At 38.2% G+C, this 288,358-nt stretch overlaps 1 protein-coding gene and 1 long non-coding RNA gene across 2 annotated transcripts; one reads left to right on the top strand and one right to left on the bottom strand.

Annotated features, from left to right (window-relative positions):
- Window positions 1-98,728: 98,728 nt before the first annotated feature.
- Window positions 98,729-107,777, bottom strand: LOC134137367 (uncharacterized). Its single transcript, XR_009957676.1, has 2 exons — window positions 107,620-107,777; window positions 98,729-101,888 (listed from the first exon to the last, which is right to left on the bottom strand). It is a non-coding gene; the product is annotated as an uncharacterized LOC134137367 (long non-coding RNA).
- Window positions 107,778-107,835: 58 nt separating this feature from the next.
- CDH2 (cadherin 2) lies at window positions 107,836-228,936 on the top strand. The gene is made up of 16 exons (XM_062570245.1): window positions 107,836-107,953; window positions 119,884-119,995; window positions 187,143-187,369; window positions 189,218-189,364; window positions 190,387-190,542; window positions 192,209-192,353; window positions 193,396-193,568; window positions 197,968-198,105; window positions 198,474-198,659; window positions 200,887-201,143; window positions 202,584-202,726; window positions 203,998-204,231; window positions 204,553-204,786; window positions 207,166-207,305; window positions 220,246-220,410; window positions 227,525-228,936. Exons 1-16 carry the CDS (start codon window positions 107,879-107,881, stop codon window positions 227,729-227,731), a joined length of 2,739 nt encoding a protein of 912 aa, XP_062426229.1. The 5' UTR covers window positions 107,836-107,878; the 3' UTR covers window positions 227,732-228,936.
- The last annotated feature ends 59,422 nt before the right edge of the window (window positions 228,937-288,358 follow it).

Below are 288,358 nucleotides of genomic sequence, written 5' to 3'. Positions count from 1 at the left end.
TGCATCTGAACCTGGCAATTTGAAAGATCTGAACTGGAATTCCTGATGGCTTTAAGTCATTGTATCATTTTAGCCTGATTCTCTCTGGAAACATTGCTTGTACAATTGCACTAAGAGAGCACAAGTACATAGAAGTGCATGTTAGCCTGGAGACTCACCTCGACTTTGAAGAAGGACATGAATCTCTCAGAGAATTATTTGCAAATTTCACATAAATAAAGAGCAGAGAGAAGCTCTCCCCATGCTGTGAGGCAATACTTGCAGAAAAAAAAGCTCGTTTTATTAGACACCAGGAAATCCAAGGTGCGGATCATTGCAGCAAAGGTTACAAGCAGAATCATGATCAACTAAAAGGTACAAACCAGTTCACAACAGGCTTCGTAAGGTTCAAGTCTCTTAGAATAAAGTGTTAAAAGTCACATTATCCCCATGAGCATACAAATAATCCTAATAAGCCATCTGAACATCCTCTGTTTCCTTTTTCCTTGCAGCTTGGAGTATTGCCAGAAAAAAAAGATGACGAACAAGAGCAAAATGGTATTCTAAGGTCTTCATGTAGGCGCGACATTTGTGCTTTTGTTATTTGAAATAATGTGGTCTTCTCAAAATAGGCAAAAATATTTATGTCATAATATACTTCCTTCCCTTCTTCCCAAAAGTAGTATAACAGTATATGTTTAGAGTCCGTAAAGAATATACAAACTTTGGAGACATCGGGAAGAGGATGAAGCTACTGGAAAGTGCTGGCCAAATTACTTTGATCAGAAAAATACATGCCAGACAGATGTATGACTCATATCCATTGCCATCTGCTAGACAGAAATAAGCCATCTTTGCCTCATTAAAGTAGAAATGATCCTCTTTACTCAATGATGACCCACTGACCTGGACCCCAACTGCTCACATCAAGAAGGTTTGAGTAGTTGATGTTGTTAGTACCATTTCCTTCTCAGCCTAATAAATGGTAATTTAACCAAGCTTCCACTCCCTTGTCCTGAAATAATTGCTCCAGACCACAGCATTAGGACTCAGCCAATTTCCCCTCCCTCCTGTTTGGTTGAAGGCAACAAATACAATAAGCTGTATAGCAGACATCCCTAATCAAAATAAATCCTCCTCTCTCTTACAGCCTGGTGAAACTCGACTGAGTGTGGGAGTAATGTAGCATAGCTTCAGGTGGGATTCAAAACTTTAGTGAAGCCTAAAGATCAGCTCTATGGATATTTCTTATATTTTAGCACTCAGAGAGTAGGAGGAACTCAGAAAGGTCCCCATGAGGAAGAGGCCAGAGGAACAGCTCCTTTTCTGGCTTTCCGCATAGCTGGCGACTTCCAGGTGCTCCCTGCAGCCGTGGAGCTGCACAAACACTCATGAACAGGTCCTGCCAAATGTGTGCCACCTGTGAGCTAGTGCTGGAGGCCCAGGAGCGGAGCTGAAAGGCACAGTGATGGCTTTTGGATCCAAGAATTCAGGTCCACATTCAAATATAGTCACATTGCATTGTGTGCACCAATCTATATGGTGTATGCAAATTGTATGTATGTGTGCACACACATGGATGCTCAAACTCCACAAAGAGCTGCTTTTCCTGACCTTTCTCTATCCCAGAGCTTTTGGAAAAAAAGAAAAACTAGACTGGCCCTCTTGTATGTCAGTTGATCTGCACATTTCCAGTAATAGAGCTGACAGCAGCTGTAAGCAGGTAGTAACACAAACCTGTCAATTATATGGAACTGGGTGAAGGTAAGGATTTTATTCTGGGATTTTACAGTGGTTTTACAACAAGTTGTTGTACAGCATCCTTTGTGGAGTCCAGTTCAGTGCATAGCCTGCAAGCTGAAATACTAGGAAACTCAACTGCTGAGCTGAGACTATCCAGCAATTATGGGACTATCCAGAAATTATGGCCTTTTCTATCATCACATGTACAGCATCCAGTTTTTATAACATCAGATGGCTTCAGAAAAGGAATTCACATTCTGTTGTTGCAAATTCTGTCAAGATTACCTCCCCCTGCAGATCAATTTCATAGGTATTCCCATACTCTAAGGAAAAGCTCTCCTATCTGATTCCCTGATAAAATATAGGGGCACTATAAATAAAAGATATCCAAATTTTTCAACTTCTGACACTTTAAATACTGAAACAGGAATCTTTCCACTTTTCTCCAAGATTGGTCCTCTCATTCCTTTCAGCCCTCCTCCCCCCCAGATAAAAAAAAAAAAAAAAAAAAAAAAAAAAAAAAAGAAAGAAAAGAAAAGAAAAAGAAAAAGAAAGAAAAAAAAAAGATATGTATCTATATTTTATAAAGCATCTAAGCCATGCTGGAGTGTGTTTGATTTTGTGCAAGCAAACAACTCCCATACCAGGAGAATTTCCTTCTAGCTCCCCACAAAGCAACACTATTCCTGTAAACCGTGAGAGCAATGGTATAGGGTCTCCATAAAGTATCAGAAGAACAGCTGAAATGGTTTGGAAAGCTTGATGTTGTATGTGTATGTGATTAGAGTACACAGTGTGGTTCCTCAAAGTACTTGGAGAAGATGAGGGTCGTGAGAGCTTCATGTTTAGGGTGATGGAATTCAGAAAGACCTGAGGAATGGGTAGTCCGGGAAAGCACAGGTGTTTTTTCAGCCTTTTTTATTTGAAAGCCCCACATAAATGTTGAAGAACTGCTATGGACAGTTTTGCCATAGATCATTCCCATAATTGTCTGGCAGAAGGTGAAGGGAAGCAATAGATAAATAAAATAAACTTAGCGCTTTAGTAAACACATTTTTGTTTTGCTTTACAAAATTGTAATTTTATTGTTAGAATTAGCATCATTTTAATGAGGCACTGACAGAAGTCAAAAGCTGGCTCCCAGCTGTGCCTGCCTGCTCACAGAGACAAATACCTGCTAACTGTGGGGGAGCTGAGCGTGTATGTGTTTAGAAATGAACTGCAATCATTTTGCAGCTTGCTTTCTCAAGTCTGGCTTCCCTGAAACAATACCCAAAACACAGCCTGAGTTACCCTGGGCTTGGCAGGGCACGTCAGTGAGACGGATGGAGACTATCCTGCCTTGGATGAAAAGTTCTTGACCGCCAGCAATAGGCGAGCTTTATATGAACTATTATTTTCATTATTAGAAAACTCCCCGTTTTCTTCATCTTGCAGTTCTCAGGGTTCACTGTCCCAGTGTTGATGTTTTCTTCCTCTGTGCAAACATAAACTGTTACTGGCTGGCTGTAGTCACAGCTGCAATGCAAACTCTTGCAACTATAGTCAAGAGCTAAACAGCTCTGAATATCTGATGTTCACAGGATGGAGATGGGGGAGAGGGGTGTCTAACTGGTTTTCCAACCCTTTAGGCACAAACATCTATTTGTCTGAGAATGTCCTGCTAGTCGAATGATTTTAATATCCTGTTCCTGAAGTCTGGAGTAGATTTCTTTCTTCTTCCTCTTTTTAATGTATGGGCACTTGTGTGTATGTGTCAAATACTACCACGTAGAAAGTGTGACGTGCAGTCTAGTGCAACTTATCAAATATAGGCTGGCTGGCAGTCAGTTTCCAGCACATGGTGGTTGTCTCATGAGCTGTGACTAAGGCGTATATAGCTTTGATTTCCAGATCTCGTGACTGACCTTGTACAGCTGCTGTTTACAGAGTTGTTATATTCAGGAAGAGGTGTTAATGCAAACCTTCTTATCCAGTAAAGATTATCTTGCAAGAGATTAATCAGAGGAAATAAAACAAGGAATAGATTTGAAAAATATACCTACATGCTACAAAATTAAATATTCAACAAGTAATAAGGGCATATACAACATACATATATGTCCAGACATACACAGCCAGGTGATTAGATTTATATTTATATATATTTATATATATATATACATATATATATAAGCACATTTCTTGGATTATTGGAAAAAAGGTAATGTACATGGACTACATTCTGTTAATAGCATACTTCAATACATTTTGTAATCAAAAATGCATAAATTTAACTTGCATAAAATCCTTTTTCTTTTAAGAAAATCTTTGAGAGCTACTTTCTTTACTGAACCTTTTTTATGCAAACCAGTTTATAATAGAAGGGTACAGGAAGTATCCTAAACTAACAATTATAGATGACGACATTCTCTTTCATTATCTGGGATAATAAGCAATTTTCATTCCTTGGAAACAAGCAGATCTAAAGCAAGCCTTCAATAAATAAAAAGATGCATAATAGATGCTAGGATCATATAATGTTTCCCTTAATTTCAGGCTTTCTTTTGAATGACAAAGTTATACTCTAGACTGCAGATTATTTAGAAGAGAAAATAAGATATACTGAAAATAAGATCTTTAATTGGATTTTAAGAATACGATTATGCTTTCAGAAATGATACTGCTTTGTATGCACTGCAAGAGGTGTTCTTATCCATAGTTTTAAGAGTGTGCCTTTGTTGCTTTTTAAATGACTAAAAAAACTTTTCTGACTTAGAACTAGTCCTCACCTGGGCAGTTGCAGACATTCTGCCCACTTGACCTACACAAACACAGTTTTTCTAAAATATAAATTTGCCAGAACAGAGCAAGATCAAAAAGAATTATAAAAAGATCTATGAGAAAATTACTGACAAACATTAGCAGGAATTAGATGGGAAATCATTTCCTGGAAAGCAATGGATGAAAGCAGCCTTTTTTTTTTTTTTTTTTTTTTTTTTTTTTTTAACACCACCTACCCATGCACTCTGCCTGGCCTTAAATGGCAATTTAGTCAGAGGCAAACTGAAAAACAGTCTAAGAACATCAAGATTACAACTAATTCTGCTACTGCTTTTAAAAGAAGACATTAATTATTTTTAAATGGGTACATGGTATACAGGCTTCATCTGGACTGTCTCACAGCTCTGGCTGATTGCTGCATTCAGCCCACTCTTGATGCAAGCCCAGAGTCAGCAAAGGATTTTCAAATAATTTTAAATAGATGAAAAATGGACAGCTGAAGGACATTTTTATTTTTTTAAAAGTAGGAGAAGGCTGAAGGGGTGGGCATGGATTTATCTGGGGGCTAAAGAGGTCAAGCAGTGCTTCCCTCTTCCCTCACAGCAGCCCCATACAGACAGTATAGAACCACCTGAGTATGCACAATTCCAGCTGTATCACCCTCTACCTTCATGTATAATGGAATTACATTACCTCTCAATACTTTTCTGATTTGAGAAGTTTATTATGTCCTTCCATGTAGTAAAATTGCAGACTGTACCTCCCCTCCTTCAGCTGTGTAACCCCAAGCTGACATACAAAAGGACTGAGGCATCAGGTCTACTTCAAGACACATTGTCAGCGAAGTGGGGACATAGAATACAGCTCCTTTCCTGAATTTCAGAAGAACATCCGTTTAAATGACAGTTACGTCTTACATGAATGTCCTGGTGGTAACTGAAGAAATTCTGTCACATTGCTTCCAACCATACGCGCTCACGTTGCACAGAGACAGTTTGCATCCTGGTTTGCATTAAGTCCATCTTGTGAGTCTTAACATACTTGGTAGCCTTAAGTAACAGCAGAAATTAGACAAAATGAGGGCTCATTCAAGAACCAAAGGATAAAAAAAAAAAAAAAAAAAAGAGATTTGGAAATAGGTGTTAGATTAGATGGAGGAAAGAAAGAATGGCTCCAGGAACAGGATCTGCAGAGGTGACAACTCTGGTCAAAAACCAGCAAAGACTATAAAAGCTATGAGACTACAATGCTGTCAGTGCTTACAAAGTTCAAATCAGTTTGCATTCAGTTCACACACATCTCATGGTTACACACTTAAAAAGCAGTGCCTGCATATTCATATATCTTTTTTTGAAACATACTTTTTTTTGCAACAACTGTTCCATATTTTTTATCAAGTAGCTACAAGTGTAAAATGTATTGGAAGGTATGGAAAGATATGCACAGTTCAATATATAACATGTGCTATCAAAGCACAGTAATTCTTTGGTTTTGACTAGGTAGCTAGCTATTTTTGGAGTAAACAGAGGCTAAATGTCTTTCCTCAAGAAAAGTTTCTCCTTCCTGTTTTTCATACTGTGAAGGACACTGATAATGGAGCATTAAAACAAAAGATGACAAGAAAGAAAAATATCCACCTATTTTATTCAAACTCAAATATTTTCTGTCAGTTAGATAGAGAAGAAATTGGAGCACTCACATAATATTTACCTTACTGGCATGATGGGGAACCTTCTTTTCAAAGGCAGATGGCTGGGATAAGTATTTATTCTAGTGAGCCTAGTGTAAAATCTCCTGATTCTTTAGAGAGACATTAAACAATTAAATAGAGCAGTTTCTTTTCAGTTTGAAAAAAAAAAATTGAGGATAATTTAAGGTTTGTAGCATAACAGCAGCAAAGCAGGACTAAGCTGAATATAGACAATGGAATGATACTCAAAACAGGAAATGTATTTTTCTGAAGCTATGGTATTTACTAATGGCTTACACAGCATTCTGCTAGTAAATACCATGTCCTTAGCACATGCAAAGTATACAGTAGATATTACAGCTTAGCATTCTGACTGATTCTTTGGAAAGTGGCTGATTTTATCTTTAAATCATTCAAACTCTTTCAGCTGCTGCAAAGGTTAAGATCCATTTTTCCCGCACCAGGTAGGGTGCTGTCGTCACATCTAGACTAACATCTAAAGGGAATAGGAATCAAACTGCACAACTGAAAGCAGTACTAATCATTTATGCATACTGTTTGGAAACAATTCTCAGATTTGAAAAGTACCTTTCAGATAAATATAGACCAAGGAAGTGCAATCATCAAAAACAACTCAGACATCACCTTCTTCAAAAAGAACAAATTGTAATCATGACATGTAATAGGTCTTGAGCAGTATTCACATTCCTGTCAGTAGATTTAAAAGATTGACAAAAAGGGATGTGGATATTAAATGTTGTTGGTTTTGTTTTGTTTTGTTTTTTAATACATATACATGGTAACAGCTTCCTGGCAAGCTGAACTTCACAGATTTTGTCACTTTTTACAGCCTATCTTGATTTACAAAGTGGTGTCTCCAGTACGCAAAGCTGCAGTGCCCTGCAAGGGGAACTGCTGTCTCTGGCCACGCACAATTTACCTAATTCTCCGTGTGTGGAGATTAGAACCGAAGACTCTGGAAATGTTAACGTCCTCTATCATATCAGGGTTCTGGAAGCTCCACATTGCTCCCAAGTTATGAGTCCTGGAAGCAAAAGCCTCTTTCCCAACACTAATTATTTCATTCCATATCAGATAAAAAAAGGATGAGACCATTTCTGAAGTCTGCTTCCTTCACCCCTTGCCCCACAGCTGAAGCCTTTGGAACTCCTCTGATGAGCTATCTGGAGAGAGGAGGAACCAAAGGAAATCCTTTCCTCCCTCTCCGCAGATCACTTGCAGAGAGCTACCCCACTTCTCAGTGATATAAAGGCTACAGGTCTCCTTTCTGCCATAATGAAACATGTCCCAAAATTCTTTGTAAAAAGGCTCAAAACTGTCTATTACTTCTCCATAGCTTCAGGTGGCATGAGAGCACTGGCAAGTGCTTGCTTCTTCCACGAGCAATGTTTTGTTTCTCTTTTCTCTCTCTCTTTTTTTTTTTTTTTTTTTGTTTTCAGTACCAGGGCTGCATAATGAAGATTCCCACTGGCAGGCCTGACAGGCCAGTATCTCACTGTGGGAGCAGTACTCAGAGACCCTGGACCCAGCATGGCCCTGACTACTTTCTGTAGGCTCCTGAAGAGGAGAGGAAGAGGATGGAGAAAATGAGGAATATCCTGTATGCCTTCCACATACTAGGCTTTTCTTCAGGTTGGATTTTTGCTTTAAGAATATGGAGCAAATATCATCAGAATGATCCTCTCCACTGTGATGCCCACATCGCCAGACCGAAGGAAATGCCCCTTCCCATCCTAAATGGAAACTTGCATTCACCATACCGGAGTTGCAATAATAAAAATTGATATATTTCTTAGAGGTTGTTTTCAAAGCATGGAGAAGGAATGAAATCCCCATCTGTTGCTTTGTCTCTTGCTGCTTAATCCCCTGAATCACTAGCAATGAGAAAGGAAGCACTGGACATGCGAGAGAGCTCTCCTATCTCCTTCCTAACATCCTGCCACGGTTGCAGTAAGGAAGCCACTCAAACTAAAAAGGTGGTGGATGCAGAGCTCTCTCTTTGAGAAACCCACAGCTTGGGAAAGGACTCACTGGTCTGAAATAGTCTGGGTCTGCTGATCTTCAGGGCATGCTACAGGAAGCATCCTTTTGCTCACAGAGTTGATAACTGTGACATCTGCAGAAAAAGAAGAATTTGTGGGAGTTCTGTTAACAAGTGAGGGGGGAGAGTGGTCACTTGCTGTAAGTCTTAATAGCAAATTACCAGGTTTTAATTCTTTCTTTTTAATTATTTGTGTTGAGCAAACATTTACATACATCCCAAAATGAGTAAATAGGCACAGAGAAGTGGTGATAATTGTTCCTTGAGCTCCCCTCACCTTATCCTTTGATAAGTGCTTTGAGTTACTTTTAGTTGTTATTTGCTGGCATTGTGCAATAGGCTCATATTTCCCTTGTGCAGGTATATCTGCAGCCTAGCCAACTTTTATAAGCCGTAATACTTTCAGCTCAGCTTTTGCCTTTGGGCAGTAGCAGCTTTTCTCTCTTTAGCAGGGCTGGGAACAGGTGTCCTTTGTTTGTGTTCGGTTTGCTTTAGCGCAGGTTATGTGCTACAGGGAGGGAGATAAAGGCGGAGGATGGAAGGCTGATTTAGAACTGAAGTTGCTAAAAGAGAGGCTAGTGTCTCCTCTCAGTCCCAGGTGGATTTCCTTTTGTTTAGTCTACCAGAAGAGCAGCATATTTCCTGCTTTACATGCACAAACAAAAATATAAGAAAACAAAACCAAAGACGTTGAGAGCTGTGAGCTCTCAGGAAAAAATAAAACAAGAGCAAAACAACCTTCCCAACACCAGCTTCATTCGATGGCACAAAGCACCATAAACAAAGTTCTAAAGCTAATATGTTGCTGATACATAGTGATATATAATACTGCCCATAAAATTAGTCATGTGTTATTGCACAAAGTGGTGTGTTCCATATGAGCTGCCTATTTAGCAAGCTTGATCAAGAACATTAAATATGAAAATAAGGAAAAAACATTTAACATTGTTGAAAAGTAATTAAAAATATATTTCACCATATGCTTCTCTGCCTTTACTTCTTTTCAGCAAAACAAATGCCTGGAGCATTTATTATCCCCCATCATTTTTTAAAGAGGCCTAATGTTCCCACTTGGCAGAGGAGACATGCAGATAAAATGAATCAGCTCTGAAATGAATTGTGTGAAATGCATTTGTCTGAATTCAAGAAGCTTCCCTGTAGTCAATAAGTGCACAAGTACTTCCAATCTCTTAAAATGCATATCTCTGAAAATAACTATTTTTGTAAGTTATGAATGGTTTGTAATCTTTGGCAAAAGCTAAAATGTTATTAACTTTATTGGGGCTCTGCTGCAGTCAGTGTCACAAAAGTTTGTGTTACTAACACAGACTACAAATACCATTGGTATTAAAAAAGCAAAATAAAACAAAAAATGATAAATAAAATACAACATATACATCAAAAAGCTTTCAGAGCACAGCTAAACTCATGAGACTAAGTTCATCCATGGTGCAATTATGCTCTTTCCTGTGCTGTGATGCCAGGAATAAATTTGACCACAGGGCTTTAAAGCAATTTTTGTAATTCATGGTGGACAGAAGAAGAAGGTATCTTCTTTCATAAATTATGATCTAAAGAGAAAGAGCATGCAGTGCTGCATTTTGAGACTTATTAAAAAAAAAAAAAAAAAAAAGGATATATCAACCAATCAATTAATGATGGGAGAAAAAAAAAAGAATATTACTTTTTGGAAGAACAATGGCTTAATATAAAGGTACATGAATGGAAAAAAAAAAGTCCTCGGTCTTGTCAAGAGTTGGAAGTACCTATAATTAGTGAAAACCACACATAAACACAGCTGGATAAAGATATTCATGCTGTGCAGTTGATACTGTGGTTTATGCATTGCTGGCATTTAAATTTATGCTGCTTTTCTTTGTCTATTTTATGCTGACTCCTTTTGAACATGTGAAACTTGACCCAGCAGCCTGTACAACAAAGCTCTGACATGTGAGACAGCTCGCTGGCACTGACCTGGCACATAGCTCTGAGACAAGTGACCTGAGACAGAAATCAAACGTCGAAGTTTCTTCCTGGGTGACCGGAGGCGAGGAATGCTTTGGAAGTGATGTGAGAGAGCCCTGCAAAGCTCTCCGGTGGCCAGAAATAGTCCCTCCCTCTCTGGAAGCAAGGAGGAGAGACAGAGGAGACTGAGGAGGAAAGAGGGTATTGCATTAGGCCAAAAAATCTGGCTTTTTCTGTCACTATGTGGAAGGTAGCATGGAGGAAGGTGAGGTGGCGATCGGGGCGAGGGATGTGGCATTGAGAATGGATGTGGCATACGGAGTAGGAGCAAGCTTTCCCGTAACACAGCAAAGCCCACAGCCTGCCTCTACTATCAACTAACATTTCTCTCTTTCTCCTCTCTTTCTTCCCACCGCAAAATGTCATTTCAGGTCAAACATCTCACTTTGTTTTCATTTGAAAAAGTGCAAATATGCAGCATTGACTTCATACGACATCTACTAATAGAAAGATTGGGTTGAAAATTTTCAGCTATAAACCAAAATGGAGCTTGGAAGCCTGGAAACACTGGCAATTCCTAAATGCATCCCTGCTATTCACTGCTGACCACCATTAAATAATACAGCTGACACTGGCAAGACCAGGAAAAACATCTAAAAATTATGAGAGTCATAACAAAATCATGAGAGCCAGCAGAACTATATGATCTTCAGCAGGTGCAGTTTTATTATAGTTCAAAACTATATAAATTGGCTATTCAGTTCAAACTACAGATGTGTTCTTTCAGCTCGGGAAGTCTGTCTTTAGCAATGCTAAAGCAATGCTTTATTTACCACGATGACAACACTGATGCAGAGAATGAAGGTGATAATGTAGCAGATTTGCATCTTTATCAGTGGGGACCAAGGACATATGCTGATCAGTAAGCTCCATCAATAATGTGCTTCTGAACACTGCTGTTTAAGTGAGAAAATAATACAAATTTGAATGAGCTTCTTTACTACTGTCAATTTATAATTTGATCCGTTCTTAAAATTTTTGTTAGCATTACTGAGCTGAAGTATAAAAATAAATCACACCTTAAACCATAATGTAAACCATGATTTCTCAAAGAACAAATTTTACTCTATATCAAAAATAAATTACTTTTCTAACATAAGCTGCATTTCCGCTGAAGAAATTTGCTGGTACGGGTGGGTATAGCTATGTTGGTAGATCATTCTAGGTGCAAGCCAACTCTGTAAAACAAATGAAATATTTAAGTACAGAATGTTAAGATTGTTGTAAACTGTAAACAATGTTTGTAAACTGGTGTGAAATCTCAAGATGAACAACGCTCTAGTAGTGTAAACTACTGCAAGATTAATTACTGCTAAAAATGAATATATTATTAATTCACTTAGCTGAAAAAATCATACCAGATTGTCTGTGTTTTTATTATGTCTTAAAGCATCTACAATCTTCTAAAGATGGTGGATTAGCAGTATCAAGCTTAAAAGTAGAGAGTGGAGAAGCATCAATGATGCTTGGCATGGCCACTTCCCGGATCAGCTGTACAGGCCCGTCAGAGCCATAGCCTATATGTGAGAGTGGGTACAAGCTCCAGGTGCCTCTCAGCCTTCACACCTGCTCTATGAGGCTGTACAAAACAGCATCAGAAACCTGATTATTCTCCTGCTGCTGTGCAAGTTATAGATATTTGTGCAATATATATTTTAATTAATATTTTTAGTTACTGAGAATGACCAAAGCTCACTTTACTCCAGAAAAGACGTGTATTGTGTAAGCATAATTCAGCTCTATTTTGAACTCAGAATAGTGCCTAAGAATATTACTGTCCTTCTCCAAAGTAAATTTCTGACAGAAAGAGGGAGAATAAATGAGTGTTATCTCCTGATGATTATAAAAGCAGAAGAGGAAACACATATGTGATTTGGAAACAGGATTACTCATAGATTCAGAAGTAATAAATCCAGTTAGCTTGCTTGACTCATCAAAAAATGGGAATGTAGTATTTGTTTTATTATGAAGTTAAGTTATTCTTTGGAAGTAATTCACTTAAAATAAATGTTTTCTAGCATCAACCAAAAGCAATTAGGAAAAAAAAGGGGGGGAGGGACATAAAATGTTTCTCTATTGTTATCTGCAAGAGGTTTGTTCACATTTTTTTGAGCACCTATTGTCCCATTATGAACAGTGACAGAGAATCCCAAGAAATCCAAATAAGTAAATTTGACCTTTTTAGCATTTCTTACTTGAGTACACAGGGATAACCACCTGGTGCAGGGTTTAAAAGCAAGAGATTCCATTCTAGATTCAAAATAAAATCATCTTTGGGAAATTTGGCAAATCAGCTACTGCTGAATTTCCTTTCGTCAGTGAAATAGTATGTGTTGACCAAACCTTTGACTCTCAGTACTGAAATACTCTGAGGTGCAGCTTCTGCTCTCAGGATATTACTTTCTGTGTGCAAAGTACAGAAGAAAGAAAGAAAGAAAGAAAGAAAGAAAGAAAGAAAGAAAGAAAGAGAGAAAGAAAGAAAGAAAGAAGGAAAGAAAGAAAGGAAGGAAGGAAGGATGAAAAAAGGCAATTTGCTTTACCAGTATTGGCTCACTTATTTCAGAGAGATTTAAAAGTCTGCTGCAAGTAATCCATTTTGGCTACAATGTGTTCCTGCAACTCACTAGAATGGAACATGCAGATATGATGTATGGAGTAAAGTAAGGAGAAAAATGCTTAAAATCTTATGTTTTTCTAAATCTTCTTTCTGCAAGCCAACCACCTTCTATACAGACTTTGAACTTTAAAACAGTAAGATACCTAGAATAATGTCTCATGTTCAGAGTTTGCTATGCAGAAGAATTAATCACTCCCCTGGTTTTTGAAAAGGAGATCATCAATCAGAGCAATGCAGGCAAGGCTTTTTTTAAAAAAAAAAAAAATCATCAAAGATCTGTTTCATCTCATGCAGAACGAGATCCAATTGTTGGATTAGAAAGGTTATCTGACAGCAGCTAGAAGTTTTTGTGTTCACTGTGTTCTAGGCAGGCTGAGAAGATTTTCATAAGTTTGCACAGGGAGCCTCTGCTGTGTTTCTTTGGGAAGAGGTGAACCACCTTCCTTTGCAATGCTAGACATGACGGCATAGAGTTTAAGACAAAGCTATGACTCACTGCTGATAGATAAAATTGATGACAAGTTTTCTAACTTTGGAGGAGTAACAGTCTGGAGCAGCCTTCTACTAGTGTAAGTGTTAAATAAATGATTGATATTCGGTTGGAATTTGAGCAGTTTATAAAAAGTATTGCATGACATCATTGTCCATGAAAAGCATAATTATGTGCAGACCTGATTTAATGATCTAGATATTCCTTTCTTATGTATATCTTATGTTCCTAAATAACTTGGAGCTGCAATGTTGTACCATCACCATTCTTTAAACATAAGCTTTTGGATATTTAGGTTGTTTAGTTTTATACTGTTGCATAGGTGCAAGCTAGGATCTAGTTTAATAATGGATGAGCTACAGAACTCTTCAGAGTTCAATTATTTCAATACAGCAGCATATTTGAGTGTCACAAATACGAATGTGGAGATTATCTTTACTTATCTAGGACTACATTGTTTTTTAGTTGGTAGACACTCATCTGAAGGCATAATTGCCTGTATAAAGTTGGAACCAAAATGCTGGAACCCTACGATATCTAAAAATGTTAATGTAACTGCATGCAGAAACATGATAATTATATACTTAATATTGTATATGTACAAATTGTAAATACAAATGGATAACTAGGATTCTCTCTGTGGAATATGGTGTCCTATTTTTTTTCTTGTAGCAGATATTAATCAAGTTAATTTTTTTAAAGATTCATCATCAAGATGTTTTTACACACTCCAATTAAATATTTAGTTTTAATTTAGAATAAATTATTAAAAAGTGCATTTCTAATACTTACCAAAATGTGTAATTAACTATTATAATATTTTACAATATTAGAACATTTAGATAATCATTATAGTATAATTATATATATGAATGTTAAATTAAAAATACTAAGAAAATATTAAAGTGTTAAAATAATATCTGAAATCGCAATTATAGACATTATCTAAAAATTATCACTTCAAAGTCAACTTCTGAGCTAGTTTAATCTCTCAGTTTCATTTCATGATGCTTGTTTTCAAATAAAATTGCAATACTTGAAATTTTAAGGCATCTGAATTCAAAGGAGAATAGTTTAGATAGTAATAGCTGTTGTACTAGAATGATGTACTAGAACAGTGATATTAGGATAGTTAAAAAGGGAGAAAATCAATCCCTATTAAGATAAATGAACAAATAAGAAAATTCATAGATAAAAATTAAATCAAATACCTTTAGGCTACTATGAAGTCTGAAGCAAAGTACTACAGGCTAATTTCAAGGAGAAAAATCAGAGGCAAAATTCTGCAATGAGTGTAAATAAAATATAGCTTGAGCATAAGGATTACCTGCAGGGAACTACATGAAAAATCAGTCTATTTTTGTCATCAAGATTCTGACTTCATGGTTCTCTTCAGTTCTACTATAATAGTGTTTTCATAGTTCTCAGATCTCACTGTATGCCTCACCGTCATTAGACCTACAAAGTGGAGGAGCGCAATACTTCTTTGCCCCCTACTTTCTCTGGATTTCTCAAAAAAGAAGACATTGGCCTGTTATCAGGTGGGAACCATCTCATATTTCAGTAGTGTCAGAGTCCAGTACTCTCTGACCAGGTTCTTTTAGATATTCCGTGCTTGAAGGACGTAATGTTTAATATCAAGTTTTATTTATTTGAAGACATGTAATGTTACATGGGATTTTTGATTGAGCAGCAATATCATCACAAATACATAATACACATTGAAATCACAATGGAAGTGTAAGTTACAGTTAGCAAATTATAGCAATATATAGTTCAGTCACAATACCTAAGTGATTCCCATTACCAGTCTCTATAATATGCTCACTGTCATGATGCTGGGTGTCCCCAGTCCCCAAGAAAGAATTTGTGGGTTGAACCAGCTTAAACCCATTGCTCACTTTAAAATTTGTCAGTCGTTTAGTTTTTACACCCTGGTTTTTGCTGAGCCTCCTGTACACTCCCCTATGCTGGTCTGGCTAACTCAGGGAGACATTCACACTTTTTTTTTTCATAAACTCAGGAAGAAACATTTACACCAGTCGATCCACTCAGCTGTGATATAGTCCATTGATCCACTCAACTGATAGAACTGTTTATCGAAAACAGATGCCACCCTCTGGTACCCTTTGAGATAAATTCCACTTTCTGTGCTAAAGCTATAGTCAAGTAAGTGCCCAGGGACCAGAATCCTAACGTGTTTCATGGGACAGAAAATCAGTGACTGGGCAGACTTCAAACAAAATAATTAAAATTGTTATAGGTAGAAATTCTAAGCCTTTCCTGCATCATTTTTTGTAATCTTGAATTCCATACAAATTGTAGTAAGTCCACTCCTTGTACCTCTACTAAGTCACTCTTATACCTCATAGGCAGCCATATCCAAACATGGGATGTGATCTTGTGAGATGTCTGGCTTCTTCAGCTCTAGCTCATCATTTGCAGAACTGGACTTTTGAGCAGCAATTAGACAAAATACCAGTTTGGTGTTTAAAAAGAGAGAAATGATCAAAGCAAACTCAAAATATGTGAACATTTTTGTTGAATAGTAGATTATGAAAGGGGGTATGCATTTTATTCCCAAAGGTTAAGCTCTGGGTTCATTCTTCAGTTCAGATTCCATTTATCATTTCTGAAGTGGGATAGACCAAAAATTACCTGCAAGCACTTGGCCGCATGCCCCCCCAACCATGGAACTCACATCCAGAAGAGATCAGAAACTCTGAGAACCTCAGAACCTTCAGAAATAAATTCAGAAGCTACCTTTTATACTCAATCTTTCCTCAGTAACTCACACAGAGCACTTTTATTTTTTCCACCTGCATGGAGAAAGTAGAGAGTCACAGAGATCCCTTTCTGTCTGTCTGTACCTGTACTCGGATACCACAAAGGCACACGTAGTATAGTGACTAGCAGTTGTAAGGGTACAGATGTTGGGCTTTATTTGGTAGAATGCAGCCATTATATCTTCTGTGTTAAAAGGTGGTGGGCTACGTTTTGATGTGCTGTAGTTAAGTGGCATAGTGCCATTTATACTTCCTTAAGATCTGGAGCAGTGTCTCTGTCGTGGTTTGTCCTTTTCCTCGCTGAGTTCAGTGAACTCAACTTCCATTCGTACAGAGAGAACAATCTTTGAAGTTAGCAGGGGCAGGTGTCAATGTTATCATCAATAGCACTTTTGACACATGACTTCAACTAGGATTCTAACTGCATTTTTGCCAATACACAATCTTTCAACTTCCTCTGACTTAGTATAATTGCATTAGAGGAATTTCAAAGAGTTCTTTGAACCAAGGTACAATTAACATCATTTCAAAGGACATTCCCACTCCACAGTTACCCTAGGTAAACTTCCTTTCTGAAGAAGGAGTCTTTTTGAATGTTAATCAATCTTTTCACTTCGCTTGGAAGTTGTCTCCAGTCTCTTCTCAGATACACTTTCACACCAAAGAGGTCTTCAGGTTTATGCGTTTTATAAGGTACATTTTCAGCCAGATGAACAATGAAGTTCATCAAATAGATATGGTTGATTATCAGAAACAGCTTCAAAGTCCAGATTACAAAACAAGTGATTCAAGTAAGCAAAACCTGTACATACTGGATGTCCTAGGTGAAAAATATCAGTGGTCTTTAGCCTTTAATCTAATTGTTAAGATGTCTGCCCCCCCTTACTGCAAACTTCGGCTCGTTGGATCCTGAACAGCAGCTGTAGAAAGCAGATTAAGAATTTTCTGAAAGGAGTAAGGAGTGAATGATCCTGTCCTATGTCCACTGCTGTGTAAAGAGAAGACTTCAGTCTGCAGAGCTGTCATTTTAGCACCTTTATAGAGCACTGAAATACACATTTAGTAAAATCCAGGTGCCTTAATCTCTACACAGTGTTATTTAGAATATCATCTGACATTAACTAATCATGCACATCCTTTTCCTTCCCAAAGCCGGGCACTGCTGCTGAATGGGAGAAGATAAGGAACGTATTTTTAAAACCTTTTAAATGATAATGTTTAATTTCATTATTATTTTTAGGGGAAAAAAAAACTTTATAAAGCTTTTAAATAATAGTCCATGTCCCTGTGGCGATGTATCGACTGCCAATTATAGGTGAAGGTACTGTTCTATAAGAAGCTTTGAAATGTCATAAGAAATTCTTCTGTTTCCTTTGCATCTATGCAAAATGTAACATCTAATCATGTTACAATTGCCAACCTATGCTGAACTCAAGCCATGCAATTTCCAGGAAGAGCACAGTCATACACTGTGAACATTTATGAGTTGTATATCATATAATATTTATTAAAATTTAGAAAGAAAATGAAGAGTTTTAGTGGGGAAAATTTATCTTTTTTTATAAACACATGCAAAAGGGCTTGAGATATTCTTTTTGGGTTGATTATTAAGGATTAATTTAATGATTTCTGTGAAAAATGTAACCCTCAAAAAAGGAAATAAAAGAGAAAGAGAGCAGAATTTTGATCATTTTTAAACAAAGAAATCACTGCTAACAGTCAAGCAGACGCCACGAAAGGATCACTAGCACTTTTGATGAGTTCTGTTCAGGCTGAGCTTGTTCTAAGCTGAATGCTCAGCTTTTAGATCTCTTTGTATTGCAGATATCATAAGCTTCATCTCTTTTCTGAAATATCTGATGCTATGACTAAAATACAATCATCATCTTCATCACAGGATTTTAAGTCAGGAAAACTTTGTTCACAGGTGACATATGACCACTTTGGCTCTCTCAAAACATCCCTTAACTTTCAAGTCATGGCCATACATCCATTCCTGGGACAGTAAAGGAAGCAAAGTGCTGTTAGATAAGTCAATTTAAAGTTCAGGAACTGCAAGAAGAAACCTTATTTAGGTTTCTAGCTATGAGAGTGGTTTGCACTGCATATTCTAATATTTCTTGTTCGAGTCCAAAATAGGAACAAAAATATGAACAAAGTTCATACTTCATTTGGAGAATACATCGTAGAGGAAATCTAAGCCTGTGTTCCAGAACTAATTCTTTTAAAGTGGAGTCAAAGGAGATTTTAATCAAGTTGTATTAATAAATTCATCAAGTCATTCATGAGGATCATTAGGGTTATGCGTTTAGAAGAGATCACAAATCTCAAAAGCAGCTACGCTATGAAACAGAAAAATGAATGAAACAGGCTTAAGGTTCCAGAAACTTAGTCCAGACTGTGTCTGGGGTGATGGGATAAAAAGCACTAGATTCACATTGCTCCAAAAATGAAGCAGAGCAGGAGTGGATCAGGCTATTAAATTTGTAATTAGATCTGTTGTTTGCCCTTAGTGCTTTTTGTTCTGTTCTATTTTGTAACAGTTGGATTTTTACCTGAGAAGAAGATATATATCATAGATAGGGTAGCATCCCTGAAGATTTGTTTAAAAAAAAAGATGAATTTTCAGATTTCCAAACTTGCCAATTCCATATAAATTGCTAGTCAAGTTAATTGATCACAAAGCCAAAAGATTTGTAAAAATGGCAATGGAAATGGAGTAGCCCTTGGAGCTGATTTGAGCTGGTCAGTATTTTTCTTCCACTGAGATGAAGGTGTTCCACTTAGTTGCATTCTTTTCTTTTTCTGTTGTTTTTTGTTGTTGTTGTTTTTGTTTTGTTTTTTTTTTGTTTTGTTTTGTTTTGTTTCACCTGGCAGTACTCCTTTCTTCCTTCCTAGAGAAAAAATGGAAAAAGACAAAACTAAGGCTTTCTGGGATGTATTTAGCTACCAGGTTCAATTTTTCCAGGGAAAAAGACTGGAAAGCACAGGAAAAAAAAAAAAAAAAAAAAAAACAAAGTTGTTTATTTACATTTGCTTATCTGATTTCTATACTAATTTCTTTGTCAGAAGGAGATTTAAAACATGGGTTTTAGATATATGTATAGATGCATGCATATATGAATTCAAATATTATATTAAAAGGATATTCTTCACTTTGTGTACTTAATATATTATGGCAGAATTACCCAAATAAACAACAACAAAGTTAGCACATCTTTGTTAGGAATAACCCTAAACAGCTATGCTTTAATCATTCGGGGATCAACCTTTGGTCAGAGACAGGGAGTATTATGTATCTCTCCCACAGCTGTATAGTCATTTCTCTTGTGTACGTTACAAGTGTATGAAACAGACATTCTTTAAAAAAAGGCAGCAAGAAATAGCCATCTTCAATCACTGTCACGCACATGCTGTTTAATTGCTGATGGCTTTTATTTCGCTGAATTGGAATGCCCTGTCTATTGTTTCACAGTTGAGCTTTGCTGCGGACCAAGAGATACAGTGGACTCCAGTTCCCAGGAGGCCCAGTTCACACCAATATCTGCTGTGCGGTGATGATGGTGCTGCAAGAAGAGACAGATTTCTCTCTGTCAAGGCAGAAAACAAATGCTTTTCTGACTCCCACTCTCTTGATTGAAATGACACATCACTACTTCTCTCTCTCATACATGATTCTTACAATCACAGCTCATTATCTTTGACCTGTCCTTAACACTGAACAGTCTGCCTGAAATAAAGGCTGAAAAGTCTTTCTGACTGTTCTGTTCCCACAGAAAACTTTTGTTTTGTCAGTAGCCATATATTTTGAAAGAAAATCTACCTTGACAACTCCAAGAGACCTTGACTGTATCAGGAAGAGTTCTACTCTTTTAATAGAAATATCTCCCCTTGACAAGGAGTAAATATATTGCCCCAAACTGCCTTTGCTCTTTTCTTGTTTGACATCCGAAAGAGGAGATACAAACAGAGTATGTTATGGAGAAACAGTAATTCTATCCTAATGAGGAAAACAGGCAATTCTGGAGGGAACTGAGCCTCCAGAGAACAGGAACAGCAGTCAGAGACCAATCCTGATTTTAGTTGCCACATGATCTTCCCAGTTTAGAAAAGGCAACATTCTTTTGAAATGTCTACAGAAACATCTGTGGGTTTGTGGATCAAGCCCTCTTAAATGTTAACCATTTAGTGCCACAGTAGTAGCCTGTAATCAGTTAGACCAAACTACTGCAAATGAAGCAGGACACGTTTCCAAAAGCTATGTATCTAAAACTTAGTAAATCTAAATAATATATTTCATCCTGGCCACAGCCTGCCTTGACGCAGGAGCTCAAAAGTGGTCCTTGCCATTGCTGCTGAATGCCGCTAATGGTCTTTCTGTCTAAATTACAGTTGGTGTGCCTAAAAGCATGCTTCCTGCCAAGCCAAGCGGGTTTCACAGACCGCTGAGTCAGAGGAGCTGGAACCCAGCTGCAGGAGGCACCCACCGCGGGAGCCCAAGCTGGCAACAGGCCTGTTGGATTCGCAGCACTTGTAAAAGGGATGATAAGGAACAAGAATGGCAAAGGGAGACAAACAAAAACTAGGAGGCAAAATAAACTGGCAGGCAGGGTAAGTTACAGCAGATCATTTCCCAGTAGGGACTATTACATTAGAGCTCTTTGATTTTATCGAGAGAAATGCTTTAATATTTAGGACTAGATCTTTTAAAATAGTCATGTGCTTTATATAGGACTAAGCACTCAGATATACAGGGAGGTCACCATACATCAGCAAAGTGATCTGCCCTGGTAAATTTAAGGTAATTTGACCTACTTTAACTTTCTGTAAAAGAGACTTAAGAAAGCCAGCTCACTTTGTATTTGCCTAAGGACAAGCACATAGGCAGCTCTTGTGGTTCAAGCGATAAGCTGTGGCTTGTTAAGTGACAATAATTCGCACTAGTATCTTATGCACATCAGACCTAAATACTTGTGAGCGCTTTAGCAAACTTTTCCACTGTGGCAGGGGTAAGAGTTTTGCCACCTCAGCTACCTGGACTAGCCTCCCGTCGCTGGCTCTGGAAGGCAGGAGAGGCCAGGGCCGTGCAGCCAGCAGTGGAATGAAAGAATACAATTGTCATTTACCTCTTACACTTCTTTGCCTGGAAATGGGAACGGGAAAAAAATAGTAGGAAAAGAGAAGATAGGGAAAAATGATTAGCAAACAAATGGCAAAGTAGCTGTAAAATGTTCTAATTTGCTTTGCAGAGGAGTACAAAATATGTTAATTTGGTGTTTTCAGGGACAAATTCACTATCTGAAATCTAGGTATATAACTTGCAGTACTCAGTCTGTACTTGTGGTGTTACTATTACTGGAAGATGTAGTTTCAGAGGGGAAAAAAAAGAGGGAGGGGATTTTCCTAGGCTCTTGACTCTACCTAGATAATCTATGGCTTTGGTATTAAAACACAGTTTAAGCAGCTCCTAACCTCCCTGGCCACTTGTTTGTGCTGCCTGTCATCATCTGTGCTGTGTCTGTGCAAAGCATGTGTGGAGCCACAGTATAGACTGTATTAGGTATCCGATCCATCTAAAAATTAACTCTCACCAAAACTGTTTTCCAGCCAAAAGAGTAATTTGGCTTTGAATACAAGCTTTGGGGTCAGAGTAACAAAGAGAGCAAGAAAAAGAGCAGCAGGGCTATTTTAGCCAGCACCACAATAGAAAAATGTCCATGTAACCACAACCTTCTTCGTAATTTTCAATGTCTTTTCCTGCTCCCAGCTCTAATTCCAACCACCAGGGACCTGATCTTGTTTCCATATAAGTAAATTGCAGCTTTGCCATTGACCTTGATAGGAGTAAGATTGGTTCTTGCTGTGTAAAGGATATGATTTCCCACATCTTTTAAAGGATAACATAGGTCTGGGGGAGCACACCTGCATCAATCAGAGAATCAGAGAATGGGTAAGGTTGGAAGGGACCTCTGGAGACCATCTAGTCCAACCTCCCTACTCAAGCAGGGTTGCATCCAGGTGGGTTTTGACTATCTCCAGAAAAGGAGACTCCACAACCTCTCTGGGTACCCTTTTCCCGTGCTCTGTCACTCTCACAGGGAAGAAATTCCTCCTCATATTCAGGCAGAACTTCCTGTGGTTCAGTTTGTGCCTGTTGCCTTTATTTCTTTCAATGGAACTACTGAAAAGAGTTTAGCTCTTGGCACCCTCCCTTCAGGTACTTGTAGACATTGATAAGATCCCCTCTCAGCCTTCTCTTCCCCAGGCTTAAGAGACCCCAGCTCGCGCAGCCATTCCGCATAGGGCAGATACTGCAGCTCTCTGACCATCCTTGTAGCCCTAAACTGGACTCTCTCCAGTAGCTCCATGTCTCTCTTGTACTGGGGAGCCCAGAACTGGACACAGTACTGGAGATGCAGCCTCACCAGAGCTGAACAGAGGGGCTACTAAGTTCAAAATAGACAAACCTAAGCTTGTATACAGCTTTGCCAAAGGCAAGAAGCAGAGGCCAAGCTGACTGAAGCCTCATTTAACCTTGCAAAATAGTACAAATACTGAGCAAGTTACTAGCCCACAGCAGTTTAGACCCCAGTTTGGTCTTTTCTTTCTCCATGGGGAAAGTAATCATAGCAAGTTTTTCTTTTTCCCCTGGGCACTTGCAGCCTGACCAATTCCTTGGCTATGACAAGATGTGGGGGTTTTACTTAGAACCTGATCTTTTTCTTTTTTTTCTCTCTCCCAGCTTATACTTTAAAAGGATTGCTGGTGAAGATAAGCTATAAAAAGGGCAAGCAGACCTTATTATGCTCTCTTATATCAGATTTTTGTTTTTTTCAGGAATTACATTTGTTACATTTAGCAGAGTCTTGGCCCAGATTTTCATTTGTAAGGAATGTCATATTTTAAGTGTCTCAACTTATTCATGCTTGTTTTATTTATTTTCTCTAAGGAAACATTTTGCATTTCAATGAAAAAAATATGAGAGAGTTTTCCTCAAACCATTTATTAGGGTAACTTTAAAAGAATGCTACCAACAGTATGTTGAGAAAGAGAATGATACAGATGTCTTTGGGCATTCAAGTGTCAGGATGGACATTTGTGTGCCAGCAGAGCAACTTGTGGGCTTTCCGCTGATGGCTCAGCTCTATTTTATATATACTTTCTCATGACTACATTTTATTCTTGTTCATAGAAACTCACTTATTCGTGCCCTTTCATTCCTTAATATTTTTCCAGATGAAAATCTGCCTGGAGCATTTTATGTACTGATAGAAGTTCTCATTTTTTTTTCCTTTGTCTTTTGATTTAGGTTTTTATTTCATTTTTCCTAAGAAGAAATAGGCAAAGCTGATAAGCCGGGGTATGTAAGGACATCAGAGACAAACATCTCAAGAAATAAATGGGACTACTGCTCAAGAAACCCATACAAGCTTGCACAAATGCCGAGCAAAGCTGCCTAGAATACACAGAGTCCCTGCAACGTGTATTCTATTAGTAAATTTCTTTCTCTGCTCCTGGTTTCTTCTCACTCTTTTTCCCTCCCCTAGTATCTTTCAGAATATCTTCCTCATTTTTTCTCATGGTCTCTCACCACAGAAAAGTGACAAGATCCACAGATAGCAGAATAACCAAGCATCTCTTTAGCATGTGTCCCCAAACACAATTTTATTTCCAACGCAAACAGGCAGATTTGTGCTGTTTCACAGTTGTCAATGACTGTTTTCTGTTTGACTCCAGTTTCAGCCTGTAGCTCTTGAAATAGTCCATAGGAGCTGACAATTGTAGGCTGATCTGTTAACAGGGAGCAAGCGGTAAGAGCAAAACATCCACTTCTGTATTTCCAAAACTGAAAGGCACTTTGATAAACACTGGGTGCACTGTTACTCACAAAACCCAGTTATAAATGAACTTTAAATCTCTTTGCTGTCTTTCTTCTTCTAGAAGTGTTAAGGAGGTACCAGTGTGAGGACTGGTCTATGCAGAGACATTTAGGGAACTTATGAACTACTAATAGCCCGTTAAGCAGTTTAAATGAGCTTAGATAAAAATAGGATTGCGTGTTTTACAAGATTTGATTTTATACTGGCTACTATACTAGTTGATTTCCCCCCCTTTTTTTTTTCTTTTGTTTTACCTTGAACAGCATCCACAAAGGAAAACTCACCTCTTTCACATCCTCTTAGAGACTACCTAGTGATAGCTAGCTACTGCAGGCTCCTAAATTTTTATCTTTAAGGACAAGCAGTGCCTGCAGAAGAAGTGCAGTAAGTGAAGAGCAGAAAAGCATGAGTACCCGTTTAAAGGGCCATTATTCAAAGTCGCCGCCCCAGGGCACAGCATCTCCGCGTCTCGGCTGCTGCAGCGAGCTCCCTTCCTAGCTGCCACGCAGGAAGGGGAGAAGCTGGGAGGCGCAGGGCCGACACAAAGTGCTCTATTGAGGGGTGCGGAGGTCTCCCATGGGCCCTTCGCGAGGCTGGTGAAGGCCACTGCTGCCTCTGAGGCTCTGGGACTTTGAAGTGCTAGAGTTTTGCCCCATGCCTTCTTGTGGCACTTCAGATAATTTTCGAGCATTAAGATTAGGAGAGGGGGAAGGAACACAAAAGATCCATTTAAAAAGTAAATGGGAAGTTTTAGTCATAAGGGAGGATTGGAGTAACCACATATTTGTGTGATTTAGAAATGACTGGGCCTGGTGCAGGGCCAAAGGTCCCACATCCGACGACATCCCGTGACTACTCAATACTGTCATTTTTTTTTCTTTAATAACTCCAGGTTTGCCTGTGATGCAAAAAGTATGAGTTTGGCTTGTATCTCAGTAACACAGGTTAATGATTAGTGGTACCAGCTGACTTCAGTTTACCATGACGCTTAATATATTTGAAATCTGTTTTTCTTTTGGGGTAGGACAGGTTCTTAAATTCCATGGTGCCTTTTTAATATTACAGCATATAATGCCTCGGTTGAAGTCATGTAGTTGTGTATTTGTGGCCAACTCCTAGAGTTCCCTAATCATGTTTGGATAGTGCACTGAGTTGGTCAACAGCAAACAGCATTTTTTATAGCTGGCCCTGCCCTGGATCAATCTAAAGGCTGATAGTTATGGTAAAAGAGAGTTTGATGGTATGCCAGTAACAACCAAGAAACCTCTAGATACAAACCTTATTCTGCAGACAGAGCCACATGAATGTTATGTTTTTGTGTTATGTTTGAAACCAATAGACAATTTTAGGTAATATATCATTAAACATAATACCTTTCGGATTAATAACATTCAACATTCCTGATTTTTATGTTAGGGTTGCCCCATCAATCTTAAACATGAAGTTAAAGGTTAAGTTATAGTAGGGCCAGATTGACTGACACTGCAGGATACTTAAAAGAGGCTTTTAATAGTAGCTGAGGATCTTAGAGCAAGTCCTCCTTTGCACTGCTCTTGCATCATAAGAGCACAGCTAATAAAAAAGCTTACTTTGGTGATTCACAGGTGCCATAACTGCCCCCAGGGACTACTGCAGGTTGACAGGGTGGAGCAGAGCAGCCTTGCTCTTCCACCCTCGCCCCCGGGTCTGATTTCTCCTGTGTCCTAAAAATGGAGCATTTATCTGTGAAACCAAACAGGCCATAAAGTGCAAGTGCAGCAAGGAAATAACTGCGTGATAGAACAGAAAGCTGCCTCTATGGCTGTCTTTTAGTGTGGTTGCAAGAAGCGCTAGTGAGAAAGCTGGAGCTCTACACGTGGCAATGCCAGCTGTGTTAATCATGCCTTTGATGAGACAGAGGAAGCTGTAGTCCAGAGGTATTAAACAACCTTCAGGCCCAATGTCTAGTTAAAATTAATGAGCCAGATTCAGTAGAATGCTCTGGATGCTTTGCACTGCCCCAGTTATGGAAAGGAGTTATAAAAATACTCTGATGGGCCAGACAAATGCCATTTGAGATTGCTTTAAATTTCTATAGAAGAACAAAGAAAGCTGGTACACCTGACCTAGCCTGTTTCCACTTCCCTGTATAAGTCTTGATAATATTTAATGGCTAATGTTTCCAAACATATTGAAAAATGTATTAATATGGAAAGTAGGGAAATTAAGAGATCTGGATTGTTTTCTACCTTAGCGTGTTAATATTGACTATACTTTATAAGGCATGTAATTATATTTTTGAGCACAACAGTAAAATACACTGACAAGTTTTCAAGTACTGATTGAAAAGCATACTTTAGGATGACAACACTATTCTTGGATTTTGAAGGAATATGGGAATTTGGTCATATAATTGTCTTCATCTCAACAATGAGAAGAAAGTATGACTCGTTAGATCCACAAAAACATTTAGGAGCCAGTGCTGCAGAAAATCAATAGGAGGTAAATGTTTGAATGGCTTTGTGGATCCAGCTAGTGTGTAAATGACAGAAGTCTGTACCTATTCTGCCCTCCTTATTGCAAGGGGTGACCAACATTGGCTGCAGGGCCAAGGGAGCAACAGAAAACATTCTAAACCTGAGATTACTGATATTCACAGCTCTGGGAGTATAATACATACTAAGCAAGGTAATCTTGGGGTTTGGGGGAGGTTGGGTTGAGTTGGGTTTTGTTGGAAACAATTTATCCTGATATTCACTAAGGAATACGTGCTCTCTTTAGCAAGGCCTGCATTATTTGACTTCTCAGTCTGTTAAGGGAGTGTGTAGAAAATGCATATATCAATATGTCAGACAATGTTCTGAAGCAAAAGTAGATGTTCTGGACAATTGAAATCTTTTCTGATGTTTTTAATACTTAAGATAGCATTGATCATCTCTCCCTGAAGTACCTTCAGCTTCCATGAATTTCAGAATAGCTTTTAGATTCATAATTGTAAAGGGTACAATTCAGTTGCCTTTGTTCTCCACAAATACGTCCTTGTCAATGCTTTTAATGTCAATGGTTTTAATAAAACATATTTCACATGAAAAAGAAACAAAAATTACTTATTTTCTCTGGTCATCTTTTATTTTATAGATATGAATTAGTTAAACGTGCTTACTAGGTTGGGAAGACCTCATTAAGTCAAGCTAGTGAAATACCTATAGTTTAATCTGTTATGAAAAAAGGACAAAAACGTATTCACAAATAATGTAATCATCACATCGAAAGGAAAAAAAAAGTTGTCACATACCATCACAAAGATCAGATAACCAGTTCTAAATCCAGCAAAAGCTCCTGGGTAAACAGGACCTGATTCTTCCCTCCTTAGCAATATTGTAAATAAAAATAACTCTGTAACATTTGTGCAATTACTCCAACAAAAAAGATCAGACTAATAAAATGCAAAACATATTAGCTCAAATAACAGATTCAGATGGATTAAGAATAAAATCAATTTTGACCAGACCTCGTCCAGATTGCAGACACATTCGTGCCACTGTATCCCTAACATCCCCCTGATCTCTTCAGAAGCCCTTGCAGCACACTACTCCTGTTCCCAGATATGTGGACAGCATCCAGCATTTGGCGAGGCCATCAGAGCTGGAGCCAGAATACCTTCCTGCTGAGCAGACCTGAACAAAGTTATCCAAAGGGCTTTGGTAAAAATCAGTGGGCTTCAGTAAAATTACTCAGCAGACCTTAGTAAAAATTAATTGCATAGCCTAGCCGAAAGCACAAAGGAAAGCAGTACCAAATGAACAGCAGTTGACTTTGGCTCAAATTGGAGAGAGTTAATGTGATACTGGTTAAAAAAAGAGGAATGTATTTTGTTACTGATTCCAACAGGAAATGGAAGTAAAACTTTTTTTTTTTTTTTTTTTTTTTTTTTTTTAGGGAGTATATTGAGTCATACCCACTGAGATTTTCTTCTTTGTATTTCTGAAAATTATATACAGTGCCAAAGTATCTTCTTGTTCGAACAATGTTTTGGCATGCCAAGGTGGGGAGGAATGTGTGCCACATTACATGGTTTCTGTAATTCAACATAAAGAAGCAGATGAGGCTGATTTGATCCCTGTGGAAATCTAAGCTATATTGAAGACTTCTTGTGTTTAGTACTGCTTTAATCAAGAGGTTCTGTATAATTCAACGTAATTGGAATAATAGTTAATCTGAGCAAAATACAGTGATAAAAATAGGAAATTGAGGAAATTAAATTCAGCAAGATTGCATAAGACTTGCTTTGAAGGGGATTATGGACAACATAAAACTATTGAGGCAGTAGTTTGAGTCGCCTAGAAATGGAGTAATTTTTTAGTGTATCTTAAAAAAAAACAAAACACCCTTCCTCCAGGGTCCTTTGTTGTTAACAGGTTAGTTATCTGTTTATTTGCTCCCTTTATCAGAGGGGAGGTGAGCTCTGCATAATACAATCAACTCACATCACTCTGAAAAAGATCTGTATTGTTTTGGGCATTAGATACCAACATTTCTATGGAAAGGGACTAATTTTTCAAAGAATTTTAGGATTTGTAGACAGAAATGAACTGTTAGGTCATAAAATCTCTTTCTCTGCCAATGCAGGATTTGTATATTCTGTGCATCTATGTGTATTCATTAGTGTTTTGTTCAAGATGGTTTTCAATAGAAGTGAGGGAGCTTCCAGTGCTTCAGTAGTGATACAAAAGCATGCCTGAGCAGATCTCACCAGAAGCTTGCCCTTATATCCTGTCTATATTTACAACTATGGCATTAAATACACACTTTCTCTTTCAAAAATGCCTCTGTACTAGCAAAATGATTATTACGGTTGCATGTTAATTTAAATGAATAATTTCCTTTCTTTCAGAAGGCTGTTTCGTCCCATATTTAGGCAGAACTGTGGTGACTGAGAGTTAGGAAATGAAAATGATTCCTACCTCAGCCTTCCCGTGTCTCTGAGTATGGTAACTAGAATGTAGGGCAAGTGATTGGCAGGTGACAATTTTGAAGAAAAATTCAAATACCATATATCAATATGATATAACATTTCACCTGTCTTTGTCATATCTGAATTTCAGACAAATCTGCACTATGGAAATTTATCTCCGGTTTTGAAAAGACTTCAATCTACAATCTAAATCAAATGGGAACTTGCATATTATTAAAGTCAAACCCAAATAAGGGCTCAGGGTCAAGCATGTAAAAAACTGTTTTAAATGTCTTCAATGAGCTCTCTAGTTCAAGCAAAAACACAAGATAAATTCTGTTTCATGTTCATATTCATAAATAATTTTCAATATTAACAAACTACCTAATTCTACCCAAATTCAAGTTTCTTAGCTGTAATTTCAATTTAGCTGTGTTAATATGGAAGGACTTATTAGAAAGCACATGGTCACAAACATGAGCACTCACAATCACATAATATTCCTCACAATTTCATGATGCACAAGTCTTATTTGCTGAACTCTTGCTTCTTTTTACTTTTTCACAGTTTTAAATAGGGTGTTCCCTGGATTCCAAAAGGTACTTTGGTGCATTATTTTACTACTCTTCGTGTACTTCTTGAGAATGATAAAATGGCCTGAGTGACTTTAGTGATAAGCAAAACCCCGGTGTCCACGTTGGCCAGAAGAATCATATTAGCATTTTTGTATGGGGATAAAAGAGACAGAAAACTGCTAAGATAATTTTCTTGGCTCCTGTCCACAGGACTAACTGTTAAGTTTTGTAAGCCAATCTGTGGTGTGGTTTGGCCCCTTTGTGTCGACTAGGTTTTAGTATTTTAGCACTTTTATATAAAAAATTATCATAAAGACAATGTCCTAGATTAAGATAATTTTTCTTATGAAAGATTGGAAATTACTGACATTCTTTGCCACTTGACTTTGTGGCTTGGCTTTGCGACAAAAACCACTAGCAGTGTCAATCGGACTTCACTGGATATAATATCAACATACTTAGCTATTCAAAAATTACTTCATTGACACTTGGCTGTGTTCATCTAGAATCACCAGAAGAAAAGAAATCTCTTATGTGTACACACATACATATATATGCGCATTTGTTGTCAGATGAAGGGAAAGAGCTGAGAGAAATGTATATAAAGGGGAGTGCAAATGAGGCTTCTAGCCCAAGTTTGCAACCTCTCATTGAAAGCTCATTTCAAACTATCCATTTTTCTGCAATGCCAAAATGTAGCTTAGACCAAGAGCATATAGTTTCTTTTACCTGTACCTGACAACAGGAAGGCAGTCTGGGGAACATGTCTAAAGAACTATTTTGACCTCAAATTGCGGCAAATTGTTCTACATTATGTTATTGTTTGAGACTGTTCCAAAACTGTGTTGCAAGCAGTGGACCACTTATTAAGTAGAGTTTCATACAGGAGCATATCAGACTTCTGGGATCTGTACTTCATGGAAAGTACAGATCTTCATTAGAAAGATTTCAAGGTTTATAAAATCAAAAGTGCTGCCAGACCTGGTGATTCAAGGTATCATAGTGGTCAATACTGCTGGTGCTGTAATCAGCAACATTGCTCAGCCTGGAGCTCCTTCAGTATAAACAGGAAGGTGGGATTGACAAGATATTTTCAAAGACCTCCACTATGAAACACATCTCCGGTTATTGAAAAATCAAATCTGTCAAACTTCTGGCTTCCTGCCTGTCTGTATTCCCTCTGGCTTCCAGGAGCAGGTTTCCAGACAAGGTGATAAAGGTTGGAAGTGGTTGATTGTCTTCACAATAGCTGGTGATAGACAACTCTGCTAAGGCCTGCCTGTCACATCAGTTTTATACATTCTGACAACAGCATATTCTAGCTTATGAAACACATGATTCGTACTATGTGTAGGTTTTTATACATCTAAGAAATATATACATATGTATTAAAAGCATGGTGGGAATTGTTGTCGCAGAATATGCCTGCATAAAGAGAGGCGGTGATTCTTCTTGAAGGGAAGGACCCACAAAACTGAAGTGACACTCTGGCATACTTAAATGCTGAGATGCCATACTAATGAGATAAGCAGCCATTTAAAATTTGTGTTCTACTATATTTTCAACTACATTATGCATCTAAAATTTTATTAGCAGCATCAGGGTTTGTCTGGAAGTAATGTGAATTTATTTGTACATATTTTACAATAAAAACACATGCTAAAAAGCCCAGATAGTCTGTTCTTTGGTTGAATGATGGTCATGTAGGATTTACAATTGAATTGTAAGGACAAGCGGATAGGCAGAAGACAAGTGACAAAGACAAGAGTCTCTCTGCCAGCAGGGAAGGAGAACTGTAATGAGCAAAACTCCCAACATGATTTAATTTAGAGCCAAGCAGAGCTTCAGGAATGTGTGGGAATTAATCTTTTTATTTATCCAGAATGAAGAAAGAGAATTAAGGGCAAGCGGAAAAGCAGTAAAATGGACAGATTTGTATTCTCTCCTGAAAAACGCTGCATCTAAGTGCCTGGCAGCTAAAGTTCACGAGTGCAGCAGCAGGTTTTTAAGAAATTGTACAGCCTCTCTGTTTTTCCTTCTTTGATGGGGGATGGGAAATAGAGTCTGAATTTGACCAATGTGATCATTGTTGGAAATCTAAAGCAGTACAAGAAATGAATGGGGAACACAGTCATAAGAAATAAGAAAAAAAAAAAAAAAAGAAAAAAAGTAATAAGTTTTCCTGACTTAGGCCTCTGCTAAGCAAAGTGGCTAAGTAGAGAGCTAAGGATTTGCAGTGTTAAACGTTTCAACATGAAGAGATATAATCAGTGGGTCAGCATGGTTATGGTTGCTACTCATCTGGGTTCTTACAGTTTCCAAATTATTTCAAATCTCCATCTCTCCACTCAGGTAATTCAGTGTAACCTTAAATAAAATTAAATATATGAATGACCCATGGAAATCATTGCATGTTGGGAATCTCACAATATCTGTCTTGTTTTCTGACATAAGCTAAGCCTCATATTTGAAATTAGCTTCCACATAGACTGTTTCCTATAGTTGCTGGCTTTTGCACTCTCAAGTGTTTTTATGCCCTCTTTCCCATAAGCTTCTTTCTTCTTTTATTTTGGCATCCTGACAGTATATTAGCCAGATCCCATCTTACATGCCAATTAATTCCTTTTTGATTAATTTAAGTCATTTTTACTTTATTGTACACAGTACAGAAATATATCATGGCAAAAAATAGTGTAAATAGGGCATGGTTTAGTCAAGTATAAAGCCTTTATTGTCTTCTATTAGATATGTATTTATTGTTTGAAATTAAAATAACCAATGTACTGCTAGAGTAGCCTTTTCCATTGCCTTTGAAAAGCTTTTTAATAAAATCTACTCCAATACAATGCTAACAGTGTAATACACTGTCTTTTGTCTTAAGAATGTTTTATAGATGGGATACTGAGTTACAATACTGTGTAGTTCTAAAAATAGAAATAAATGTGTAGTAGTAACCATATATTGCTATATAATAGGCTATGATCTATTGAAAAAGGCTATGGTAGTTAAGGTTTCTGCTTGCCTGTGACCACTGCCCAGAGAAGAGCATGTTCAGTCCTATCAGCCAGAGCCCCCAGCAGTCAAATGCTCCCAGTAAGGTGGAAGCAGGTATATGGAGGGGCAGTGACAGGTCAGAGCCAGGAGCATCCTTAATCCGATCCATATGGGAAGATGTTTTATTTTATCTTAAATCCGACTGACTTTAGAGAGGCTCCTTCTAAATGAGATGCTGGAGCACATCACTGAGCTGCAGACTTGGCCATGGTGTCTCTAGGGTCCAGCCTCACACTTACCCTCTACCCACCACCTCAGCAGTTTTGGCACTTGGCTGATCCCTGCTTAAGCTGATTCAGTTTGTTCTTCCAGCAAAAGAAAAAAAAATCCATATTCACTCTTTTTCCATTTTTTTCTGTCATTTTACTAAACTGAGTTGCTGTATTATACTCCAGCAGGCACCTGAGCCAGTTCAATGTAAGACGTATCCAGGAATAAGCGGTGAAGAGAGCTGGGGGGGGGGAGTGGTCTTCATCCTCATTGCAGCAGCTCTTAATTCCTGTCATCAGCCATTGTTTAAAAGCAAAATGACTTCTAAAATTATAAAATAGTGTCACACCTTTAAACACCTATATGTTCATAAAGAACTTGGATGAACTCATCTTGTTAAGTCCAGTTTCAGTTATAAAATCCTACAAAGACATTTTATTGCCTAATATTATTATCATGCCTAGATGCTTCCAGCAAAAATCAAAAGGAATTAAAGCTCTGATACACAGGAAAACTATGTAGCTAATTTGAAAACATAAACTGTTCAGACAGAAATGTCTGTATGTTTAAGAATAAGAAGGATTTCACTTCTAACCAACCTTATAATGCATCCTTGTATGTATCCTCTACTTGTTAATCTGATTTTATTTAGTTCTAAAAGGGGGTTTTGCATACTAATTCAGATTAATCAGGTCTGACTGCATGTAATTAAAAATTAGTTAGACAAAGGCAAACCCTAAATCAATTCTTAAAGAACATCTTCCTTCAAATACAAAAGATTAGACTTTATGCATCAGTTGCTCTGAAAGGAAAAACAGTTATTACTGAAAAGCATGCTAACATTTTATCATTAAAAAAATGAGGCACGTTTGCCTAACAAAATTAAATGATCCAGACAATAAAACACAATTACAGAGATCAAGAATGATAGAATCAATGGTACAGTAAAATCCAATGCAAAAATATTAGAGCCTATTCCTGCAGCGAGCTCCTGGTAAAGGACCACTGCATAATAGATGTCAAATAACATTTCAGTTTTTGCACTGCATTTCTCTGTACTGCAGTTCTCTGCACCCCAGAGAACTAAATCTGAACCCACATTGGAAAAAATACCTAGTATTTATTGTGCAATTCATATACAGTGCCCCCTGCAACTTAAGTTGGATGGAAATTGTGAAAACTATATTAAAATACTAAATACTACATTAATATACTAAAAGAATGCTTTTTTATATATAATTTTGAAATTATTTATGAAGTCTTATTCACTCAGTTTTTCTGCAGCTGAATACTGTTTATCACAGGAAAAGATGAGAATTTCCAAAGCTTCTCCCCAGAACTTTGTTAGAGGGACAGTGAAGTGGCCTAGACAGATACACAACTTTCCCCTTCACAACCGAGATCACGTCATTAGTTATTGTGTGGGAAAGGAGCAAAGGAAGGCTAAAATGCAACCCTGCATCCAGCAAATGGCCACATTCTCCCACTTGCATGTCCCATTTGTGCTATTTAATGTGGTTCAAAGGAGACGTCAGGCCAGCTTAAAGGACAGATCAAGACTCCTCAATCTTGGCCAGGAAACTGCAGCCCTGCAGCCAGTAGATGTCAAAACCCACGTTAAGACCTAAGTCCCACGTTAAGGCCTAAATGCAAATCATGGTTGCCATCATTCTCTACGTAAGAAAGCCTTAGCGAGCAGTGCACCATGCTATACTGGCTTGGATCAAACCATCCTTGTCAAATGGAGAACTTCACTCACCTGGTGGGCATGTGACATTAATTTCCACCAGCTAACAATAATTTGCCACACCTGGGATGTGAACTACTTTTGGTAACTTGGTGGGCCAATAACTTCAGAGATATAAGTAGGGAAGACTAGCCTTTCCTAAATCATCTGTTAAAATGGACCACAGAGTGTAGGCTTCTTTCCATCCTTTCTGTAATATGAATTTATTGATTTTAGACCTCAAAAGCTGTGACCAAATTTAGAATTCAATATATTGAATTCTCTTCTTCAGAGGACATCCAGCTTCCATTGCTGTGACCAGTGAAAGTCTTATTGACTTCTTTGGGGTCAGCATTTGATTATGAATTCTGTCGCGTCCATACCACTGGCTGCTTACAAATGGCCACAGCAAGCATCTGAATAATAAAGGACTTCAGAATATGACACAGTTACAGTTGCAAAGTTAATAAATATAGAGCTTAGATTTCTCTCAAGATATGCAAGACATCCTCTGGGAAAGCTGTGCAATGCAACCATGCTTTCTATTTTTGGCAATAATTAAACTGTAGTGCAAGGAGTTATTAGTCTAAATGACAATGTAACCCCCAAAAGCAAAATAGCTAACATTCCAACATGATGCTTTTGGTGCTGTCTTATACATCATTCTTTTCAGCTATATTGCACATGAAAATTAAAGTCAATGGAAAATAAAAAGGTACAGTTTTGTTATGCATGGGCTAACATATTTAGCTAGATGAGAAAATAAATACTGTTTACCTTTTGCTGTTTAAAAGTGCAAATCCTTCCTGCTGCACTGATTTGCAACATAAAATTGTTCGGTACTTATACATCTCTCATGCTTATCTTCTAAATCAACAGTGATAAAAAACAAATTTTGAAAGTAATAGAGTATATAATAGGAAATTCCCTTTGTCACTTGCATTAACACAGTGCAATGAAGTACAAAAATATAAAAAAATAAACTATGATTCTGACAATAGTCACTTGGAAGATAAACTTATCATGGTTTATATATCTTTCTTTAAATAATGCATCACATGTTTTTCCAAATCACTGCAGTTCCTTCTCAAGGTGTTGTAAAAACTGAGCAACCTGAAGCATATTTATACAGATTAAGTGGTTTCTAATACTCCAAAGAACACTTATTCTGCATGAATGTGCTTCACGTTGCTATGTGTCTCTAAAGCCTGAACAAGAAGCCTAAGTGATTCTGAAAGTCTGCAGCACATTTGTATTTTGATAAGTCAAACAAAGGCAAAAATGGAAGAAATATGTTAATTGGCCCTGGCAAGCAAGACAAGCAACTGGCAATCAGATGCTTTCCAGCCTAAGCTCCTTATTCTCCAGCCATGTCCTTAAAACATCTCAAATTATACTAATAATGCAAATTATTATGCTAATATGGACTCAAAAATGGAATAATGCTGGAAATGATGTATCCTCGATAAAATGTTCTATAATCACCATGACTAATGTTTATTAAAATGCTGCCCTAGAAACTGAAGGAAAGGCCAGCTATTTTACCTTAAGGGTTCTGCTACAGCATTTTTCAAACATTATGTGTTTATCGCTTTTTCTACATGGATTATCTAAATGAGAGAAAAGCAGTATAATATTCAGCAAAAGAGCCTTCAGATTCTGCAACCTTCGTCTGGCAAGGCCACGAGTTAGGTAATCAATAGGTAAGCAACATATATATAAAATATCCTTAAAAAATACGTACATAGGAAAAGAGAACATTTAAAAATAAAACTAAGGGACTTTTATGCCAGTTTTGTACTTTGATCTGTACTGATTAGAAAAGGGGAAGAAATTACACCAGCAGAATTAGCACATGACTGATTTTACTGAATACTGTGGGGGAACAGTTTCAACAATGTATTTTGTCACAGATGTGCTTCCTTTTACAGTGCTTGAGAAAAGGACACAGATATGTCTTGTGATAGGCAGGAGGTAGATGTACTGCTACTTTCTTGACTAGTAGGACATGAAGGAAAATAGTGGCAGGTAGATTTGGAAGGCATTATGGCATATATCGAATTTTTATCTAATGTAATTCATACTGTTACAGAGAAAAATTCTGAAAGATTATCAGCACATAGCAGGGTCTACCATATAAGCTCCATACAAAATATGTACAAAGCATCAGTACCTTTTTTTTTTAATTTTACACTATGCAAAGTAAGAGTGTGTGGGACCTTGTAGAACATGTAACAAATATTCAGTACAAACTTCTTTTCCAGCAGCTGGGTCCCAGAGCTGTATAAATATCTCCAGAAAGCAGTGCCCAAGGCTCTAAGAGTATGTGAAATGAAAAGGGTACATCTGTCAACTGGTATGTAGCACAGGAGGCAAACTGCTGACTAAATTGGCAAGGGAGAACAGAAGATGGTAACGAAGACAACTCTAAAAACACTAGAAAAGATGGAAGGTAGCTCTTGCTGGTCTTCATTTCATCTTGGTTCATGGTCCTGGATGATTTGGAATAGCTTGTCTGCTTCAAAGACATCAAAGTGTTTTCTTCACTGGGTACTTGTCCCAGATAGCTTCTACTGACACCTGTCCTGACAGACAAAAACAGTTTTCCAAGCTAATAAATAATTCTCAAAGTGCTTGCTGCAGAAGAGTAAGGAATATCTGGGGTTCATAAATCCTACCGTAATAGCTGTAGGAAGAAAAATGTAGTAGTGAAGGGAAAAAAAAGATGAATAACTTAGGGCTGGCATTTCATTTTCTTGTTTCTGATTTGTGTAATTTTATTTATTGTAACTTTACAGTAGCATTCTAAGCTGGCCTCATCCTTGTGAGAAAAAAAGGTTTACCATAATATCTTTGAAAGGGAAAGCTACAAGTGGAGAAAAATACAGACGTATAAATGGATGGTTCAGCCCAACTGGTTAGACCATAATATTAAATTCTTTACACAAATGTGTTTGTGTGGGATGTGCACTTATTTCAACTGTTCAAACACCCACGTGTTGAACTGGTCCTTTGTATGCATAGGAACAGGATGTTTTCTACACTGTCAGCTTAAAATGTTATGTGTAATAAAACCAGTGCAATGTGCAAAACACGACACATACCAAACTGCTCCTTCCTCACATTTGTCACTTTATTGGAGCCATAAATCTTGGAGATGCAGGAGGTTATTTTGGTGGTGAAGCTGGATCATTTTATCTGTGAAGAAGCACAGAGAGATGTTCCAGCTTTTTTGTTACAACTCAGGGAGCAGAATTCTAACATCCATGTCAGAGGTGCAAAAAAGCTTTCCCTGCCATCATTAGTACTGTCTTACCATTGTCGCTTGGGGGTTTTAAGATACCTCTGAGGTGCCCAAGGAAGGAACCTATACAGGACAGCTAAACTCCAGCTAAACCTTTAGCTTTTGAAAAAGTGAGTCTAGCAGGTCCATTACCAAAATATTGCATTTAATTTGCATACTGTTGGATGATTTTTCTTGTATTTTGTCACATACTCCTTCCAAAAGAAATTAGGTCATCTGTTGAGCAATTTTTCTATGCATACAATTTACCATCTTTGCCTCTAATAGATTTGAGTATCCCAGCAGGAGCAGACCTTTGTCATGCAGTAGTTTGCCTGCTGTGAAAGGGGATCTTCCCCCCTGCCAAGCTGCTGAAGTGCTCTGGGTGGCATGTTGCCTGATGTTTGTCCATCTCTGCTACCCCGTGACCATGTTATTTTTGGAACTGCTGTTTTCAAATGACTATTTCAGCTTCCCCATTATAATTGCCACTGCTGTCTTCAAAACATACCACATTGCTGCGCCATGGCTTCTACAGGCCTGTAGCTTTGATTTCTCTATCATCTCGTGTATCTCCGAGCTTTAGGCCCGCCATTTTTACTTTTCCGTAGGGAATGCTGTGATTCTCCTTCCAAAGGGCTGTCAGGGCCAAAGGGACCATTTAGGTGCTTTGGACCATTTAGACTTCCTTTCCTGGACCTTGAGATCAGCAGTGAATACGATGACTAGAAGGTTCTCTTGTAGTAAAAGGATTTTTTACTGTTACTGCTCTTTGTGTGTGCCTCTCTCTTACTACTGGGAAGAAATCACGGCACAAAAGATGTTCAAAACAGCAAGAGCTGTACCCTTTTTAAAGTTCCCTTTCAAGGGAACTTCAAGTGAACTTTAAAGTTCACCATTTTTATGTCACCCTTCTGAGAGATTTCTGCAGATCCAAATTTTGCCAGACTCCTCCTTTGCTCTCGCTCCACCTTGTCTTCCTGGCTGAACCTCTTGCTAATTCTGCTAATAAATCCAACATAGGCAGGCAAAAGCAATACAATAATCCAACCGAGATAAAGTAGTCCTAAACTGTTACAGGCAACTCCAAATCCATTCTACTGTTGTCTTGGTGACTGACTGGAAAGCACCAAGGTGTTTTTGCTTGTTACATGTTTGCCTGTCTTCCCTTTCTCTCCTTCCTCACTGACTCAGATGTCCTTTACTAGCCCTTGATGTTTCCTCCGCTCTCATTTTTACTTTTTGTGAGATGGCTTCTGAATTCAGCAATCCTCAAATTTTCAATACTATCTGCTACTACATCCTTTTCTCCTTTTCTTTTTCTTCTGGCATTGGTAAAAACTCAGGAGCACAGGATTCTTACTTCTATGAAAAGTCCCCTTCTCCCTGAAGTTTTTGCATTATCTTTCATTTTCATATATTGTCATGTAGCCTTGTATAACTTTTTAAGTCAGTCCAGGATCCAGTATTTCACTATGTCACGCTGCTGCTTTGCCTTCTTTTGATTCCTTTCTGCCAGAGATACTGATATTTCTACAACAGATTTCCGACTCAGAGGAACCAAATAATGGAGATGACCTCACCACAGAAAATAAAGTGGTCTTTTATCTGGACACATTGTAATAATGGTACTCAGGAAACCGTTTTGCCTTGTCCCAGCCTCTTTGCTCTTTTCTTGCTCTACACATACACTGCACAGAAGAAAACTTCCGAGATTTTTTTTTAAAACCCAAAGCTAATAGCTTTTATGTTTTTTCCTTCCTTGCCCTTAAGTATTATTATGATTGATGTTTTCATACTGTCTGGAGAATACACAGAGGCAAGACATTTTACCTTCTTAAATTATGCAGGCAATGATGGACAGTAACAGACCAAATATTTACAGGTATGATTTGATTTTTATTCTACCTTCTGTCAAGAGGGGATTTGGAAATTTGCCTAGATAAAACATATAACAAATATGGTAAATTATAAACACAGAATGTGTATATATTTGATACCTCAATATGCCAGAGTAGGAACATTTCAAAAGCAAAAGGGACATAATTCCTATTGACCTTCCTAACTGCCTTTGCTTCCTTTGACTGCCCCCTCACCAAAAAAAGCACTACACAAGGGTTTAAACACATTATATTTAGGAATTAGCTGGAGCTGTAGTGTTATATCTTTGGAGGACATTGTTCTGAAAATTTGTCACTAAGAAGGCTCAATGTAGAGATGTTCTTTATAAAAGCTGGGGCAGTGGAGATGTTCAGTACAAAATGGGTCATTGAGATGGCATCTCAGTATCATACGTTAGGAGTAAAAAGTAAGAGTGGTCTACTGATCCTATTATTAACCTTGGATTATAACACATTTTTACACATAATTATATAGGTGCCTGTCATAGGATTTCCCTTTTGTTTACTAAAAAAAAGGGGGGGACAGAAATTTGGAACTAAATTTCATGACTATTCACACATGGAATTTTTAATTTCTGATTCCCATAAATACTTGCACTATTAAAGCTGACACAATGATTTCTTACCTTAAACAAAGAGAAATTGTGAAGATGGCTGGAGTTCATTTCAGCTGAGTGAACATCTGCAATACAGCTATATGTGGAATTAACTCTTTAAAATTCCTTTGCAATATGTGCTTGCCTGAACACATATCAAAGAAAACGATGCCAGTCATATTCTTGGCACCCATCAATGGAGTAATGCTGCCAAATATGGTATAAAATTTCTCTGAACAGGTTGTAAATTCTGCTTATCTTGCCTCATCCACAAACATACAAACAGGAGGAGGTGGAGGCTGCTGACAGCCTGGTGACCAGACAGGGCCAACAGGTGGCCCTTGAACACCCAACAGCACTGACTGTGTCAGAGACCACATCCAAGCAGTCAAAACCAAAAGAGGAATCACCAGGTGAGGTGTGCGTGTGTGTGTGGGGGGGGGGTGGGATGAATGCACTGGAAGGGGTCTTCCAGTGCACACCCCTTCAGTCAATATAATAAAATAGAGAGTAATATATCAACAAGAATAATCCAATGTCCTTTGTGATTGCAGCATAAAACACCTTTGCAAACAGACGATCAAAACAGAGACTGACATGATGACGCAGGAGGAAAGAAAAAATGGAGGAATAGTATCAAAAAAAAAGAGAGAGAAGGCAGAAAGCCTCGACTAGGTGGAGAACCAAGAACAGGTTTGCTGTCATGATGGAAACAATTAATGGTGCCCTCTGGCAATGGTTATTCATTCAGTAGCAGCGAGGCTTAGGATGTTTTAGAAGGTCTCCACCCACCCACCCTCCTTTCCTGCTGCTAGTTCTTCCCCACAAACACACCACACCCTCACGTCTGCAGGCATTGTCAGTTATTGGGACCTGGCTAGAGGAACGAAAAATACTACCACTTGAAAAATAAACCATCATAAAAAAGAAAGAAAATGAAAAAAATGGAAAAAAATGTTAAAGGAAAAAAGGACTGCTAGGAAGGAAATAGATGAAGGGGTGGGGATTGCTCAAGCTGGCACTGATATTGGAAAATGAACCTTCTCATCCTGCCCTACGTGTCTTCTCAGTACCTCTGCTGCATTCTACTCTAATCCCTCGTAAAACTGAAACCAGCAGAGTCAATCAAATGTTTCACTGCTCCTGCCTGGCACGTCCCGTTCCCTCCGACAAGGCAGAGCTTGGCTCCTCCGGGAGCCCCGGGGAGACGGGCACCCATGGCTCTGGCCTCTAATAATAACTCAATTGTACACTTCCCTTCAGTCAGACGGATAATTTAAAGGGACAAGCTAGAAAGGTAGTTAGACAAGTCCACAACAAGACTCAGTGGCCTAGGGATTAAAGTGTCATCAAAGAAGAAGGTTGGGTCCTGCCTGTTGTCCTTATAACTGGCAAAGATTTGAAAACTTGGGCTCCAGTCTCAGCTCAGCAGCCTGTGCACTAGGCTACAAGGTTGTGCTTGCACTCCTACTTTCACTAGCACAAGAAAAGTGACTTTCCTTTCTGCATAACAGCACTGCTATGGGCAACCTCACTGTGCTGCTCTCCTCCCCAAGGCAACTTTGCCTAGGGTTCAGTTATTAATGTACACTCCAGGAAAGTGGAATGTTTAAAAACACATTTTAAAAGTAGAATGACCACAATGACATTTTGGGAAGTGACCAGAGTGGCTGTTAGAGGTTGGTGTACTGTGAAAACTTCTCCACAGGCAGCCATTCTTGCTGATTTGGAGGGTTCCGGGTAGACAAGATGCCATAACTGGGTGCAAATATAAGTCTGCAAATACAGAAAGCCGAAGCTACAGGTACCTATAGTATTTTCAGAGAATTACCCAATTGTGAAAGACTTGAAAATTCAGACCCCTCCAGAGCTGAGAAGGGTTTATTAAATTATGATTTTGGAGCTAGGAAACTAGAGTACTTCTAAACTTCTAAATGTAAGCTGTGGAAAATTGCCAATTTCTGGAGGCCCAGAGTGAGCCTAAGGTCCATATGTGTACCCTGGCCAGCTCTTAGCTTCTTATCAGGGAAGATCATGATGTATATCATCCCCTCACCTCTCACTTCAGCATCCACAGGAAGGAAGGCTGCATGGGCTGAGTGTGAGCATGGGTACAAAGTACACCACTCACATTTGGTGCACATCCTAACTGGAGGTGTGCAGGCTAGCATAGCGCAAAGTCCACCCAAGCCCCATTTTAAGTATCTTCACTTATATCTGGTCTCCAGTTCCCAGTTATATTGATATAGGATTTAAGTTTCTTAAAAATCCAAGCTTAATGCAGCCTTCCTGATAGGTTCTCAAGCACACTATGTGGATGTCTCGCAGTATCATGAGAGCTGCCCTGAGCCATGACCTGGTTTATCTCTGATGCTGCAGAGCAGGCTCTCTACAGGTCACACACCCTTCTGGATAGTCTTTGAGGGTAGGTATAGGTAGTAATGTAGAGGAGCTATGTTGTTGAACACTTAAATTTTGTCAACGATTTTAACAGCGAAAGGCTTTCTCCTCATATTAAGTGCTCTAGTTACGTGCTGATTAGTTCAGATATGTGCACGCATACATATTTATATGCACATGTGTATGCATATGTATATCTTTATACATGTTTTATATTCATTTCTTACGTACAATGTCTTTTCTAAATGGCACAGAAAAATACAGTAGGCCTTGTTCAATAGGTAATATACCTATCAGTGGACTCAAAAAGGTTTCTTTTTATTACACAGAGTATTCATCTCATGTTAGTGTAAATTTGAATCACACATGGGAACTCACATCTACCTGTTTGAACATAAGCTCTTCATTTTAACAGGGAATGATTTTCTGCCATCTGACAAACAGATCATTCATTTTTTTTCCTGTGTCCCCATCTTATTTTCAAATTAATGCACAAGGCAGATCTTAGGCAGCCTTAATTTAGTTTGGTCTCTTACCTCTCGAATCCCTCATCTGTACACTGCCATTCTGCACAGCAGGGGTGTCAGGTTCCCAGACCAGAGCAACTCTGGTCCCTCTAATTATTGAGTGAACTTTGTCTACTGCTTTCACTGAGGTAATGGAGCCCACAGGGAGCAATGATCAGCTCTGAGGTGTAATGAAGGTCACTGTCATGAAGATATTTATTTCTTTAGATTAATAAGAAAGCAGAAAAACTCCTATCCAAAGTCCTAAACACACTTAGCTACAACTAATAGATAAAACTCTGCTACATATAGAAATACCTTAATGAGAACTTCTGCAAAGGAAAATGAAGGAAAACATATCACCCGCACTGCCCATTACTCATTAGACTCTCCAAAGTCTCATTTTACCACTATCCCTGCTGAGGTGATTGGCATGCAGCTTGCAGTGTAGGATAGCTGCTTAGAGTTTCCCAGGCTTCACAGGTACAGCACAGATAGGCAACCAGAGAAGCTGGAAAGACAAACACAGGATAAAGAGAAAATCTTTGTGAATCACATTTACTGTAACTCAGTCAGGTGGGGGTATCTAAATCAACTGCAAGAGTGGGGCTGTATTTGCTGTCTGGACAAAGTTAAGCTAGTTGAAAAGGTAGTTTTTCGTTCTTTAAAGAGAGGAAGTGTCTGAGAGATATAACACTGGGGGCTAAAGTCTCCCCTTTATCCACAGCACAAATAGAGCGTAAGGAATAAGTGGCATTACTGGGACTACTGGGACTTCAGTGTTATGGATGTGCCTACACAGCCATGTGCTTGAAGCTATGGATTGTTGATTTTGAAATAAAACTGGAATATGGGACTAGATGATGAGATTTTTTTAAAAAATATCTGCAGAAGAAATCCTAGAGAATGTTCTGTTTTAAATAATTAAGTTCAAGAAGTGGGTCTATGGTTAATATTATGATTAGGTTTGATTTTAACCTTCAAACCTTCAATGCTTCAGAACACAATACATACCAATGCCAGTTAGTGCTGCAAATCCAAGCACTGTTTGTGGGGCTATTGCAAGTGATGCCTAGGCGACTTTTATTTTAAGTCAATATGCTTTAGCAGCTCCTCTAGCAGCAAACTCCTCAAACAAACAAACCAAGCAACCACTAATAATCTCCTCTGCAAAGTAAAACATCTTTCCAGGAAAGACAAAATGGTTTATGTGAATGAAGTTTGCTTTACAATATCAATGACAATGTGTCTCTAAGGTCTGGTATGAATGGGGCATATGGCCATAAAGTTGATCCTGTTTTCTTCTATTTTGGTTCTTCAGAGCCCTGTATAATTACCCTTTTCTCTTATGCAGAATAAATGAGGAGAAGAGAGCTCTTTGTATTTTCTAAGTAATTGCAAACCAAACTGGAAAACCTGGCATATCATTTCTCTTAAATATAGTACATCTTCCTCAATGAAGGATTCACAGTAGTGCTGAAGTATCTTTGAAGGATCGAACTTTTCTTTCAGAGACAATATCTCATGGACTGTTTCTATCCCTGTATCTTTTGCTTAAGCAGGTATTTCAGCATGCTGAATCTCAAACCTTTAATCTGATATTCCCATATCAAGCTACCAAACCTTACAATAGGTTTTAAATTCCACTCTCTCTTTCCTTTTTTTTTTTCTTTTGCTATGAGAAAGCTAATTTTTTTTGGTGCAGCCTACATGCTTGATTCCTAACTGTGCTCCTGCTGACATTGCTTCAGGACAAACTGACTTTTATGTCCTGATACACTGACCTGTAACTATTCATAACTATCTTATTCTGGTCACCTGAACAGTCCACCCTGGCTGTGCCATGCAAGCATACAAGCTGGGAAAGTTTTCGTCAGATATATCCTCTGATACATTCCTAATGGATAGAATCTTCTGCAGAAGTGCATATGAGATTTACTTCAAAAAAGTACTTTTTCAAATTATTATTTCTGCCTGGGATTTTGAGATAATTCTTGTCCTCTATTACTTAGAAAGTTCTGAAGATTTTCTCTTTTAAAGCTATAAATATATGTTGCTTTTTTGCCTTTTTATGAAGCTCAGCTATTTTGTCTCCTTCTGGTGTCTCTGCTAAATAACTGTTTAGGATTTTCCTTTGTAGCCTTTTTGAAATGTGACAAGCATTGTTCTATCTTCACAGTTCAGAACTTTAAGTAAAATTTCAGCACTCTGTTTTACCCTATAGCTGTCATTCACAATATGTAATATAGCAGTGATGAAAATAAAGGTACTTCTCTTGAAAAACTCTGAATACTTTCCATCCCACTAATTCTGAGAGTACTCTAGTCTATTAACAGCTCTGAAGCGTGACTTCCCCATCCTGACTAGTCTTGGTATTTCTGGTCTCTTGCTGCTTTGTTAAACATACAGTGAGTGTCACCACTGGTAGAAGGAAAATTTTCCCCCTGTACACTGACTGACATCAGTTAAAGTGAATGGATTTAAAACTGACCCTTTGCATTTATTTAGCAAAAACCTGTTTATAATGTCTTTTTTGCTTAAATTTCAATTATTACTTCCTAAAATTCCTCCTGTATGTGAAGAAAGGAGTGCTTTGCTCATGCTTGTGGACTGAATTATTGTGAGCTGAATTATTATTTTTCTATGTCCAAAATATTGTGCAAAAATCACATTATATCAAAGTTGAAACACTGAGAGGCTTTTTACGACTTTCCATAGCTCTTGTTTTTATTAATTTTAAGGTACATGGCCAGCTCTTCAGATGGTGTAAATGCACATTTCCATTAAAGAGGCTTTGCTACTTTGTACTAACTGAAGTTCCAGTAATTTAAATATATAACATTAAAAAAGGAAATACAAGTCTTTTATGTTCTCCTTTTCTGAGCTATCAACCACTTTCTATTAAATAGCCCCACAGCCTTCTTTCTTCTACAAAAGACACAAACATCAAATACAACCAACGCAATGAAGAGTTTTATTGGCCCAGTATCTTTACAGATTTGGATGGAAAAAAATATTGATAGAATGTAATTCTACAATGGAAAAATTTAGACTTGCAGCTATATAGTTTTTCAGGAGCAATGAGGGAAGCTTTAGGGTGAAGATAACATAAGCAAGTATTGTCCTTTGACCAGGCTTTGAACTTATGTCTGCTCTATGTTCTTCCACCTCAGCTACTACCAGTGGAACAAGATAAAAGAAAATCTTTTCAAATAAAAATAAATGTTTGTAGAGTAAGTGTATCTTTGGTGTTGAATACTTAGTAAAACTTCTGACCTTCAATCCTGCTGAATTTGAAACACAAAGAAGGCTTTGAAATGCTGTAAATTGGGACCAGTTGACATTTAAACATCAATTCTGAATGTGTCCACACCCAATATTGATGCATCAGAAGTAAGGCTATTGATTTTTCTCAACAACATGTTTCAGCCATCTGCTTTTCTTCATCTAGTTTTACTTCTGTCAGTTCTTAAAATGAATTGACTTTAGCTGGAGGTTCATATACAATAAAACCTCTCATCTAAAATAAAAATGTACAAAATAACTGTGTTTGCCTGAAGCCCCTGCCTAGACCTTGTACAGACAGGCTACTAGGCCTTTCCTAACAAAAATGTTCCATAAAGCAGATGCTGTCTGTGAAACCACTGCATGGAGGGCTCCTGTCCTGAAGGACAGTTAGTCTCCTAATCTGTAAATTCACAGGGTCCACCCTGCTTTCATGCATGCAGACTCCTTTGAATACCCCATAGTACAAGCCACATGTTTAGCCTGGGCTGTGGTCCACAGAACTTCCCAAGCCATTGTTCTGGAGACACCCGTCTTCCTCGCTTCTGTGCCAAGGCACGCAGAATACCCTACAGCACCTTGGCTCAAACTAAACTGCCATCAAATGGGAAAGGAAAATCGTCTTGGACAGATCATCTATAAGTTTAATTAAGAAGCCCTTCTCACTGGACCATTCGATTCTGCCCCTCAGACTGGGTTTCTGTGTCACTCCTTTTCCATATGTGGTGATTACAAGGGGGAGCGTAATAGTGGCTGCCCATCTTCAGGTCTTAGATCCTTCCCCCATGTCAGAAGGCTTCGAAGCTGGGGACAGAGGCTACCCAAACTGAGTGTGAGAGATCTGAGTAATCTGTGAATCAGGCAAGAGCTCAGGTCCAAGTCAAACATGAACAGAATACATACATGTATTTTTCTCTTTCCCTTTTAGTGAGTAATTCTTTCTACTATTTTAAGCGTTCTGGGTGGATCTCTTGAAAGAAAAAATGAAAAATAGGGGGTCAGTAAGGTTAGGGACCCTGTGTTTGAGGCCTGAAGAAGGAAACCAAAGGAGGGAAGTGTTGAATGAGGAGCTGTACACCATGCTGCAGGTACTATTATTATTCTGCCAGTACTGGCAGGTGGGTACCTGTGATGGAATATGTATTTGGCTAATCATTTCTGAAATGTATTTCATTTATTAGCACTAAATTAACTCTTTATTTGTTGTTGAATTCTTCTGGGGGTGGGATATAATTTACTCTGGCTTTTTTAGCTATGAATGCTGGCAACCTGGCTGGCCATATGGCACTTGAGAACAATTCTACGTGGCTCCTATTGTGTCCTACCACTTTGCATTCAGATATTTCCAGATGCTCTGCAAAGACAGAGGCAGATCATTGTCCTCATTTTATGAATGTGGAAACTGAGACAGAGAGAGCTGGGTTTGTTCAGTCCTGCTCAGAAAGCAGATCTAGGAACAGAGGAGCCCACCTCCTGGCACACTCGTCACTGGAGCGGAGCATTGCCTCTGAGGGCACGATGAATGGCACAGGGTGGGGTGAGCCAAAGGTAGACACAAGCTGTTCGGTTTAGATTAATATCAGGTTTTAAGTGCAGCCTCTGCTTTGCATCTGAAAAACAAATGGATTGTGCTATTATGTTTCTCCTCCCTTCCAGATAAAGCCAGGTGCATTTCTGCTCACACGAGAGAGCAAGGGGCACACTCTCCTCAAATCCTAAGTGTAGATATGGGTCATATAAAGGAAAATACACTAATTGATGGTTTTTAAAAAGTCCTTTAGTACCAAAAAAAAAAAAAAAAAAAAAAGGAAAAGTAGAAACTTTGAACTGAAATTAGGTTAGAAAAACATTAAAAAGAAAAAATGAGCAGTTCAGTTCTAAGTCTTTGAGGCCTGGGATGTAAAGAGCCCTTTGCAGTTAATGGAGAGCCAGATGAAAAGTCTTCACTCTCTGATCTCCAGCTCCATTTGCAATGTATTGTCCTAAGCCACTTCATCAGAAAGATCTTTCAAAGAATAAACACGTTCATAGCTTTTATTGTCATGGCCCAGTATATTTAGTCCACGAAATTGGGTCAGTGTACTTTTTATTTTCTTTCCTTTCTACTAACTCAGCAGGATACTGGCCAAATTCCAAGCCTGCTGTGTCCCGTTCCTGATTTCATAGACACTGAAAAAAAAAAAAAATAATAATAACACCAATGAAAAAATGGACTGTGGATGGCTCAGCTGACACAGCCACGGGCAGGAGATGGCTGGTGTTGCTGCACATTATCCACAGAGCTAGCCATGCTGTAGGTTTTGTTATTTTATATTTCACACTGCCAACCAAATCCATTGGTTGTTGCAATCAGAGCTGCTGCTGTTGCTGGTGCTGCTGCTGCAGGGTAAAAAGCAAAAAATAAAATAACAAAGATGGAACAGCAGAAGCAATGGCTGGTGCTGCGAATATACACAGTGCAGCAGTGTAGGTATAACCTGCTGCTAGCTTGATCAATTAATCAGTCTCTGATACTTATTCATGTTACTTTGTGAGAGCACTGGATTGAGGCCAGCAAAATTTGGAGATAGAAATGCTTTGTGAAACAAAATAGCTTTTGAAAGGACATTCTGCAGGGCAGCTTTGGTGTATGCTGGAGGGGCAGGAGAGGGCTGATAGTTATGTGTACATATATGAGTGTGTACATGTGTATATGGACGCATGTACATATGTACATACAATCATATGTATAGAATAAGTATATATATAGTCATACAAATAGAACTAACATCTCCTGAAATCTAATATCATTTCCAAACATTTTTGGGAGCTATCATCTCTCCTTAGTCATCTTAGTATGACTGTATAATAGAGCAGTCTCACTACAGAGGAGGAAGCATCGTACACTTACCCTTGGCATAATGATGATATGGGTAGAGGGGGGTTGAAAAAAATTAAGAACAAATTAGCTTCACCACATCACTGCTGAATTAAAACAAATGTGCCTTGTCATTTGAAGTATCTTTGAACAAGCTATCTATGAAGGGAATAGCTTTTAAAATCTTTTCTTGTTCCTCAAATGAGGTTTTTGTTTTTTTGCTTTTTTTCCCTAATTTGGAGAAAGAGTGCAGAGAAACTCAGTTTTAGGAGAGTATATATGTGTGTGTATATATATATATACACATATACATATACAAATAAATATATAAATATATATTATATATGATGTATATTTGAGTATATATGTGTATGTGTTAATATATATGTGTGTATTTTTGTGCGTGTATTTATGTCTGTGTGTGTGTATATACATACATATATACATATATATATATATATATACATATATATATATATATATATATAATGGGAAGAATTTTAAAGGCTTAATTAATTCAGAAAGATTCAAAGAACACCCAGTGCAGTGCACAGCTCCACAGCACTCATTTTTTCAGATTACCACAGCAGCCTCCAGTACTCCCAGCAACCCCATTTAAGCCAAGCAGGGGGGCACCTAGTAGGGCTGGGGCAGTGTTGATAGTCAGTTTATGCATAATGCTCATCGTAACGCTTGACACCAAGACACAAGCTGTAGCGGTCTGTATGAGCTCTTGCTTGGTGATGAGTTTAATGACAATCTGTTCTTGGTAAGTATGGAGCAACCTCATCTTTACTGAAGCAGAAAACAATCCTGGGATTTTTCCTAGCACTCATATAAAAAGGCAAGCTACACCATTATTCTAGTGAAACTGAGGCACTAAGGCATCCTTAAGTAAATCACTGACACAGCTGGGAACAAAAGCTGGACCCACTTCCTAAGCTCAGAGGCTGCAACTCGCCTTCTTTTAGCCAGTGAGGAAAGGACGGTTGAATTCACCGTGGGGATCCCACAGTTATTCTGCAAAGTTTTGCAATTATAAACAATGGGTTTTATTAAGGGTGTAGGATAACTCCTATTGTAATACACACCATATGTGAAAACACAACCGCAGATGAAAGAAGGGAATTTAAAGAACCGAGTCCATTGTTAATGAAGTGACATTGTTACGTTGTTAAGATAATAGTCTATTCTCACCAGGCTGGTGTCTGAGAGCAATCATGTTCCTGGAAAGTTCGTCACAGACCATCACACAGTCATTAACAGAGATACACCTGTGGTTGCGCACAAGAGAAGGCACTATCATACCAGAGAGAGAAATGAGTGAAAAGGATTCCAGTCTGTAATCTGCCAATTCAACCAGGTAATACAGAAATAAAATGATTCCAGAGCTTATTTTCTTCATTTCTGTTTATTTCTGGAGTAAATGAACTTTCTGTGTGAGTGAAACCGTCAGGATGTGTCTCTAAATGGATTGTCGAAAATCACAATGTGTTTAGCGGTATTTGGCATGAAAGCCTGATCTCCTGAGTCCTGGAGTTCTCTCATCAGTAGAGAATTACAATCAGGGCCTTGTCGCAGTAATCAAACAGAAGTGATTGTAAGGAGGACAGAGCACACGGAAAAATAAGAGAAAATTGGGTAGGACTTAGGACAAGTAAGAGATAAAGAGATGTTATTGAATAAAACCTGTAGTGAGAATTCCTGACCTATTTATGCCAATTTGATTAAGAAGGTGAAAAGTAACTAGCAAAGTGGGAAGCAGATAGCTAACAACTGATTATGGGAGGGTAGGCGTCAACACTACCTGACTCTGCAGTGGAGCACAACCAGGAACGTGGCTCTATTCTTAACAGCAGCATTTTTTAACCTTTTTTTTCGTGTTAGCCCTATCAAAAGAGTGATCCTCCTGCCCAACCTTATAAGCGCCCTGACATTTGGAAGCCAAGCACTGGAAAAGGCAGATTTTGTGCTTTTAGCTCAGCACCTTCAGTATAAAGGTCGCGCTCCACAGTGATGGCGTAGGCATCACCCCAGGTGAGGAAGGAGATACACAAAGTCCGGGCAGCTCATCCACCTCACTCAGAGGATCACACAACTGAAACGTCATTCACCCTTATCCCCATTTGCTCCAGAAGTCCAGTGTTGAGGTCAATTAAAGGGTAATGTAAGAATTTAAGACTCACAGACATAGCGGCTGCACAGTGACTAACGTTGACATTGTGGTCCGAGGTTTCTCCGGGTTACCAGACATTTTTAGTCTCACACAGAGGGTTACCCTTAGAATAGAAATGAAGTAGCTCATAAGTCAGTATATGCCAGAGAGTTTACAAGGAATTTCACCTGGTTTGTCATCAGTGTCATAACAGAGATTTCCCCACCCACTTGTACAAAAATCAAGGCTTGTGCAACTGTATCCAGGAGAAAAAGGGCTGCTTAACTCGGGAAGTCATGAGTAAAAACTCAAGTTGCAAATTAACCGAGTGCCTAATATGACATGCTGAAAATAGCTATCTGAGGAGAAATCAGCACAGTCCTCCACAATGTGACCTGAATTTTATTTCTTAGCTTCAATATGCCATAAAGCTCTTTCCTTCCAAATGCCGCACATATTTAAATAATCATACTTAATTTTATATTTTCACAAAATCCAAAAAAGAAATTACTAAGGTTCAACATGTTCAAAAGAAGCAACTCTTCACATTCTGTCAATTACAGCTATAACGAGGAATTTCCAAAAATAGTTATTCAGAGGTGACTATATTTCTGTAGTGAGCAAAGCGATTTCCATTACAGTTTTGCTTTTTACATAAGAGTAAAATATTCACTGAAAACACTTCAGATTTCCCCTCTTTTGTGGGGTATTTCATAACTTTCTGTACAAATATATTTCTTGAAAAATGTTCCTGGGTCATGAAAATTTCATCAACACAGTCACAATTTGTTTGCATTGCCTGCAGATAAGTAACAAATTCCAAACAGCTTTTTTTGGTGCATTTTTGAGTTATAGAATAGGTTGCAAGAAATCAGACACATGATTTAACATATGTTTGATCCTGCAGACAGATTTGAGCTTAGCAGTAAGCATGTGGCTAGTCTAATTTAGAGGAATTATAAAATTAGGCGGGACTATTTGGGGGATTGGGTAAGAGATTCATTTTTAGATCACATCATCTGAAGAAGCTGATCAGTTCTTTATTTTTACGGAATAACTCCCATAGTTTCATTGCACTAGTTAGCTTAGACTCAACATGTTCTACAGTGTCCAAGATAGCTGACTGCTCAGGGCAGCAGCTTAGGTTCCCTAATTCCTGTAGAGAGGGGTAATTCATAGGAGTAGATACCTTGCCAGAGGTTAGCCAAGGACATTTGATTTCAGCAGGATCCATTTTTTACACTCAGATTTCCCTGTCATACTTCACCAGACACCTCACCTTGGTAACACTACCTCTGATAGAAAAAATCCTCTTATACTGGTATGGAAAATAGGAATGGCTTGAGTTTTAAGCTACTGACCCTTAATAGATATTTCTAAACAAGTAAGTGGGTTTTGCTTATTGCTTTTAGTGTTTTTATTTTCTCTGAGAAACCTCCCACTGTCTTCACAGAGATTGGTATTTTATTCTATATATTTAAAATTATTTATTGCATGCACACTGGTTTTAGCTCAGAAGCACAGGAAACGATGACACAGCATAAGTTGACAATACTTTATGGTTAATCTTAGCTTAATCTGTCCAATTGGATAATATTCTGTCACAGAAAATCTTACAGGCTGGGAGTGCCAAATAAAGATATGTTTTAATAAAGATTTTTATTAATGTAGCACTATTTTTCTCTTTTAAGTCCATAGAGTACACCTTTAGAGTTATAATTCCCCAGACCACTTTAGCTTGACCTTTTACAAACATATATCACAAAGGAATATAAGGTCTTCATCACTAAGTAGCGTGTGGAATTGGGACTTAACATTTTGCAAGATTTCTGTTTATAAATTGAGGTTAATCATGAAGAAGCACACCTAATATAGTATTTTTGCCAGAAAGACCTTTTATCCCCCTCTCTTGAAGCTCAGAATAGAAAAGCGACAAGGCGAAAGGGCAACCGATAGACATTTTTTCATAGAATTCTTCAATAATGACATATCTTAAGTAATTTCCTCTAAAAAAAAAGTCCAGAAGTACAGTACGGACTGGCGTAAACTGTCTGAGACATTAAATGCAAGTGTTAACAGGTGTCATTCATTATATTTTACATGAAAAGTCTGTGCCTTTCTGATCGTTCCAGTTTAAGCTGCTTCTTCCTTAGAGGCTTCAGGAAAGAGTTGTTGCTGGTGTGCAAGAAGAAAGCGCTCTGCTGCTTAGCTAAAGTTGCATTTCACACTGCTAAAAGCATTGCCCACTCTTTCTGAATCACAAAGCACAACAGCCCCAATTACCTAGCATGAAGTTTCTTTATGAATAGGGTTTAATCCTCTCTGAAAGGTCCATAATTTCTTTTACTCATCAAACCCTTTTTCATCAATTACAGCTTCAAGGAATAAACACTGTCCGGGCTTTTACTCTAACTTACATTTCAAAATTGCTTCAGGAAATTTAAAAATGTCACGAGTTAATCTATAATAAAGCCACAGCTTTGTAACTGACAAGTCATGGTAACTCACTGCAGCAAACAAAACTCCAGCTAGTCCGATCTGCTCAAGAAAGCACACCCATTAAAACAACATTAGAATTTCATCACATGCTTGAGTTTAAAATGTGGTAGTGTACCATGGCATGTCTTGTTTTTCGCTTTTTTTTTTTTTTTTTTTTTTTTTTATTTTCTGCATGGTATTTTTCCTAGAGCTGTTCCATGAACAAGCTGTCCTTCACCCTGAACACTTGCACCAGCACAACAAAAGGAGCAGCACAAGTGCAGGAGTAAGTGGTCAAGAACACCCTCCCCACAGAAATACATGTTGAACCTAGCTAGAGCGAGTTGCCTAATAAGGAAAATATTCATAAAACAGCTTCTCAGGGTTTTCAAAATTTCTAAAGCAGACACTGGATCTTCAAAATCATGTAAAAGTGCATTGAAATACAGCTATTCCAGCTAACACAAGCAGTGCTAATATGCTTCTAGCCAGTAATGTGTTTTTTACTAGTAAAGCCTAATAATTTTGGCATGAAGAGATTGACCTAAATATAGCTTCTGAAATTCAATAATGTGCATGTTTAGAAATTAAGTTTCCCATTGGGTTTGCAAGACTGCTGAAATCCATACTTAAAGTAAATACTGTGACAGTTTTAGCTCGGTTTTCTCCCAGGATTCACACTGGCAAAACCTGAAGCAAAACCAGTTTGGGGGGTTTTAGCCCATTGAGTCCTGGGATTGGCAAGCCAGAAGACTGTCTGTATAATACTATGGAAAGAGACAAGATAATGAAACCATACTGGCATAAAAGCAATGGGGGGGGGGGTTCTGTTTTTGGGGGGATTTTTTTGTTGTTTGTTCTATTTTTTCAACAGCCATCTGGAGAAGATTAAATTTGGAGTTTTTAGGATTCAACAAAACGATGAATCAGCTAAAGATACATGACATCCAGTTTATCAGCTAGACTAAAAAGCTGAATTGATATTCATGCACAACAGGGATAGACATTGTAATAAGCCCTGACATACCTAGTTAAATAACTCTGCTAGTGCCCTGCTACTTGTAATGTTCTATGCTTATATAAACATAGAAGTGTTCTTCTTTTTTTTTTTAATATATGTATACATATACATATATATATATATCTATAGTATTACTGGAACCTTCCTGAGAGTGCGGAAACAGCATTTGTTGGAGAACAAGCCTCATTAAAATAAATGACATTGTTGCTGCTTCCTCAGATAACTCTGCTCCTGTCTCAGTAGAGGTAGACTGGTTCTATTACTGGGAAATAGTTGCTATTGCCAATTCTGTGGTAGAGGAATGGCATTCTAAATTTAAAAATCCTTTTCTATTGATCCATGTTTATCACATAATACTACATGGGCTTGCATTAAACAGCGGAGATACATTTTCATCCCTAAGAAGGGAATTAAATGCCCAATTCTTATTATTGTTAATAGTTGTGTGCCTAATGCCCAGTATGCCTTCCTGCAAACATACCCCCTTAATTGCCTAATGTGCAGTCTTGAGAGAAGCGGATTATTCAGCTTTATGTTTTGCATTTGCAAATATACCAAGGTACTGGTGGCTGCAGCACAAAGAACAGATTTGTCAATTTATTTATTTTCAAAACAGGACAGCACAGGGACCTTGTTCTAGCAACTCTTGGCTATAGCACTGTGAAATTCTAAAAAAAAAAAAAAAAAAAAAAAAAAAAAAAGGAAGTATTTTAACATATGGATTTCTACAGTGTGGGAAGGCTTTGCTTTGCATTCAGGACTCGTTCCAATTAAATTGAATGTTAGCTAAACCCATTTAAAATGCATGTAAACTGTACTTATGGGTTTCCAGTTATGCTTACACTCCTTTTGAAAGATACCGCAAAGGGTATGATCAAAATTAGAGCAGTGTTTTAACCCTGAAGTTTATAGCCACGTCTCCTTCTTCTTTTTTTTTTTTTTTTTTTTTCCATTCAGATGGGAAAACATAGATCCCTAATGACAGTATTTACCACAGTTTTTCAAAACGGTTCAGAGATATAAAATATAAAGTCTACATTCTAAATAATTATTTCTATTAAGTGTTACACATGGGTAAAAACACTTTTCATCAGGTTGAGCAGTCTACAAAGAGCTTTGTTGACTTCAACAGCACTAAGTCTAGTGCCATGTTAGTTCCCATAATTTCCATATGAGAATCTAGTAATACTAAGTGAGACATAATATTAAGAATTTTGTTTTTCCAAATACACTGCAAGGTTGGGAATAATTCTGATACATTTGTGCATATGATTTCATGGTGACTGTGTGTATTTTAGGATCCAAAGTTTATTGGAGTCCATAGTGTACTAAGTCGCTGTATCCTTGGTAAAATTTTGCAGTTGAAGTTTTCTTGGTTTGCAAAATAATAAAGACATTTCAAATAAGTTTCTCACAGAAGCTGTCATGAGAATCATTTAGTGCAGATCAATCTGTCTGCATTATCTCTGTTCACACGTTCCAACCACCCCTACTGCCAGGGGAAAAAAGCACATCTCAGGAAAACATACAAACAAATAAAAAATCCCTTTTCTTGTGCTTTGACAAAAGCGGAACTATTTCCTCCCAAAGAAGCCACAGAGAAGTAGGTGGCTAATGGAAGACATGTGTGTCAGGCAGAAGTCTCAAGGGTGATGAGGGTGAAGAGTTGCTTCCTCAACCACAAGCTACATCCTGAAACATTTGGGGTCTCAGAAGTTGTCGCTCTTCCTGCGCTTTCGTCTGGGAGGACTCTTTTGCATGGGGTGCCCCCTGCGTACCTCAAGCCACGAGGCAATCTGTCTGTTGCCGAGCTCCGTGTAGAAAAGCGGATCTTGGCTATACTCTCTCTCTCTTGGCTGTTGCTCCTGGGTGTTTGGCCCCCAGGCCAAAAAAGCCACCCTGTAGCTCCCAGCACCACCGTGTGTCTGTACTCCTGGGTTAGGCAGAGAGCAGGTCACGACTAGCTGCTTCACACCTGCACTATTGAGGCAGGCCAGAGGCTTGCCACCCCTCATGTCTCCCCCTCTCTGCTTGAAGAATTTTCTCATCTCTCAGATGGGGCAATAGCTGAGAAATAAAGCTCTTTACTCTGAGAGTAAAGAGGGAAAGCACTGAGAAATAAACCTCTTTACTCTGCTGCAGCCCTGTAAGTGAGATATCCTCATTAGCAACTGCATGAGCCAGTCAGTCAAAGTTTTCCCAAATGCTTCTTAGCATCAGCTAAGTCGCATAATATTAATACCACCAATGTCTGCTACATCTCTGCGGGATTTTAGTAAAGAGAGAATGTTATTAAAAGAGATAGTGTGGCTTTCCCTTCATTTGTTCTTATACTGTTCGTTAAACAAGAAGCAGTTCTTCAAGTCATGCCAGTCAAGTATAACTACGTGGTTATACTGTGTTCACAGTGACGTGTAGGAATCCAGTCCCTAAGAGTGCCAGGTGGGTGGCAGGAGGGCTGTGTAATGCTATTGGGAACCTTTCCAGGTCACTAGGTCCAAACCAGCTGTAGCTGGCACTGACCAAAAGTGGTACGGTTGCCTCTGTTAAGCGAGCTGGCACTTTCTCTCCACTGTCGACATCAGAAAAATCATTATCCCTGTTGGCACTTATTGGAGCCTTTATTGGCCTCCTCATTATGAAGTCCCGGGTTTTCTAGGTCTATTAAGATCTATGCATTTCTTGGGAATCCCCTAGGCTTTATTGGTTTAACCAGAGGGAGCTAACGGATAGGAAAGGGGAAGAGTAAGACAATGCATCTCCCCATTAAAATAAATTTATTCTGCTACACAGGCAGGAGAGAGCCAACTCAAAACTGCGTAAGCAAAAGCTGAAGACTCCTCTAAGCTTCCCATACTACTCTACCTCCTACAGGATACAAAGTGATAATTTATCCAAACATTGAAACAGAGTTCCTGGGCTAGTGTAAACAGGAGTTTACCCATTGGCTCTGGCCCTCCTGAGAACAAACTCCCATTGACTGATAAGTGATCTTGAGGATAAGGCACTATTGTTTGGCAATTTCTAAGAGCTGGCCTTCATAAACTAATCCTTTCATGGGTGCCATAGGCACCACATTCTAAAGCACTAAATTCACTTGAGAAACCCCACAATTAGGAAAGCAATTTGACTTCCAATTTTTGCTGCAAAGATTTTATTTTACCAACCTATGTGAAAAGGGTGCAAATCTAGATACAATAAGATTAACAGTGCACAAATAGGTGAAAGGGAGGTGGGGTCACCTGATGTGTTTTCAAATCAAATCTACAAAGAAATTTCAAGTGCTCAAGGGCAATTATAGTTATGCAACTGTAGGTGACTGAAACCCATGACTAATAAAAATTAAACTGCCCCAAAATTAATCATATGCAGCAGAAATGATTTGATTCATCCAGATTAGTTGCTAAAATGCCTCTAGAGGGTTGGATTAGCAGAAGATATACCCTTCTATCTCCAGGCTCAGAGAGCAATATCTTGCAAAGGCAAATTAACAATAGAATACATTAGCTAGTCCCTTCTTGATCTCTGCAATGAAGTAGAAAGCAGAGAAAAACATGACTGTATGTGTTGGGCAGTTGCTACATTTTCTGCCTCTCCATTAAAACTTATTGTAGAAGATACAGCTGATGGCAGAGTGGGCACTGAACAGGATACCACGCAGCATTATGTATAGCACCCTCAGTTTTGCATTACTCAATAGTAAATATAGGATATTCACGACAGACGTTTAGCATACAGTATGAGGGTAGTTAATCCAACGTTAGAGCAAGGAGGTGGACAGTAACCAGCTGATCTTTTCAGATTCATTTTAACCCTCTCTTCTGTCACCTGAGCAAATAGTGACCCCACAGACCCCTAAGCTGGGAGCGCCTGGGTGGTGGCTAAGATGCTGGGCAGCACACTGGGCCAAGTGGCATGCTCAGGCAGACCGAAATCTGTGAATATTACAGGGAGATTGTCTCTTACATATGAGTCTACACTTGCAAATTTATTGTTTGGACAGACAGTTAATCTGATCTGAGGGTGGCTTCAGAGTCTCTCTCAAAGCGCACTGGAGGGATGTGATCATCATGCTTCTCACTGCCAGAGTCTGAGGTACACACAGCTCCTGTGGTGAGCAATGATGGAACTTTTTTTTTTTTTTTTTTTTTTTTTTTTTTTTTTTAATATAATCCCTTATGTACCCTTACTGTTTTTGCATGTAAGCAGCAAAAGAACAGGGGAATAAGGAAGAAAATTATGTGCAAAGATAAAATGCTGCAAACATAGTTCCTTTTCTGACTTTTTCCATAATGTTCAGTTTAAGTGAAACTTAAGCAAGGCTACACTTCATATTTATTTACAAGCTAATTAAATTTTAGCAATCCCACTTCACATTATATGGCGTGCTTATTTCACAGTTACTGACCCTCAATTGGCTGCTGAAAATCTACTCTAACAGAGGATTCCCCTAACATCAGGGAAATTACATGTTTTTACAAATTCTCAAGAGCAGTAAAGCAAATGCAACACACTCCATGGTACCTTTCCATTGTGCTCAGGAATATCACAGGTGGACTAAGGGCTGTTCTTTGTGATTTCCTGTCCAGTTAAATACTCCCATACATTCCAGTGCAATTAAGAGCAGACTGTGAGACACTAGGGCAAAGAAAAAGAGCCTAGGTATCTTTACTCCCCGGTCTGTGCCATCCTTGAACCTAGGATTAGACATACTTATGTTCTTGTCTCGATTTCCCTTTCTGTAATGCTTTATTGGTTCAATAAACAGAATAAATATAATTAAGTATAAATAAAAAGAAATATCTCAAAGTTACTCCATCAGCAGATAGGCTAACCCTTGTATGCCTAGAGCCGAGGATCAGCCTATACTTCTCCGATGGTGCTTTAAAAGTCTGTTATTCCAGACAAATGTACACAGCCAAATTTCTATCATCGTAAATGGATTTTTTTCACACTGTTCTTTTGACTACCTTCTAAACAGGGAAATGGAGTAATCCTAATGGTTTAATCTGGATTACTTGTGTTTATTTGTAGGAACTACCAGTTACACCCTATATCTTATAAATACATAATCTCACTGAACAATTCCATCCACCAGGAAAGAGTATGTTTCTGGTAATTTGGGAATGATTTGCACCCATCGGTTATTCAGCTGCTTCATGGAGCTAACCAGCTAAAGCAGAAGAATGACATATGCTCTTTAAGCTTGCACTGCCAAGATTTTTTTTTCTATAAATAGGCAAAATATACATTTAATCTTCTCAGCAGCTGGACCTAACACTGCATAGGAATTTTCCCATCATCTAATATAAACTGTAACTGCAATACCATCATGACTTTCTGGCTTGCTAGAGTCTTTCAGTCCATTCATCCTTCTAACAGTGACATTGACCCCGTAACCCTTCACTTTTCCTTCTAGAGCATATAAAAATAATCCTTGCTGTTTTCTAAAGCTGGTTAGGAAGTATAATTCTAATGAAACTGTTTTGTAATGTAGCTGGCTACATTGCACAGTGGCTGGTCACTGTGCTAGAAGCTGTTTTTAAATTTGATCCTAACAGGGATTGACTGAATTCACCCTGAGTATGGACAGGGCCTCATTTATCTGAACTCTGATTTATAGTAAATAGAAAGAATTCATATTTCTTATATATAACCCCCTGAAGATGTATATTATGCATAAATTTACTCACCTGTTCCTTTTTATAAACCTTGGCAAAGCCGATCTCTCCAAAACTGTCTATTGAAAATGCTGGGGGGGGGGGGGAATAGAAGAACTGATGTATATGTATCATTTTTTAATGTTGGGGAGCGATTTAACTCAAGAAGTAAATAATTTTATTTTTTATGAACAGTATTATTAAGGAGATTTCATGACATTAGAAAAGCTTAATTAAAAATAGCTTTCCTTGAAATCACTGTTGAATCAAATATAGCTCAAAATCTTCAGTGTGTTTGGTACTTATGCTTGAATCATCATTTAAATTTTTCATAAGTCGCAATCCAAAGAGGGTAAAAAAGATGAAGTCCCAATATGAATCATGTCAAGGACTGATATCACTCTGCAATTAAAATCATCTTGTTTAATCATATTCCTATGCAGATCAAAATATGTCCAGTGTGAGTATGAGTTCAGTCTTCTCCCCTTATAGGAATTTTTAGATAAGATTTTAAGTCTTCAGACATCACACTTGAAATACATTTGCAATGCTGATGATACTCAGTGCTATTTACAGAGAATCACAGGAAAATTTAGCTTGGAAGAGAGCTGTGGGGACGATCCAGTCCAACCCCTCACTCAAAACAGGGCTAATTTCAAGGTTTGGGCAGGTCGCTTAGGAGCTTGTCCAGCCCAGTTCTCCATGTCTCCGAGGAGAGGGAGATTTAACAGCCTCTCTGGGCTCCTGTTCCAGTGCTGAACCACTCTCACAGTGAAGAATTGCTCCCCCAAGCCTCCTGGCACAGTGCTGCGGGTGCATTAGCCTTTTGTACCGCCAAGGGCCTTCTCTCCGCAGCGCCGGAGCCTGCCTCTTGTGCTCCGCTCTGCACCCTTTCGCCCAAGCTGCCACGGCGATGTTTTTCCCTTCCCTTTCCCGTCTTTCCCTCGCAGCTTTGCTGCAGTTGTTCTCATGCCGTTACTCTCACGGCCTTGCACCTGCAGGCGGTGAGAGCGCTGTCACGGCAGGGTCCTATGGGAAACAACCGCCGTGGGTGTGAGAAGTGTGAATCTCCTTCACTTCGTTCTCCTCTTTTCCTCTTCTGTTGTAGCTTTTAAGTTACATGAGAGGACCCAGTAATATGCATACCCAGACCTTAACAGCCAGCCAGCGTGCAGCACCTGCCCCTAAGCAAAACATGCTCAGATCAGTGCTAATGGCTTTATAAGCAGGAAAAAACAACGAGGAGTTTGAGCAAGTCCTGATAGAAATCATACAGTTACAGGACAAAATTATTATGGGAGAACCCTGCTGTGCTGTAGAGAGGAGCAGAGAAAGACTCTTATCTGGGTCATCCCCTCATCGCTTCCCTTCCTGGATGGCCCTGGTGCAGATTTTTGCCTTTACTTTTTTAATAGATCTCTATCTCTCTCCTTCACCTTTTGTGTATATTTTCCCCACAAGTAGCTTTCAAACAGCGAAATTAGGAATTAGGATGAAGCATACTATTAGCTATGGGCAGTGCTCATATATCTTCATACATGTGAACCTGTCTCAACACCCTTTGTGCAACAGCTCTACGTACATAAGGTACCTGCATCCCAGGTGCAAGGCTTTGCATTTGCCTTTGCCAAATTTCCTGAGGCTCCTGTCAGCCCAGTTCTCCAGCCTGTTGAGGTCCCTTCCCTGGCAGCCCTGTCCTCCAGCATGCCAGCCGCATCCCCAGACTAGCATCACCCACAACTTTGCAGAGGGCACATTCATCCCATCCCATCACATAGGCTGTTGATGAAGACACTGAACAGGATCAGCGCCAGCACCAGCCTCCTGGAAACACCGCTTGTAGTCAGCTGTCAGATAGTCTTCAAACTCTTAACCACTACCATGCATCCAGCCCATAGCCCTTCAGCCAAAATATCTGGATAATCTATAACACTGTGTCAAAAGCTTTGCTAAATTTGAGAACAAAATCCACTGCTCTCCGCTTATGCGCAGAGCCAGGAATTTTACCACAGAAAGCAACGAGGTTAGTCAAGCACAATTTGCATTTGGCAGATCCATTTTGTCTGTTCCATCTTCAGAGCTCCTTCAGAATTTCCCTGTTACTTCAGCATTGTGCTCTTAACAGGGCGAGGCCTTGACACAGACGTCTATGATTCACATATTCCTAATTAAGTACAGCTAATATTCTAGCCTGAGTTAGCTTAATGATATTGTAAAAACATATAACGATTATAAGGAATAATGACTTACATTTTCTTCAAATTTTCCCCAAGAGATTTTCAGATGTGTGGCACTGCACTTTCAAAGGAGACATCCTCATTTTTACATTTTAAAACACTGGACCTATATTCTGCAAAGCAGGAATGCTTTTCTTTTAGAGGATAAGATTATGAAAAAGTGAAATTTTAAGATCCATATCCTCATTTGTTTACACGAACCAATCTTCGTTAACTTCATTGTAACCATATTATTTTTTGTCAAAAGAGAATCTAGGCTTTAGTTTCTATTTCCAGTTCTGTTTTGCTCATGTGAATGTAACAGTTCACTTGGAACATATGGAAGAGGTAGGGGGAGGGAGTTCCTGCTCACACAACTTATGCAGCTAGAGCGATTTTTGCAAAAACTTACAAAAAAAAAAAAAAAAAAGGGCACTTATGTATAACAGTCACTGTCCTGCATATCTGTTACAAATTTTATTGTATAAGAAAATGGGAGTGTTAATATTTAGTAACATGGCAGTTATGCTATGCAACACTTAACCTGCCTGGGAATACAGTTATTTCCATTTTCATAGTAATAGGATATTCCATCCCAAGACATATTGAGGGAAAACACACTAATGGGTTTTTATCTGAACACCTGGAGGGCCAATTTATACAATGGAATGGGACCAGAATTATTTGATTAAATGCAAATCACTACTGTTGTAAACAGTAGAAGTGAAAAGTAAACCAAAAATGAACATGAAATAATGTGAGAAAAAATGGGCTTTACAGTGTTTGAAATACACAGGTCAGCGTGCAGCTTCCACAGTATCTACTGAGGCAATTTTACAGTGGAAATGCTTTTTTGCTAGAGCAAAAGTAAATTTCATTTGATTGACTGTAAGAGACATATCGGACAACTAGACATTGTCTCCGTGCCCAGCAAAAGTATTCCTAACTCCTAATTATCTCCCCAGTTTCCCATTCAAATCAACTGGAAGTATAAATCCTATGCATTTTGTTGGATCTGAACTATGGTAAATGAATCCTTTCTACAAGAGGTTTGAGCTGGAATATGAAAAGAAAGAGCATATTACAAATGAGAAGGAGAGGATAGATGACATTTTGCTGTCCTTGCTAGGATGTGGCATGTTCCCATGCTCCCAGGGAGATGCTAGGATGTTTAGACCAGCAATGTGGCAGGAGCTAGAAGAGACAAAAGAGTTTAAGATGCAAAAGCAAACATTGTAGAATAGGAACACACAGAGGAACAACATGAGTTTAAGTGTTAATAAATAACCATTTCCTATAGCAAAGCTGGAATACAGATATAAAGCTGCTTGCTTGTGTCTTCTACTGAATTTCTATTGCATTTCCATGGGCAAGAAGGTGGGGAAAAGAGATGCCAAATTAATATCATGCCCCAAAGTTTCTCTGCAGCTCTGTGCTGGGTTGTCTAAAGTGGAGCATTTGAATTGTAAAGGTGCAAAATGCTGTTCCCTTCAGACACCGCTCACATTTATAAGAACTGCAACAATGTGATCACCTCAGGAAACAATTCCCTCCCCTTTTTTTTTTCTAAAAAAAAAAAAAAAAAAAAAAAAAAAAAGAAAGAAAGAAAAGCACTAACAATCCAGATTTAGGTGCCTAACTTTAGACACTAAACGAGTTTTAAGATGTCAGCTTTCATGCACAGCTTGAATGCTTTTTGTGATAATATATTTAGTAGGGTCAAATGTATCCCTGAAGTAATTCAGTCTGCTGTGCTTATAGTCTGCTTAACTTTTATTTTCTGATTATTATTTTTTGGTTTACCTTTGTTTTTCTACCCCGTGGCAAATAAACAATGCTTTTATTGAAGATAGCTGGAATTGAATGTGAAGACTCGTATGTATTACTCACTGAGGGTGCCTTAGAGCAAAGGAAACTGCCTTACTTTTTTCTCTTCTCTCACCAACCACCCTTGTAATGGTACAGAGTATTGTTATTATCGAGGCATGACTCAGAGAAACAGCCAAAGAGACATTTTAACAGACAGGATAAACAACTTCTGAGGAACTTGGGTCCTATTTCTGTCTTTTATGCATCCTTCTCAACCCCTTGCTGGGCTTTTACCAGATGCTCTTTTCAAATCTCATGAGTTATGGGGCTTCCCTACATAAGAGGCAGCTCAAAATTCACTGCTATCTTCTTTCCCCAGGAAACCCTGGAACAAATAAGATTCAAAGACAACATTCAGCCAGACACAAATTAGTTTGGGGTCGGTTAGAGATTTGGCTTAAGGGCTGAACCAATTCTTCCTGTATCCCCTGCTAAGCCAGGTTGTTCATCTCTCATTTTAAACTCTAGGTGCTTCACAGTAGTGTGGTATGCACTGTTTCCTGTCAAGCTGATATGAAAAGACTTTCATATCTGAAAAACATTCAGATATAAAATCATCAGGAAATTTAGAAGATGGAAAAATTCCAGCTTTACAAACATTCTCCCAGAAGGATCTGCTGCTAAATTGAGATCTATTTGTTTATTGCTTTTTTAACTCTCTCTGGGAGACACAGCACTGGGACATTGAGCCATATAGATAATGAGCTAGGAGGAAGAAATACTATAAGAAATATCCCCAGCTTCAGGGAATACAGTCTGTCTCACTGATTCTTTCCTCTTTCTTCCCCCCCCCTTTTTTTTAATAGCTGATACATGTCAGACTAAAAGCTGTCACTTAAAATGCCCTTCATATCTAGCCCTTAGGAGATTTACATTTAATTTTAATAATAATAATAAATAATAACAATAATAAAGGTTATTCCATAAGCAGCAGGACTCATAAAGCCAGATTTCCTATGGGTTTGTGTTCTTTTCTCCTCCTGTCCATCTAACTACAGGATACCCTAGGGTAGTCTCTACCTTTTATGACACCTCTCACCAGCAGAAGATGATACATGTTGTGGCTGCTTTGGAACTAAGGTCAATCAAATGAGCTTTCTACAATCCTAAATAAATAAACACACATACACAATGCATATATACATAGCAAAAGACTCCAAAACAAAGAAAAGTCCGGAGTCAAGGATCCCATGTTAAGGTAAATCCTGCCATTCACCATCATTACCTAGCATAGAAGCAGTAAGAACAACACGCATAGGAAAAAAAGAAAAGTAAATAATGGCAGGTTTATAGAATCCTAACTCTGGTTTGATTAAGCACTGTTTGGTTAAAACACTGGCAGCTACTAATACCTGTACTGTAGCTCCATTGCCAGTAAAACTAAAAGAATGCCAGAGCAGTGGCAGTAATGAGCAGTAAAAATGTGAATTTAGGGAGACAAGACCACATGGAATGAAGCAGCATCACTAGAAAAGGGATGAACTTCCACACGTGTCAGCTTCAGAGCCTAACCACACTCCCATCAGGACCAGACCTGTTAGCCTTAACGTCTTTGCTTTTAGTAGGAATCACCAGTGTTTAGCAATGAAAAGATAACTATAAAGTTATATTGAGTTGGTGGAATATTCTACCTGCTTATATTTTACAGCCCTAGTAATGTTTAGTAATCCATTGTGGATTTCAGTACTTTTATGAATTAGAATTTTGCCATAGTTTTAAGGCGGGGCTTGTCCATGGTTAAAAGTCACTGAGCTCCAAAAACAATTTAAAAAGTTGTTGTGGAAAGTTAATATTTTTATAGTGCCCTACTTGGGTCTTTAAATTATTTCAAAAGTTAGGCATAGGGCTCTCTGCCTTCCTCAAAAACACACATCAAACAGATTTCACAGACTTGTGGTAGGGTTGGGAAAATCCCTATTCCCTGTTCAAATTCCTTTTGGAAGTCCTTGAATTTTTGTTTAGCTTCCAGTATCAGAATCTTTTCAAAGCACCCTATAATATACATATCTGTAACTCTCTTTTGACATTAATATTTGTATTCAAACTCTCAAGTTTTTTTCCAAATTCAACACTAGTAATCCTAAAATACATCTGAAGTTACAGAGGACAGCAGCTAACACAAAGCTCAGAAATATAGTGGTAATTTTAAATGGTTTTATCGTGGTCTCATTTCAGAATCAGAGTTTCTGTTCTAACTGAGACTCTAGTAGGTAGTGTGTGGCCATCTTTTGGCATCCTTTGAACACTTAATGTTATGTGAGGAGGAGAATTTGAATGATAATGATCATTCAAGTCACTCTCATAAATGCTGATTTCATGCTTCTCCTCCATCTGACAGCATGATAATACTGAAACAGAAAACTTCAAAAATCAAGTCCTAAGAGTAAAAATCAAGACATTAAAGAATTAATCTTTTGTTTTTTCAAGAGAAATTGCTTCAATGTCCAGTTGTAAAAGACTTTCCCCAGATCCTTCCAGATCTGTTCCTTAGGCTGCAGCTTTTTGCTCTGTAATAAGGGAAAATAGTTTCCCGGTGTGTCTAAGTGAGAAACTCTTCTCTCTTTGTGCCATAACAAAAAGCTGTAGCAAATCCCACTAATGTTACACTTGGAGAGGGTTAGCAGAAAAGTAGCTCTGCTAGTGTAGTCTCTTCCCTTTTGTCAGATGATAAAACAGAAATATCCAAAATGGCAGAGCGTCCGACACCAAATTGCTGATTGTAGCAGTTTCCTATGAAGACTCCAGCATACAATAGGTTTTTCTTCTTCACAAACCTACTGTCCTCTAATCACGGAGCTCTTTTAATTGGGAAGAACTCTGTGTTCAGGCAATATGTCAGCTGCAGTTCTCTAAGAAAAGTGCAGTTTTGTTCCTAAGCAAGCATTAACATGCTCCAGAGTGCACATTTATCAGCCGATATGTACATATAATGTGTAGTAGAAGAGCTTCCCTATTCCAAACATTTCTGGGTGCTTTTGAATAAAACTACACAGCTGTAGTTCTGCCAGTGTAAATCCGGATATGGATGGACAATACAGACACTGAAAGAAGCATAACATGTCTCATGTAATATGACGTGAGGAACCCCACTGGAATCTCTGCTTTGTATTAAATCAGAGCACATATGTGTGAGTTCACACATGTATAACTGTACTCATTTAGTTAGAGCCCATTAGCGTTTTAGGACCATGTGGTCACTAGGATTTAAGTTTATATCTACCCTCGGGATACACTATCTTTGGGATATTCAGATATTTAGTCCTTGGAGCATTATGTGAATCCTAACAATATTAGCATCTCAGCCTTGGATTGTTTTGGAATTTATTAACTCCCTAACCAACCTAATCATTCTAGTCTACACTAGATGATTTCCTTCAGATCACCCATCATTGTATGGCAGTGTCACTGACAGTAGCAGCAGAAGTCACTTTAATGTAGATCGGCTTTTATCCATGGAGTGTAGACTACTTATTCACATAACATGCAGCAGTTCTCACAGGGCTGTCTGTCCTCATGCTCCCACTTTTGCTACTACCATGAAAAGCACAGGATGGACACTGAGGGTAACAAGCGCCAGAGTAGGCACAGTTAATAGCGATAACTCAGCCGCAGGATGTAAGCAGGCTGGCAAGCTCTAGCTGAAAGGGACAAAGCTCCTGCTACAAATGGTGACACTCTCCTCTCCCCTATAGAAGGAAGCTGTGGCCATCATTTCCATATTACATTTTTCTTTCTTTCTAACTGTCCTAGCAATATACCATATCCTTTTCCTTGGCCCAAGAAACAATCTTTCAGATTATCTGAAAGAAGAACCCAGAAGGAAGCAGCAGAGAGGTCAATATCCTGATATTCCCTTTCACTGCATGACTTCACAAAAACAAGCCTTAAGCTTTCTTTAGTTTTATTATTCAGTAAAAGAGACAGCATTGTATAAATATTAGCAGCTGAAACTAATAAAAGGTCATCTAAATAATAATACTTATTCTGTTCTGATTAGAATATTATTGTTTCCACTTTACTTTAAAGACCATAAGATCTTCGTTATCTCATTTATAGTCTCTATCATAGCATTTTAGTTGACATTTATAAGACTATAGGTAGTTCTCTTTTGAATTTCTTGCTAAAATCCAGATATAATGAATTCTCATGAGGTTCCCTGTGTGTTCTAAATTGGCAATTCCGTTATAGTTCATTTGGTCTGTTTGTCACAGTCTATTTCTATTACTCCTCTCTACTATTTAGCAGAAGTTAGTATCATTGATAGGTTTCACTCAAATACTCATATTTTACTTTCTTACAAGTTAGAATGGTAGGGACTGAAAAGATAATATCTTCTCCTATCTTACTTTGAAGACAATGTATTGTCTTGTTTTAATCTTGTTCTAAATTTAACCAGAAATGAGTCTGAAAACCACTGACCTTTGGTGAGACAAAACAGCTATGTACAAGCTATGTTTCAGTTGTACCCGTCTTTCCATTCCATCCTCTTTCTGTTTGTTATTTTAGCAAGACTGCGAAATCTTTAGGGGCAGAACATCTCTTCCTATGTGTTTGTGTAATAAAGAGAAATGGGCTTCTATCCCAGCTGAAGTCTCTGGGCACTATTTTAAACCATGAAACGCTTTTGGATCTTGGCCCAAAATAGACAGCCGAGTACACAAGGCTGTAATATCCTAGCTCTGCCTTGTTCCCTTTCACACGTAGCGATTTCCTGGACACTAGATCTGATAATTATTGAATGAATGGCCTCTTCCACTCTCATCCCCCGGCAACCATTATCTTAATTCCACTTAGGATGGAGACAGTACAGTTTCTTTTCCTATAAAAATCAACAGCATCAAAATATACTTTCAGTACAGGCAGCTGTAACCATGTAAGTCTCATTTGAGGTGTTAAGCGTATCACTTTAGCATATTTCACCAGTATTTTGGGTAAACTCCACTCAGCCTTTGTACCAGATTAAAATGAATAAAAGTTATTCAGTTGAGCAAGGTTCTAAGCATGGAAAAATCACAACTTGCTTGTAGGGAGGTGGATTTTAAATCATGGCCAAATGGAGTTTTTTCTTTCACCAGCTAGTAAATAATTTATTTATTTATAGTCTATGATTTATTTATAGTCTATTAATTACTGGTGACTTGTATCTAAAGGAAAGTTACATATGAGAAGTGAAGAGTACAGTCTTCTGGCAGATCTGGATTCACAGAGATTTTTGGTGATTAATTTTCCAGTAAGACTAGGAAACTGGTTAGCAGGTTGCATATTTATGCTCCATGTTCTGTATCTGGAGAAGCAGAACAGACTCAGATACACCATTATTGCAGGGTTTATTCTGACAATACAACATGTAATGAATGAAAGAACTTGTTACCAAGGAGATAATTGGACTTGAACAGTGAGAATATCTCAATGTGCCAATTTTCAGCATCAGTTTTTTTCTTTGGCTGTGGCTGTGAATTGTAGCTGGCCACATTTTTATAATAGCAAACTAAGGTCTTTATCTTATTTTTGTGTGGCAGATTCTACAGTTTTACATCTTACTGTAGCAGGGATTTAATACAAGACTTGACCTGATATATATTAACAACATTTTTTTTAAATGAGCTACAATTAAAAAGTAAAGTATCAGTGAGAAAGGACAGTTTAAGGACATGACAAAAAATGGAAGAATAAACTAATATTAGTCCAGATATCACCATATGAACAATTCAAAGAATGCATTGAATACTTTTTGGAGGAGACAGGAGTGACACATTTTCACGCCATGTAGCAAAAGGACTGCTACACACCTCTCTGGCCAAACTTCATTATCACAATAACCTCCAGTCTTATTACTTCATTCTTCATTACCTTCCACTTACTAATATCTTTTTCTAGGCCTCTCTGGTAGCTGCTTTTAGCATATTATCTATAGATAAAATCTCTTTGACTTTTTTCTTTTTTTTTTCAAGAACAGCTTCAAAACTACAAACTTCTGAGACATGCATATCACATAGAGTATAACAAATTGATTAAATTGCCTTCTTCTTAGTCTAAATCAAAGCACAAAGACTAAGTATATACAACAATTGTTTTTAATCTTCAGTTGATGTTTGATATTTGGCTGCTAACCATGTGGAGGAATGTCCCCATTTGCCTTATTGTTTTCTGCCTTACTTGTTGAAGGCCAAGCAATCAAAATCACCATTTTTTCATTACCAGCTACAGCTAGTGCTACTGAGTTTATATATCAATGAATTCCCCAAATAAAATACACAGGTTATACATAACTGAAGGCAACATCTTAAAGGATTGTCCTAAGTTATTGCTTCACAACTTTTTTTTGCATCTTGCTAAAGTTTCTAGCAGTGCATTTTAAAATTGTAGTTGCAATTAAGGCTATACACTATTACCTTTTGCCAAAGTCAGCTGTGCCAGCTGAAAACTTTTCCCTCCTTGATGTCACAGAATCACAGAATGGTTGCAGTTGGAAGGTCTGAGGGAAGCATGACCTCTGGAGTTCATCTAATCCAATCCCCCTGCTCAAGCAGAGTCATCTGAAGCATGTTGCCCAGGACCATGTCCAGGCAGCTTTGGGGTATTTCTAAGAATGGAGACTCCATTGCCTCTCTGGGAAACCTGTTCCAGTGATCAGTCACCCTCAGAGTAATGAAGTTTTTCCTTATGTTCAGACAGAACTTCCTATATCTCCCACTATCCCCTTGAAGACAGATAGAGGGGGGACAATGTCCCTTTCAAGGGGACAGGGGCTCCTGTGCATGCTCTGTGGTCTGTTACAGTCCAAACAGGTCATGTTGGTAAAAGCTAGTCTATTAAAATGCGCATGATAGCCCAGATCTTTTTGGCCGTGAAAGGTTGGACAGTGCTCACAGGAGTGGCTTGGCTGGCAAGTCTGAGGGAGCAGCAGCGCTCGGAATAAGCTGGTACTGATGAGTAGCATCAGCCACTACTGATGAGGCTGATGAGGACCAGGGAATGGGAAGTACAGCTGGCAGAGCTTTGTGCAGCACAAATTTTTCCATGGCCTTAGTTGTACTGCCTCTTCCTGTGCTGCAGTCATTCATTCAGATTTCTTTTCAGCTTATAGGATGTTGGTTTAAGACTGAGAAGTCTGACACTTTTTCTACTGTTTTCTTGAAGATTCACTAGTAAATACGAGAACTGTAGATGCAGAACTGAAGGCAATGTCTCTTCTACTCAGAGAAAAAACATCCATACCTTTTGCAAAGAAATATTTCATTGCCATGCCTGGAAAATGTATGTAATGTCATTTTTTTCTGAATGACTGTTGCTCAACCAGTTTCTTTCCCCTCCCATAATTTCCTCCAATAAAACATTAACATCATACGATCATGTTCTAACTGTAGGTGCACAGTTTGCTGTGGGAGCTGCAAGGAGATTTGCTTTCCATTTTCATGATGTAAGAAAGCCTTAAATAGCTATGGAGTCCTGCACAGGGATTGTTCTGTCCTATCCCCAAAGGAATAATTAGGGAGCACCATTTAGCTCATTCATCACAAAACCTACATTCCTTTGCACTAACATATGAAGGGCACACAGGGAGGGCAAGTTTTACCCTATGAAGAGATGTAGTACCATGTATACTCTCTGTATGCTTACCAAATATAAAAAACCTCTTGGCATCCTCTGTCCTGTTTTCGAGGATATGCCATGTATGAGAAGAAGTGAATATTAAGCTGTCTAATCATTTCAGAACTTTAGTTTGTCTGGAAATGCTATGTTGTGGTTACTGGGGGGCACATTGTTGGCATGATCTGGATGTAGCGGAGGAAATAGAGCTAACCAGAGACCTCCAGGTCTCCTGGGTCTCTTCAACCAATGGCCTCTGTGTAACTGCACTCCTAACACACATTAATGATGTCTATGCTTTCTAAGACCTTGACAGCTTCTGCTCATTAAGGCAGCTAGGACTAACTTCTGTTCCAATATGAAACATGCTAACTGGGGTCATTCTATGACTGTTTTATTGTTTTGAGAATCCTGTAATCTTAGGAAGCTTCATTAATGTGACCCTGACCATAGCTATTGAAATTTAACTAGACTGTGAGCTTTAAAATTATAAAGATGGGTAAGACAAAGAGGATGACAGGGCTTCATTTTTTTTTTTTTTCAACTCCAGATCCCTAACAGCGAAACTGAGACAAGAATTTAAATAAGTGGTGTCACTTTCTTTTTAGATGTTTCTAATGCAGAAATGTTTTTTCATCTTCAGTTAAATGGATAAGAAAAATATGTTGTTGATATACTTATGAGAGTGCTACTCACAAAGTATATTCTGATATCATCTTTCAGCTTTACCAAAGAACATTTGTCATCACTTCTGAGGAGATGGAATTAAATTGGGGTCTGCATTTATGATATCAGTTGAGAAATAAAAATGTGGAAATTCATGCAGAAAATACCAGTATCGACATTAGCATGCTGAAGAATGCAATGATGCAGAGGCTTTGTACAGGTGGAATATGATATAGTCTCCGTGGAAATCTCTTATTGTCCCCATCCAAATTAAAAGGAGATTGGAGGAGTACATGAATATGAAAGTAACAGTAGAATAAGAGCAGTGGAATAATCCCAATTCTTGTGAAACGAAGTTTGGAAAACTTTGTTTCTAGGAAATTTAAAAATTCTATTTAATTAAACTATCCTGATTATAGTCGGTTTTAGTTTTTATTATAAATCAGGAAGAAATAAACCTCAAAGTGAAAATGTTTTGTTCAGCTCTTTTCTAATTTCCAGTTCTTTCTTTGTCATACTGCAATACCGAAATTTTGTCCAATCAACAATCTTCTTCCTTCTATTTCTGGCATCCTTTTCCACCAAATCGGTAATTATGCTGTCAGTTGCTTTCCATTTCTCTCTTAGGTACTTTCTCAAGTCTTGTCCACACTATAGAAATTTATAACACAAAGAACTGTGCTGGCTTCTAAGGATGCTTGTAAAACACTTCACATCCATACGCCAAAGTGCTCCAAGTGGTTTGTATTTCTGCCAAAAAACACTTGGATTTTTCTTGTGTTCAGTAAGGGCTAAATTTGGCTTGATGCCAGTAGGGACAGCACTAAAGTCAATAGGATTCTGCAGTCATGCTACTGTCCTACAGAGGCACTCTGTATGTTCCCAGATTTCACTCTCTGTAAGAGCTGCACTGAGAACGAGGAGGTGGCTACCTGGACTTTGCAGCTGAAAAGGTTTAGAGAAATGCTAGTGGAGATGTGAGGGAAAAAAAAATATATATATATATATATATATATATGTATGTATGTGTATATATATATATAATTCAGAATAAGAGTCAGCATGATACCAGTGGATATAACAAATAGTTTTTATTTAAACCAAAGAACCAAGATAAGCTTGATTTGAAACCTCTAATTACCAGTGTATTAGTAAAGAAGAGAGAAAATGACACAGGAACGGATCGGTGCTGTTCTTTCATTCCCCTGCTCTGCCTGCTCTCTTACATGCAGAGCTGTCTATACTCTCCTCTGGGTCAGGATCTGGGAAAGCAACATTAAAAAAGGGGGAGGGGGACTTACTTTCAAAACAGAAGCAAAAAGCTGCTCTGCAAAGTGCAGTTGGATGTATAAAAGATACACTTGGCAGCTTACATCGTTCATTGAAACAGAGACTACCTAAAATGGCCATTATTATTTTTCTTTATTAAGGACTGGGTGGTAGAGAGAGGAAGAACAGTTCTTACTAATGCTTTGTTCCTGTCACTTGACAACTTTTGTCCTTGAAAAATTGTCTGGAGTGATGAGGAATATATGCAGACTAAAAGACTCTCCAAGGTGGGAAAAGGAGTGTGAAGCTTAGAATCTCAAGAGGAACTTGTCGGCTGAAAATTTGATTGTTTAAAAATAATCTAGAGTAATTTTGTCAGGAAAGTAAAATGCAATTTTAGAGAAGGATTTAAAATTAAATTGGAAGGAATTTTAAGTGTTATTACTAAAATCTCTGTATAACACATTAGACAAAGCACAGGGAATCCTGCTTTAACCTAATGATGATCAGACTGACCAGATTTTCAAAGTGAAATAATGGGATTCCTGCTGAGGACAGAGCTCAGTTCAGTCATAGAGATTTAAGGTGAAAAGCAATGCAAAAGAGGAAAAGACAGCTATTTTCCCTCCTCCTCTATTGCATCATTCCTCCCTTTCCTCCACTTGAGTTGTGAGAGACAGAAATTCCTCTCTAGGTAAACCCTGTGACAAAAGCAACAAACAGTAATGCTGATAAGGGCAGTCAAAGAGGGTACACAGCGCTAGACTGCTGCTTTTTGCACTAATTTGATTAGTTGCATGACAGGCAGAGCCAAGCAGGGATTTGGTTTGCCCATCACAAGAACATTTAATGCATCTAAGTCCTTCTCAGGGCACAGTGAGGGCAGGCAGCTCCGTGAGGGAGAAGCCAGGGTCATGCGACAGGGCTGAGCACAGCAGCAGAGACGGACACTAGTAATCGACTGGACCCTCAGGACCCTTGGAGTCCCACTTACTCTGCATGGGGCAACTCTGGCCCTTTATGAAAATTTTCACGAAAACTTACAAAGGAGAGTTGTGCCACCTCAGAGCTGTCCAACACATTGGTCAGTACACTCATAGAGCATACACACTCAGACTCAAGTCCTCACTCAGTCATACATGGATAAGTTGTTCCCCAATAAAAAGCTTATTTTGCTAGCTAATAGATTTGTCGTATTCTTTCCATGGTAACTGTCAGGAAGTTTCAATCTTGTGCATGCTTACATCAGAAACAACCTTGAGTTTTTTTGCAAAGCAAAACTGTTGGGCTTTGGCCAACCCTACTTAGCAGCCCTGCCTGAGGGCATGGGACATTCTCACCTTAACAGCAGCTGGGAGGTAGTCAGGGCTCTCCAGCCTTTTGTTCCTTCCTTCATCATTTCAAACAAGGCCTGCTGAGCTCGCAGGATGTCTGTTAGCTGAAAGAATCACTGTGTAGGAAGAACTTTCTTCTTCTTCCCTATGTTCTCTTTCCCCAGATAGACCTTGCCCCCATGCTCTTAATGACCTTGAGAAATACTATTCTCTCCAAAAGCACTGCCCCTCATTCTCCTGCATGTGAAAGACCTTTCAAAGTCCAGAAGAGGTGGCAGAGAACACCTCTGCATGGTTTACATACCTTGTACTGTCTGCCACTTGGATTAGCTGCATAGGGTACTTGTACATCTTAGATGAGAGGTTTTCTTCCAGACAAGAGTACAATTTTTATGTTTTTCATCCCTCTAAAATTCCTCTGTTGTACATAAATTTAATCAAATTAAAACCTTTACCCTGAAATGAGTCAATTTAACAGTTAAAATGAGTAAGTTTAGGTTTGAAATAGGGCTTTCACTTTCTACAACTGATATAACTTTTATGTAAAATACTGATGGGACAAGTTTCAAATGTGACATGGTAGTGAGCTCACAAATATGTGACACCTTTGAAATTGATTTTTGTATGTAATAGCATAATAATGCCTTGCCAGAAAAGGACTACTAGGATATTAAAAAAGGTACACAGGCATTGTGATTTGCAGCCCTAGTACTGTCTTTCAAATATAAGTCTTGCTCTTCCACCGCCACAGTATCTGGTCTTTTCTGTCTGTTCAGGAAAATAATAACAAAAATAGTAACAGTCATAATGACAATAATAATATTCTAAAATAGATTTCTCATTTCCACACTTAAATGCTGTAACAACATATTATCTGACTAAAAAAATCCACATTGTTTCCATTTCCTTAGGTGTATGCTACTGCTGACACCATATTGGCTGACTAATGGCCTCAACATCTCTCCTTGAATGTATTTGCCTCCTTGCTCTCCTACATCGATCCCCAGGTCTGCTTTCCCTCTCTTTATCTGACTTTACTTCAGCATTTTGCACCATCAACTCTGAGAAGTACTAACGTCAGTATTCCTGGTCTCCCACTGTATTCATTGTGCTTCCCATATCAATCCAAACATCCACAATGTCCATCCAGGGCCATCTTGTCCATTGAAGTCTTCATGATGGTCCTTTCCTGTTGACACATGAACTTAGGCAATGAAGATACCTGCTTATTATGAATGCAAAGTAAACTACAGACTGCCACCACCTCACCAGGCCACTCAGTTTTATTGACTTTCTCCCCTTTCTCCTCTTTTATTACTACTCAGTAACCACACTGTGTTCAGTATATTTGTAAGTTTTCTGAGGTATCTGCTGTCTTTTGTGAAGTGGATTGCACACAGCATTTTACCACTGTTTTTGCCTGTGCAGTTGTTGCCTACCAGCATGTAAGTTCATCTATATAAGCAATGAGAAGCAAAGATTACTCATTTTTTCTAGGCTTCTAGAGTCCAAATATCTTCATGGAAACTCCAATAAAGGTCTGTTTGAACTGTTTCTCATTCAACCCAACACTGTCACAAAACAACGCCTGGTGGATACAGAAGTGGCAACTGGAAGAAGCCTGCATTTCAAGCTGCATTTTCCACATCAGATGTCATTGTAAAATGTTCTAGATGATCAGTTAGACTATATGCATTAAAAGGCCATAAAACTTTGCTTAAAAGGTACAGAGTCTTGAAATTAGACACATTTTTCTAGGGGCAATGGATGCCCCTAGTCATGGACTAAATATTTCCTCTCATTCTTCACCTGGATATACAAGCAGGAAGAGAAAGAATCATAATCAAGACATAGGACATTTTAATATTCCCAATATCAAGGGCTCTATTTACATAAATCTGACCCTGAGATCAGAAATCATGCTCTGAAATCTGAGCTGAGAAGGAAAATTACACCAACATTTCTGTAATATAAAATGTTCAATTATAATAGCACTGTTAGGCTTCCTGAAATTCAAAAGTTCAAATTCATAATTCAAGTCAAAAGTTGATTCTTTTCTCATCATAAGCAATACAGATGTCAGTGAGGACAAAATTTTCTGTTCTCTTACAAAAAAAATCTCTGAAGCTGTATCAAAACCAAATCTGAACTAATTGTATCAGTTTAGGAGCCTGATTTAAACTTCTTCAAAGAAGATTATTATTACAGAAATAAGTAGTTATTAAAGGGTAAAGGGAGAAGAAGGAGAATAGAAGTGCTGATTATATATCTATGCATAAACAGTTCCAGGAGCAATTCAAACTTTCAATATCTAATCTACTGTGTTGTCTTTTTCTGTCACTACTGGTCCATGGTAGCCAGGCATATTTCAACATGCATATTCAGAGAGGAAAAAAAGAGTGCACCATTCTACAATATCTGAAACTTGTCTTTGGTGCTAGAATGCCATATGTTCCTACACTGAAATTGTCTTGGAGATTAATGTCTCCTGAAAAAAAAAAAAAAAAAAAAAAAAAAGGAATTCTTGCTGACAGACCATTGTACTAATAAAAGCTTATTCCAGCTAACTTCAAACTCAGCTGCTACAAGGAAAAGAATATGCTTTTTCAAAAAACATTATTCTGATGGAATATTGTTTCCCTGAAGATAATCTGAGGGTCACCATGAAGGATGATGTGTTGGTACTACTGTCTTTGTAAATGTGTTTGAATCTACCAGTGTCCCAGGTGAATTCAATGTTTGATTAAAAATGAGCTACTCAGTTATCTGCAAAGAGGATCCATTGCCTCAGGAAAACAAAATGCCAAACCAACATTGTCTCAGTTGCTAGAGGAGTGCACAAGTGCCTTCCAAGGACACATCAAGGATTAGTAGTCCCCAGAGCAGCTAGAGGAATAGTTCTCATTTCAGGTTTTTCTTTTTTTAATTCTCCTACTGTGACAAAAAAAGTTTATTTCTTGTTAAAAGAAACATTTTGTCCAACTTAAAAGAACATACTTCATTTTAGTTTGGATGTTCTTAATTATTGTTATTATTACATTAATCATTACCATTTTAATTCAATTTTGATACAAAGTCAAATAAATGTATTCACAAAACATTAAAATATTTTAACTTTTTCAATTGAAATTGCATGTCAAATTGTGCACAAGTTTCTGGAAAGGTTTTACTGGGCTAAAAGATACATTTTTCAACAAACACTGTGACAACAAACATTCTCAGCTCAACATATCTCCTTGGTCACTTCCTTTGCTATGACCCCTCAGAAGACCAATTCACACAGCTTTGTGACGCTAGAGAGGCCCAAAATACGAAGAGATTCATCCAGTCTCTCTTGACCTTCAACTGGGAAGAGAGAGAATCTCGATCTGGCGCAGCTGAGATGACAATAGATATCTAACGAAGTAGGCTGCTATGCCAGAGCCCTGGCGATCTTTGCTGACTGCTGATGCCTCTACGCAATGCCAGCTGGAGGTCTGGGGTGGTAGTTACCCCTGGGGTCCCAGCACAGCCCCTCATTCAGGGCAGAAATAAGCTGCTCTCTCCATGGCTTTCTTCTGGCTGTCCCCATTTCAAAGACTGGAGAGGTTTGGCCCCAGCCTGCTCCCACTTTTTCAGTCTTTGAGTAGTGTAACTCCGTAACTCCAATTTTATTATGCGGCTGAGAAACTCTAAACTGGCTCAGTGCCAGTCAGGCTGTATTGCTATGCTTTGGAGGCTTTCACAAGGATGAAAGAAAGCATTTAGGGAGGTTCCAGAAACGATGCTGATGGCTGCCATGCTAATGCTTGTAATGAATTCTAAATTGGTAATGGGATCACTTATGGATAACTAAAGGCTTATTCACTACCCTGGATATCTGCTTTTTTCCTTTACCACTTTTTGCTGGATTTACTGCTAGTATTCACTTTGCACTTTCTCTTTTCCTCTTTTTCAATTTCTTTACTTTCCTGCCCTCATTTCTCATGCTGTCCTTTGCCTCTAAAAATTATCACCTCTCCGACTCTCCCCTTTTTCTGGTGGCCTTACTGCAGTAAATGCATGTTCTACAAATCTTTAGGTAGCATTGCTTGTTCTCCCTTTCCCATAGAGGACTAATCACTCATACTAGCTTGCATGATTTTTCAACAACACAATATGGATAATAACATTTCCACAAGCATACCATTTCATTTTACATCTACTGGGTAATGTAAACTGCCTTCATACCACCTAGAGATAGGTGGTATAATAACAGGTGGTAAAATACGGTGGTATAATAACGAAGGATTGCATTAACAGGCAGCAATCATAACTGATATAGAGCCATAGTTTCTGGCTGATGCAAGTTTAAATGACATTCGTGTTGATTGCGGTGTGTCTTATTGCCTTAGGAGAAATCTGTTAAGTATAAAAGTTTGCAGTTAAAATTCTGTGAAGTGTGAGACTTCTCTGGAACGTCTGTCATGTCAGCAGAACTGTTTAAGTGTAACTCTGGTCAGAAAAAAATGACACTATAAAAATTACATCTATCATGTACTGCATTTATTTTCCCTTGGTGATTTCCAGATTAAATCTGCTTCGTTTGCAAATCAGAAGAGACTTTTTTTTTAACTGCTTTTTTATCCAACAGTCTATGTTGCCAGTTCAATTTGTGTCTAAAAAAAAATAAACTATGTTCTTTCTGTTCTTTTGGTTCATCATTTATGATCTACTCACAATAAAAATTCTCCAACTAAAATACAGGTTGTATTTGCACTGACATCGAATCAGTCAGAACAAACTATATCTCACTTGTCATTCAGATCAAAGTAAAACTTGTTTTTTTTTGTTTTTTTTTTGTTTTTTTTTTCCCAGTAAACTACCCACATATATGGATTATGTGGAGTAACCAAACTGGTCATTTTTATTCTAGTAAATTGAATAACATTATATATTAAATATATAGTTAAATATGTGTATACAGATGCAATATACATCTGTATGTTGCTACACAAGTATGTTAAGGTCATCATAAATTGTTTTCAAGCATAGTCTTACTCAAAAGTACCAAAAACACTATATATCCCTAACACTTGTGCTGATACCTCTGAAATGTGGTTTCAGCCTTTTCCCTTCCACATCAAGGAAAAGAATAGTGATAGAGTTTACTAATGTCAAATGACTGCAGCTCTTCAATGCTTCACCTGTGCCAGAGAGCATTAGGATTATTTGCATCATTTCCTAACCTTTTCCTCTTCTATTTGCTCACTTATATTTCATTAACTCTGTTTTTTGACATGGCTGAACTGTGTCAAATACTGACTCTTTTCAATTTATAATGTGAAATACAGCTACCTAGTTCTTGATATCTATTCATAGCTTAAGAAAAGATGTTATATACAGTGTTATGTCGCAGAATAGACAGGTCTAGTTAGCAGTTATTTTCCAATGATATAAGACTACAATTTCAAACAAAAACTACTATCAAGAAATTCTATATTTAAAATATAAAGACTATGTGTTTTTCAAGTTAACATTTAGTTCTACTTCATCTTCAGCACTAATCACTAGAACAATTATCAGATCGTATCATCCAATGAATGAAGAATAACCAAAGGGAGATGAACCTAAGCAAGACAATGGTCATGCAGGTAAATGCAGGTAAAAATACTTTGTGGAATTTGTCATGACTGAATGTACTTTGGCTGAAAGCATATATAGCATATATAGCAGTTGTTCAACCTGACTTACAGTTTTGGAGCACTCACTCTTACACAATTTTATTTGTGAAGTGTCTTTCCTGTTAACTCTATTTGGTAATATAAATCTCCTGGTGATTCCATCAAACCCTAGAGAAAAAAAAACTGTCCTAGTCATCTATCCTCCTGTCCCATTCTAAAGATGACTGTTGGCTTGGAGCTAAGATAACTAAAAATTGCCTGAAGCTCTTGAATGAAGATTAATGGATAGTAGCTCTGTTCTTCAGGCACAAGGGTGATTTTATGATAAAATCATAGACTCAGTAAGGTTGGAAGGGACCTCTGGAGATCATCTAGTCCAACCTCCCTGCGCAAGCACAGTCACCTAGAGCATGTTAGACAGGGTTGCATCCAGGCAGGCCTTGAAGATCTCCAGAGAAGGAGACTCCACAACCTCTCTGGGCAGCCTGGTCCAGTGCTCTGTCACTCTCACAGGGAAGAAATTCCCCCTCGTGGTCAGGCGGAACTTCCTGTGCTTCAATTTCTGCCCATTGCCTCTTGTCCTGTTACACTGGACAACTGAAGAGAGTTTAACCCCATCCCCTTGACACCCTCCCTTCAGGTACTTGTACACATTGATCAGATCTCCCCTCAGTCTTCTCTTCCCAGGGCTGAAGAGGCCCAGCTCTCACGGTTGTTCCTCATAGGGCAGGTGCTCCAGCCCTCTGAGCATCCTCGTAGCCCTATGCTGGACTCTCTCCAGTAGCTCCATGTCTCTCTTGTACTGGGGAGCCCAGAACTGGACACAGTCCTCGAGAGGGGCAGGATCACCTCCCTCGGAGATAAAGCTTCTCTATACAGAAGACAGAAGATTTTGGAGGTGGCTATGAGACTATGAAGTAACCTACCACATGAAATAATGGCCACTACAAATCTTACCACTTTCTACTACAACTGCATGGGATCAATGTTAATCATTTCATTTAATGAACTACTGAAAGGTGAAGGGGAGAACAGGAACTGAGATAGAATTTAAACCTCAATTTGTCTATATCAGTGGTTGGCTTACAAAATGGTCTCTTTTTAAGTCTTAATATATTTCTGTCAGTTAATAAATTTGCTATAAAAACTCTACAATAAAACTGAGTTAAGGTTGACAGTATGTATTAGAAATCAATACTAAAACATATTCTCATATTGTTAGATGTTAAATCTCTATGGGAAACAATTTAATCATCATGACAAAGGTTAAGATTTTGTAATCTCTTTCTACCTCAAATCAAGAAAAAAGAAAGAGATCTCAAAAATATTTACTTCAATTTAGCTCAATTTAGACAATTCAGTCAATAATTCAGTCAAATTGAGCCACTTATTTAAACGCTTTGATTTTATTAACTTAAACCCTGTAATTGAAAAATTATTTTGAATGATTAAAATGACTGATTCTTTTGTTTTCTAGATGAAGTATCTTGAATTGCAATTTTGGAAACTATCAAACTTTTGCCAGAACAAAATCTTTCACAGAAAGGGGTTTTGATGGAAAATGCTGCTCATATTTTATTTGACCAGTTCTACTGTATCTACCTGCCCCAAACCATCATGCATAATAAATTCAAAATTATAGCTTAAATGTACTATATACATATAGATCAAAAATTCCAAAAGTTAATCCTAAAAACTAAGCTATGGCTATGCACAGTTGAGGAGCACAACTGACATCACCTCTGATCTCTGATGTCTGGTGAAATCATACAATAACCTCCAATGACTACTCAAGCATTTGTCTGGATCCTCACATTCAGGGGAATGCTTATAAAAAGGAATGATTCTTAAAGATTCACTAAAGTATGTTTTTATCTTTTTTATTTCTGGCAGTAGGAGAGCCCACACAGCTGAGGTGTCCAGTTTGGGCTTCCTCACATCTCCTTGCCTTTCCCTGCAGGATCACTCACCCAACATGGGCTCTCTGCTCTGCAATATCCTATTTATGTGCACAGGCGTATATATTCAACTCTCTTTATCTCACTGTTCTTGCCCTCATTTAGAATAGATGCAGTACAGTAGGCACAAGGTTAGCCTTTGGAATCAACTAATAATAAAAACACAGAACTGAAACTTATTATCATTAGAAACTGGTGCTCTTTTTTCAGAGAAATGCAAAGAATTGTTCTGTTTCAAAGTAGCTGCTATGTCCCATTGCCTTCAGCCATGCTGATGTTAAGCTGTGTATAAAGACAGTGGCTTTCCACGCTGAAAGAAGAAAGGGTTTTTAGAATTATGTTCAGAAAAAGGAATTAAATGCTGAAGTATATATCTGCTTGGATAAGTGTAGTCACAGATTTATCTTGGCTGAACTCCAAGCTGGAAAGTTGCGAGTCTGCTTTGGCTAAGCAGCCAGAGAGGCAAATTAGCACAGTGCTGATATACCCTGCCTTTCAGCCCATTACTTCAAGAACAACTCTAGACCAGAGCTGACTCATGTTTGGTAAGCTGAGAAAGACAGATGAGAGAAGTGGAAATTCTCTGTTGTTGATTCTCAGCTTTGAACCAAACGAGTTCAGGAAATCAATTCCAGAAAAGAAAACTCTAGAAAAAAATTACAGCAAATTTTATTTTACCAAAAATATTCATAAATAGTATCATGTTAATATACATAAGCAGTATCATCCAAGCATAAAGGAATTAGAAGACACTAACAAGGGAAATTCTTATAACCTTAACATGTTGGTTAAGGTTATGTTAAGGTTATCGTTAAGAAAACATAATGAATAGCAATAATTGTGTCCCAACTTTGATTGTGAGTTAGTGAAAGTCTCGTTGCACCTGCAGATGGGAACTGTGATATGACTGAGTCCAAACCCAGAGGACCACTATTCCGGTACAGAATCCTTCTTTTATTTCATAATCACTAAAATAAAGCTACTTTAATGCAAAATGATAAGACTCTTATCTCTTATCTTAAAAAATACAACTTTTAAGTTGTAAACACTCTACAAAAAAGTCTACTGAGATGTCTATTAGCATTTATTAACAATATTAGTCTATGTTATGCCCTCTAGCATTCTCCACATATATTTCCTGTTCTTTTCTTCAATTGGGAACAATCTTTGTACTCTATGCTTGGATGGTACCTATCTAATAGAGTTTTGGTCTCAGTCCCAACTGTTGTAAAAATATCTACAGCATCTTGCTATTAGTGGTAACTACTGGCATCTCCCATCATTTGACCAAACCTCACAGGTGCTTAAAGTTCTTCCTAGATAAAGTCTGTTTTGTTCAAAACTCTGAAGAACATAATTACATCAGATCAGCATGTGATCATATCTTCCATTTTTCCCCTTAAAGCTATCAAGCATTAAACTATTTACTAGAGCAGAGACTGAAAATCCTCTTCCTATGTAAGTACTTTAACTACAAGGTTAAAGGTTCACTTTCACATTCTGCTGTTGGTAGCTGGAATTTCCAAAGTGTATGTTCTTCCTGTGATTCCTAGAGCTCTTTAAAAATATTGATTTCAATGTAGAGAGAGTGTTCAAGACTACCAGGAAAAAAAATGCAAACAGCAGCTGTTTTCAGGAGAGAATAATTTAATTCTAGAGTCTTTTGAATGACAGGGCTGCCCTGAAGCAGATACTAGCTGTGTTCCCCAAAATGGTATCATCCACAACCTAGCAGAAGGCACATTCATGGCCTCCCATCACCCAGGTCTCTGATGACAATGGTAAACAGGACTGGCCCCAGCATTAACCTCTCAGGAACATCACTTGTAACATCAGACTATTGACCACTACAACCCTTTCAGCCTGATGGTCCAGGCAGTTTTTCACCTCTACGGTAGTCTGTGTAAAGCAGAGAAAGCAGTCAGGTTAGTCAAGCACAATTTGCCTCTGGTAAATCTGTTCTGATAGTTATCAGTTACTACCTTGTCCTTAATGTGCCTGGAAATGGCTTCCATGAGGTCTTGTTCCATGATCTTCTCAGAAGAGAGGTGAGGCAGATTAGCCTGTAGTTCATGGATCCTCCTTCTTGCCTTTTCTGAAGACAAACCTAATATTTACCTTTCCGAAGTCACTGGAGGAGAATTGTGATGACCTTTCAAAGATGACAAATAGCAGACTCACAGCGATCAGTTCTTGTTAACATCATCAAATGTATCCCACATGTTTGCAAGGATTCGTGTATGTCCAGTAAGTACTTCTTAACTTGATCATCCTGTACTGTAGTTAGTACTTCTCCTACTTTTATACTAGGATTCTTTTCTACTGGGCATGGAAATCTGGGAGGTCTGAGAGCACTTCATTTCTTGCCTATTCCTTGCCCATCGCTTCTTTTCCTGTGCTATAGACATAGAGAACAAACTGCTTCCTTCCTCTTCAAACAACTCTTCACATATTTGAAGTCCTTAATTCTTTCCCCTATTTCCCTCTGTTATGAAAAACATCTCCAGTTTTTGCAGTCTTTCCTAGCACAGTAGATTTTCAGTAATCTCAATTATTCACATTCTTCTCCTACTTCTAGCTAGACTACATCATTCTTCAAATTTAACACCCATAACTGGAAAAGCCCACTAATATCCTAGCTTCATTTAAAACCCTATGCACTTCTCCTACATATCTTTGAGGAGGTGGACTAGGTGATCTCCAGAGGTCCCTTCCAACCTTAATCATTTTGCAATTCTGTGATTCTGTAATACATACATAACGCTTTCAAATTTTTTTCATAATATATTTAAATTTAAATAGTCTTTAAATGAGAATGATGTTACCATAGGACTGATCCTGTGAGGTGGAACTCCAATGACAATTCTCAGTGATTTTAAAAGTCAGGGCTGAAGTATCTAGGAGTGGCTTCAGATGTCCTCCAGTGTTACCGCTAGTTGAGAAGCTTAACCTACCTCCTACCTTTTCTAACATTTAAAGGCAACCAAGTGTACATCCACTGATGGATGAAACAGTGTGATAAACAGCTGTGTTAGTCTGTTTAGTTCTTTTCACCTAAGGCTGAGACTGTTTCCGCTATGATGTTAACCACTAGCTCAATAAAGCATGCTGCAAAAGTTTAGTTTATTTGTCCTGGATAAAGTTTGGGTAAAAGTAGACTGAGCAACACTTACCAGGGTTTGAAAGTAGAGGCTCAGATGTAATTAAGAGGAAATTTGCTAGACGGCTATTATTTTATCTCTTGATCCTGATTTGCTATGTTCTCTAGATAAACGAATAAATACCTGGCTTTGAATCATTTTTACTGTACTGACCTGTGCTGCACAGACTCTTCAGTGGGAAGGGTCTGCATGAGCCAAATATGACTGAGTCCATAATGTTAACACAGCTGAGAATACAGAGTTACAGGATTGTAGAGCTTCATCTCTTGTAAGGACTAAAGGAAACTAAGCCTGTCACTTGATAAATATCCTAAAGAGACTTAAACGGACCTAAAGCACATTTTGTCTGGCAATCATAATAACATTTTTCTATTTCATGTACCAAATGCTTAAAGGGACTCTGGAATAGACTGTACCCAGTTCATAAAGAAAAGTCAAATCCACTGTTCTTTTTGCTTTGTGGGAACTAGTTAAACATTATCAGAGAACTACTTTCTATTACATTTTGAAATAATACAGGAGAATGCATTTTTAAGAAACCTTCAGAACGCACATACAGGCACCTTCATGGTGGAACGAAAGTTGTGTGATATGATAGCGGCATCACAGGGGTCTAGGTTCATAGCTGTATGCAACATGCAACATCACTGGGTAGTCTATACCATAAAATGAAATTTTATGGCAGAGGTGCCAGGCTGTTTAATGGAACAACTAGAGCTCTTTCACTCCTCACTAATCTTCCCTTGAGATTGTACATCCTATGTTTTCCACTGAGAACAAATTATAGACCTCCTCACGTCTCTTTTCTTCATGTAACATTAGTACATTCCAGGGGATGTCACCATATAAATGCACAATAAAAAAAAAAAAAAAGAAAAAAGTAGTTATCACGCACACCTACTTGACCTCCAAACACAAATATGTATTTTTTCTCAGACTAATACAGTGTCTACAAAGTTGATTTTTTACAGTTACTGCTATGGGAAGAAGGATGCAAAGATGTGAGTAAGGCAGGCTTCCTAACAAATGTTCTTGAGATTGAATATACTTTAATCTCTTTTAGGAGTCAGAAAATCTCCTTAATTTTACTTCGTTGTTGAGCAACTTACATCTTCTTCAGTAGAAGATGAACTGATGGCAAAGTCTGAGAGCAATAACAATGAAAAGAAAAAAATATTCTTTAAAGATGAGTTTCATAGCCTCAGATGTCTTGAAGGCGATTGTTTTATTCACCCTTTCACTGTATTAAGTCTTAAGGGATTGTTATTTATAGTAACACAATAAATGTAACAATTTCTCTGTACTATGATATTATTAGTGCAAAATGTGAAGATAGTTTTGCCAATGCTTGAACGGTATGTGACCAGATAGATAGTACAGAAACGTATATGATGTATCTGCAGCAGGAATAGCAAAATAGCTATTGAAATAATGGTGTTAAAAAGTATAAGCAAATTAATTATCTAGGATTGAATTACTATTCTGTTCAAACATTAAAGAATCTGCAAGTCAATGAAAATCTCTGGACTTAATATTTATTGAAGAGGAAATCTTATTGCTGCTGAGTTTAAAAAATTAATTTCTGAATTAAAAATCAACAAAGTTCTGAAACTTGAAGAGAAAGGAGTTCTGATCACACTACAGACCCAGGGAAAAGATATTATGGGTGGGAAGGAGAATAATTTCTCTATTCTTTCTGATTTATATTACAGCATTCCTGTTTACTTTTTCAGATTCTGAGAGACAAGTTCAAATATTCAATAAGCTATGAACAATTGCTCAGCAACTCAGGAGGTGTGAATATTGAGGTGCTTCCTTACTTAAAACAATAGTTGAAGTTTGGAGTTAAGTTATGGTATGTTTTAGCAATTAGTAGATTCCTTTTATCCAAAAGACGTGTTGACAATTCCTGCAGATATAATTGGTAGGTATTTCTTCCAGCAGCAGTAAGAGACAAATGGGACTTGCATATGTTGTCCTTGATTGTTGACAATGGTCCTATTTCCTCTTCTTCCATAAACATGACTCATCCTTAGAGGGAAAAAATGTCTGGTTTTGATCCCATGTTTGCTATTTGCTCCCAATTATTATTATTATTATTTTTAATAGAGCCATATTGGATAACAGGAAAAGGTCTATCTAGGAGAAACTTGATAGTCTGTGCTCCTATCGAGGCAATATTGGTTTACTTTTAAGACAAATCTGTGACTTAATTGCCTTTATAGTTCTGCAAAGAGACACAAATTGACAGAAGTTTCTAGCCTCTATGTCTATCTCCCGGAGAGCATGCTTTCCACACCACAGCTTAAGTTAAGCACTTGTCACATTTGCTGCATACATGCCTCAAAAATCCCTGAAAAAATTAGATGATGAGATGGAAGCAATGATTTGAAGAAAGATGGTAGTGTGTGGAAGGTGTTAATATTTACTGTTGGCTTCTCAATTAGAATAAGGCAAATTCAAATCAGATTGTGAGACCAAGCTTAATTTTTTTATCATTATAAAAGTTCTTTCTTCCCTGTAATGCAAACCTGAATAACAGTTCCAGCTTTGTGAGCAGAGGAAAGATAGAAATTTCAAAGTCTTATATGGAAGCAGTAAGCAGTGTAAGTTCTGAATATTTCCTGGTCTTACAGAGTAAAGATTGAAGATGAACTAAAGATTTAACAGGCTTGAGTGTATTTTAAAGAGCTAAGATTAAAGTGGCTTATTTAACATAAGTGTTACAACTATTTAATATAAAATTGTAATAAAAGTTTTCAAGCTTCTTTATGGATGCATTTACTCAGTTAGCTGCCAAAAGCTTTGCGTGTTTTTTTTTTTAATAAAACTTTCTTTGGCAGTTTTAAGTTGTATATTTTTATAAACTCTCAGCAGAGTATTCCAACAATAGCTGTAATATAAGTGCTTATCAGAACTCTAACAGCGTAAGTCAATGTTTATTAAGTTTCAAGTACTGTGAAATACTAGATTTCTGAAAATTCCTGTCTTATTTCCTATCTTTTCTCTAACTTTAGTGCAATTTGGGATTTTTAAAATGTAAGAATACACAGGATGTAACCTTCTCAATTTACAAAGCCTCCTTTCCTTGGTTGTTTCATTCTATTCCAACATCCCTTTGCAATATCACTCTCATAACTCAAGTCTTATCCGGATAAAGGTACTCTCAAGGATAGAGGATTCACAATCCCTTTTCACCATCCTGTTTGAAGATAAAGAATATCAAACTACTTTCACTTCTTTCGCCATATTAGCTCAAGATTTTTTTTTTCTTTGTTTGCATTGTACTCCAAGGTCCAACTCAGTAGGAGCCTGGGAAGCAGTGTCAATAACACATACAAAACAAAGATTTTGTGAAGAAGCTCATTGGGACATTGCACATTACACCTTCCACAGAAATCATCTTATATTATTATATAAATATATATAAATATATAAATACATTATTATAGAAATAGCTTATATTACCATCACTAGAACTCCAAAGAAACTTATTCTTTTCCCTTGAAGCTGTACTAGAAAAGCCTTTAGGATGCCTGAAGAGGCCAAGAGTCTGAGCAATGAGAAAAAAATTCATTAATGTTTCCAATTCCATGTCTTGAACTAAGAGGCAAAGTTGAGGAAAAGCTGGAAGCTTGCAGCCAGCTGCAGAACAGCAACTTGTAGAGGAGAGAAGGCAGAAGAAGAATATATGGGAGTAAAACACTATGGCTGCTTTCACATTTAAAGCATCTAGAACAAGGAGATATTTTCCTTGTAAGTTAAAAAAAAAATGAAATAAAAGAAAAGAAAAGAGAGAGAGAGAGAGAGATTTTGCCTCTCTATTGCTTTTATAACCTGTTAATACAAAGGATAGTTAAATTTTTTCTTTAGGAATGAGGTCCTAGCTTTGCATCACTGAGAATTATTGCTTAACCAGGAATAAGACCTCTTGAAAAAAAAAAAAAAAAACATTTTAGCTAAGCAGCTTTTGCAGTTTTGTCCACACCTTACTTATAATGCTATTTAACCTTAGCTTTAAAACAATGCTAGAATAGATTGCCTACTTTTATCAGGAGCCAAAAATAATTCAGCACTCAGTATTTTTCTCTGTAAATATTATTAAACTTTGGGGAAGGAGAAAAATAAAACTGACCTGAGCCGAATGAAAAATTGTACTGCAATTAAAGAGACTCTTAGCTGTGGTAGGGAGAGAGGAAGCAAGACGGGGAAAATGTAGCAGTATGTGAGAAACAAACAGTAATTAGTGAATGAAACTATTGCTGCTTAAAATTGGTATTTAAAACTTGGAAGGAGATCAAGCAACTTTCATGTAGCTTTCCTACATTTACATGTACAATAATATTTCATATCAGCAAACTGCAGCATAAAGAAGTTAGCATGTTATGCTACCATTAAAATAGCATGAAGATGTCTTGGAGAGAAAAAGAAAGGAATCTGGGGGAGAAAGGTTTCTGCAGTTATACAAAATGATTTATTTTTCTCATAAATATTGGGCAATGAAGATTTCAGATTTAACAATGAAAAGGACTTATAGGAGTTATAGTTAATGTTCTACACAGAGGTGCTTGTATTCCATAGATTTCTATGAATAATGTTAGAACTTTGTTATTACTTATAGAAAGACAAATAAATTACACATAGTAACTGTATTTTTGGTATAACAAAAATATTTCTCAGAGCATACTTTATTAATTTTTTAAATGTTATAAATGTCCTCTGTTCTGGAGTTAGGATATAAATTAATATTAATCTAAAATGTTCATAACTTTACCTTTGCTAAAAACAACAAAAGATGGTATTCCATCAGTTCAGTTGCTGTAATGCATAATAATCATTACAAATACACCTGCCCCCAAAATATCTTTCAAAAATGTTTTGTTTGAGCTAGTGAAGCCTCCACTCTCCCTGGGAATCTTTTCAAAGTCCATCCTATATGAAGGCCTGCTTTAGTTGGCATCTATATGACACTTTTCATAGACATTGAATGGAGGTCACAGTGCAGAAACCAAGTGTTTGTTTTTCATTCCTAATGGAAGAGAAATTTTAAACACGAAGCAATTGCTCCCTCCTTCAAGGAAGATAATTTATCTCTCCCCTTAGCACAGTCAGATTCTGGAGACTTGCCATTTCAATTCTCTGGGACTTTACAACACACTCTACAATATTAAAATAAAATTTTACTGTATTGTGGAAGGAGGTGGGGGAGAAAAACTGTGTTAACACTGATTAAAGATGAAAATTCTATTCTGTGAAGGTCAGGAAACACAGTATATCCTCCTATAGCATCTTTACCCTATTTCATAGTGTGAGTATGCCAAATGCTTCTTTGCAGACCGCTGTGTGATCAAGTGACAAAATACTCCATTATACTGTTTGAAAACAAATTAATTTAAAGATGATCAGGATCTCATTTTCAAAGAAAGTCCTCAGAAACATGAATAACTTTTCTTTTTTAATCAGCACAGGAAAGCTGTTTGTATTCCTTGTCTCTAGTGTTTTACAAGCAAAATTATTGGTATCCAAAAAAATTGATTCAAGAAAATTTAGACTTCTTACCAAAGATTTTATCAGTGTGATTTCTAATAGAGCCTGTAGTAGCTGAGCTTCTGAACTCCAGACACTTCCTTTAAAATGTATCCTTTGGCATGTCAACCATCAATTTGAAAGGTTAGTAAACAGTCTGCTAAGTCCTCAAAGTCAGTGGAATGCCTACTGACAGTATTTCCAGTGCTTTCCATAAAATCAAACTTTTGTATTTTCTTTAAAGGCAACAGTAATCATGTCATTGCCTTTGGACATAATGTCCAAAGCTTAATGTGTTTTTAAAATTAATCTCATTATTCTGTCAGACATCTCTCCCCTTTTATCAGTCGCAAAAAATAGCCTCCTGTAGAGAGTCAAATCTTTTATTTATCATTTCAGCCCTAGCTACAATTAACTTTGCTATTTTAAAGAAGTTTTCCTCTTACTAGAGAGAGTTGAAGAAAATAAAAAAAAAGGAGTCTTCAGTTAAAAGGATACATACTGTCAACATTGTTAGTCTTTGAAAATTGCCTCATATTGTGGATTTTTTCTTGGGGAGTCCAGTACATAATTTATATACAGACACGTAAGTGGCTGGAGCACTGAATAATAAATATTAGATTTGCTGTATGTTACTCTGTAAACAAATTGATTGCCTATGTGCGCTATCACCTGGCAATACTTTATTTATAGTTCGATTTTTTAAAAAAATAACTGCAGGAATCTTTAAAACAAGAACTTCAACATCAGCCAGCCATCAAGGTCTAACAACTTGTCTATACTCTTTTAATAATGTAGTAGCCAGTTGCGTAAGCAACATTTGCTCAGAATCTAAGAGATGAAAACCATGAAGTTTTATGGAAATTAACCTGAAGGTGATTTCAAGGAATTAGGATAAATCTTAGGCATATAGGATCAATGCAAGTACAGCAGCAGATGGGGTAGTAAAACTCAATTTAGTAGAGGGCATATGGTATGTTCCCTGCAGTAGGAGCTGGAGGAAAGGCTTATTCTCAGCTTGGGCCAGATTCAAAGACAATTGAAGTCAATGGAGTCACTCATAGCAGCGAATGTTGGCTTGGGCTTCACCAAGGGTTCAAACATAACCATTTAGCATATGGTTAAAATGTTCACTGCTTCTTTTACCCCACTGACTTCCAGATTTTATTAGCCATCTCATCCTAACAGCAGGCTGCTTTTCCAAGTCAAAACAAACTGCTACCCAAGTGTCTAATTTTTAGAGGTCTAACATTTCTGACTTCTTTTGTCTATATTGTGATTTAACATTCGTGGGAACTTGCAGATTTTATAATTACCAATTGAAAAAAAAATGGCCATAAAGGCAACAATGTAAATCAGGTGCAGCCTCCTTTATTCAAACCTCTCAGGTACCTCCCAGCTTTATGATTATCAGAAGATCTACTGAAGTTACTGTGACTATGGGAATAGTTTTGCCAGTTCCATTTTTGAACTCTTGTCGAGATGCTTGAAAGGATCTTTCTTAATGCCTTGAATACAGAAAAATGTGAATAAAATGATTTTGCTTGTTTGGGAACTTATTTAAAGATTTATTTTTTCTATGAGAACTAAGAAGACATTTCCTACTTCTTTTCTGTACATTTTTCTACAAATAAAGAATTACAGAATTGATTCTTAGATGCTTAGAGCTCTATAAAACTATGATGTTTGTGTAGATAGATGAATGTATCAGCTGGTGAGAGTTATACTTCTGATTTTTCCATCAAGGATTCTGTGTAATACAAATAGAATAAAGGGTTTTGTTTTATTTTAAATAGTTTACTTTAATCTTTTTTTTTCCCTTTTTTTAGTTTGGATCTAGATGAATCATTATCTGGGTGGAGAGGCTTGTGGTAATAGGATTATTATTATTTCATTTCCTCTTAGTTTGAAACAAACAAAATCATTCATTGATATCACATTTAATATGTTGGATTAGAAATTTTTTTCAGACCCAGCATGATATGAACAAAACAATACTGTCCTTTAGTTGACACTGACAATATTTAAATTTTTGCTTAGACTGTGCAAAGAGTTCTTAATATGCAGTGGCATTGTATTATGATTTCATATAGCTAGGATAATGTACATTATTTTGTGTTAAACACTGACAATTCTATTCAATGGGATTTTGTCATATAAGAATACTTTATGGGTGTAAAACTGAGTGCAGAAATAATCTCACTGAGTTGCGCTGAGGTTAGCTTCAATCTTAATTCTGCATTTCTATGTGTTCATGGGGCCTTGCTCAATTTCTAGACAAGAATGAACTAAGGAAAAGCTGTAACAGTCAACAAAATAGACTTTTCAGTACTCTTCTTTTATAGTTTTTGGCAGTGGTTTGAACAAAGAATAGCTAGTAAGATGAACTATGCATCATATACACCTTTCTGAGGCTGCACCTACAAGGGGTTACACCTAAGATGAATCAGTTCACTCTAAGTGCAGTAATTTGGCAATACTACACACAAGTGGGTCCATATCACTTCATCACATCAGCTTACAGTAGTCTCATGGTTCACATAATATAATTAGTTACATACATTTCTGCATTTCCTCAAATGAGCCACTCAGCTGTCTGGGAAGATATCCTATGGTCTGATGTTCTATCACAGGCCTCTGTAGTCCATGGTTTTTCCCTTATCATGCAGGATAGTCTGCTGCAGAAGACAGAAACTTTCAAACTGCAGCTCAGAAAAAATGCTCTCAAGACTCCTTGGTTTGCATCCATCACTTTTGTGATCTCTATTTTTGAACTGCTGTGAGGATGCTCGAAGGAATCTTACTTAATGCCATGAATATAAATCTTATTAATACAAATAGGATGATGCTTATGCAATTGGAATTTTACAGCAGATAGATATCACTGTGCAGTTTTGTAAAGCTTCAAATATCATGGCTGTCCAGGTCATGGAAGAGGGATACAGCCTCAGCACATAATTGTACAGAACATTTACATGGTGCAGTTTTTTTAGTTGTCTGATACTACTGCATACAGCAACTGTATTGACAAGAAGGACCAGAGCCATGATTCTCCAGTGAGTGCCCAACAACAGCAGCAGAATTTCAGGATTACAAAGCTTGCTTTCCTTTGTATTTGCATGGGTGTTCCCACATTCGACTGCCATCACTTTACTCATTGATTGCTTGACTATTGCTAACCATTTGAGCAGGTCACAGTGAAGTAAAAACAACGAAGATCTGAAGCACTGTAAGGAAGAACTTCTATTGTATCAGATGACAAACTTGGTTTTTCAGAGAGGTCTATGGATGGCCCTGTATGGTTGCATTCCTGATTCCTTTAGGACTATTAGTGGGATGCCCATGACTAATCTTCAGCATTGTATCAAGCCAAAATTTTCATCTACCATATAGGATATTTTTTCATGTTGCTTCAAGGCCTCATTAGTTATTAAGGAAGGCTCACTAATATTAACGTGGAAAGATCAATGATGCCAAGAACTGGGATTCATTTCAAATAGTGCCCAAAGGAAAATCTGCTACCTGGACCATCTGGACATTAATGGTATTAAGATTCCACACCTCAGTAGGGAAGATCTGGTTTATTTTCAGCTCCCTAGCATATGCTGCTTTCACTGGTTTCTTCAGGAAAGGGAAAGAATAGTTTGGCTTCATTTTGCTTTTGTTGTATAATGGAAAGTGCTTTTGGACCACTTATGGGAAATGCTGGATTTCTCTCAAGGATGTATGGCAAGGACCTATTTTATTCTGCAGGGATGAAACACGGAATGATTGATTCTTGTGGCAAGGTTGTATAGTCATTGCTTAAAATCATGGTTCTCATAGGGGCTGCAGCAGAACTCCAGGTTGTGCTGCTCAGCCTTCTGCCAAAGATGTCCATTCATATCATTTGCCTTTTTAATTTCTATGTTACGATTCTTTCAAGAGCCTTTTGCTCCATTTTGGTCCCTTGGTCCTAATGTAAGAAAATATTCACTTCTCAGCTGTCTCTTCGTGGCAGCCTAATAGAGTAAATTCAATAATCCCTAGAACAGACCATTTCTTTATTTTTTTTTTTTTTTTCCTTTTCTTTTCATATGGAGATTTGTCAGTTTTTCTATGGAGGACAGCTATCCCCTTTCCTCAATATATGGTATGACAGAAATACCCCTTCTCTACTTCATTCACAGTTTTGGGATGCCATTTCAAGCTTCTTTTTCACCTTGGGATTTCTTTTGACTTTTTTTGAGAAGCCGAGCTATATTTGAAGTTATTTGCTTTTACACAAAGCTTCTGTGATAGTGGCTGGGTGTTTTAACCAACAATGTTAGGTTTTGAGTGAATAGAAAAGGATTCAGGTAGCTGTTAATAATATTCTGCATTCTTCAAAGCTATTCTTACTTTTGAGGATGCTGTCCAGGAGCAAGACAGGTAATAGGCCAATCAGAAACATACACAAGGGTGTGTTTTATTGAGATCTTTTCCTCATCTTACTCTCAACCATATATCCACTCCTGCTAGTGGATGTAATACTAACTATCTGTGCAGGCACAGGAGGGCTTTTCTCTTCTTTCTTAAAGTCTGTGCGTTTTGTTTTCAGTTCTCTTTTACTACACCTACAAATAAGTAAAAAGTACACCGCAAAATTAATAGCATTCTGCAGTAACTATTTAAGGCAAGTACTTTGTAATGTCTTAAAAATCTCTATTCATGTTTGAAATGTCTCTGTAATATGATTTTACCATTTATGTCATGAAATCCCAGTAGCAGTAAAAGCTGAGTGCTCTAATGAAACCATGAGCCAGGACTTTATTTTTCGCTAATTTTTCATTCTGTATTTGTCACTACAATAAGCATCCTAGTTTTGCAAAGTATCACATTCTTGGTCATTCTTTTCTCCAAACACCTGTTTTGTCAGCTTTTTGGAGGAAATGTGTCATTCCTTAAGTAAAGAGCTCACGAGCACTTTCAATTCTCCAAGCCCAGGAGCAAGCTGTAACCACATCCCATCTTTGTATTGAAGTAACACCCAGGCACATATGCATACCATTTGCCTGTTCTCTGTGGGAGAAAACATGATCAGGAGACCAGGACTCAGAAGCATGCAATGTTATAATGTTCTCATGGGAATCAATTGCAATGAATTGTAATGTCATGGAAAGACTAATATTAGGGAATACCGACCAGTTAAGAAGGAGACATGTTGAAATCAGCTTATACAGGATTCTTTGAGTCTGTGTATTTATTTAACATGGAGTACCGGCAAGAAGGCAAATTTATAAATTATTTCTAAATCAGCACTTCCTAAATGATGTGTCATCTTCTTTGGCAGGAGTTTTAACATATCTCTGAGAAGACACTGTGAATGGATATTACACCATTGCATCATTATGTTCCTTTACACAACTTATTCACTGGAGTTGAAAGGGAGAAGAGTAGGAATGGTTTAGCATACCTGTATCACGAAGTTGCTGTCAAAGGAAAATGAAGCAGTTAAAATCCCATAAATGTTTAAACTCTCTAGGAATGTGGACCACAAGGGAGAAGAGCTGAGCTCTCCTCTGTATTTGCAAGCAATGGTAAGCAGTTTGCTTTTGGCTGGCATGCAGCAAAGTACTGTCTTCAGCAGCAGTAGTCACGAGGTTTTTGTGCCCCTACTACTCTTCAAGAGGAGCCAGTATTGTGATAGTAGGGGACTGTGTCACGATATGGATATGCATACAAAATGGTAGAAGCTACTGAAAGAATGATCTCTCTTCAAAACTTAAAATTTGCGCAGCATCATTCAGTTCAGGTTGAAGCATACAGAGATCACATAGCACTTTGAGTCTGTGGATGTAACAGCACCAGGAAGGAGTAGATGTGAGGCAGAGTAATATGCATGCATAAAACTCTAAGCCAACACCTGGCATTCAGTGCTGAAAATGCAAACGTACAGCAATAAATCATATAATTTGTGTTCTTTATGGATAATTAAATATCATATAATTCTTTGTTTTGATGCTAACATGATCCAGCTCATCACAGCTGTGTTATGTCTAGTATTAGTAGACTTGTTCTGGTCTTTTGTCCTTCGATTCCTCTATTTCAACTCCTTGGCAATTAACATGAGGAGCAGCTTTTGAGAGACTTCTTAGCTCTGAGACTCTTGTACAGGTTTACAACTTAGTGACTTGTATCTAGGTGGATCAAGCACACTTCTCTTCAGAAGTCCAGGACATATTCAAGCAGAATCATTGGTGACATGTCTGCTTTAATGCATTCGCAAATTCACTATTACTTTTAGTACTGGAATGGGGCACTCCTGGCTGCCCAAGGGCATTTATTTGTAGAGGCAATCTGATCATGATGACTCCAAATCAACATGAGGAGAGAATCCAGAGTGAAGTGACCAATGTGGGCTGGAAGTGGACTGCCAGAAGTGCAGCAGAGAAGAATGTATTTACAAAACCTGCAGTGTAAATGAAAATCTGAGTTCTTCCTGTGCAAAACAGACATCCAGGAACAAATTCTATAGGGCATGTTTCAGAGTGATGAATATTATTTTGGGAAACAGATTCTAACTCAGGAGTCTAAGTTAGCAACTGATAAGCAACTAGACATGAGTTTTCAAAACAATGGTGTGACAAAATTATTAATATGATCACTGTATTTATTAGCATAGCAGTATTGAGTAGGATCTGGTAAATCTATTAATTCTGCTTTTCAAATGACTAGAGGAATGCAGTGTGGAGTTCTAGCAACAATATTTCAAGGAGCATGTTAAAATTGGAGAGTCAGGGAAGAACTAGCACATTTATTAAAGGATTTGAAAATATGTATTTTAATGAAATACTCAAGAAGTTTGATTTAATTAGTTTAATAAGGAAGGGCTCAGACTCATCAAAGGTAACTAGTCTGTAGTTTCAGGCATTAAAATACAGGAAATAGACGCGTGAAAAGGCAACTCTTCAGCTTACAGCTCAAAGAAATAACAAGAGTCAATGGCTGGAAATTAGACAAGTTAGATAAATGCAGTCTAGTCGTAGCATAGACATTTTTAAAGAGAAGAGTAACCATCCAGTGGAACAACTTAATGCAGGTAACATTAGATTCTCCATCACCAGTAATTTTTAAATTAAAATTGAATTTTTTGATAAAAATATCTAGTCTAAGCAGCAATTACTTCAGCAAAATTTTATAACCAATATTACATCCAGTGTCAGCCTATAGACTTTTGTTCAATTAATCTAGGATATATCACATTTCTAATCTAATAATTTTAAAGCAAATCACAAACATTCATAAATAATGCCTTGCTACAAGCCCTGTGAAGCTGATAAGTATTTTCAGTGTTTATTTGCTTTTCTTCCAAAACTGTTCTTGGCTGTTGGAAAACTGCTGTGTGATACAGATACTGCTGAGGTAGCATCAGACTAGGTAGCAACAGCACAAAGCTCAGTGCTGGATATAAAATCTACCTGCAAATCAGAATGAGCACTTGGGTGTTTAGCTCAAGCTGAGATCCCTGCTGTTGTGAACAGCTCAGGAACTGTGAACAGTCTAGGTTACAGTAGCAGCTGATGTTACCCTCTCTAGGTTGGTTCAACTAGGAGTGGTTGAAAACATGTCTATAATTGCCTTATAAAGCAAGACTTTCCCCAAAGATCCATATTCAATATCCTCAAGTGAAATACTCACTTAAAAAAAAAGGGAAAATTTAACTGTAACAAGACTTGTGGTGGATCCTGTCATTTTAAATCAAGCTTCCATGTGTGCTTTAAAAACATGCCCTAGCTCTGACACAATTTATTGGCCTTGCTAGGAAAATTACTAGGTAATACTTTCAAGCCTGAATGAGGTCAAAATAAATGCTCGAAACAGTTCCTCCTGACTTCAAAATATATGAAAAACAGTGGCAAATAAAGTGAGATTTTAAAGGTATTTTTTTCCAGAATCTGTTTAGGCACATGCACTGAATTGTGACTCTTAATATGGACAAGCATAAACAAATTTGGAGCTCTGATTTTAGAAAGAGAATCCTAAATATAAACTCCTGAATACTTCTGGTAAGATTTTGGAAAGAATGGGCAAACTTGCAAACCCGTTAAGCACTCAGCAACTCCCATTGATCCAAAGGTCAGAAGAAGCAGGGCAAGATTTATAGGGACAAATGAAGTTGATTTAGGGGTTTGACACAAGAGCCCCGGCTAATCTTGCCATGGCAGTTAACACCTTGGTCCAAACATCCCTCCTGCCCCTTGGCCCAAGACTTACCAGTCTTTTGGTCAATTAGCTGCTAATGAGCTACCTAGGGGCATATTTCAGCTTTTTAGCTTACAATGTTAATGAAAATGAGTTTGAATTAACATTGATGTACTGCAAACAGAGAACTAAGGGCACAAGCACATGTTACCCTCAGCTTGGGGTGGAGACCTCTTCAGATAAAACCAGGTGGACAGCCGTGAACAGGAACAAATCACAGGGCCAGAGGAAAGGGTTTTTCTGTGTGAAAGAGCTGTACTTCCAGACCCAGCTGTGCCATTCCACCACCTATCTCAAAATGCATTGTGTTGCCTCATTTCTACAGGAAGTATATGGCCCAGCAAGGACCGAAAACAAAATCTCCCAGCTTCCAAGGATTTACCTTAATCAAAGGAGATTATCTTTCCTCTCTGAATAAATGTTTAGAGATTTGAGACTGAAGTTCAGATTGATGGTCCAGTCATGTAAATTCATAGAGCATTCAGGGCTATTAAAAGTTGCATTATAGTGAAACAGAAAGATCCTCAAAATGTAATTTCGGAGAACAAACCCATTTTGAAGTCCTACAAATGTTAAAAAAAAAATATCAAAGCCATAAATTTTAATTCACAGATTTGTCTGAAAGTATATAGAATATTGCTGCATAGGTATTTCAGTGTATGTCAAATTTTAACTTGGTGTGGATTTCTGCAGCCAAATTGTAACTGCTTTGAGCAGAAGCACCATTGTAATCAATCTACTTGCCAATAAAAATGATTTGTCAGGTGCTTGAATCCACAACTTCCTGATTTTCTAGATGCTCTAAACTTGAACACTTGGAAAAAAACATGTAATACCTTCATTTTAATCTGTAATCTTTGGGAACGTTGTGATCTAAAACTCAATTCTTGTCATTCATTTTCTTTTCTTGAAATAGAAAAGGGTATCAACAGCATATCAATTATCACTGTGGGCCATTTTATATACTACCTTCATGTTTCCCATGGAAAACTTAATTATCACTATTATAATCCACTACAAAGGAAGGTATCAATGAAGTGTAACTACAGTTTATATTGACAACTGTCTCTTCACTGAAAGAAGCTGAATGTTTTGGCATTTTGTGACCAAGGAAATCTTTAAGTAGTACAAGTTTATTTTCAGTATTGCATCCAAGAGAATCTCAATCTCAGTCGTTTCCTTAAGCCTACACTTTGATACGTCAGTCAGCTCCTTCTCCGTGCTGTCAGGATCTTTCAAGGGGAGCAATGGTAACATACAACAGAGATGGTAGCATCTCTCTGCTGTCTAACACAACAGAGGTTCTCGGGAACATCATAGCAGCTCCTGTCATCTCCAAGCAAGGTATCCTCACTGGCTCTGCGAAGACGGCTTATGTGCAAAATTTCTGCAAGATGGGAATTATTGGGGAAGTAAGAGAGATGTCAGATGCAGACAGAATCTTCAAGGGATACATAACTGTCATTTATTTTTCTGAATTATAACAACGTAATTTTAAGATCTATAAGTTCAGATCTGTAACAGTCCCAGATTTTGGTCAACTTTAACAGGGATTAGAAAATGCATATCCTCAATGTAAGGGCTGTGCTCCTTCCAAAGTTTTTGCTTCAGAGCCGGGGAGTAAACTCACTCAACAAAAATAAAGCAACATATTTTTTTCTTTATCTCATTCTTCTAAAAGGACGAAGGATTTTTCTGAAGTTTTTAAAAAACACTTGAAATAGACAGGTAACCAGTATAATGAATTCAATCTTGTTGCCTAAAAAAAAAGGAATTGTTATGGTAAATGAAAATAAGATTTCAGAATATAAAATAATAGATAAATCTAACTGTAGGCATTGTTAAAAATTCTGTTTATTAGTGAAAGTGGCAATAAACATGATTGTTCTCTTACAATTTAATTAAAGCAACTTATAATCTATGTTAGTTTACTGTAAACAGTCAAGGTTCCAGTTTCTTAATTTTCATTACCTAGAAGTCAAGAGTAATAAGACTGGTCTCCTGGAAATATCCAGACTTTCTTTTTTTGTAGCTGTTACATACTAATTGCCCACTAATTCTGGGAAGGAGGAAGTTTGGTACTCTGCAGATTGCATGAGTAAAAAAATGAAAAGCCCACCAAGCAAAAAAAAAAAAAAAAAAAAAAAAAAAAAGAGATATTTCACTTCAAACAAATTATCAATTAAAAAAAAAAAAAAGTTTTACTAATTGAAGGTAGCTTTTTAGAAGGTGAGACCAACTCTTTCTATTGACCCATGAGATAACCAAGCAGTTCCATGGAACTGCAAAACTTTGTGTGGTGACAAATTGTCATTGGTCCTGTTACAAGTCATTCTTTGAATACTTCATCACCCCGTTTCGAAAGAAATTTTTTTTTTAGTTGGAGATAATTGATTTTGAGTAGAGATGCTATGTTGATCAGAAGATCTTTATCTTGATTTTCAATAGAAACTCTCCAGACCAAACAGCTTCCAAGGACTGGGGAGTGATGCTTCCCTGGAAGAATGAATTACATGCACTGAGCTTGATTACATTGATTCCGAAATCAACTTACATAGTACACACATATAAAGCAAACTACACTGTAGGCAAATATGTTATATCATGTCTGGATTACATATTCGCAGCTTCTTCTCCATAGGGAAGTCTTTTGCAACACATACTAGCAATTAACAGAAAGGTAACTACAGCGACAGACATGATGTAGCTATTACAAAGAACAACCATCTCCTCCACCAAATCACTATATACAGTAATTAAGAAGATCCCTGTTGGTTAGGGTTGCAAGTATATATGCTGTATATACCATTCTTTCAGCCTAATCTAGCTGATCTCTAGATCTGAGCAGAACATCCTACCAATTGCTGCAGCTTCAGTTACCCTTCCATTTTTTGCATTGTTTTTGTATTATGGGGACGTAAGGAACAGGCTGGAGAAACATGTAGGGCTATGCAGGTTAGGTAAACAGATACGAAAAGGACAGTGACAGAAAAGCCCATGCAGATACATTAGTTAAATTCTGTAACAAAGCAGAAAATTTGGTCAAATAAGGATTACCTACTAGGGCTGTCTTTTTATTATTTTTTTTCTTTCTGAGACTATTTTCTTGCATAAAAGGACAATTAGGAACTGTATTTTTTAGGTTCACATAAGTGATCAATGTGAACAGGATATTTCCAACTGGATATTCAAAAGGTCATACTTATTTTACTGAAGTAAACAAAAGATGTTTTTACTATCTCAGTTTAAACTTTTAAACTGCGGTACTGGCATCTGTGCCACTTCATTTTTCTTTCCCACTTGACGCTATCTATATAAAATTGCATTCTTCCTGGCCATGCCTGACTATCTACTTCCTAAAACAATCATTTCAAGTGTTAGCAACCACTCGCAATCTTTTGATTGAGAAAAAACTTTCTCTTAAGAATTTTACATGTGTGAAGTATACTCTATATAGAGTATACAAATAGCTTCTCCCAGTCACCTGTCACAGACTACTCAGAATCAGTCCAGAGGTGCAAGGTGTCCACAGAGCCCTAAGCTGAAAATCACTGTCCTAAAAAGTTAAATTTTCGTTTTTGCTAATGTTTCACGCTCTTCTTATAGCCCAAAGAATCCAGGTAAATTCATGATGTTGTGTAGCTTTCTCATGTCTTACCGCTATTAATAACTGCTAAAAAATAACTACTATTTTTCCACTACTGTGATAGAAGTCAGTAAGAATTGAATGTGCTCAGAAAAAAAATAGATTGCGGAGAATGAGGAAATTATATGTTTTTTTTCCCAATCAAATACAAATATTTCCTCATAAGTAATGAGGAAAACAAGAAACCTGGGCAAACTAACATGCCCTTAGTACTTTTGCTCAGTATTTTTATCCTTCTGTTATCAACTCTAAATAATAGAACATGGCCTCCATCTTGTAAATGCTTAGGCATATGAGTAGTTGTATGCCTGTGTGTAAGCACACTGAATTTGCAGAGATCACAAGTATAAATGTTTGTTAGATCAAGGCCTAAACTGTTAGTAGTGTTTAATATGCATAACTGGGATTGAGGAGAGTAAACTGAGGAGAGTACTAGTGGCAGTATCTGACAGATTAAACGTATGGATAGTCTCACAAGGGAAAAGATTTTTTTTTGAAAATATTTGATGCCATGAGCAATCTACTATGTTCCAAATCGAAAACATTCATATTTTTATAGAATTTTTATGAACGCTAAGAATAAAAATTAATTTGGACAAGTTGAAAGAGAGACTCAACTCCATGACTAACATGGGAATTACCATAATCCTCTCTTCAACTTAATCACAAAATTTTAAGAGGTTTTTTCTGGAAGCCCTTGAGATCTCCTACATTGAACGTTAACTTACATCCATTATTTTTATACTACTTTAAACACACTCATAAATGCAGTTTGTGGCTGGGCTATGGGATAAACCCTTTGAGTTCTAAATCACTTGTTTGAATCTTGGCCAGAAATTACTATCATTGGCTGTCTTTTGCAAGATACGTCAAAAGGGCTGAAGATCTTGTATCAGTTCTAATTCTGAATTTCCAGCTATGTCTACTTATTGCTAGAGTATTTCTGGAACAAGCTGCACTCATGGGTCTCTACTGTAAAGGAACAGTGGAAGCCCTGAGGAGCCATCCACATCTGTGAACAACTCACAAGTTTCTCCTCTGCTCACTTCTTGCAATTATATGCCTCTCACCCATCAAACGATTAAGTGTGGAGATTATGCCTCAAAAGGTATAGCCCATCCCCGCTGTATTAGCTTCTCTTGATCACAGTATTCAGAAAAAAAAAAATCCATAAACCAGAGGACATTTTTGGTTACAACTGTGTAAATGACGGAAGCCAACTGCTTGGCAGAAACTTGTTCAAGGCTAAAAGATTCAGTAAAAACGGCGCCAGTGAAAGCATTTTTGCTGTCAGTGTTACTGCTTCTCCTAAGTAATTTAACAGCAGCAGCAGAACTACAAGAAGCATCGGCCAGAGCTCTAATCTGGTAACGTTCCAGGCACGCTGCAGAGCCTTTTTTTTCCCTCTTTTTTCTTCCCTTTTTCCCCCCAGGCCTTTAGGGATGAATGGTTTGAGGGATATGAGGGGCCAGGCTTAATCAGATGATGAGTAATTACTCTCATTGGACTGCTGGTTTATGGAGTTTTTTATGATATGCTTTTCATTTTATAGAACACTTGTAAGTTTAAATACATGCTCAAATACAGTAATTAATAAATGTTAATATCATGCCTACTCACAAGAAAATACAAATGAAATCTGTTAGCCAGGGAAAGTCAAAATTTCACAAGCAAATCTAAGCAAAAGCTTGGGGTAAAACGTTAGAATTGCTAAATAGATGGAACACATGCTCTGTCAGGTGCAAACTCAGGAAACTCATCCTTGTAATAGGATATAAACATCAGCAGTGCTGCTGTAGCTGACTTTCTCTCAGTGCTGGGCTGAATTTTAATCCAGAAACTCATTACTAGACTTACTTTCGCTCATTTATTGTTCTTCACAACCGTTGGCTTTGATACAATAAGGGTGGGAGGGGGGGGATGTTTTTCTAGTTGGGGGCTGATTCTCCTTGGCTGGGTCTCATTTGCTTTTAATGCTTTCAGGTGATTCCTCCCTTCTCCACCTCTCAAACGACCCATCCAGGAGATATTTAAGAAGGAGCTTAGCTAGGTGCCGCGTTTCATTTAAAAAAAAAAAAAAAAAAAAAAAAAAAAAAAAAAAAAAAAAACACGCACAAAGGCATTGTACAACACATACACTCGCCGCGGAAACGCAGAGAGCGCTGCCGCCCGTCGGTCCTGCCGCCCGCGGGCCGGGCCGGGCCGGGCCGGGCGGACCGGAGCGCTGCCCGCAGCCGGAGCCGAGCCGCGCCGCTGCCCACTCTGGCTTGCCGCGGCTCGGAGGCGGCGTGCAGGGCTGCGCTGCGAGGGAGCTCAGCTTCCCCCTCCTTTACTTGCCTCTTCTCCCTGACTTGGGTAAACAGCTGCATCGTAGCTCGCAAACGACCGGTATTTTCAATTTTCAAAGCTAATGAAATCAACGTCGTACAAGCATGTACTTACCCCTCCTTTCCTAACAAAACATACGAGCAAATCTGTTGTTTTCTTTCAAAACATGAGCACGGCGTTTTGCATTATTTTCGAACGCAGGGGAAAAAAAAGAGAACTCGAGAGTATTTTTCTTGCAAGTTCAAGTGTAAAATGAGATACTTAAAAAAATAATGCACCATTTTGGATCAACACTTTATGAGATTGTCTAGGGGCCAATGCTTACAAATCCTCCCCTTATTATGTCCCAGGATGGGAGCTCTGATGCATGGACACAAAACAACTTTGCTCAGTGACCTGTGGGCGAGGGAAAATCCTTGCCAGCTCTGCAAATGACCCAGCACTGATACTTGCTTCTGTAACTGTTCACTCAGCAACACTCCCAATTTCCGTTATGCACGCTGACATTTTTGGACTCGTGGACTGCGGCCCTGGCCAAGTCTTTGAAAATATTTGCTGATAAATTAAGCAGGTAGTTTGGAAACAACAGAGTGAGACCGGGGGGAGAGAAAAGCAGCCAGCGAAGCAGCACGAGCTGACCGAAACTCGCGGCGCAGCCGGGCGGGCAGGTGGCCCCTCGCCATCGCCCCCCAGCCGGGCACCCCCGACGCCTCCCGGCCCTTCTCGCTGCGTTTTTGCCCCTTCCGCTGACACGCATCACGGGGCCGTCGCCTCCCTCCCTGCCCGGCAAGTTCTCCCCTCACTACTTCTACGTCGCCCCGCAAGCTATTGCGGCGAACAAGTTACTGGGCTGGCGTGGTGGGGGTGCTTGTGCCCCCCTCTCCCCCCGCTGCGCACCAAACGCTGGCTGTGCCTCGGCACCGACGAGGGGCAGCGCGATCTGCAGGCAGCAGCGATCCCAGGCGCTTGCCGTGCCGAGCCGTGCCGTGCCGTGCCGAGCCGCTCCCATTGGCCGAGCGGCCGGCAGGGAGAGCCGGGCGGCGGCGGGGAGCTGGCAGCAGCCGGCGGGCAGGCACCGGGCGGGCGCGCCCGCCCCACCGCGCCGCGCCGCGCCTCCCCCCACGCGCGCGCGCGCACACGCGCACCCCCACGTCGCGCACGGCGCGGCGGAGGCTGCGCGGGTATTGTTGTCATTGTGCTCCAGCGGAGGGGCTTGCGTGCGTGCAGGGGGAGGGGTGGAGGGAGGAGAAGAAAGAGGGCGAGGGAAAGTGCAAAGGGAGCGCGGCGCGGGGCGGGCGCGCACGGCTACGCGCCGAGGAGTTCGCCGAGCCGGCGGCAAGCGGGAGAGGAGCGGGCGACCCGGGCGCGGGGAAGGCAGCCGCCGCGCCAGCCTCGCAGCAGCAGCGACTACTTCTTTCTTATCTCCCAGCCTTTTGTTCGCTCATCCTCCTCCTCCTCCTCCCTGCCCACCCTCTGCACCGCGGAGGGGGCTCGCGAGAGAGAAAAGCAGCCTGACCCAGCGCCGAGTTTCACCCATTCTCCGCCTCTCTCTCGCTCTGTCTCTCTCTTCCCCCGCTGCATCGCTGCCCATGAGCTAGAGCGGCGGCGAGCAGCCAGCGCCGCGGCAGCCGGCTCCGGCAGGCGGCGGCGAGACACCGTCCGCAGCCGCGGCAGCTGCCGCTGCCCGACCCCGCGCGCCGCGCCGCTCCCGTGCCCGGCTCCGCGGGCTCCAGTCGCGCTCCGGGGCCGCCCCGCCGCCGCCCCTCGCCGCCTCCATGTGCCGGATAGCGGGAGCGCCGCCGCGGATCCTGCCGCCGCTGGCGCTGATGCTGCTGGCGGCCCTGCAGCAGGTAAGCGGCGCCGGCGGGCGGCGAGCCGCGCGGGGCTGCGTCTCTTTGTTCCCCGCGGCGGGGCGGGCGGCAGCGGGGAGGCGGCACCAGCCGCGGGTGCCTCGCCGGCCTGGCCGCCGCGCTCGCCCGGGCCACCTGCTCCGCGCGCGGGGCGGCTTCGCTGCCGGCCTGGGGCCTCCCTGGGGGGCGGCGGAGGGGGGGGGGGAAGGGGAGCGGGGTGGGGGGCGGCCGGGGCGCGGGAGTTGGTGGAGGCGAAGGGCAGCGCCCGGGGTTGGGAGAGCAGGTGGCAGCGCCGGGGGCGGGGGGGTGCGTGTCGGCCCCACGCGGAGCACGGGGAACAAAGTAGCGGCGCGCAGGGAGGGGCGGCCGCTCCCGGGCCGGGGGGTGTCGGTGTGCCGGAGGGTGGGGGCAGACCCCACCGACCCTGCTCCACACCCGCACGCACCCCGGGGCGGGTGGGGGCTTGGGGGAACCGGCCGTGGGGGCTGCACCGCGGCCGGGCTCCGAGGCGATGGGCACGGGGGAGCCGCCGCCGCCTCCCCCCCCCCCCCCCCCCCCCCCCCCCGGGCTCTCGCTAATCCTTTCCCGGGAAGAATTTAATCAGCCGCCTCCGCCCGCACGCCGGGCTTCCCCCCCCCCCCCCCCCCCCCATTCCGCCGCCTTTCAGGGGAATTTCCACCGGGACAGGCCCGGGCTCCCAAAGTATTAAATCTCCTTCGAAAGCGCCCCCGCTGGGCGGGGGCTGCGCGTCCCGGCGGAGCTGCGGGGTCCCGGGCCGGCTGTGGGGGAGCAGCAGGCACCCCCTGCCTGCGCCGGCGGGGGAGGGTGTGGGGGTCGGGCCGGTACCGCGGGCGGGGGGCGAGGCTGGGCTGAGGGGGTGCTGGGGACAAAACGGGCGCTCCTCCGCGCCGCCGGGAGCGGGGCGGCCCGGGGCTGCGGGGGCGGGGGCGCGCCGCTGCCCAGCGGCCGCGTGCGGGCAGCCGTTAGGGCGGCCGTTAGGGCGGAGGGCAGCCGGTGTCCGCCCCCCCCCCAGCTTTGTGCTTGCGGAGCTGGTACCCGGCGCTGTGTGGGGGGCGGTAAATCTGAGGGACAGATGGCGCAGATCATCGCCCCTTAATGGTATTTGCGGCCGGGGCATTTCTGGCGGGCCGGGGGAGCGGGCGGAGGGCGCGGCGGGGCCGGGCCCGGGCCGCGGCCCGGCGGCGGCCTCCGGCAGAGCCCGCTGCGAGGCGCGGGGAGGCGGCGAGCGGCGGTCACTGTCCATGGTGCAGGGCCGCGCCGCCTCCCGCCCTGCCGCTGCGCTTCTCACCGCGGGCACGGCGGGAACTCGCCCTTCCCCTTGTGGGCTTCGCATTTTTTTCCCCGTTTCCCCTCCTTTTTCTGCCCCCCCCCCGCTTCTTTCACGAGGTCCCCAGACATCTGATTCCTCCTACACGGTTTCTAAGCCGCTCGCGGGGCTGCGGCTTGTACCAGGCGAGCAAGGTGCTGAAACACTGATCCGCAGCAGCTGGGGATTTTCTCTTTGGTCCTCCGAGGACGTCGGGCTGGCCGCCGCCACAGGAAAGCGTGCGGCTGGGCGCGAGCGTCCTCGCCCTGTGGAACGAGCCGCCCTGCTCGCAAACTTCTGCCGAGCCACTTCAAAGATCGCTTTGTTTGTACTGGCTGATCTTGGGGTGGGCTTGGCTTTTGCCCCCCACTCCTTTTTTTTTTTTTCCTTTTTTCCTAAGACTCTGGTCTTGGCAGACCCGTACATGCAGGTTTTATTTTATTTTGGAAGCCCTTATGTGCTGTTTATTGTATGTCCTTTCACTTGCGTTTAGTTTTCCTATCTGTTAATAAATCTGTAAAGCATAAATTATGTAGCAAGCTTTTATTCCATCTTTTCTTCTATTACGAGCAGGTTTGAAGTTAAAGCACAAGCTATGAATTAAGGACAGGAACTAGCCTTATTGCTTTTATGTATCACTCAGTGTCAGTGGCATGTTACGGTTGGGGAATCCAATTTCCCCTTGTTTGGGTATACATTAAATCAGGTTAAGGTTGATTTTTAATAGTGTGTAACAAAATTGGAACTCAGGTATGAAATCAGATTTATAGACCTGTGTCTGTACAACATCTAAAATTTAAAAGGCTTCTTTTCTCTCCTGCATAGAGAGAGCCCTGAGCAAGCTGAATGGAGTGCTAACTTTTTTTTTTTTTTTCTGTCATTACACCTGCTACTTGTGGTTTGTAGAAGGTTGTCTGTTTGAAGTTATTTGAAATGTTGAACCCTTTACGTTATTAGTTACGTTTTTATGTCTCCAAGTCTATACAATACACAAGTCGTCTAGATTTATTTCTAAAGTTACTGATCTCTTCGTTGCTCATCAGTGAGCTAGAGAAGCAGTCATTATGGAATTACTTGAAAGATCGTAACTGGAAGCATATTGCAAGTCAGATTTCTGTGGGGTTATTGTTGGCAATATGCAAGGATGCATGGCACATAGGAGATGGAAACCTGCACTTTGTTTTGCTGATTAACTAGATCAGTACGCGTGTGGAGGTATTATATGAATGTCCAACAGAAGAGAGGATAAAAGGAATGAGATTTGCTTTTCTGTTCATCACATCAACTGTTTTTTGAAACTGAGATAGCAGAAAGATTGAGGAAATAAAGCACAGCTTTCCTGTTATGTTTACAGGAATTAAACTAATATTGAGAAACTAACTGGAAAGGGGAATAGAAATTAAGTGCTCGGAAAGGGATTTTTTAAAGATGTGTAAGATGATTGGATGGCTCTGTGGATGGTTTCTGTTTCTAAATCAGAAACAAGTAAATAATAATGTAGTTACAGGACCTTTTGTGTGTAGGTGACTGGTTTAAATTCGAATTATGATGACAGAGGATGTAAGTTATTACTCTCTATAGGCAGTTTTGGTCTTATTCCAGTTCTTAGCAAATATATGCAGGTGGTAAAACTGGTACCTTAAGTGACATTTCCCGTTAGCTACCTCAGCTCAGAACCTGGCAATTGAATTTCTTAGCTGAACTGCTCTCTTACCTCTGGCACTGGTCTCTACTAGAGCCAGGGGTAAGACATGTTAATAGGATGTTTTGTGGAAGTCGCAGTTAGACTTTCTCTTGTGAAAGCCTGTTTTGTCTCTGATACTGCACATATGTCTTAATTTTGTAAGCAGTATATTTTAGTTATTTAGCAAATACATGACTGCATAAGCACAGAAGTAAATTTGAGGGCCTCTTTTTTAAAAAAACTAACCAGACTCCAGCATCGTTGCCCCTTTGAAAGTGAATTAGATGCATTTGAAAAACCCTTTCTAAGTCCTGGAACAGAAGACTTACGTGACTGGCTCAGCCTAATCAGCTGTGGATATTTCTGTTATAGTTTTGCTTTGTCTTTGAAGAATCAAACTGAAAAGTTACGTGTGGCAGGATATTGCAGCAAAGAGCTCTCTGCTCCTTATCTGGTCTAGGTGACAGTGATATCACTGATGTTCTCAAAATTAAGAGAACAGCAAAACTGAAAAAAGATAGACATATCTCTTTTTGAATATTCAACTGTATATATTATTTTGAAATACATTTGTGGAAAGCACTTTTAACTGCTCTTTACATCTATTATAGAACAGATCACTTAAATTGACAATGAATTTTTGGAATTGAAATCACTGGTTGACAAAATAGAAAATAATTTTATATATTAAACCAATTTTGATTCTCTGAGCAGTTGGAAGTTCAAAAATGTATTCCATGTTGATATAACAGAGAGATGTTAACTTGCATTGTTAATTTATGTATTTTCAACTCTAATAAATGCTACATGTTTTCGAGAAAGCCTCTTACTCTCTCTTCTCCAGTTGTGTGTACTTCTGCCTTAGTGTGTACTGCTGCTACCTAGGCATGTAACTTAATGTGGTTGAAAGAAATGTAAGTCAATTAAACTTCATTTATATTTTTTATAGTATCTGTTTTAAAATATTGCCTGGAATAATCATATTTTAGAACTATTTAGTTGAGGTAATATGTATTCAAAACCTTCCCATCTATCATTTTTCTTTCTGTTCCCAAAATTAGAGGAACTCCCAGAAATGTCACTGGAAGAACTCGTGTTATGACCTATCTTAATTAATTTCAGTGACACTTTTATGTCAATAATTTCATTTATCAGTTTTCTTTAATAAGTGAACACTGTAAGAAATGTAAAAATGTAGCTGTGATAGAAGTATGCTGCGTATATTTAAAAATAGCCTGAGGAAGTTGTGAGTAAAGTTATTTTTACTCATTGCAGACCGTCTTGCGTAAGGGACTTCTTGTCATGTGGTAAAGAGAAGGAATTGTTGAATGGCTTTTCTTGCCTGGATAAGAGAATCATTTACGAGTTAATCTCTTTCTCTCTCCCTCTATCTCCTCCCTCCCTCTCCCCTCCTCCCATTTTTTTTTCTTTCATTACTAACAAAACATTTACAGAAAAGTATCAAGTTTAAAAACTTGTGATTGTTCCAGCAGTTCTTCAGGACTCCCATTAGAACAAGAATTTATTTTAATCAAAGTATGCACACAAAACATGAGTCTGTTTCCCCAACGAATCTACAGCCTCTGATGTTTCCTGGTATGTGTGTTCTTTTTATTATTATTATTTTTTTTAATATAATCAAAAAAAAAAAACAAAAAACAAAAAACACATACCAGGAAACTGTGGTATCCTTACTCAATGTACTGCATTTCCGCAAAGTCAGTTGAACTAGTTGCGAGTGTATGAGATGCAATGAGACAATCAGGGTTGAAGAGTGAGGAAAGTGAAATGGATAATACATAGTCTTTTGCAAAAGAAATAATTATTATAATAGCAATATTCCTCATCTACCACTCAATGGAGACTTATTGGTTGAGTGGGGTTAGTACTGGCATACCTAGAGGTGAGCTCTGAGAAAACTTTAGGAGAAAAGGGGTGCTGTTGTGTGGGATGAGCTTAAGAAAAGTTTGTACTTTGTCAAATCGTACTTTGTAGTTTGTGACTGACCTGAGAAGGACCTTTTTCATCTGGGTTTGAGGCTGCATTTCACATTGCCTTTTCTTTTGTTCTGGCAACAGTAGATAGATCTATAACCTAATCTGCATGATTCATAATTTGATTTGATCCTGTACTTCTCACTGAAAGATCATGAGAGCTCTGTCTGAATAAAGAGGGAAAGGCTTTAGGATTTCTGTTTTTTAAATTATTTAAGAAAGCAGATACAGGATGTGCAGCTTCCAAGATGGCAGGTGTATCACTGCCAAATCCTTTCACTTTTTTTTTGATTTTAGTCAATATTTGTGTATTTAATTAAGTGTCGTATTTCTAAAGTATGTGCTTATCCTCTCCTCTAGGCACTCCTTGACATATTTTATAAAACCATATTTATACCAGCAGACTTCTCTAGGGATTCCCCCATTCCTTGTAATTAACATACAATTATGGCCCAGTAGCTGAAGACATAGCTAAAATCTTGTGATCCCCCAACATAGTTCTTCCATAGAGGGAAATAAACAGGCCTTGCAACCTCTCCTGAAGGTCAGCAGCACAGAACTCTCTCAGTACATTACCAGCAGTTTTTGTGGGCAGAGATGTCGAGCATGAGCAATCTGTATACCAAATCAGAGTGAGGAAGTCTTGTCTTTTAAAGAAATAAGGATGCATAGTCAAACATAGTGTTTTTTTTTTTTTTTTTTTTCTTTTGTATTAAAAATGCATCTTTAGATTTACAGAAACTCAATTTGGTTTTGCTTTTCCTGTTGAAATTTTAGGACCTTCTTTTTCTCTGATGGAAACTGTGGTGCATCTGGAGAATCAGATATTTTAGAAAATGCAGCATACCATGTTCTAGTTACAGGAAGGGGAAATTTTAAATTGGATTACAGCTTCATGTTGTATCAGCTGTGCCAATCTTCAAGCTTGGTAGAGCAAGTGAACTGAATCCTTAGTTTCATATTTTGGGTTAAGGGAAGAGAGTTTGAACATGGTTTGGGAGAGCCTCTAAATTGTATAGTAGCCGCCTATAGCAACCAGCACTGATTTGAGGCAATTCATTTTTCAAACAGATGATAATATAAAATTTGTGGATTCTGTTATTTTGGGAAAGTTGAGGGTTTTAACTGTCAATTTGAGAATTTGTATTTTTCTGATCTAAAATCTTATGGCTCATGAAGTAGAGCACTATTTAAAATTGAAGGTTCCATAATCAAGACCAGTGCTGAAATGGAGATAACTAAATGACCTGAAGCAGGACTTATTCTGGCACTGACTTTGGAAACTCTTTGCTTTCAGAACAAAAACTTGAATGAAAGGCATTTATCTTTTTCTCCAGTTACAATCCATAGTTGAAAACAAACTGCAATTTACTGTATTTACTAGAGTGCTGTGAGAGTGTCATAAGTACCATGAAGGTGTAAACTGTTGGAACCAGTCAGCGATTAAGAAAGAGATGCTGAACATTAAAGCATTCCACATAGCTGTGTCTGTGATCCTGCAGAAGTGTCTTTCATATGCCTATTATTTATATTATAGTAATAAGTAGAAGCTCTAGTCCTAAAATAACTCATCTTATCTAGCATATTCCATTGTGTCAAATGATGTATGTACATAAAGCAAAAAGTGGACAGAGCAATCCTAGTTCACATAAGTTATGAATGAACGCTGGGTACAATTTTGGCCTTTAATGATGAAACTGAAATCTTTAGACAGTCACATTGTTTCTGTGATCAGTACTTAAGTTTAATATTACTGTTGCAATAGTAAATTAGTGTTACTTATTAAGGAGAGAGACCTGAAATATCCAGTTCCTGCTCTGTTGTACATACATGATTATTTAAGACTTTATATAGAGCATCACACAGTAGTGCCCTGTGAGCTGGCGGGAATTGGCAGCTGGCAGTTGTAATATGGCCAATTACAAGTGTGCAGTATGATATTTAATCTGATGCACATCCCTCCATTTCTGATTTTACTACCTAGGCTTTAAATCCCTATAGGAGTAAGCCACCTTCAGTGTAAAAGAAAAGATTTTGAGCCGGGCAGCTTTAAAAAACAATTCTCCTTGCATTTTGATACAATCAATATTAAGAAATCTAATGCTGAAGTTCTCTTTTGTTATGCTATTTCATTTTTATTTAATTTCTCAATTTTAGCAATGGAAGGAGAAATGGTTCAGTTTTTGTTTCTCCATTTGTGTTCATTTTTCATGTTCATTTTTCATTCTCCCAGTTCTATAGTTAATTATGCTTTTAGTTCTAGGAAACATCTGCCTGCTTAACTTTAAAATTTGACTCGTTATGATGTTGAGTTGCTGGAGGTTTTTCAGATTTCAGAACACAGGTATTTCATGTACTAGGATGATAATTGTGGATATTATAAGCAATGTTGCTTTTCAGAATAAAGCTATGTTCAGTGTTACTGTTTCAGATAGAAACAATCTTTTTGCAAAATGCTGCTTTAAGCTTAGGCTTGACTATTCAGGTTGTAAAATCTTTTAAAACATTTCAAATTAGTGATGAATTCTTGTTGGTTCTCAACAAGAAAAAAATACTTAAAATGAAGGTCAATTGTAAAAAGCTATTGAACTGAGTAATGTTTACTTACTTTTTTAAACAAACTTACAGATCACTCTTGCTAAACAATGAAAAAGCAGCCTTTGATTTTTCAGATTAATAGGTACTAGTGAACTCCAGTGATGTACAGCATATGCAAACAGAACTAGACTTGCTCTGTTTTGAAAGCAGTGCTTGCTTTAAGAGCCCAATTCCACAAATTTAATATGCGTGTTATGAGATGAAATCACTCCCACAGTCGTGTTGCAAGCTTGCATTTTTAATGAGATGTTTCTTTACAGAATTATGTACTAAGTGTGGCACTTTTGTAAAGTACGCAAATGAGCAAGAGGGATTAATCTAGAACTGTAAACACAAAGTGTGAAACAATCCTCACATGTTTTATTCTTCTCCTAATACGCAAGCTTTTCATAGTGTGAAGTGTGTATGTATTGAAGAGTCGTTGGTATTGTGTACCAACGTGAAAAACACATAAACATGAGGCCTTTAAAACTCTGAAATTGTTCTTAAAAAGTTTTTTAAAACTAAGTTGAAGTACTTGAAGTACTGAAGCCGTGAAATGAAACCACAGATTTCATTTCATTTCATTACCTAGACAGAAAACTAACGTAATTGAGAAACAGGGTATATATATCACCACAGGGTCACCTGGCATAAGTATATCAAAAGGCCAGTTCTGTACAGAGGACTTCTGGTTTACATCATGCACCTTCATGATTGCAGTTTGCCTATTGCATTTAGTCTCAGATCTGCAATACTGAGTTTATCTGCTTCATCTTACACTGCGTTTGACTGAGTGTATCGTTCTTCAGCACCTGGAGGTGGTAATGTTTGGTATTCATTTTGCACAGTTAAGAGGACTGAATAAGCTATAAGGGGTCAGGAAAGCAAAATAGTTACTCAGTAGTAACTCCTAATTTTGCTTAACAAAGTCTGTTAGTACTCCACAGAAGAATTTTTCAAGTGCTGACCTTGTTCAAGGCTTTTTAACTCCATTAAGTAGATTCTGTATGGGCACAAGCAAAGGTAATTGCTTTCCGTCTTAAAAGGTATTTTTTAGTAGTGTTCTGTAGATGAATGTGCAAGTAATATTATCTTTTGAAATAGTCTTGGGAACTGTATTAATCACACAGAATCCTGTAAATTACAGTAACATGACCCATAATCTTCACTAGCTTTCCCCTTTTGCCCAAGATAAGGGAATAAAAATATTTCACCATCCTTTTTGCTGAGAGTTAAAAATGGTTTAAATCTGTCAGTACTCTTAGACTGAACTAGATGTGACCCATAGTATCTGAAGCTACAACTTTTACTTAATTTAAAATGCTTAACTTGAGGTGATTAGAAATTGCTTAAAATTTGAGTTCTTACTTCCCTTGTGTTTTTATTCTCAGACAGTCTTAACAAAGGACTGTTTTTGGAGAGCAGAGTACAGTCTTTTGTTTCTGGATAAAATTGATGGCTGCAAATGAAAGAATAAAGAAGGCTCTCTATTCATGTCTCCAGGCCTTTGTTTCAGTGGGCATTGTTTCAGTTTATAAGAATTGTTTAGTACATATAGATGGTTGGAAAGCCTGAAAGATTCCCAGGCACACCAGTGCACACTTGTTAAAATCCCCTTATCTCCTGAGCTGCCCACCCAGGCCTTTTTTTGTTTCTAGGATATTATGAAAGGCTATTTTTTTTTCCTCTATCGCATTTGCTTTGAGGTCACCTTTTATACAGCTATTTTTCTTTCAAATTATGCAAGCTTTGTTAAAAAAAAAAAACAACAGAAAAAGTGATTTGAGTACTAACGATGGGGAAACAGATAATTGGAATCATAATTATCTTTGATTTACCACATTTTTATCTTAAACTCATCATATAAATTAAAATGTTGAGACTTGGCTACAGATCCGAATTGTAGCTTTGTGCGCAGCAAAGTCTTTCGATAATTTAAACTGTTGCCCTCTTCTGTTATGTGTTTGCTTTCTCTTTGAGATTCCAATCTAAAATTGTTAAAATATATAAGTAGTTTTACGCTGGTGAGCTTTGTAGTACTTAAGTCACAATGAAACCTACTCTACAATTTAAGTTATTTTGACACTTGATAATTAGAAGTTCTCTTAGTAGGTTCTTACCCAGATAGTATGGTAAGCTGGAGGTAGACAGTAAACTTACTAAAAATAAATCTAAAGTATGCTGATAAGTATTTATTTATTTTCTCTCTCTCTTGAACGACTGACTTGGGATCAAACTGGTTGAAATGCAGCTAAATGTGTTAAGTTCCTCCTCACATAGGTGATAAAATTATCCTAATAGGAGTTGGCATGCTGAGCTTGCCAGCTTATTTCAGTGGAGTGAGTACACTTTTGTCTCTGGCCTCTGTTGAGTAAGGAAATCCTTGTGATTTGAGGTGCGACTGCCCCATGTCTGCTGTAATGCTCCTTTTCTGAGATTATTACCCTATATTGGAGACAGCAGAGTGAAGGCAAGTATATTTTTGTTGCTGCAATTTCACTTTTCATCTTTAGTGCCAATTCAGCTTCATCAACAGCTTCCAGTGTAAAAGCTCCTGCTTTTGGAGGGCCTCCAGCTGGCTATGGCTGCTGCATACTAGAGTGTACTGGCTTCTCAGATCTGCCACCGTGGTAGTTTGGATAAGCACCCCCCAATCTGGCTCAGCCAAAAGGGGCTTTGATTTATACGAGACATACAGTTAAAAGCTTTCAAGCTAATCTGAACCATTTTGACTAGGCTAAGAAAGAGAGCAATTACAGGTGTTTATGTGCTTGATGAAGTTCAGTGGAGAGCTGTTGATGAACCTACAGGCAGGCTGTGGATTATGGGCTACAGTTTACCAAGCTCAGCTGAACTCCCAGCTGGAACCACACACAGGTATAATGTTGCCGTGCTGAATTTCTAGACCCAATGAACCTTGGCTTTTTAAATAAGTGGCAGAACCACAGCAGGTGATGGAGAGAGTTCTTCCACTATGCAGAGACTGCACAGACAAGGAGCTGACGGCTTCAGTGTCCAGTATCGTGAGCAAGCGCTCTACTCATTAAGCATGCTCTGGAAAGTGGTAAATGAGTATAACATCATCATGTCCTCCTCCTCCATCCTGTTTTTGGTTGTTGTTTTAGAGTTTGTTCTGGTAAGTATGTGCAGACATACTTTGAGTAGGACTACTTGATGGTCACCCATCTGGGAAAATAATCAGGAAAATCTAATTTAAGAATCTTGATCAGATCTAGCAGCAGAGTTGCTCAGTCTGTCAAAGACTACTACATCTGGGCATACGCATGGAGAGGCCTTTACTTAGTGGGTAGGTGCTTGTGAGATAATGCAAGGGCTTTTATGATTTCTGTTTATATTATCTCAGCTGAGGGTGGTGGTCTCTGCCTTGCACAGTGTGAAAGGGGTTTTTCTGTGTATAGTCATTTAGCCACATGTAAGCTAGGCTGTTGTTTCATGCAGCACTAAAATGAGACAAAAGCAATCCACTGAAAAGAAATCGTAGTTCTTTGCCAAAAAGAGGTACGAGGTGATTTTTATTAACTGGGCAACAAATTTTCGTGGAAATCAGCTTAGATATCAGAATGTTTTTGAACATGGAACACTGCAGAACAAAAAATTCCAGATACTGTATTTTTTAAATGAAAAGGCATCTATGAAATTCTGAAAAATATATGTGATTTGAGAAAAGTTTTTCTTAACAAGTAAGAGAGTAAACAGTTTTAGTGGTTAGTCCGCTGCCTTGTTGTGCAAATTCAATAATGATCTTCTGTTGTTTTAGTGTCCTTTTGAGATGGAAGGGGTTGCATTGAAAACGTTTTACTTTATGTGGTATCTGTTTGAATGCTAATGCAAGCGTAAGTTCTATTTCTTAAAATGCTACATTTGCAATAACTTATCTTAATTGACTTGTACTGGTGCAACCTCATATAGAAGTACCCAAACTAAAAGATTTTAAATCAGTGGTTAAAGTTTTCCCTCTCAAATATATCTAGCTTTGAAAAAGTTGCTGATTGGATTTGTGCAACGTTTATTTCCAGAGGAAGGAATGTTTTTGTTCCCCGTATGATTCCACTTCAATCTCAATGACTGTTTTAGTTGAAATGCTCAGTTGTTAGAAGAATCAAGATTGTGTATTATTTAGATCTTACCAGACAAGTGGGATTTGTTTCTTCCATTCCAGTTATCAAAAAGATTAACCCTTTGCCCTCGGGTTCTAATTGGAGTCATTTAGAAACAAAGAAGCTGTTTGTAGAAGATACACTCCATTTTGCTGCTATGCCATCTGGAATGTTTCTCTGGTGAATCAGGGTTGCAAATATTACATAGAATTTATCTTACATTTCAGGCACCAATAAAAGCAACTTGTGAAGACATGTCATGCAAGTCTGGATTTCCTGAAGATGTTCACAGTGCCATTGTATCGAGAAGTGTACATGGAGGACAACCTCTTCTCAATGGTATTGTTATAAAAGATGTTCTGATTTTCATTTCTTCTGTCCTTAATCATAAATCACGCTGGAGTGTTTTGATTCCGGACTTAAATATGGCATACTCTTTCAGGGGAAAAAGAAGTCTGCTGTTCTATGGTCATTTTTTGATCGCTGTCATAGGACTTGGGGAAAAATCTGTTGCCATTAATGAAAACACACTCACCTCTATTGACAGGAATTTGAAAATATGGTCTTGCAGGCCTTCCCACAGTAGTCCACTAATTCTGATTTTCAACAGTGTTCACACTGATGTGTATGTTTTATTACTTTCTTGGCAATGCATATGTCATCAGTCTCCAATTAGAGCCTGTGTATGAATGATAAGAAGGTAGAGAAGATTCCCCTTCCACTTTACATCTCCCATGGAGTTACTACGGTTATATCGAGTCTAAATGCTCAGATTAATGTGGAGATTATTCCTGTAGTAGTTCTTTGACTCTCTAAGGGAACTGGAAGTGACATAGGAAGATAAGGGTCATAGTTCTGTCTCTGCATATAGATAATTTGCTGCCCACAAGGCTGCTTGGGGGCGAGCTTTTGGCCTCATATGGATAGTTTAATATATATGTTTCTTATATGTTTGCCTTGGTGTGTAGGGGGGAAGGCCCAAACTTGTACACACTCACAGGCAGTGGTACTAAGTGTAAACTGTACTATAGACAACAACATACGTTGCTTTTTTTTCTGGCAACCTAACAGACATCTGTGAAAAGCGAGCAAGGAGCAGTGTGAGAGCTGCTGCCTGCGAGCCCTCGGTCAGAGACCACTGCACTGAGGACTGTAAGGAGTCTTGCCAAGAGAGGCAGAGTAATTCCAGTGCTATCTCTTGGACGGTGTGCCTCTGTTTCACCATGACATGTATCTATGTCTGGATGGCATAGTGCCCAGAATGAGGCTAACAAAGTCCCGAGCTAGCAGCAAGCTCTGCAAGTGCAAGCCCTTGCATCCATTTAAAGTGCAGTGAAGTCAGTAGCTCTCTCCAAGGCCCAAGGGTCAACCAGGGTGGGAATCTGGTTCGCTGCTCTGTGTCCTTCTCCCCACCCCCTTTCAGGGTAGAGGTAATACTTGCAGAACACAGAGAGGCACGTATTCTGAATCTTTCTTAGATTTCCTAAGCAGTTGTTTGGTATAAAAGCTTGAAAAATGTATGTTAATTTGGCTGGTTTTAAGCTCCTAACATCAGTAGATTTTTTTTCTTCCCACCATCTAATTCGGAAATTGTGGAACTGACTAAGAACATTAGTTTTAGACAGTTTCAAATGCATCTTAAAAAAGGACTAATTTAATTTAATTCATTGCTTGTCTCACATATAAATACAGTTACACAGATCAAGACATTTAAATGAGAAAAACATTTTAATGAGTCTGCAAAACAAATGAAATAAAAGCTGTAGTCTTAATTTTACATGCTGTAAGTAGCAGTATTTCTCCTTAATTATATTTTACAGACCTGTTTTATGCTTTTTAGAAGTCTAATGGAAACTTGAATGTAAGATGAATTGATTAGCTTTAGTGTATTTAAATTTGAGTTACTAAAGCTTTTCCTGTTTAATTTCAAGGAAGTACATTCTGCCCACCACAGACCTTGGTTTGTTACATGAATTTATAAGCTATTCTTTATTAAAATAAATGTTTTGCCATTTGAGAAAATAATGAAGAAAGAATTTTCTTTGCTTTCCCACAAAATGGGAGTTAATACATGATTCAACTGTAGACTTCTGAAGTAGTCATCAGCACTGAGAGCTCCCTTGGTAGGTGATGTACAAACCCAGAGAACAGGACAGGAACAACAACAAAGATCTCAAAATCTGAGGCAAGTGGTTTCCAAAACTGCTCTCTTGAAAGCACAGACCATTTGAATATTTCCTACTGGCAAAGTGTATTGCTGTTGGTTAATCATGAAAAAGAGACTACACAGATTTTGAGGCCTGTCCTGTCACATGAAAGTTTTCTTCGTGGCATGGAGGCCACATCTGCAGCTTCTCTCATTTTTCATTGACTAGGAGCTACACTGAACTGTCCACTAATTCTGCATTGGCGTTGCTCACACAGATCTGATGATAATGACTAGCCAGCCTTAACTATTTCTGAACTAATGACATACAGCAGAGGGAAGACTGACTTCCTTATTCATTAGTCATCATAGTCACACAGTCCCTTCTGTTGCTTTTTAAAACTTTGAAGTAATGAAGCAATACTGTTGATTTGCCCTTGAATGGTATAAAAATGCATTGCATTTTACGGAAGTAAGAATTGGAAAAACTGTTCAAAGCGTAGAGTATGTATTACGTCATATGGGATAATATGAACTAGCTGAAAAATGACTGGGTGGGGGTAGGGGTTGTTTTCTATCACCATTTCTTCAGTTGAGTTACTTCAATGGTTAATTACCTTGAAAATTCTGATATGGTTAAAAGCATGTAATTTGCTAGTTACACATAAACATACAGTCCATCATTGCATAGCTTTGACTTAAATTTAATTATACTGTCATTTTGAAATACTATTGTTGTCAAAAGCCTATTTTCTGGTTATTAAACTAGATTCAGATGACGCTACAAGTTAAGTATACTTCTGTGACATTTGCTTCTTAAGGAATACTATGGGCCTGATTCTGATCTCACTTGCCTTGTCTCGCTAACTTCACATTTATGCTAGAAGACAAGCAAAGTGAGGCTTAGGCTGCAGGTTTTTTATATGATTTAAAGTGAAAGCTTTAACATTCTTTGGTTTTGTGCATTGATACCACAAGCACAGAGGCTTTATGTCAGCCAGATGCACAATAATCTGCAACTGACTTGATGTTTTGTTTATATATTATTCTTTAAAATACGGACCAAAAAATGATGAGATGTTTAATAGTAGTCATGTTCATTTGCTTTTATCTTGCACACTGGTAAACAAGCATCTTTCTAAAGCCTTTAATTCACTAAAACTTAGGTAAAACTAGACTTATCATGGGTTTTGTTGATCTGGGCCTTTCAGTTATTGCATTATTATAGGAGATCATTTTTTAAAGTATTACTGTAAGAAATAATTGCCTTAGAAGATGGGACAGGGTTACATTCATAAGCTTCATGATACTATCTTTTCTGGAGAGATTGCTTTTCTGTTGCTATGTCTCTTCAGGCATTGTTTGTTTTCAGTGGAGGGTCAGTCTTGTTCATGTTACAGTGTTTAAAAAAAAAAGTGTGTGATAATGGTTTTGTACATTCATTCATATGGCTGGTGTGTTAGCCTCTACTGGTTTCTCTCGTGAGGGCATGAGAGGCCACTATCTGGGCTCAGTTGGCGTCCATGTCATTTGTCACTATATGTGGAACAGTCAGTGAACCAGAATACTAAAAACTGGAAAAGAAAAACATTTACTAATGCAAAATGAGGGAAAGAAGGGAAGAGAAGAAAAGAAGATAGATGTCTTTGGTTTCAGGATGGGGAATTGAGGGAATAGGAGTCCTTTGTAGGAAAAAAAGATGTGTGTTGGGAAGGCTCAATGGAAGAAGTTGGAAACTACTACAATGGGTTGTGACTGAACGGTGTAGGAGATGGTCTAAACTAGAGGAAATACCTTATTGCTGCCTTTTCGCATACTGTCTCTGATGCCTGGTGCTCCCATGTTCCACCGTTGCAGCTTTCACTGATTGTAGCCTTGGAGACCCATTAAAAGTGATGTCTTACACTTTATCTTGCACATCTTTTTGTAGTATAGCACTAGTAAAATGTCCCACCTCTTAACTTTACTGTTTGTAGTTGAAATTCATGGTAAGTCTGACTTCAAGATGTAATATAGTCAGGTCACTAAGCACACGTAAATAATATACAATAGGTCTAATTCTGAATGTATTTAAAGTGTTTTTCGTGTTGTTCAACTTGGTAAGCAGTCACTTCAATAAAATCAGAGTATTTCTACCAAGGCATTAAGTGAGTTAACAGCCAGCACATTCATTTCTGTAAAGAAAAAAATTGTACAAATCTCTGAAACAAAAGAAGTTTCATGTATCTCTTAAAGGTGTACATGTCCTTGACAAAGCTCTGCTGTTGTTTGGGCCTCCAATCAACTATAACCTCAATTAAATAAATAAATAAAAAAGTACTCTCTCCTGAGTATTTTGAGATTTAAATATTCAAACTTTTTTATATATCTACTATGCAAAAAATTACTCACTAGCCATCTCTGTAGTAGTAGATCTCTAGAAGTCCTTACTGTGCATTTAAATTCAGGTTAACCTGTCTCTTTTAAAAGTGTAATATGCACAGAAGAGGTGGGCCAGTTAAGGGGAGAGTGTCGTGTAAGATATTTAATGGCCTTGATTGTGCTGGTTTATTACAGTTTTCTAGTTTATTCAGGAAAAATACCTGTGGCTATTTGATATATATGTCTATCCTGTTTATCTAATCTTTGCTCTGCAAATATTAACAGGTATAAATACCAAATTTCTATTAAAATCATTCACCTAGATAAGATTACTTGAATGACTGTTCTCAGAATTGTATCTTAAGCTTTCATGTTCTTAATCTGATTATTTGTTTGGTGTTTGCGTATTTTTGAAAGATTTTGTCTGCCGTGTTACTGGTAATGTGGTAAGCAGAGTATTTCCCCAATTTCAATCACTTTGTTTTGTTTTTTGTTCACTGTCAGTCAGTGTTTTAGTTTTTCCTCTGCATTTGGTGTCTCCCTGTATCTTCTCATCTGTGGTATTATCTGTGGGTAGGCCTGCATAGATGTATGTGAACAGAGTTCTGCAATGTTTGATTTGGAGGCCACCTAGTGTGAGGTAATAAGCTCTGCTGATGTTTTATGGTCATGTAGTTTGGTAATGGGACCAACCTGGGCACAGAGAGAGAAAAGACAGCAGGCTTTTGGCTCTGTGCTCCTCTCCTGTTGTCTCCAACAACAGTTGGGAGAAAGAGTTCCTGACGCCATCCGCATGTTTCTTTGCTAAGGTATAGAGTCCTTTGTAGGTGTAGAATCCTTTTTCAGTGTGTTGCAAAATGCTGGGTACGTGTGGAAGGGTTCCCAAGAGCTGCTTGTGATGAGGGAAGAGTGGAAGAGTTTGGGGACAAAGGGCCTGTCCTCTAGCGTGCTCCAGAGTTGCATGAGGCTGAGAACTGCTGTTCACTCATCTTAATTACTCGACTTTGTGTGAGATAAATTGCTCCCTGTAGGGGCCTGTTTGTTCTTCCTTGACTGTGAGGCAGTCTAGAAGCTTGTCTTAAACTAGATGCTTAACTTTTAGGTGGTCAGAGCTAGGGAAGATCAGTCACAAGGTTAATGTCTAAAATTGCCTGACATTTAAAGGACACTACTGTTCCTTCAGGAAGTAGTGGAGATTACATGGGTACTATCTGTCTAGTCACTAGCAGCCACTAGACTGCTTTTGCTGCTTGTGTTATCTTCTGTGCATTATCATTCAATCCATAAAAATGTTCATTATCAACTAAGAATGAAATTCCATCTATAAAATCATCGTGCTTAAAACTTGAGACAGCACTGCTTCTTTTAAGATATGTTGCATTCCCTGCTATACCTAATTTCTGTATAACTGTATTTTTACTATGATAGAATGCACTGGCTTCTTTGATATTCATGTGTGCATTAACAGTAGAACTGGAGGAAGTGTTACAAGCAGAAACATATTTTTAAGGGGGGGAATGAATACTTCTCCACAAAAATTTGTTCTTTCAATGGAGGGGAAAAAAAAAAAGGCAAAATGATAACCGCTTTGTTTGAAGTCTCATTGCCTTAAGAAAAAAGACAACTTGACGAGTTTCTTCCAGGCAGACAGCCAGAGGATCTCAGATGGATGGGGTCTCTTTATGAGCTGCTGGCAAGCTGAAAAAAATTGTTTCAGTTCTTCTCAATTGTTTTTTTTTTTCTCTTCCTGAAAGTCTCTTCCTGCAAACTCTTCCCTCCTGCCTTCTAAAAACACCCTTCGAGTTTGACTTCTAATCCTCAGTGGAACTGAGGACTTTTTTTTCAGAAGCTCATCTTGGGAATATATTTATATTCTCACTGGTCCTGCTTAACATTTAACCATGTTTGTTGTTGGCCTCTTCCATGTGAAGCTGAGTACTTCTTAATTGTGTTATTTGGTGTTGCTACACTTGATAATTTATTTTGTAACAGTTGTATTCCAGTTCTCTCTGACACCTTTTTAATTCTTTTCCTGACAGTCTTTTCCACTGCTCTACTGTTCATCCTTTTTCCCAAGCCACAGTATCTGAAATTCTCCTGTGTCAGTATTGAGCTTCGTATCTTGAATTGGTAGAGCTATTTCTGTTTGCTTTAACTACACTCGTACAGTTCCTGTTTTGTAATTTCTGTTGTCTATTCATTTATGAAGCTCTTATTCTCAGATTTATTTCTTGAAAAGTAAGAGTTTTCTTTTATTAAAGGAGGAGATTGCTTAAGTTCTTTTTTTTTCCCTCCATTTTCCTCACCTTTAGTTAAAAATAGAATGTATCCTGAGTATACTTAAAACATATGTTTACCTTATTAAACAGCGAGGTAAAAGATTTAAATTGTCACTCTCTTTTTTTCCTCAACTTCTATTTCTGTAAACTTCTGCATCTGATGTACGTAGGATACCAAACTTATTCTTTTATATTAAGCTATTCTTTATTGTTGGTATAACAACAATAACAAACTTGCATATAAAACATATATAGTGAGAAAAATATCAGAGTGAATAATGTCGGTAATGAAGTTCAGTCATGTTTCAGCCCTGTAAATGTATCTTGTTACAGAAATGAAATTCTGTTGTCCCTCAGTAAACCCTGAAGCTGTTATGGAATGCAATATTTGAATTGGTTTGTATATTCAATGTCAAAGAATTTATTGTTTGAATTTGGGTAATTAGCCGTTTTGGAAGAAACCTATAAAATAGTGCTTGTGTGTGTGTAATATCTGAATTAGAGGTGGAAATGTATTTTGTAGTTAAAAAATTCTAGATGCACTATTGTGTCCACCTTTTCTACAGAAGAAACTTGGACCCACCCTTATTACCTGAAAAAGATATCCCACTGTTTCCAGTGTACCATCTTATAAATACATTCTTAATACAGAAAAGAATACATTTATGTTGAAATTGAATCCTGAATGGTTAGTGTGTTCTGGGATGTGTAGATTACTGTCTTAATTAGTCCATCTCTGATATTCACTTATGTTTATGGTTCACCTACATGGGAATAAGGACTAATTTTTTTCATGTGCATTCCTTTTCCCTTATTCAGCTGATTGCTTACGAGGATCTCACATGGAGTATCCTTTCAGCATGCAGAAATACGAAGTAGAAGCTTGTCATCTGTCACTCGTGAACTCTGAGCATGATTTAAGATGAGATGGCAAAGGTGTTTGTTTCTCCCTCTGAAGTTGTGTCTATTTTTATACTGTTTCTGATGCCGTTTAGTACACTTAGGTCTGTTTTAATGCTATCTGGCCTTAATTTCCAAGGGTCATTATTTCTCTTGGAATCAATGTAGTTGGAGTAAGGCTGACTTGTATTTTAGGAGAGGCTGAGATGAATGGTCATTTTAAAGCTGTGCAAAGTCCTTCCAGAACAGACACAATCTTTAAAATGTCTTTAAATATGGAATATTTATTCATACAATAGAAGAAAAATCCCTCCTTATCACCTTAAAGCAATTTTCAACATACACTTGCCCACACGTGCACACATGGTATTTTGGAATGCATCGAACAAAAAGCCAAGTGAGGCAGTCGTGTTCACGTAGTGTAAGACACATGGTATACATAATTACACATTCAGTTTCTCTGTAAAGGCTAGAATATGTCTTTTGTTGACTTGTCATCTTTCTGACAGTCCAGAAGACACAATGACAAGAGCGTCCTGTTGAACTGATATTGCAGGCAAATGCCCTGTATTACCATAATAAATAGAGATAAATTTCAGCAGTATTTAAACACTTGATTACTACATTAAATTAAATTTACTATGGTGAAGAGTTTAATATCAATCAACAAATCTAGATACAGTTTGAACAGTTCTGATTTTGTTTGACTGCAGTGAGCCAGCTTGAAGTTGTGGTGGTCTGACACTCAACATGAGGGTATTTGAAAGTTTGGAACTGTTCACTTCCAAAATTTTTCATTTGTAAATAAACAAAGTCCTTGGTATCAGTGTCAGATGAGTTGAATTTGGACAGTAGGAAGGGCAGAAGGAGAGTGCAAGGGAAGAATATCAGACTGGAGGAAGAGAAATGACTACTTTCCATCTTCTACTTGCTCTGTAGAAGGAGGAACTAGTCTTTGGTACTCATTAATGCCTTCTGATTTAATGCAACCCAGCTGGTTTCCAGTCCTGTCCATATAGCTCCATCTGGATGAGTGTCTTCTTCCCCCCACCCCCTACCCTGAGGCAAGGAGAATAATGATGGGGGACTGAGTGGGATGAAACTCTGAGAGGGGCCAACAGTGGGGAAAGGATGGAAGCAGAAGAATCCTTGTGTTGAAGGATGCCAGAATGGGTGAAGGAATGAATGGACAACCTGGTGAGGAATGCTTTAAACTAGGAAAGCCAGGTTAGGGAGAGAGCCACAAGGATCACAGTCGTAGGGGCACCTCTAGCATTTGCGTGTAGGCAAGGAAGTACCTGCAAGACAACACTATGGGGAAATTTCTTGCATCATTTCTGGGAAATTGGCATGTTTGGATGCCTCTCTGATGTGCCTCTACATAAATATGCACAATGTGGGGTATAAACAGGAATAATTAGAGATCCATGTGCAGTTGCAGGGCTGTGATCTCATTGCAGTTACAGAGTCATGGTAGGATAGCTCACACAGCTGGAGTGCTGTGATGTCCTTCCTTTAGGAAGGACAGGCCAGGAAGGCAAGAAGGGGAGTTGCCTTTTGTGTGAGAGAGCAGCTGGAGTGCATGGAGCTCTGCCTAGGGCTGTCTGAGAGTTTGTGGGTAAGGATGGAGGGGCAGATAAATATGAATGATAAAACTGGGGGGAGGGAGAGGGGGTTGCTATAGGCCACCTGATGAAGAAGAGGATTAGGCCTTTTACAGCTGTAAGTAGCCTCATGTTTGCAGGTCCTAGTCCTCATGGGGGACTTTAACCACTCTGCTATCTGCTGGAGGGACAACACAGCAGGGCACAAGCAATCCAAGAGGCTTCTGGAGAGCATCCATGACAACTCTGAGAATCCGTAAGTGTCTAGAAAGCTGTCTAGAAAATCACTGCTGATTCTTACTATAGATGAGCTGGTACCAGTGATGTGTTTTCATCACTTCTCACCCTGCTTACAATTGTGCAGTTTAGGAGCATATGAAAATACTCTCCTTCAGTAAGAGAGCAGCTTTCTCTCATTGAGTTATATATTTATACATACATACACACACACACACCAGTATATATATAAATGTGTGTGTGTGTGTATATATATATATATATATATGTGTGTATATATATATATATATGATATGGTTGGAGAATGAGTGAATGAGTGAGTTGGGTCATGACTTTGATCTGACGCAAAACTTTTCCTGTTTTAGTGGTGGGCTAGTTCTTCATTAGATCAAATTGCTGTGTTGTTACCTTATGGCTGATGGCCAGTTCTGACTTGAAGGAAGCAGTGATGAACCCTAAGAATGGTTTTGAAAGCTTTGTTTCCTTCAAGGAGAGATCACAAAAACAGCTGTTCCCATTACTGCTCTGTAACTAGTAGTTTTCTGCCCTGAAACTGAGGAAAGCAAAGGATTTGTAAGGCAGCTTCCTTGAAAAGGAACTTCCCATTGCCTCTTACTGCCTGGACCTCTGGTAGGCAGCATACTCCCAGGGTGCTAAAATGTTGCTGGCCAGCATGGACATAGAAAGAGATTCCTTTTCTTTGTGATGACAGTGAAATTAGAACAAGCTGTAGATTTCCTATGGAGATGTCCTTCTGTGTCTGAGAAATCATCAGCCAGTGTAAAGCTGACAAAAGTAGCAGTGACACTTCCTGCATATTTTCTTCAGTGTTTCCTGCATTTCTGTTTCCTCTTCAGATTTGCACTGCTTGGTATTGAGAGTGGGGGAGGGAAAGGAGAAGGGGACATGCTGTGGAGAAGGACTTGAAAAAAAGGGTCCATTAAGGGTAATGAGAGAAAAGGAGGTCATAGCTGAATGAAGACTCCACTGGATTCTGTTAGTGGAATGGTGAGTTTAGATTTTTTTTTCCCTGCAGTGTAACTGAGAGCTTTCTTCCTGCCTTTTTAATTTATTCCAGGATTGGGCAGCTGAGGATCAGCTCCATGTTCATCCCTTGCTGTGTGCTGCATCCAAACTCCATTCAGACATAGTGCTGAACTGAGCCTGTAGTTCTTAGCCGGGCTGCGGATGATAGTAACCAATCCCATTAAATCTTGAGTCTGGCTGCAGATAATCTCTGAGAACCAGGGCACCTAGTTCTGCCTGCAGCTGTGATCGCTCGCCCTGCTGACATGGCCCTGCCAGTGTGGAGGCTGAAGGTCCTGGCAGAGGAGCGGCAGAGCAACACTCGGTTGATTTTTCACCATTGCAGAGCTGCCTACAGCACAAGAGTTTCAAAAACTGACCTGTTTGAATTTTTACTTTTTACACTTGTGTTGTATTTCAGCAGACTTCTGAGCAGTGACAGATACTCTGATCTGTCTGCTTGCCTGTGGGAGAAAGTTCATTCTTGTTTGCGGTGCTACCTTTTAAGAACTAGGTGTAGTTTGTTTTTAAAAGTTTATGACCTATGCCTCTCAAGTTGTAGAATTACTTAAGCCCTTCTGTGAGTTCCAGTTTAACATTCCTTTAAATAGGAAAGAATTTCTGAAAGCGTAGTATGTAACATAAAAACTATCAAAATAGCAGTGCAGTCTGTTAAAGTGTTTAAAAATTTAATTCTCTGCAGTTTAAAATGTGAAATTAATGCACCCTAATTGTTTTGAATGGAGATGAAGATGGTGTTTGAAACCAGTCTTTAAAGGAATTGGTGAGACAACGCTGCAGCCAATGGTGGAGCACTATATTTCTGTAATGGTCTCAGCAGTGTTCTCTAATTAGCCTGCAAATTGATATGCACATGCAAGTAAGCTGGCAATCAAATACAAGCAAAACATCAATGTAAATAGACTGTTGGTTTCTGCATTTGGCATACCTGTATTAAAATTATGTGTGCGTGGAGGGGTAGCTCTTCGTTATTTTTCGGAATGGTGACTCACTGGTTCCATCAAGTTGTCCTTTTGGTCCAAGCATATAAAAAGAGGAAAAACATTTTCTAGTACCAATGAGTGAGTTTTAAACATTAGTAATAAATAATAAATGCTGGGCATGTATGAGGGTTTTTCTGTCTTTATTTCTTAGAGTCTTATCAATTAGTTATGCACAGAGGATTTGATGCATAGTTGAGATAAGTGGAAGTTTTTCTGTTGATTTTTTTTCTCCTGGACTTGGATCATTTTTATTTTCATTAACAGAGTAAAAATATACTTTCTGTAACACAGTACAGCTCTGCCATTTATATACAAACTCTTAAGTCTTGTGACAGAAACCTGATGCATAAAATATTGGTGTTGGTGTTCTGAGGTTTTGTGCTGGATAGAGCACAGTTTTAAATTTAAGCTGCAATTCAATTAAGATAAATTTAAATTTATCACTGACTGTTAAATAGCTTGTAAATTTATTTTTCTATGAAGGAGAAACATAAGGCAAGCCTGGTGCTTAAGAACTGTTGTGGGGAAAGATAGATAAAGATTGCATATGTAAAATTTGTTATTTCAACGTTTAAAAATCTTTATTCTCCAGTATATAAATCCTTTCTGTCATTGACATGCTGATAGTTTGGTAACTGCCTTTTATAAATGTATTGTTTGTTGAACAGATAAAAGTATGACTAGATCAATGAGTCAATTATGCATTTAATCATCTTCTCCACATACTCTTTTCATTAACTATCCATATTGTGTGTTGTTCAGTGTTGTTTTTATGCTAAAAGTTCTTCGAAACATATTTTTATAAACTCAATTCTTATTACTGTTCATTCTTTAGATCCAGTTATTTTTGTCTGCATAGAATTATCTTTCAGTATTCTGGTTAAAGTCTGAGTTTTTTGAAGAAAAGATTTTTTTTTTTGTAAATTGTTCAGTAAATCAGCTAGCACACTTCTCACATCATAGAAATAGTGATGTCAGTGAATCTTTGGTTTTCTAATTGAGTATGTGCTTCTCTGTTCAGATAACTATTTTCCTTTACACTGCTTTAGTGAATGTTTGTGCTTTTATAAAAATTGATTAATACAGTTCTCAGGGGATGACTAATGGGGAGTTTAGGTCCCTTTTGGTCACAAGTTCAAATTCAGTCTATCATCTGTATCTGTTAGTCACCAACTGATAGCTTCTTGGTAGGTTATGCAAAGAAAACTTTGGTTAGTTGTTTTCTTTTGAAGGAATTTACATGATGCGAAGGTACCCATTACATGAAAGTAGAATTATTGCTGAATTTAGTGGGAACTGGCACAGCTCATTTGCATGCACATAGGGAGAATTCACGTGTATGAGGGTGGAAAAAGAAGGTCAATATTGCAGTGCTGTTTTCTGCCTGGGACAGAAAAGTTACGAAGTGCAATTCTGACCTATTGGTGTGTGTGTGTGTGTAGATGTTGAGTTGAGATATATTAAGGTAAGAATTTGATCAGCCTGGATAGAAAAGGTACATCTAATGTTCTGTGTGTTGGAGCCCTTTGTGCCTGCCTGTAATTTATTCATCATAGTTCCAAGAACCTAGAGTACATACCATGTTGAAAATAAAATTTTTTTAAAAAAGTGTTTATGCTGCATGTCGCTATGTATGCACTTCCAACCACGATAAATCTCATTTTTTTTCAAACTTTGTGACAATACTTGTATGTCAATCTCAAATGTTTAGTTTGCACAGGTTATTATTTATAAAAATGAATTGTTTTCTCCTCAGGAAAAGTAATTTTCTCTTTATGGAGTGTAAAAACTACAGATTATTAGATTCCCATTCTGATTTTACTGCAAAGCTTTTAGAGATGCTGAGCAATGAAAACAAAACAAAAAAAACCCAAGCTTCACCTTCAGACAGTAAAGTAAAAATTCAGACACTAAAGAAAAGATATTGTCAGCCTTTGAGTTCTTCATTTAAATGAGATTTACACTACGGTGAAAGTACAGGCGGGGCATCTGGCTTTAGGACTGGGTTTTGCAACAGAGAAGTCTTTCTGTTTTGTGATCCATGCAGGGCTTCACATGGCTGCCCTGGCCTGCCAGAGTAGGCCACAGTGCAGGTGCAGAGTTGAAGCCTTACTGAAGGCAATTGAAGTATGTGAACCTTTCTGTCTGTCTGTCTGTCTGTCTGTCTGTCTTTCTATATTCCAACTGATCTTAAAATAAAGGCAAACTTACTGACTTATGATAGTGTGGAGTTGTACTGAGTAGTATGTTCCTCCTGAATAACAGCAAAAAAGCAAAAATACACAAAGCTTGATTTTGGAAGCCCTTTTGTAACTAAGACATCAGTAATAAACAAAGTCAGTTCTGAATGTTTTGTGTTCATTTCAGTGACTTAAACTTCATATTTGGTAACTAAACAAGAGCTTACAGAAAGCCTGTTTTTAAGACTGCCTGTTATCTGCTGAAAGCTGTCGTGTAATTTCTGTAAAAGAAAGTTCTACTTTAGTTTGGTCAGAGAGGAAAAGATGGTGTATTGCTGTCTTGTTTAGTAATCCCCAACTGCACATCATGCATGGCCTCACAAACAGTTTGGGGTTTAGCTGGAACCAATCGATAATTTCAGAACCCTTTGTTTAGTACGATCAATACACTGTAATGAAGTCTGTGCTTCAATTCCCTGTTAAGGATCACTGTAGGGGCTAGGAAGGTGTCTGTTTTTCTGGAATGAAGCAAAATGAAAATCATGTTTCAAGGATTTTTTCTGTTAAGTAGGGATCGAATTACCTTTCTTATTTTCTTTCACACAAATTCTGAAAATCCTGAAGTATGAACTTCTAAGTTATCTGTGACCTGAATGCTACATGTTCTGTTCATGATGACTTTTCAGAATGCCATGACATAAATTCATAACCACCCTGGTGTTTAAAAACAAAGAAATCTGAAATAAATGAGATCTTTATTCGTGTGGGTCAAAATTTATGGTTTTAATTCGCATATAATTAAAATGTCACAAGTGTAAGCCTAGCAGATAAGCAGAATCTGGCAAGGGTTTTATGTAATTCTTATAATTTTTAATTGTAGCATCTTAAAAGCATTTCTTGCAAAGTATGTGGAGATAGGTAAATGGTTTGATAGCTGTTACGCAACTCCTAATAACATCTGTCATTAGCGAAATGAATTTATGAAATGGAGAATGTTCCAGGCTCTACATAATGTTAAAATATCACTAAAGAAAGGTCAAACATGGTTTGTTTGCCTGGAGATCTTCTTTTCTATTTGGTGGTATACTTTTCAAGTCTCTCTTTGTATTATTACTTTAGTCAGAATGTTGCTGTCTTTCATTTTAAGATTTTTGCTAGCCATGTGCTGCTTTGCTGCAGGGTAAGGTGAACCTGCCATGTAGTAAAATAAGGGGAAAAAGCAAACATTTCTGGGATGAAGTGAAAACTGCTGATATATAATATTCCTCATGCTAACTTTAACAACAACAAAAAGTAATATGTTTATATTAACAAAATATGAATATTATACAAGTCTTTAGAAACAGCTGGAGATGCCAAGAAGATAGTCAGGTCTGTCATACTCAGTAAAGGAAAGGGATATGGTTTGGGGCTGTTTCAAAACATACCAGTGTATAGTTGTGATACAATGATCAGTGATCAATATTCATACACTGTCTCTTTACTAGCCTTCATAGCTGATGTGCATACAGATAAGCAAAGCATTTCTCACCTTTTGAATTACTGTTTCTACAAGAACTTTGAAGTAGATTTACTGCAATTTAATGAATAGAAAGTTAAATAAAAATTAAATTTTAGCTATTAAAATAGTTTTGCTCTAAGGAAAGTTCCGTGATTTGAATCGTCATGGCCCTCTGAGATAGCTGTTGAAGGTTCCAGGACGAAAAAAAGAAAAAAAAGAAAGTTAACTTCTCTATGATGATCATGTGGGCTTATTGATAAAGGCCAACTTCAGGAATAAGCCCCCTCAGTAGTAACAGCACAGTTACCCATTTAGAGCATATAGGCTTGTGCATGCTCCAAATTGTTTCATAGAGCAGCAGCACACAAATAGCAAGGCATATCTTGTTAGTGAGAGACAAATGTAAAACAGATGCAGAGTAGAATAAGGTTTGTTGGTACTGATTTGTTGGTACCAGTTTGGCTTGTGCATCCTGCCTAGATCCAAATGTACTGAGGGGTTTGTTGCAGAGGTACTTAAGGGCTCTGGATGAGGTGGCTAACTTTTAAAGTTGGGTCTGTGTTTTGGTACAGTAAAAGGTAGCAGGACCAACTGGTAATAGACTGAGAGAAGAAAGGAAAAAAAAATCAGTTGTATTAATAAGGGACTGAATATGAGGCATACTTCAGAAGAGAAGATGACCCTGTGGTGTTTAGGCAGAGAACCTCAGCTTTAGAGGTAAGATATTTGTATTACATTTAGGATAATCTAAGGGTAAGTTAATACTGAAAAGAGCAGCCCCACATTTTCTTTTAGCCCTATCTTGAAGTCCTAATACTTCTTTTGCACTGGATGCAGTGATTGTGCAGCTTCCAGTATGAATCGATTCAGCTGGCTGATCAAATGGAGGGCTTACCCTGAAGCAAAAGAGTGATATTCCAGTGGATTGGGCAGATGAATTGGCCCGTCCTGCATCTATGCTATGGCTAGCTCTGAGAGAAGAGGGAGATGAGATTGTGGCACTGCAAGACCACTCCTTTTGCAGCATTTTTTGCTTAAATCATTTTAGCTGTAATAGGCAAACTGCATCTTAGCTGAGCCTGTAAATATCCGTCGTCCTCTACTTGCATCTTCATCCTATGTCTCTGGCCAAGAGTACTGCTTTGCTGTCATTCTAGGTGCAATAGATCTGCAAAACTGGAGTGGTTGAATTGAGCATCTAGTATGCAAACAAGATGACCTTTTTGCTGTGATTACATTTTTTTATGAATGTATAAATCATGGTTATTTCACCATTAACTGGAGTCTTTCTGTGAAATAGGAAAATAATGTGCAGCATTTTAATCTTTCCCATGTCCATCCATTCTCTCCCTCTGCTGTGAGAAATTACCCAGTAATAAAAGCCTAAGCAAATGGTAGTCTGTTCAGAGACTGAGTCATATGTCCCTGCGAATACGCAAAGCACGATGAAGTCAGCAAAGCTGATACCTTAGTAGTAAGTTATCTATGTATGCACCTCATCTTGAGCTGTTTCTGAGTTACCTGGGATCATATAAGACGTAACAGTCCACCTGAGCTACTCAAGGGGCTTCGTTGGAATGCTCTGCTCCTCAAACTCTTCCTATAATAAGAGACTAAAGGGAGTGCTCTATTGAAGCCTTCTGCAGCAGTTGAAGGTGCCACTGCCTCCGTATAGCCGTGCTGGCTCTTTACTGGAGACCACTGTCCTGTGGTAATGTTGGTCAAACCGACTATATGCCTTTGCTTCACCTCTCCAGCTCACAGCCTTGTTTGAATTATCAAAAAAGATATGTCAAAGCCAAGAGAATAGAATCAAAACTAAGGTGGCTGAGACAAGGATGCAGGTTTCCTTGTATTAGGTCACACAAGGCAGTGCTCCAGCAGGGGGGCAGAACAGGTGGCTGCAGAAGGTAGCATTGCAAGGAAGAAGTCCAAAAAGCATAAGGCTCCACTTTTGGTCCCAAGGACTTTTATGGAAGTCTTCAGAAATGGTCTTAAAACTATTTTCTGCAGTAATTTCTTGTATGGGAGGAGGACTTAGTGTTCCTAAGGCATGAAATAGAGCTAAGGTTGAAGTGGCACTTGGGATAGAAAAAAGAGGGAATAAAGAAAATAAGGAAAGATTCCCCCATATGCATCCTGTGACTTGTTATAGCTGGATGGTACTTGATTTGAAAGGTACAGGAATGCTTAATGCTTCCATTTAAGCTGAAGACTACAATTTTTTTTAGATGGCATTTTTAAAGTTTTTATTAAAAAAAAAAAAAAAGCCTTTTAATCTGCTGCAAACATCTGAACATCTTTTTATAGTAAGATCTACTTCTCCTCTCAAATTAGTGGTCAGCATAAAAGTAGTTCATTAGAACTGGTGGATTTACATAAGCTTAAGCGTAGTGTAAGAAAGGAAAATTAGATCCCGAGTTTCTGAGAATACTTATAATTCAAGGCAAATCTGTTCAGTAATCTAAAATCAATTGCAGATTTATTAGGTTTCTGTATTTAGATTTTTGTTTCTTCAGAATATCTCACCTGGAAAAGAATGACTTCTGTAAAATCTTCTGTAGATCTTACAGACTGGGAAAGGTATCTAAAATTTTTTTTTATACATATTACATGTAATATTTGTATATTATAGTGAATGACAAGCATGCTGTTTTTCTGTTCAAGGATGAATAGGAATAAGGATCTCTGTGGAGACTAATCAGTAGTGCAGTTTTATATAAGACATAGAACAAATATATATGATGGTGTAAGTATGTTTCATCAAGCAGATTTTTCTGATATCTGATTTTATTTTAATTGGAACCAGTCGTTAGGAGTTTCATTGCTTGCTTTTTTTATTATTATTATTATGGCTTAAATGATTTCTTACTGTGAGTTTTCATTTAACTGAAAGCTAGATATTTAATGAAAAAAACGTTGGTACTACCAGAATACTGATGTGCCACTGCATAATCTAAACATCTAAAGTAACACTAGGGTTTCATACTGATTTCCATGGATTTTTTTTATTTGTCCTTGACTTCTAATGAGCCTGTTAGCTACAAGCTATCTCAATGCCCATGGGCAGATTCTGATTCTAAAAGTAAAAGCTGACAGATGTGGCCAGAGGGGGCTTTTCAATGCAATACACAGTGGCTTTGCCAATAATTTTAATTTTCTAAACAAACTTAAAAGTTTTCCTTGGTAAGGCCAAAAATTAATGAAAGTGACATTTCTTTTTTACTTTGCGTTAAAAATGCTTGTGCTTTTATAAGAACAACAAGAAAATAAATCTTCAATACTTAGGCAGAAGTATTCCAGGATGACTTCTTCAACTGAATTCAGTGCCTGCTTGCTTTGTGCCACTTATAGTGGCCTGAAATCTCAGAAGCAGGTTGTGATGATAGAAAAGTAGAGCAATCTGAAGGAGTACTGGAAAGCTGATAATGGTCAGAGTTTCTGAAATCCAGCAGAAGACACTGAATTTGAGTAGCCAAAATAACAGAAAATTAAAAGTTACGTTAATTTTAAGGGTTTTTTTTTCTTTATTTATTTTGACATACTTGCATTTGTACATCTGTTAAATGGGCATTGGTCAATAGTTCATGATAGTTAACATGCTTCTCAGTCATTGTAAGTATTCTGGGAGATGAAGGAAGAAACCAACTTCTATGGTGCTAGAAATCTGTATTTTACTTTCCTTCATTCATTCTGCTTAAGCCTGTTTTCCATACGTGTTGAACATCTCCTGGTAAGGCATTAAACAATGGAACTTCAATCTGTCATAATTTATTGTGTGTCTTTACTCTGGAGTGAAAAGAAGTGAGGTTTCTGATAATGTTCCTGGAAAAGTTACTTCCTAGACCGGTCACACACACAGTTTTCTAGCATGGATGGACATTATGTCCTAGAGCTCTTTTGTAGCAGAAAAGTGAAGTCATTGATCACAGCTTTGCCATTTCCCTTTACTTGCACAAGTGAAGTTCTTGCTCTTGACAGAGCAGAACATACTGTGAGCTGATCTAGTATACAAGGTATATATAGAGAGAACAGAGTTCTACTTTCAGGTAATCCTTTCACTTCCCAAAGGACATGGTTGCTGTTCTTCCTCACAGCAAGTATCCTTTTATGCGTTAGAAGGAATTTCAAAGGATTGCTGGAGATTTGGAGCGTTAGTTATAGTACTTGCTATGCTTGCTGTAGGCTAGGTTGGCTAAGGGGTGGCAGCTGCCAGAAAGAGTTCTTTCTTTTTGTGCAGCTCCCCTGCTCTCCAAGAATGCTTTCTCCAGCCTCCAGAAATGGAGGTCCAAGAACTGCCTTTTTTCCTCCTTTCTCTACTTTTTCTGCGTAGCCAGTTAAAACCTTGTAGTAGAGAGAGATGCTGAAAAGCAAGGCCTGACAACTTTAGAATCTCACCAAACAAACAAATGATCTGTGGATCTTGCAGAACATAAAAGCAGTGCTGACATTACCATTTTCCTTTTCTTTTCAGAGATTATTTGATTATCAAGACATATATCGTTCATAACTGTATGACAAAAAAGATAAACTACTAAAAATACTCGTATTTTTTCTTTATCACACAGATCCAACATAATCGTTAGTGCTGTCTTTTTTATAAATTTTGATGTAGGTTTAAATCGCACACTATCTCAATTTCAAAACAGTGTTTGTTGTTTGGGAACACTTAAAGCTATGTAGCATTGAGATTAGAAAGTAAGCACAACTTTGTAGAACTCATAAGAACAGGATTTCTAGAGCTGAGTCCTAAGAATTATTGACTAGTTTCAAAAAATGTACAATAGTGTTCAGTTTGGAGGTTGAGGACAATTACTCTTTCAGCTTTCCTGTTAACATTAAAAGAGGATGTTGGATTTTCCAATAATGTAATAAATATGCTTGTGTACTGAAAGTTTTGATTTTTAAAAATGCCCTCCTTGTGTTTTTACATAATCTGCCACATAGCTTTTCAGTGTCCTATTTTATACTATTCTTCATAGAACAGCTTAGTATGTAAAGTCAGTTTTTGACATCTAGATGAGTTTGTCATCTTCCATAGATACAGCGTTTGCTATTAGAAGAGTATCACTAGCAGGTTGGAAAATAAGCATAAGGTTGATTAGTAGTCCAAGTATATAGTTACCTTTACTGAAACAAAACATTTTCTCCATAAAAGGTGTAATTTGTCATTATCCATTTGTCACACTACGTGTTTTTTTTTATTATTATTATTTTTTTTTTCTGGTGTTATGCTTCTATCACTGGTTAAGGTAGTTTTTGTTTTGTCACTTCTTCTCCATGCTGGATGTAACCACAGTGAACTTGAATTTCCATCTTTCTAGCCCTGCACTGCTGTAACTCATGACCATGGAACCTCACGTGGAAAAAAATCTGAGTCATGTTTTGTTTAAAACAGAACAGCAACATGCACGTTCCAGAAGACAAAAACAAAAAATCCTTGGTGCTTTGAAACTGATTTTTTTTTTCTAGCTCTTTCTTGTCATTACCACTGGGCAGGTACAGCATGTTACAAGATTTATTGTTGCAGTAGTCAGTTGGAATTTACTATAAGTCTGTTGGGCTAACCTGGAAACATCTGCACTGTGCACTTGCAGTTGAAACTACTGGGGACAAAAAACTGAATAAGGTTGCATTCACTAATTGGTTCTAGTTGCTTGATGACAGCAGAAGTGAGACTAGAGGAAGATATAGTATCAGCCCCCAGGCATGGTGGCATTACAGTGTCTGAAAAGGAGGGCAGCTGGGTAGTGAGCAGCTGGAATTGTTGAGACATGGGATGCTACCAGTTTTACCAGGCCAGGCTGATCTCTGACTGAAAGAGATTAAATGCTGTGTTCCATCCTTGCACTGGATCCAGTCTCAACTGGCAATGAAGACTCTTATCAGTCTCCAGGTCTTGGGTGCCTTGCCCGAGACATTTGTGCATTTCTTGGCAGTGTGTTTTAAAAGAAGGAAGATCAGCATCTTTGCGACTTGACTATTTAAGAAGTGTCTAGCTCTAGAATAGGCTTCCAGGGACTACCTCTAGTAGAATTGCCCTTAAAGAAAAATGTCTCTAAGAGAGATGCTGTGCTGTAAGTCTCATCCATAGCAGGATAGGAGACAATGTAAGAAATCCCAAGATAAAATTCTTCTTACATGTCCAGCTGAAATAATCTTTTTGTAACTAAAAAGTAGTGAGTGAAAAAGGGGTAAAACCTCCACCCCAGCAGCAGCTCATAGTTAAACTGCTACATATTACAAGGGTGTCAATAACTGCTGACTTGGTGCTTTCAGTATTTTGGCATCTGGAAAGCTGCAGTTGATAGTTTAATTTCTTCTTTTTTTTTCTTTTTTTTTTTCCCTTTTTTTTTCTTTTCTTTTTTCCCTGCTAGAATTTTCTAGCTAGTATTATGCTTTGGAGAAGAAAGATTGGGATTTTTTTGTTGTTGTTGTTTTTTGTTACGGCCAGTCTCTGAGTAAGATATGTCAGGTGTTTCTCTTCTTTAATGCAGTTCCTTCCTTTTCTAAAATGTGTTTTGTTCTTTAATGCAGTTCCTCCCTATTTTTTTTTAAATCTATTTTCTCAGTGATTTAAGGAAAAGTGAGTGGAATTTAGAATAAGTAAGACCAGAAAAAGGCAAGTATGTCACTTTTAATTGCTATATATGCCAACACCATTTAAAGCAAATTGCATAAAAAGGTATACCAAAGAATTAATGGCTTTTATCTCTAGCCATCACCTTGATGTCAGATGCATTGGAATTTATGTGTGTGCGCATGTGTAAAGTGTTTCCAGCATTCATTCTGCTTCAGCTATGCTGAGGTCAGTATCTGAACGCACTTCTGTTCGTTTAGCTCACCATGTGGAATTCTTCAGGCAAATATCACTGAGCAGCTTCTAGGATGATAAAGGCAGAAAGTGGCTCTGGTTTATTTTGGTCCAATGACTTTGTCTCTGACCAGAGAGCAGAGATATGAAATAAAAAAGGCTGCATGCCTCAAGAAGCATGTAGTGGGTGTGATTTAAGAAGTTATCTGCAGATGATAAGGTTTTCCATAAAGTTTAGCGTACAGATACTGACTGTATTTTCTACTAGATCTATTATTAGTTGGTAGCTATTTGTTTCATACATTAGTTAAAGTGTAAAAGTGAAACTTTCAAAGGCAAAAATTAAAGGAAATGTGCAGTGAAAATTTGAACACTGAACATTTTTAATAATGCAGTGAGTATTTGACTTTTGTCTCACATTTCTGTGGGCATCTCATATAGCTGAAGGAATCAACTATAGAATAATCAGGGTCAAACCCTGCCATACTGGGTAGGCTAGTCATTTGTTTCTCCATTGGAACAGTCTGTAAGGTGTGACAATAAAATAGCGAAGGGGACGGATATACTGTTGATGGAAAGGACAAAACCCTGAGGTGAAAAAAAAGAAAAAGCTTTATAATGTGGGCATAAGTCTTGCGCTTCCCTTTCATTTTTCTGTCTGGCTATATAAAACAATGTAGTCATTTAAAATGATCAGAACAATAATAGGAAGAATTTTGGTGTCTTGGGATACTTACTATTGGGTAGTTAGATGTGACATATAACCAGCTACCTGTACCCTTTGCGTGCTAAATTAACTTTGCCTTTAAAATGTACTGAGGTTCAGCTCCCAGCAAATTTTTTGGTTTAGAAAGAGAAATTGGAAATTTGAGCATGTGTTTTCTTTTAAAAAAACAAAATTTGTTATATTAACAACTTATGTTTTATCCCCTTCAGATTGACACTAGCTCAAATTAGACTTTAAAAGGAAATAAAGAATCCTTTGCTTGATTCATATGTAACTTTCAGATTCTTTGTCACCTAAATAGATCTAATGGTCTTTATTGCTCGCAAAAACTATTGGATTAGGTGTACTGAAATCCGATTTCCATATGTTATAATAGCTATGAACAGTGCTAGCCTGGAAAAGGTTTCCTGCGTGAACCTCCTTAAATTTTGCTTGAAGTTTCATCATTGTTTTTTAAATACATAGATACATTGGCAGATGATCATCTGCATCTTTCTAAGGGTATTATGACTTTTACTGTGCTCGGATGTGAGGAATCACATCCAGGATAGGAAGATAAATGCATTTTTGTTTTTAAGATGGATTTTTCCGATAACTGAATTGAGCTCACAAATCTTGGTTGAGTGCTTAACAGTTGGTAACTACCGGAGTTTTTTTCACTGATCTGGGTTACAGCTGACACATATTGACTTAGAAGGGAGAGATTGTATCCAATTGCTTCTTATACCAACTGTACCCTGGTGATTTTGTAGAGCCTACCTTGATGTTCTCTCTCATGAGAGATGACTCAAACCCTCAATTTTGCAATGTTAGTTCTTTGAACCATTGGCACATAGAGTTCAGAGAATCAATATGGAATTAATAGATCAGAGAATGAGAGTGTCATTGCATTAAATCAAGGCTGTCTTATGTCTTCTTTTACACTCTGCGAGGAGACTTGAGTTAGAATACTTAATTGTCAATTGAAGTCTGAAGAGGGGCGAGTTCAAAAAGGAAAGTTGGGAGGAAGATGTCAGGAGCTTGAAGCTCTTTCATATTTTTCCAGGAAAAATTTTGTCTTAACTATTGTGGAGATGTTTTTTCTTTGTTTGCAAAGCACACTGACAATGAAAGGCCCTGTGTAGTGCAAGATATCATTATTGCTATTTGTGGTCTAACCATCACACAGTACCCACATTTTGTGATGTCTGTAATCTGCCAAGGCAGTACTGGTGGAAATGCCACGTAAAGTTCATTCCATCCTTTTTTACTACTTAGCTAAATTACCTTTAAGAAGTTGGTTTTGCTTCATGGGGAAACACAGATGATGTTCTCTAGGGTTTTCTGAATGTGAGAACTAATAATAATGTTACAAAAATAACCACAAACTTGCTTGACAGAATCTGTCTGCTCCACTGTTCATTTTTCTATTTGATCTGACAGAGTCTTCTCACAACAGCTATACATAGGCTAAATTGACCTTTTGACTTAGTTTGTACTATGTAGGAAGAGGCTCTTGAGTGAGTTGATTGAGGATTCACAAATCTGTCTTTCCCTGTACTCCTGCTGTATTCCTCCCTCCCCAAATTCATGATCCAGCCTTGTACCACTGCATCTTTTCCTCCTGCTTTCCTAAATGTAGACTCCAACATTGCTGTTGCTGCCATTTCTACCATCTTTCTACTTCATACCCGCAACTTGCCAAGTCAGAAAGCCTTATGTTTTCAATACTTTATCTCAAGAGCTGATCTCACTATTGCTTCAGCAAAATAGAAGATCCAGAGAACCATAGTTTCCTGCAGGAACAGGCTAATGCCTGTTGTTTGATAGCTGGTAACTGTGTTGTGTATTTTCCGAAGTTACGGCACATCCAGGTGATGAAAACGAACATCCATTGCTAATATAAGCCAAAAACATTGTAGGTGTAGTATAGATATTTCTAGTACTAGTAGTTCTACCTAGATCATGCTGCAAATAAACCTTTTAGTTTCTTGTTGTATAGCCTTATACTTTCTTGTATGAGATAGTTGTGTGAAATATTGGGGGTGAAGACTTCAGGTTCATATGAGGTTTATATGCTAAGAACTGATCATCTCATAAGATTCAAATTCCTGTTGTGAAATAGGGACTAGTTTTTGTTCTTTCTGAAAAGTTCTGTGTAAGTTATATGTTGAGTAGTATAATTATTGTTAACAAGAAATTGAATGCTTTCTTGAAAAAACAGAGATGCAGAGATAACACAACAAAGAGGCCACAATAATTCTTGAAAGAAGGGTGAAAAATGTTCTGTAGCAGTTGTCTTTTGCTATCTTGGGATGTGGTGCAAGACCCAAGATAGCTTATTTTGTCATTAAAACCTATAATCTGTCAAATTACTTAAATGTTTGCGGTTTCATTTCACAGGAAGCCTTTCCACACGATGCTGTACTCAAAGGCCTATATTTGTACTCAAAGGCCTATATTCGTTCTCAAAGCAAGATTACAGGGTGAGAGGAAGTTTTGTTATCTTAAAAATAAAGCGGAGGTGAACCCTCACAACGTTCCTAACTTTCTTAATAGCAATGTTAAGACCAGACTTGTTCTTCCAGTCACTCTGCAGTTTAACTTGCTGATTTGCAGAGGGAGGCAAGTGACTGACTGTTTTTGCTGTGATTTTTTTGGAGATGACCAAGATATTACAAGATTTGCCTGGATACACTTTAATCAAAATAAATGAATTTGAGTGTATTTCAGTTGCAGCAGTGGCTTAACCTCTCTTGTGTCTTTGAGGAATAGAGAGAGAAAAGTAGAAGCTACTGTACAGAACTGTGGTTGTTTCCTCCCTTCTGTGCCCACTAAAATTATGGCGTTATTTGGTCACAGTCCTGTTCTTGATGTGGTTGGTTCTTTTTACGACCAAAAATCATAGTGCAAGGGAAAATGTAGGTGGTACCAGCAGGAATGCTGAGCTCATCACTTTCAAGAGCAAATGAAGTGTTTCACAGTAGAACTCCCTCTATCCAAAAGCCCTCCATGAACTCTTGCTTGTTGTTTGAATCCTCTCATTTCCAGATTTTAAGAAGGAAGACATTTACTCTGCTAAGTTGTTAACATTTATATAAATGCTTTTATATGCTTATGTTACTTTAAAAGAGATAGGGCATGTCTGGGAAAGAAGAGGTCAGTTGAATGGAACCGGTACCTGCTTAGAGATGATTCTTGAGATCTGAACAAAATAGTTTGAGCCTTTAGACATGGCTACTAGAAATTTAAAAGGAGTAGATAATCAGTATGCCTCTTTAGTAGAAATGAAACAGAAAGTGAAACAGAAAGTTTTTCAAATTGTAAGACACCTTAATGTTCAGGGCAAACTTGCTTTTAAGTAACTCTGCATTTGGCTTTACTGCTAAAGTTGACTCTCATAATGGGCTCTAAAGAGTCCTGTAGCAGCTGTGTGATTAAAACCTGAGCACCAGCCTATCAGGATGTGTTACAATTGGCAGAGCTCCAAGTGCCTGTGATTGCATTTCATCTGTTTGCTATCGCAACAGCTGGACCTGTTTAGCTGGGTACTTGCAGTTTGTCCTTCAGCAGTGGTTAAAAAATCCACTGACTTAGATTGCAATTAGAAGAAAAAGTTAATGAGGGCATATGTTAAGAATGAATACATGTTCAAAAGAAGTTTATATTTACAGATGTTCTGAACGGTTGGTAGCTTGCAATAATTTATTTTCTTGCTGGGAAGGAACCTTCTGGTCAAATGCCAAGGCTAAAGTATGAGTAAATGAGTCTGTTATCTTTTTCCTGTGTGTCATGCTCACTAAACATCTATATCTTTTTAATTAACTGTCTTGCAACCCCAACCCCCAACAGATCTCACTTTCCAATGCTCCCTCGTGCACCTCTCCTCCAGCAGCTGGGTTATTACTTTGTTTGCCTACCAAAATGGTACTGGGGGGGGGAGGAGGGTTAAACGGTTAATGGGAAAAAAAAGTATAATTGGGTTTAATCTGTGGAAGAATAGTATTTGTGTTTTAAACAAGCCACTCTTTTTAAGATAAATCTTGTCAGTAACTACAGGAAGGATGCTAAAGAAAAGTCTTTTAAGGCCCCAAGTAGGAAGACGTTCTTTTGGTAGACAGCGAAGTCTTAGCTGTAGTCTTCATCTCCTTTCTGATTTGCAATTTAGCTAACTAAAATCTATGAAGAAAGTTTTTTGCTTATCCTATCTTTTCTTTCTCTTTGTGCAGGTGAGGTAAAAAAAGCAAGTTGTAGATTGTGTGCAGTTTGGGGAATGTTCATCAGTGTACATATATATGATTTATGGTGTGTTTTTTATATAAATCTAAGAATTAGAAATTCACAGCGAACATAAGTTCTAATACAATAAAAGATCAGCTTCTTATAAGTCTGTAAGGAAATACAGTTTAAAACATAAAAATGGCCTATTTTTTGGTCGTCTTCTCTGATTTCTCTATGAACTATCTTCTTCCAAGTGAATATACTTGTGAAAAACAGGAGACTCAATTTTTCAATGTTTTTTATTTGCAAATTTGTTCACGAGGGTTTTTTTAGTTGAAAATTATTTGGATTCTGATGAGAATCCATGGTGATACTGAATGATGTTTTTCCCAACATCTGTATCAGCTGTTTTGACATACCTTAAAGCTGCCTGTTTTTTTCTGAGGTTTTGCGATATTGATCATTTTAAGGCATTAAATTGGTGAGCCAAAAATGAGGTAGCCAAAATGGGGGGCTAATGCTTAATTTTGGTACTAGTTTTAGAAGGGCGAACTTAAAATAAAGGAGGTGAACGTAGGAAAGTGTGGGTATGTTTGACAAAAGCCTTCTACCCTTTCTCTGCTTTTCCATTCCAGCTCAGGCAATCTAATTTCTTGATGCTGTTCTGAGAGAATTCTGCCACAGGAGAATTCTAAGTAAACTAAATATTGAGATTAATCAAATGATTTATTTGTATTTTTGAACTGTCTGCATAAGTTACAGCAGAAGATTAATGTCCCAAATATAGGGCGGAAAAAAAAAAGAAAAAAAAATACCAAGAAACAGTAATTGGGGTTTGTGATTGAAATTCTCTCCGTTAAGATGGCCCACATAGGACTTCTGCTTGACAACACCTGCCAAAGATATGCTTGTATGATGAAGAAATATATAAAGGGTGTAGAGTAATCTTGGTGCCTTACCAAAAGCAAACTAGGCATCTCACTTGATGACTTGCCCAGAATTTGGGGATCAGGTAACTTGAGTTGCATGTCTTCCTTCTAGTTTTGAAAGTGTTTGTTCTGGAGATTGCAAACATTACTTGAGCACTACAAGGAAAAGTGAAATAGAGTGGTTTGGGCTTAAGAACTTGATTATTTAAGAGGGCAGCAGACAAGCTGCAGAATAGGAATGGCATAGTCTGAGTGCTATCCCTCAAACAGCAAAATCTAATTGCTGGCTGGTGTGCAGAGCCAAGGAACACTATACTGAGTAAGGATGATTTAAAATCATGCTCCAAGAAGGGAAAAGTAAATTCTATGAACTCTGCCTGAGTTATAGGGGAAAAAAAAAAAACAGAGGGAACTAAGAGGCAAGCTGGCAGCAGGGATGCAGGAGGCAGGGAATGGAAGTGCCCTTTCAGATAGCATTCTGTTGTAAAAGCAGTAGGCCAATATGATCACATTGTTTTGTTAAAATAACTGACCTTGGAACTGAATCTTGTTTTGATCAAGAGCATCATATAAATCTAAGGTTATTTGGAATGATTATTTGTTTTTACAGCTAACAGATAGCTATCACATTTAAAAGAAAGTAATGACACTTTTCTCCATCTAGAAGATAATTACTGTAAGCGGCAAGCATCAAAGGTCAGTGTTGGCCCAAAATCTTTAAGATACTCTTAACTATTTCTAATTGTCAGGATATATCTCATACATAAGGGATGTAATTTTAAATGTAATTTAAAAAAAGTTGAGAGAAATCTTATAAAAGGTTTTAATGGCATTTAATCTAAACTTGGAGGCTCTCACACACATAATAACGTTTCACAGAGTGGTACTTATTCTGAAATAAGATTGAAAGCTGTGACATTTACAGGATTCAGGCAGTGAGCTAACAGAAAAAAATCAACAGAGGACACTGAATTCTATTCTCACATTAAAATGTGTGCATTCTGGAAGGCATGCCTGTAGTAGTGGCATTATGTTTCCCTGTGAATTGTCTGGCAATGGGATCTATACCAAATGCATACTTTACAAGTTTAATTATGTTCCCCCTAATTACTAGCTCTGTATTTTCAATATGGAACCTAAGTTTAAACAGCATTTTTCTTTATCATCTCCAGTATTAAAAATTCTGTCAATTCAGCGAAGCCTTTATTTTTCCAGCTCTAGTTCTGGCAAGTATGCTTAGCAATGCTGGTGCAGCCCCATTGTTTATAGATATGCTGCATACTTATAAATAAATAAAACAGCATTATCCTGGTACTTAATCCATCCATCCCCATACCCTCCAGAAATATCTTTGCTTACCCTTTTGTAGCTGTATTGGCTTTTTGCATTTGGCTTACAGTTTATAATCAATGCATTATTTGTCCAGAAAAAGCGTCTTTCTAGGAAGGATGCTGTAATACCATTATTTGTCCTTCATGGTACGTGTATGTAAGCCTCTCCTCCATCGCTATGTAGTATGTATCCAGTATTGCATTTGGATTTTTTCATTTGGGCTTTTTGTGTGTGGGGGGGAGTGGTAGGGGGGCCAAGAGGGGGTCAGACTTACTGCGGTAACTTCTCTTATCTCCAGATATTTCTGACAGATTTTGCATCCACCTAGAACCTTTCAAAGACTGTGGATTTACAGTGGTTATCTTTGCTCCCTCTGAGGGATAGCCTGGAACCTTAGCAGGCACTTTCTCCTTAGTTTTGTGGAGTCGTGTATAGGTTTTCCCGAGTGAGAACAGCAAAAAACATTGTTTTAAAATAAGTATCATAGGATAAGAAAAAGACAATGTGAGCTAAAGAACTGATATGAGGACACTTCTATATAGAACTGTATAAACTGCTGAGATTTAAATCTTGTATCAATGCTATGGCTAAGAATCACCTGTTCCAAGTAATGCGAAAGACAGTACTTCACATCATTACAAAAGTTACCTTAAAATACCTTATTTGGTTTCCTCCCTGCACTTTTCACTCTGAGAGGCTTCTTTCATTTCATCAGTTTTACCTTGGACTGGTTTGATGCATGTCATGCTGTTGATGCAGCTCCAGCAGCATTACTGGCTTGCCTCTACCTGGTAGTGACTTCTTCTCTTACTGCAGAGTTAAGCAGCTGTCCTCAATCAGTGTCTGTCTGGAGAGTGGTTCTTAAAAGAGTTTTAGGAATGTTATTCAGAGGGATGCTGTAACTGGAGAGAGGGAAAAAAAAGGCTAAAATTTAGTAGCACTTAATCAGCAACTGGAAAAAGAAAAAAGCAATATTGTTCTTATTTCTGTTGACCACCTTCATCTACAGCAAGGTGTTCCTTCATGGAGCATGTCAGAATATTACTTCCCTATTCTTTTGGGGAAGCAGTGCTTTTTATAATTCTCTTTTTTTTTCCGGTTGTTTTGAGAAAGATTATCAAAGGTTTCTTCTTACTATTCTTCTGTTTGTAATTTTTGATTTAAAAAGAAGTCCTGTACTATCATCTCATAGGCCAGTGATGGTCAATGCTTTCTAAATCCATGCTTTATAATATCTGCCATACTAGCAAAATCCATCTGAGAAAATGCCAGAATTGCAGAGGAGAAAACAAACTCTGTAAAATCTGAATGACACAGATTGACCACTCTAATGTAGCTTGCAAAGAGCTAAGAACTGGTTCTACGTGAAAGGGTATTTTGTCCGTAGAAGTGATGCAGAATTTTAGAAATTAAAGATGCAGTCTTTTTTAATTGCTGCTGAAGCATGTTTGCTCAGTTTTCTTTTCCCTCTTTATTTTAACAATTTCCGTGCAATGGGGTGTTCACTTCTTTAAACACAACTGCATAGCAAGTGATTCTTATGCAAGTCTGTTCCCTGATACTCTGTCTCCATTTCCTTTATCTAAACAGCCTGTGCTCTAGCTGTACCCTCTTGGGTTATGCTGCATTACAGAACTCCTCTTCCTCCTTTTTTTGTGTCCTTCAAATATTTTGGAGATAATTATCAAGACTCCCTCATTTGTTGCCTAGCCAAGATATGCAGTGTTTTTAGCTCTTTAATCTTTCCATATAAATTAATCTTACCAGGCTCCTTCTCATGTTTGTTGCTCAGCTTTCTTTGGTTTGTCTTTTTATTCTCCTCTTTCTTATACTTGGAAAGACAAAGGCTCTAGAGGATTAGTGAGAGCAGGTAATAGACTAGTTTGAGCCTTTATCACTAGTTACTCTACCTCTAGGCTCCCAGGATGATGGAAGCATGAACAGCATGGGTCATACTCTTTTTCTTCTGTAGGTGATATGAAGAGGGTCAAAAAGTCATCTCTAAAATTGCGTTGACATAGAAGGGACTGACAGTTTGAAGTAGAAAGATGCAATGAACATAAGGTGTTTTTTGAGGAGAGTTTGATTTAAAGTGTAGTCCCCCAGCTGTATTCTGGTTATGAAAACTTTAGGTTTATGACTTTATATAGCTTTTTATTTACTTGATGTAGTAACTCTTAGTCATTAAAAAAAAAAAACTTCAAACATACGAAGATCAAGGAGTAACTAGCAAAAAGAAGAGGATTGCTATAAATGTAAATGATAACCACTCTTAATCTAATGAGACTTGGTAGAACTTTCTTAGCACTGTACAGAAAAAAAGATCTGTGAATTATTGCCAGACATTTTATGTCAGACAATTAAAACTATTTAGAAAAGTTAGGTATCTGAAAACAGAATCAGAAAGCAGATCAGTCTAGGGAATTGTCCCATCTGGCAGCTCTCTGTAAAAGATTACTGTAAGCAAGGATGATCTTTTCTTTCCCCAAACTAATATATGCTTTTCCAATTTTAACAGCAGCCTTTTAAGATACTTGTGTTTGAGGTTCATTGCCCCAGTGGGTGAAAGCAGTGAGAACCAGTGAGAAAAGACTGATCTCAATGAATGGCCTAGCTTCAGACTGAAGCAAATAAATGCATTACTCTGCATTACTCTGTGTTTTCCAATAGGCTAAAATCTCTTAATCTCAGATTTTTCCTGGCATATTTTTTTTTCCCCAGAATGTCTTCTGACAGAATAAAACAGCAAATACCATAGGATTTAAAATGGTTTGGACCACCATTGCTTCCTTGTCTGTAACAGGCAGTCAGCCTTGTCTCTCTTGTAGATCGCTTTGAATGAAGACAGCTATTTAACGTCCATGTTTTCAATCTGTTGCCTGTAGATTCTGAAAGGTCTACTAGAGATGTATTAAGACCATTAACAATTGGCTTAAGTTTGTTAGATGGAGATCTGCGTGTCCAAAGGAAAATGTTTTAGGCGTTCACAAAAGCAAAAATGTTCTCAACAGCTACACATTTCCCTTGTGTTCCTAGCTCTTCTTGGATGTGCTGAGGAGACAATTGCTCTGTTCATTTTTCATCTGGTAACTTGCTTTTAGATTCTAAAAAGAATTAGCACTCATTTGATGAATTTAAGCTTCTTCCTTCAAATTCTTGCCCTTTTCCAAATCCTGTATTTCCTTTCTAGTACTTGAAAGAAGTATTTCAGATCTTACACTCATGTACACGCAGTCTTCCTCTGACAAGTTCACGTGTGATGCAGTACTTTACAAGCCCATCCGTGATATGATTTTAACTGTTGTGTTCCTCATTAAAGTATTAATATTATTTAACATAAACCACTAGATGCCATAGTTTGTTCCAAGCATTGGGAGAATATTTTGGGTAAAAACTTCATGGACATTAGATGTCGAGTATTTATTTATTATTTGAATAATCTTTGTAAATATTGCTTAACAAAAAATATTCAGGTTAGCAATGAGTTATTTGCAAGTACAAACTTTTTTTATTGACATGAAAAGTATTTTCAATAGAATTTACCATGTTTTAGCTTTCTGCAACCTATCTTCTTTTATAAGTCATCAGCGATTTTTTGACTACTGCATATGGAATAGAATGATCCTCTGTAGTAAGAAGCTGCCAGGTTAGATTCAGAATAATTTCAGCCATAAACCTTGGCTCCCATAAGAATGCATATGTTCATGCCTGAAGGTCCCTCTATTTAGGGGGAATAACTTACGAACTAGGGCAACAGTTGTTCGTTTGGGAGGAAAAAAAAAAGAGAGAAAGAGAACTGACAACTGGACAGCATGAATTGATACAGTTTCTCTGAAAGTGTGTAGTTAACTTCAAAGCAGTATTTTGAGACTTATTTTTCTTTGCCTTTTATACTTTCGATGGATATTCAGGGATGCATTACTTTTACTCTGCTCTAATAGTACAGAGGTGGTGTCATACATAGGGAACTGAAGAAATACAAAGATAGAAGCCTTACAAAAGAAATTTAAGCTGTTCTGTGCATTTCAAAGACCCAATTATAATGTATTTAACTAGTCTAATTGTTAGACAATTATTAGACAAACAAAGCTTATTCACCTGATGAAGGCAGTACTCAGGTGTATTAAAATAGCAAATAAGATAAAGTGTGGAGATAAGAATATTTTTGGACTCCTGACCCTTTTTCTTCTTCCCTTGAAAAAAAACCCAGCTTTTAGCAGTGACATTTTATAAAAAGAGTTGATTGCCTTCTATTCTTGTTTTCATATTGGTGGAAATCATGCTTAATTTTGGCCATAGTTGAATATTTTGGTTATTTCTGATGTCCATTTCATAGGCAAAAACATCACTATGTGTTAAGCAGTACATTTTCCCCAGGATGCTTCTGCTATGGCTGGCTCTTTAGCACATAATAGTGCTGCATTATGCTAAGTCACATGAGGAGCTTTAGCTATTGTGAAGAAGTTAGAGGACACTTGGGTTGTGACCCAGGATTTATGCTGTGGTTTGTAGTACTGCAAAAATGTTGCCCAGTGGTACCTGGTGCTCAAAAAGAAATATGTCCTGGAATGTGAATTCTGCTCTGAATTGAATAATACATTGCCGTTCTGAAAATTGGTTTTGCATGTCTCCTGTTAATATGATTATTCATAAATGAAAAGAGAACCAGAAAGCAGCTCTTTGATTCACCATGTTCCAAGGTGTTGAAATAATGCATCTTTAAAGGCTTGGTACAGTATTTTATTTCAGGCTTTTTCCTATTTTAAGTTGGAGTCTCTTCCAAAGAAGAGAAAGTTGGAATGACTCAGTGTTCATCCTTCTGGCCTTAATAAAAGCCTGGAGATGAATGCCTTTAAAGCAACAGCTAGAGTTAATACTGCCCCCCCCCCTTTTTTTGGGGGTGGGCGGAAGGGTAATTTCTTTAATGTAATTGTGGTGGTGAATTTCTTTGGATTAGTATTTACTGTTGTTTAACTATCCTTGATCTGGGAAGATCATGTTTTCAAAACATGATTTTCCCAGATCAAGGATAGTTAAGACAGTTGAGTCTGAAATACTGGCTGTTAATTAATTATATGAATGTATAAAGGGCTGCAAAGTGTTCTTGTGCTGTATGTAGGAAGAGTGCATATTTTTGTCTCCACAGAAATGGAAAAATGGATCAGCCAGCCAGTTTTGCTCTTCAGAGCGTTTGTACATTTTCTACTTAAAAATAGTAGGTCCTATGTTGAAACTGTATTAAACAAAAATAATGTTAATATCATAAAAACTCAGAGAGTAAATTAAGTGTTTAACAATCGGCTGATTTGTGTGTTTCCTGAAGAGAAGCTGTACGAAGACAGATGATAAAAGTTTAATTCAGACAGACTTGTAGCTGGTGTAAACAAAGGGTGATAGGAGAACACTGATGCTTCATTTCAAATCTTGTCCTTCTGTAATATGGCAGCAATAAAGTGAGATGTAATTTTTGCATTGGAATAGGATGATGTTTATTTTCTATCATATAAACTTGGCATCAGTGCAGGTGCATGGGCTAGGAAAGCAAAGCAAAAACCTGACTAAGCAATTAAAAAAGCCTTGTATAGACAAGGCCTAAAACTAGTTCCCTTCAGTTTGAATTTTTGTTGCTGTTACTGTTTCTATAGGATATTCCATATAAAAAGAGATACAAAAACAGGAACAAGGGGGATTTTATATCTGAGTAAAGAATGGAGATTCTAACAAGGTGGAACAAGAGCTGAGAAATTAAGAATCTGGTGTTTGGAAGAGCAGAAGGGTGCTTCCCGTTGGGATAAATCTATTAAAACAAAACACTCACTACAGACTGAAATCTATAAACAGTGTTTTAATGGTCTTTGTCTTCAAATCAAATTCCAATAAATTTGCAACTTTGCTTTGAATCCTGTTAAATGGATGTATTTATTGCCACGTAAGTAATCTGAGACCTGAATTGCAGAAATGAACTCTGCTTGGAGTCTCTTCTTTAGCATTAAAATTTAATTGGTAAAGTTTTAGGAAAAAATTCACTTTATAACCACTTAAATTTTATCTGAATGTGGAACTAAGCTTTTACATTGTGTTTTCATGGAGGAAAAGAGGAAAGAAGCTCTCAATGAAGTCCAGTACAGCACATGTTGAGATAATCTGACTTTAGCATGGCAAAATATGTCATTCACTGATACATTGTCAGGCAGCCAGGATTGTTTTATTCATATATTTCATCAACTATTTTTGATGAACACAAAATAAAAGCTCTAAAGTTCTTATTTAGTTTTTTTTTAATGATAGATCATATGAATTAAAACTTCATAAAGTAAATAACAGCATATTAATTTTGTAGCATGAAAAAACTAGCATTTTGCCTTACAAGCAAAATTTACATAAAAAGAAAGAGGGAGCGGGAAGGTAACATCAGAATAGTCGAAAAGATAATGTCATGCCTACTTAAGCTGTACTGTGCTCCATGAAAATTTGGAGATTTCAGAGAGTTAGCGGCAACAGTATACATTGAAATAGATTGCTGCAAGTTGGGTAACCATACTGATACAAATTTTAATCTGTGAATGCTTTTCAAATAACATAATTTTAATATTTATAACTTCAGTCTGAGGTTTTATTTTTACTGTCATAACTTTGTACTTGCAGTGAACTACAGATTAAAAAAAAGAGTAGGTGGATGAATAACTATTTACAAGTCACTTGACATCAGGCATGACAGTTTAATGTTAAAGAAGGTGCTCTACTTAAAATTACAGTTTGGAAAAAATGGTTGTAAAATTTGATGTTACAGTTAATGCACAGAATTACTACAATGTTGAATGTTTAGAAATTTCTTCTCAATCTTCATTGCATATATTTGGTAGCCCACACAATAGTAGTGTCTTTTTTTTTTTTTTTTTTTGGTAGAGAATCTATTTCTGTAGTTTTCTGCAAAATTAGGCAGGAAAGGCCCAATCCTACAAAGTCAAAGTAGCATGAGGAGCTCTACTTTCATGCATCCCTTCACAGTTCATTGACTTTACCAGGGCATCAGGACCGTGCAGATGAGAGAGACTTTCGGGGTTCTTATGTTCCAAAGTTGTGGTACTTCACATGAAAGTGGAAGAATGATGCAATTTAATGTCAAGGCTTGACGGTGTACCTGCTTCTGTATAGGCAGGGGATTTTTTTTTTTTTTTTTAATACTAGTATTTGTGTAGTGTATGCCATCATAATTATCTATTTGGCTTAAAACACTGTGATGAAAAGACAGTACTTCAGAACAAGAATTGGGCACATCTTTTTGGCATGATTGGTCAGGATCTCCAAAGCATATCGTGGGTAGAGTCACTGAATCAACAGCAGTTTCCTCTCCTCTTGAGCGTTTCTTGAGCTCGGTTTTCTTTTCCTGTTACGTTTTTGTGCGTGCTTTTGTTCCTGCTTTAGTTTTTCTTTATTCTTTATTTACATCACTAAGTTCATCTTGGATCGGTAGTAGAGCTGCTTTACCATGCTTTTCTTTACACAGATGCGGAGCCCTTTGTGTGCTTGCCTTCCAACTTTCATCCTGCCTTTTGTCTCTTTTGCATGGAAATTGATCCCTCGTATAGAACGCCGTCAAATTCGGCAAGTGCTCAAAGGATACCATTTCAGAGGTGGTGGAGAAAATCGGCAGACTCTGAAGGATGAGAAAGTCAGCTGCACGTTTCAACATGGCTGCTTAGCTAAAATGTTAAAGCTGGTGGCATGCAGCTAAATCCCTTTGTGCAGGCCATCTTAAGAATTTTGCAGCGTGAATAACTTCCAGCCCTCTGACTGTATGCAAGGCAAGGAAGCCTGAATAAGAGCATTGTGTTGCAAAAAACTTAACATGAAGCAGGACTAAAAGCCCAGTTTTGCTACTTATTTTGGACATTTCACATTCAAATCATGTCTAAAAGAAAGACGCTCATTATGACTCAGTTCCGTTAATTAGACGTAAATTACCGTCTTTAGTGCCTTTATACAAAAGAAGGTAACATGAATTCTGCAGGACTGGAGGATGCAGAAATTCTAATTAGATGAGAACATGCGCTAGGAAAGGGTAACTGAATACAAGGCCCCATTGAATTTCAGTATTTCACACTGAAGTGTGTGTGTCTGTGTGCGTGCACGCGTGTGCAAGAACTGTAGTCGGAATAATTAAAATCTCCACCTTTATGTTTTATACTAAGATGATTGGTGTGACTCCAAATGGTGTGATGAACAGATGTATTTCATCTAATAAAGACTGTATCTATAATTACAGAAAGCTTTAAGCAATCATTTTTTTAAAAAAAAAAAAAAGGAGATAAACTTTTAATTCTTTGAAATTCAAAGAACCCAAATGCTCCCTTACTTTATGTAGTCCTGGGATAGTCATGAGCTTCTCATAAGATTTAGTATGTCTATATCAAGTATATGGCTAAAATAATATTGTGCATCTTGCATATTATCTGGCATAATTTGTCCTTAGAATTCTATGTTAAAAGTAGAAATATAAAAGCACTGAAGAACTAAATATATGCATCTCTATTCGAGGATAGGTAATAATTTTTAAACTAATGGTCCTGCCCCCTGTGTTCAATGTTGTTTTTTCCATTGCTTGCAAAATGAATCATCTGCAAAATGTGTAAGTTAAAATGGTACAGTCCACTAAAAAGGGTTTCTAAAAAGCATTGTGCATTTTCTTTGTCTGCTGCTTTAAATTCTGACCTTAAAGAATTATTTTATTTAGTGTAAACATGGGAATGCTTCTTGTCTACCTTAATAATGGATAACAATAACCACAATCTTCTTTGCTAGGAGTTTGTCTAATGGTATCTCAACAAACCTCTGTTTTGTGCACTAAACAGTCTTTGTAGTTTTCCCCCCCCCCCATCCTGAATTCAGTCATAGTGCATTTAGTAGTGTAACATCTAAATGATCAAAGATAAGACAATGGAATAGTCATTCTGGAGAGTCTAGAAGAAATAAGAATATTTAAAGTAGCTTTGAATTTGTTTTTGAATGTTGGTTTCTAATGCAGAAAAGTCAGTTGTGCAGAAATAATATGAAATAGAGTAAGTTTATTCCTGGAAAAGGGACATGGTGAGTATTTTGTTTATTTCTGCGTTGTTAACTGTCTCACTATTCGGTGGTTAGTTTTTAGGGCCAAACATTGACTCCCTTTGTAATTTGCTTTTATGTTATTTCTCTAAGAGTAGTTTTCTGTTATGATAATCATGTTATTAGGTAACTAGGCTGGATATAGGGAAAGAAATTGGAATTTGTTGCCTTGCCTGATTTTTAGATTTTGTCTGTTCAGCAAATGGCCATTAAAACATCAGGAAGTAGAACAGTAGGTTGCTCAACACTGTTGAAAATCCAACATAGCAAAGGAAGGTAAGGGGAGGCCATACGAGGACTTGTAAGGAAATGTGAATGAAATGTAAAGTTGTAGGCTTTCTTGAAACAATAGGAGAGAGTGTAAAATCTATAATGAAATGATCATTTTGGACAACTGACATCTTATTTATTATGTAAGAAGAGATTGCAGAGGAACACTGTATTCTTCATTATAACAGTCTTTTTTTATTAAATGTAGTCAGTGTAAATCATTAATGTCCTATTGGTCATCTGTTAGTTACAGGATGCACGATACTGTATTTGTTCATGCAGATGGCAGGGCATAATTGTTACCATTACAGGTCATTTCTGAATGCAGAAAGAATAGTAGGTACTTACTTTACTAACAGTTTTTTGTGTAAGTAGTATTGAATGTTTCATATATCTAGTTTATAAGAATGTTTTGTACAAAATGGCAAGTTCTTCTCTCATAACTGAGAGTAGCTCAGATGAGCTGCCAACTGAGAGTAACTTCATAGATGTTACTGGTGTGATTGTTGTTTAGCTGGCCAGATTTCTGCACTGATTGCTTATAGTAAATCAATTTAGTGTGTAGGCCATTTAGTGAAATGCTAATTAAATAAGAACTCTTATGAACTATATAAATCATTGGAGAAGCAAACCCTGAAGCAGGCCTAGGAATCTTGCTGTAACAGCTCAGGTACCTGCCTCCTGCATCCCCGCTACTCTAATGTATTAGAGTACATAAGTTAATTAGTTACTTGGCTTGTGTCTGTGGAAGGACCAGCCTGTTAACTTATACCAGTGTCTGGGCATGTGTGTTTCTCTCTCTCCTGTTAATCAGTGGAAAAAAGACTTTAAATGGGGTGGAGTCAAAGTTACTAAAAATAGGAAGAGAAGAAATGAAGAAGTATTCAGAAATATGATTTCTCTTAAAAGATTTTGAAAGAAGCCTCTCCTTCCCAACAGCAGATCTTCTGCGATTAAATATTTGTTAAAAATAAATATATAGTATATGATCACTTCTACCAGCTTTTCTTAAGGGCTCAGCCTCCAGCTGCTAATGATACTCTTTTCTGCCTGTGTGCATTTCTTACCTGCAAGAAGGTAAGAAGGGAACTGCCTTGTTCCAGTTGTGCAAATTCATGTTCTGTTTGGCTATTTGGGCCTTTTGAGAGAAAAGGTATATATTCAATAGCTTAGACATGGATATATAAGATCTTGTCAACACAGAGGGAAGAAATATATACAGAAGTTCAGACAGTTAGAAAACCTTTTGTCTCCTTCACATCATATTTGATTTATCTGTAAAATCACAAGTCACCTTTTCCCACCTTTAAAGGGTAGGTTTATGTGAACTGGGAATTTTATGCCAAATTCTTTAGTCTGACTAGCTTTTCTGCCATCTCTGTAACACTGCAAGGTAGTACCAAGAGTGAAGCGGAGGCTCTTCATGCAAGCGTGCTGTAGTACTCCTTGAGGAAGTGTTTTGAAAGAATGCAGTTGCTTCCTAACCTGTCTGTAGTGCACTTACTAGCATGTACTTGGTGGCATGACAGAAGTATTTTTCCAATTCTTGTATTTTAATGGTATCGTTTATAGGTTATAGAAAATGAGGAAAAGTTAAAGCAGTCAACCATCTGTCTCTGTGAGACTGCAAGATTGAGCACTGGTATGTTGGGCCCTCTTACTGGAAGGGAAAGGGAGACAGAACATCTTGCCATTTCTTGAGAATGAAGTTAGAGGCATAGTTAAATAGTAGTGCAATGCTCCTAGATGCACAATGAAGCCGAGCACATCTTAGACTAAACACAATCAGAACCTAGTAGAGCATATTTTTATCTGACTATTGCTCTGAGAGTTGCTTTGTGATCTTTCTTTTCCAGCATTGGTTTCCTCCTGCTTCTAACTGGCACGTACTTGCACGTATTAGGCCTTATGTGCTTGCTTTGCAATCTTCTACTATTATTTCTATAGCTATTTCATACTTAGCTCATCACAGTTTTCTTCAATGGCCTATTAAAGCTTTCCTCCAGATTCTTCCTGCTCAGTTGGGAACTGTTCAACAATTTATGGGAAGCTTTTTGTTTGTGCCTGTCAACTGCAACACAAACTAGAGAAGTCGTTACTCCTTGTCAAGCGACAGTGCTAATTGCAACCCACATTGGGTATATTGTTAGGGCCCTTTCAGATCCGGTGGTGGGGGTGTTTGCCAGGTCAGCTGGTATCCATTCAAGGTCAGGAATTGTCTACAAGTCTCTGAGGGGCAAGTGTATAGAAATCCAGCTATAGTTCCCTGGAAGGGCTATGTCAGATCAGAGATTGTTGAAAGACCAGTCACCCTTAGAAAGTAATTCCAATCTAGAATATTTACCTGCAGGCAGTCTCAACCTCAGAATTGTAAACAAATATATCAGTAATTTTTCCCTCTGGGTATCTGTATGTATAAACCATTCCTGATCTGTACTGACTCACTCTTCCTTTTTCAGAGACACTGCCTGAAAACAGGCTCTTGTTTTAGTCTGTGTAACCTTATTAAGCACAAATCTGTTCAAGTGTAGGAAAATATATAAAAAATATTTGTGCCTCCTTGCAGATGGTTGTTCGTTGACTTTGTGGAAATACTTATAAATACTCTAGGCCATTTAACAATATTCACAGCATTAGTGGGGTCAGGAGATTTCTTATGACTTGAATTGCTTTTCTTTTGTTATCGATAGGCATCCTGTTTATGTGGTAGATCACACCAAAGCGCTTTCATTCATGATTTAAATATGCCCTGCTTCCTGCCTTCTAACATGCAAGTTAAAATGTATGAAAGATTCAGAAACTCACTTCAGACATGTTTCACAAATCTGTTTTTGTTCAATACAAGCACATCAGATGTATTAGAGAAGTGGTATTGCCTAGGGATTGAGCCCTCCCCAGATACAGAACCAGTTGATCTTTGACTTAATTTGCGCTCTAGCCTTGGTCAAAGCTTTTGACATTGTATGTTTGTCTGTCCATAGCTGCAAAGTAAGAATACTTGTCCACCTGCCAATGTTATTGTGAAGCTTTTAAAGTGACCAAAAGAAGGATCTGTGCCCCCAAAGTTGCATTGTTTTTGAGCTATGCCTAATGAAAGATGCAGCTACTTCATAAGAACGTTGTCTTTCCTTGTTAGGCAAGTAAGTTGTCTAGGCTTCTGCTGTCTCTAGCGAAGAGCGAGATGCCTTTAGGTGACAGTTTAACCAGTTTGTCTTAGCTCTTTAGGAAGGCAGTTTGTTTTTCGACTGAGTAGAGAAAGTGCCCAGATGATTGGGCATTTTGGGGATCACTAAAGTTGGTCAAAATAAAGTCCACTCCTTTCAGCTAGTCAAGGTTGTTTTTAAAATGTTTATATTTATTGGAATAACTGAGTGGAAGATGAGATGAAAAATACACCATGTACGTTCTGGAAGACTAGTCCTTTGGAGGATCGGCTGAAGAAACAAGCCTTTTCGTTTGTCTGTTGCCAGTGAATATTTGCAGAAAAAGTTCACCTTTCACTAGTTCAGCATAATTGTCATAGAAGTATCTCATCATGGTTATTAATAGATTACTGTAACTGATTTCAATATTTAGGAACCAAGGTATTTATTACCATAGCTGTTGTTGTTAGTAACTGGTCTCTGCTCCATTGCCCCTGTTTCCATCCTAAGTATTGGAATGCTCTAAAATGTCTCTTAAATTATAAATTAGAGAGGTTTTTGGCCGTTTATTTTCTTTTATGGTTTTATTGATGAAGAACGTGCATGTGTAGAGGTTTGTATTGTTTTGAATTAGCTGAGCTACTTTGAAATTGCACCTTTAGTTAATTTTTACTTAGATTTAATTTATGGAGATTGAATTTATCTTAAATCAATTTAGTACGGAACGTTAGGCATGGTATAAATGAAGGCCACCAGTTACAGTCAAAGTGATCCACGTTAAGAATTTGTTCTCATAAAAGGATTTTCAGAAAGGACTGATATGTATGTAAGGCTGTATTTTAAAAAACTTTTTGCAAATCTATGCTTTCTTGGAGCTTGAAATGTTCCCATGACAGCATGACAATGCTTTTAGATTAGCTCAGTCAGAAGTTAAACATACGTATTTTTTTTCTTTTTTAATGTATGAGTAGACTCATCCAGTTTTTACATGTTAAATTGTAGCAGATAAATACGTATTGATCCTCAGAAAGAGGATCTTCAAATAAAATAGATAAAATAGACAATATTTGAGTCTGTTTTATTCTTCTGTCTTCAGCTGTTTCAATTTCTTAAACTCCTCTTAAGCAAAGAGAATATAACTTTACATACACACGTGAAGAGAAGGGTATAAATATCTGTATCAGTGCATATTTGTTAATGTGTTTAGTATATTTCTATGTATACAGAAAGCACAAATGTCCCAAGATTTAGAAGCTGTTGCTTTGTGTTCTGAATAAATATTGCAGTTTTTTTCTGTATCCCCAAATATTAATAATCGCAATCCTATTAAGCTGTAATTCTAAGAACATGCTTGTTGGCAGTCCTTTTTGATTTACGTAAGATTCTCGCATGTATCTAGTACTTGTCTCTGCTGGACAAAGGCCAAAAAAAAAAAATATTTTTAAATGAACACAAGCTTTTATGGAAAGGTCTCAGATCGTGGGCAGTTTTTCATTCTTCCATTCAGCTCTCAAATGAAAATTGAGCTTTTAATATCAATTCAGGTGCTATCTTTGAAAATCTAGGTTTTTCAGCTATGTTATTAGTGACCTTTGACTCTTTAACAGAAAATTTTTAAAGGCAGAACTCGACTACTTTGGACTAAAAGTAGTGATAGCCTGTATATTTTGAAATGATTAAATATTGAAATGATATTTGAATACAAGATTCCTGTCGATCAAATTTGAATGACTCTTATGTGAGAGCTGAAGTTGTTCCAACATCCTCACAGTCAACCAGATCTTTTCTATGTGAAGTGTACTTAGCTGTATCTTCAGATGAAAAATAAGTTGTCAAATTTGATATTATGAATATTGTATTAGAAAAAAATTTAATTGTTAATGTATAGTGTGTTTGACATTTCTAGGTTTAAGCAGTGATTTACACCAACTACATGAATGAGATAGACACGCCTATAATTTGGAAGTAGGTAATAGTTAGACTGTTGATAGAACTAGCATTCCTGTTGCTTCGGTTAGCTTGTTGTTATGCAGTGTCATAGTCTGTAATATTTATTACACATCAGGACTCCCATTTGGCTTTTCTCTTCCCCGTGTACATGTTTTTTGTAGGCTAGAGCTTTGTCGCTGTTCTCCTCTGTACAGCATGGCTTTGAGCATGTGAGTGGGAGTAGAGCAGAGCTGATACGAAGTAATTCCAGCAAATTTCTCTTTGCCGCTGTGGCACAGTCCCGCAACAGGAGCATGGTCTCGTTTTGCATGTTCTAGTTCTTCGCTACAGAAAAGGGAATTTAACTGGAGAACGTGAAGGAAGGATGTAGTACACAGATTAAAAAGAGAAGGAGGGAAATGAGCTAGAAAAAATAATGCTCAAATATAATATTAAAGAGTCTGCTTTGGTGTTTTTGAAGTGATTTTTGTTATCTTGGATGCAGATGCACTAAATAAAGCTGATAAAGTCACTTAAAGCTACCTTTTAACTTGCATTTCCTACTAAATTCTTTCCTCTACTAGATTCCACCAGAGAAACAGTAGGAACATGAATATCAACTAAAGCTATAAAACTAATCTTAGCAACAGTAGTGCAAAACATCAGTACACTAACTAAGGTATGAATACTGTGATGCGGTAACACTTCAAAACTGCATATCCACAAAGAATATACATATGTCCAGTCTGAAGCACATAACCAGCCTCGCTGACCTTTACTGAAGGTATTTGTATTAATACAAAAATGATTTTTCCTAGTTTAATTTTTGCTTTCCAGGCAATCAGGGAAACAGTATTTTTGGTTGTGTGTTATAATACTGTGTACGTTCACATTATTCCTGTGATTCTGACTTCATTTGTTAAGGGTGAAGGTTTGGCTTTGACAGAAGACTTGGAAGTAACTGGATTTAGAACTTTATCCATAAAATATATAAAGCTTAATACTAAGGTCTAAAGGAATGAAATTCTTATAAAACAGTGTAATGGAAACAAGTGTATTCTCAAGAGAATGAGGAGACCTGTTTTACTAAGTGTAATAAAGGCTTCAATATGTTAGTTTATAAATATTTGTTTAGGCACTAATTTTGTGAAATTCAGTAAATTGACTGATTACTGCTGTTATGGAAAGCATGCAGAGGTTTATAATCCGGATGTTAATATATGTGCAGAGGTTCAGTCTATTCTATGAGAAGGGAAGAAGGAAAATATTCCTGGTTCCAGATAGCTATGTCCTATCTTCTTGTTGTTAGCTGCTTCACTGTATGGGAACCTGGTAGGTGGGCCAGTAATAACTCTGATATTTGACATTCCATATAGATCTGCTACGTGGAACACAATGTTACAGATAAAAGGTTTGTGAAACTGACCTTTTATAAGTGCTATAAACTGATGATACAGTAGACTTTGATCTTGGGCAGAGGGAAAGGTCTCTGAAAGTAGCTAACCACTAATTTGCTGTTTCCCAGCTTTGCTATGATGAAATAATTTTAATAGACATGTGGTATGGCATGAGAACAATGGAGTGAATCAGCTGTCAGTAAAAGAATGTTATCTTTTCAGATGTACCTGGCTATAAATAGATATGGTAGAAGATCATAATTACACTTATCTTAAAAGTGGCATTAGAACTTACAAATCTTTCTGGGAGTCAAGAGATAGCTTGTGTGTGTGTGTGGTTCTGGTATTTTTGAGTTAGATGTGGCAAAGCATTAACAGACTCGCTAAAACTTCCTTTAGCAAGGGCATACATTACAATTATAAGATCTGTGGACATTTAGTAAAATGTATTTTTTTCTAAAAAAGAAAATCTCCTGGCCTAATTCTGAGCAACATTTGAAAGCGTTCTCTAAAATAAAACACCACCATAGGTGTGGCTGGGCATCAAACCTTAAAAGTGGGTTTGATGCAGGACTGTATGCAAATATCAAGTCTGTTAGTCCTCTAGTTGCTCTGCCTGTGTGTTAGAATGTGCAACACTGAAAAGGACACTTGCTGCCTGTGTGAATCTCAAGTAATGCTTTTTTGGTTTATTTACAAAATAGAAATAAATGAAGAACATTCTAGAGTGTATTCTGCCTCATGCATCATCATCAAAACATATTCCTATGTTTTTTAAGACTGGTCTTTATTGTTGGGATCAATGTGCATAATAGTGATAGCACAACTTGACTATTTAGTTCCCAGAAACTTCATAGTGGGAATCATGATACTGTGAGTATTTTTACAAAAATCACCTAGCAGATCTTAGAGGACCTTTCTGTGGGAGACAAAGCTTTCACTCTACCACTGATGTTCCCCTGATCTTGGAATCTTGGAATGCTGGAATTTTAGTTTTACTGAGTGGAAAAAAAAAAAAAACATATATTATATATATAGGGTTGTGGGTTAGGTTTAGCTCAGTTAGTTAGAGCGTGGTGCTAATAATGCCAAGGTCGTGAGTTCGATTCCTGTACAGGCCACTTGTTTGAGGGTTGGACTAGATCTCAAGAGGTCCCTTCCAACCTTACCAATTCAGTGATTATATAAATATGTATATATGTGTGTGTGTGCATATATATATATATATATAGTATGTCTATATGTGTATATATACTATGTATATGTATATACATATAAAAACAAAAAAATACTTGAATTGTCCTCTCCTGTATGCTTTCAGGTATACAAGGTAGCTACACAAAGGGAATAGTTTGAAGGAATAAGCCACTTATACATGGAGTATATCAGTTTTCTTGTCAAAGAAATTTTAAATTATGTATCAAAGAGGCATTTTCAATCTGTCAGATTGGTCCAGTCTGGGAAAGAGTTTTCAGTGTTTTCAGGTTCATAGTGTTGGACTTCTTTAAGACAGTAGAGGCAGATTTGCATTCTAGATAATAGCAGTACACACTATGCACCCCTCCTATGTTTGGATTATTGGCAGATCAAAGACTGCACTTCAGAAAGAATGACCAAGCACTGGTCATTAGAATGCCGTAGTCATAAGTGTTTAATCTAAATTCCTTGGATTTTTGGCTTGTACCGATGAAAAAGCTGGGATACTGGTAGTGTTTGTTTCAAGTACAGACTCCTGACATTGTAGACATACAAAAAGGGACTTGTCAGTGTCAGCCAGTTAGGTAAGCTTCATGTTATGAGTATAAAGTAGTGTAGCCAATATGGATAATCATATGTTCCATTTATGGCATATCTTTTTAAGAAGGCATATATGCTGGCGTATACTGAAGCTTTATCAGAAGAGCATGCACCATGGATTGAGCCTTGGAAGAGTTAATGCCATCCAGAGTCATGGTGGCAGTTGACTTAGGCTTTATAAGAGGGGATAAGATTTCCAACCTTGCTGGAATTGCTAGGTCTCTAGCTCAGAGAGGTATTCTGCCTTCCAGACACTTGGCCTGCTCTGGATGTGCCTAGGCCACAGAAGCCTGAAAAAAAATCTGTATTTTAGCATCAAAATAGTAGGCTTTTTAGCAGTTCCTAACAGAGTGGTGTTCAGTTAATACGTTTTTTTTTCCATTTGGTGGTAAGACACATGGACCAAAATTAAAAGAGAATGATCTTAATGTTCCTTTATTGCTTAGACAGATCTGATTTGGGAACTGCCAGCAGCAGTTGATCCCGTCAGGTTGTGTTGCATCATTTGACCCAAGTTTTCTGCTGCTGCCAGTCATGCTTCTGAAAAGGCAGCAATCATCTACTAAAGATATGCAGTTTTACTTGAAGAATTTGAGAGATCTTCTAAGGTGTGGTGGTGGTGCTGATTATTCAAACATCCCTTTGTAACATACATATTGTCCATCTGCTCTATAACCTTTCAGAACAGACTAGGAAAGCAAAGAGTTAACATGCATCTTTATATAGCCTTATTCTCTCCCTCCTTTTCAATCAACTATACAGACAAAAGCAAAGAGCAGCATGAAAGAAGAGGAGGTTATGATGTGGAAAATTATCAATTTTTCCCTGTTCATCGCCTCTTCACCCATCGTACTGTCAGTCAGAACTGAATGTGGATATATCATGCACAATTTTTGGTGTACTCGCAGAATTTGAAAGTGGGCATATAAAAGTCAGCAGTCCATGAAATCAGGAAATGTACAAACATTCATGAAAGCAGATGACTTATGGCAGGGGTAGGACTTCGATCTTTTCTATGAAAAAAGGATACAACTACCGAAGTCTCTTCGCAGAATGCGGTTGGTATCATGTCTGTCCAACGGGAGACTAAGATGTGGCGAGAGGGAGCCAGAATCCTTGCAGCATATGTATTTAGGCATGCATTTTCATTCTATCCAGCTAGAGCTAAATGAATTAAGAGTACTTATTCAAGGACTGATGGGGACATGTGGCAGTGTGTATCTAAAGCCAGTAGTTACTACTGTTGTCATGGCATCCTCTGATGTAGTTCTGAATTACATTATCAAGGAAAAGTACTGCAAATTGGAAAAGATACTTGCACGTGATGCACATATTAGTATGGCATAGAAGAGGTCCCTTCAAGCCAAGTGCTACTTCATGGTAATGGCGTTCGTTCCCTTGGAGGTTAAAGGAAGAAAAAAGTTACAAGCATAGCCTACCTTCTTACAAAGCCAGGATAAGATAGATAGAGTTCAAAATGGAAGTTACAGATTATGGAGTTGCAAAAGGAACTCAGTAACTGGAACAGAAAGGATTCTGTGTTCATTCCATAATCTCTTTAAAAAGAAAACTTTAACTGAAATTCTTTTTCATTCATATCCTCAGTTACAGTGGGATAGAAGCTGTTATTTGCATAGTTACAGTTTAAATGCCTCTAGCCACTTTATGGCTCTGGTATCCCAAAGCAAATTTCTGAATTTCTTTCTATCGTTTGGAAGGAGTCAATCAGAAGACCACTCAGTTAAATGGCAAGAGTCCCCAGTTTAGCTCCAGTGGCATTGCACAAGCTAGTGCAGACACTGCTTGCTTTATTTTTCTGTCTGGTCACAGACTGCTTTTGTAAGAGTTTGTTTGCCAGCTCTATTGGCTTTCCATAATCATCCTAAAAGCAGAATCATTTCTCTGCAGTTACTAATCATCAGATTCATAACAGACTAATTGCAATTAAAATCCCCCGTTCACAAGTGTCTCGTGTCAGGAGAAGCTAATGTGAGGCTTAGAAAGTTAACACCCATTATTACTGAACCACTTGATATCTGTGAGTTTAAGTTCCGTAGGTAGAAAAGTTTAACACTTTGGTGATGCTAAACCTTCAAAGTGAGCAAACTTCGGTCTCATTTGCTGGAGCTACCATGTGTTGCGTTCGCTGGGGACAAAGGCTGCCCTGAAGTTACACGAAATGCTGTGGGCAGAGCAGAGCTAGAGCTCTGCCTCAGCCAGCCAGTGCTGTTGCCAGCATTCTTTGCATACCCATCCCGGGGAGGCCCTCCTCCCTAAACTCTACATGAAAGAGCAGACTAAAAGCCTTAGAAAGTGCATCCAGCTTTTTGTTTCCTTTGTCATCAATACAGTGTGTTCTGGTGTCTCCAAGACAACCATGTCTAAAAGGCTGTCTGCATCTTTTACTGCTGCTCTGTAGTGAGCTTACTGAGATTGGCTGTGAAGGCCATTCTCCAATCTTTTTTAATCTGTAAGTTTTCAAGGTAGCATGTAAGTACTTCTCCTGCTTGTTTGGGCTTAGGTTTATTGCCAGAACTGAGCTTTGCTTTTATCAGTTTTACAGACATTGTTTCTAAATGTCTCAACTCATCATTCTCTGAATATTTGTTAGGATATTCCCATTAATGCTTATTAGCATGTTAGTATGTAGGACTTACAGCATAGGCTTTCTTGGCAATTCAGGCCTATTCAACATCTGATAATAGATGTTCTCCTATCACAAAATAAAGATATACTGAATCTTATGTTCTGCTTGCTTGGTTGCTCATGTGTACCTTTTTCTTAAATGATTGCTAATTGCAAAATAAGTATAGATAGTCAAAATACTTACAATTTTAGGATTTCTGTAAATTGTCAGTAACAGGTTTCATATTTGAGGGGAAGAAAATAATTAACAATATGTATTCTCTGAGCGGCAACATCAGAATCCTTTTCCAATGCTAATCTACCCTTCGAGCTGTGCCCTCTATAGCCCTTTCTATGTAAGGTACTTCTCTGCCACTTGCTCAGAGAACTAGTGCTGAGCAGTGGTTTCAAGCACGGTACACCTTGTCTTCTCGGAGGTCAGGGGCTTTGGGCATTACAGTTGCTCTGTTTTCCTACAATTATCTCTAGCAGAAGTTAGATCTAGTTTCTTACAGCTGAAGTCACTGAACCAAATCATCCTTCTGGTTGGAAGATTCCAGGCAGTAGAAATGCTGTCGTAGGCCCTTTCCAGTTCTTTAGGATGTAGTCTTGCAGTTTTCATATGTATCAAACTCTTAAAATCAGTAAGAGTGTATAGTGTAGAGAGGTTTGTGGTATCTATTTGTTTCTCTTTAGCATTTTCTCCACAAATACAGTGACCTTACTTTGAAAAACCTGGTCTTTGATTTTTGGTGTTTATGTCTTAAGTAGCAATTTGTGATACTTATCAAATGAAATCACAAATTAAAAATGCTTTATTTCTGTTTCTGTTAGCAGTTTCTTCATTTTTTTTAATCTTATGTCTTATTTGAAGAAGTATAAATAGTACCAAGATTCCTTTAACACTTCCAGGTTTTGTTTTACCTTTATGGTTGTGTGGGGTGCATGTGTGGTTTTTTTTGTTTTTTTTTTGAAAACAACATTAACTCAAATAGGCAGTAGACACTGTCCAATAATTTTAAGAGCAGTGCAATGAAAAATGCCCAGAAGTCTGGGGAAGTTTTGTGTAAGGTTTTACAGGTTTTTAGAATTTTATCTAACTTGTAAGAAGATAAGGTTGATTTGATTGGGCTTACCGTATTAACAAAGTATGGCTGGTTGTTTCCATTAGAACAGGCTTTTCAGGTCTAGCTTAAGTTCACCCTGATGTCGTGGCTGCCCTGCTTAGTAGTTCTGATGCATGCTAAATCATTTGTTTCATGTGTATATAATGTTTTTAGTAAATTGCTAATGTGAGCATAGAGTTACATAATTTTAAAGACCTTGAAACTATAATTGGTTTTAATCTACTGTGCATTATCAAAATAACCTAAAAGGAAAAACAAAGGCTTTTTTCTCTGAGTTGTTGTTGTTAGTTGCACTTTAATAATATAGGATTGTTTTCTGTGTTTTATGTTAAATGAGCATTTTTGTTTTGAAAGGTTGATCGTTCCTCTCTGTAAATAGTTCAGTATTAACCAAAGTCACCTTCCTATTCTTTGAAGAATGTAATATTTTAATGTTGACTTTTTTCATATGACAGTCTTAGCCGTTTTGATGAAAATAGTGGTTTTACCTAGACAGGGCTTTGGTGGGGGGAAGGGGATAAAATGATAGCTCAGTGTTATTACTGAAATTCTCCCTTGTCATCAGCTATGTTGTGATTCTTACGAAATGTGGCAGGAGTCTAACACAAACTAAATAAGTGGCCCATAAATATTTTTTTAAAAAAAATCTGCATTTATATTGCTGCTGTTAATGTTGGCTAGCAGGCACTATCTCTTAAGTTCTGTCAAGTTATAATAAAACCCCTTTTCAGCAATTTATAACTTCCTTTAACTTGCTGTGAAAATTTTTAGCCTATGAGATTTTTTTTCCGCATGAAGTCTGCATAGCATTGTGTTTCCCTAGGGAGACTAGGGCAAATACCTGTTTAAGCTTGCTGAATACTGAGTGTTGGAGAGAGGGATTTGTTTGCCTGTCTTTTTTGTTTGGTTTTGGACAGTGTGCTTAATAGTGTTGCTGAACATGTTGAATGGAATAACGGGAGAGCGAGAAAGACTAAAAATGCAGAAATGTGTCACATGCGGCAGAGCAGTTGGCAAAGCTCCTGAAGAAACAGGTCTAGAAGTGGGTCTTGTTTCCCCAGACACCACTCAAGGACGACTGCTTTTATAGCCCTCACTGCCCGCGGCAACCTGGAGAGAATTACTGCCCCTCCTAGTCAAAAGCCGCGTGCCCGGCACACCAAATAGTTGCTAAACAATTTGCTGCCCGTGATATTTTGTTGACCTCTGTGACCCCCGTGCTGTGCAGCAGCTTCAGTGGAAAACTCACGGCTGAAACATTTTTGTGTCATTTGATATTTTTCCTTGGGGTTATATGTTTGTATGTCCAAGCATACGTTCCTTTTCTGAGGAAAGGCTGAGATTAGTTCTCTTCTCTGGAAAGGGAAAGACCTGTGAAGATTACAGGAAGAGCAGAAATTTCTTGTCATTTGTATGTGTAGAGGAATTACTTTGATTTGATTAGGGGGGGGCCATTCCTAAGGGTCACACAGTAAATCAGCTTTAACAGGGGCAGGGATAGGCAGTGTGTTAAGTTTTGTCCTTTACTGGACAGTTTTTACTTCATTAGGTCATGTTCTGTAGTAGATGCGTATGGAGACCCTAGAAGATCTTCTTTTCTGGTGACTTTATTGTCAGTGGTAATGAAAGAAAATAGTGAAATTATTTTCACGTGTGTACAAATATTTATCAGCAGATGAGTAAAATAGACTTGACTGTTGGTCCAGTAAGTACCATTTTAGGAGACAAATGCACCTTTTAAAATCTTACTGAATTTAATTTTGGAAGGTAACAATATTTTACAGCACTACACTAAACAGTATCAAAACTATACAGAGTTTTGATGAGCCAGCCCTATAACTCAAAGGTATATATGCTTGTTGAGTAGGCCTTGTAAATGTATTTCAGGCTCAGAGAAAGAAAGCATAGAACAAAGCCTTCTTTTGTACAGTCATAAAAAAAAGCAGGTGTCAGCCTTCTTGGGTTTATAACCCCAACTAAGAAGCTAAAAAGGTATGAAATCTTGATTAATGAAGATTTTTGAATTAAAAAGTACTGCCTGACTGAAAAGACATATAGGAACATTTTAATACTCTGTTTTCCATTCTGGTCATTGAGTACCATGGACTCAGTTATGCGTTTGGCCTGATGAGGTTACAGAAAGAAAATGTTCCTATTTGGCAAGAGAGGAAAAGTCTACCTGAATCATTCATTCATACATACATACATATTTATTAAATACATGGGATATAGTTTACTATACCTAATCCAGCTTAAATTGCTGTGGCTTTTGGGGACAATGTTTGAGAGAGGAATTTCTTTTTTATCACTTGTTCATGCTTACTCAATTTTCCTTTCCAGTTGTTCATGTACAGACCTTTGCTAGGTTTAGCCCTATATGGACTCAGGAATGTAGTAAAAATTGAGTATATAATAAAGTATGAAAACAGATGTCCCTCTGACTTGTTTTGCGTCCAAGTATTTATACATACACATATATATACATACATACCTAATAAAATTGCACAGCCCTCAGGTGGATGGACTAAGCACCAATAAAACGTGTTACCTTCCCATGTTGCACATTCATAGGCAGTTCATGTGGGATTAACTCTATGGTTGGAAGTGGTAATGCACTGCTTTACAGTGTCACAATTTCTTTATGCTGATAAGGCTTCAATTCTGATAAACCCACGAGCACTGGAAAGAAGAGGTGCCTGGACGGCAGTAGAACACTCAGTTTGGAGTTGCTTTCCCCCAGGTCCCTCTGTGCAGCTGGCTGGCAGAATAAGGATCTGAAGGGGCTCCAGAAGATCAGTAGGGTCAAAGGGAGTAGTGTCTGCTTCAGCACTGTTTCCTGACTCCTTTGTGGAAGTGTTTTGAATGTAGATGTTCACTGTCTGTTAGAATGCCTGTAGAACTGTTATCTTATTCCTTTATTAAGATAGCGTGTTAAGTTCACTCATCATCTAGCATTATGTAAGAATCTATCTAGTTGTGATGGGGAAGAAGCAGCTGATGGAATAGTGCAAAGAAGTGATGTTTCCCTTGTTCTATCTCCTAGACTACCATGCATTAAACTATCCTTTGTGAGGAAGGCCCTTTCCCTAAAGCATTACTGCTTCTCTTGACTTTTCCTCCCTTGATCAAGTTTTTGGGAAGACTATTTGACTCTGCTGTGTTTGGAGCTGAGGCTGTTTATCCTCTCCCCATACTTTGGGGAGAATAATAAAGGAGACCTTTTCACAGGACCCCTAGAGACAAGGGCCAACATAGCAGTTGTCCCTGCAACTTGGACACATTTTATGGCAAATACTGTTTGGAAGCGTCCAGGTGAAAAATGTGAAGGCAATGTCAGATTGTGTCATATGTACAAGGCAGCTTAAGAAAAGACATAGTGGGGACAGCATGCCTTAAGGAAAGGGAGAACAATTAATAATAAACCAAGTTTACTTAGCAATGCTCAGAAAAGAGGAGAGATTTATCAGACATGAAAGTAAGCTGAAGTAAAAGCAAAGCTGTGCAGCTCTAAATGAGGCAGTTGAATGTGATTTGTAAATAGATTGAATGCAGTTACTGATTTTATCCTGAGGGCCTTTTGAGTGGCACAGATAAATCATGATTGCATGACTTAAATATCAAATTTGCCAAGTTATTCTGCTTCCTCACTCTACAAAGTACAAGTTAAACTGCAGCACTGAAAACATCCAGCAACAAAGGAGTTAAAGAAAAGCCATGCTTGCTTGTAGATCAGTGATGGGAGTTTTTAAAAACCAATTAGTTGTGTTTATAATGGGCAATAGTCCAACAGTTGCACATTAAAATACACCTCTGACGGTTTTAAAAGAAAAAATGCCGTTGCGAACTGTCAAATGTTTCTTCTAAAGGACAGCAGTCATGTTGTGTGATAGCCAAAAGTATTGTTAGTTTTACCCCCCCTTTTTTTTTCTCCATATACAAATTACTGAACATAACTCATTTTTTGGCATCATTTATATGTTCCTTGGTAACTTTTCTGATTTATCACAATATGAGGCATGAATCTGTTGGGACCTTCACATTAATATTATTATTTTATGACATCATAGTCTGTTGCCTTTTGTAAGTTATGTATACAGAATTACGAGTTTATTGGAAAATGGATGCAATTTCTAAATAGAGTTCAATTTTCAATGGATCTTTGCTTTCCCTTGGCAGCATATCAAAGCAAAGCAATAACATCTCAGTGCCAGTATTTTAAAATATAGCTCAGATGTTTAGTATAGGGTCATATCTGTTCAATTTCACTTCCCTTCGTCTCTTACCGTCAGAGAGACGGCTTTTAGTTTTCAGAAATCCTCCTCATGGGAGGAGGTAAGCTTTAGATACCATCATTCGAGCCCTGAGAGGCAAATTAGAATAATGCATCCCTTATTTACCATAGGCATTGCTGAAATTTTAAGAGTTGCTCCAGCATATGATCCAGACTTGGAGTAATCAGCTGAGATGGCTACTCAAATTGATTATATTATCCACATACCCATCTGATTGCCTTGTCAGTGTGTTATTCACCAGAGTCATGGAGTCATGTGGTCTCCCTCTACTAGTCAAAAAAGCAACCAGCAGGATAGTCCACAGTAAGGCTCCTGTGAGTAGCCTGTCCAGACAAAGCTGAAGACACGTTAATCTCCATGTTCAGCAGATCGTGCTTTGGGCAGTGCCTGAGTCCACGTTTCCAGGTTCTCTGGCTGTACTTGATTGGGAGCCTCATCTTGAGCGGCAGCTCTTCTCACTTTTAAAACAGCTATTCAGTGCAGTGAGATAGGGTGACATGGATTTGGGCTTATGTTCCAGCTATCATGCATACATCTTAATAGAAAATAGATTCTAATGGAGAGCATTTGCATTGAACCTATGTGAAATGAATAGAAAGAATTGCACCAAGTTTTCATTTTGTTTGTTTGTTTGCTTGTTTTCTTCCTAAAACACAGCCTAAACCATACTGAAGTAGATCCTAACTGCCATTACAGAGTTTGACTCTGGTCCTTACCTTCAGGACATAGCTTGGCCAGATATGCCATGCAGATAGCTGTCAATTGCCTCAGACATAGGTGGGAGGAGAGGGTGGTTTTAGCTGGCCCTGGAGAACATCAAGCTCCCAGCATCTGATGACAGGTTGCTATTTCACACTGTACAGTTCTTTCGAAAGAAATTTAGTATGTTGTCTTGCTGAATGACTTTGTCTTTTCTAGATAGGTGCATATTGTGTTTATGGACCAAAGTATTTTCACAGGTATATAAAAGGCGAATGATGCCTTGGTTGTTATCTGAGATTTATTAGGGTGGAACCACACTTCATGCACAAGGAAAAGGAAGAATCTTGCCGTGAAAAACTTCAACAGTTATTTAGATATATCACAAATCTACTCTTATTGTTTATTAAGGTGCATCATTTAGGTGTCTTATACCAAAAAAAAAAATCAAAATAATGCTTGTTCTAAAGAAAAACAACATTGCAGCAGTGAGAGAACTTGCTGTTTAGTGCCCATTTCTGTAGGATATACTAGATGATATTTTCTAAAGTGCAAAGTGTATCATGACTGTTTATATTCCATGTGCAAACTGGCATTTTTTGGGGAGGAAGGAGATGAAAAGAGATATTTTTGTTCTCATGAGTGAATACCACAGGTGCATTTTCTGTGACTTTAAAAATTTGAGCAAAATTGAGAAGAATATAGCCAGCAGCTGAAATAGCTTATTCATTATAAAATGGCTTTTGCTTTTAGATTCTTTTTCTAAAAGAATATTTAGTGTTCTATTAAGCAAAACAAGGAATGTCTTCCTTGTTACCCGAATAAAACAGGATGTAGAAACTACTTGGTTTCTACCGGCAAATTTGGTTTCATTTTTGCAATGCATTGATTTTGCACGTTATCAGTAAATGGATGTTTACCTTTCTCAGGTGCTTGGACCATATTTGGTTCGCAAAACTTGAAATTGTTACTATTTTCATCCAGAACCAAGGAACCTCAGTCAAGGACCGGTCCCATTACACCAATCGCTGTAAGGATGGTCTCCATATGATTTGCATTGTAGACATTTAGACTGTGATGCTGCATAATCTTTACTTACTGAGGAACTTAGGATGTCATGACTAATAATTTAAAAATCAAGATTGCATAGATTGCATCCTTCACTGCTTCTCAGCAAAACATTCTCGACTCAAACTGTAATAGGTTAATTGCCACATCCAGAAATGAGTTGTAATGTTCCTATTTAAGAACCATTATCACATGTAGATTTTTCATTGTGATACATGTAACTGTATTCTTTCGTCCCCAAGCTCATGTAACTGTTCCCTAGCACAGGAGTTCAAAAAGGTACTATCTTGCTCTAATCCTTAGGCCTTTCTAAAAGCAAAATTTTAGTTCTAGTTCAATCAGTTAAGCCGCTGCCATTTTCAGGCATTATTCTAGCCTAACACAATTTGAATATCAAGTGTCTTCTGTTTTGCACGTGCAAGGCCCACAGAAAAGTTCAGACCAAAAAAAAAAAAAAAAAAAAACAAAAAAAACTTACTTTATCATAAGCCTATCTTCAGATATAATTGGAATGTCTATTTGTCTTCTTTTCTGTCTTTTTGTGTCTGAACTGGCTTGTCTGTTCCCCAAGAAGGCTGCTACCTGGAATAAATTACATGAATTTGCACAGCATCATCTTGTCATGAGGTCCTAAAGTATATCTTAGTTTGGGGATGACTGTATTGAAAACTGCCTCTTGAATGAAGTCTGTTTGTATCACTCTCATTTGTTATATCCAAGGATTTTTTTGTTTCTTCCTGCATTATCCCAGGTATCATGTTGTATTGCTGTCATGCTCATCTGCATTTTGACAAGAAAGAGGTTTTCATTATTTTTTTTCCTAGCGTAACACTTCTTCGCCTCCTCCCCCCATCAATTTTATTACTGTCAATTTGAATTTAAGTGGATTATTTGAGCCTTGCAACTTTGTAATTCCTAGGCACACAAGTGTTCTTGAAAGGAAGTAGCATCACTTGAATTTTGACATAAATTTTGTATACCTGCAGACCATCAACCTTCTGTTGATCATTTTAAAGAGTTTGCACTATATAGTGCAGTCAGACGTGAAATGATGATACCCCTTCTGCTTGCAAATAGTGTTTCACTAACTTATCTAGTGCCAGGTGGGCCTTTCATAAAATAATAATTTGAAAAGACACTTAAGTCTACATCTGGAGTCTGTAGCTACTAAATACACCACATTTAATATAATAAAAAGTTGTATTTCTCTATCTCTTTTGCCCTACCTTTTGGGCTGTTGAGGTTTGGCACTGTTGCAAGGATTTACACTTTCTCATTGAGAATATGATTTAGATAACAAAGAGGTTTAAGTAACTAATCAGTCATCCAGAGCATTCACTAATGCCAGTCATTGAAAAGTGTTTTGGCACTGTTCTGTTTTTTTTTTTGTTTGTTTTTTGTTTTTTTTTTTTTTTTCCGTGATGATTTTAGTTTAACATTACTTTTCCTGAACTAAAATAATAAAAGCATGTACTAACTACACTTTGTTGCAGTCACCTGTTTAGGTCTGAATGCAACTTTAAGGTGTCATTGTGGTGATAAAATGTGATAAATGATTCCCTTCATGCTTTTTGTTTATTTAAATAAAATGGCTAATAGTCATGTTTCTCTATAAACACATATATCTAGGAGGGATATAAGGTGCATTCAGAAACATGTAGTAACCTAGCTTCTCAATGAAAAATTCAGATAAAAAAGAGATACCTTGAAGTACATGAAATTAGCATTTTTCTATCATTCCTCTTGGTATTTATTTCCCTACTTGTTAATTAATTATTAATCAATTAATCATTAGTACATTACTTCCCTTATTCTTACTATTCTATATGATGAAAGCTATATATACAGGGAGAAAATATCCATTTGTAGGTTACTTTCCCACACACATACTGCTCTTGCTCTTTGAGTCCTCCGCTAAGTTACAGGAACTATTACAGTGTATATGTGAAATGCACTATACTGGCTTGTACAAGTCACCATATATATATATATATATATATTTTTTTTTTAAGTCAGATAGCTGTGTTTAATAGTAATGATAATACAAAAAATCCTGAAGGCTGACTAGATAACATTAAGCTGCCATGGCAACTAATTTTCTGCCTGAGGCCTACTGGACATGATCCAGTGATAGTATAATCCCAAGGATTTATGATTTTTATTGCTATCTAACACATCAGTGACAATACTGTTAGGCTGCCTCTGCTTTTATTCCATCTTCTTCAGTAACTGTAGGTTCCCTGCCTTTTTTTTTTAATATAAAAGCACAAGAGTTTAGACAAGGATCCTTTTGCTAGGGATAATGTAAGGAGCCTCTATGTATTAAAACAGTTTGTAGGATGGTTCTGGTTTGAGAGATGGGCTGTGCCCATGGTTTGCACTGAGAAGGCTGGCGCAGTTGTGTCCAGCTCTCCTCACTACGCTCTCTAGGAGGTGCTGTAAGTTGCCTGAAGAGCAAGTGTGCTACTTAGAGAACAGAATTTGTCCGGGGGGGGGGGGGGGGGCGGCACACACATAGCTGCCACAGTAACTCAAAGACAAATAAAAGACCCTTAAATATCACTATGAATAATGGTGGGTTTTGGAGATTTGATCAGAGTGTTTTAAGAGGAATGAGCTAGGGAGAGTGATAAACAAGAGCAGAGTGTTAGAGAGACCAGAGGAAGGAGGAGAAATACGGTGATATTTGTGGAGACTCATCACACCCAAATGTGCACTGGTTTGCAAGGTTAAAGAACAGCTCTAGAGAAAACTGTCCCATTTCCCCTGGTTGCACCCAGAGCAGCTCACTGCGTCCAAGGAGGCAGGTGCAGGCGGTAACCAACCAGCCCGTGTGCTCACTGAGCCTCTTGGGAGTATCTGGGGTTGGCACCAGGGTATAAAATATTAAATGGTCCCTCATCTGTGTATTTTAACATTTTTTTTTTTTATCTTAAGCAAGAACATTGCCCAGATAACTGTCCGTTTGGCAGAGCTAGAGTTTTTTGTTTGTTGTAATACTATGCAACATTTAGGTCTGCCTGAATAGTCCAGCAATATAAGGAAGGAAAAGACCCTTATTATTTTATTTTTTTTATTGTGAGAAGGAAGAGATAGCCTAAATGTGATATATGCATATTTGCCTATTATATTCTGTTGTCATTTTATTTATGTCCTTTATTAAGGACATAAATTTATTATTTATTTATGTCCTTTATTAAGGGTGCAGGTTTAAAGCACCACTAAAAATTGCTGGCCAGTTAAACTGGTTAAGCAGATCATGGGCTCACTGGAAAGTACACATACCCCATTTTTCAGCATGTCTTGGCTCTCTACAGAAGCTTTTAGGAGTCTTTTTTTTCTTTTTTCTCCCCCCCCCCCCCCCCCCCCAGCCAGAAATGGTCTGAGCCAGGAATAATTAGCAGAGAACACATATGTATGTATGTATGTATTTTTTAAAAAATCTTTATTATTCTCCCCTTTCTTACTCTTTAAAGGGGGAAGACCCCAGCTTTTTTTTTTTTTTTTTTTTACATTTTCTATAAATAGACTAAAAGCCAACATTGCTCATCCAGTTTTTACTAGACATTTAACATTTAAGTCATTATTGTAGCGATAAAACTGTTCTTTAATTGCTGCACCATGATAGTAGGTATTTGTTACTTATGCTGCTTAAGGTCACATAAAAATGAATAGGGGTAAAAATAAGCTTCTGTTAAGTGCCTGAACTTTGAAGCTGTTTTCTGCTATCTATCTATAAAGACAGTACTTTCCCTTTAGTCTCCTGGCTTGACTGTTCAGTAGATATTTTTTAATTAACAAATTGGATTTTAGCAGGTGTAGTCTGTTGATGCATTATGGGTATAAGAGATTAGTGTTTAATCCTTCTTTTTATTACTCTTGTAGAATGGTAACTTGGGAAAGTATTAAAGGTGCATTGCATACTCCAGAGTGCAGAAATGACATTTATTATTGAGTTTTCTTTCAGCTAGCACCATTTAAGTGAGGGGAAGATCGAGCAGAACTCTGCAGGGGCATATAGGCTCATCTTTACCAAAAATGTGTTAGATAATACAGAGTGGAGGAAAAGGGAAGAGAACCTTTACGTTTTGTTTGTTTTTAAAACAAAAGCCGTTGTCGAAATATAAATACCTCTCCTCCCCGAAGATGCTTACTCCCTTTTTCTGCATTTTATTCTTTGCTAAAATGAGAACAAAAGGGGTGTCAAAGCGCGGAAGATCTTTGTGTCAGTGAGTGGTAGAGGCAAAAACTGAAAAGGATCAGTGAATCAGATATAATTTGGACTCTGTTTGAGATACCGGTTCTGTGTTTTGCTGATGGCTGGTATTTCCATTTTGAAAAGCTGCAGAGGCACTTTTATCAAACAGAAAGAACTTTATCCCTGTTTTCATTCTGGCATGCCTATTACGACTTTGTTCGGTAAACAAAGAGGATTATGGGAACTGGAAGCGAGGGGACAATTTATTAAAGAGCTGTGCAAGTCTTTCATTGCGAATTTAAGGATTGGACAGGCTTGTGATAAGTATTTTCTTTCACAGGTAGCTTTAAAAATAGGCCCTTGTGTTTGAGTTGGTGTGGTTAATGAGGGGCCAGTGTAGCACTGAATGTGCAGTGTGCATGTAGTAAAAAGCCGAGATGTATTTCAGCTGCAATATTTCCCATTTGCACCTTTTACCAAAAATAATGTGTAAAAATACTCTTTTTAGAAGTCCAAAATGCACTTTTTGAAATTGAGAAAGAAAAATATGTGCTGCAGAAACAGGAAGGGAAAGGCCTATTTCCACCAACGCTTGCCTGCCATCCTGTAGACCACCAGCTTGCTTTGAAATGTACATTATTTTAGGAAGCACACAGACTTTTTGCATTGAGAATTAATAGTCTGGGGGTGGGGCAAAGGTGGAATTGCATTGAAGGAAAAAAAGCTGCAGGAGCTGGTACAAATTATTTTTACTAGGGTATTGTACAACTTTTCATACAACTTTACAACTTTTCTGAAGTGTGCTACCCACTACAAGCATATTTAAACACAGAGTAGAACTGTGTATTAGTAGTAGGCTTTACATAATGCCTGCTGCAAATCACTCTCCTGGATCTGCCTTCGGTTAATGAACTAAGTGAACAGTATGAATTAAACCTTAACTATTGCAAATGATTTTTCCTTTTAATTATTGTTTTCCTAACTGACTAGAGAAATGATTAAGCAAACAGTGCAGCGTTGAAATGTGGAGTTTTAAGCTGCTAAGTCAGAGAGTGAAACATCCAAAGTTGGTAAACAACTTTGAATGTATCCCCATTTTTATCTCAGTTGAGACTTTTGGCGTGATTGTTTTTTTGTTTCCCGGTTGCAAGCTTCATAGCCTGGCTTTCACTTGGCACAAAGTTGCAAAGCTCGCAAAGCCAAGCAAAAATAAGGGAATTAAACAAATAGCTGTATTGGGCCTTTAGTAAGTGGCAGAACTCCCGTTCATTCCTGGTGCTCATTGAAGGAGCCTCCTGCTCCAGCGTGAGGGTGGGTGGCAGAATGCAGTGCCAGGTACGAAGGCTGAAATTTTTGAAAGCAAGGGAGTAATTACTGAATTGCCTTGCTTGCTTTCCAGAAAATGGTAAGCAAGCTGTCTTTGGGAGTCAGGCTTTGTTTTAAAGTGTAATAGGGTGGTTACCCCCAAATGCTCAAAATGAGTAGGTTTTTTGAGATTTTCCTGGATGATGTGGAATATGGTATAAAATACAGTTCTTTGGTATAAAAGGATAAAAGAGAAAAGGATTAGAAGAAAGACTGGAAGAATCTATTAGAAACAGCGCTGGTATTGAAGCCTTTCTAAAGGATATAATGCCAAATTGAACTACAATACAGTTAGGGAAATGCCTATGCCTAAAGTGACCTAATTATATTCCATATTAATTTTACATCAGTAAAATCTATATCTAATTTTCTCAGCTCACAGGTGAGAATAGGACATTTTCCTGACTGCTCAAAAAAGACCAGAAATCAAGTAATGCTTTTAAGCTGAACTTGAAGTTACCTGTACTTGTAGTAAAGTATTCCTCATAGGCTTTTCACCACCTGTCACGCGGAAAAGCCACGAGGTGAAATATGAGCATGGGCATTCTGTTAGTCCAGTCAACAGATCACCTTACAGATACAGAAGTTATTGGTCCAAATAAATGACTAATTCGTGGAGTAGTTAATTTCTTTTCGTTTTTAGGATAGTTTGCTTCAGTTTCTCTGTTTCTCTCTCTGCAAGAGTAGCAAGACTTATTAAATACATGCTCTGTTTTGGAGAAGGTGCAATGTTCAAGTATAAAGTGTGCAGATGGACAGTTCAGCAGAATGTTCCCAGATAATTTCTTATACTGTCAAAGGTAAAACTGGTTTGTAGTAAATAGTTGTATGTAAGCCACTTTATTCTTCTATTTATTTGCTGCAGAGTGATTTATTTGCTGCAGTATGTCTGGGTGGATTAAACATGCCCAGGTTTTACCTTTTATGATACACACTTTGAACTGTAGTGCTGGAGTGTGTATGTTGTTAGCACTTGGAAGTTGGTGCAGTTTCCGTAATGTCCTCTGAGTGAGCCTGAGCCTTGAGGTTGATGCTTAGGCATTGAGAATAACATTCAAGATAAATAATATTACTCTAGCAAATTAGCAGAGACATAAGCTTTTTTTGTGTGTGTATGTGAAGGTTATCTAGAAGTGAGTTTGCTATTTCAAGTAGTGCAGAAGTGCAGGTGGCAAATTCAACACAGTTGAACACAACTGGCAAATTCAACAACAGTTGTACCAGGATCAAAACAAACAATGTCAATTCTTTATTAATATTCTGTTTTTCACATCAATATTTTTGTGAAAAATTGATGTTAATATTATAGACTGTTAATTCTATGCTCAGTCCTTGGGTAGAATAATGTTGGTGAGTTTTGGCTCAGACGAAAAGAGAGCTGAAGCAGGCTGTCAAGAGTGAAAACCAACATGAGTAGCTGAAAAGAGGTTTTTACTTGTCTGAGAAATGGCTCTAGGTAATTGAAGATTACTAGTAAGGTACATGAGATTAGAGATGTGTTTTACAGATATTATGATTCATTCATATCATTAGACATGGGTGTGAATGGGGGAGTTCTCTAGTGTACTCTAAAGGAATTTGCATGTTTAATACTTCAGGTTTTGTACACTACACATTTATACATGTTGTAATTACTTCCATGCAAGAATGTTAATTTGAAAGCTTGCTTTAATACCACAGAGGTGTAGGTTTTCATCTTAGAATTTTGTTCTCATTCTCCCTCCCTCCCTTCTCCTCTCTCTCTTTTAAATAAAAGATTATATTTATTTTAGTACCAAAAAAGACCATGAAATTAGGATGCTTACTGTCATCTGTTGTAGGATCTAATAATATTAGTGATATGACAATACCAAATATAAATTTGTTTCTGATTAAAGACCCTGTTTTTGTAAATCCTTATGCACAGGCTTATTTTGAGCGTGTGAATTGATTACTGACTCACATGTTCGAAAGTGGGCATGCATATTATTATTATTATGTGACATAGGATATTCTCTTTGAAATCAAAATAACTGTATTTCAGATTATAACTGATTTGTTTCCAGGTACTTGCAAATAATGTATTTAAAAAATATTTCTAAAAGTAGAAAAAATATTTCAGCAGATACTAAAAAGACGCACAGAAAGTGACTTTTGAAAAGCATGCCTCCATTCGGTGCGATTAGAACATTGTTGGTATAAATAATCATTATTCTCAGTGGAAAAAAATTGTGTGACATTTTTACAAAAAACTTTGACTTAAAAATCTAAGGTCAGTTATCATTCTTTGTTCATACCAGTTGAACACTGAAAAATGAAGGAAAGAGATCTAAATTGAATTTACTAGACTGATAACCATACAATTGGGGGAGACAGTGGGAAGTAGCTACTGTACAACCTTTACTGTGTCAAAGTAATTTAATTTTGGATAGTTATAGTTGAGTGTAATTTGTTGATGTGTGATTTTTGCAAAGGGGGAATAATTCTGCTACAGCATTGACAATTTCATGCATTTTTAGCAAGATGCTGCCAAAGGAAAGGTATTTTCATAGAATTTCTTAATGTATAGTTGCCTGGAGGGAGAATATCAATGAAGTGGCTAGCAGATTCTTTTTAAAGCTCTTGGAATCTATATTTAAGAAGGTACATGTTGAGGGGGGGAGAAATCTTGTTCTTTATGAATTTGAATATATAAAAAATGAATGTATTAGATTATTATGTAATAGTTGGGAAATCACTTTTTATAAAATATCATTCTCATATCTTAAATAGTCTTTTGGACCATAATGACTGTAATACTCATTATAACCTTTTTCAAAACCAGCTATGATCAAAGCTTAGATTAATATTCATTCTCTTCATTCGTTCAGTTTGTTAGAATTGTGATAATGATTTTGAGGGTTCTGGTGTAGTTGATATAAAATTAGTTGTTAAATCCTTGATTTAGAATCATGCATTTTATCAGGAAATATTTTATTTCCCCTTTATCTGGGAAAGGAACTGCGTGTTAAAGAGAGTAGGGTAAGATTACTGCTATGGTCGAGGTCTGGGAGCTGGACTTCTGCCTGTGATTTTTCTCCTGCCTGTGATTTTTTTTTTTTTTTTGCCTCCCACACGAACTGCCTAGGAGAGGCCCCCTATCTTCTCTGAATCTTGCGAACTTGGTTGCATCTGTAGATCTGTGAAAAGGGACAAGTTAGCTGTACCTTATGTAACATTAGGTTGGAGCTGATGAGGGGCCAGCCTTAGTGAGCCGCATCTATGAAAAATTAGAGGCCAAGTATTCATTAACCTTGCAGTGAAGCATCCTCAGTACTGAAGAGGAGGACCTGAGGCAACACTTAGAAGGCTGGAGGAGGAGCCCTAGCACTCCTAGCACTGAGAGGCTCTTACCCAGCCAGATTGGTTCTTCCTTGAGTCAGTGTCCTGTGGTGTGTGGCTTGCCCTTTTCCAGCAGACGAGGTTGGAATTTCACCAAAGAGCCTTAAGAGCCCTCGGAGTAGTCTGGAAAAAGCAGTATTCCTGCATGGCTCAGCAAGCTGACTATAAAGGGATTGACGGTTTATCATTTCTATCGAACAGTGCTATAGTTTGTTTTATTTTTGTGATGACAGGCCCTTTTAAAGAAGTATTTTGAATAGTTTCTTTTGTTATGAGAGGGCAAATGGGGGATTCTGGATAACTGAAAGGGTGTAGTAAGGAAACAAATTGTATCTGTCACCTGAACATCAGCTCAGTCCTTGAAGTTCAAATAGTAAAAGATATGATGCTTCTTCTCAGTCCATTCCTGTAACTAGTGCATTCCAGAAGAAAGTGTTTGATGCATGGCATTTAGTAGTGATTTTTCTTGAGAGGGACCTTTAGGTTTTGAAGCTAAATAGTTTGTGCATGGTTTAGCACAATATAAAAAGCCCAATAACTGAAATGAGGCATAAAGCATCATTTCATCTTCATCTTCGCTATGTACATTTTAGCACAACCTTCCTAATGATGTTTTGCACTTCTGTTACCCATACAATCAAAATATTTCGTAATGCTTTGGAAACATTGGAAACATTAAATAACAATTATTAGTTTTAATGTGATACTACTTTTTTCTTTTTTTTTTTTGTACACCTACTATTATATGCAGTAACCCATAAAATAAGTGATAGTGAAAACAGTTGGGTAAAGAAAGCAGCAACTTGCCCCCAGTTCCATCTTGTGCATTTTACTGCATTATCTATACAGTCAGTTTTACCAACGGCTTGTTTCACGGGGCGTCGTTAGATGGCACTTGTGTTGGAAGGCATTAAACAAGAAAAGGTAACTCTTGAAAGGATGTACAAACCTGTGTGCTGCGTCGAGCAACTTAAAGAGCAAACAAGTGTAAAGTGAATACTTTCACTTAATTTTCTCTCTGAGGGAAGTATTTACTACTGCCTCCATTTTACAGACAAGGAATGAGGCAAATTGAGCACAGAGCCTGTAAGTCGCCTACATGAGAAAATACAGCTGGCTATTAATACGTTGCCTTGCTAGGAATAGAAGTTATAGGCTCTTCACTGACTTCTGGCATTCTGCTTTACTCCTGTTAGCAGAGTGCCGGTAACACAATTTGTGATTCTGGTTAGGACACGATTAAATTTATTGAGCATTTCTCAGTTTTTTCTGATGATTTTGATTTGCCTGAATCTTTTCTGACGTGAAGTGTAAATCTCTGTAGACATCCCAGTGGAACTGGAGGGAAATGTACCAAAGGACATGGGAGAAAATGGTTTTATTGTTTGGGGGTTTTTGTGAGGGAGACAGTTGAACTAATATTAAAAATTTCTCTCTTCCTCACAGTTTTCTTAAATAGAAGAGTCTTTAACTTTCTTATTTTAGTTGTCCTTGTCTTTGACACCCTTTGCTTCCAATTATGTGTCTGTTAATGTTGGTAATTTCTACTAAGGTTTGTGTCCTGGGCTACATTGGGAAATAACTCTATCAAATCTGAACCTTTTAATTTGCCATAAGAGTTGTAAGGGCTCTGTGAGGTGAGAATTGGGAACTGAATCAGACCCCCACATTCCTTCTATGCAGGTAAACTGTTACAATGACTGACCCCTAAAGTATGATTCTTACCTCATAATTGCATGTATGCAATATAACAAGAGCAGCAAGTCATTTTTTTCTGCTTGTGAACATTTGTTCTTAATGCTTTCAATATCCCATTGAGTTCAGGTGGGCTGCTTCTTCATCGTTCATTCTCGTGTCCTTTTGTTTTACAGTGAGGTTTATAAGCTGCAATGGAAACAAAAAAATACACTTTGGAAGCAGTGAGCCTGAAGATTTTAGAGTAGGTGAAGATGGTGTGGTATATGCAGAGAGGAGCTTTCAACTTTCAGCAGAGCCCACAGAATTCGTAGTATCTGCTCAAGATGAGGAAACCCAGGAGGAATGGCAAATGAGAGTGAAACTAACCCCTGAACCAGCATTCACAGGACCTTTGACAAAAGTAAGAAACAGCAAAAAGGCTCTATCAATTTATCTCAAGAAACATGCCTAAAAATAGGAGTTTGATTCTGTCTGTCGTGCATTTGTACATGAGATATGTGGATAATAGGGCACTAATGATTGTATAATTGTAAAGCTGTAGCCTTAGAAAGAACTCCCATAATCGATTATTTTGTAGCTTTGCTAAGACATGGCAACCATGTCTGTTTATATGATTTGTTTATGTTTGAGCTTTTTATTTGTCTCATTTGAGATTTATACCTGAATTTAAGTTGGATATGGTCATTTCTTTATTTTAAATAGCTTGAAAGCATTACAGTATTTATTCAAGCAGTTAAATATAACCACAAAATAAACAAATCTCTGCTAGAATGCATTAGTCAAGTTTATTAGATAGGAGCTGTAGATTTACAGCAGTAGTAGGAAAGCATTTCTGGCATGGAATATTGGCTTTGTCTTATCCCTTCATAATCAAATTGGAGGCTGTAAATTATTCATGATTTCAGCACTACTTGGTAAGGAATATAGTCTCCCTCTGCTGGAAGCTGCCATAGGATAAACCGACTGCTGTAACACAAATCAGACCTAGCCATATACAAATAATGTAATATATTTACTTTAGGAAAACAATATTAAGTCTACTGTGCTTGTCTGTTATGTTACTTGCTGCCTGCTGTTTTTTACCTTCTCTTACAAAGACCTTAAATTACAAATAAAGAGCAACATTTGTTCATGGCTTAATATACCTTTAATAGGTACAGATTAAAGATTTAAGCATAATTTTAAAATAGTGTTATTATGTAAGTCATTTTTCTGAGCACACACTGGAGACCAAAGCTGTGTAATCCTCATTTTTTTTTTTTTTTTTTTTTTTTTTTTGTTTGTCTCTTTGCTCATTGTTTTTGGTCACTTAAGGCAATTATTTAACAAAGAAATATTGCAGTTTTGTCTGTAGCAGAAGTCTAATAAAAGAGGGGGTATGTAGCTATGCAAGGGCATACTGTGTTCTTTGCAGAGATCCAGTTCTAGCATCCTTAATGTCAGTGGAATATAGAATAGGGGAATCTGGCCTTCAGTTGTGCTTCTGCTTTTGTCTCTGACACATTTGATTAGATAAAAACAATGGTTTTCTCTTAAAAGATTTGGAAAGTGTTTTTGTCTCCTTCTCTCCACCCTCAAGCAAGCTAGCATGCTATATGCATGCTGGCATCCGGAGTTAAAGGCTGAAATGACTGCAGATATAGAAGGCAATAGAAAAGGAATGTTGACACCCAGCAAAGATTAATGCCCAGTGTGTAAAGTGGGTCATCTACAGCATCCATCATGGCTGACATAGGTTTAAAATAATTACAGCATTAATTCTATGGGATTTAATAGGGTCATAAATATTTGAGACATTCCTTACCGGTATGTATTAAACTTCTCTTGGAACTCAAATTATATTTTAGCGCACTCAGATCTAAATTTAATGTACAGTAGCACATTACCTGAACTGAAGTTCCAGCTAATGAGAAATACATGAAGGCATACTACTAAATTCTGCAAAATATTAACTACTTCTAGAAAGTGCAGAGTGGTTTACACAGTAGTACTATGTTATAAATGGCTTAAAGTTCTATTTTCCTGCAACTGGAATAAGGGGGGGGGGGAGGAGGGACTCTTAGAATTTCACAGTATAGTCGTAAATAATATTGCTTATTTTCCTGCTGCACTGTGAATGCAATTTCAATATCAACAGAGAGGAAAGGTAGCCTTTCAGTAGGTTATGTAATTATCCAAATTTTTTTTTAACATATACCAGCAATTCTTCTTCTAATATATGCTTAATTTTATCATGTGCCTGGGAAAGGACCAAAAGAAAATTGAAGACATTGTATTTCCATGGCAACAGTATAAGCAGAGCAGCCATCTGAAGAGACAGAAGAGGGACTGGGTTATCCCTCCCATCAACTTGCCAGAAAATTCCAGAGGGCCTTTTCCTCAAGAACTAGTTCGGGTAAGGATGTTAACAGAGACGTGGTTTTCAGGATCCCCCGAAGAGCTCTTGAAGCAGTTGTTGGAGCGATATGTCATTCTTAGCCCAACTGCGTATGTGATTTCTGTTGCTATCCCCATGCAGTGGAAAGTGTCCTTGACTGAGGTGGTAATTGCCCTGATAAATTCCTCCTGATTAAGGAAAATTTCTGACAGTTCAAAAATTTTCCTGAAATGCTATGGCGTCTGGCTCTGGAGCCTTCCACTTGGGGTCATGAGCAGGAACTAGCAGGAACAGCAGGAGGCAGCGGGATGTGTCAGTGACGTATGCTAGCTTTTCAACAGCCCTGCGTAGTGCGTGGGTGGCCATTGCTGAAACCGGGATGGGCCTTCCAGTCGTGGCACTAGTCTCAATCGACTTCTAGAAGGATTTGTTAGAACTCGTATGAAAGTTAGCACAGGCTGATAGGTTGGAGCATTGCTTTTGGAGATGTGCTTGCTAGTGATTCAGCCACCTTTGGAAGATGTGCTGCTCATTAATTGTTTTCTTGGAAGATGAGACTGAAGTTCGGTCTTTAAAAATAAAAAAAAAAAAAAAAAAAAAAAAGAAAGAAAAACTCAGGAAGTTTCTAATGAGCTTCAGTATTGTCAGTAGTGGAAGAGAATCTGTATTGGTCCAGGAATACACAGGGGAAAAAAAAGACTTCTTATTTCTCACATAGTTTTGTGTTAGTATGTGTTTTGTGTACCATTCTAGGATCTAAGCAATTCTGTTAAAGGAAAAATGCTTGCTTGTTTTACTTTAATACAATTCTTGATTTTATGATCCTTCACTGACTGTCTTTCTAACAAAAAGAAAGCACAGCTGAAAAGCTGAAGCATTATGTTAACTTTATAGCATTTCCAGAATAATTATTTTTACAAATTTAGTCTAGAGATTAAAAACAAACAAAAAAAGAAGAGAACACTACCTTGCTGTCTCAGCAGCAGTTCCTGCCACTGACTATTTGTAACTAATATAAACATTGTTTTTCTGACTCGCAGATTAGGTCCGATCGGGATAAAAGCCTTTCGCTGCGGTACAGTGTGACTGGCCCAGGAGCTGACCAACCTCCGACCGGAATCTTCATCATCAACCCCATTTCAGGACAGCTGTCTGTGACAAAGCCTTTAGATCGGGAGCAGATCGCTTCTTTTCATGTAATTTACTATAAATCAGATTATCAAATTGAAGATTAACATCTGCTTCATACATGACTTGAGCAGCTGGCTTATAGTTTTCTGAGAGATATGATTTTAAGAGTTTGTAGCAGATTTGTATTTATATTTACTGTATTCACTAAGGCTAACTCTCAGTATGTTTAAACAGCTTAAATATATTAACACATATAAACAGTGGTTTAATCTATTTAGATAAAGTAATTATAAAGATTGAAATGCGGATTCTGTAGCTTATATTTCAAATACAGGTCATTGATCACAGTCTCCACTGTATTGCATATTTGTCAAAAGTTTACTTTCAATACAGCAACTTAAATTAGGACATGACTACTATTAGAATTGCAGCAGCTGTGGTTTGAGAAATGGATGGGAAGAATAACCTACCAATTTTCATTTCTAGGGGCAAATCTAAGCATTTTAATGGAATTGTAAATTAGATCTGTCAGCTTATGAAAATGATATTCTTTGCTGTAAAGGAATTGACAAAGTAGATCAAGGATTCAAGTGTTAGCAGAAAAGAAAGGTTTGAAGGAAAGGGGGAGATCAAACTTTGACCTGAAGTTGTCTCCTGCTTTTGAGAGAATACACTGAAATTGTTATGGAAGTCACTCAGCAACTAGAGAGAGAGTTTCCAGCACTTCATGGTGTAAAACAGCCCTTAATTGGCTCTCTGGGAAGCCTCCTGAATGGAGGATGTAGCAGATGGCTTCTGTGGATGGGACCCGGCTATTACAAGGTCACAGCACCTCCGACAGTCATGAGAATTTGGCATTGACAACTGAAGATTTAGAGACTTAAGAATTTAATGAGCAGTTTCCAGGGTGGGGGGTTACCTATACTGTCTTGCTCTTTCCTAGTAGGTTTGTAGTCATGAAATGTATAAAATGGGCTTCAGCAGGCCTGCCTATAGGAGCAGGTTGCTCTTTTGCCTAGCAATTGCTGGGCTCTGGTCTGGATATGTATGGGTTCACATTTTCAAAAAATACTGCAATTTTTTTTTCTGTTCATTTTTACATGATTTAGGTAAACCTGACTGTCAGAGGTAGATGTTCAGTCCTTTTTGACAATCAGGGCATTAAATTTAAGTCTCAAGGGTCTTTGAAACTTGGACCATAAACTGTAGCCTAATTTTAGCCTGGAATTTCAATGTGTTTACCAACAGTGATTTATGACAAACTTTACCTTGGTGCTTTGGATAACAAAGAAAAATTCCATATGCTTTTACTTAAAAAAAAAAAAAAAGAAAAGAAAAGAAAAAACACCACTTAAAAGTGATGCCAGTGTTCATTCTCTGCAGATTGTTCATAAGATCTATCTGTTTTTATCTGTTTCAGGTAGATCTGCATGTTTATAGAGTCCGTTTTCTAACAATCATTAAAAAGAGTGTTTTATATGACAGCTTACATTGGCATTATTCAAAATCATTCTGAGCAAGTCAAAAAGTCTGTAACTTAGAATAGATTAGAAGTTTGAACAGCACTTCTGTTAACCTGAAAACTTAAATAATCAGTACAGGGTAGCTAAGGCAGATACCAAAATACATTAGACTAAAAGTGTGTGGCTTGAAACTTCATGTCACCATTATTGGTATCTACTTGTGCTTGTGTGTTTTGCAAGTTCTAATGCTTCCTAATGATTTCTGCAGCTGAGGGCACACGCGGTGGATGTAAATGGAAACCAGGTGGAAAATCCTATTGACATTGTCATTAATGTCATTGATATGAATGACAATAGACCTGAATTCTTACACCAGGTTTGGAATGGGACAGTCCCTGAAGGATCAAAGCCAGGTAAGACATGAGCTTTCCGTGTGGAGACATCCGTATGTGATGACATTTTGGAGGTAATGAAGGAATGTTTTCAGATCGTGTAACATTTTCCAAGGTGACTTACTAGTGTGGTGAGCAAAAACCACAGATACTGTATTACTGGTTCACCTTATTTTTAATTCACATTTTAGCATGCTAGAATTATTGCAAAAGAAAGAATTATGTATATGTAGTCTGCAACAGAGGGAGGTTTAAGAATATGAATTTAGGGTTACTGCTTTTGAAAATGGATATTGTAGTTCTCACTGTTATGTTGACAGTAGCGGTTGACCGTTCATTTAGTTGATAACCCAGGGTATATCAGCACATTCAGTTTTAGTTCTGAATTTCGGAGGTTTGGGAAATACTGGGATTTGAAATCAAACATTTTTGTTTCAAATCTAGAAAAAACCTTAAAGATTGTATTCGCATCTCATTTAAATTCTAATCAGCTCGTATTTAGTAGCGTGCACTGTGGCTGAAGCCAATTTCATATTTTTTCAGTTAAAAAATTAAACTTTTAGAAAAGTTAACATAAGAAATGTAGTTTATCACTTTGCAGCGTTGAGTTGGCGCTTGAGATGGAAAGAATGTGTGTCTAGAAAAGACCTTTGAAAAAGTATAGCAAATGAAAATCAACATAAATAATCAGTATGTGCACCAATTCTGAAAATTAAGTGTATTTCCTTTGGCTCAGTTAATAACATTTTTATCTAAACATGAGAAGCTGTGTATTACAGAGATGTTATTTATGGCAGAATTGTAGGATTTCAATGTTTATGGAGCTTCTTCAGTCATAAGCAAATCTGATATTTCATAAACACAAAGTATTTTTATCTCCTCTTTTGTATTTTAATTTCTTTATTAGTGAGTCTTGGTATTAATCAGTTTGTTTTAAGTAAGGGAAGGAATGTACAGCTTTTACCAAAAGAAATAGATGCTTTGACTATTTTTTTCTTGTAAGTGACCTTGTTTAATCTGAGTAAACTGTGTATATAACATCAATTATTTATCCTGCTATTAGGAACCTATGTGATGACAGTTACCGCCATAGATGCTGATGATCCCAATGCACAAAATGGGATGCTGAGATACAGGATCTTGTCACAAGCCCCAAGCAGCCCCTCGCCAAACATGTTTACAATCAACAATGAGACTGGAGACATTATCACTGTCGCAGCTGGGCTTGACAGAGAGGTAAGGCATGTCTTAATCCCATAGGCTAGGTTGTATTTGATGCTTTGAAGATACATATATTTTGCTAGTAACTTGCACATTTATCATGTTTTTCCCCCTTAGATCTGAGCTTCTTCCCTTTTCCTAGCCAGAACTAGTCAACCTGTTTTAGGCCCAGAGAATAAAAACCTGGGAGAGAGGAAATTGATGAAGGTGAAAATGACACCCATGCTTTTTGTGACTGTAGTTTCCCTCACTTCCTGGGGTCATGGATAGAGTCTTGTCTCAAAAGTCTGAAAAGCTTGCCTGCTTTTAAGAAATAGGTGCACACTGCAGCAGAGCAGTGCAGATGAGGACTTTATGTGCTCTTGCGGGTTCTGAAACGGGAGACCCCATTCCTCAGCTCCAGCTTGCTTCTCTTGCTGAGCTCTATAGATGAAGATTCCTCAGGAAATGGAATTGTTTATTTTAGAAGATCCAGGAGAGCACAACAAAAGCAGCTAACCTCTCTCTGTCCTCTTCCTAGCTCTTCAGAGGGGTGGTAAATACTCTGAATTCAATCTTCTAGATAATGTGTTGCTAAATTTGCAGTAATTACCTGATGTGAATTTTGTTGATTAAAATAATCAGGGGAAAAGTTACTGATTTTTAAAATGTGAAAAGCATGTCTATAGAAAAATAAAACGATCAGTAGTGAAACTGTATAGTATACAAGTATATACTGTATACTATATAGTATACACTGTATAGTCTGTAACTATACATTTTACTAATTTCGAGGCCTGGACATGTACTGAAAAACTTTAGGGGGAAAAAAAAAACTTAACTCCATCAGTAATTTCCTCCTACATCATCGGCAAGTCCCATTCTGTCTAGACTGTTCTTCACAATTCTAGCTACCAGAGATGGCAGCTATATAATTCTCTGTTCACCCATCTGTGAGAAGGGAACAAAAATATTTTCTCCCAAATTCAGATCTGTCACATGGACTGTGTTTTTGAACCAGTTTAAACTTCACAAGAGATGAGCATTATTTTTATAAATAAACTGTAAAATATAAAAAAAATCTTTTTTCAACATATCTTCTTTCAACTTCTGCTTTACTAACCTCGTTTCAGGTTATTAAATCTGAAGGATTTTTTTTTAATGATTTACTGTTGAGCTTTTTGGTGTTTGCGTATTGAAAATGGAGAAAGATTCTTTCTGATGTTCTGGTTTGGCTATTAATCTTCTACTATATTTTACAGTTTGTAGGTGGCTATCAGAAGATTTGAAAAGCTAAACAAACTGCTAGGTATTGCAATTAACTTAAAGATTTAATAAAATCAATTTAAATTGGTTTTGAAGAGGATGACTTCAAGGAATGGAAAACCCTGAAATTTACGGTGTTGCCATATTAAATTAAAAGAATGGTGGGCGTCTTTATCTACCCTTGGTTCTAAAATCTTCTGGTTGTCTTTGATAGGTGAATTTTCAGAAGGGCGTAGTGATAACTTTAGTTCTATTTCTAAATGGCTAGATGTACCAGAGTGCTTTAGCTCAGAAGAAACCAACTATCTGAAGAACTTAAAAGTAAAGCTTCCAAATCGGCTCGCATATTAACAGTTGGAGAAGCCTTGTTGTTTACCATTGTTTTTCCTAACTGATCAGTCTACTGCTACCCAAATTAGTCACTGTTTATAAGTATTTCTTTCACATTTTTTAATATCAATGTTTAATGTTAAATCATTCAAATATTAAATTAGACTAATATAAGATAAAATATATTTCTTCCCAAGTCATTATTTTGCTTCCTTCATTTCCTGAGCGTCTTGAAGTCAGCAAAATTACAATACGAGGAGTCTAAAAAGCCAGGCGTGAATCGTGCCAGTTTTCTGATCGTGAGCTGGGGACTGCCATGTTGCCTAATGGCTTCCCTCTGGAGATGGTCTCCAGGAACCTCCTCAGCTGGAGTATCCAATTCTTTTCCCTTTTCTCTAAGTCATGCTTCTCTTTGTAAAGCTCTAACTGAACCCATAACATTTGAGACACTGTTTTAATTTCTTAATTTAAGTGACACATTATGAAGGTGAGCATAAGTGTGTTCATACATTACCTATTTTAGGCATGAAGTAAAAATGGTTGCTCTGATGATGTTCTGATCTGGTAGGACTTCAGGTTAACACACAAAATGAAATGTCTAATGTATACAGGAGGAGGGCTACTAAGGTAGAGGATTCAGCTAAAGGCAGAAAAAATCTTTCTTTTGCTTTCCCAGAAGATGGTCTTTCTTGAATTCCAGCTGTTTCTTGTTTCTTTAGCAATTGCTATGGAATTTGCATCAACATTAAAACATATGCCTTACTGCTGGAGGTGCAGAAGTCATCAGGCAAGGTACTTCAGTTTACACACAGACATTCCTATGTCATGTGAGTTTAATTCAGAGAAGTACTCTTTTACTTGGCCTGTATTGGAGTAGAAAGATACAACTGGATGGAACCTGTGTTCTCTTTTGAAGCTGCTAATTTGCAGATTTGTTGCTGCAAAGTCTCTGTGCAGGTTGTTGACACATGCTCAACTGCCTATTTCTGGCTGCTTCTCGACCCACAGTAAAAAGAGGAGAACCACCTCCCCTTGTTTCCCTATACTTGGAAAGCTGGTCTATGTTGTATGCTTGTCGACTTCCAGAATTTCATCTCCAGCAGTTTATCAGTTTATTTTTTATATGAATGCATGTGACTGCTGGAAAAATAAATACTTAAAGTGGCAAGTTATTGTGGCAAGGTACTGCAGCACCTGTAAGGAGGGTGCAGGGGTTTGTAGTGCACTTCTGTTGGAATTATATAAGATTGTGTGAAAGTTGAGTTGCTGTGTAGTAATAGTGGAGTTTTCTTTAATGAAATTTGCTTCTTGGGATCAGTATCTTAAGGCCCAGATGAATCCGATGCACTTGCTGTTTCAATAACATAGAATCACCTGGCTGCAAGATTTACTTCAATATCACTCTAGATTTTATTGCTTCACAATAAATCAAGTAATTTTTTTTCTGGATAAAAGCAGTAGAAATATTTCTTTGATTCTACCTTAACTGCTTTCCTTTTTTGGTTGCACAAAGGAAACCTTTAGGATGTTTTTTTAAAAGCCTTTTAAATGTCACTTTGCAAGTTTATTTTCTGAAGTAGAATTTGTATACATATTTGTGCATTATTAAACTATATAGTGCATTTCTTTATAAATAATATTAGTGTTGATATCCATAGTCCAAAAGAACTAATCTTTTGTAAAGTTCAGTCTGTAAGTGGTAGAAGAAAATATGATACTGAATGAAAACTTTTATGCTTTAAGTATTTTTGTTCTGACAAAAAAAATTGTGCAACTGCTTTAGTAAATCATTCATAAAAATGATATTTCAAAGTATTATCAACATCTTATGTATGTGATCTTTTTTGAAAGAACTGAATTTAAGGCAATAACACCTACCTCTCTGAGATAGAAACTGCTAAAGTTAGAACTGAACTAGTAAATCAAAATGTGTACACAATATATACATTGCACAGTAGAAATTGTAGGTGAGCAAAATCCACTTCTAAGCAACTCTGCATAAAAAACGTCTTTCTAGTTATTTAAAAAGCATACAGCCTCGTCAGTGTAGTTTTATAAAGCTAACCAGTTTGAGGTCAGGTCTCAGTTGGGCATTTTTTTCTCATAGAAACGAGGCTTTTGCTTCAGTGAGTCCTGGCGTGATTCCAGCAGTGACTTCAGAATAGAACTCCCTGCTTAAGGGCTGTTCCTAAAGGCAAAGGAAGCAACGGACACTGGCGGGGCTGGGGGAGGTGGCGGATTTCTCCTCTGGAATGCTTAACATTTATGGGAATAATCTGTTTGGTTATTCCCTCCCCTTTTCTGTCCATGCCCTTACTAGTCTCGGTTAGCCTTGACAGCTCTAGTTTCCATGGGGATAGCAAGAAGTTGCAACTACAGTTTTATACTTAGGATTGGCTAAAACAAAGCCTTGGCAGTTGCAGTCATTTGGCCAACGACTGTGCTTTGGCTTCATTCTCTTAAATGCTTTTGAGGACTTACCCTTTTGTTTTAGTACAAAATAAACTTTTTTTTTCTCTTCATTTGCAAAATGTTGTTAAATCTACAATGATCACGTTAACTATATACAGTAGTTTCGATTTTTCAGCATAAGTAGTAGACCCTCTGCCCTAGTCTCAGTGATATTTGAAAAAAAGCACGCAGTTTAATATGTTTGGGTATAATCTGGTGCTGTACTTCTATGATATAAACTTTGCTCTTGTCCTTTCAAGTGATGCTAACTAGAATAAGCAGTATGATCAGCTCATTGCTTAGTGAAGTGCAATTTAAGAAACACCTGCTGTCCTATGGTAATGTTAGTCTTGTCTATAACTTATGTTGGTGTCATTTTGTGTTTTAGAAAGTACAACAATATACATTAATAATTCAAGCTACGGACATGGAAGGAAACCCAACATATGGTCTTTCAAACACAGCAACTGCTGTCATCACTGTGACAGATGTCAATGACAATCCTCCAGAGTTCACTGCTATGACTGTAAGTACAGGGTAGGAGTAACTGTGTGTACATACTTACAACCATTTCCGTCTTTTGTCATTATAGGTACAAGTTGTAAATATTTATTGTTTATTAAATAGCTTACAGCAAGTAGGATTTAAAACAAGCAGATTATATGCCTTATGCATGACATTCTGCTTACTCCAAAGGGCAAAAGTTAACTAGGGAATGAACAATCCATCAGTTTACTGAGTGACCTGAGGTAGACTTTGTTAGATAAATTGTCAGAGCTCCAGTGAAGTAAGATGTATTCCCTGAAGTTAAATTAGATGGATAATGGTCTGTTCAATATAGTGTTGCTCTCATATGCTTTTATGAGCATGTTAAACTACTTTGTTGTTCTGCAGTTCTATGGTGAAGTACCGGAAAACAGAGTGGATGTTATAGTAGCAAATCTAACTGTGACTGACAAAGATCAACCACACACGCCTGCTTGGAACGCCATGTACCGCATGACAGGGGGAGATCCCACCGGGCGATTTACTATTCTGACTGATCCCAACAGTAATGATGGGTTGGTCACCGTTGTGAAGGTAAGAGATGCTTACAGTTCAGCAAGTTAAGCAGAGATCAAATAAGTGGGAGAACGTAGAGAATAAATATGAACTCCCGAGGCCAGCGTGAGACCCAAAAAGTAAGACAAATGGGCACTGTCTGTCTTGTGGAAGTAAGCTGTTTGTCTTCTGCAGTGTTTCTTTAGTTATGCTATCAGTAGTATTCTGAATGTTCAGTTTTAAAAATTGGGTTAGGTTGTTGAAAATGACAGATTTTGAATGCAAGATAGAAATTGGCCTGTGAAAAGGCATTTGCTGAGTATTGGTTGCCAGCGTGAACAAACAGCTTCCTCCTCCTTGGCCACCATTAGTAGGCATACTCGTTGTCTGCTGGTATTATGTCAGTGTGTTCCCATTACGGAACTGACACAGATTAAACCGTAAAGGGACAATCAGAAGAGAGAAAGTGATAGGTAGGAGGCTACCTCTACAAGAGGCTTTTAAAGACTAGCTATTTTTAAAACCTCATTTAAATGCCTTTTATGGAATAAGCTCTCTATCTTCATTCTCTAATCAGCATAGCTCTGTGTTGAGGGGTGACTTGTTTCAAGTGGTGATAACAATGCAGTACTATAATTAAGCCTGCCAAGCGGTAGCCACCTTTCCTCGTGGCTGTCTGGTAAGCGTCTCCTCTCTGAATTGGTCTGTTCTGGTTTTGAGCCATCCACTTACCAAGTCAAGTGTGACATGCCAATGTTCCAGTTTGGAATTTTAAGCATTCACTTTCTTTCCTTTTGTTTCTATTTTCATTATCTCAGTATCTAGATGGAAAAAAAGTATATAAAGTTTTTGTACAGCTATAGTGATATTTATAGTAGGTTTTTTTTTACAGAACTGTCTCTGATCTATAACTGCACTTCCCCAGAGGTTCCAATTGTTATATTACATTTTTCCAGCAAGAATTACGTGAGTGGCTGTGCTTTTTAATTGGGCACATACCCATCTTTCCCAGATCTAGGAAGAGTACCAAACTATAAACGTCAGGAAAAATGAGTTTTAAAAAATGCTCCGATTAAGCTAAAGTAATCTAAAGAGAAGCAAACTTAAGATTCTAGATTTCTAATCTTTTTGGTGTAGCTTTACTCAAATTTGTTAAAATATAAATGTACATCCCCTGTATTGCTAGAGTATCTCAGTGTTTTGTTACATAAGACCTGATTTAAAGACAGAGTAGCAGCATGAGAAAGAGGACTTATTCTTACGAATACCAGCCTGTTACAAGGAGGGAGTCAGTTATACCATCTGAAATCAGATTCGTGTTAAGCAGCACAGGAGAATTACCTTGAGGTGGAAAATGTCAGCTCTGCAATCTGGCCAATGGCACTCCTTTAAGCACCCATACACAGAAAGGGTTGGAGGCTAGCTTACAATTTTTTGTTTGTAGTGCAGTGAATTGATCTTTGGTCTGTCAACTCTAATGAAGATCAGATTGTCTAGTAGCACATGCCAGGTACCACCTGTAAGATACAGGGCTCTTTCAAGTCTAGAATCAGTGCAGGCCATGCAGTGCATAGCATTAGTCAGTATCAGGCCTTAAGAAGAGCCTGAGCCATATGCAACGTGGCAAAGGAACTCTAGCTTCAGCCTGTTTTTACTCCTCCTTAAATTGGACTACTGGCTCAGTGAGAAAGGCCCCAAACTGAAGGACGTCTGGACTATGAAGCTGGCAGCTGCAGGGATACCAGCAATGGAATTAGCTGGAATTACAAAGTTGTTTTAAGAAAATGCAAGGGCATGAGAATCCTTGATTTAGTGGGATGTATTATAGTTGTGATCTTGATTGAAGGAAAGATTCATTTTGACAGCATAGAGAAACAGGTTCCCTCCCTGACAGAGAGCTCCTCAGGAGGCCTGTCTGCTCAAACAAGTGCCTGGCACCAAGCTGTGAGCTTCTGCATCTCCCTGTGATGAAGCTAGCTGTTTACTTAGTTTTTCACTAATGGCAGGACCATAGCGTGTTAATCTAAGAATGCCAAAGTGTTTCTAGCTCATCAAACTTTAAAATTGCTACTGCTGCTAAGTAAAATCCCAATCAAGTCATGCGTTTAGGTATTACACTGATTGCATTCTCTTCAGACTCTGCTCATTTTTATTGAGAAAGCAGTCTAAATACTGTCTGAAAACTTACCTTAATGTAAAAATGTTACCTTTTGGCCATCACTGTTGTGAGTAAACATTAACACTCCTTGCTCTTTACTTTTGCCAGCCTATTGACTTTGAGACCAACAGGATGTTTGTACTCACTGTAGCTGCGGAAAATCAAGTGCCTTTGGCTAAGGGGATTCAGCATCCTCCCCAGTCAACAGCAACCGTGTCCATTACAGTCATTGATGTGAATGAGAGTCCATATTTTGTTCCAAACCCTAAGCTTGTGCGCCAGGAAGAAGGACTACTTGCTGGCAGCATGTTAACAACTTTCACTGCTCAAGACCCTGATCGTTATATGCAGCAAACCTCTCTAAGGTACTACATAATAATATAGTTAGTCATCAACTGGATAGCATCCTTCAATCCTGAAATGCAATATATGTTTTAGAGTGAGTGGGAAGCAAAGCAACTGCATGTTAATTGACTGCATTTACTACAACACACAACTAGAGCAAAACATCATGTAGGTTTTTTTTGCAGTCCACCCAAAAGTGAGTTTTGGCTGTAAAGAAAGTGTGACCTGACCAATGTTCCTAGGTCTGTCATCTTCTAATGCTAGGTATCTTTCATCAGGATAGTTCCGTAAGTATATATGCATCCCAGTGAATTCAGTCAGAGCAGACACATGGCTAATATGAATTAAGATCATTTTCAATTTAAATTAGCCACTAATTTTGATACTGCAGCAAAGGCAAGTCAGATCATGGACCAGATCATAAGGGCTTTCGTACTCCTTGTTTATTCTTGTCCATCTGTGTACTCTTGTACTGATAGCTATAATTGTAATTAGCCTGATGCCTAAAACTAAGGCAAGTGGAGAGGATAAAACAAGATCACATAAAGAATGCTTTTGCCTAGGTTGTTTAAAACATGATTGCTGGCTAAAAAACTGAGGCACAACTATGAGCTTTAGGCCAGGATTCACTTGTCTAGCTTTTCCAACAGCTTTTTAGGTCAGATAGAAGAAACCTCAAAATTCTTTTCCTGGTTTTCCTTCTAAAATTAAAATTCTTGTTTTTACCTTGTTTTGCTTAGCTCTTGCTGATATTTGGTTCTTTTTTTGGACATAACTGACAGACACAATAGCATGAGGACTTCAGAATATATACATTTTTAATGAGCTAAGGTAGCTTGTTCTTGGTTAATGTCAAAGCAAAAATTTGTCAGATAGAAGGATGGCTTTGAAAGACCTTTATCTCAAATAAAGGTGAGAACCTTGTTTTAAAAAAAAAAAAAACAAAAAACTTGGGCCTCTGTGAAAAACTAATTTTAAACAATACCAAAACCTCTAGAATAATGTGAGTTGGTGCTACTAAGCACCATCTACATACTTCTACCCCTCTCCATCTCTGTCTCCTGCTTTGAGTGCTCCCAGAACATAAAAGTTAGTATGAGCAGCTTTTTTAGGTGCAGAACGAACTGCTCTCTGTAATGAGGTGTAGTAATTGAATCTGTGTGTGAATGTTACATAGTTTAAGATAACTACAATTTGTATACATTCATTTTTATATAAATCAAAGTTTCTTAAGTTACATGACAGTTTACCTGGCAGGGCACTTAAGGACAATCCTAAAATAAGATTCTTGAGTATGTCTTTTCAAGAATTCTAGCAATAAGGCTAAATAAATGGAAATCTGTAATTAAATACTATGTCCAAATACGATGTGTGTATTCAGAATACAAGTAAAAATATTTACGTTCTCTTTGAAAAGTGTCTTGCCATATAAGTAACACATCTTGTGATCAAATACACAGGTACTCAAAACTTTCAGATCCTGCCAACTGGCTGAAAATTGACCCTGTTAATGGGCAAATAAGTACAACTGCTGTTTTGGACAGAGAGTCAATGTATGTGCAAAACAATATGTATAATGCAACTTTCCTTGCATCTGACAATGGTACGTATCATTGTGTATATTTGGTATTACAAGTTTTCAAAAAGCTTCTTCTGCATATTTGAATGGCATTCTATTTTACCATGAAAATATACTTAGAATATATCTGATGGGAAGTTAAAAGCCTGTACTAATATCAGACTTCATATATTTCTCTACTTGGAAGACAGACTGAAGTGCAAGTTTGTGAGTTTGGAGAAAGACAGTGATTTATTTCTGTTAGTTAAGTCTAGAGAAAACTGAAAAAGTCAGCAGAAGACGGTGAAACACAGCCTGAGTGGGGCTGATGAGTTTTAGCATTACTATATGGGGAATAACATGCTGAAGGGGGGTACGAGTAGTTTTTTCTTCTTCTTTTCTTTTTTAAACACACTGACTTCAGCAGTTCAGGGAAAAAATTACCTTTTCAATGTCAGTTTGTTAATGAAGATTTCTGGTTAAAAATGACTCCTTTGAGTTCAGATGGAATGCTGTGCTGATTATACCCAGTATCAGAAAGCTGGAAAGGTATAATTGGGAACATTCTCACGTTAGAGGGGAAACCTGAAAAACTGCAGCTATTTACCTTGGAGAGAAGACAAATGGTAAAATTACATAAACAGATACAGTATAACAAAGATCAGCTATTTCTATTCTTTTGGCACCATTCTGGAGAGCAAAATTAAATGAAACTGGAATTAGATTTATAGAAAAAAAGAAGAGAGAAAAAAGAGAACCATTGCTAATTATACTGAGAAATTCAGTGCTGCATGTTCTCATAAATGTGTGAATTTAGCAAGGTTTAAGGAAGCATATCACATTCAATATGGATAACAAGAATGTCTAAAAGTATGAATCTGTGTTCTGAAAAGTATTAGAAAGAATTTAAATAGCATATTTGGGGTGAGAGGCGATCATAAGTATTCTATGTTATAAAAGAAATTTTCCAGAGGATAAACTATCCCAATTCTACACTACTTTTCTCTGAAGTGTTTGATGTGAACTGTCTCTGAAGAGGACTGTCTTTCTGATCAAGTAGTTACTGTGTTTTCCGTGATCTGTGGAAACGCAATTATTTGCTGAATTTTGCTGAATAGGGCATTTCTTTTTGTAGACACACTCTGTAAGGATTTGCGTGTTTACAGGAACATTATCACAGTGTTAGATTAGCTAGATAAAGTCAGAATCCCAAAACTGAGGTGTGTACATGTACGTGATAATTGAAAAGTGTTGGTGTATTATTTAACTGACTTTCAAATTGGATACAGACTCAAGAGCATTTCCTTTTCTTGAAGGAATTCCTCCAATGAGCGGAACGGGTACACTTCAGATATACTTGCTTGACATCAACGATAATGCTCCCCAAGTGAATCCAAAAGAAGCCACAACTTGTGAAACAGTACAGCCTAATGCTATTAACATCACTGCTGTGGACCCCGACATCGATCCAAATGCAGGCCCATTCGCCTTCGAGCTGCCTGACACACCTCCTAGTATTAAGAGGAATTGGACCATTGTTCGAATTAGTGGTAATTAGCGTTATAGAAATCCTAACTGTTTTAAAGGAACTGTTGCATTTACTTTGCAGTGTTTTACTTTGGTATTATTTCACGACATACAATAATTTGGTTAATATGAATAGGAAAGCACCTTAGTGTCAGGTCCCCAAAGAATAAGAATTTTTTGAGAGAGATGTTCGGAGTAATAAAGTTTTTCATCCTGAGTGTCATGTAGCGGATTAAACAAAAAATTAATGCAGAGCTCACAGACAAAATGTTTTTGCCATTACTGTTTTCAGTCCCCAAGAGTAACACCTTACCTTTCAACAAGTGCCTTATTTTCACCTGCAGGTGATCATGCCCAGCTTTCTTTAAGGATCAGATTCCTGGAGGCAGGTATCTACGATGTGCCCATAGTAATTACAGATTCTGGAAATCCACATGCGTCAAGCACGTCTGTTCTGAAAGTGAAGGTTTGCCAGTGTGACATAAACGGGGACTGTACTGACGTGGATCGAATTGTTGGCGCAGGACTGGGCACTGGCGCCATCATTGCAATTCTGCTTTGTATCATCATCTTGCTCAGTAAGTAGAGGGATCTCTTAAGCTTGGCTCTTTTGTTCCTACATTGAAAGTACCATCTTACATTTTAATGTACTGAAAAAGACTAAACAGTGATTTAAGACTCAAGTCCAGGAATTGTTGCTGTTTACTTTTATGTCTTGGACAGGTGTAAAAACTTTCTGATGATAAAGGAGTAGGAGTTTGAGAAACAGATTATTACAAGCTTTTGCATAGATACTTGGCAGTTAAGAGCATGTTCCCCATGCTAGGCTTATGGAAGAGGCTTTCCATCTGTGCCCAAGTATGCATGTTACATCAGTGAGTGACCAGGATGAAGAATGATTAGCCCTCAGAGGTCTAGCCTCTATCTGCTGCTGGCTTTGTGACTTGACACCACCCACAGCTGGTAACCATGCCTCTAAGGAATGCTCTGGTATTAGTGTTTGTAGAATATTTTATAATTTGGAAAGTAATACATCACAGCCCTTCATATAAGGCCTGACAAGCAGGCAGCCATGCAGGAAAAGAGATACTCATCTTTAAGTATTGCATAAATTGTACTGGTATTTTATTTTTCTCTCTAGTGCATTTAATAAGGAAAATGAGCAAGCATCGTAGCTAAGTGTCTGTCCAGTGCAGTAAATTGGATGCTAGCTCTCTTACACATTAAGGCTAACTGATTTCTGGTTGCAGTGGAACACAAGAAAGGGATTAACCTGTATATATATATGTATATATAAATAAAAATAAAATAAATAAAAAGAAGTCTTTGAGCCTGGCAAAGCCCATAGTGTATGCAAGGGCTATATACAATGATTTCCCCAATACCAGATGTTAGGTGTTGATTTAACAGAACCTTACTGCAATAACCAAATCCTTTAAGGTATTTTCATGTAATTACATTCCAGGTATATTGGAATTTCTTTTGATGAATGTTCTTTCTGTTTATAGTTGGAAACACATGCATTGTATTAGAAATTTATTTACTCACATTTATTCCATGTTTTTTCTCATTGTTTTCTTCAACAACTTTGGTTCATAAACAAACTATAACTGAAAAATTGTCAAGATTAAAGCAAAGTTTAAGAATGTATAGTTCTAAATTGACTTTTCCTTAGTCTTGACTGTTTTTGCCTCTAAATATAAATCTAAACTTGGGCAAGAGTCTGGTGAACAGCCAAACTAGATGCCCATGTGGGTCAAGAAACTTCGTAATATTTAAAGATCAGAATTGCTTAAACTGTATAGTGTGCCATATATTCTTGAGACATAGCAGAAAGAAATTAAAAAAAATACAATTTTTTATAAATCTCTCACTACTGGAGAGATTCCCTTGTGAAGCTAGTGGTTTATGAGGTCCAATCTTTCTTACCTTCTTTTATTGCAAGTATATTTTGCAGATGTGGAACAGATATGTGACTTTTATGGCCTGAATATGTGATTGATTCCCAAATTAAATCACTTATCATAGGTTAAGTTCAAGCATCTCTTGCTCAAGCTTCCTTGTTTTATATTAAAAAAAAAAAAAAAAAGAAAAAAGAAATGAAAAAAAAGCATAGCCAGCACTGACTTTAGGTCAACCAGGTTTACTTCTAAACTATGAGAAACTAAATAATAATGATTCATTAAATTCACTGCAGTCCAATCACTTAGCTTTACACGTATTTTACCAAAATAAGTCAAGAGATCTATTGGATAGATAGCTAGGTTGCTTTAGTATGTACTTAACTCTATAAACGCCAAAGGGTATTCTTGCAGGTTCCAACTAATGATACTAGATTTTTAAAAGGTAGCACTCTGTGCTACAGAAAGTAGAGTGTACTACGTGGCTTTGTGGGAGAGCCCAGAACTTCAGTCTGCTAGTCTGCTCTACCACGGGTACTGTGCCCAAGCCATTAACAGTATCTGTACAGGGTAGTTAAGAAAATCATGTTCTGTCCTCCAGAAAAGTTTTTAAAACCTCCTCTCCTGCTTAAAATGTTCTTGTTTGTGACTGCTTAGTTTAGTAACACTCTGCCTTTCTATTTGACATAGTTGCTAGGTGTGTGATATGACATAATTTAGTTATTCTACATCTGCTTAGGCTATATTAGCAAGTTTACTAGATGAAAGGCTTGTTTAACAAACTATCAGGAAATATCCCTGAGTTTTCAGGTAGAGCTACCTGAACAGTTGTGCTAGTTCCTATATAGGGCTGGTGTAGTTGGCAACAAAAGAAAAGAAGCTTGTCTTTCTTGAAAGGAAACCTGAGCTGATTATCTTATTCATCTTGGATTACTGAAATGTCACATCTAGATCAGCCAAGGCCAGCAGCAATCTCTTGGTTTAAGTTTGCACAGTTTTCTGTGGCTGTACTTCAGAGTCAAGACATGTTTTTGTATCTTCCCTTTTACAATGCAGTTTTAGTTTTAATGTTCGTGGTATGGATGAAACGCCGTGATAAGGAGCGTCAGGCCAAGCAGCTTCTGATTGATCCAGAAGATGATGTGAGGGACAACATTCTGAAATATGATGAAGAAGGTGGTGGAGAAGAAGATCAGGTGAGAAATGATAAGTGATTTTATGTAAAGATTCGTGTTTCACACTGTGCTTGATCTATTTCTGTTTCTTTTGACACATTGTTATAAGTAGCCAGTTTTTGCATCAAATACTACAGACACTAAGTTAAAATTTCAAAAACCTAAAAGACCACATTGCTTTTCCATGTCATTTTTTGCTGTTCTAGAGGTGTCAACTGCCTGTCTTTTGGATGAGGTGTAAAACTAGTATCTGGCCCACTTACAAACTTTAAAATAGTCATGGCATTCTGGCCATATTCCAATATGTGCAGTTATATTTAAATGTAAAATTAAATTCACTGTCATTTCAGTCTGTAAACATTTTTCACTCTTTGTCCAAGGTAGCATTGTACAGAATCCCTAGTGCAACATGGCTAATATATGCTACTCAAAATATAACCCTTTTTTGGTGGTGGATGAGTGCCTTTCTGGATGTTTGGTAATGTTGGCTATTGACAAATTAGCCGCTGCTGGGATTTGAGTTTGGAAAGTTTTTGTTTTAAGTAGCTGTCAGGGCACATCTGTATTTATTCAGATACCTCTCCAGTCAGGTCCCATATGCATTTACTCTCATAGCACCTCTGAATGGATCACTGCTGATATTTCAGAGGACTGAGAGTGAAGTTTATATACTAAAAATAGCTTAATTTTTCCTTTCTTTCCAAGTTAGTAAATTTCCAAGTGGTGCAGTTTCTTTCCTTCAGAGGAGATTTATTAAATGCTTTATGAGCATGACAAACAGTAGATTTATGCATGTTATTAGTGGTAGAAGTAAGTGTAGTAATTACAAAGTGAACAGTGCATAAAATGAGCCTAAGAAAATTTTCAGTAAAAAGCCTTGAAAAATTCAGTATAATTCTTCCACACATCCCCAGTCACAGTCATCCAGCACTTAAGTTATCTGAGAAGTATCTCTCTTCACTGCTACAGACATTTATAGCTTCCCTCTGTTCTTTTGTTTGTCTGTCTGAAACTTGTATTCCCCTTAGCAATTTCCATGCTTCATGTATTTCCCCAGGTATTATTCCTAGTTCCTGGCTTTTCTACATGACTTTATTTTTAAGCAGTTTGCAGAGGAAACTTCAGCTTATGCAATTTTGGAAAATTGCTTATGTTGCTGATTAAACCGAAGACAACCCTTTGAGATTGTATGTATTCAAGTTGTTTATATACAGATAGTTTTGAGTAAAAGAATTGCATCCAATCTGTGCATCTGTTATCTTACAGATGAATTACAAGTTTAAAAACATCAAGAAACTGAGAACTAATTTTCCAGTTCACATATTGCCAGCTCTTGTCCACCCACAATTCTTTGCAGGAGCTATTTATCATTTTTTCGCATGATTTGGATTTTTAATTATAGTCCACACAATCCTCAGGACGGAGTCAGTAAAGGGCATAGAATATATGCTGTTCTTTGAGAAGGTCGTAGGTGATGCTAAAATAGAGTTGGGAGAGGTTGTGCTGCAGAGCAGAAACCTTATGTATTGTAGCAATTCCACAGAGAAGACTAAAATACTTAACAGTTTTAGAAATAGTGCTGAAACCAGCCTTGTATCCATCTCGCATTATGCTTATCTCTAGTGAATGTGGTGTCTTCAGGAGTTTTGTAGCCAGGGAAGTGCAGCAGGAGACAATGCTGTGGGCATGCAGTAATGCTTAGCAGGATGTAAACCATTCATAAATGCAGCATTTTGCCCGTTATGGATGAGCATGCATTGAAAGACAGAGCTGTCAATAGATGGGGTAGCATTAAAGTGGTAAGAAATGGAGAATGAGGGTCATTTCCTCTCCCAGTGATTCCAAAAAGCACCTAGAAACAGGGAGATTCAGACATTTTTAGAAAATTAAGTGGCTTTTAGCTATGACTCCCCTGCTCGCTTTCTTAAGACAGAAACTTTGAGGCTATTGTTGCAAATTACCACTGCCAGCTATGTAGTTCAGCTACGCTGGTCCCTGTTGTGAGCCATTGAGCAGAACACATTAGTGTCTGATGGTCTAAAGAAACTTTATACACCCAAAACGTAACAAACATCATAGGAAGAGAAGAAGAAAAACTTGCAAAAAAAAGTAGCAAGTGTTTATAACCACTTCTTTAACAAACTTTTTAGACCACTGTGTAGGTAAAAAGAAAGGAGCAGGTTTTCCCACAGCTTCAAAGATAAGAATTTTTGCCTCTCCAAAACATCCAAGTAGAGAGCACAGGCTTTTAACTTAAATTAACTGTCTGAGATGGATGATGGGAATACATTTTGTCTTTATTTTCAGGGAAATGTTTTTACTTTGTTTATATTGGTTTGACATTTTGCCATGTGAAATCTGAATTTCTGTCTGTGCTTAATTAGTTGATAATATTTCCTAGGTTCACTTATTTAACATCATTGTACCCCAGCAGCTCCATGGAAAGAGGAAGGATAAGCATTTGAAATACTTAAAGAATTTTCCTGCAAGTAATGATCACATCTTTGCAAACTGTGGCTTAGCAAAATACTGCACAAGCAAAGCTGTGTACAGACCATTCCAAACAATGGACCTTGGCCATCAAGGTCTTTGTATGTTTGACAAAGTTAAAGAGCCTTTCCTCTCTAGTGTTCCCAAAAAAACATAGGAGACTGCCATTAAAATCTGTTTTTAGAATAAGGCCTCATAGGGCAAAACCACAACTGTTCAATTAAAGTCAGGAAAAATTATTTAATGTCAAGCTTGCATGCACAAGTCATCAGCGAATGGCAGAGAAAATTTTTAATGTTGATGTTAATGTTCTCTGATGCACTCTCCCAAAAAACATCAGGACTGACTGTGAACAAGCATCTTCAGCGGGAGACAGTGCATAAAGTGATTCCACAGCACAGAACCATCCGACAAAGCCTGTACCTCATTCAGTAAAAGGAATGCTCAAAGCTTCAGCTGAATTTCAGAGGAAACACAGCATGTTTTAACAGCTTCAGATGTTTTCATAATGCACGGCTTTGAAAATTACTTATTTTTGTTTATAACAAGCAAATTATTTAGGCATCTTTTAAAATCAAATGTTTCCTGAATCAGTACTTGAAGGTTTGTCTTGTATGACCTCATCTTTCTCCTGTTTATACCAAGTGTTTAGGTGACATGAGGATTATGGTTGGCAGGGCTTGGAGATAAGTGATATGATTAATGACTGTATCCTGAACAAAAGTACTTTTAGACTTCTTTTTTCATTTGGGGGTTTTCTTTAGTTAGAAGCTATGCAGTTGGATTTCTTACCTTTCATGGCAGACAGACAAACTCTTAAAGCATGTTCATCATCTTCCTCTCAGACTCTTTCTACAGGAAATTAAAGTCGCCAGTAACAAGTTTGATTAGTTCCATATTTAGACTAGTTCCTCTGAATCATAGCAACTGTCAGCAAAAAGGTGGAATGCTTGGGGTTTTTGTTTGTTTGGTTTTTTTTTTTGTTTTGTTTTTTTTTTGTTTTTTTCCTAAGCTATCATTTCTAAGATATTACGATATTTGTCATAAAAGAGCAGTTGATTCTGTCTTGGAGACTGCTGTTAATCCCATGTGAGGCCTTCTTGACTCTCAGATAAGTGATATTTTGTTCAGTCTGATAGAGTGAGTGCATGCTTGTAAAGAGAAACGAGACTCTTGAATGGTATGTCCTCTTTCCCTAGCCTGATAGGCTGCAGAGGCAATGCTCATTTTTGGTTGGAATAATGTACTGAGGGTTGTGTGATCTCTATAGCAATTGAGAAAAATACTTCCAATTCCCACAGCCAGAAAAACTCTAGAGCTGTTTGTCATAAGTAATGTTAGCCTGCTCCCCACTGAAGAGTGTTGTCAACACAGGAAATGTTCTGAATTTTTTTATTTAAACTTACATTTTCTGGAAATCTGGACAGTAAAACTGCTCTGAAAGCTGTACAGCACCTGTATCATTCAAGGCAGAAACATTTTTTCCTAGTGTCTGGAAAGATCACTGTTCTGCCAGGCATTTCTGGACAAAAGCTGATATCCTGAGTGGATAGTAGGGGGCAGGAGAAGGAAGAGATACTCCTGGATAGAAAGAGATAGAAAGTCTGTACCATTTATTCTCAGGATTTTGTGTATAATATTTTCCATTTGTAACAATTTGGCTACCTGAGTACAGGCAGTGGGCCAGGAGTAGCTTTGAGTCATCATTCCACTAAAGTCAGTAGGGCTGTATTTTTGTTATGTTTTTTTTTGTTTTTTTTTGTTTTTTTCCCCTCAGTTATTCCATCTGAATGTTTGACCCAGCAGTTTTGCTGGGGGTGGAAGGAGGGGAAGCATTACTGTGTGCTTTGCTCTGAGGTGGATGCTCTTAGTTTAGGTACAGATTCTGCTGTTGACAGTGACAGTCTTTGGTTATTAACAGACCATGTTATCTAGAGGTTGTAGAGGGATCTAGAGGGATAAGGGACAAATGACTAATATCCTCCCCTGACACGACATACATTCAATTTTTAAACTTCAGTCAGTTCTAACTATCAGAACCAGTAGTGGGTCGAACGTTTAAGCACTTAGCACGTATTCGCAGCATCATTGAAGCATAGAGCAGTCACTGCCCAGAAGAACCACTAATTTGTTTCAACCTGTATCTCAGACCATTGATGTGATTTACATTGAGGCAGTGGGTGTTGACCTGGTAACTATTGAACTGGAAACTGTGTATTTCTTCCATTTAATTGCCTTTGTAACCTTTCCTTTAGTAAATTACAAAAGATGATCCTCACATCTCCTTTGAGCCCAATTTTATAGTTTTTTTTTTTTTCTGAATTTTAATAGCATTTGATCATGCAAGTGTCCCTGTTGAAGTAAATAGTCTAGGTGGTATGCCTTGAACCTTTGCAGATCTTCATTTTGAACATGTATTTTAATTTAGCCCTCCGCCGCCTTTAGCACTAGAGTTTTCAGCAGAATAATTTTGCTATTATTCAAAGTATTTTTCTTGCTAAGAGCTCTGTATGTTCCTTCCTAGCTCACTTTTCTTCAGTCTATTCAGACATTACTCAACAGTTTGCTTTTTTGTCATTTTTTCATTACAAGTTTATATAGAGAAAGTAGCATTTATTTTAAAATTTATAATAATAATTAAAAATATAATTGACTATTTTTATGTATGAATGGATCTAAATTCTAAATAGGAATTGCATGTATTCATTTAACATATGCCTGAGTAATCAGACTCATTTATTAAAAAAAAAAAAAAAAAAAAAAAAAAAAAAAAAGTAGCTTTGTTCCAGCATTTGTGTGTCCTTGATGAAATTATTGAGTAATCCTCTGGGGGGGAAAAAAATCAGAGATTTATTGGGGGGTGAATTTTTAGAGTGTTTTTTAATGTCAAACCTGTCTTGATGCCTGCGTCTTAAGATTACGTTGGTCTTATGTTGCAGACTTTTTTAATATAGCCTCTATAAGCAATATTCTCATGTTTATAATCTACTCTGTCAATATATGATTATATTTTATTTTCACCACCCTATCTGAAAGTCATTGAGATCATTTAGTCTCCCTTTTTAACCTTTATTTTGTATTGCATTCAGATTGGAACATACTTTATGTTAAGAGATTTTAATGATAATGAATGAAATAACTGTTGTTAATATTGTAGATGCCTAGGAATATCTTATCATTAGAATGAAGTTATTTTGGGGGTTCTGTTGGCTTACTAAGGCTTTATTTTTTGAATGGGTGACTCATGCAGTGCTCCTGCAGAGGAATTACTGTCATTCCTAGGTGAATCTTTATCTCATCGTAGGAAAAGTAATGTTTCCATAATTCCATTACAGAATTATTTTGTGTTTTATTTTATCCTGTCTAGAACCTTTGCCCATTATTGTGTTTTATCTGCACCTGGAGTTTAACTTTCACCTTTTTTATTATTAAAAAAGATAAACTGACTTCTTGGTTATCTTAAAAATGATTACTTTGTAGTGCTGCAGATGTATCTGTAATAAAAATAAATGAGAAAAGCAATATGGCAGAAAGTAACAGAAAAGTAAGCAGCAAGTAAAGAGCAGCTGCTGGCACAATCATTTTAACTAGCTTCCCACCTGTAGCCTAGATCTAGTGATTCTTCTGTGCTTAGCCTTTTTTGGAGCCTCATTATTTCAGCAGAAGTAAGATTTAGAGTGTTTGGACAATTTTACAGAATTAGGGCAAAATTTTATGTGCAAATTTCTTGCAGTTTTTTAGGGTAAGGTTTGGTGATTGGGGGAATGGAAGGATAAAATGTAGCAGGATTGGTTTTCACTTGCTTTTCCTTTGGTTTTTAAAGGACCTTGACATCTGTCTCTGGCAGAATCAGTTGTATGTGTTTAAAATATTTCCTCCCTTGCTTCTCCACCACGTTTCTCTATTAGAGTAGATAGTGATTCTCTTTGTAACACAAGGGCAAAGCAGAACATGTGTTTTCTCCATAGGTACTTCAAGTGACAGTCTGGTGTATCCTTTTAACCCCATAATGAAATTGGGTTGCGTTAACGTACCGTCCTATAAAATGGATAGGTGAAAAACAAACTTCTGCCACGGCTGCTTTACGTGCACTTAGACCACTGCAGCTACTTCTGTCTAGTGAGTGGCAGTTAGAGCACTCTCAGTCCAGTTAAATGATCCAGTGACAATTAAACTGATTATTTTTTCCATTGGGTTAGGTCTGAATGTTCATGTATCTTCACAAAGGCCAAATGCCTTAAAAATGAGAAAAAGGTGTAGTGATATTGTTATATTAGTCATATGCCTGGACTATGTTCTTGCATAGTTCTATGTAAGGCTTTAGTTCTATTTAAGGATCAAAACCTAGTCATCCCTAAAAGCGTGTAACACAGCCTAATGAATGGCCAGGAAATGCACTTTGAGATAAGAGAGAAGTTGGATTCATAAAGCATTAATGAATGGGTCAAGTCATGTTATGTGTACCAGTATGCATTACTCTCATTGTGTTAAAAGGAATTTCCTAGTAGTGAGAAGCATGATTAAAATGAAATTTTAAGAAGTAAATATTATAGGAGTCTAGAACTGTGGAAGTTCACCACCTTATGGAAGTTAAATATGAAAATAGCTACTAGGGAAATTAAGTCAGCACTTGGATATAGTTAACCTAATTTAGGTGGAGCTCACATGAATCATATGCTGTTGCTTTATAAGTTTTATAAGTTTCCAGTATTTTCAGAGGTATCTCTCTGGGAAAAAAAAAATCCTGTCTATGGATAGTTTATTTTTTTGCCAAGAACTTCAATAAATCTTCTAAAATTCAAACACAACCAGAACAGCTAATCCAGAATAGAATGTTTACATTGCATCTGTCCTGTTCAGAAGGGGCAACAGCAGAGGACAACCTACCAATGATAGTATGACATAATGCAGGGGCATACACAAAGGCCTTTGTTTTCCATCCTTTACAATATGTCAATACCTGAAAAAAACGTATGTGTGGAGAATAGAGAAGCCTGATCAAACTTGGTCCATATCAGATATATGATTTTTGTTTCCTGTCCAGGCGAAAACCTGGTATACAAATGTATTTGAGTAAGTATGACTGTATGGGATCTAAAATATGCTAGTGTTTTATTTCATCTACATTCTTAATGAGTTGACTTACAGATTTGGGCATGATAGACTCTTCTGTCAGAGGAGATTCTTAGGCAGTGTGAAGATAATGTGTAGGACCATCCATGGAGCTCTGATATGGAAACGGTGTGGTGCCTTTTATTACTTTTGTTACAGAGAAGTTGCATGAGCTCACTCAGTTTCTTCTGTAAGTGTATGTTGTGCTGTGGTAGGATCAGGGAAGGACATGTCTGTATTTTAAGGACTTGCAGTCTTTTTGAAGTCCCTTCTTTCACTCTATGTCCACCCACTCTTAGCCTATAATTTGTCCTATTTTGGAGCTGAGTTCATCACCACTTCTAGTGACACACCACTTCTGTTAGGTACACAGAATCACAGAATGATTGAGGTTGGAAGGAACCTCTGAAGATCATCGAGTCCAACCCTCCTATTCAAAGCAAGGTTACCCAAAGAAGATTGCTCAGGACATTGTCCAGTCAGGCTTTGAATATCTGGAAGGCTAGAGACTTCACAACATCTCTGGCAATCTGTTCCAGCGTTTGACCGTGTTCACCTTAAATGGAATTTCTTATATTTCAATTTATGCCTGTTGCCTCTTGGCCATTCACTGGATACCCCTGAGAAGAGTCTGATTCTGTTTTCTGATTGTTTGTTTGTTTGTTTTTAACTGTTTCCCATCGGGCCTTTATACATTTTAGTAAGATCCACTCCCTTCAGCCATCCCTTCTCCAGGCTAAACAATCCTACTTCTTTTAACTTCTTATCATATGAGAGATGCTGCAACCTCTTCATCATCTACATAGTCCTTTGCCAGACTTGTTCCAGTATGTCTATGTCTGTCTTGTACTGGGAAGCCCAGAAGTGGCATAGCACTGGGCTCACCTGAGCTGACTAGAGAGGAAGTGACCATCCCTTGACCTGTTGGCAACAGTCTTCCTAATGAAGCCGAGTACACTGTTGGCCACCTTTGCTGCAGGGACACATTGTTGGCTCATGTTCAATTTGTTGTGAAGCAGAACCCCCAGGTCATTTTCTGCAAAGCTGCTTCCCAACTAATGAGCCTCAGCCTGTGCTGGTGCATGGGGTTATTCCTCCCCGGGTGCAGGACTTTGCACTTCCCATTTTTGAACTTGATGAGATTCCTCCCTTCCTTTCCCCAAGCTGCTGAGGTCTTCCTGAATGATCGTACTCCATCTGGTATGTTAGCCACTCCTCTCAGTTTTGTATCATCTGCTAATCTGCTGACGATGCACTACCTCCCATCACCAGGTTATTAATGAGGTTATTAAGCAGTATTGACCCCCAGGTACTCTGCTAGTGACTGACCAGTCCAGCTGGACTTCATACCACTGATCACAACCTTCTGACTGGCTGTTCAATGGAGAGATGACATTTTTTTCACTAGAGGAAGTTGTTTAACAAAAGAGATTTTGAAAGTTGCATTATCTTTTTGCACTATGAATCAGTGATTACTGGGAAATATAAAATGGTCTATTCTATTCTGGCCATTCCTTCTATCCAAGTTGAGATACTTGGACTGTGCTTCCAGATATTGTGAATCATAAAGAAATACTTGAACTCTTTTTACCTGCGTACTTGGTGAGATGGTTCACTTCTAGGTGACAGGCTAAGCTGGTTGACACTTTAGTACTGTCTCAGTTGGATCTCATTTCAGGAATGAGGCAAGAGCAAGTGATGGTGTCAGCTTTTGCTTAAAGCTGTCCAGCACTAAGTGAATAGCTAATAAGGTCACTCTAAGCATATTCTTTTCTTTTTTCTTTTCTTTAATATTTACCACCAGCTATTGAAAAGGTGGCTGTCTAGTCTCAGCCAATTAGAGCAGTTCCGCTTATGAACAAGGGGAAAGACAAAGAATCATTCAGCTTGCTTTGCTCAAACCCACATGCTAGAATGGAAGGCTTTTGTCTCCCTGTTGGCTGTGTAGACTTAGACAAATAGATTAGTTTTAATGTCTGGTTTCTGAAGGCCCGAGTTTACTGAAATGAGTACAACCCAGATGCAGAGTTGTCAGAGTCAGAAAGGGAACAAACTAGTACATGTTTTAACTACCTTCCAGTAGGAGAACCAGTATTAGGTTCTTCTGGATGAGCTTAGATGGGGACAGGAAGACGTTTGAGGGGGGGAAACCTCAAATCCCCAGACTGGAGTTGCTCAAATCCAAATTGAATGGAGGGGAGAAAGGATTTACTGGAGTTAGGGCTAAACAGCAGAAATAAGGAAATAAATGCCTCTGACGGATTTAGTAGTGATAGAAGTTGGATGCTCTCAAACTTTGCTCAAGTATGTCTCCAAAGTAGGACCCAGCCTTTTCCTCATTAGCCTCTCAGCAGATTCAAATGGTGAACAGATGATATGGAGGAAGAAAGGAACTCGGACAAAGCATTGCTGATTTGTGTTCCTGGAATTAAGTGGAACATTCTGGGTCGTTATTTTTACTCCAAACTGAATGCCCCGACCTACTCCAACATGTTTTGTTCATTCTCTGATGTGTCATATTTTTCCATTAAGTTGTCATTTCTGCAGCTAACTGTGCTAACAAACTCTGCTAGAAAGTAAAGTTATGTTCAGGAGCTTTAGATAATGCAGGAAACATTTTTCCATTTGTCTAGCTGTGAAAGCAACACTGAGCAAAGAAAGAGCTGGAATTTCAGCAGTTCTAAACAGCTTAAACACTGGCTCTTTAAAATATTTTTCAGTCTTTTACTTTGTAATAATTTAGTAGGGTTGACTTCAGATTGGAAACAGCTAGAGACCTTACATGAGACTGTGTGTATATGGTCTTAACCTATTTTTGGGGAGACTGTGGATGACTTGCCATACCTGACTGGTGTACAGTTGGTATTGATTTTAATGAGAGAACTGAGACTCTGTAGTAATAAGCAGAATGGATCTTCTTTTCCTGTCCAAGACACTAATAGACCTGTAAAATAGATTTCCTCTTACAGAAGACTGGAAGTCAGTGTCATAAATCACCCTAGAGAAGAAACCAAAAATGGGAGTCCACATAAGGGGTGTTTTCTGCACTGGTGTTGCCTTGCGGAAGGGAGCTGTATTTGTAGCTACAGAACCTAGAGATGTTTTGGAACAATGCATATACATAAGAGGAGGGCCTTAAATGTGAAGATACTAGACTGCCTAACTTGTTTAATGTTACATTTCTATGTGACTGCTAATTAAAAAAAGAATTGGCTGATTGGGAGTGGGTAGAAAAAACGTTTTATCATTATAAAAATGAAATGACTAGATAAGCCCTTGTGGTTTTAATATTTGTATTTAACCATACCTCTTTTAATTCCTCCATATAAAAATGGCTAACTTTTTAAAGAGTATTTTTAATTTCTCCTTACTGGTGTTTTCCACCTTTGTCTTCTGGGTTACATCAGAGTTTTATGAAAAGCACTTTTATGTTACATATTTATGTATTCTATGAAGTATGTTCTCTTCTATTTGATAGGATGCTCTGTTCTGATAGTGTGCATCTGAACTGTTTTTATTTTACTTAATGAAAATGGAATAGATAAAAAGTTCTGTTTACATCCATTTGTGTATTTCATGGAGGTCTCTTAGTATTCTGTTTCATGCATTAAGAACTGAAGTGTAGAAGTTCCAGCTCTGCCCCAAGGAACTTGCAATCTAATTAAAACATATGAGACTGCAGTCTCAGAGCTAGCAGAGCTGTTACATCTTTTTGGACTACGTGTTTGTGTGCAGTCAGCAGAGGACCTAAATAACAAATTAGAAGGTGTAATTTATTTGATTATCAGTTACAGTTCTCCCAGCAACATACCCTTTTTGTCAGCAGATCTCTCCTCTTGTTGGAAAGTATGAGACTTTTCATTAGTCTGTTTTTGGGGGTCACACTAAGTAATATTCTCAAAATGACCTGCATCCCATGAAATGACAGCAGAGATTAAATGCTTGTGTTCCTTCCTTAGGAGCTATTTAGGAACCATTGAAAATGTAATTCTCTGCACAGAGAGCTTCCAGCATGTTGAGATTATAAATAAGAATTTTACCTAAACAAGACTGTTGAAAAATAGAGACTGATAATAAGAGATTTTTTTTTCCAAGAGCATGTTTCATATAGTTTAACTTCTTGCATACCTTCCTTGAAGTGCATCTGAGCCTGCAAATACAAAGCACGATGATGTGGAGTGGAAAGGATAGCAATACATGACTTGGTGTTTATCAGAAGATAAATACGTTGAATCCTTGTTCCTGGAAAGAAAATACAATTCTTCTGGAGATATTCCCAAGAAGGAGGCTGTTTTGACAAGTTAGTCTACAGCCTCCCTAATCCTCGACTACCCTATGCTTGTGTGGTATGGGAGGATGTTCACAGGTTTGAGAGCTTATTTAGGATGCACCCCAGTTGCCTGGATTACTTGTGGGGTAGGATATCAGGTATATAATAGAGAAAACATGAGCCCCAGCCCACTGGTAGCTCGTGGATTTGTTTTAGTTTAAGCTTTTAAGCATGGTTGGTCTTGTTCTGTGTTTCTACCAGTGTGTAGTGCAAAGGGATCCTACAGCATGAGTACATTCTAGTCATTTGCAACAGTGAGGTGAATGATAATGCTGAAGAACATCACACTGCGCAAATAGTATCCAGACATATCTATCTTAAATGCATAAACATCCATCTAATTAAAAAACCTACATATGTACATATTGCTTATCGGAATTCATAGTGCTATGTTAGCTTCATCAGCCTGCCAGAGTTTGAAACGATGACATCAAGTGCTTAATAAATAGATCCACAAGTAATCTTTAAAAGTGCTTAGAATTAAGGCCAAATCTGAGCAGCTTTGAACTCCTTGTGTCATTTTTCCCCTTCTGGCTTTCATATTATGGAAGTTACATGAAAGCATCAAGGAGTCCTAAACTCATTCTTTGAGAGCATTATAAAACATTGCAGAGCAGTGCACTTGCTTATTTCTCAGAATGAGTGTGTCTAGCATTTATTTGCTTAGAAAAATAAAAGTTGGATTTACTTCACTCTATGCATGCAGTAAATCATCATTACTAAGCAGTGTTTAGTCTCTTAATAGTGCTACTCTAATCCTTGCTTCTCAATGGAAAATTCATGAGAAGCTCTTCAAATCTGATGAAACAGAATCAAAAAAGTAGACTCAGGGAGTAGAAATCAGATAACATCCTGTTGGTATGTAAATAATAATTTTTTAGCCTTTATTCTCAACAAGTGTTGCAATTCTCAAAATAAAACTTCTGATCAAATGATGCCTTCTGTGTCTGCTCCTTTTCCTCCTCATATTTGCCCTGACAATACCGTTTAAAATATCCTAACGTACTGTCTTTGTTTCATATTTTGCAGGATTATGACTTGAGCCAGCTCCAGCAGCCTGACACTGTAGAACCAGATGCCATCAAACCTGTTGGAATCAGGCGACTTGATGAAAGGCCAATCCATGCAGAACCTCAGTATCCAGTCAGATCAGCTGCTCCTCATCCTGGTGACATTGGGGACTTCATTAATGAGGTAAAAGAGAGAAAAAGAATTCCCTTGTAAGATGTGATAAGCTTTTATTTGTTGTTAATTGTACTGTGCATGAATAGCTGTTATGTTTGAATGTAGTAACTTTTTAAAACTTACTTAAACAAAGTCTTACTAGATAGAAGTAAATATGTCCTTTTAAAGTGCAGACAAATTTAATTAACTCATTCAAACAGAAAGGGAAGATATATCAATTAACTTCTATACATTTGCATTAATTACAATCATAATGTGTTATCAGCCATAACCACAGTATCTCCAAGCAGGATTATTCCATGGATTCCTAGTAATAAATAGAGTAACAAAATTATAGTTCACCCTAAATTCATTTATTAATTCAGAGTAATTTAATAATGGAAGAAGTTCATTTTCATTTTCTTTGTACATTACCCGTTGAATCCAGATAATAGTGGAAATTCAGTACCTTCAATAAGACCGAAAGAATTCCATCAAATACGATTAGTGAGCAGGGAGGGCAGCTAAATTAAATTTATGTAAGTGCTTTTGATACTGGTTTTGTCTAAGAGCTTTAGAAGTCTTTGCATTATCTTTTGATTCTTCCAAACTAATAAAGATAAATGTAAGAGTCAGATTATACCAGATAACTTACAGTTCTGAAAGAAATACTCCTCTGCAAATATTTGTTTCATTATTTCTATCATGAGTGAATCTAAAATCAATGGTTTGTGGAATTTAAGATACCACAGTGCAATGTGTGTGTTGTGCTTGCTATATATAGGAAAACAAATAATAAAAAAAATACAACCTAAAAGAAATGTGAACTATATTCTATGGATGAATAATAGTAGTTAATTATATTCTCTAATTTTCCTTGGCATCTTCCTTGGCAATTGCAGCTGGGCAAGTATTGTAGAACTGTTTTTGTGAATATGTTTTTTCATGTCTGCCTTAAAGAAAAAGCAGGTGAATATACTGAAGTCTGTCTTGTGTTCGCAAACTGCAAAAAAATAATTTTGCTCCTAATAAGGTATACAATGATGCAATTTTAAAGAAACTACAAAGAGATGACTAACAGAAAGCATATGTAATATTCCCATTAGACAATGTATTTTAAGACTGTGCAGGTTTAGGAAAAAGATGGATTAGAAAGAAATGTCTTGACAAAATTAACTTTTACATGCCTTTACATTTCTACATAATACTTTAGAAGGCCAAAATCTATTTTTAGTAAATATCGGAGCCAATAAAAAGCTGGCCCTGACAGTACACACATAAGAATATGTTTGTGCTCTTTTCCCATCTTCCTCCAGACAGTCACTGAGTTTTCCATCCTGTTCTCACCTAGGTGTTACCAGACACTCCCCACCTGGCAAGCAGTGGGGAAGTATCGCATACCCCGTCAATTGCTCCTCACTACTTTGATTTCTCTGTTCCTCACAGCGGGATTATAACATGTTCTCTACACAGCCATATCACAGAATGAGTGTAATTCTCCTGGAAAGCCAGAAAGAGACTAGAGTTTGTCCAGCCTCCTATAATTTATAAATTGCTCAGCAAGCTGTTCTTACAGTACTATTTCCATAAGTTATATATTCTGGGAGAATATAACATCAGTGTTTACAGGCGGAGCTGTAGAAACAATAGGTGCTGTTTTGATTTAATCCAGTGTGCTTAGATACAGTATGGATGAGCAGGGAGCCATTTTCTTACTGTTCTCTGTTGTATTAGATCAATACCTTCCTTTATTGGACCTTGCCCTCCAGCAAAGCTTACTCCAGCTCCTGTCACACAGCACAATGATTTAAATAGTGCCAATAACTCCAAAATAAGATCAACCTTGGAAATACATGTATGAAATCACAGAAAACATGGCAATTTTCTTGTTCTGCAAGTTAACTCAAAATAAATTATATCCTCTGATTAAAAGAAACAGTGAGGCAGATAACCGTGTTTCAAGCATTATAATTTAGCTGGGGTTTTTTGTTTTGTTTTGTTTTCCTTAAAAGGCATTGCTTTTGTAGGATTCCACAGCAACATGTCATTCTAGTATGCAGCATTTCACCTAGGCTTCTTTACAATCGTCAAAAGGGGCTAAGGATTGTTCATGCTCACTCTGTTGTGCCAAAAGTCTGAGCAAATTGGAAGTTTTGTTTCTCCAAAACAGTTTATCATCTTAGTGTTTTATGTTAACATTTCGTATGGCAAATATGATTCAAAAAAATTATTGGCAGCAAAAAACCAATCCCGCTTTCCTTGTAGTACTTACTATTACTTACTAAGTTTTCAAATGATCTTTGGCTAGAGTACAAACATTCAGGCTGTACAGTTTTTCAGACTCCCCTCAGAACATTCCACCTATAGTTCCTTGTAAGCAATCCTAGAAACAGTACACCCAAACTGGTAAATTCCTCTCAGTTTTACTTGAAATAAGTGGAAAAAATCTCTGGTAAAACCTTGGCAAAATACCAGATATTTCTTAGGACAACTCATATAAAAGTTGTATTGAACTATGGAAACAAGATAGTAAGTTAAGAAAGAGCAAAGTTAATATTCCCTAGTTTGCATCCGGATTCAATGTAATTCGTCTGATGGTCGCACCATAACTTTTTCGTTAAGCAGCTTTGCATCTGCATCTCCCAATGCATCTGCAAAACACACCTGGTCACTAGCAGAGCAGGGAGGCTTCCTTGGAGTTGTTGGTACCTAAGTAGTAAAATCTGTGTATTTACGCCATTGAAAAGATGCAACACTGCTAGAGATCAGTCTGATTTTCTGGAGTTTCTCCTTTTTCTAGTGATCCTGATCACTCTGGTGTTTTGGGATGCTGGCCCATGTGCAGGAATTAATCTAGCCTGTTCAATGCTCACCGGCACTTCAGATGTATCACCAGGATTGTGCAGATTGGCTTCTGAATTACCGTAATTTTTAATTCAAAAAATATAAGTTATTCATTTCAAATTTTGGAGAGTTTATCTACCACCATCTGAAAAAGTACAGGGTATTTTTTTTCCCTCTTACTTTTGTTACAGAGCCATAGAAACAAAAAAATGAAGGAGACTTAGTGGGTCATTTTGTTTCTTTCCCTTTGGCAGTAAGTTGTTTCTTTTGGTATATTATTTTCTAGTTGTCATCAGCTGTATTAAATCTACCTAACTCAGTGAGGCATACATATGAGTGTTTTGTACTGTTCTAATGACTTGTCAGTTGAAAAACAAGTTAGAAGTACAATAAAACCTTCAACTATTTTTGTAACATTTATAAAGTTAAGATAACACATGCAGAGCTATGAGCTTGCTGAAATAAGAAGGTTCCAGTGGTGCCTTGTAATCAAAATATGTTTTGCAGGAATAAGCAAAATGACCTCAGGGACTTTTCTTGTTTTGTCTTTTTCAATGGATAGATGAATCTCTTAATTTTAAGGGCGAGGGAAAACTCCTTTTCTTCCAGTCCAGTGTACAAACAAGTCAGTGAAGTCAGTCATGTTATTAAGAATCCTCTGTAGACATTGTTTTTCATTTTGAGTTTTTTAAAACATAACCTACAGAGTATAGAGCATAATTAACGCTTAGAATAGTCAGGATTTGCAGGACAGTTTAATTTATACCTGTTTGAAGTAGTGTCGTTAAGCCAGTTTTCAAGAACTGTCTACGCTGTCCCTAGAAATCTTAAACAAATTATATTGTGATGGAGAGCTTGTGGCTAAGAATATGTATCTAATCAATAGAGGACATAGCCTGAGGTAAATTAAATTTAAATTACAAGCTAAAGGTCTCATCCCGTGAGGACATTGAGGACCCTCAATTCTTTCTTAATAAGTGGTTATTGATACAGTGCACCTCTAAGCAGAATAGGGTCCCTTAATGTTTTCTGTTTTCTCTTGACAAATAAAAACCAATTTTTAGATTGATAAAATTTTTCTTATTTCCCTGTAGGCTCTGTTCCTTCTCTCCTCCTCATGAAGAGTATGTTGGATTTGATTAAATAGTAGGATAATGAAAATCAAAGCATTAGATCACTGATCCTGAAACATTTCATGTTAGTTCAAGATTTTGTGTTTTTTGCTTTCCTCGATTTTTGTTTTTTCCCTTGATTTGAAACAAATACATTGAGAAAACTACACAAATTGGACAATTATAACTTAAAATTAATCATCAGTCTTCAGTCAAGGCACTGTGGTATCTTCTTTCCCTCCTCCTTATCTCCTCATTAGTGAAAGAAGCCGAGACATCCTTGGAGGAGGAAGAGGGTGAAAAAATGAGATCACTGCTCAGTCTGTCCTCAGGCTCACCTTAGAGCAAAACCAGTATAAGCTGTTCTTGGCAGCTGTTTATTGCCTTTTCAGTTGTGCCAGTACAGCGGATTGTGGTGTCACCCACCAAAAGGGGGTGCTTTTCAGCAAGCTGAAAAGTGGTAACCCAAACCAAAGGGAGCCTCCTAGCAGGTTTCCCTGCCAGAGCTACCAGGCGGCAGCTCTGCCTTTAGACAGCCTGTAGAGCCAATCAGCAAAGCAGAGCACTGCACTGGCTGGGTTCAGGGAGTGTGTTCAGCAGTAGGAAGTAAAAATTGCCTAATGTTTTCTTTCTTGTATCTTAGATTGTAACTTGACAAATACATACAGCAGAAAACTTGGTTGACTAAGTTCAGTCATTATACTGTGAATCTGAGTAATTTTTAACTAATGGGTTAGGTGCAAACATCGATGTGGAGTTGAGTCAGTACCTCCATCACACAGCGTCTAGCTGTGTTTTCTGAATGAAATCGGTTATGCAGTAAACACAAATCTTTAAAACAATGAATTTGTCAGTAAAATGCTATCTTATAAGCTCAGCAACACAAAACCAGTTTTATTTTCCAATGTGACCATGCTACCAGCACCAAATTACAAAAATCCAACTTCCTCCCTGGGAGAGGAAGGGGGAAGAGGCTGCCTACCTTCGTGCCATAGGTGGCTGATACATACCAGAATTTCTACAGTGATGTGGGAAAATGTTTTGTTCAGTGATTTTTAGTAAATTAGTATCCCATGGTTGGCTTGGCAGTTCCTAGGCTAGATTTGCTGTAAGTAGTAGAGAGAAATAGCATTTCTTCTCCAAGCCATCTTTATAAATGACTTTCACACACTGGTACGAGGGACTCATACCTCAGCACTCCTTACACTCGAGCTGCATTTATTCTCCTTCACTGCTACCTGCATTCCAGAGCATGGGAGTCTGTTGCCCCAAGAAGGCTTCAGGGGTCGGACTGAAAGAGAGGATGTAAATATTGTAAGACTAATTGCTGCCTGAGAAGCAGAATTCCATCTCTGCTCTTCAGCAGAAATGAATAGGAAGCCTTAGGATTATTTGAGGCTTTGAAGTTGGACAAGCTAACCCTCCAACACAAGCTTTCTAAGAGCCTTGAGCCGTTTGTCCTTATAGTGACTGTCAGGATGGAAAATGCCAAAGAGGAAAATAATAAATACCGCCAATTATTCTGATCGGATAATTGAGAAATTATTCTTCTACTGCAGTCCATTATTAATCTGCTTGATGTTGTTGTACTACCTGAAGCAATCATTTTAAGTCCAAAATATGTTCTTGGTTTCAGGTCATAAATATGCCAGGCCTTCCCTCCCCTGAGTTGCAAAATCATTTCAGATTCATTCTGCACACGTTAAATAATTTTAGATAGAAGAAGAATAACCAAGCTTCCCTTCTACTGTTTACATGATTTATGCTATAATTAATGGATTTTGTTCTACGTGTGTTTCGGGGCGGGGAGGAAAGATGATTATCCATTTTAGTTGCATCACATTTACACTTAACAGTACATGTTTGAGAGAGTAAAACAAACCTTTCTTTAAAAGGCAGGGAGGGAGAGGGTCTTAAATATTTCCAGGGAGGTATATGAAAGCTGTTCTTTAAATAATAAAAAGAATAATAATAATAGAAAACCACATCATGTAGCACTAGTTAAAATTAATCTAAAACTAAGTGGTTCAAATTCTTTACTAAGCCGTAAAGAATTTTGGCAGACACATTATCCCTGATCAGTGGCTGCCAGCATGGAACATTCAAAGAATGTTGGAAGAGCATTACTAATCTCATAGAAGAAAATGCAAAGTTAAAAAATCCAAAATACAAGAGGGCTTGTTTTACTTTTAACTTAAGGCTTCAACCTTTTGTATTCGACTTGTAACTCTTCCCAAGGTAAGCATATATGGCCACAGAGCAATCTTCTCATATTCTACAATTAAACTTACTCTCTGGGCTTGGACCAGTGTAAGAAAACAGAGAAGAGGTTTTTGTCTTGGAGAAATGTGGTTGTTTCCCAACTTTCTCCTTGTTCAGTTTATTTTGGTTTTAATTTGGGTTACTCAGCTGTAGAGAGTAGAAATTTAAAACTAGTGAAGACCTGATATTGGTGTGTTGATAACTTGAATGCTTTCAAACAAGGAAACAAAAACAGCTGTGATCAAATATGTATTTAGTTTTGATGTCTTTTTGTGTGTGTGTGTGTGTGTGTGTCTCCTTTTTGAAGAGCAGGTGGAATCTTTTGTATGGTTAAGACAAATCACATAAGGCTTAGGGTAACATACTGTATCTTTTTCTCACAGTCTACGGAGTTGGATGAATTTTATAGGACTACCTAAATATGCCATTTGGCACATACAGATGGACTGCAGTTCAGCAATGTCAGTAGATATGTTATTGGTCATGTGAGATGGCTGTTTTAGCAAATCTATGCAAACAAACCTATTTTTCCTTCCCTGGCTGTCTAACCAGTCCTGTGCTGCCAATGCCTCAGGTTGTGAGCTATGTAACTCATACTGTATATAGTTATTTATTAGAATAGTTCCCAATGCAATGATACTCTCTTAAGGTTTTGTTATAGCTGTATGTATCGTTAAATTCATAGTGTCAAGCACTCTAATGCTGGAAACATGGCCATTCTAAAAGAAATTGAAATATGTTACTGTTGGAATTACAGAAGCACAAATCCTGCTGTCTTAGTTGGAACTGAAGTGAATTGCAGTAGAACAAGAGTTTGGTTTCCTCAGATTGTGATTGATACCTGATTGCACTGAGATATTCCAGTTACGTTTTGCCTCTCTCTCTGATATAGAACTTTATCTTTTTTCTCGCTCTCCCTATTTCAGGGACTTAAAGCAGCCGACAATGACCCCACAGCTCCACCGTATGACTCCCTCTTAGTCTTTGACTACGAAGGAAGTGGCTCCACTGCTGGATCTTTGAGCTCTCTTAACTCCTCAAGTAGTGGTGGTGAGCAAGACTATGACTACCTAAATGACTGGGGCCCACGTTTCAAGAAACTTGCTGATATGTACGGTGGAGGTGATGACTGAACTTCAAAGTGAACTTTGTTTTTGGACAAGTACAAACATTTCAACTGATATTCCCCAAAAGCATACAGAAGCTAGGCTTTAACTTTGTAGTCTACTAGCACAAGTGCTTGCTGAAGGCTTTGGCATAGGCTGCAAACCAATTTGGGCTCCGTGGAATATCAGTGATCCAATGCTGTTTGGAAAAAAAAATATTGAGCTCAGTTACACTTGAATTTTACAGTACAGAAGCACTGGGATTTTATGTGCCTTTTTGTACCTTTTTCAGATCGGAATTAGTTTTATGTTTAAGGCTTTAATGGTACTGATTTATGAAATGATGCATTAAAGAGACAAAATATGTTGGGGTGGGGAGGAGTAAGATAAATCACAATATGCTTCAACATGCTTTTGTTACATTGCATTGCTTTTATTAAAATAAGGAAATTAAAAATTAAACCCTCATGGAACAATTTTATTATCTGGGAGAGAACACCATGAGGTTGAACAATGTACATTACTTCTAGTTTTAGATGTTAGGGGATTTTTTTTTCACTAAAATTCTAAAACTTATGCAGCTGGTTGCAAATAAAGGGAGTTTTCATATCACCAGTTTGTAGCAGAATTGATTTTTTTTCATATGCTAGAATGTTAGACACATTTTGGTCTTAATCCATGTACACTTTTCTTTTTCTTTTTTTAATTTCTAGTACTTTTTCCCACTTCACTGTAAAAATGGTATGTGTACATAATGTTTTATTGGCATAGTCTGTGGAGAAGTGCATAAACTTCAGAACACGTGTATGTATTATTTGGACTATGGATTCAGGTTTTTGCATGTTTATATCTTTCGTTATGGATAAAGTATTTACAAAACAGATTGCAAACAAGTGACATTGAATCAATTGTTGAACTGTAGTTAGAGTACTCAATATTTTTTTTATTTTTATTTTTATTAATTTTTTTTTGTTTGGGGAGGGAGAAAAGTTCTTAGCACAAAAATTTTCCATAATTTGTACCAAAAAAGAAGGGGTGGGAGGGGGGAAGGGAACTGGCCTAATATTGGTGGCACGAATAAATATACAGTATGTTTTGGGGTGGGGAGGGAAGGGGGAAGGAGCTTTCAAACTGGAGAGACTTCTGAGAACAGCTTTGCCTCTGTATTGTGTACCAGAATATAAATGATACACCTCTGACCCCAACGTTCTGAATAAAATGCTAATTTTGGATCTGGTGCTTGGTTTGGCATTTTTTTTTCTACCTGAGCAGCCCTGACTACAGTAAATAAAGAGAAAAAAGTACATGAAGTGCATTTGAATATAATGAGAAATATATGTACTTTTTTAGCATTCAGTACTGCTAAGCTGAAAATGAGCTGCATATAGCAGAAAATCTGCCACAAACGTGGAAGCCAAGTGCTCTTGTGGAAGAAAAGTGATTATTGGCATTTCTGGGAATTCAAAGCTTTCGGTTCCACGGAGGTGGCTAACTCTGGCTTAATGTACATTATGTATATAACAAAGCTTGCATCATTTTTTGGCTCACTTCTATATTGACAGTTTAATGATAGTGTGATTATGGTGCTGGTCATGTAAGTAAAATGCAGATCCTGGCAGTTGTTTCCTGCTTGAACTTCCTTATGCTGAGCTAAAGACAAGCCCCTTGTTAACTTGGTCTGTGCCAGATCGTGTCCTTCAAGGGATGAGTTACAATTACAAAAGTTTCTTACAAGTCCTACCAGTCAATTAATCATTACTAGATGCATTTACATGTTACACTGATTTATTTGCAAACAAAGCAAATGTAGCAAGTACAGCAATTCTGCTGTCCTTTCATTGACTTGCAGCAATGTGCCTAGGTTTAATGTCTGCATTTACACTCATTAAGGGCCTAATTGTGAACAGTGTGAAGCTCGAAGCTCAGCAGAAACACCACATTTACCCAGTCTGTTGAGAGAACTGAAGCAGTAGGAGGGAGTCCAAGCCCCAGCACTCGTGTAGCTGCTTTCTGCAACTCGTAAGGATTGGTAGGCAGCAACATAGTCTGTGGATGATGCTCATGAAGCAATTTCAATGTTTCCTCAGCACTCAAAGCATAATTTATGTAATTATAATGTGATTACCAGAGGTGAATCCTGAAATCTAAGCTGAGGAGCTTTCTACACTGCATATGGCTTAAGACTATGAAATGAGGTATCTCTTCTTTGCTAATCTTTTCATGGGTATGTCGTCTTTCTTTTTCATGTTCCTGCTAATGCCTGTGAAAGTTCTGAGATGCAGCAAATAATCCTCTCAGATTGGATTATATCCCTCTAGTGTCATCATACCTGGCTGTTATTTATCTTGTATATTAGTGACAGTAGCTTGGTGTCGTAACAAACTAATTTTTTAGTAATGTGTGAAAAATCAGCATCTTTAAGTTATTTCTATATTAATTAGTAGTGTGGGAAAAGAGAGCAGAACACACAAATGAGGATGTGGTTGTATGTGGTTGAGTAAAGGAAGCTTTATAAGAGGCAGTATTTAATGCATGAAGGCATATTAGGTCCTGGAGAACTGGAGAGGTGCCTGAAGACCAGAAGAAAGCCAGTGTCACTCCAGTCTTCGAGAAGGGCAAGAAGGAGGACTCAGGACACTCCAGGCCGGTCCGCCTCACCTCCATCCCTGGAAAGGTGATGGAACAGCTCATTCTGGATGTCATCTCCATTCATATGGAGGAAAAGAAGGTGATCAGGAGTAGCCAGCATGGACTCACCAAGGGAAAATCCTGCTTAACCAACCTGATAGCCTTCTATGATGGTGAGACTGCCTGGGTAGATGAGGGGAGAGCAGTGGACGTTGTGTACCTTGACTTCAGCAAGGCTTCTGACACTGTCTCCCGTAACATCCTCCTAGGCAAGCTCAGGAAGTGTGGGTTAGACGAGTAGACAGTGAGGTGGATTGAGAACTGGCTGAAAGGCAGAGCTCAGAGGGTCGTCACTGGTGGTGTGGAGTCTAGTTGGAGGCCTGTGGCTAGTGGTGTCCCCCAGGGCTCGGTACTGGGTCCCATCCTGTTCAACTTCTTCATCAATGACCTGGATGAGGGGACAGAGTGCCTCCTCAGCAAGTTTGCTGATAGTACCAAGCTGGGAGGAGTGGCTGACACACCAGAGGGCTGTGCTGCCCTTCAGAGAGACCTGGACAGGCTGGAGAGTTGGGCGGAGAGGAACCTCCTGAGGTTCAACAAGGGCAAGTGCAGAGTCCTGCAGCTAGGGAGGAATAACCCCATACATTAGTACAGGCTGGGGCCTGACCTTCTGGAGAGCAGCTCTGCAGAGAAAGACCTGGGAGTGCTGGTGGATGACAGATGGACCATGAGCCAGCAATGTGCCCTTGTGGCCAAGAAGGCCAATGGTCTCCTGGGGTGCATTAGGGAGAGTGTTGCCAGCAGGTCGAGGGAGGTGATCCTGCGCCTGTCCTCAGCCCTGGGGAGGACTGTGTCCAGTTCTGGGCTGCCCAGGACAAGAAAGCCATGGAGCTACTGCAGAGAGCCCAGCGTAGGGCTACAAAGATGGTCAGAGGGCTGGAGCACCTGCCCTATGAGGAACGGCTGTGAGAGCTGGGCCTCTTCAGCCTGGGGAAGAGAAGACTGAGGGGGGATCTTATCAATGTGTAGAAGTACTTGAAGGGAGGGTGTCAAGGGGATGGGCACAAAACTCTCTTCAGTTGTCCCATGTGACAGGACAAGAGGCAATGGGCAGAAACTGAAGCACAGGAAGTTCCGCCTGACCGTGAGGGGGAATTTCTTCCCTGTGAGAGTGACCGAGCACTGGACCAGGTTGCCCAGAGAGGTTGTGGAGTCTCCTTCTCTGGAGATGTTCAAGGCCCGCCTGGATGCAACCCTAACATGCTCTAGGTGACCCTGCTGAGCAGGGAAGTTGGACTAGATGATCTCCAGAGGTCCTTTTCAACCTTACTGATTCTGTAATTCTATGATTCTAAAGTAAGCAAAAGACCATTTTTAGCACAGTGATTTTCCAGCTTCTGTTAAAATGTAGTTGTGCATTAATTACAATGCTAATTCTATTCTTATTGTTATTTGGACCCAACACGTGGGAAACACTGAATTAAATTAATTTTATTGACATCAAATGCTAAAATGTTTTTAAATGTTTTTTTTGTTGTTGTTAAAAACTTTCCAGTTTCTACTACAGCACATTTTTTTTAAATGGAGTAGATGTCATTTTCTACGAACATATAGCTCTTTTTGACAGCTTTAGGAATAATACTTAAGCATTTTGAGTATTAATATATCCATTTATCTTTGTCTTGATCAAGCAGTCTTACAGCTCTATCTGCAGCTACTTTGCAGTTCTAGCAATGGTTATCAAATTTAGCATTGTGTCTACTGAACAGAAGAAAAGGTAAATCTTTTAGGGGCATTTCAGTGCTTTCACAAATATATATATATATATGTTGAACTGATCTTGTTTCATTACATTTCAGGTCTATTCCCATTCTAGAAATGCGGAACCAGATTTTGTTTCTATATTATATGCTTGAATCTCCTAGAGAGGAATGCACTGAAACAAGGAGGATGGCCAGCCTCTAGACCCTTTAGGTAGGAAATTCTGGCAGCCTGTTTTGGAGATGGGATTGGGCAGTGACTGATAAATAAAATTTCTGCCTTGCAAACACTGTATCCAAGGGAGGTTACTTGCACAAAATAAGGCCTTTGGAGCTTTCCCATCTTGGCTTTTCACAGTTCATATTTCCCTTCAGTAACAGTCCCTCATAGTGTAGATCTCTATGAGTTTCAGTGGCTGGAAAGGTGAGGAGGAGAATATCTTTTGGGAATAAACATTTTAAGTGGATACATGTGGCTGGATCCACTTTCCTATGTTTACTCTGAGACTTCCAAGTTTTGGTGAAAGATGTATTACTTGCCCAATAACTGTCTATTCTTGCCACGTTCCCTCCAAGTATTTGCACTAAAATCTGAGTACTTACCTACTAATTTTATTGGTGATGATGTAGTTTCTGGCTGTGCTGTGGCACTGTTACAGTCTGGCTGTAGAGCTCACTTCTGAATGCAAAAATCTGATGCAAATCAGATTGATAGGGCAGGCTACTTGACTGCCTTTATAAAATGTTAATAAATTAATGTAAATTTTAAATGGAGGATGTTTAATTTCACATCTGAATTGCACTGGTTTGCAGACAGAAGATTCTTCTCAGTTGCAAACAAAAACATTTTAGATAGCCACTTATTTCTTTTGTGCCAAAGTAGCAATGTTGCTGCTTCTTGGGAATTCTGTTTGTTCATATGGAACACTGGAATCCTACCAAATCCCTGACTTTAAAAGACATTTAAATTTGTCCTCCTATGATGCCATTCACCTTGACACACAAAGGAATATGTTTGACCGGTCTGCAGTCATTCAGGATGTCACAGGTAACCCACTGCCATTCTTACTCCCACCTTCCTAAGGCGTCTTTCTTCCAGCGGTGGCAGCATGGTTTTGGAGACTGATCTTTATATATTGAAATGCAAAAGTAAAGTACCTGACTGCTGTATTCAAAACAGACCTGTTGACTGAGTCAGTAGTAACTATTCAAATAAAATATAGCAAAGTCACTCAAATGCGCTAACACTTAGTCCACAATGGTATATTTTATATAAGTTGTTTTTGTCATTCAACCGGAGCTGATCTAGGTTGGTGTAATTTCTTTTCTCTTTCCATTTTCGTTACTGGCCCCGATACATTGGTTCTGTAGGCCAGGATCCTTCCTATGAGTTGCACTAAAGCATAGGATAATTGTCCTTTACTTGTTACAGAAAAAAAGCAAATAATAAGGAATTTCCCTTTTACCTTTAAAGCCCAGCTGAGAAACAGAAAAGGAGAAGAGTAGTTAAGGAAAATGTGCCAAATGGTTTCTGCAGAGAATTAAGGCCCCAGTCATACAGACAGGGAAAGAGCATCCCCTTCCTTTGGGACCATTTGGCCAGTCAATGCAAGGCACTCTCCACCAACACGCTGCTTCCGTTTTGGCCAAATAGCTTGCTTGATCTAATACAGAACTTAAAGATGACTTTTCTCTGGAGCTCCCAGTGTAACAGTGCTGCTTTCCATGTTGGGGTACATTTCGCTACTAGGCTTTCCCAGTTTTCCCTCCCAGTTCCCCTAGATGCCAAATCTCAAATCAGACTCCACATATTCTTCAATTTACAGCCCTGCAGAATCAAAGTCTCAGTTTTGTTTTGCTTCTGTTGTCTTGCTGAGGATAGCACATAGCAATAATCAGGAAGACTTGTCTTCCTTTTCAAAGTTCAGTATCCCAAACAGTCTTTTTCTCTCCCCACCGACTCCTGTAGATTCCTAGAACATCTAAAAATGCAGTAATTGCCTGTAATACGGTTGCTGCTTATAATCTGACTTCTCTGCTGTTCTGATTTCCCTGTCACTGAAGAGCATGCATTAATGTTGCAGTGACAGCACGAAGATGCAAACCCCATAGAGGTCTCTGGAAAGAGCAATCATGGTGAGGTGGTGACCGTGTGCACTCTGAACTGCTATGTAGCTTCAACTGCAGAGAATGCTCGTTATATAATGCATATATATATGTGCATAATGAACTGTTGGCGCTTAGAAGATCCAAGAAGAGTCACAGCCTCTTGCCCCTCTTCCCTGAGCATACAAAAACCACCCGCATTTTCCTCGGCAGTGCACAACCTCAAGCTTGCAGGCATTTGCACAACTCTTTCCTCCGAAGCTTCCCTTTTCACCTTTTTAATCTGAGGCTACCTGGATAACATCTTCATTATTTTCTCATGGCTTGTATCTTTTTCCTTGACCTCTCCCATGGCTAAAGACTGATTTTTATAAAGTTATTTAGAATCATTTGTTTCTTGTTAACCAAGGAAATTCTCTCAGGTTTATGAATTATTGTTGTCATTTGCTGCTATTTTCCACTTCCAGTGTATTTATAAAACCCTTTTGGTTTGGATTAACAAATTCAGTTTTCCTAGTTCTCATGCCTCTTGGCAAGCCTGAGAGAATTTCTGGTTTCTCCTTCCCCCTTTTCAGCTTCTATAACCAATTCCTTTACTACTGTTTTCAGACCTTGGTTAGTCTTCTGTAACTAAACTAAATGGTTAATCTCTTCTTCCTGGAAGGAACTGAATTATTTTGCTGCTAGTGGAAACATTCCTGTTGACTTTGTACTTTCCTGTGTGGCACCCACGAAAAAACAATGCACTGTTCAAAACTGCTTAAATTTATTCTTATTCCTCAGAATGTTTTTTCTCTTGTGAGGCTATTTTTTTATATACTAATGCATTTGTAAACCTCATGGTGGCATGCATTTATGTAATTTAGTGAAACCACCTTCAAGTTGTTCACCGTCTCCTGCAGAGCCTAAATACTGATTCTGAAAGCAACATATTTCGCTCTGGGTATGAATAATGAATAGTAGCATTGTGCAAATTATTTTTGTACTCCTGTCTCTGAAGATAAAATTTGTTGATGTGGTATGGTTATATATAGATAGACAGATCTGTAGACCCACCTCTTCTGTGTTCGATGTTACAGAAGTTTGATTATTACATTACATTTGTTATCTGCAGTACTGCAGGGTGAGCTTATAAAAATCCAGCTGTCTCTGTGCTCCATAAATCAAAAGTAATGGCCAGATAATCAAAATTATGTTCCAATTCTAGAACATTCATTACTGGTGGCATTGTATAAAGCAGATATAAAAACAAGAAGAGTTTTTGCGCTAGGATAATTAGAGGGAATTACACTAAAAACATAGAATCATTATTGATATGTTTTGACTGGAAGCTAATAAAGAGCATTTTTCTTAGCCAGGTTATTTTAAGATAAACTGCAGAAATAAACAAAAATGAATCTTTTAACCTAAAGTAGTCAGAAAATGAGATCCCAACTATCTTTTGGAGAAATTATTTTTTTTTCTCATTTGAGCAGAAGCAAGACAACCAAGAAAAATGACCAAAAATGTAAAACTTATCCTTAAAAACCTCCTCATGGATTCACAGAGGTAGCTTCAAAGACCTGCTCTGTTGTCATGCCTAGGTTCAGATGCAAAGCTCCTGAAGTCAATGGAGACACTCCTTTGAATATCATGAATGTCCTCAAAGCAGTATTCAATTTAGAAAAACATCTGTAATATTCCTGCAGCAATATATGGTACTATATGAAGCTAAACAGCCTTAAATAACTATGATGTTATTTGTTATTAAGTTGTTTTGAATTGGCAGTTGTCTTCTCTTTTATTGAATAATTTTTAATGAATTTAAGTTTATTAAAACTCATTATATTCACTAAGGCACTGTCTTTGCCTAATTCTGATGCATACTGTAATGCCAGGTGACCCTGTATAAACGAGCTTTTACAGAAACCTACTTCTAGACTGAATATTTGGAAGAGAATTTTGATGGTGATTTTGTTGGTTGATGGTCTCAGTAAAGACTAGACACGCAGACCTTCAGTAACTGTCACGAGAATATCAGGCTGGCTGCCATTCCAGAGCAGAGAGCAAAGATCACTCCATAGAATTACATTTCACTACTGCTTCAGTCATATGAATAGTAATAAATAAGTATACGGTAAAACAGTGCTAGGTCACCAGCTGTGTGTTGCATATGTATTTATTGTAGGTCTGTATACTGTAATCCCTAATCATTCAATACAGTTGCACAGTGATGGTGGATACTACATCAGACTTCCCTGGAAATCATCACAAGGACATTTGTTCCTCCTAGTTCACATGGATATGTTGTTCTTGCACAAATTCGCACAGCATACTGCTGGGGGGTGGGGGGGCGGGATTTTCTCCACTACTGAAAATTCTTACAAGTTTTAAGAGTGTTAACTTTTGTTACTTAAAAATATCAGTGTGGGGGATCCCCCACAAGAAAAGTGTTTGTGAATTTAATAGAGAACATAATGAAATTAGAGTAGAAAAGTGCAAGTTATAATCACACACTGTTGGCAAGAGTATTTAAATTTGCCTATTGAAGACAGTTAAAGAGATCCTTCATGAATCTTCTTGTGATCTTTTTTAATTATAAATTCGCTATGAAAGGGGTATTATATTGGAACTAGAGAAATAGATAAGGAATGGACACTTCTTCTGTGTTCATGAAGATTTGGGATTTGTGACCCCTCAGTGAAAATGAAATTGCTAATGTCAACCCATCTCTGGCAGACAGCATCTCATATTGATTTTATGCATAATTCAGCACAATTGACAGCCTTTTCAGGACAAGCTGGAGACTGATACGTTAGGGAAGCTAAATTGCTTCTCCCTTCAGCAAAAGAGAGTCCCTTGAGGCCACAAGTTATGTTTACTGGAGAGCCAGTTGAGACTGTGAAGAAGCAGTATCATGCCTGATGTGAGGATACTCACCGTGCAATAGTGGCAGGGTCAAAAACTGCCTCCGCTGAAATTGTTTTTGTCATATGCAACAAACCCTTTTCCTTCCTCTGTCCTGTCTCAAACGTAGTAAAAGAAATTAGAGTTCCTTCCCCATATTTAGTTTTGCATATGGAGTACCAGAGATACTGTCTGCGTTGTTGGCTCACATGCCATCCACAGCAAGTCCAATAAGCAGAAAAGAAGCTCTGACAGGGCAAATAGCATGCTTTCCTTACTGCTCACTAACTGTGTACTCAGACAAATGAGCTGCTGCAGGATAAACTGGATTTAGAACTGAAGCAGGTGCATTTCTTTAAATGTCTGAGTGTGAGCTTCCACTTTCAGCGGTTCCCAGAGGGACATGGCAGGATCTCTCCAGAGAAAGAGCAAATGCACAAGCACTGCTGAGGAAGTAGCTGCTCGCCCACACCCTCGTTCCCACCACAGAAATTTGTGTATCAGCCCCTAGTGCCATCTGAACAACTCCTTGTAGCATGCCAGCGGTAGGAAAGGAGCAACTGCTTCTCGTCTGGTGTTATGCAGGCCCCTGAGTTGCTCAGCTGCTGAGCTGCATCGGAGTGAGTGCTTTGTCCGATCCATCTGCTGCACGTGGCATTGGCCAATACTGGCTGTTTTAGAAGGAGATTTAAGCGAGTGAGTGGGTAGGAATAGTGAATTAATAGCCTTGAAGATACTTTTTTTTTTTTCTTAACCCTCTCATTAAAAATTGTATTCTCCAAGAAGTAAACTATCTGCCAAAGAGCTAGTGAAGAGTTTTCATCACGGTGCCTGGCTTGTCCATACAGATGCCCAGTCTTTTCGCTGCCACAAACCTCTTCTAAGATCAGACTGGAAAATGGAGGAAAATTCTGTTCCTGAACTGGGTGTCCCGAGAATTGCCACTTTGATGTATATTTTTATTATTTTTAAAAGTAGCAAAAATATCTCTTGTTTAGGTATAGTAATATTTGAAACTCAGTGTTCTATCTTGTGTTCCACTTTTTGTTTATGTGACTCAGATGAATATAGACAATTCCTTGAATATATACAAAATTCAATATATGTAACAAACTGTTCTTGCAGCTTAATCAGATAATTAGAGGTTTTGTCACTGTCTTATCCTGCTTGATATAATGTACTTTGACTGACAATATGGCAGCTTATCTCCAGTAAATTTAACAGACTGTTTGCAAGCTGCAAGTTGAGTTTAATTTTTCAAGCTGCAAGTTGAGTTTAATTGGGTGTCCGGAGATTTACTATGAGCAAGGTAATAATCTCAGAACAACAGCAAGAGGCAACATCTTTTCACTGTTGTCAGTATTGTAAATAAAGACTAATTTTCCAGTGGGCTCACTCTTTCTCCAGTGATCAGGTCTACCAAAGAGATATAAAGTGATCCCATATTTAGAAATGAAATAATTGCTGCAGATTCTGTGAGATACAAACACCTAAGCGATCTGAGTGGCCCTGTGTATGAATTGCGTGGGAGGGAACTGAGAAAGGAGAGTTACATTTTGAAATAACAACATGAATTTTATTGAAACAGCAATGAGTTGTTTGCCCTTTTATTTAGCCTTTATGACAGCAAATAGAAATGATTTGGCTTGCCAGTCAGACCTAGAAATGGGGAGGGGAAAAACAACCCCAAAATCTGAGTGCAATTTTGAGTCAAACGATGTTTGGATCAAACTCAATGCAATTTATTTTTATGTACCGTCCTCCATACAGAGTACTGCTAAGCAGTTTACAGGGAGAGTCAATCATAAGAAGTTAAAGGGAAAAGGAAGGTTTTAAAAGCAAGATTAATTCCACAGCTCAGAGGAATTTTGGAGATTTTATTGCAGTTCTGAGGGGAACGAGAAAAGTTCCAGGTAAAACACTATCTTCTCTGTTTTTTGGTATCCAAAATATTGCATTCACTTGTGTCAGAAAATGGCATATTCCTGTTAATGGCACCACCTCTGAATGGCTCATTTGGTGAGAAGTTGGCCCATGGTGTTTTCCCATCGCAGATCTGTTCCAGTTCAGCTCTCCATAACGGCCACATGGAGTTCTTGCCATAAGTAGTAAACATTACTGCTGAGATACAGCTTCATGCAGTAAATACATGCTTTTCTCTCTTGGTATTTTGTAAGATCTGGTATTCTGAAAATAGGATCAATTTTGTCCATTTTGAAGTTGAATTAAAAAAGAATTAACAGAGTACTGTGATAGTATTCTGATTATATTGATATGTATAGACACACACATATAGAATATAATATTTAGAATTTCATAGATGGATAGATTCCCCTACCTCTGTTCAGTTATGTGTAGCTATTGAAACAGTTCAGATTAGTCTAATTTATACTAGCTGAGAATTTTGCCTAGTTTACTTGTTTTATGTTTATAGATATTGTTGAGTAGTTCTGAATGTGTGTTTTCAGTGACACAGGATGTAGAAGGGACTCCAGCCCCCAGATGAGTGGTACCCATGTATTCAGCATTCCCCAGGCTGACTGCTCCTCCAGACACTCACAGGCACTGCGAATCACAGATTGCTTTCCAGATGTCCACAGCACTCCAGACAGAATTTTTGCCTCCTGGCCTCACTTCTTGAATTTCCCATCTGAGACTGTCCTTTTTTTTTTAATCCCTATTGCTTGGTATTACAGTCACTGAGAGGGCTTTGTCTCACCATCTTACACTGACTGCTCAACTGACTGCTCAACCTGGAATACACCTCAGAAAGTGGAAATTGGTCAAAATCTCCCCACATTATTTTTCTGGCTTCCCGTGACACAGAATAGCCCCAAAGTTCCCAAGCTGCACATTAGTGGACAGTAACTGCCAGCTTAAAAGTGTAACTGAACCAATCATTTGCTTCTGTTCAGATTCTTCAAATTCTTCCAATATTTGTGTATATGAAGTGTTCAGACACAGAGTCTGATCCAGGAGTGTTGTCCCAACAGAAAGATTGGCTCCTACCAGCCTGGGAGATGTTCATTCACATTCAGGAAGAGGAAGGAGGTGTAAAGTAATAGGGGCCAATTACAGTCCACCTGTAAACAGAAAGAAAAGGAAAGGGAACAGATCTAAGGTGTACAAGGTAAGAGATCTACATCAAGGTTGGGTGCCTCCTTTAGATAACACTTGCAGGAGAGGAAGCAGCTTTCTACACTCCACCCCAATTAGGTGTTTTATTTCAGCATATAAATTGAAAAATGCTTTATTCTATGTGACCAGAAACATAAAATGATTTATTCTGACTGGTCAGAAACATATAGAAAAACACTGTGATAGAAAAGTAGTGGTCTAGTTCACAGAAGAGACAAAAAGAAGAAGCCAGGCACTTTTTTTGGATGCAAATGATATGAAACACCTTTGTCTTGCATTCATTAAAGATTTGAGTCTAGGAAGCACTGACTCTAGAAGATGCTATGCCTCAAGCTCCGTTTGAGAATAAAGTACACTGTGATTCCACTTATCACTCTTCTACATGGCAACTCTTTGACCACACAGCTTTTACAGAAATGTAACTTCAATAGCATTGCTATTAATGCTCATCAGCATGAGGTAAGAGCTAGGCCCCTGACTGTCCATCTAAGGGACTCTAGATTTAAATAACGTGTGCTCCTATGTTGCAACACTTGCGGGTAATTATAACATTGGCTTCTGGATATGAAATCTCTTCCTAGTTCAGGCATTTTTTGTCCTCATCTAACCTGCCCTTCAGCCTGAAGTCAACACAACCTTTTTTTTATTCTCACATTTTAACTTAAAAATTCAAGTGTCTATTACAGAATGTTGTGCTCTTGGCTGACAAAGTGGTAGACTGTGCAATCAAAGAAGAGTTTATGGTGAACTTTGTGGTTCAGAAACTTCAGAAATCTGCCTCTGCCTCATGTGTTTTGTGGCTACCTAGATCTTCTCATAAGGCCAAAGATAGACAAATAAAAACAAGATACCTCCATTCACTTTTACTACCTATTTACTGATGTTTCTACTTTGCTGCTGCCTATGAATTGATTTGTTTTTCACTCTTTGGTCAGGTTTGACTAAACTTCTAGCTTTACCTGATGCATCTAATTAAAATATGTCTTTAGGAAGCTGGTAGGATTGTGCATTACTTATTCAGGAGACCAATTCTTCCTGGTTTAGCCAGAAAACTAGGCACCCATGAACCAGTTCTTGTTTACAGCCTACTACTTTTCTCTTAAGATTCAGCCCACTGTATCTTGATATCAACAGTGGGAAATAAGATTTCTAATATTTTTGAAGGTGTCCTTGATATTTACTGCGTTCCAAGCTGAGTATTCCTTAATAGTACAAAAATAAAGCTTATAACCACTAATATTTGAAAGGGAATATCACTGCATTTTGAAGTTTTCAAAACGTGTGTAGACACGCTGCACTCCTTAGCTTTTTCAGTTCTATATGGCATGTATAGTGAAATACCCTGAGAATTTTGCAAACTCAAGGATTTTAAGGAGCTGAGGCCAAAAAAAAAAAAAAAAAAAAAAAAAAAAAGCTGATGAAACAGAACCAGGGGATTGAATAGGTTTAAAGAATAGCAAGTGGTTTAGAGCTGTAATGAGGAAAACAAGCCTCTGGTTCAAAAGCAAGTGCTTTCTTGTCCATTTACAGGATAATCAATATCTCATCCTAAAACACCTGTGAGCAGATATTAAAAAGAAAGAATGCTTTATTGTAGAAAAACTTTGCTGACCAAGCACAAGTTCCATCAAAAATGGAAGCATAAATAACTGTGGAATATTGATAATGATGCTTATAGAAAAAGAGCTGAATAAACAGCACTGAATAAAATGTGAGATGGCATTTTATCCTTCTGTTTTCTTGTAAAGCTCTGTGCTAGCAGATATGAACAGTGTCCATCTCTAGCATCTGATCAGGACTCTTCCTCAGTCAGCCTTTTTTGTTTTCCTGCCTTATTTTAAGCATAATTTTCAGATTGATAAATATGCGCCTCAGACATAACATTAGCAGAGCTTGGATTCTGAATTATTGATAGATTCTTTTTAGGGTGCAGAAACAATTTAGGCCCCCAAAATGAACAATTATCTTTTTCAGTACAAGGACCCAACAGTGCTTCCATTTCACCCCCTGTGTAAAATTAGGTTTAAATTCACAGTAATGATAAAAGAGAGTGAATTGTTCACATCTGGAGAGTTTTTGTGTTGAAAGTTCCAGTTAGACTCTATAATACATGTACTAGCTTACACCAAGCATCTAACTCTACTTTCAGTAGATCAAGATACCCTTTCTTCACAGCTTCTTCACAGAGCACTGGTCAATCTGCTTTTCTGTTCTGTGAGACAAGGCTCACATTCCACGCTAACACTCCTAAAAAAAATCAATAAATTAATATCACAGATTTTCTGGAAGAAAGTTTGTCTCTGACTAGCTCAATGACACTACTGTTAGAGAGTGTTCTGCCTGCTACTTGTAGGTTACTCAGGGAGGGACAACTTTATTGCTAACAGGAAAAGTCAACGCGCTGATTCAAAGATACCAAACTCTGTGCATGACTGGACCCTGGACACCACGACGAAAGAGCAGGCTGGTGATCTGCCAACCAGCAGCTTGATCCATGTTTCTTACACAGTGCTCCTTTCCTGCACTGTTTATCATATGTGATCATCAGTGAAAACAGCTGCTAAAGTTCTTTCCAACCTACTTGGTGTCTATAACATAAAGCTGACAATGTGCCTGACTGTGACATGTAGCTGGGTGGAGGTGAGATGTCTGTGCTGGTGCGTTTACTCTAACAACAGGTCACCTGACAAATATGAGAAGAACAAATTTCTGAAAGAGACCTGGGTGACTACTGAGTCTTAAAAGCAACAGGTCTTAAGCAGTTTGCTCTAAGGAATATTTTCAGCCCAAGCCTCTTACAGTGCCATTACTGTTATATATTGTATCTACGGGTTTTAAATAGGCTAGTAGCAAAGTCTTGGACAAACCTGAATTGCAAAATTAGAAAAAAATATGTATTTTGGATTTTCTAAGACTTGAACAGGACTATGTTTTGGAAGACTTTAGGTTTTCACTTGAGTGGATAAGGAGATAGGTATGTTAGCGAAGAGATACTGCGTATCCTGAACCACTGGGAAGACAGTTTGCAAGCTTGCATACCTGATTCAAAGCATTATAGTCTGTTACAGAAACAAAGAGAATATACAGCAATACTGTTGATGCTTCCAAATAATTTAGCAATTTATGTATCTGCATTCAGAAGCTGTACATGCATACTGTGTGTGAAGCCATACAGACTGTGTTACTGCACAGGCTTTGCAGCTATCCAACTTCAGTGGGAACAAGAGGTCAGCAGAGCATTCTAAATAAGTATTTTTGTCACCTCTTGCTTGATAACTAAAGGGTAAACAGACATGATATCATCATTAATCTTTGAATGGCAAGGTTCTCAGCTGCATGGAGCTGACAGCATGCTGCTTAGGTGATAGGGCAGAAGAAGAGCAATGACAAATGGAGCACAAGGTGATATTTTGATTGATCATTTGCCTAGGAGCTTATTGATGGGGCTTGAGAACTTTCTAGCTTCCATTGTGGTCTTTTATTTCCACTTCTACTTTTGGAGATGATGATATGATGCAGAGACAAAGCTACAGATTCTTGAACAGGAAGATTTATATTCCTGCAGCAGCTCTGGGGAGAAATATGGACAGAAGAGAGTGCTGAACAGTACAGCAAGCCTTTGAAGACTCTAAGAAATGAGTCGTTGCAAATACAATAAACTAACTAAGTTCTATAAGAAATATAGTGAAACTATCACTGAGCACTGCTTCCCACGGGCAACCCACTGTCTTAAATAAGCACTTAAATAATCCCCATGCGGATTTTGGTACAATTTTATCTGACCTTTATTTAGAGATCACCAACAGGGCAATTGATTATGGTTGGTCAACCTATGTGAATTGGTTCTAACCTAGAATCAATTCTCTTTATTTCTTTGCCCACGTTGTTCCTCCTCCTTTGTAAAAATACAAAGTTATCCTTTTAGCTTTCTTTTTTTTTTTTTTTTTTTTTTTTTTTTTTTTTGTCAAAATCTACTGCATTTTTCTGTCCTCCTGTGGTTATTGGTCTTTTGTTTTGTTCTCCCCGAAGCTTTTTTAGACAGCCTCTTATACTTAGAGTTTTTTCTTTGTGTGAATTGGCTTTTAAAAACAAGATTTCTATCCCAAAAGTCAAACCAATACCTACTAAAAAAAATGCAGGACTACATTCACTACCTGGGCCTACTACTACATCTATTACTACAGTTTCAAGTGTCTTCCTCTAGCACTGCTTCCCTGTCTGGGCTAAGAGTTGAATCCATTTGAGATATATCGGTAGCAAGACTGATAGAGATAGATAAGAGATTTCATTACTCAATGCCCAATCTTGCCTCTTAGAGCCTTCAAGATGTTTACTGTTGAAAAAGGACTGCAAGATCAAATGAGTCAAACTGAACTTGTAGACACAAGTTGTGCATGACCTACCAAGTCTGCCTCTGCCTAGCTTTCCCTACCTTTAAAAGAAAAAAAAATGGTGCTCCAATATCAAACATTTTGAGAACATTAATAAATTACTGCTGACAACCATAGCCATCACAGACAAAAAGATCAGTCAAAAGGTGAAAGACTATGGAGTAATATTTCCTCACCTCTAATTCATACTTTTAAAGAAGAAGGACATATGCAGCTGCTTTGTTGTCAAAGAATATGAAGGGAAGATTTGGAAGGTATTTTTTTTTTCCTCCTACTTCTAGCATATGCCTTAACCATGCTTTTGACTTTTCCAGAGTAGAGGGAATAAAAGAGGGGGAGGAGGGGTAGGGAAGAGGCAAAATTGTCTTCCTTTCTAAGATGCAGTCTGAAGTGGTTATAGAAATATTGATGTTAGCTCTACATATTTTTGAAGATAAGACATGTTCATATCAATCAAAACAGTACAGTAGTAACAGAGTGAATTTGCTTCAGGTAGTTCTGCTTGCAGAATCTGATGGTGCACTCTGATATGCTTGCTCTATTGTAGATGGTCCCTAATGTCACAGATGATACAGCTTTTTTCCTACTCAGCCATCACAGACACAAGGGAGAGGGGCTCTCTTCCACTGCAAGTGTCTCTAACATCAATATAACAGATCTTCCAAAGACCATCCTTTTCCTGAGGGCCTACATCCTCTTCTATTTTAGCTCTGTCTTACGAACTGGTGAGTAAATTTTCTTATGCTTTGTTTTTTTAAATTTAATGACTAATGTGCAGCACATGCTGATTCCAAGTAAGTAGCACCTTGGGAACTAATCCTTAAAAAAAAAAAAAAAAAAAAAAAAAAAAAAAAGAAGAAGAAGAAGAAGAAGAAGAAAGAAGAAGAAGATGGTGCACATCTACTGATGGAACAGGGAAGCAAATAGGGGTTTTGGAACTGTGGCAAGAACTGCCCAAAGAAGTGAAAGCACCACACAAGTGCCAGGTGGGAAGTGCCACAATTAGTCCTCTGCAGGAACAGCGCTGTGCGAGAGGGGTGGAAAAACTGCAGTCTTGTGCTTTCTGAGCTGCTCTTAACTTGCTAACTTGTTAACTGCACCTAGCGCAGCCGCTGGTAGACTTAGTAAGCTGTTTCCACTGATAGTAATATTAACAATTGCACTGCCTCCAGTAAAAATACGGCTGGGGTCGACAATGAGAATTTTTGAAAATCTTGCCTTAGAAAGTATCATTCTGAAGTACTTAATTTTGGCAATAAGAAAAGGTGTACTTTGGAGATGAACAGTATTTATTTCAATCTCTTTGGGCTGGAAATGTCTAAAACTGAAGCACTGCTAATTTTATGACAACAGATTCATGATTACTTATTTCTAGGTTAACTATAAAACACCAGGAGAATTTTGATAGCCTCATTTTTCTGCCTTCAATAAAACAGAAAACAGAAATGAACACATATTTTAACTTCATTTCTTACTTTAAAAAACATGTTTATTCTAGTTTTTCAGCTTTGGGGGCAACAATTTTGGCAAGTTCTGGCTGTATACGAATTGTTTTGCATTTTACTGTTTAGCATAAGGCAAATGGAGAGATAGCTTTTGTCTATAGTTAGTGATGGTGGACAGACAACAGTTGCCCTAGAAAGCAGTTTGTTGAGGATTGTATGTGTGTGATAAATGTTAACTGTTCTTTTGGAAGCAATCTCTCTGTATCCATCATAAGCAGTGCTGGTCATTCTCCAAGGTTTGAATATTTAACAGCTTGGTAATGGGACTGGTACAGAGCCATGCTATCCTAGATTGACTGTTTCTTGGCTTGGAGGTGATAGATTGCAGCCTTGCAATATAGGATCCATCCTCTCTCATGCACAGCTAAAATTCTATGAGGAAGGAGTTATGGGCCATTGTCACTTGTGATGAAGAGTGGCAAGTTCAGATGGCCCAGATGGCCCAGATGGCAGCATGTGTAACTAGTGGCATGGAGAGTCTGTCAACTCATAGTTGGGGAGCTCTGAAGTGCCTTCAGATACCGTGTGCAAATTAGCAGCTAACCATATAAAGGTATAAATCAAGGATTAACTTTGGAAAGAGTCTGGGATGCACTCAAAGAAGTATTTTGAGACACAGGGAAGGTCAATAGGGCCTATTTTCAAGAAGTGTCATGCATTCAGCAGATATAGGGAGGCCTCATCACTATCTAGGTACATCTAAGAGTGTGTTCAACACCAAATTTAGAAAATGAGGCTTTTGCATGACATGCAGCTACACTCTTACAGACTGCTTATACCTTCCCACCTGAAAGCTGCTCTTTGGAGTGTTATTTTATCACTTCCTCCCAGCAGCTGTGTGAATGCCACAGTCTGATATTCTAGCACAGAGGAAAGGACTATTAGAAGAGATGATGTAGAGCACACTAGTCACTCAGTGTATAAATATGTCAGCAATGGAGTGCATTGAAGATTATCTGTCTGGAAAGAGTCCTAAGAACAAGCAGAGCTACTCATTGGTCTGCAGGTCCTCACAAAGCTCTCAGTCAAGTCAAAAAGTGCTCGTCAAGACATTGCTAAACAAAATGTTATGTCTTTGGCATACGGACCTGGGAATGAACTATGTGAAGTGGAAAAGGTTACAAAAGCTAGCTGTTTCTAGCCTCAATATGAAATGACTCATGAACTTTTAGTAGGGAGACAGCTAGAGCTAGCCTGTAACATGCTTGACACTTGTAGATAGAGCCCAGATTGTGACGGCCATTCTAAAATGCTGTAACATATATTAATAAACTTTAAGTGTAGCAAAACTACAATAATCCATACTACTTGTGTCATCCATACAATGGCTGCTTATGGCACCAGAGAAATTGCAGTAAATATGGTAAGTTTGCCAAGGTGTTCAGATTTAATGTCCACATTATTCTCAGCTCTCAGACTTACACAAAAACACTATATATGGCAAAAGGTAAATAGATACAATGCACTAAAAAGTGCTCATGAGCATCTCTAAGAGGAATCCAGGCCAAATCCAGGATTCATTAGGTGTGATCTTGATTAACACCCATAGCCAAATTCACAGCAAAGGTAGCTATAACAAACTTTTCTGTCTAATTCTAACTAAAATTTATAGGCTTTATTATTACTGTAACAAAATGTTCAAGCTCCTCAGGAATAACAAAGAAATATGTTTTAGCATAACAGTCACCTATGATTTGTATTGAACCCCTAACTAATTTGCTGGCAGTCAAGAAGGGAATATCTGTGAAGAAGACAATTTGAACTTCACAGCTAGAAGCTTTTGGCATAGGAGGAGTACTTTGCTGACTGCTCTTGTTTTTGGAAAATTTATGGTAAGGTATGTGCATCAGATAATAAAGCTGATCATATGTTATTAAGGTCATTGTAATAAAAATTAAGTCAGAAGGAAAGACAGGCTTCTTTACAAGACTTTCTCAGCCACCTACCCAATTAAAACTAGAGTAGTTAAAAATTCAGTTTGATCCTAGAACTTTAATTATACTATTGATCCCTCTTTATCTATGTCATTATTGTGTTTTGGGTTCACTTTTGTCTGGTCTTTTTTACCTGACCTGCTAGTTATCACGTTTAACTTTTGCATGAAAGACAGAACCAAACCTGTGCCCTTTAGTACAGCTACAGACAGCATATGTAGCATTAAAGTGGCCATCATTTTGCTGATTATGTCATGTGTAGGTAGTAAAATGTAGAAATTTCCCCTATCTTAAATCTCTATTCCCTAAGTCAACACAAGATGGAATAGGAAACCAAAACAGACAGATAAATTCTATCTAACCTTTGTGATGGAAAACTATACTAAATTACAGAAATGACATCACAAGAATGAAAATGGCAAGGGAATAACTGAAAAAAAAATCTAGTCCAATTAGTTAAAGTATATGTTTCTGAGAACTATTTCAATATTTCACATTTTCAGCATAAAGAAGTCTCTGTTAAACATCCAGATCACTGGCGTAATAGCACACATTTTGTGACTTATTTGATACATCCTTTAGCAGACCAGGGAGGATGAAAACTGTCATAGATAGTTTGATGAGACTTTCATGGCATGTAGAAGAAATTAGAAAACAAAGCCAATTTAAGAACAATTCTCTTCCTCCTAACATATCAAACAGGGCCTGAAATGATTCTCTTTAAATTCAGTGAAAAAGCTCCATTACCTTTAATGAGTTGCATCAAGTTCCCACTGTGATAGTCACTAAAATGTCAATATTTACAGTTGTCACCAAGAAACATCAAACTGTTGGGAACACTCCTCTTTTTATAACGCACAACTAGCTCTTCTTGGTTAATAGTACATGGTAAATATAAGGAATAGCAGTCATAGTAGATATAACAAAATATTTGATGAAATCCAGGCACTGAAATCCACAGCGCTTTTCACTTCTGAGGCACTCAAAATGCAATAGCTCTATAGTGGCACAGCAAGTAACTCCCCAAACAACCTGCATTAGATAAAATTAAATCTACATCAGTGACTGGAATAACAGACTGTTGTTGCAGCGCCAGTGTTGAGTGCTTGGAAGAAGAAAGAATCTGAGCTGCACCATGCCATTTATTTTCCATAAGCACCTTGTCTTTGTCTTGGCATTCTTGCATCTGCAGGAGCTCGTTATCCCTGGAAAATATTCTGTTCCATTGATAATTCTCTCTTAATCATTTCTGTTCTTTGAGTAGCCACTACTTTAACGATTTTTCGTTATGTGATGTAATTTTCATCACTGAAGCTCCTTTGACTTTCACTGGCTGGAGTGGATTTTTTTATTAATCCTTGTAAGTACCAACCATAGGAGTACCAGCTGTACCGAGTGAACAACGTGGTGGAGTTCTGATGGCTGCAATAGGATGATCACTGTGCAGAGCCACTGCTTGGGAATCAAGTGGTTTGTATTTCAACAGGGACAACAGAAATCCCAGGGCTCGGTGGAAATGAATAGATTTAGGCTTTTCCTACATACTGTTCTACATAATAGGAACTTTCACTTAAAAAAATAGAAGAAGAAAAAAGAAAAGAAAAAGAGCTTCTAGCTCCTCCAACTGCAAAAATAGTTTTCGCTAAGTAAATCCCACCACTGCTGTTTTGTTGAGTCTGCAGCCAGACAGACTGAAACAATGGCACCCAAAGAGCTCACAACTCCCCTGTTGCATCTTAATGGGCTGTTTGTTAACTTCAAAGCTGACCATTTAAATGCTAACATTATTAGGCAAGTAATCCAAAACATAAGCACCCAGCTTGAATCATTAGCATTTAATTACCTAGTATTTTCTCTTGTTTAATCTACAGTGCAATGCAAACTGGTCTTAATTTTTGTTTTAAACAAAGGAGCACTCACATTTATGTGTCTCTCTGTGGAGAATCACAGTCTCTTGAAGAAAAAAAAATACTTGAGTTTGCATATACATGCGTTTTTGGTTTTTTGTTTTTTTTTTTTTTTTTTATAAAACAAAGTACGTTGTTTTAGTCTAAAGTTGATTGGAATTGTTGAATTGAATTGAATATTGTTGTCTAAAGTTTTGTTGGAATCTGTTAGATTTGTGTAGGTTATTTCTATTGACTGGGATCCTGTATCCCAGTAGAGTCCTGTATCCTGTTCAGGGTAAGGTGTGCTGTTAAGATGTAAGTGAAAATTTAGCTGCTAATTCAGGGTCGTTTCCCCTCTTCTTTCTTTGTGTATACAGAAAAAAAAAGCTTCTATTGCTTTTTCAAGGTAGTGTAAAGGTCGCTGACAATAGGTCCCCTAAAGATGCCAATGTGTGACATTTTGCCTGAATACAACAAGAACATGATAAGCTAAAAAAAAATCAAATTCATTTCTAGATAAAGCTGTTTATCAAATGTGACCTATTCCTTAAAATAAAGCACAACATTTAACTCTTATCTTATTAATCTTACCTGAAGCTTACAGCACATCTCCTGAATGTAAAAGTCCATGAAAAGATGATATTGTAGCACTATTCGTGTCAAATAAATGACAGTGAGTCCTGTACAAAGAGAATCTAATATCTATAAACTGATGACTAAATAGATGATTAAAAGTTGCAGATTTTAACAGCTGAATTCAAGTTTGGAGTAGTAGCATGGATATTCCATTCAAATCTACAGATAGATACTCAGTCACCAAAGAATAATCCCCAAATTCCTTTTTTATTACTGACAGAATCATTGCTTTTCAGAGATACTGGCAAGCCCCTAGCAGTTCTATAACTGTGTATACTATTGCTAGACGTGGTGGCAACCTTCAGTGAATAGTCAAGGTTTGCCACAAAGAGCTGACAATGTAAATTCTGTTTTTATTGGGAAAAGATTTGCATTTAAGCCACTGCTACTAGTAACTGTTCTTATCTACTACATTGTACAAGTCATAGAACCTATGGCTCTCTAACTTAATTATACTTCAGAGAATATAACCTAAATAAGTACTGTTAGGAACCTAAGCAATTACTAATGTTCTAAACAAAATGGTAGTAATAGTGGAAGATGAGGATGGTGACAAAAAATAAGCGGTTGGGGTATATTCTTTTGTTCCCTCAGAGTTCTGTTCCACTATTAATTTCTTTTCTCAGTGCTTCTCTGAGGTCTTGCCTTCGTTGCTACACAAGCAGTGTTTTTTTATCTTGATTTAAGAAGTATTGTCTATCCCAAGGAAAAAGCACAATGAAAACAACCTGTTAAAGTTTCACTTCAAGGTAAATTTACCCAGATCAGCCCCCCTCCCCACTTGGGTTTAAGCTTAGAGTAAATTTACCTGGAAGGAAAAATAACACAACTTGTCCTCACTAAACTTTTTCACCTCGAGATGGCTCATTTGTATTCATTTCCCTGCAGTTAGAAAGCAACTTTTTTAGCTGTGAAGAGAAGCCCTGAGGTAGATGAAGGTATCATCAGATGTACATATCCAGGAGGACAAAGCTACAGCGTGGAATTTTTGGTGAAATTACTGTATGTGGGGAGAGATTTGTGGTATATTTGTAGTCTTCAAGTGGAATACTGTCCAGTACTTTAAAATGATTCATTTGTATCTGTCCAAGGATATTTCAGTAACAACTGAGCTTGAAATGTAATGAATTGATCAAGTATAAACTCTTATACTACAGCTCTAATACTCTTCTTCCCCCCCCTCACTTTTACAGCTTTATCTATACGTTTAATTTTCACACACTGATCACTTTTTAACTATCCCATTTGCTTTTGTCAGTCCACTCCATTGACTAGTGACATGTTCATGCAGAGATTAATTTATGGAAAATGATTTTCTACAAGTCCTGTAAAACTGTGCACTCACCATCATCCAAGGTTAGTATGTGTGTTCTGCACTGCTGCACAGTGAAGAAATGGATAAGAGACTATTCTCATCTCTGGTTGAAGAAAGCATTTCTAGGCAGATTCATCATCAAAAAAGAAGACGAGGTGGGGCTCCCAGCCCTCCTTCAAGATCACCCAAAAAGCAGAGTGCTAATCATGTACCTCATATCATGTGAGAACAGAAGAAGATCACTGTAAAAAATTCAAAATGGGCACTGAAATCAGTGACTGGAGGATTAGAGTTTGGACAAGAACTCAAATAGGCAAAAGTACCACAAGAAGGATGGAAGGACACAAGGTAGGATCTAAAGACCAGATATAGCAGAATGTATCTTAAAATACTACTTTGTTCCTTGCTGCCTAGAGAGCTTTTTTTTTTCCTTCTCTCTCTTGCTTAGTAAACGAGCAATCAAAAAACCCCTCTATCATCCTATATCAAGTCCTGTGCATGGTGGAACTTTTCCACATTCTCAGCCATGGGCTCCCCAAGTCCCCTGGTGTGATTCTCCAGGCAAAACCTGGGATGAACTTTGAAAACTCACCACAAACCTTGGTAATTTCACCATGGTTTGGCCTTTACCATTACACTGACTTGTTCAGTCCACTCTTTTTAAACACAGTCATGGGAATTTGAAATCATTTTACTGAAGTAACAGAGTAATGTAACATTGTAATGTAGTAATGGAGGGTACCAGCAGATGGTGATACATGTAAATTGCTATAAGGATTACATGCTACAAAAGACTCTTTAGGAGGTGCAGACGCTCTGAGTAATTCTGCTCCAATTTCTACTAATGCTCAGAAAAAAGGGGAAAAAAAATCCCCTCCCTTTCATTATTTCCAACTTGGCCTGGTACAGCTGGTGGCAGCTGTTTGGGGACTTTTCTACCACTCAGATAATTTTGTTTGGCATTGATGCCTGAGTAGTTGCTGCAAACCATCTTGGAAACTCCTACAGAGTATGTCTACATTATGCCTTTTTGTTGAGTATTTTTTTTCCTTTGCGGAAGTTATTACCAAGTGCACTGTTTACTGTTTATTGTTGTATCACAGGGGACCTAGAATGCAAAATAGATGGCTGTAATAGCCACAGGGTAGCATACTGGGGGCTTGCAGAGGAGAAATTCTAATTCCCACTACTACTTCCTGGCCCAGATGGTCAGGACTTCAGTACACGATGGCTTGAAATGCTATTATGAGTACAAGCTAATATCGATTCTACAGAGAAGACTTTGGCAAATCTATTACCAGCTCTTTTAAATTGCACCTCACTAACAATTTAGGATAGCCATTCATCCAGAGAAAAGAAATACAGCTCTGGGCTTGCTGAACACTTCTCTGAGTTGACCTGAGGAGGGAAAAACTTTGCAAAGTCACATTAGTGTTTTTTTCCAGCAACAATGAACTGCAGATATATTCCACAGGAACAGCTTGCCCAAGCAGCAAACCTATCTTCATTTCCCATATAGATCTGTCTTACTCTTTGAGTGAGAAAACACTTGTGGACATTGAAGGTGTTACTGCCTTAGCTGTTTATTGTAGCCCATCCATCAGAAGCGTCTACATAAAAATAGAAAGGACTATGTGTTACCACTCCACTTCTCTCCAAGCAATCCAACCTTTTTTTTCTCTGCTGGATCAGATGAACATGTCGCTTTCTGAAGGAGGTGCCGCTGAGGCACAGAAATGCACGATGTTCTCTCAAGCTTGCTGGGTGGAGACTTGGGGACAGGGTGGGCAACTGGAGGCACTAGTTATATCCCTGCAGCAAAACTGTACCCAGGTTCTCTGCTGGTGCTTCACAAGAATGCTGTGTTGTCCCTGGGGTTTTTCTCTGTTAGCATCAAGTGATGCCTTCTGGAAACAGCCAAGAAAATACATCAACTGTACAGCAATAGCTGTGGAAACAACATGGTTTGCAGAACCGCAGGCAGGTCTGGTTTCCCACCAGGCCTTGTCCCACATATTCAGGATAGGGGGGAGAAGAAGAACTCAAGGTTAATCAGCAAATATTGGAAATGGGCTAAAGAAATATAAAATCCTGAAGCAAAAAGAATTAAGTTAGCTTTCCTCCCAGATGGGGTCAGAGTCATCACATGCACCTAACATATGCCCACTCCTAATATCACCCAAGATGTTCCTGCAATTTGCCTTTCCCTAAGCAAGCCAGTTTCCATGGCCAGAAGGGGCTCTTTTTCCAAAGCTAAGCTGCTTTGACCCCACTACTGACACAAGTAGGAGTTATTCTCAAAGCTTCTTTTTTTTTTTTCTTCTCAAGGTTCCAGCATCATGCAATTTTCTTCAGGTTGTGTTTCATTTGGTCAGACTGTGGAGACAGCAGGTCTCTTCTCTTTCTAGGTAGCCCTAGAAGCCGCACATGTTTCTCTGTTCAAGATCATAGATGAGCCAACAATTGCTGTCACTTCAGCACAGTTATTGTTAACGGTAACCTTTTTATTGTGGAGGAGATCCAGTTTAAAAACATAGTCCTGAATGATTGTAAACTGTGAGAAAGTTCAAATTTAGAAGTAAGCATGATGATTTGAATCTATCCCTTTTATTTTGGAATAAGTCATTTTCAATTCTCTGAGATTTAATTTTCCTTAATAATACAAAGCATATACTTGCAACTCCAGGATTATTCTCCTACAGGAAGACATTTCCCTGCAAGGTAATCACTTCTCACTGCTTACTGTCTTTGTATTGCTGGTATGACTGACCCTAAATGCCATTCACTCATGAGGCTGTTCTTACATAGCATGTGTTCTCTTGTGTATGTCCATTATCACTGATATTTTTGTACCACTCATCACAATTTCTCCATCTCTAAATTATCATGACCTTTTGTTTGAGTATGTAATTTACCTACGTCAAAGGCTTGTTGTTTTCCATTTATGGCCCTAGTAGAACCTTTTGACATTTTTTTTTGTTTGTTTTTTGTTTTTTTTGTTTTTTGTTTTTTATAGCCTTGGGAACAAAGGCACATCTATAAACACAAAGATGTTTGCCTGCAACAGGCAGGTCACCGAAAAGAGACTTATCCTCTTATGAGGGTATGGAGCACTGTGTTGTGATCATCATGTTATCCTGCTCAGAATAAATCAGAGGAAAAAGCATGTTATTAGGAGCACTCTGTGTATACAGATGACTGTGTGTAGGTATTGATGCTGCAAAGCACTGCGGTTTGTAGCATGAGTAAGAATGTACCTCTACTTCAGCTTTACTCTTCTTGGCAGGAATTGACTTGGCAGCAGGGCTTTCCTCTGGCAAAAATAAAACAGGCAACTGCCATACATGGGGCAGCAAAGGAAGCTGCAGAAGAGGTTGAGCATTGACCTTTTGCATACAAGTACCACAACTGTCTGGGCTAGGGGATGTAAACGTGAAAGTAAATGTGCCTCTGGTGGGGATTAATAGGCAGTAACAGGCAGAATGGCTTTGAACAGCTAGCTGGGCCTGGCAAGACAGAAGAGGGGTAGAGGAAAGATAAGGATGATGATAACTACATTTGCCTCCCGTCTGCCAACACCTACCTGTTCAGCACTGCCTTATCTGCCTGTCTTGTGTTGCCTTACCATTGAATGTTGCCTCTGCTGCTGACAAGCTTAGTCTTTTCCTTGAATGTAAAGCTCTGGTTCTCCTCCATCCTCACTCTTAACTTGTGCTGCAAAGAATCAAACCTCTTCGACCGTGTTTTCTCTGCCATTCTCATTCTCCAGCCTCTTCTTGACCACCATACACAGCCATCATGACAGCTCACAGTGCACAAGAGTTTCAGATTTTCCTGTTATGGGACAATGGCATTGTTGGCAGTCACTACTAAATTCCTGTGTTTATTGTTCTGCTGAGGTTCAAAAACCTTCCTTGTGCTCATATATCACATAACCCTAATTGTGCCCATGCATAGACAAGAATTGTGTCATTAATTTTGTTTCCTATTTAGTCTATGCGTTTCAGAAAATAATAGACTCACGGAATCAGTCAGGTTGGAATGGACCTTGGGAAGCCATTTAAGCTGCTCAAAGAAGGGTCAGTACTGACCCATTTAAGGTCCTTTTGTGAAAAGATTTGATTACTCTATTGATCCTAAATGTGTCCCAATTGCCTTTATGCCCCTTTTCCCCACCCTCCAGCTTTGGCTGTAAGATTTACCTGCTGAGAAACTGTAGAGTATAACAGTATCTAGACTGACATGAAAGGAATCAAGTGGATTCAACCTTCCTGTCATACCATGAAAGACATCCTCTGTGTAAGTAGCATTCATGGACTTGTATTCTACTTCTGAATCTCTACTTTTTTCAAAATGGTTCTCTTGTTACACTAGTTTGCTCTTTAAGACGTCTCTGGAATGCTGTTTACTGCAGTAACACCTGGCAAGTTCCACTGAGAGTAAATACAAAGATGTTCTTGCCTCTTAAATAGACAAGACAAAGGACGACAAGGAAAGAAAGTATCTCCACTTTATAAAGAAAAGCTCTGGTGAATCTTTTTACCCTCCAGAGCCCAAGAGAGCATGCACAGTGGCACTGGAGTGGGAACAACAACCTCCTGAGGCTCAGACCAGTGTCTTTCCTGCAAAATTATTTTTCTTCAAAGTTGTCATCTATGAGGATTTTGTTATCTGCTCACAGCTCTGAGATTTGTTGGGGACTTTTGCCTAAGCACATTCTCTTTCTTGAACACAAGAATGCACTTGTTTCCTTGATCTGCTATCACGCAATTTCTTTTTAAATAGAATTTACTGTGCAATTTTATGTCAACCTTTGCATTTGTTCTTGTGCCATACACAGATTTTTCTTTGCTTGGTGTGCCTCTACACACTTTATAGAGATTACAGCTGCTCTGGTTTGAGTTATCACTGCCTTACTCTCCTCCCTTTCAAGACCATCTATAATTCCATTAGAAATTATTCCCTCCAGAAGAGGTTCTAACATCAATACAAAGGATATTTGTTAGACTGGTACAAAGCAATCAGATGTCTCACATTCTTCTTTATTTCCAGCTGCTGAACACATGGTGGCTAAATATGAAGCCTTCATACGGGTGCAACAATCTTGTAATATTTTGATTTGTATATTAATTATGTTCATTCTCTGTAAGTTCAGAGGTGAGTGTATTATGTTAATCTCCTTCTCCTGCACAGTGTGAGCTCAGCTTTTCAGCTTTTCTCCACTGGAGTCTTTTTTTCTCCTTGTGCTGATGTGCATTGAAATATTTTCTTCTGGCTTCTTCAGCGTTTCCCTATACTTCCTTCTAGACTTAACTGTTTGGGTGGATAATTTCATCCAGAGTTTTTACTTGTACTTACCATTTGAAATCTGTCTGCCTTTACCTATCCTAGTTTATCTTCTCTTTTCAAGTAGTATACAAAGAGACTCTTTTGACCTTATCTATCTGCCAGAGTTCACAGCCCTCAGGGCTCTGTGTTAGGAATAAAAAATTATGATTGAGCCAGGTATCTTTGAGGTAATTCCTTTCTATTCATGTAGATCTCAACATGGAAAGGATCAAGCACTGGGAGGCAATGTATTTGCTCACAGCTCTAAGCTTTCTTTCAGTCAACATTCAGTTTCAAGCTGTTGATTTTTCTCAGAGCTGCATTTCTAAGGTCGATGGAAAGAAGGGGTGGATTTGTGTTTCTGTTTCGGCTGTTTCACAGATACATCCATTAAAAACGACCACACTCATCCACTTAAAATTTGTGAGTGGCTCCATCTTGGGATTTTTGGGAGCTGGGGCAGGGGTAAGAGTTTTATCTAAGAAATCATAGAATCATAAGGTTGGAAGAGACCTCTGGATGTCATCTAGTCCAACCCTCAGCATAGCCCATAGGGGGACTGAACCCATGACCTCAGCATTAGCAGCACCATGCTCTAACCTACTGAGCTAAACCTGCCCCCCAAATGTATGGCTTTATCACCTCAAAGGGAGAACAGCAGTTGAAACCATCTATGTCCATCAAATTTTCCCACCTTGTGACTAAACTGTTGGTACACCTAGAGTGCCCTTACCGTAAAACCAATTCTAAACCACTGCATTGCTGATTATCTTCCAGTAACTTGTCCAAAAAAGCAGACAGGTTCTCCAACAATTCCCTGAGAAGGAATCATGGAGTAGCTCCACTTTCTGCAGTCTTAAGAACCAATGAAACTAATTGTTCTAGAAACAGTAATATATGTGCATCGCCAGTACAGACAGTGACATGATCTGGCTCTTCAGCCTGGCTGGTTTTTCTGCTCATCCTTCTGGATGCTAATTGCCCAAATTAACTTTGAAATGAACATATTTCCTCTCTGGTAGTATGGCTGCATTTGTACTCCCAGTTACCAGAAGGTGTGGCCAAAACATTTCCTGAATCATTGGCTGGTCTTTGTGCTAAGGATATGTGAAAAGATTTGGAAGGTCAGCCAGTTTCTGTGTAAACAACATCAAATATCCTAAAATATACTAGCTCTACTGTAAATTTCAAAAATTTTCTTGAGGGCTTATGTTAGCAAAACTTACTTGCTTAGAGGCATTTGAAAGGCAAACACAGAGGAGTTTAGAAAATGGCCAGATCTAATTCAATTTTATATTCAAGTGACTATCCTCAGGAAACATTTGCTCGTCACTAATTTTCAATCTAATTTCTCAGAAAAGAGATTAAAAAAAAAAGGAATGAAATACATTTATATAGAAAATGTTTTAATACTCATTCAAGAATGGCTGCAGCACTAGGATGGAGTGACGTTTATAGACAGACAGTGCAAAGATCTTGTCTGGTGCTCGCTAGTAGGCTGAACTCTAACTCCTCATCCTTCTGTTTAAATGGGCAATTCCACAGGTCATATTTCTCATTTTCTGCAACCAGCTTGCCACTTGGTTAATATTCCAGAGGTTTACATCAAATTCATGAATGCCAATTTCAAGTATCTAAGCTCCTTTAAAGGAAAAATAAAGTTAACTTGGGTAAAATGATTAATATACATTTTAAAGCCAAAAGGCAAGTTTCTCTTAAGCTTCAGAAGAACTGCTAAGTTTCTACAGCCTATGATTGCATCTACTTTTTCCTAAAGAACAGAAAGCATTCTTCATATCCAATTCCTTAAGGTATGCCTATAAATTTAAGTATATTTCATCTCTGTTATATACTCTGGCATAAGTTGGGAAGAGGTAAATTTTTGCGTTATATATGCCGAAGCACTAACAAACAGCATCACCCCTAGCACTTTCTCAACGTTATTCTTTCCCAAATTGAAATGGAAAGAAAAATACTTTTAAATAGGTGCCCTAAACTTTACCAGAGTTGCTTTTCACAAGAAAGAAACACCTTACTGTAGCAGTCCTCACTTCTTATGGTGGATTACATGCAGCTTCATACATTACATTCTTACATTGAAGATGCTGGCATGCAATGTAAATCTTATTTCCAGATTTTAATTAACACAGAAAGATTGCAGGAACTGTACATGAAGACTGCAATGGGTCTAACAATTGTTATTCAATTATTTCCAATAGACAAAACACAGGTAGAAGCTCTTATCAAAACAGGCCATTGCAATTTTCAGTGATTTGGAAGATATACAACACTGATGCCCTGGGATAACATGACTATGATTCACTGCCTCAAAAGCAATCACAGATCAGCAACTATTTTCTCCCCTGCGGCCACTCTAGCCCACGTCAGAGTGAAGGTCATAACAATTTTCAGCAGGCTGGTGAATGCTCTGGGGATTTTGTAGTTTGTATTTGTCAGGAGAATGTGAACACAAGTACTGCTCAATTTGTCACCTAGTTTACAAGTGCATGGGGCTTAAATCCATAGCTATTGTAGGTTAAAAGTAGTTAGGGAAAGCTAGGACATGGAAGATAAGAATTCATCCCTTGTCTTTGTGTATATAAGTTTGCCGTTACAAACTGGAGGTCACACTGGCAAAATGAATTGTGATGGATTTGTCAGCAAAACAGACTCAAATGAGGGAATTTTACTGAATTTACACTAATAAATAGAAACTTCTAATCTCTGAGTCAAGTATGCAGAAAGAAAAGGAAATGAACAAATACACAAACACTTAAGTAAAAGAGCTGCAAGAGGTGGGGACATTTGCATAATGCTTTGCTGCTGCCCCTTGCCACTTACTGGTTTTCCTGTCAAACTGTTTCTTAGTGTCCCTGCTCTGGCGTGGGTCACCCATGGCCCATGGTCCCGCAGGGATGTCCCTCCTCTGGCATGGGTCACCCATGGCTGTGGTCCTTCAGGGTGTCCTAAGTCTGATGTGGGTCACCTATGATCCCTCAGTGGTGTCCCTGCTCTGACATTGGTGACTTGTGACCCTCGATCCCGCAGGGATGTCCGTCTTCTGACATGAGTCACCCATGGTCCCTCAGGGATGTTCCAGGTCCAACATGGCTCACCTGCAGTCCCTGCAGCCATGGTCCCTCAGGAGTGCCCCTCCTATGATGTGGGTCATCCAGAGTCCCTCAGGATGTCCCTGCCCCAGTGTGGGTTCCCACAGCCACAGTTCGTCAGGGCATTCCTGCCCCAGTGCGTGCTATGCCAGCACCCTCAGGGTGCCAAACCCCCTTGGGCATTGTGTGTTCCCCCCCCAAAAGCATGTCTCCAGCCTCCTATTTTTCCATGCATTTGGGAATGGGGGCAGGAGGGAGAGGAGGAGCAAGGCCATGTGAAATAGCCCTGCCAGAGGCAGAGTGAGGGGGATGCATCAGCACCGTCAAAGCAGAGCAATGGGCCACAGGGGACTGACAACTCTGTGCTGCAGAGGGACTTTAATGGGAGATTCCTACAAGAGGACAAGCTGAGAAGAGCAGCAAAGGTGAGTGTCAGGAGGAAGGAGATGCAGAAGGCCTGGGAGAAGTTTTCACTGTGACATTGAGGGAAAAGTTTTTTTCTTTATTTGTAGTGCTAAGATAAGATTCCCAGCTCTTACGGGTAGAATTCAGCTGCATAAACCGAGGTGACTAACTCCATTTGAGCTGAACTGCACTTGGCCCTTGCGGCTCCAAAATGGTGCATGTTTCCCTGCAGGTTGTGTGCAGCCCCTGCTGGTAGGTCCCATGGGGCTGTCTCCACTACCTGGGGGCATTCAAAACAGCAGTAGGTTCCTGTGTGTGGGCACCTGAAACCCGTCCTGGAGGCCACAAAGTGCTTATCTTGGTGGCTGTCCCAGCTCCATTCTACCCCAAGACACGTCAGATACTCCCACTTAATCTGCTCTTTAATTTGCAGTTTTAATTAGCAAAGTTTTCTGCTTTTCATTTTCCATCCAGGAAAGTGTTGCGTAATGCTGCTGTCAGAGAAAGCTGGTGGGTGGCCCAAGTCCAGAGCTATCAGTGCCTGAAAGAGCTTGGGGACTCATGCTACGGAAATCTCAAGAGGTCCTCTGTTTTCATTCACCTAAACTGCCCTAAAATTCATCTAAACTGTGACAAATTCTTGATTTTTGAAAAACACAAATGGAAACTTTGCCAGAAGTTTACTGGTCTCCCATAAGACTGCTGGTTTTCTTATGTTAAAAGAAAAAATAATAAAAAAGAGTTTTTCCCTAGGTATTTTGGCATTTCTGTGGCTGGCAGCAGAACATACATCCATACACATCCTTTGGCATAAATGTTTAAAATTGTTCCAATGACTGCTTTGAGGTGAATGTTAATATATACCATTTTCCTCTCTCATGAACAGAAACCCCTCTAGAAGCTATACTTTCATGTTTATTGTCACCATGTAAAGTTACTGTTGTGGTTATGAGTCAAAAATATAAGAGTATGGTTTGAAGGAAAAGGCTCTAGTGGAAAGGTTAAAACCAGAAAAGAAACAGCAGAGATCACCAGCTATGAGTGGAGAGATGCTCTGGAAAACCTGACTACACAGGCAGCAGGAACAGAAAGAAAGGGCAGAAAGAGACTCCCATTTAATCTAAAATAAACACTGCAAAGATGATGGAAGAAAAAAGCAGAGAGGCTTCTAGTCAAGGCAGCAAAACACAACACCCATATTTTTTGCTGTGGCATCAGTTTCTGCGTCTTGCTCCCGTCTGGGCGGCAGTACACTGCCACATACAGCTGCTGCCACCAAATGCCTGCTAATTTTAGGATACTTATCTGTGCTTGAGCTTGGATAAGGAGTTGTTGAGCCTCCATTTGCAGATGACACGTGAGCTCTTCCACCTGCTGTACATTTCCTTACTGTGTCCCTTGCAAGGCCATAAAGACAGCTGTGCAGTTGTGGGGTGAGAAAGAAGGGTCATATAACTGATTAGAAAACCACTAAGTTGCCATCAGCATTGGCTTAATAAGCAGGGGGTTTTTTTCAGCCTGGGGAGGGGTTGACTAGGGAAGTGAGACAAAAAACCCTTTGATGGAAGGGCCCTGCATATCACAGAATGGCTGAGGTTGGAAGGGGCTTCTGGAGATCGTCTAGTCCGACTAGATGATCAAGCAGGGATATCTATCAATGACTGTGAAAAGAAACGAAGGAGGATGTGGCAATGTCATCAACAATAGAAACCAGCATTGTTACAGCAAAACAGGAAAGAACTGTTTTAGGAACATAATTTGTGCCACATACCTGGACGAGCGAGCTTCTGATTCCTGGGTAGGACAAATTGCTCTTGGAGCATTGGAGAAAAGTGAGCATGAGGAGATCTGCATCTGTCCGACTTCTGTTCGTTTCACTGTCCATGTGTACATACAGGGGGCAGATGGTGGGGTTGCTTGCATATTCAATGGGACTGTCACTGCAGTGGCATGCAGGTGTGCAGAGTGACCTAAGCTGTACTGGGAAAGAGCTGAGGAAAGGTTAAATTAGATGGTAACTTTTGGCCGTGATTTGGCGCCTGTTTGAAGTCTGGACTAGTACTAGTAAGTGTTTCTCCAGGTTTGAACCCTTGGGTGGAGAACGTCCCGAGAAGGAGAAATCTAAACCCAAGACAATCCTGGCAGTCAAAGAATAAAAAGTGAAGCAGATTGAAAGCATAAGGCTGAACGGCCTGCGGTCTGATCAGTTCTGAATAATGTTTTGCCTTTGGGGAGCAGAGCAAGGAGAAAAGAAGGCTTCATCATAGTCTCCTTGATGAAAACCACCTGTTGGTGGAAGCTGGTTTAAGCTAAATAAACAAGAATTTAATGTGCATTAAGAAAAAGCAAGAATGCTGCTAAAAACATATTATTATGGAAACTGACAGTGTAACTTAACCTTAAATAGTGTTTACAATTCTGAGTAGAACAGTTGAAAAAGGATGCACTAGAAAGCAAATGGGACCAGAGAAGGGGGGAGAAAAAATATCACAGGAACAGCAAGACGTCTACCGCATGCATGCAAATTGTAAAAGTGAGGGCTTTAGAGAAACACATAGATGATGACATAACAGAAATACATCCAGTACTGACTAGGACTAAGAATGTCAGAGAGAGACACATATTTGCTTCTGTAATAGAAAAGTATAGCGACACTACAAAGTTAAAAGGAAATCAGTTTAAAACTGTTAAAAGGACATATTTAAGAGCACAAATAGCATGCAGCTGTGTATGGACTGCTGTAAGACATGGCTGTAAAAAGGGATTAGTAGCATTCCAAGGAGGACTAAAGAGCAGATCCCCTGTGGTATTTAGGTGGCTAACTCTTACTGAAGTATATGTAATGGCTTCAATTACTTATGAGCTCAATTTTGGAGGTTCCAAACATTCTGACTATAATCCAGCAAAACACGTGCTTTCCTCTCAGCAGGTAAATACTGTCTCCAATGAGTGCCATAGAAATTATGTTCCTAAAGTTAAGCACACACATTCTTGCTGGAATGGAGCAAGCATATTCAGTACTGAGCCTTCCACAAATGAAATATCCACAATTATGTATCCCAGGGGAAAGAATTGCTTCACTGGGGAAACAAATACCGAACGATCTGCATACTTTAAACAGCAACAGTAATACTCATATAATAATATACAGAGGCTGACTGAGGTATGAGGAATATCTGAGCACCAGCTGGAAATACACACTGGTTGTTTATTCTGCTGACAAGGAAGATGCTACATAAAAAATTCTTCTAGCTTAAAGACGCATTTCACTCTGCCTGACACACTATTTTGGAAGAACTGAATAGTCTCTTGTCAGTATGCTTTAGTGGGAAAAAAAAGCATTTTCTTAAAAACACACCCACACCTAGAATTTTTAACAAGTGAGATACTTGAATCAAAGTACAATAAATAGTTTAGAAGGCTTGAAATTCTCTGTACACCCTTGAAGAGAGCTCTTAGTGTTCTTTGGTGGTGAAACTGGCTTAAAACACTCCTGCCCCTCTGCTGCCGCCCTTTAGCCATTTGCGCCTGCTCCCGTGCCCATTTAGACATGCCCGTGCAACTGCGCATGGGATCATTTTGTGTATGAAATTAGGAAAGTGATCTGCATTAAAAACAAAGCAAAATGGACAAAACCAAAGCCCCAAATGCCTTTTTCTGGAGGTTTTCCTTTTGCCCGGGACTCTATCAGTCACAGAGTGTGTCACGAACAGTTGTATTGCCTCCATCAAGGAGACAGCAGACTGCTGCAGAGGGGCAGAAGCAGGGTCAGGGTAGCAAAAAGAAACTCCCAAGACAGTTTTGTCAGGAAGGGAAAGTAACATTTCACTGCCCCCAAAGTCTTTTGTCAGGAATTAGTTACAGCAGGATTTCATTACAAAGCTGTTGTGCATCCCTTCTCTCGATTGCTGCATTTTATATGTGTATGTATATGCATGTATGTGTATATATACATATATAAATGATTATGTGCATATGTGCATATGCACTCATTTAGAAAAAATGCAAGTTAAAATCTCATTAGATCTGAGACTTATTTTCCTTGAGAAAAACAAAACAAAACAAAACAGGCGAACTGAGTTGTTTGGAGACAGATTTAAAAATCCCTGAGAAAACACACTGAAGTATTTGTAAAAAGCTATACATTAGAGTCTTAGCTGCCTGCTAGACAACAACCCTGTTGTGTGAATGGATGTTTAAGTGCCCATAAGCATGGGCAGAGAAGCAGATGGCAGGTCACTCTATTAAGATGGAGAATTACAGCAATACCTAACATTTTATAGTACTTTACCAACTTGATCTGAAATTGTGTCACAAAGGAGCATAGCGCCAACAGCTCCATCTGAGCAGTGACGAACCTTCAGATACACCTAACCAGACAGTTACCCATGCTCTGCCTGCTCCTACTTACGTCAAATGACCTGTTCTTCCTTGCTTGCTCTAGTGTGTTTTGTGTCTGTCAGTAAGGTGCTTTTTAGAGCTTATTTGTGCTGAGGTGCAGAATCTGTGTATATACAATCTTTCTCCCTGTCCCCCAGATAAATGGCAAAGCAACCCGCCCACAAAGGTGACGCAAATAATGGACCAAGGGAGAGGACCTGGGTTTCCAGGCTGCAAGCCAGCATGCTACCTACTGGCCTTCATCAGTCACTGGAACATCTCAGGAGAAAATCTTTCCTAAGACATGATGAGAACTGCATCCTTCTTTAACCTGTTAGATAATCTGCACTTTAATATGGTTATGCAGTTTTGTTTTTTCATTCTATATCTTCTTAATACCTTTGTTAACTGGGGAACTTCACATTTACTTGTCTGAGAATGATTTGAGAATTGAAATGCAGACTGTTCCCAGGGAATGCAAATAAATGGTGTTTTGGAAATGAACATTGCAAGACTTATGCACATATAAGAGTGTATTCCTGATGTAGCCACTATAGTCAATTAGGCTGGTGATGACCCCAATACATTATATGGTATGTCAGAGTTTAATTGTGTTCACCTTTTCTGTCCTTTCCTTAGCAGGTGCTCCTAAGCATCACCTTCCCCTTCCTCCATCAGTCCTGTGGAAAACAACTGGGTAGTTTATTATCCTGTACCGGCTATGTTAAATGCTGGACTGCTAGAAATAGCAGCTCACTTCACCCCAGGGGGATATATTGAGCACCTGGTGATTAACTGTTTCTGGCCCCTATAATTTTGTACTTTAGAGTATCTAGTCTTTCTACAGGACATTCAAACATTTCAACAGGACATTTGAGGGGCATTCTATCAATTTGTAATACAGGAGCTGCCTCTTGGTTTTCTATATTGAGATTACATTTTGGTTTGCACTCACACCTCTGAACTAAAATGACTTGGGCTGCTTCAGTGCCTCAAATATGATAGCCATTGTAGTGACACAAAGAGAAGCAGCTCTTCTCTTAAAAGATTTCAAAGAAAACCCCAATAGATATCCAGCCATCACTGAAGGGCCAATCTCCAAGTATAATCGCACACTGATATGTGAAAGCAAAGAGTGGACTTTTTTATCTGCCAATACAACTCAATTCCAAACAGCTCTGCCTGATCATTGTAAGATGCACTCTTATTCCATGCCATAGGGCAGAAATGGGACAGGGAGAGAAAGAATGAGAAAATGAAGATTTACAAAATCACAAAAGCTGCAAATAAGACAAATGCAGAACAGTTATTGACCAAACCTGCAATATTTGAATTAAAGAACACCCACTGAAGGTTAGTACTAGGTGGGTTTAAGACAGATAAAAGAAAGTACTTCTTTATACAGTGAGTAATGACCTTTTGGAATTTGTTGCCACAGAGTTTGTGGAGGTAGATACTATTGAGGTGTTCAAAGAGGAGTTAAACAAATTCAGGGACCACTGTCCCTGAACAGCATTTGATACCACCTCTGCTTTTCATTTTTTTCAACATTTCTACATTTTTTTTCCTGACAGTTCTAAGGGGAGTAATTCATTCCTCCCATCCCCTCTTTTTTTTTTCAACATCCTTTTCTGCAGCTGCTTTCACTTACTTAACAGGAACTTTAAAGAGAGGTTTGCCAGAACCCTATATAGGTTGGCCAATGCCTTGAAGTTCTTCTCATCTCCTGAGATCATACAGGCCTTTTTCTCCCTGTAAATGTATCTGATGGCATAAACTGATCCAGATAGCTGAGTTGCTACCTGGAGTTCCTCAGCAGAACGGTCTCACTCTTTAGATACAGAAGAAGAGATCCTCAGAAGAGTGGTGAAAGACTATCCATACATATAGCTTGGAGCAATACTCCCTCAATTTCAGCAAATCACATTTCAGGGACTTTGTATACTTGCTGCATCTCCAGGGATTGAAAGAGATTCCAATAGCCTGGTCAAATTTTTTGGGCACCAGTCAGTCTATTCTCTTTTACGAGTTTCTCTTAAGTTGCTGCCAGCATGCTTTTGTGTGATGCCTAACAATGGGGCACTTCAAAATTGGTAGAACTGGCTAGACCATGCGATGTGAGGCAATATGGAGAATCTGAAAGGCCTGACAGGCCTTTCTCCTGCAGATGTTCCTGGTAGGCTAGTTAAACCACATGGCAACTCACCTCTGCCATGGTTTGTGGAACTAGGGTTTCAAGGTCGTATTATTTTGGCTAGGTACTATGGTTTCTTATATTCTGGGAGAGAAAATATTCCTCTGTTGGAAACCAAATATTGGGCTAGATAGACTATTGGTTTTACATGGATGAGCTCACAGACCAGACGTAAAGAAAGTTCAAGAAGGAGGATAAATTAGTCTTGAGGGTGGAGTCATAGGTATAGTGTGAAAATTAAGGTAGTGTGAAGATTAACGACGCATAAAGAAGAAAAGGTGAGTCAAGGTCAAATATGTTTAGCCAGGAGAGATGACAAGCTTGAAGTGGAACATGAAATAGGAGGAAAATAAAGAGTTTATTTGTGAAAGAATTTGGAAAGATACAACAGAATGATCCACAGTAGACCAAATAGGCTGTGATCATCTACACCATCTACTCTGATGAAAAAACTTTCCTTCCACTCACCAAGTCAAAGATGATTTTAACCCCAAGATAACTTTTCCAAAGAAGCAGTCACATCTTCCAATGGTCTAGCACTTAAGTAGATACAATAAAAGAGAAACAAATGATATACAGTTGGTTGGCAAAATTGTCACAAAGCAGTATCATGCAGAAAAGCATTAAACCATAAGAAAAAATACCATTTTCCAGAAACTTCACTACTACCTCTCAAACAACACCCATTCTCGACAAAATCATACGAAATTTTCCACACTAATACTTAATAAATGGAGCCAAATCTTCCCAGGTCAACAAATGGAAGAATCCTTCAACACGTGTAGAATGTCTCTGTAAATAGAGCCATCAAAATGCTTTAACATATTCTTCTCAAAAAAGAGATATCCCGTGCAGTCAGTGCTGTTATGGTAAACCAGAATAATCTGTGTACAAAAACATAAACTTTTGCAGATAATGGATAAAGGATAGATATCTTCATTACTAGTATTTTTCACAAAGCATCTCTGATTTCTCAGTAGCAAACCTCAAGGGAGATGTATAAATCCCTTCAAGTAATGAGATAGAATTAGTTCATAACTCTTCTGGATACTAAAAGGGAATTCAATGAAGCTATTACATAATAGCTATTATGGGCTATTACAATTTGCCATCTGACTCCTTAGTTTCATGGACATGAGAGTTTTCTTTCTGTCTCTGTTCCATAAAGGCCTTAACCTATCAACTCTCTCCCTGCGAGAACTTTCACACTCTGACAGTGCTTTCCTCTCAAGTGATCTAATCAACTAACAAAATTAGATGAAACTATGAGCAAATATATCCAACTTCCTTTTAGCTTTCTCTTCGATATGATGCTTGTTATTAGACCTAGTAAAAGAACTTAGAAGTCTGCACTTTCTTTCTCTAGTTGTATTTAGAGCTAATAAAAGATAACAGTTTTCTTTACAGCCCTATATCTCAACAAAATGCTGGAGAAGATAGTCTTTCCTAGCACTTTTGAAGATTGCCAGTTTGGAGATGTAGGAAGTAGGGAATAAAAATATGCTTTTTTCTTCTGTTAAGCTGGAATTTCTAATGATGCATCAGCATCAAAGAAATGTATTTCTGTGTTCAACTTTTTTATGAGAATGAGAAGATGACTTATTCAGCCTACTCATTAGTCATCTTTGCTGGGACTGCTAGGTATGTTGATTCTCATACACATTTCTTCACTGCAAATAACAATTCAGTTAAAGGCTATTACAAATTACTATTAACCAGCAATGAGTTTTGGTAACTAGTCATTTATTTCTAGTATACTCTCCACCTCCTGTGCTAGATTTTGTAGGTAAGACTTCTATGACTTAGAATTTGGAACTCCAAGTGAAATGAAAAATAGAATTAATGAAATCTTGGTGCAGAAGAAGAAAGATGCCTTTGAGTTTTTTTTTTTTTTTTTTTTTTTTTTACTTTACTGGACTTTGGATGATATTCAGTGATCACGTAAAAAAATCCTTTAGGATATATGCGTATATGAGCTGGATCCTTACATAGGCGCTACTCCTTGGCCTTTCATTTGAAATAGCAGGACAGACTGGAGAAGAGACAGGTTTGTCCTTAAGCCACAAAATTTGCTTCCTATGTTCCTTGGATTCCTCTGATGGTATTTAGCAATATGGGAAGAGGTTTTGTTGTTAAAAAGGTCATAAATCATTGTTTCTAAATGAAAGATCTCCCCTGGAAATATGGCAGATGTATTTCATTAAGGTATGTTTTTAATGAATGTATTTATCTTAAGGAAGGATGAAAACACTCTTTTTCTTGCCCAATCTATGAAGGCAGCTGCTTTTGGAAAGGGAATAATAGTAGCAGAGAGGTTGGAATGAAAAAAACAAAAAAACAAAAAACCCAACTTCAGCAGACAACTTAAAATCATAATCTCTTTGTTTTTTTCTCATTGTGTTCATACGCATTTACTTTGAGACTAGTGTGCTTGGTGGACTTCCCTGGCGTGTCTGAGCTGAAAGTTACATCAAGCAGCCCAGCACAGCAGTGGTCTCACAACCCTGTCTGATATTCCCTCTGAGTGCCAGGCAGAGAGAGATTTCCTTTCATGCATTATTCATAACTCGCTGCTGGGTTTTTACAAGTAGCTACATCTCCCAATCATATCGCAAAGACTTAAAACAAACAAACAAAAAAGATGGCTGTGTAGTCTCCTTCTGTGGAGAAATTGGTCACAGATGCCACATCATAAACCGTGCTGATGTCAAAGACAACACTTAGTTTGAATACAAGGTAAAGAGAAGCTATTTATTGTTGGACTGATACTTTGAAAGTTTTGTTCTGTCTCACTGTGTGCTGTCTTGTGTTTTTATTTCACAAGTTATGCTGACAGAGGAGCTACCTATATCCCTAGCATAAACTATAGAAGACAAAACCTGTCTTTTATGTGAAAACCTGCTGCTTGAGCACTTCTGCACATCACTTCATCTTCCAGTCAGTCAAAACCCAGTTTAGTCACAGTCAGATCTCCTTCCCTTAAATTCAACTTATTCTTTGCATCTATTAGGCATCTTTCCTCTCTCTTCTTCTCCTGCATTACTCCACAGTGGGTGGTAGATCCTTTCCTCCCAATTTTTCCACCATCTGGAGCAACCATTCTGTGACTGATTGAGTTGGGCTCATTTCATATCTGATCTCAGGGGACATCTATTTTTCCCTGGCCTATGCCTCTTTTCCTAATTTAAAAATAACACAGCAATAAAACTTTCATTCCTGAATATCTTTCCGTTCCCCTTATGAAAGTCTCTGAAAAACCTAGATGTTTTACCAATTACCTTTACTCCTACCCTAGACCAGGTGTGAGATCCATTGTAACAAAGGATATTTATATTTGCACTGATAAATGTAGCCTACAGAGACATGTTCTCAGATGTTTCTAGTAATGACATATATAATCTATCACAGTGAATTTGGAGCAGGGCCTCAGAATGGATGATGAATCCTAGGCTGAATCAGTTTATAGCAAAAGGCAAATTGTGCTCATATCTTTGCCCAGAAATTGTTCCCTACAGATGGCTAGTCACATCTTTCACTGTGTTTTCACCTGATTAGGCATGAATATAGGAAGTCCCTGATGCAGATCTCCTTAAAATCAAGTGAAAAAGAACGGGATTTGATAAGACCCAAGAGAAAAATTCCATAGTCAACTTTCTGACTTCACGTTCCTCAAAGTTCCCCACTGATGGAAGGATATTAGCTTCCATCTTAAAATGGACTGTGCTGCACCCCAGTGATTCTCCCCCTCCCCTCAGCCATATGCCTGCTCTTGTTTATCACAGCCAGTTGTGAGTAAAGCAAATTTTAGAGGATTCAGGGCCTGAACAGAACCCTGAAACATGCCATACTTTGCATGCCATTCTTCAAATCTTGTAATAATGACTTCCTCTGCTGACCCCATATAGCTTGAAGTAGATGCACTTTGCAATACCCTACACAGTAGTTATACAAGCACAGTGGTTATACTTGTAATACAAGTATAACGTAATACACAATTTCCCCCGAAAGCCAGCTGGAGAGGCTCAGTGTCTAATGTACAACTAAAGGAATAAACCAAAGTGATGAATGTGTCAGAGAGTACAAATTCAGAAAGATACTCTGCTCCTCTTTTGCTCCTCATTGAGGTTGAGTTAGCAGTTTTTTCCTGTTAGGGAAGTGGTAGGTATGAAAATAATAATAGGACAAGTATTAGCTTTGTGCTGCCCTGATCTTTCTGCACTTCTCGCTTGATGAGCACAAAAGGAATTAAAACCAACACAATCACACCACTGACATCACATTGCCAAGACATCCAGACGGACATTAAAGCACAACCGCATAGGCTTTTCCTTTTTTTGTATAGCTCACTTTTATCTGAGGTCTGCTTCATTTGGGGAGGATGGAGAGGAAATACCAGTGTCTTTGAATAATGAAGAGACAATTTAGCTGAACCTTCAGGCAGTCATTTTTTCTGGTCAGACTGAGGAATGTCATGACAAAATATTATTTACATTATGCTAAAGGTTAGAGTTTCGAAATAAACTATTTTAAATATTTTTCTAATTGCTACATTTTTCTAATTACATTTTGGTACAGCTAAGATATTACTTTGTTACTGGCTGTCTGTGATATCATATAGCTTCTAAACCTAATTCAGTTTTTTTCACATGCAGGTGCCCTCTTAGCTGGTGGACGAATCTATTGCTTTTAATAATACAAGAGTGGGGACAAGCATAGGGGGCTTTATGCTTGGATTTTCCTGTCAGATACCATGTTTCCAAGCACGCAATAGAACTTACTGTGTGCATTGGTTTATATACAACGTCCTTTTTATTGCTGTCACAATTAGCCAAGGAGCTAATGTTCTGGGCAAATTTTTTACGGAAGAATTCGTGTCTATCAGTCGGAGAGATCTCTACTCATACGCTCTTAAAGAGGTGAGAATTTTTTTATGTGATGGTGAAATAGTATCTTCTGCTGTTATATGGTTCTTTCATTTTAAGCGGCTGTGCAATGCCTTGAAAGGTTTGTGTGAAGTCTTATGTTTTGTTCTAAGTGACTGCCTTGTTCCTGAGCATTCCTCCACATGCTGCAAAATGAAGACGTTTAGCCCTCACTGTATGAATTATCAGCAGCCTTTCACTTAGTTCACATTTAATTACAGGGCGAGAGGCATTTCCTGTGAGTCTCTGGACCACATTCTGTGCTGGTGTTACCCCTTGTGGAGCAATTTACATAACACAAAATATCAGAGTGTCATTCTGATTTACTCTGCCTCTGGTTCAGGTGCAAATAGCCACTCAGGATGCAAGACACTGGGTATGCTCTGTGCCTTCTCCACTTTTTGACTTAGAGCTTCGATTGCCGTTTAAGCAGATGGATCAACATTTTCCGTGAGGGAAGCTCTAGGGCAAGAAACACTACAAATCCCTCCTTAAGGCTTGTGTGCTACATGAGCAATGAGAGTGAGTTACTCATAAAGCAGCAACTAAATTGGAGCACATACTCAGTCTAAGCAAGATCTTATGGAAATTCTTGATAAACCTATTTTATCTGCTTCATTTGCTACTTCCATTTAGCACATCAAAACCAGAAGCTCTCTTGGAGCTCTTTGGAAATTTTTTTTTCAATGAATGTATACTGTAAGTTTAATTAATTAATTTTATATTCTTTTATTTGATGTCCAGGGGACATAATAAGCCCTTTTAAATTTTGTAAAGGACAGGCAGAGAAAGGAAGTATCGATAAGGACTCCATTTCTGTCATCACGACTCAATTGACTTGCTTTCCCTGGTAGTGACACAGCATCAAATGCTTGCCACAGAGTGTCTTTCTTTCATTACTGTTTTCCACCCTCTCCTGAACTCTCTGGCATTTTATCTGCAGGACATATCAATTCAAGGCAAGGGACAGGACTGTAGAGCTTTCTCTCCCTGAAGGAATTCAACCTTTGTGCTGAAGTGATGGGTCTGTACTCTTAAAATCTCTTTATACCTTTTTGCGATTCAAATCCCCTGAACAATACTTCAGTCCTAAGGGGACGATTCACACCCCGTTCTGGAGGAGAGGGGGACCCTCTGTTGACAGTGCAAGGAAAGATGCCAGTCATGAATAGGACAGGCTGCTTTTCAGCTGCTTGTGGAAGCATATGCTTTGGCAAATCCTTGGGTGCTGTAAATTAGCCTAATTCCACTTACATCCACAAAACTATCTCTATTTTCATTATGTGGATCTTCATTTTCAGGTACTGAACACATTACAGAATTTCCTGTGTGAGGTAATTTGCATTCAAGCGTGCTCCAGCTGCATGATTCTGTAATGTTTATATGCCTGTCATTACAAAAAGCTGAGTGAACAACAACAGGGACGAAACAGAAACATATGAAGAGGAGAAAAGAAGCAGGATAAAATAAGCCCCTCACAAAGATACTCCATGTGTTAAACTGCCTTGTTATTATTTTCAGTTATTTCTTAGCTAGACTGAATCAGCCAGTCTGCTGTACCAGTAAAGAAATAACCTGTCCGACAAGTGTAAGAAATTTTAAAAATAGAGCTGCAGCACAGCTGGTTGTTTCCTGCTGCAAGGACTGAGAGAAAAATGCACTTTGAAGCTAAGCTTTTCAGTGTGGAGAAAGTGGGGGGAAAAAAAAAGGAGCCAAGAACAATACAGGAAACCCTCTGAGTGTGCAGTGAGGTTAACCCTGAAGGAAAAAGATGTTCGCTGAAGTCCACAAAACGGCTCCTTGCCACCTAGGCGATGTGTTTTACTTAAAAAGCGGGACAACTGATGACAGAGGAGAGGCGAAAGTGGCAACTGTCAGAAAGACCAAGTGAAAGTAGCACTTAGGATAAGAATGGGAAAGAAACAAAGGAGGAGAGAAACAGCACTAGAAAACCTTCCATCCCTTTGTAGAGGAGGTAGCTTGCAGTTTCCCTCTCTGCCAAGGTCTAAAGCATGTTGAATCCTGGCCATCAAAGGAGCCTAACCAAAACCTTTCCGAGGCATCAGATGATCTGTCCTGCTAGCTGTTGGTCTTAGGTGGGATTTCATGAAGTCATCATTTAAAAGGCACTGGCAATGAGACACACTGAGTATACAGCATCTTTTAGAGCTCCAGCAGGTTTTAATTCTTAGAGTAGGAAGTTTACTAGTAAAAAGCATCATTCAAGCACTGTCACACTGTCTTTTGTCTTTCAGTTACATGGTTAACTTTGTGATGCAGGGCTAACAGCTATTAGTGCAGCCCCAGATACAAGTAAAGTTGAATTGTAGAAATAAAATAGCAGGCAGCATTCATATTTTAATAAAGAGTGTTAACCTTGACAAACAGATCAGTTGTCCTGGATTTGTGAAAACAGTTCAGTTCTTTGGAGTGTTGTGGGCTGTAGCATAAATAATTTGGGATGTGCAAAGAGCTCTGTTATTCTTTACTATCCAGATTGCAACCCTGCTGCCTTCCAGTGTGGGAGCAGAAAAAGAGTGCCATTCAGTTAACTCATCATAAAGCTGAAATAACCAAGAGCCTATTGTTAGAGAACAGCCCATATTCTGGGAATTACTCATACAAAATGCTGAACAGATACTTATAGAGAACAAATGCTGCTCCTGCTGCTGCAGAAAAGAAAAAATAGATTTCATTCAGAATCACCCATTAATCTGTATTAAAATACATGTATTTCTGTAAGAAAACAGATATATAAGTAAAAATTAAAAGTAGATGAAAATTATTGAATTCTAAGTATGTATTACTGCCATTGAGAATCAATCTAAGTAAATGTAAGAAGGCAAAAAATTTACAGAGAGAGAATGGAGATTCTTTAAATAAACATTTAAAGCCCAGTTCCAGCTGATCCTAGGGGGCATGCTTTTAAGTGGGTGCAAGCATAGCTAGCCAAGTAGGCATTAAACATCAACAGACACCAAGTATTCTTGAGGGACTGCGATACATTCAAAAGACGGAGCACAGAGAGGAGAGGAACATAACACACCCAAATAAAAACAGGATATACTAGGTCCACTCCTGAGTTCAGAAACGCATTGCCTGAGCATTATTCAAGCTAGCACCAGAACTGGAAGCAGTATTCCTGCCTCAGTATCTTACTGAATGCAGGCAAATAGATGCTGTGGACTGACATAGCCATGCAGCTTTCAGATCCTAGCCACCGTCTACACGCAGTGTGACACTACACCCTGTGAATATTCCAGTTCGAATCCTCAGTAGCCGAAGGAGCAGATGTGCACCACAGAGTGCAGTAACAGGGGAGGCCACCCAGCCTCACGGTACCTCCAGGTTCACCCCTACTCTGCACAGCACATTGGTGCTGCTGAAGAAACACAGTTGGTTCATGATTATGCTGTGTGGTGATGGGACTAACTGTTTCTTTTTTCTCACTACTTGGGAATTAGGAACTCTCAACATAGAAGGGACAAATAATTTTCCTCTTTAAATGGAAGAAAATAGAAGGTTTTCTTTTATCTATTACAAAATTCTCTTCAGTGAAAGTCATGTTGCTAAATTCCAGTTTGGAATGAACTTTTGTCTTACTGGTTTTCAGCCATCTGAAGGAGACTCTCACAGTCTTCAGAAGGTCAAGACAGGGTGCTGTTTCTTATCTGAAACTGAGGCTTTTATAGCGCAGCATATCTACTCTGTTGTACTGTATTCTTGAAGAAATGAGAAGTGACCAGAAACACAGAAAGCTTAATCTGAGCAACCCCAGACTTGCTTTGTGTTGGAGAGGGGAAACAAAATTTGAAACTCTACCCTCACAACTGTCTTAATTTCTAATGAACCAATGAAAAATTTGAGATATTCCATATGTTCTAAGACTTTAGGATTCAGATACAAGTATTTACAGTATCAAGCCCTTCTTTTAGATAAAATATTAAAGATGATACAGGGTTAGACAACTTAGTCCACTGAATTCTACTCATATCTAGTATAAACAAGATGTTGTGCTATTCCCATCAGTGACAGGTTTTGTAATTGGATATGCTATGAAATTCAGCTCTTCTTCATGACTCCATTTACTGCCAGTTTCTGCATTCTCTTTCTGTTCCCAAATCATCTTATATTCGTCTGGACTTTGTCAAAGCAAAGCTCTTATTACAAGCCTTTGTTGTTTCTTCCTGACTTGATTTCAAGTCAAATTCCTTTTTTGTAAATATATATCATTTAAAAACTTGATTAACTTATTAAACATTGCAGCACAAGCTCATTATATTTGTTTGTCTGATGTGATTTAACTTAGTCATTTTTAGTGAGTTTTTAGCATAGCAAAGGCTGCACGATGCAGAGGGAATGCATGATATTCTATAACGCTCTCTCCCTGTCAAGCAGTGATTCACATTCAATCTCCTTAATGGCAGCCTTAATTATCACTGTCTGACAGTTTTGGAAAAGGATTGTTTGCTTGCTGCCTCATAAAACCAGAAGTTGTTTGTATAAAGACTTTGTTGCAAAATGTGAAGAATCACAGAAAGACTTGCTTTCTTCTGATATTGAATAAGGAACTTTATTCTAATGATGAAAACCATTATTCCCCTTGGCTTTTCTTGTCTTCTCTTTTTACTGCATTGTAAAATGTCTACTGTGAACTTTTTCCTGTCTTCTCCATGCTTATCTTCTGCTTATTAACCAAAGCAACTGTAAGTCTGTTTATGCTACAGTCTGACCCTGGGCAAGTCACTGTGTGAGCACACATCCTCTTTCCAGCTGCAGCAGTGCCAGCTGAAAAGGTTACCAGCCCGACCCTGCCTCCCAGCTACTCGTCCTTGCCAGAGGCAATCCAGCCTGAGCTGCTTTTCTGAATGTGCCTGAATCTAGCTGGGTTAGCAGAGCTTTACTCATGGCACTCTTTAGCAAGACCTGCTTGTTTAGGCTGAAATGGATTGAGGAGTTTTGCCAGGAGCAACTGAGGCAGACCACAGAAGTAGCTTCTACTGAGAGAGTGGCTGTTAACCCTGGGACTAGGGACTAGGTAAGGGGGGGTAGCTCTCTCTGCCAGTTTAGGTGAAGATAGATGATACGTGTCCACGTGCTTTGGGCTGGTGCACTTGGCCTCTCCCTTCTGTTACATGAGGTTGATGCTGCTTCCTGTGTTTCGGGCCAAGTGGAGTTCATCAACCTCTGTAAAGGACTCCAAGAACTGAGAGTGAAAGGCTCAAAGGAAAGTCAAAGAGTATAAACTGGCTTGTGAGAACCTACTGGAGAAGTGATGGTGGGCATAACTAGTACAGTCTAGCTGTGGAACTAGGTAAGTGGTTTGTTTCTACCCTGTTTACTGCAGGTAAAAATTGCATTTCCCAGTTGGCTTGAGGAAAGGCCTCATGTGACTATCCAGCTCTGCATACAGAGTACGCCCCAGGCTGCAGCTCAGAGTAATGCCGTCCCCCCCCTATTCCCAGATTAGAATGGAAATAGACCATTTTTGCCTTTCTAGGTTAATCTCTTTTTGCTTTCCATGCAAGCATAGTTGGGCTTGCTACTCTGTTAGGGACAAGAGGAATGGCCAGTCCCACCTACTGTGGTCGCCCATGCCTGCCTGTTTGCTACACAGGTTGTTGGTTTCTGGGAAGCTCAGCTTTGATACTTTTGTCTCCTGAATCAAGGAAAAATCCCCTAGGCAGCAAAGGATTTCTTTATGCTTCCCATCATGCTTCTCTGCATGGACAGAGTGGTCAGGTCCAGAATGTAATTCTTTGTGGTCATTGCATATTCCTGTGATTCCTGTTCTGTCAGTTGTTCCCTGCATGCATTTGAAAAATTATTTTATTGCGGTGAGGGAGTGCCCTCTTAGCAGAATATGGTAGGGCTGTTAGATCAGGTTTCTGATGTGGGAATTTGCAATTAAATCAGAAGTACAGTTTCTCTGCAGTTTCTGTGTACTGAGAAAAGCATTAACATTCCTGAGAATAAAGTCATTTGCCATCGTATTCCCAGGAAGACTGTAGAAAAGGTTGTTGTGAGGGCTGTGACATACTGTCTGTATTAACCAAAAATTGAAAATGATACTCCACAGCAGAGATCCATGTTTCAGGCTTTACTCAGCTCCAGTTCTTATGATCTATAAAAAAAAAAACTAAGAATTTTTTTTTTTTGTAAAGAAAATGTCCAGATGTTGTTTTGTCAAAAAATGAGGCAACATAGTAGAAGGTGACACTGTTCCTTTGCTGTCTCATAGATAAAATATCTCATGTACCAGAAAAGAATAATTCGCTCGTTTGGAAGAATTACAGAGGGGACTTACATGGACTGTATTGTGCGGGAAATCAGTCTTAATGATTGCCACTATCCCTGCTGGCTTTAAGCTTGTCAGTCTCTACAACTGATAGTCTGGGGTTTTGCACAAATACTAAACTAGTTTTTAAAAAAGTGTTGAGTAGTTTTATGTGATATGCACCACAGGACAACCTGACTGTGTGAGTGGCAGATCAGCAATTTGCAATATGTCCTTTAAAAAGAATCACACTTTCTTTTAGAGCAAATAGTGAAAAAATATTCCTGTGTTCATCAAACTGTTGGAGCTACATGACAAGAAGTAAAAAGTCCAGAAGCCATGGAAAAGGAGGGCATCATAATCCATAACACTGCATAATTAATCATTTTCTCAAAAACACAGTCTTAAAAGCCTTGAAGTGTTTATAAGCTTCCAGTAGCCTATTAATAAAAACCAGTCAAAATGGAAATTAACTCTTTAGAATATGACAGTAGGTAAAATGAAATTTTCCACAGCATAAAATTAGTCTGAGGGCATGCATCTCTTTGTCTCCCATTTCTTTAGAAAGAATCACTGAATAAATCTCTTTTTGATTTAAACGAAAAATATGTACAATAGTGTATGGGTGGTAATTAGTTCTACAGAGCAGGGAAAAATGTCAGCACAGAAGCCATATGATCTAAAAATAAAATTGTTCCAATGGTTTAGCAGATTGGCTAAACAGTGCAATTTCTGAAGGTAGAAAATATCAAAAAATTCAAGCATTGCTGAGTACTTCATCATTTTTTTCCATTGCTAGTCAAAATATTTTTTAAAAAATAAAACTTAATTGGTTTACGATACACACTCATCATTACACATGTCAAAAATACCATCTATTAGAAGAACATTAAGGCAATAAAATAATTCCACAGAAGCAAGAAAAATTATAGCTGCAGATTAAACCTCTATAGTTTAATATAAAGGGCACCACAGGAAAACATTAATATGGGACCTAATTTTGGAAATGTAATGATAATGATTATTCTCCAGCAGCTAATAAGAATAATTGCCATTTATATGAATGTCTTGCCTTCTATATGATCCGGATATATTTGGTATCACTGAAGTGAAGCTACCTTTCAGATGAATGAGGAAACTAGGGGAAAAACAGGTCTGTGATATGCTATAGGGGCATGCTCATAGGAACATTTCACACAGCCTCCCTCCAACTGCTATGAAAAGGCCAAGGATATTTATGTGGGTAGGTTCTTAGTTTGGGGAGCTAAATTAAAACAGCACTGAGTGCCTTAGAAAAGTTCAGATTAATGTCTACTTAAAGTGAAAGGAGCTGGGTGTATGTAGTCTTTATAGTCTATTAATTCAATTCGTGCACAAGGAATTTTTTTCATTTTGTTCTTAGTTACTTTTTCAGTTGTTATTATGCTAAGTAATTGCTGAAAATAGATCACACTGATTTGATAAGAATATAATAACAATTGATGTGAATTTAGATAAAATTATGTAATAGTGATATAAAAACTCCTATTATTATGCTTCAGAGGAAAAAGCATATTGTATATGCATGTTGAGCTAGTCCAAAAGTCCAAGATGTTAGTCATTTCTAATGCTATTTCTTCAAATTTACAAAAACTGTTAAATATTGATCATAGACTGACTCAAAAACTGGTTTCCAAGAACAGACAGACAGGGTTTTCACAGGGGGCAAGGGAATGATTTGTGTTGTCATTAAACCACTGTGCCTGAATTTTCAAGCTGTAGTTGCACATACACTTTAAATTGTCATCAGCCAGCAGTAATGCTAAAGGAAGCTACCCTGTGCTTTTTGTAGCTCCCATGCTCCATGCATTTTTTTCCCCTGGTTTAGTTTTATCCATGATCAGTTCCACAATCTAGATTTTTGTGTGGCTTCACCAAACACTGATGTTTGCATGAAGAGAAGGGTAATGCAGAGCACAAATAACTGTTCAACAACCGGCTGCTGAAGTCCGGGGAGAGTTGGACTGCTTCTTCTGGCAGCAGTGCTCCATGTGCATGTGAAGCTGTGGTTTCTGCCACACGGCATTTGCTATTCCCCTGAGAGCTGAGCTGACTGCAGGTGACACAGTCGTAATGGTGACCTAGTTTACGAAGATGCTGGCCCAGATACAAGCTCATTTTTCCATCTCTGGAGACTTTGGTTTCAATATACGAGTAGGTAACAAATGGAAATGAGGTTGATCGCCTCAACATAACCCCTTCAACAGGACACAAAACTACCCCACAATTTGGCCTAGAACACTGTTTCTCCTTGGGTGCTGTCTACATAGTCATATATAAATGGTCACAGACCAGCTGCTTCTGTCCTCTGAGCTAATGAGACATGAGCTAGCTCTGGGCCTGTAAAGGTTAGTGCTCAAGGCAGTAGGTTGTATGACAAGAGTTTTGTAGTGTGCACTAACACAGTTAAGTGGTGTCTGCTCCATCAGTGGGGAGCGCAAGCAGAATTAGGCCATAAATAATTACATCTCTCTGGTCAACATGTGCTCAGAGTGGAAAGCAGATTATGAATCAACTGCTTTGATAGGCAGTGGCATGAGCAAACTCGTCCAGTATCAGTTGATTAAATGCTGGGCTCTAAGCCGTCTAATGCCATGGGAATGAAATTGAGTTATTGCATTTGTGAGCATCAATCTTAGGCTCAGATGAAATGTATAAGATCATAACTGAGGGTCTGGAAACTTCCAGTTTACATTTTGCCTTTCTCTGCTATAAAATGGCTGAATACTCCTTTTGAAATTAAAAACAAAACAAAACAAATCACTGCTATGCTAAGTCCTATATGCCAAGTTACAGTTCAAAGTGTATTATGGGAGAGTTTAGAATAGAAATGTGGATAGAATATTAATTATGGAATTGCTATAGGACTCACAGTATCAGTTGCCGAAAGCTATGATACTGTACAATTAAATGTCATCTTCTAGACCTGCATTTAATCTTTAATCTTTTTTATGTATGATAAAACCTATTTTTTGATTTGATATGTAAAAAATACGTAACTTTAGTAACGTCTCCTATTTTATTCTTGACTCAGTTTCTTTCATTCTTCAAATAAGGTATGTGGAGAGAAAGATGATGATCCCAGTTTTTATTACATACACACAGTAGTGTCCACATGATGTCACAATTCTGAGAGCATATTGCAATGCAAAATATTTAAATATATAGTACTTTCTTGTCCACACATGAAATAAGAGAGGTGAGTGGATGAGAAATTACCTCCAAATGAGGTTTTGATAAAAACAGGAAGAATTCAATAGCATGATGTTACTGAGTTTCATTCTACTATGCTGCCACATGTTTAAGAGGATATAGTTGGGTGAACAGAATGGAGTCTATAATAGGAATATATTGGTTAATGATAGCTCGTAGCACGTGGATCAGCCTCATCACAGGCCTAACTGGACATAACACAACCATGGATCTCTGGTGTTGTACCCACAGATGCTAGCAGCAAATCTGGCCCTGTGCCTGTAGGCAATGAAGCGATATTAGAGCAAATATGAAAAACAGCAGCCCTACTAATGATTTTGAACTGAGATCGCTGGTGACACAGTTCAATTACAGCATTAGTTCCTGATGTTAGAGGGGTTAAAATGGAATGTAATGACTCTTTAGCAGATAGATTTGGAGCAATTAGAGGTCTGAAAATGTCTCTCTGTGTAACTAAAAATATAATTGCTTTTGAATAGCTAGAGAATCTTTTTTTCTCTTTTTCTTTCTTTTTCTGCTCTGAAAACTGTTTTAGTCCTATTACTCATCTACATGGACTTAATTGACTGAGGTTCTAAACCCCAAGCCTCTAGTGAGTACTGATGAGGTTTTAAATTATTCTGAATTACAAGCACTTTAAAATACAGACAAGGAAGTGCGCTAAGGCAGTACAGCTAACTGAGGGAAGTGATGGGTTTAGTTTATCTCAGTTTCTTATCTTTGCATAAAACTCCACTAAAGCTATCTTGGAAAGGGCAGTATTGCCCACTGTTACACACTATGTTATTCCTATGTTCTGTTGTCTGCAGCAGTTTCCAGCTGGTCCCCAGACATGCATAGAGCTTGTGTTTGTTGTGCTTGGCCCCAGCAATAATGACTGAGATTAAAGTATTTTCCCTGTAGGAAAACCTTGCTATGCCTTGTACACTTTAGCTGATGAAATACTGGTGAGAGTGAAAGATGGACTGTTTCCTGAAAGAGTTTGAAACTTCCCCAACAGTCTTGTCTCTTTTCCTCTCTACCTCCTTCATCGCAGGTCTAGACAAGCAGCCCCTTGGGAGACATCCTTTTGTTTCATCATCTTTGGCCCTGGAGGTTCTGGGAATTATTGGGCTGCTGGTGTCTGTATTATATGGACATTTGGTTCCCTAGTACTTTAATCATGAACGAGTCATTTTTTTGACTGTCCTAGCACCGGCAGCAGTCATTCCCAAAGGCTGAATATAAGCATGCACTGTACTGAAATGAACAGGAATGCTAACGCATACTGCCTAGATGGACCGTGCTGTACGTATTTCAAGCCAGGTGCTCAGCTCTGCACCACTCTTCTGCCCTCAAAGAGAGAGGGAGCTCTCCTAAATTCTGTATTTAAGATACTCTGAACAGCAGTGTTTCCATATGACATGGAGCTGGAGAGCCAGATCTTGTACTTCTCTCCTTCCATATCTCATATGTGCTTCCTTCAGGAAGGAAGCAAAGCCAGAAAGCAACGTACTTCAGCTGTTAGCATGTGATCATAACCTGCAGGTGCAGAATAGACTCAGAATTGCTCTTGCCAGGGCTGGAGTGAGGGAGAAAATCAAGCAGCTGAGTTAAGTTTTTATACACCTAGAATGGCCTTCCATGGGCAGAGTAGTTCCTTGTACATGGGTTTCGTGAGATGCTGCTGTCCTTCCATATTCTCCAAAGAGTCTGAATGGCGTATTACAATGTCACTGGGGCAGGAATGCATTTGAGGATAAGCCCCAGCATTTAAGGAGCACAGAAATTTCCATACAGTCAAGCATCTCCTCCTGTTATAGTTTTGTAACTGATTTTTGTTGTGGCAAGCAAACTTTAGTGAGAGGCAGTGAAATATTGACAGCTATATAATAAACAGCTACTTCCCAGGTGTCAGACACGTGAGAGAAAATGCATATTAGATTGCCTACATAATCTCTCCCTGCAATACAATAGTGCTGGCAAGCAGCAAGAAATGCCAATTTTGGTATCCCTGTGATTTTGTTTCAGACATGAAGAATTACAGAGACTAAGAAACATCTCAAGCTAATCCTTAAACAATGAGACTTTGACAGTTCTTGAGGACATTGACTCAAAGTGGGAGCATAAGCTGAATGTTGGCATGAGAACTAAAGCAAATATACATACATTTCTCTCATTTTTATGGCACTACCAGATGCTCTGCTTCATCTTCTATAGTGCTAATGTGGGTATTGAGGCTGCCTGAAAACATCAGGTCACTTGACCTTGAGTGGAAAATTCCTCATTCATATGTTGCATTTGTTAGCTAGGGAAGCAATAAATGTTTATGCCCAATTTAATCAATTGCAGACAATACTTGTGATGTTTGGAGTAGTGATTTGTAACAGCACAGATGAATTTAAAAAAATACAACTGTCCTTTTATTAAAAGGGGAATTCATGGAGATTTAACTGGAAGGGGATAGGTGAGAGCTGTACTCCACCTTGTCCCAGGATTTCGCCCACATAACATTCCTGGCATGGTAGTAAGTGCCATCATATTTCACTGAGGAAACAGAGGGAAGAACGATTTTGTCACAACACACTTTTCACTGGACATTCAGTGATCTACTGGCAAGATATTATTACTGACAATTGTCACTTCTGAGTGTTGATTAATTGTGCTGGGGGTATCAAATATATCTCAGTAGAGTCAGTCTGTTTGTTTAAGAAGTGATCATTGCTGGATGCTCATTAGTGATTCCCGATAAATCAATTTTTTTCTCTTGACCACATTTTTGATTTTCACCTGTGCAATCCTTACATCAGTTTTCAAGTGATATTATAGCACACCAGAGCTGCAGGAGACAGCACAGTCGATTGCAGCAGAAGTCTAATAATGAGAAGCTCCTGGATTCAAACTGTGATTAGCCATTAACCTATTGTGTGACCTCAGACATGTCTCTTAATTCTCTTGTCCCTCAGTTTAGCAATCTAATTTGTTTTCAAACAATTACAACACCTAGCCAAGAGATTAAGAGCCTCCTGTGAACTAGCTATCCTGAGAACAGGAAATTAGAAAACAATGACAAAAAGCACAAAAGGAGAGTGAAGAAGAGAATAATGACTGCTAAAATACAGTTACCAAAGAAGGAAATAAAAAAGGCTTCAGCTGCAGTGAGGTGAGTGCCTTGCTGGACTGTCTGCTTTTTAATACTATACAAACTTCTTCATAAACAGCCTCATCAGCAACTGCTCCTTAGAAATTATTTTTCTTCTTCCAGATTTGTTGTCTAATAAATCTGGCATCCACGTTCCTTTAGAATTAATGTAATCTGATGGCTCGAGTAGAAAAGAAAAAGTAGTCTTCCAAGTCTGGAAAAATCTGGTGGGTTTCAAAGCTGCTTTGGCAGCTTCAACTCCATTCATTGATTTTTTGTTGGTTATTTTTGTTCATCTGTAAAATAAACTTAGATTGTATTTAAAAATGAGGAAGATATGGATTAGTAAGTTATGAAACCAGTTCTGAAACCCTTTTACATCATTCAAGGCACAAAGAGAGCTTTCTGAGTGCAAACCCAGCCAGGTGTAAGGCCTGTTTGCACTGATGTGAACACTGGGGCCTTAAGGTGCAGACCCAGATGCTAACAAATTAGTCTTGTTCTACTAGTTTTGGATCAAAAGTAGGGCAGATGAAGGTCCAGAGACACCCCAGGCTTCCAGATGAAAGCCGCTCTCAGTATGCCCTCTGCATCATAGCGCAGCATACTTGCTCCAGCTACACCATCTCCAGGCCTAAATGCATAATCTTGATTTGGTATGAATTACACCATGCTAACTATAACACTTAGATTGTCATCATCTTAGATGTCTTTATGCTGGGGTATGTTTTTTAACGTAGGGGCTCAGTCTCATCTGTACTATTCTACTTCATTCCCTAGATTTTACCACCATGATAGACAGGTAGTCACAGGCTTGCCTTTGTACAGACTTTTATGCATGTTGCCAGATGTATCTTTGTCTCCAAAGGAAAAACAGAACAAATTCTCAATTAAAATATTTTGTATCTAGATTGATTATATCTTCCCTCTTAATTACTATTCTTCTACTGCTCCCTGTAATTGAGATCCCTGAAGGATGGTTGTTTGCTGGTCACTTGTGCTTTCCTGTGTGATAGAAGTCGTACAGTGAATCAGTATTTTAACCTTCCACCATTCTGACCAATTGATGGCACTGATGTTTTTCCACTATCACCATTTGTCGCTTACCAGTCTACCTTTCCACACTCCTCACCAAAGCACTGTTGAATCATTGTGGTGTATTTGATTCCTGTCTTCTTCTGGCAGAAGGGCACCCATCATTCCTAAACATATAGACATTTTTTCCAGATCTGCCTTTTAAGATGTGTCTGGAGAGTGCTTGCCTGGTATAGTCTAAGGCCACAGTCAATGCAAGATTTGTAGATGAAAGCCAACCGGTATAGTCAGAAATGCAAGCTTTTGAGCACGCAAATCTTTTTCCAGGCTGGCTCATACATGATGCTTTTCACTGGTAGGCCTCAAATTGCTTGACAAATGAAAGCATTGTCATTTTACAGACAGAGGTATGGAGTAGCAGCCTAGCACATGAAGGGCACGACCTCAGGGCTTTTAGGAAGCGCTGAAATGTAAATAATGAAGAGAAAGGCAGAAGACTGCATACCTAACCCCTTCACCTCGGCATTATGCACTGGGATCTCCGTTGCCTGACACTGCCTGCACAGTGTTATCTTCCATGAACCGGGTGGTAATTTGAGATACAACATTTTAATTATTAATAAAAGGAGCCTGGAGACATCATGCCCTGTTAGAAAAACCTCTTACAGTGAAACTCTGCAGATGGGGCAGAATGTCAGCTTAAATGATACGATTAATATTTATGCAGCTTGATAAGCTAGTTTAGATCCTGGCCCTCACTGGGTTCCTGTGTACATGTTTCCCTCTTTGCATCCCTTCTCTCCCTCCTCTTCCTCCTCCAGTCCCCACCCTGGCAGTAATTGTGCAGCTGCCGCCGCCGCCGCCGCCGTAGCTCTCAGGCTCCAAGGTCAAGCTCTGACGCGAGAACGGGGCTGAATGCTGTTAAGCCTTTAACTGGAGCTCCTGCCCCCCCCACCTCTTTGCAAGAAGAAGGGGAGGTAGATCTGCTGGTGTCCATTTAAGTACAAAACAAAATGCATGTAAGCGTGGAGCACAAGCAGTCAATCCTAGATTAGGATAGCAGTTTTAAGTTTTGACAGGGTTTTAGGTGATGCAGAAGGAGGACAATAAGAAAGCCAGGGTAAAGAAACTCCTGAAAAATGATTGAGTGCTGTTGTGAAATGATTCTGCGAGCTATAAAAAAAAAACAAGAAGCATTATATTTAAATAAAAATTTAAATATTTTTGAATTTTTAAATATTTAAATAAAATTTAAAAGAACAGGACCTTAACAGGTTTATCATGATTTCCTTCAACAAAAGTTCCCCCTTTTCATCCAGTCATGCTGAGTTGCCTTATTTTACCTCTCAGTGACATTATCAGCCTAGAGTCTATCAATACATCAACATGAGACAATTAATTCATGGTATACTTTAAATGAAATATCCACAAAGGGGATTACAGCCCCAAAACACTCTGTAGGTCATGCTTCCCTGTATAGTAACAAGTGTGTTTACATTGGAGGGGCAACATTGAATTTAACATAAAGCTGTGTTTTTCCCACTTTTGCGATCAGAGCAGACAGAAAAATGGTGTTTTGCCTATTCAGTAGCACTAACCTTATACCTCCCCATCCATGAGTGAATGTAAGGTTGTGAGCATTAGAGGGCAGCACAGTAACACTTTCCCACCTGCAAGGAAAAGGAATTTAGGATGCCATCACTCCCAAGTGGGCCAGTTCATATAGTTATGTCAGATATACAAGAGTTTTATGTATCTCCCATTAAGAGATCTCTTTCATTAAAGGCTTGGTGAACAAAGGATGGGGACAGTGATGTTCATAGGAATAGGTGAAAGAAGAGTAACTTTCACATTATGACTTTCACATTAAAACTCTTGACCTTACTGTTTCTCTATTAGCAAAGTCTTAATCTATTTTGGCTTACTTTCTTTGCTCTCACTTTATAAAGCTTTTTAGTGTTGTTCTCTTTTGCGGGAGGAGGGCAAAATCAATCCAGTGCAATGATTAACATACCAACTGAGTCGTGATTGAAGCATATTGCATCTTCCAAACACTCAAAAAAGTCTGTCTTTGGAAAAGGCAAGTTTAAACATGAAAAGAACTAATGATCTGTAATAATGACAAATCACCCTGTGTGTTATCTAATTTACTAGCACCAAGCACCTTGGCAGTTTTTGTGCTCTGAGTAGGAGACTGGATCTTGGTAAATAATCCATAATTACACTACAGTCAGATGAAGATTGATTCTAGGAGGCCATTTTTATCCTGCAGGATCAAAAGAATTTATTTTTTTCCTTTCTTCTCATGTGACTAAGTCACTTTACTTGTGACAAGATAAGTGAGTACCTATTGTATCAGAATATACATGAAAGTGTTACAGAAACCCTCCATTGCCCAGACAAGCTGCAAGACTGATCCAATTATATCAGGATGAGACAGCC

Source organism: Rhea pennata, chromosome 2, assembly GCF_028389875.1.
Source record: "Rhea pennata isolate bPtePen1 chromosome 2, bPtePen1.pri, whole genome shotgun sequence".
Lineage (NCBI taxonomy): Eukaryota > Metazoa > Chordata > Aves > Rheiformes > Rheidae > Rhea > Rhea pennata.
This window is presented reverse-complemented; position numbering and strand designations above follow the sequence as displayed.

Bases quoted from the DNA above. Each gene is read 5' to 3' on its own strand.
- CDH2 (XM_062570245.1), top strand. From the start codon at position 107,879: ATGTGCCGGATAGCGGGAGCGCCGCCGCGGATCCTGCCGCCGCTGGCG. The intron at 198,660-200,886 runs GTAAGAGATGCT...TACTTTTGCCAG, and splicing joins GGTTGGTCACCGTTGTGAAG to CCTATTGACTTTGAGACCAA. The intron at 202,727-203,997 runs GTACGTATCATT...CTTTTCTTGAAG, and splicing joins TTTCCTTGCATCTGACAATG to GAATTCCTCCAATGAGCGGA.